Genomic DNA, 282694 nt, shown 5'->3' with positions numbered 1-282694 from the left:
TGAACTTCTAATAGATAGCTCCAATGTGGAACATCTAAGATGCCAAACAGACTTTCTAAATACACAAGTCTCCCTTTTGTTTCTTGGCTGTGCACCATATGGCATCTTCGTTCCCTGACCAGGGAGCGAACCCAGGTTCCCACCAGGGAAGTACCAACACACAACTCTTCAGAGCATGAACATTTCTGAATGGTGCTCTAAATCTCGAATTAGAAGTGGGTAGTTGAAAGCTACCCACTTCCCCACTAAGGAACTGAAGCTGTGCCCTGCCCAGCACCGTGGGGACAACATAGCAGGGGTGAGATCAGCAACACCCTTCCTGAGTGTGATAACCAGACGTCCCTGGACATCACCTGGTGTCCCCCAGGGGAAGGACCACCCTGGGTAACAATGCCCGGGGACACCACACCAGTTTCAGTGAGGTGTGTCAGGGAGGGATAAAGCCCAGTGACTTCAGTCACCAGGCTGGTCCCATCCTCACAGCAGTCCTTGGGACAGGACCTCCAGGCAGACGTGGCACCCATGGCCAGTCCACATTCCTGAGCTACACAGTCCTTCCACTCAAGGGAGGTGGGGAGGGCTGCAAACCCCGCATCTCTAGAGGGTTTGGGGAAACTGGACTCATCTGTCTGATAGACCACTACTGAGGACCAGTTTCATGGACATGCTGTCCTCCCACTACAGAAACGTCTGTGGACTCCCCATCATCAGGGGGAGCTTTCTTGCGGGTACAGAGAGCAGTGAGACCCGCTGCCCTCAGTGAAGGGGGAGGAGACAGGAGGAACACACGCAGGGCGGGAGCTACTGGGCACAGCCCTCGAGAAGCCGGGGCCTGGGGCCTGAGCCAGGTTGTGGTTCCCAGGGCACTGGGGAGAGCAGAGTACACAGGCCTAGAGCGAGGTGGGCGGGCAGGTCGAGATCAGCTGTGCGGTAAGGGCGACAGGAGCAGAGGCATCAGGAAGTGTGGAAAGCCTCTCCACACCGCCACCCTGTGCCTCGGAGATGGACACGGAATGGTCTGGGAAGCAGAGGTGCTGGCGACCCTCAGTGGCTTAAGTTTCTGCTGCTTGACAGCTTCAGGGTCCTCCCTGAAGTTCCTCCCCTGGAACTGTAATTCCTGGAGGATTAGGCAGGAGACCCCAGCCTGTCAGGTCCTCCGCCCGTTTCCATCATCACAGGGTTTTCGCAGTACTCTTGGTTGAAAGAGAAAAGCCCAGGCTGCCACCTCAAGGCAGATGCACTTTGTTCAGGGTCACGGGCCACTCACACCGTCTGCAAGGGCTCTGCGCCCGAGAGCAGGAAGTGAGGTCAGTAGGCAAATCACCTGCAGACCCAAGTACTCGAGACTGGGGAAGCCTTCCCTCGAGAGCGGGGGCCAAGGTAAGTCGCTGGCCCGGGTGCCCGATGGCGGGGCAGGGCTGTCACTGAAGCTGTCATAGGAGCCTGTGACACGGCCCAGGCACTGGGGAGGCATCACGACATATGTGACATCAACGCCAGGCTCGAGCTGGACAAACCGTTCTGTTAGCTAAGGGTGTCCACCCTGAGTGTAAATTAAGAAAGGTGGAAAAGCAATGCCCCAGATTGGCCTCAGAGGTTCTGTCTGGGCGGAGGCTCATGAGACTTTCATTTTTCTCTCTTTAAAATTGTACTTCTGTATTTTGGCCGTGCTGGGTCCTCATTGCCGCGCAGGCGTCTCTCTAGCTGTGGCGAGCGGGGGCTGCTTTCTCACTGCGGCGTGCAGGCTTCTCACTGCAGGGGCTTCTCTTACTGCAGGGCACCGGCTCTAGGGCCCACAGGCTTCAGCAGTTGCAGCCTGCAGGCTCTAGGGTACAGGCTCAGGAGCTGTGCACAGGCTTAGCTGCTCTGAGCTGTGTGGGATCTTCCCAGACCGGAGACTGAACCCGTGTCCCCTGCACTGGCAGGTGGATTTTTTACCACTGAGCCACCAGGAAGCCCTCATTTTTCTCCTTAAGTTAACTGCGCTATCTGCTTTCTCCCCAGCGAGCATCTATGACTCTGACAAGCAGAAATGTGTCTTCTCAGCCCACCCAAGGAGTCACACGCAGGTCCAGGGTATCTGGAAGATTCTAGAACCTCTGTGGATGTGACAGAGCGAGGCTTGGGGAATTCCAGAATTCTCCAGCATTCACTCTCTTACTCGTCTCCAAAAAGCATGTCAGTTTTTAATTCAAAGTCATAATAAACGGATGGGGTCTCCTGTCTACCCGGCCTCTTGAAAAGCACGCAGACTGCCTCTCCTGCCCTGTCGGACACCAGCTGGCAGTGTCGCGCGGGTCCGTCTCTGGGCTCACTGCTCTGCTCCGTGCGGGAACCAGAAACACAGCGCTAAGTGACGGGGGATCTGAGGAGGCGACTGGAAAAGGCAGAGCTGTGGAGACCTGAAGGACCCCCGGCCTGCAGGGGTTGCGGGGAGGATGGGCTGGGGGTGCGGTGAGGTGCAGGGGTTTCCAGGGCAGTGACCACACTTGTGACGCCATGCTGGTGCACAGCGTCAGTGTACATGTGTCCACGCCCAGGGAGCGCAGGACACCAAGGGCGACCCCTGTGTAGGCAGGGACTCAGCTGATAAGAATGTGTTCACATGGGCTCATCACTGGTAACAACGCAGCACACCCGCTCCTGGGAGATGCCGCAATGTGGGGCCCTGGAGGGGGGTCAGGGGCACCCTGCCTTCCCCACTCATTCTCCTGCAAGCCTAAAGCTGCCCCTCCCAAAGAAAGTGAGAAAGCCTCATGAGGAAAGAAGAACCCTGCACACGCAAAGGTGGCCTCCGGAGCTGGTGCCGCTGAGCCGGGGGAACCCTGGCTGAGCCCCAGACCTCGTGCCCAGCGTCCCTGCGGCCAGTCTGGCCTGCTGGGGTGGCTGCGCGCGAGGGTGGAGGGGCCCTGGTCTGAGCACTTGCTGAGTTCACGTCACTCCCTTCTGCCACCATCACCACCAGCGCTGCCTCGTTCTCCAGACTAGTGACACTTTAGTGGGGAGCAGCCAGGAGACGGTGCTTTGGGATCGGGAAGAGAAGGTCACCCACCGCTCCCCAGCGTCCCGGGGCGGGCACAAGGCGGGAAAAGGGGCCAAGGCTGGCTCTGTGGCCCAGAGTACCTCTTCACTGGGGAAGGGTTGGGGGCGTGGTGGTGCCAGCTACCAGGGGATTCAGTCCCAGGGGAGCTGCTGAGGTTTCACCTCCGGGGGCCAGTTCTTTGGAAGGGATAATGGTGCTGGACAGGGCAGCCGCAAGGCCAGCCCCAAGAACCCACATGGCCCGCTCCCAGGAGGGATGTGCAAGTTGGGGCCCTCCCACCACACCCAGGGTGACGACCCCCGCCTCCTGCCCCGTGCGCCGTCACACCGCCACAGCCCCACCTCTTGGTGGCCTCCTCCAGGTCGGCCCTCAGCTTGCCCATTTCAATCTGCAGGCAGGCGCGGTCCCGGGCCGTCTCGTCCAGCACCCGGCGGGCATCGGCCAGCTCCGCCTCGTACAATGTCTTGATGCCGCTCACCTGCGGGGACAGCCGGGCCGAGGTGAAGCCCTCTTCCCCACCAACACGGTGCCACTCACCTGCATGGGCCCCCCAGCTGGGCACCCCTGGAGCCTGCCCAGGTCACCAGCCCCTATCAGGCCACGCCTGTCAGCTGGACACACACTCAGGCCTCCCTGCCCCACCCCGAGGGGCCCAGAGTGGTGAGCATATTTTAAAGTATCAGGGACCAAAAGGATAAGGAGATGCCATCTGCCCCGTAAGGATGGCCGTCACAGAGACCACAGCAAGTATCAGGACAATGGGGAGAAGCTGGCACCCCCATGCATGGTGGGGGGTCGGGGGGGGGTTGGTGCCACCATCATGGAAGACAGGCTGGTGGTTCCTCAGATGGACAAACAGCAACCACTGACCCAGCAATGCCACCGCCCGGCATCTACCTGGGAGAAGTAACACAAAACCCAAGCACAGGCGTTCACAGCCCCAGCACTGCTACCGGCCGCACAGGGAAACACCCCGAGGGCCCAGTGGCAGGGGACGGACGGACACAGTGTGGTCCCGCCACACCTGGGGTGCCCCTCAGCCCTGAAAAGCCAAGCCCACACACTCGCTAGCACGTGGGCGGGCCTGGAGAACACAGTGCTCAGTGAGGGGAGCAGACACAGGACACACAGGGCGTGACTCCACCAACGGGAAATGTGCAGAGCAGGCAGGTCCGGAGACACAGAGTGGGCTCCTGGCTGGCAGGGGCTGGGGAAGGAGTATGCGGGGAGGAGAAAGCTACGGGGATGAGGTTTCCTTTTTTTTTTTTCTTAAGTGCGATTCTTGTTAGAGATACAGATGAACTTGGGCAAACTTCAGGAGATGGTGAGGGACAGGGAGGCCTGGCGTGCTGAAGTCCACGGGGCCAACAGAGAGTCGGACATGACTTAGCAACTGAACATCAACACCATATGAGTTACAGATGTACAATAGTAGTTCACAATTTGTAAAGGTTATTCTCCATTTATACTTATTATAAAATACTGAGTATACCCTCCTTATAGTTTATATACTTTTATACATAGTGGTTTTTTCCTCTTAATTCCCTACAGCTATTTTGCCCCTCCCCAGGAAGGAGCTTCCTTTAGGGGGATGGAATGTTGTGGAATTACATCGAAGTGATGGCTACCCAGTTGTAAATATATTAACCACCACCAAACTTAAGAGTTTAATTGGGTGAACTGCATAAGATTGGAATTCTGCCTCTATGAGGCGGTTACAGGGGTTTCCCTGGTGGCTTAACAGTTAAGAACCTGCTTGCCAAAGAAGGAGACCCGGGTTCGATCCCTGGGTCAGGAAGATTCCCTGGAGAAGGGAATGGCAACCCACCCCAGTATCCTTGTCTGGGAACTCCCATGGACAGAGGAGCCTGGCGGGCTACAGTCCACGGGTTGCAGAGTCAGATACGATTTAGCAACTAACAAAAAAAGCGGTTAAAACCCTTCCTGGGACTGAAAAAAGGCTGACAGAGGGTGACAAGGCAGCTGGCTTCACAAGCGGCCAAATCCTTCAAGCTAGGCTTCAACAGTATGTGAACCAAGAAATTCCAGATGTATAAGCTGGATTTAGATAAGGCAGAGGAACCAGAGACCAAATTGCCAACATCCACTGGATCACAGAAAAACTAGAGAATTCCAGAAAAACATCCGCTTCATTGACTGCACTAAAGCCTTTGACTATGTAGATCACAACAAACCGTGGAAAATTCTTAGAGACAGCAGTGGAAAATTCTTAGAGACGGGAATACAACAACACCTTACCTGCCTCCTGCAAAACTAGTATGCAGGTCAAGAAGCAACAATTAGAAATGGACATAGAACAACAGACTGGTTCAAAATTGGGAAAGGAGTACGTCAGGGCTATATGTTGTCATCCTGCTTATTTAACTTACATGCAGAGTATATCATGCAAAATACCCAGCTGGATGAAGCACAAGCTGGAATCAAGATTGCTGAGAGAAATATCAATAACCTCAGATATGCAGATGATACCACCCTTATGACAGAAAGTAAAGAGGAATTAGACTCTTGATGAAAGTGAAAGAAGAGAGTGAAAAAGCTGGCTTAAAACTCAACATTCAAAAAACGAAGATCATGACATCCAGTCCCATCACTTCATGGCAAATAGATGGGGAAACAAGGGGAACAGTGAGAGACTTTATTTTCTTGGGATCCAAAATCACTGTGGATAGTGACTGCAACCATGAAATTAAAAAACCCTTGCTCCTTAGAAGAAAAGCAGTTACAAACCTAGACAGCATATTAAAAAGCAGAGACATTACTTTGCCTACAAAGGTCCGTCTAGTCCAGGCTATAGTTTTTCCAGTAGTTGTGTATGGATGTGAGAACTGGACAATAAAAAAGGCTGAGTGTCTTTGAACTGCGGTGCTGGAGAAGACTCTTGAGAGTCCCTTGGACTGCAAGGAGATCAAACCAGTCAATCCTAAAGGACATCAACCCTGAATATTCACTGGAAGGACTGATCCCAAAGCTGAAACTCCCAGTAGTTTGGCTGCCTGACGTGAAGGGCCCACTCACTGGAAAAGACCCTGATCCTGGGAAAGACTGAAGGCAGGAGGAGAAGGGGACAACAGAGGATGAGATGGTTGGATGGCCTCACCTTCTCAGTGGACATGAGTTTAAGCAAGCTCCGGGAGGTAGTGAAGGACAGGGAAGCCTGGCGTGCTGCAGTGCACGGGCTGCAAAGAGTCAGACCTGACTGAGCAACTGATCAACCACCACTTCCCACAAAGCTACAAGACAGCAGTGAGTGTCTGTGCGTGGGCTCAGAGGGCAGCTTAGAGCCAGGGAGGGACCCTCCCTTCCACAGGAAAGATCCAGGGGAGCTGCCGGGGACCTGCCACTTGGTAGCGGGGTCATTATCCTGGTCTGCCTGAGACCTGGGAATTCTCAGATATGGGGTTCTTAGGGTTAAAACTGGGGTGTCCCGGGCAGATCAGACCAACCTGTAAGAGTTGGATTTGACAGCGGGTCTGAGACCCCTCACCCTCTCCAGCCCTCCCACCTCAGTCCGGCTCTCCTAGTCATTTCATCCCACAGGTATGGGCTCTTAGTGCCATTTCACAGATGGGGAAACTGAGGCATGGGACAGCATACCGCCCTCTCCTAACCTGTTGGTACAGGCCAGAGAGGTCTGCTGGGGACGGTCCCCAGCAGAGAGAGAGACACATGTGGGGCTCAAGATGAAACAGGCCTCTCCCTCCTGTGCCCTGTTGACCCCACCCCCATCTCCACCTTCTGGAATACACCCACCATCACCAAGAGCGGCCAGCCTCACTGTCTAAGGGAGGCCGGGCACCCGAGTTCATAGGAGTGTCTCTGTCCTGTCTCCCTCCTGACGCCAAAGGAGGGCTGGCACCCAGGCTGCCATCTCGGACAAGATCTCTGGCCCCACAGGCCGGCTCCTACTGGGCTTTCTTCCCCAGCTTCCCCTTTTGGCAGGAGGCGCACTGACGGCCACAACGGCAGGAAACCAAGGTGAGGTCAGATGGGAAGCTGTCCCTCCCTGGGAGCCCGGGCGGAGGAAGCCCAGCGCGCACACCTGACGCTTCTCTGATGGTGACTTCAGAGCCAATTTTGATTTTTTTAATATCCCATTAAGATGCCACTCACGGGGATTTCCCTGGTGGTCCAGTGGTTAAGGGTGCGCTTCCAATGCAAGGGGAATAGGTTCGACCCCTGGCCAGGGAACTAAGATCCCATGTGCCGCGAGGTGAGGCCAAAACAAACAAAAAACAAAAGGAAGGAAAAAAACACCTTACAGCCGTTATTTAAAATACTTTATTGCTAAAAGATGCCAACCGTCAACTGAACCTCAGTGACCTGTAATCCTTTTGCAATGGCGACATCAAAGGTCACTGATCACCCTGACAAATAATACAAATGAAAAAGTCGGAAATACCTCGAGAACTATCAAAATGTGACACAGAGACCCAAAGAGAGCAAATACCGCTGGAAAAAAATAGCACCAACAGCTCTTTTTTTGGCTGTACAGCTTGTGGGATCCTAGTTCCCTGAGCAGGGACTGAACCAACACGCCTGCCAAGAAGCACCAAGTCTTCACCACTGGACTGCCAGGGGAGTCCTGCACCAACAGACTTGCCAGAGGCAGGGCTGCCGCAGACCTTCAATTTACTAAAAAACTGTGTCTTAGTCAGGTGATCCTCTATAACCAGGTCTGCAAACTCATGCCCACACCACAAAACCCAGCCACCCGCCTGCAGAACTAGAATGGCTTTTATATTTTTAAATGGCTGAGCAGAAAAAAACAAAAAAATATTTCATGATACAGGTACCTATATGAAATGCACAGTCCAGTGTGTACAAATAAAGCTTTATTGGCACACACCCTGGCCCGCCCCTCCACGTACTGTCCCTGGCAGCTTCCCTGCCAGCCGCGACGTCTGAGTTGAGTGCTCACATTTGAGACCGTTCACCCACAGAGCTGAAACCCCAGCCCTTTCCCAAAAACCTCTACTGAACCTGGAACCTGATCTATGGCACCAGGACAAAGGAGAAAGCTCTGTAGAGGAGGCCGTGAGGCCACAAAAGCTGTTTCAGAGCAGGGAACAGCTGTTCCCAGCAGGCCTGTGCCTCCACGTGCTGTGACACTTGGGGTGTCCCGTGGGAGCCCCGGGCACAGCTCTGGCTTTTGTTCTGTCTTTAACAGCTAGCTCTGCACAAGTGCGGAGCTTGAGGAATCCTAACAGATGTGTTAGCATGCGAGGCTGTGAGGGGAGCAGAGTTCGCATAACCTGAGGTAACCCTTTTCCTAGGGCCCCAGACTTGCCCTGAGGCCCTGCCTGCATCCCCGGGGACAAAACTGCCCCGGAGTTGACAACCACTGCCAAACTCCACAACCCTGACCCTCTGCAAATCCTCCAACTCCCAGAGCCCAGCTCCTGCTCCCTGGGTCCTCCTGGGGAGCACCCGCCCCCTGGTCCCCACAGCAACAGGATACATGGGCACGAAGGGAAAAAATGTGAAGCCTAGGGGAACTCAACACCTGGTTGGGGACTCCCTGGAGAACCCCCTTTCCTCCCTGGTCCACTAGAGCCACCTCCCTGCCACCCCAGCACCCAAGACTCTTCCCAAACAGAAATTTGGCCAGCCCTCAGCCTCACAGAAACCCTTCCAGGACACATGTGGCCATTCACCCTCGTACAGCTCACCAGGCCAAAACACCCATCATCTGACTTTAGATGGGAAAGGCAAATGTCCACACACGACTGGCGAGGGCCTACCGACCGGAACATGACTTTATCTTAGGCACCTGAACCCTCTGCGTTGATTACCAGCCCTTCATCACCACTGGGTTCCTTAAGTGGCTTCTCAGCTTTGACACTAATGGCATTTGGGGCTGGACTGTCCTCTGGGGGGAGATGTCCTGGGGTCTGGGGGAGGAGTGTGTGGGGCAGCCTCCCTGGACCCACTGCCTTGATGCCAGGAGTCCCCCAGTATGACAACCACAGACGTTTCTAGCCATCACCCAGTGTCCCCTGGCGGCAGGTTCTTCCAGGTGAGAAGCTGCCATCCAGGTGGGAGGCCTGACACACCACGCCCTCCCACGGCCGGTGGCCACGCCCACCTCACTGCTCTGGCAGGTTACTGGCCAGCTGAGGAGGCATCTGTCACCTCACCCCCGAGCTCCAGGGGATCAGGCTGGTGGGAACTCCCCACTCCTGCTGCAACTGAACACCTGTCATCTGGGTGGCTCCAGATCCTGGGCACAGCCCTGGGGTGCACCGTGTGGCGGGGTCCCTCCCGCTCCCACCCGGCAGTCCTACGTCCCAACCAGCACGGGCAGCCGAGAAGTACACCATGCCACTGCCCAGACAGATGGACAGCATCGAGTTCCCCAGGTCCGGCCCCTGCACTCTCAGGCACAACACTCATCCAGTGGGGCTGGCACCCCATGTCCACTGCCTGCAGGTGGGAGGAGAGGCCGGGGTGAATGACCCGGTGCTGACCAGCCCAGCAGGCAGAACTTGGGCCTGCACTCCGAGGACCCGCGTGCACTGCCGAGGCAGCAGCACTGGGGCAGCCACTCCAGTCCCATCATACAGATGCCAAAACCAAGGCTCTGGGGGGGCTGAGTGACCTGCCCAAGGTCACAGATTAAAAGCAGGGTTTGGATCCCAAGCTTTAATCTAATCCCAGGTGACCCAACACACCACCAACTACCAAGTCTCTCACCTCCCCAGACACCTGAGACACACTTTCGGGCCCATCCTGATCCCGAGGACCCAGGCAGGGGCCACAGAACGCACGGAGTGTTCCCTCAGGGCATTGTCCTATATTTCATTGCATTCTATAAAACAAACGTGAATTCATGGTGGCCCCACATACATGCCCCCAAAGTAGGCATTAATTATTATTTGCACTTTACAAAAGAGGCAGTGAGCCCACAGGTTAAGTGATCCACCCAAGGTTATACAGGCAGTAAGCAACTCTCAGAAATGACCAACCCCCTAGCTCCCACTCCATCCCCCACGCTCTCCTCCCAGAGGTCGTCACTGCACCCATTCAGAGAGGAAAGCTGAGGCTCCAAGCACTAAGTGCCAGCGTCAGGCCCTGACTCTCCCACCAGGCCCACAAGGAACCACATGGTGGCCCCCTCCCCCTTATTCTGAGGACCTGCCCTTGGGTTGGGGGGGGCCTGTGGGAAAAAAGGGGCCCCCCAGGTTGGCAGCCAGTTGTGATACACCCGACCCAGGATCCCCAGACTCCTGCCCTCACACCCACTTGCAGGGCAGGGCTTATCCAGCCTCTTCCCCCTCACCTGCACCAAAACTTTCCCTAGTTCCCCAAGGCCTCACACCTCCCCCTCCCCTCACTGCCCCCCAGGACAGGGCAGAAGCTACCAGACTCTCGTAGGCTCCTGCCCATTAGCCAAGGGGATCCCAGGGCCCAACGAAGGGCCTTCCCAATTTCCCATGGGACCAGGGAGCCACTGGAATCCCGTGCTCTGACCCCTACCCCCAGGTCCTAGTAAAAGACTGAACTTACTGCCTGTGCTGTGCTGTGTTTAGTCTCTTAGTCATGTCTGACTCTTTGTGACCCCATAGACCGAAGCACCCTAGGCTCCTCTGTCCATGGGGATTCTCCAGGCAAAAGTACTGGAGCGGGTTGCCATGCCCTCCTCCAGGGAATCTTCCCAAACCAGGAACTGAACCCAGGTCTCCCACATCGCAGACAGATTCTTTATGCCCCAGGTCCTGGTAGAAGACTGAACTTACTGCCTAATCCCACTCAATCCCCAAACTCCCCAGGATGCATTATGGGACTTCTGCAAAGTTCCAAGGAGAACTGAGACCGGACTCACCCCAGACCCTCCACTCCTCCTCAGAGACCCGAGAACCTCCCCCAAGTTTCCTTGTAGAACACCCAAACACATCCCCGAAGACTCTCCACAACTCCTTTGGTGGGGAGGGGTCCACCCTGGCTCACACCCCATCACTCAGGGGTTCCCCAGATCTCCTCAGATCCCTTAATAGGCAGGGCCTGCCCCATCTGCCCCTACCCTCCAATGCCCCTGGGGACCCTTTAAAGGGTTGGGCGTGCCCAGGTTGCATCCCTCCATCAGGGCACCTCCCACCAACCCCTGGGGACATCTCAGAAGAGGGGTCTGCCCTAATGGACCCCTCACTCCGGGCCCCCCCAATCCCAAGTCCACTTCAGGGGACTGGTCAGCCTCAAACTCAAGGGATACAGGAAACACCCTGGAGACCCCCGGTGGGTGGGGGGACCTGTCCTAGGGTGCAGCCCTCACTCATGGTCCCCCAGCTCCCCCTGGGTACCCATCAGAGGCCACGACTCACCCCAGCCTGCACCCCTGTCTTAGGAGATTCCCAGATCGGCAGGGATTCCCTCGGGGGCGGAGCTAGTGCCAGTCTCCACCTCTCGCATGCGGGGGGGGGGGGGTGCAGAAACCCTCGGGGATCCCTTGTAGGCGCCCGCCCCAGCTCCCACCCCTCACTGAGGGCCCCTTGAACCTCCCCAGGGGCCCGTCAGGCATGCACCCCTCACTCAAGAGACCCTGAGAAGTTCCCGCACTCCTCGGTGGGCGGGGCAGGAACCAGTTTAGCTCTCGCACGGGAGAAGTCCCCGAAACCCTCGAGGACCCTCAGAGGCCGCGGCTCAGTCAAGCGTGTGACCCTCGCGCGGGGGCCCCGAAGCTCTCTGGGGACTCCTTGGTGGGCAGGGCCCGCCCCACTCTCCCCCTGTCGCAGGAGCGTCCCCGAAACCCCCGGGGACCCTGAGAGGCCGGCCTGCCCCAGCTGGGGGCCCCGGCGCCTGCGCTCACCTCGCGCGTGGTCACCTCCTCCCGCTCGGAGATCTTAAGCTGCAGCCGGTCGTTCTCCAGCTCCAGCGCGCGGACGCGGTCGATGTAGTGCGCCAGGCGGTCATTGAGCTCGCGCAGCTCCTCCTTCTCCTGCAGCCGCGACAAGCGCGTGGGCGACAGCGGCGTGGAGGGCCCGCCCGCGCGGCCGGGCTGCGGCGTGGCCATGGCGGCGGCGGCGGCGGCAGCGGTTCGAGGTCCGCGCTGCTCGGAACGGCGGCCGCGGCTCGGCGGGCTCATTCAATCCGCGCCGCCGACCAAGATGGCGCCTGTCGCCCGCAGCCGCCGTCGCGACGGGGCAGCCTGGGACTTGTAGTCCGGCCGGCGCCGCGCGCGGCACGCCGGGAGCTGTAGTCTCCTGCTCAGTTTCCCGCGCTGTCCCAGAGCCAAAAAACTGGACCCCAAATCCTAGCTTGACCGCTGTGTGACCCCGGGTTTCTTTCGGGGCCTCAGTTTCCCCACTTGTATAACCTACCTACGTCATCGGAGCCTCATTAAAATTACAGGTGGTGTGGTGAAGAAACTTCAGAAATACGTTCGGTGATTTCACCAATATATGGAATAAAAAACAAAAAACCCAACACATCAGAAATACTCCAGGATGCAACTAAGACCTGATGCAGCCAAATAAATAAATATCAATATATTTCCCAAGCTCATAGAGATATTGCCAAGTTATCCTCTGAAGAATTTTACCAATTTACATTTTTGCAACAATGTATGCATCATCTAACTTTTTAATTATTTCATTTATTTTAAGTTCTTTTTAGGTCTATAAGCAAGGTTTTGCAGTTTTTTTTGTGGGGGGGGGTTGGTCTTTAAAGTATACTTATTTACAAAGTTGTGTTAGTTTCAGGTGTATAGCCCAAGCACATACATACAGAACAGATTGGTGGCTGGGGTTTGGGGATGTGAAGCAGGTGAAGGAAGTAAAAAATTACACATTTCCAGTTACAAAATAAATGTCATGGGGCTGTAATGGACAGCATGGTGACTATAGTTAATATTACATTGCATATTTGAAATTTGCTGAAACAGTAGATCTTAAAAATTCTCATCACAAAAAATTCTATAACTAATAATATGTAAGGCGATGGATGTTACCTAGGCTTATCAAACTATTAGCTTGTACATCTGAAGCTATATAATGTTATGACAATTATACCTCAATTTTTAAAAAATGCTCAGTGAAAGAACCCAGACACAAAAGGCCATATAAATGTATGATTCCATTCATATAAAATGTCCAGGGATTTATTTCCCTGAAGGTCCAGTGGTTGAGACTCTGTGCTTTCCAGTGCAGGAGGAATGGGTTTGATCCCTGGTGATGGGTTGGGGGGGGTGGGGAGCAGGGAGGGGGCGGTGGTATCCCATTCATTGTAGGATGTCAGACAGCACCGCTGGGCTCCTCTCCCCTCCACCTTGATGCCAGTAGCACCAGCCCTCACTCCAGTCAAGACAACCCAAAGTGTCCCCAGACTTTGCCACCTACCACCAACAGGGCAATGTCACCCTCAATTGAAAACCACTTCCCCTAATCCTCGAACTTGCCAGTTGTTATTTTTGTCTTGAAAATCCCTCTCCCCAGACATCTAACCTCAGAGGACTTGATGCAAACAACCTTCTCAGGGACCCCAGCAAATGACGCATGAAAACTTGATTCCTTTCCCAGACCTCTGGTGGAGGGGCTGCCCTTGGTGCTTACCTCTCTTGACTCTTGACGTTATTGTTTAGTCACTAAGTACTGTCGGACTATTTGTGATTCCATTGGCTTAGCTCACCAGGCTCCTCTGTCCGTGATACTGCCCAGGCAGGATGCAGGAACCTGCGTCTCCTGCATTGTCAGGTGGGTTCTTTATCACTGAGCCACCAGGGAAGCCCCTCATAATAGGAGAAACACCAAATACAAAACAGTAGGTAGAACGTGAGGAAGCTTGAGGTAACGACTCTGCCTGCAATGCAGGAGATCCAGGTTCCATCCCTGAGTGGGGAAGATCCCCTGGAGAAGGAAATGGCAACCCACTGCAGTATTCTTGCCTGGAGAATTCCATGGACATAGCAACCAGGCGGTCTACAGTCCATGGGGTCGTAAATAGTCTGCCACAACGGAGAAACTAACACTTATCACTAATAAGTGATACAACATAACGAGGTGTGGGAGGGAAGAAAACCGATTAAGCTTTGGGTTTGGGGTAGTATGGGGTCACCTTCCTCCCCTCCACCCCCTAGACATAGCTGCAACCCCCTCACCATCAGAGGTCCCACTGACCACCGCCCCGGTCTCCTGCCATGCAAGGCCCCAAAGCCTACCCTCCGACCACCAGGCTGGCCCCTCACGGCATGTGGATGTCCCATCTGCCTCCAGGTCTTGGCCTGTGCTGTTCCCTCCTCCAGGAATTCTGTTCCCTGCGCTCATCCCCCACCCCGGGCTGCGCGAGCCTGACTTCAGTCTGGAGTTTGGCCCCTTCTCTCCGCCCCATCTGTACCCGGAGTGCCCTCCCCGCCCCCAGCCTATCGAGGAATCCGGGGGGAGGGGGCTGGACTCCAAGTCCCAGAAAGCCCTGCGCTTCCCGTGGGTGGGGCCGGGGCTTCCCCTCCGCGTGCTCAGTTTGGGAGGCGCTGGCAATTTTCAAATTTTGGCGCTGAGCGGGCGGGGCGGCGACTGCTGGGCCCAGACCCCTCACCCCAAATGCCACCCCGCCCCGCCGAGCCCTAGGTCTGGCCACTCCACGGGCTCACCAGGCGCGACACATGGCTGGGGTTGGTGGTGGTGGTGGTGGTGGTGGGATTCTCGGCCCATTTCCAAGACGGGAAACTGAGGCACGGGGCGATTCGGGGACCTGTCCTGGGAACCCCCGCCGGCAGGGGCGGGGAGGGGATGGGGTTCGAACCCAGGACCCTCTGACCCCAGGGCGCTTGTGAGTTAATTGGGCAGTTGCTGCCTGCTTTGGGTGTGGAGGGTGCAGCCGGTGGGCGAGAAATCCCCGAGCCCTGGAGGACCGGCCAGTCTCTGCCCGCCGTCTCCTCCCCTTCCCCGCTCCATTCCCCATCCCCCGTCCCTTCCGCGGCATCTTGCTGGAGTTTGGCGCCAAATTTTTCAAAATCTCAGTCCAACGACTCCCGCTGGCTCCCAGCCCGGATCACGCGCCTGGATGCTGAATTCCGGCGCCTGGACCTGCAGGACCGCGGAATCTGGAATCTGGAGGGGTGGGGCGGGCTCAATGCAAAACCTGGAGCTAGGGGGTGGGGTTGGAGGGCGTGGATTCCACATCCGGGGAGAGGGGACCACTCGCATTGACGGGTCTGAATTTGGGGGACCCTGATTCTCGTGTCTACTGAGGAGCTGGGGTTCTAGACCCTGAATCTGGAAGCCCTGTTCCAGAGCCCAGAGGAGGACAAGTTTGGTCGGATTCCTGAGCCTGGAGGCTAAACCTGGAATCTAGGATTAGAAGTCAGGAACCTGGAGCTGGAACCCTGAAATTCCAACTGAAATCTGGGGGGGCAGGGGAGCCCTGGGACTGGAGGGACAGCTACTTGTTAAATGGGCTTGGGGGGAAAATGAAATCAACAGGTGTGGATTGACATCTCCCAGTGCCAGACACTGGGGTTGCACCAGTGACCAGAACAAAGGTCGGTCCCTCCCCTTGGGAAGCCGGCAGGAGTGGCATGTTAGAACATAATAAGCACATGGGCTTCCTTGGTGGCCTAGTGGTGAGGAATCCGCCTGCCAATACAGGAGGCATAGACTTGATTCCTGGTCCGGGAAGAGCCCACATGCTGCGGAACCACAACTACTGAGCCTGCGCTCTAGAGCCCAGGCTCCGCAACAAGAAAACCCACTACAATGAGAAGCCTAAGCGCATCGCACCTGGAGAGTAGCCCCCGCTCGCAACTGGAGAAAACCCATGTGCAACAAAGACCCAGCACAGCCAAAAAGTAATTAATTAATTTTAAAAAGGAAATAATAAGTAGGGCTTTCCAGGCGGTACTAGTGGTAAAAAAAAAAAAAAAAAAAAAAACTTGCCTGCCAATGCAGGAGATGTAAGAGATTCAGATTCAGTCCCTGGGTTGGGAAGATCTCATGGAGAAGGACATGGCAACCCACTCCAGTATTCTTACCTGGAGAATCCATGGACAGAGGACCCTGGCAAGCTACAGTCCATGGGGTCGCAAGGAGTTGGACACCACTGAAGCGGCTGAGCACGCATAAACACGTAAATATGTTGTGGTGGGGGTGGGGATGGGGGGGTCCTTTGATCATGGAAGCTGGGTGCCGTTTAGCTGGGTGTTCTGGCTCCAGGGTTCACGATGCTGCAGTGAAGGTGTCCCCTGGAGCAGGGCCCACTCCCAAGCACATTGGTACTGATGTTAAGGATATACATCCTTGCTGGCGGTTGTCCCAGAACTTAGTTCCTTATCATATAGGAGAGGACTTGATTTGAGTTTCGAAACCCTCACTGTTTGTTGTTGTAGGGAAACAAAAACTGAAAACAGCTCAAATATCCTTCAGTAAGAACACACCCATGGTAACTATGTCCAGTATCCTGTGATACCATAATGCAAAAGAATCTGAAAAAGAATTTATATAAAGAATTTATATATATATGTATGTATAACTGAATCACTTTGCTGTACATTTGAAATGAGCACATTGTCAATTGTACTTCAATTTGAAAAAAAAATGGTGTGTGTGAAGGGATTCCCTGGTGGTCCAGTAGGTTAGGACTTGGCACTTTCACTAAGTGCCTAAGTGGCCTAGGTTCAATCCCTGGTCAGGGAACTAAGGTCCCACAAGCCATGCAGCCTGTCCCCTCCCCAAAATAATAACAAATTTAAAAGATTTAAAAACAGAATACACTGATAGCTTTGTGTAGACCCACAGTAGAATACTATACAGCTGTAAAAGTGAATGCCCAGAATGACCACCTAAACAAAAGAGCATGTAAAAAAAAAAAATGCAGAAGACTATCTCCAGTAGGCGACCATTTTTACAGTTATTTCAGGGTGCTATAAGTATTAGAGAACTGAAAGGAAAAGTGGAGACGTGGTTAACCCAGCAGTCAGCATAGTGGTTGTGTTTTGTAAGCCTGGTGGTTGTGAATGTTTCTATGCTTTAGGCTAGTTGCCTAAGACATAGATGCTCTTTGTCTGTTTGATATGTTTTGTGTTTCAGAAATGAAGTAAACAAGCTCCCTCAGACTGCTGTGCAGAACAACATGGTTCCAACACAAACAATATCCTACCAGAAAAAAAAATAGATGATAATTATGTGACCTGGATAGAGGGGTTAACCTTTGGTGGTAATCATACTGTAACATATAAATGTATCAAACTAACACCTGAAACTTACACAATGTTATATCTCAATTATATCTCACTTTAAAAAAGTAACATCCTCAAGAAAAAAAAAAAAGAAAATAAAGAGAACACCAATAGAATGCCATCTATATTATTCTGGGGCTTCCCTGGTGGCTCAGACAGTAAAGAATCTGCCTGCAATGCAGGAGACCTGGGTTTGGTCGCTGGGTCGGAAGATTTCTCTGGAGAAGGAAACGGCAACCCATTCCAATATTCATACCTGGAGAATCCCATGGACAGGATACAGTCCATGCGGTCACAAAGAGTCCGACATGACTGAACAGCTAACACATTACTTTAAATATTTTAGTCAGTACTTTAAAGAGTGAAGGAAAGGAGAGAGATTAATTTTTAATGTTTTACTTAACCTGCTGCTGCTGCTGCTGCTAAGTTGCTTCAGTCGTGTCCGACCCTGTGCGACCCCATAGACAGCAGTCCACTGGGCTCCCCTGTCCCTGGGATTCTCCAGGTAAGAACACTGGAGTGCGTTGCCATTTCTTTCTCCAATGCATGAAAGTGAAAAGTGAAAGTGAAGTTGCTCAGTCGTGTCCGACTCTTAGCGATCCCATGGACTGCAGCCCATGGGATTTTCCAGGCAAGAGTACTGGAGTGGGGTGCCATTGCCTTCTCCATTACTTAACCTGACATACCTCAAATATTTTAACCAACATTATAATCAACATACACAATTTTTAAAAATTTATCGAAGTATTAAAAAACTTATTGAAGTATATAGTTAATTTACAATGTTGTGTTAATTTCTGCCATATAGCAAAATGACTCAGTTATAAATATATATGGGCTTCCCTGTGGCTCAGCTGGTAAAGAATCCACCTGCAATGTGGGAGAGCTGGGTTCGATCCCTGGGCTGGGACGATCCCCTGGAGAAGGGAAAGGAGGCCCACTCCAGTATTCTGGCCTGGAGAATTCCAGGGACTGTATAGTCCATGGGGTTGCAAAGAGTTGGACACGACTTCATATATAGTTATATACATATTCTTTTTCATATTCTTTTCGATTAACACAAATGATTGATGAGAAATTTTACATTCTTGTTTTTCCACATTGTCTTTGAAATCCACTGTTTTTCATACTTTCAGCCTATCGAAACTTGGATGCTCAATTTTCAACAGTTTAAGGAAACAAAGTTGTTTTTAATGGAAAAGTGTTTTACACCACTTCTTTGTTTTCTTTCCTAGTTTTTGGCTGCACTGCATATGGGATCTTAGTTCCCTGGCTAGGGATTGAACCCTTGCCCCCTGCAGTAGAAACACAGTGTCTTAACCTCTGGACCACCAAGGAAGTCCCTCCACCATTTCTATTTGTAGGGTTTTTTTTTTTTAAGTAATTATTAATTTATTTGGCTGCATAGGTCTTATTATGGTATGCAGGATCTAGTTCCCTGACCAGGGATCGAACCCAGGCCCCCTATAGTGGGAGCGCAGAGTCACAGCCCTTGGACCACCAGAGAAGTCCCTATTTGTGGGTTTTAAATTCATTAAAATGAAATTCAATTGAAATTCAGTTCCTCAGTCACTCCAGCTACATTTCAGGGGCTTGATAGCCTCAGGTGTCTGCTTATTACCTGGCCAGCACAGGTGGAGAGGATGCTGGATAGTCCCCAGGTGAGGGACTGTAGTGACCTGGGCTGGGGTCACTGCTGCACTTAGAGCCTGCCTGTCCCCCTTCAGGACCTCTCTCCACACCTCCTTTTCCAGCCCTCACTCTGGCACCCAGGACTCGGGAATTCCTTGTCTCCAATGCAGGGTACATCCTCCTAAGGCAGGCAGTGCCTCCAGTCTGCATGCCTGGAGGACCCAGAGGTGGCAGAGGGCAGTTGTCTGGGGGGAGGGTTATGGGTCTGTGAGCTGAGGTGCCCTTTGTGTGCAGATGAGGACCTTCATGATCCAGGGCAAACCCTCAAATCAGAGGCAGCAGGCCACCAGCGTGGGGCCAGCCCTGCCCACACTGCCACATTCTTGTGCAGAACCACCAGGAATCTAAGAATCCTAAATGTGAACCAGATGTGCCAGGAGGCTTTGCAGGTTTCGATTCCAATCTATTGCTGTGAAACAAACTACCCCCAGACTTTATGATGTCTCATGACTTTGTGGGTTGGGAATGCAGGTGGGGCTCAGCAGAGTGGTTCTTCTGTTCCATGTGGTGTTGGTGTCCAACTTGCAGCTGGGCTGGGGGATCTGAGCTCCTCCGGTCAACCTACAGCCTTGCCAGCCCCTTTTTCTTCTGTGTACCTTCAGGGTCTCCCCAGGGCCCACTGGTACAGCACAGACTTCCTATGAGACATTTCAGGAATCTCAGACATCTCCTCCGAGAGCAAGACAGTAGCTGCTCCTGAAGTTAAGGGTCATGGTTGGCAGCGTTGCCTCCCTCATGACCCTGAGGTCAAGGCCATTATAGACCCAGCCCAGATAAAGGGGAGGGAAATGGGTCTGCCAAGAAATCCTAGAATTGCAGCCATGTTGTTTTATTCTAATAGCTTTATTGAGATGTAACTCACACCTCATATGACTCACCCTTTAAAGTGTATGATTCAGTGGTTTTAGTACATTCACAGATGTGTGCAACCATGGCCATGATCAATTCTAGAACATTTTCATTACCCTAAGAAGATGCTCTCCGGGGAACTTCCCTGATGGTCCAGTGGTGAGGACTCTGCACTTCCACTGCAGGGGGTACAGGTTCAATCTCTGGTCAAGGAACTAAGATCACACAACCTGAGTGGTGAGGTTAAAAAAAAAAAGTAATATAATGTAATATTTTAAAAAACTGAAACATATGTGAAAAAATCTCCACCCATGATGAACTTACAGCTGGTATCTGAAGTCAGGGTTGTCTTCTGGGAACCATGTCCACCTAAAAAACAATGGGCTGAACTCCATGCATCTATACAAATGTAAATCATCCATGTAAAGCATGGAAAAAGGACAATTGTACTGTGTCATTTTGCATCAATTAAACAAATTCAATTCAGTCTCTGGATGGCCTAGAAGACATCTTATCTGTCCCTTCATTAGTTAACGAGTTCCTTGCAAACTCTGACAAATATTGATTGGATATTCTAGTGAGAATCATGCTTTTACCTTTTAAAAAAAATGCATCTCTGTTTTGGGTTGGGGGGAGGGACCGGTAGGGGCAAGGCACAATCCGATAACAGCGGGAAGGGTGAGCAGAAGAGGGGCATGGTGAGACTGTGGGTTTGGAGGAAGCCCTCTGGGTACTCCAGGGAGAACTTGTTTGGGGTGGGGCATGAGCATCTGGGGACAGGGGGTTGGCTTCAAGTGGCTTTCAAGGTAATTGCCATAGGGAAGGTGTACAGTGCTCTTTCCACAGGCCAAACCCAGTCTAGGTCATGGGTTTTTATCATCCTTTTCACAACTTGATTTCCCCAGGAAAAAAGGGAGTTTCAGAGAGGTTAGGTCACCAACCTGAGAACACACAACTTGTGAGGGGTGGAATGGCATTTGAACCAGGTGAGCTTGACAGAGCAGAGTGGCCCCTACCAAGCACCTTGCCTGGATGTCACAGAAACAGACATTCTGGCTTCCTCCTGCCCACTGCTATCCTCCCCAGCACCCCCGGACGTGACCAGGCCTCCTCACCTTTGCCCTTGACATCTCTGCCACCTGGTGTGTGTCCTGTTCACCTCCTCCCAGCCCATCCTGTCTTCCCAGCGTCTCCAAGTTCAGATGGTGACTCACCTCCACCCGGAAGCTGCTCCTTGGGGACCGGAATCAAGTCTTGTTCATTTTCAAGAAAAAAAGAAAAAAAAAAATGATGTCAGAGGCTAGTCCCTCCCCTGCTTCAAGCTTGACAATGGTTTCCTTTGCTATACTGACCCCAAGCCAAATTCAGACCCTCCCAATATTTATTTATTTGACTGTGCTGGGTCTTAGTTACGGTATTCACGATCTTTTAGCTGTGGCATGTGGGATCTCATTACCTGACCAGGGATCGAACCCGGGCGACTTTCGTTGGGAAGTTGGATTCTTACCCACCCACTGGACCATCACGGAAGTTCCTAGCTTACTTTCTTCACGACTCTCAGATCTCAGCTCAAATGTCACCTCCTCAGATATCCTGACCACGCCACCCGAAGAAGTTGCATTATCACCACTCCCAGCGCTGAATCAGCACCCAGTAGGCCTTCAATTAGTGCCTAAATTGCCCACTTAGAGGGTAGTCACCATGCACAGAGCCCTCTCCTAAGTGTGGACCAGAATGAATGCATTCCATGCTCAGAAAGATCCTAGGTAATACATGGTTTCCATTTCACAGAGGGGGAAACTGAGGCACAGGTGTGGGGTGGCGGGATGGTCAGGGGGAGATTCAAAGCCAGGCGGTCTCCTTGGTCACCCCCACTGCCCCTGCCCCATGCTCCTCACCCCAGCCCCTCACACCCCTCCTGGCTTACTGGGCTTGAGTTACCATAACAGAAACACCACAGGCTGGAGGGGCCTAAATCTTAGACATGACTCTTCCATGTCCTGGAAGTCTGGTGTGGCTTGTTCCTGCTGAGGACCTGGTTCCTGGTCTCACTGTGTCCCCACCTGGCAGAGAACACTCTGGGCTCTCTCTTCGTCTCCTTATAAGGACACTAATCCCAGAGGCCCCACCCTCAGAGCCTCATCTCACCCTACCCCTCCCAAAGGCCCCACCTCCAAACATCCTTTAATATTTTAAAAACTTAAAAGAAATGCAAAAAAAAAAAACCACACAAAAAACCATACCATGCTGACTACATTATCAAAATTGTAAATCAAGACAAGATCAGGGGGCTTCCCTGGTGGTCTAGTGGTTAAGAATCTACTTGCCAATGCAGGGAACCTGAGTTCAGATCACTGGTCAGGAAACTAAGGTCCCACAAATCATGTGGTGCAGCCAAGAAAAAGGAAAATAGTTTGTCTAATTCTGGACTACTGGTGATGGTTGCATAAGCTTGTGATTCCACAGAAACCCACTGAACTAGACACTCTAGATGGGCGGGTTTTATGGTATGTGACTTCCATCTTGATAAAAAATGAGAGAAAAAAAGATTATCTCGATGACCAAGTTTTTGGTGCCTCTTTAAATTCTGCACCCGCCTCCCCGACAGTTTTCCTTCCCTCCTCATCCTGGTCCCACCAGGGCAAGCCAAGTCCTTCTGAATCAGCCTCATCGGTGTCTCCCTAGGGGGTCAGGCCCCAGCCAGGCCCTGTTCTCTGCTGGGCAGACCACTTCCTGTCTCCACTAGGAAATACCTCCTCATCCTTCAAAACTCAGTTTGCTTGTCTGGTCCCCAGTCTGACCTCTGTGACCCGCATACCCCTAGCCCATTTCCTCTGGACCACATATCCTGTCCTAACCCCTGCCTCTGGGAATCTAGGAATTGTTGTTCAGTCACTCAGTTGTGTCTGACTCTTTGCGACCCCATGGACTGAAGCACACCAGGCTTCCCCCGTCCTTCAGTTTGAGTTTGCTCAAACTCATGTCCATTGAGTCAGTGATGCCATCCAGGCATCTCATCCTCTGTTGTCCCCTTCCCCTCTTGCCTTCAGTCTTTCCCAGCATCAAGATCTTTTCCAACAAGTCAGTTCTTCAAAGCAGGTGACCAAAGTATTGGAGCTTCAGCTTCAGCATCATTCCTTCCAATGAATATTCAGGGTTGATTTCCTTTAGGATTGACTGGTTTCATCTCCTTGCCTCCAAGGGACTCTCAAGAGTCTTCTCCAACTACAGTTCAAAACCATCTTGGAATAACCTCAGACAGCTCTGAGCTCTGCGCCTCTGGATAATCAGCACAGTCTTCCTGGGTCTCTATTCCACTCCCTGCAAATGTGCACCCACCACACAGGGCTGCTTCCTGGGCACTGAAGGAGAAACTGCTTATGAAAGGCTTCAGTTCAGTTCAGTCGCTCAGTCGTGTCCGACTCTTTGCGACCCCACTAATCGCAGCACACCAGGCCTCCCTGTCCATCACCAACTCCTGGAGTTCACTCAGACTCACATCTATCGAGTCAGTGATGCCATCCAGCCATCTCATCCTCTGTCGTCCCCTTCTCCCCGTGCCCCCAATCCCTCCCAACATCAGAGTCTTTTCCAATGAGTCAACTCTTCTCATGAGGTGGCCAAAGTACTGGAGTTTCAGCTTTTGCATCATTCCTTCCAAAGAAATCCCAGGGCTGATCCTCAGAATGGACTGGTTGGATCTCCTTGCAGTCCAAGGAACTCTCAAGAGTCTTCTCCAACACCACAGTTCAAAAGCATCAAATCTTCGGCGCTCAGCCTTCTTCACAGTCCAACTCTCACATCCATATATGATCACAGGAAAAACCATAGCCTTGACTAGACGGACCTTAGTCGGCAAAGTACTATCTCTGCTTTTGAATATGCTATCTAGGTTGGTCATAACTTTTCTTCCAAGGAGTAAGTGTCTTTTAATTTCATGGCTGCAGTCACCATCTGCGGTGATTTTGGAGCCCAAAAAATAAAGTATGACACTGTTTCCCCATCTATTTCCCATGAAGTGATGGGACCGGATGCCATTATCTTCGTTTTCTGAATGTTGAGCTTTGGGCCAACTTTTTCACTCTCCTCTTTCGCTTTCATCAAGAGGCTTTTTAGTTCCTCTTCACTTTCTGCCATAAGGGTGGTGTCATCTGCACATCTGAGGTTATTGAGATTTCTCCTGGCAATCTTGATTCAAGCTTGTGCTTCTTCCAGTCCAGCGTTTCTCATGATGTACTCTGCATATAAGTTAAATAAGCAGGGTGACAATATACAGCCTTGATGTACTCCTTTTCCTATTTGGAACCAGTCTGTTGTTCCATGTCCAGTTCTAACTGTTGCTTCCTGACCTGCATACAGATTTCTCAAGAGGCAGGTCAGGTCAGGTGGTCTGGTATTCCCATCTCTCTCAGAATTCTCCACAGTTTATTGTGATCCACACAGTCAAAGGCTTTGTCATAGTCAATAAAGCAGAAATAGATGTTTCTCTGGAACTCTCTTGCTTTTTCGATGATCCAGTGGATGTTGGCAATTTGATCTCTGGTTCCTCTGCCTTTTCTAAAACCAGCTTGAACATCAGGAAGTTCTCAGTTCATGTACTGCTGAAGCCTGGCTTGGAGAATTTTGAGCGTTACTTTGCTAGCATGTGAGATGAGTGCAATTGTGCGGTAGTTTGAGCATTCTTTGGCATTGCCTTTCTTTGGGATTGGAAAGAAAATTAGCATGTAATAAATCCTCAAGAAAAGTTTGCTCTTATGCATATCGACGTGGTTCATTTTGGCCACTGCATGTGGGATCTTAGTTCCCTGACCAGGGATCAAACCCATGCCCCGGCAGTGGAAGCACAGAGTCCTAACTGCTGGACCACCACGTAGTCCTCTTATGTGTGCCTTGAATGCAATGTAAATTTAAATTTTAAAGCACTTACATTTATCAGTTCTAGAGACAAGGGAATCTCATTTGCAAGGTGAATGTGGATATATGCTCAATTTTCTGACTAGGGAAGTCCCCAACTCACAGGTTCTCCAGGAGGAGGGTGTGGGTTTCCCCCTCGGAGGACAGGGTCACCTCTTCTAGAGCAGACAGGGACATTTTCATGGCTGCACCAACCTTAGGAGAAAAATTTAAGAGGGTGCCCGAAGCTCAATCATCAAGATAAATATTTCATTTATTTATTTTCCCTCTTTTGGCCATGCCCCATGGCACGTGGGATCTTCATTCCCTGGCCAGGGATCAAACTCATGCCCTCTGCATTGGAAACACAGAGTCTTAACCACAGGACTGCCAGGGAGGTCCCAAGACAAATACTTTAATGTAACATTTTCAAAAATAAAAATCAATGCAAAAAAAAATCATCATGAAGAAAAGATCAAAATTGGAAATAAAGTCAGGATTTAAACTTGCAAGTGAACAACTCACCTCCCTGCCCTCTACCCCCGACCCTGTCAGATAATGCTTGTTTTAAAACCTTGATTTTTGTTCATCATGGATGGGGATCTTGGGGCATAGATTTTGGTTAAGAATATTATATTAAGATATTATCTTTTTTTTTTTCTTTTGGCCTCACCATGTGGCTTGCAGGATCTTAGTTCCCAGACCAGGGATCAAACCTGTCTCTCCCCGGCAGTGGAAGCACAGAGTCCTAACCACTGGACTGCTAGGCAAGTCCCTATAATGTTATACTGATGACTGAGTTTTATGGCATTCCTTTAAAATTTGTGCCTGAGGTGAGTACCTCGATTCCCTTACTCTATACCCCTGCCCTTGGTCCCAATAAAACTTTGTTGACAAAAAATGGGGTGCACAATAGCCAAATGGTAGAAACAACCCATGTGCCCATCAACAGATGAATGAACTAAATGTGGTCCATCTATACAGTCTAATATTATTCAGCCTCAAAAAGAAGGCAATTGTGACACACACATGAATGAACAACTGTGGATGAGTCTTGAGGATATTACGTTCAGTTAAGTAAGCCAGACTCAAAGGACGAATACAGTATGACTCGATTTATATGAGGTCCCTAAAGGATCAAATTCATAGAGACAAAAAGTCAATGGTGGGTGTCAGGAGATGGGGGTAGTTCGTGTTCCATTCCCAAGAGTTTACTCCGGGGATGATAGAAAAGATTTGGGTCTAGATCACGGTGATTGTTACCCAGCATTGTGCATGTCTATCATGCCACCGACTGGTATACTTACAAATATCGAAATGATAAATATCGTGCATATTTTACCATTAAAAAAAAAACACAGTAGCCTAGGCAGTAGTTTGATTTAAAAATTAAATCTATAAAGTTGTTAATACATGTTGCATATATATGTGTATGTGTGTATAAAGTATTGCATTTGTTACCCCTTCCGGGTGGTTCACCTCCTCTACACTCCGCCCCCGCCGGTTGGTCCCTTCCGGAACTGCGGGCGCAGGGACCTCGCGTGGACACCAGGTGGCGCCGCCGCGCCTCGCAGCGCCCGGGACATTTCGCGCCCCCACGGTGGGCGGCGCGGAGGCGGTGCGATGCGTCAGCGGGACCGCAGGCCGGGGAGCTGGGGGAATCTAGCCTTAAGGCCGAGGCCAGACCCCAGGCTGGCGGGGGTGGGGGTGCAGCTGAGTCATACGGGAGCCCCCGATCGACCGTGGGAGCTAGTCCCACGCGGGCCTGCCCGCCTGGCTCGTGAACTGCTTTCCCAGGGAGATGGCGTGGTTGGCGGCTGTCCGAGCGCGCGGCCGCGCCTGGCGCACACGTGTAACTCCAGCACCAACTAACTGGGGCCTTGAATTAGTGGAGGCCCCACCAAACCTCAGTTTACCCTTTTGCATCCTGCAGATAAGCATAGCCCATGCTTCCCGGGTTCTTGGGGATTCAATGAACCGTGATACGGAGAACCTGGGGCCAAGCACGCGCTCCATACATTCAGCGCCCACTCCGGAGGGAATAAAAGCGGCCACCATCACAGTAAGCGCGCAAAGGTGGCAGCGCGTGGCTCACAGATGAACCGGCTCCCTTCACCCTCTCTCGGGCTGGATTTCCCCCAACAGAGCCGCTGTGAGCAGGGGCAGTCAAACCTTGCAATGCCAGGCGCCTGCAGGGGGCGTGGAGCCTGCGAGGCCTAGCCACCTGCGCCTCCCACGCGCGCCCCACCCTGGAACTCGCGGGGGTACCGGGTCTCTGCCCTGGGCTCTGCAGCCCCTGGTTCTGGGGAACTCGAGGCGACCTCCCAGACTACCAGGCGATATTTATCAAGTGTCTCTTGTGTACTCCACTTATTAATGTTTCCTGCAACCCAGTGAGGCCAGTGTGCATTGTCATAGGACGGGTGGGAACTCTGAGGCCGCTTTCGCAGCCTGCAATTTTGGGGATCTAGGCGGCCTCCTGCGACCACCACCGCGTGCTAGGCGCTTACTGTGCATCCCTCACTTTATTTAGGACTCTGCAATCTAATGAGGCCAACTTTGCATTCCCATTAGACAGATAAGGGCAGAAACGCCCAGAAAGTAAAGTCACCCAGGGGCTGGGGTCCCTGCAGCCTGGGGCTACCCCCCCCCCCCCACCACCACCACCTAGGGATCGGGCTGCAGACTGGGCTCCCTCTCGGTGTAAAACTGCTGCAGAACCTGGAAAGACTCGGGCCGGGGACTCTCCGGGGACCGGGAGGGGATTCCAGGCCCCCCCCCCCCTCGAAAGTCTGGGCCGCCTCGCGCGCTGGAAATCCCGCGCGCGCCCCGAAACGCGGCGCGGCTGCCGGGAAATAGAAAACTTCTGCTTTTTTTTCTCTTTTCTGGCACTCAAGTTCCCCCCGGCTCCACCCCCACCCTCCCGGCGCCCTCCTCCCGGCTCTCGCCCCCACGTGGGGCACCCCCGCGCGGCGCCCCACCCCCTCCCCGCCGCCGGCCAACCGCAGCGCGAATTTCTCTCGCCTTTGTGTTTTGTCCAATCGGAGGGGCGAACGGGTCACTGGGGCCGCGCCCCTAACCTCTTAGTCTATAAAAGGCTGTGCCGGCCGCCGCAAACTCAGATCGCTGACGCCGAGCACTCGGATCTTTTGCAGTTGCTACTTGGATTATTCTTGCTGAGACACTTGCAATTTTTCCGCCTTTTTTGGGGGTGGATTTCGCTGCCTTCCTAAGGTCTTGACGAACGCTTGGTCTCCGTGGGAAGGCTTTGGGCTTTCCAGCCTTGGATATTGCATTTTCTTCCTTGAACCTGTCGTGAGGCTGTTTTCCACTGTGGATTATAACTGCAACATGACACTGGAAGAGCTCGTGGCGTGCGACAACGCGGCGCAAAAGTAAGTAGTGGCGCCCCTGCCACCTGAGGTCAGGCTGGGCCGGGTGGGGACGGGGTGCCCCGTGCCTGGCCTGATGCTGACCTCCGCTCTCCCTTGGCCCCAGGATGCAGACGGTGAGCGCCGCGGTGGAGGAGTTGCTGGTGGCCGCGCAGCGCCAGGACCGCCTCACCGTGGGGGTGTACGAGTCGGCCAAGCTGATGAATGTGTGAGTCAGACTCTGTCTCCCGGCTGGGCGCGGGTGGGGACCCTCTCCGCTCTGCAGTCTCCCTCCTGCACTCCTCTCTTGCATGGGTCTGGGACACCCCCAAGTGTCCCCATTGTGGATTGGGGATCTGCTTTTTTTTTTTTTTTTTGAGGCGTGGAGGCTGCAGTATGCTGGGGCTACATCACTTGCAAACAGTCGCCTGTTTATGTCCCTGACTTACCCCCCACCCACACCCGGCCTTTGAACCGAGCGTCTTCTCCCCCACCCCAGCATCTGCTTGCAGATGCCATCCCCTGCACACCTGCAGTTGCTCTCTGCTTTTGCAAACTCCCCGCCGCACGAGAAGGGGGGCCCTTCCGAGTCCCCAAGCTGACCCACCCATCCCCCTCTGGCCCCTCAGGGATCCTGACAGCGTGGTCCTGTGCCTCCTGGCCATCGACGAGGAAGAGGAGGACGACATTGCCCTGCAGATCCACTTTACGCTTATTCAGTCCTTCTGCTGCGACAACGACATCGACATCGTGCGGGTGTCGGGGATGCAGCGCCTGGCGCAGCTGCTGGGTGAGCCGGCCGAGACCCAGGGCACCACCGAGGCCCGGGACCTGCACTGTCTCCTGGTCACGGTGAGCAAACTGGGGCTCCGCCCTGCCCCACCCCCACCCGGCACCTGGGCCCGTGTTTGTCAACAAAGTGGAGCTGGCCGGTGTGCACCAGCTCAGCGTTCAGCCACGCTTGGCATGTCCCGTGGGCAACCTGCTGGCCTCCAGGCCTCTTCACCTAGCGAGTTATTTTGAGCCAGCCTGTTTTCCCCATGGGAGCCCTGGGAGAGGGACACTCCCCACCCACTCCTTGGGGCTCCTGCTGAACCCCCTCTTCTCGCCCTCCCACAGAACCCTCATACAGACACCTGGAAAAGCCACGGCCTGGTGGAGGTGGCCAGTTACTGCGAAGAAAGTAGGGGGAACAACCAGTGGGTTCCCTACATCTCCCTCCAGGAGCGCTGAGACCCCGCCGGGCATCGGAAACTCTTGCTGCCGAAAACACAAAACCACATAAATATTTGACCCCCCCTCCCTCCCAGAACAACCCCCCCAACAACCCAACCCGTGAGACCATCGGGGGCAGGATCGCTGGAGACTGAAGACAGGAGAGGGAGTGCGCGGCCGCCCCAGGGCGGGAAGCTTGGAGCCGGGGGCCAGCGGCGGCCACGGTGTGAGGAGAAGACAGGACCCGGGCCAGCAGGAGAGGGGACCCGGGAGCTCAGGCCTGGTGACAGAGCAGACGCAGGAGCCAGGGAGCTGCTTGCTTCCCCTACCAAGGAGGGCCTGGGCTCCACACTTCGGGGGTGGGGTGGGACTGACGACTGCAGCCCCCACCCTTCTTGAGACCCGAGCTGACATCTGCAAAAAACGGGCCTTGGTTGGCCTAGGGTCGGCAGCCCGGCCAGGACAATAACTTTGGGACTTGGGAGCAGGGGCTCATGTTGCTCTGTACCCATGAACTCCCAGCTTGCAAACTCAGTATATTGACAATCTATTTTGTTACTTGCACTTGTTACTTGAACCACTGAAAGACAGAGGGGAAGCTTACAGATACATATATTTTTACTTCTACTATGATGCCTTGTAATAAATTTTTAAAGCTTCTGGGTTCTTGTGTATTTGCAGTCCCTGTGAGGGACCAGCCCCCACTACGCCCTCCCACCCCAGCAGTGTGCCCCTGCACCCCCTCCTGCAGGCTCACCAGGAAGTGTTACTTAAGTCCGAGTTAGCCGCTCCAGGCTCCTTGCAAAAACAGTGCCTCTTCTCTCTGCAGCCGGCGCCACCCAAGTCCAACAAATCTTTGCCTCTTTTTTTTCTTCTCCCCCCGTCCTGCCCCGTAGCAATTAAAAGACCGGTTTATTACGAAACCTGGCCGCCGTGTGGCTGCTGTTACAGGCGGTGCTGGAGCCAACCCCAGGTTCTGGGCACATGAAGACGCACCCCTGGGGGGCTGGCTGCAGCCCCTGCCTATTCAGCCGCCACCGCAGCGCAGCTCCAGAGAGGTCAAGGGGCCACCTGTGACCACACAGCGAGGTGGGCTTGGAGCTCAGAGCTGCCCCTGAGCTAGGGCCTAGTAGGAAGAACTTTGGGGATCTCCCAGAGGGCACCCCCCCACCCAAGCCTGCTCCATCCTAGGATGGGCCTCTTCACTCCACTGAAGAAAAAAAAATTTTTTTCATTCCTCAAACTTAAATCAACAAGCAGCAAAATACCCGAGGAAGTCGTGCTCCCGGCCCAGCTGGGCTTGGCACGCGGCTACGTTTTGCCTCTAAATCGAAACTGTGAGGCCTGGCCGTCCACCTCCTTGTTCTATCAAAGTCTCAAGTGGGTGACCCCCTGCGGCGGGGGTGGGGGGCGGTTAGGAGCGCAGCCCGGCTGGAACTCCGGCTTCAGTCTTCCTGCCCGGAGCCTGCTGTGTGGGCTCGCGACACCTGCGCAACATCCCCTCCCCTCAGCCCTGCACCTCGGGCCTGGGAACCAGGTGGGGGGGGGGGGCGACCCGACCCGGGGACCAGCCCAGGCCGCGCGACCTTTCCACGGAGCCCCACGTGGGCGCGCGAGGAAAACCCCGGCGGCCCCGGGGGAGTCACGGGGCTGGGGGGAGCCCCGCCGGGGGAGGATGGGGGAGCGAAAAGAGCAAGGGGAAGTCCCAGAGAGGGAGGTGGGGGCGGGGCGGGGATCCCTCCTGGAGGGGAGATCTGGGGGGTAGAGGAGACGCCTAAGCAGCCCGGAGGGAGATAAGCAGCCCTGAGGGAGTAAGGACACCCCCACCCAGCACAGGGGAGGGGGCGGAATCCCAGTAGGGGGTGGGGGAAGGGAGGTGCTAAGAGGAGATACCCGGCTCGCGAGGAGGCAGAACAAGAGGGCTGCGGTGGGTAGCCTACGGGAGAGGAGGGGGGTCCAACGGGCCTAAGGGGGGTTGAAAAGAATCCCTGTAGGGGGTTGGGGGAGGGGAGGTTCTGTAAGTGGAGAGACCGGAGCCCTGGGGGGTAGAGGTGGGAATTTGAAGAGAAAGGGGCGTGGGGCGAGGGGGCACCCAGAGCGGGAGGGGGAGAAGGGCCAAGGAATCCCTGTAGTGGGTGGGGCGCGAAGTGAGAGAGAAGACTCGAGCGGGGGGAGGAGGAGCCGACAGTCCGAGGGGAGAGGGGAGGGGGTTCCTGCTGAAGTTGGGAGGTGAAGGGACTGAAGGCCCGCGTGATGGAGGTGGCCTGTGAAGGGGTGAGGGGGGGATGAGGAGAAGGATCCCTGAGATAGGGCCCAGAGACGGGAGAGGGGGCAGAGGCCGAGACCTCAGAGTGGGGGCGGGGCGCGGCGCGATGCGGAAGAGCTAAGGAGGGGGGGTTCATTGTCCCAGAGCTGACCTGGAGATCCCCCAGTCGGGTCAGCTTGTGGGAAAGCTCCCGCTGGCTGCGCCCGTGGGTGTGGGCCGCTCTGTCCCCGTCCTGACCTTGGCCACACAGAAGGGCCGTATGGCCTCTGACCCTCTCCTCCCTAAGTCTCCTGTGCAGTGGGGACACGATCCCAGGCCCCTGGGCTCCAGGGAGACACAGGGCATGGGTAGGACCTCAGCTTTGTGACCCTGAGCTGGTACCTTAACTTCTCTGTGCCTTTAAAGTTTCCCTTTCTGAAAAGGGGGAATAATAATGCTACCTGCCTGCCTCATAAATTGCTGAGGTTAAACGAAATATATATTCCTCAGATTAGCTTCCCTGACACAAAATGTATTAAAAGGATTACCCATTATTACGACGAGGGCTGTTATCAGCACTGTTGTTATGTTCCCTGCATTTCCAGAATCGTCTCCTTTAATCCTCGCACAGCCATCCTGTGAATTAGCAGAGCCGAGACTAGGGTGAGGCGAGCGGCACACACTTTCCGTGCAAAATTTAAGGCAGCAAGCGCCCAAAAACTCAGTCGGCAAGATAAAGAATATTTTCAAGCAATGTATTTTTAACTCGGATGCAAACATTAAAAAAGAGAGAGAGAAAATCCCTTGGGGACCAAAACCTGTAAATCATGAGAGGATTAGCTGATTTGTCCCTCTGCTTCTCCGCGTGCAGCGTTCCTGACCCGGTTTGATTTAAACTTCGGATATTTGGCTCTTTGCAGGCGAAGTACCAAAGGCTCGTAGGGGGCGTGGCTTTTCACATGGGCGTGACCGAGGAGAGGCGAACCGAGGCTTTGAACTCGGCTGCCACTGCGCGAGCACGGGAACGTTCGAGGTCATGGCTCTTACTTTCTCACACTAGTTCTCCCATTATTATTACTACTATTGCTCCTGCTGTCGTTAAAAAAACCATTGAGTCTTCCTGACGGAACCCGGAACCCAAAGGCTGTTCCGCGGAGTTAACAGCAGCTCGTTGATTCAGTCTTCTCTGCATGCAAACACCCTTAAACTTGACCACTGTCCACTGAGGACGATACTGTTGTTCCATCTTCCAGAAGAGAAGCCTGAGGCCCAGCGTGGAGGAGCCCGGGCTTGGCCAAGAGTCTTAAAAACCCAGGGGTACAGGGATCAGGCAGGTTGCTCCCCAATACACTCCTGCCCCCACCAGATTTCAGGGTGGAGTGGCCATAGGTCACCAAGGCTTGGCCACTACTGCAGGTACCCCCTCGCTGAGGCTGCCACTGCTGAGGGCTGTGTTCCAGGAGCCAGAGGGTACAGGCCAGCACTCTTTCTCAGGTGGGTACATGCCTGACTGGGGTGCACGCTCCTCTCAGGGTACCCACACTCGCACACACATTAGCTGTCATCTCCATCCTCCTCCAGACCTGACAATCACGAATCCACTCTTTTATCTCTGGATTTCCTTGTTCTGGACGTTTCGTAGAAATGGAATCACATGTTCTACGACCTTCTGTGTCTTACTTTTCTCACCTGCATTGTATCTGGGGACTCATCCGTTTTGCAGGGTGTGTGTCCCTGCCAAAGTTTGAACTTGTATTGCCTGCCCTGTGTCCCTGGGACCCCAGCAGCACTAGCACCTCCCTGAAGCCCAGAATCTGCAGAGGCGTCCCACCCCACCCCTGGCCTGCGTCATTGCACACCCACCCTAGGTCCAGTGGCTGCTTGCACACCTGGCCCTCTAACCTCTGCCCAGAACCCTTTGTCCTTCCCTTTCTGCAAGCTAACACCCACACACCCCCTTGTCCTCACCTCACCTGCCTCCTCCTCAGGGAAGCCCTCCAGGCAGGCAGGACCCCGATAGCCTATCTCCTGGCTCCATCTGCTTCCCCTACCTCACCCCTGTCTTGGAGGGTTTGGAAGGACACTTCATCCTGCCACCCGCCCTGTGCCTTAACTGTCTCCTGGGTTAGGCTTCAGATTCAACTGGGCTGGGTGTGTGTGTTAGTCACTTAGTCATGTCCAACACTGTGATCCCATGGACTGTAGCCCGCCAGGCTCCTCTGTCCGTGGAATTCTCCAGGCAAGAATACTGGAGTGGGTTGCCATTTCCTCCTCCAAGGGATCTTCCCCACCCAGGGATCAAACCTGGGTCTCCTGCATTATGGGCAGATTCTTTACCATCTGTGTTTTTCTCACCTCTCTCCTCCCTCCACCCCCACCAGGCCCCTCATGGCCAAACCCCTTGTGGTACCCTCAGTGCTCCTGGCATGAAGATTCAAGGCCAAATCTGGACACATGAATAACCAGAGATTGACCCATCGGTCATCTGGGTGACCTAGGACAGACTGTTTTGTCCCTAAAGAACACACACACTGACCTGCCAAGGGCTGGGGCCTAGCCAGACACAGTGACACTACCTCATCAGGGAAGCTGGAACACTGTGGAGGCCACGCCCTTGGGGAAATTGCTTCTCCGCTTTGGGCTCAGTTTCCTTATCTGTACAATGGGCACATGAATAGGAGTGCCCATCTCTGGGGCGTCGTGAGCATTACATGAGTGAAAATATGCAAGGCATTTAGAGCAGCCGGGAGAGACTTCCAGGAGAGCTGGTTGGTATGTGACTATTTATCTGATTCTTTCTACCTGTGCTGGGCCTCTGCCTCTCAGTGTCCCTGTGAGTCGAGATCCCTCTCTGAAACTTCGTGGCTACGAATCTAGGTGGTTGGATCTGTGTCACTAACATGGGGTCCTTGAAGTTCACGTGCTCAAGTGGCCAGGCCTTGCCATCTTGCAGTCCTAAAAGTGTGTTCAAATGTTGCTCCCAGGGTCAAGCCCTGTCCCCTGGCCTCTGCAAACCCCCAGCAAGTACTTCCTAGGTCCTCCCCTTGGCCCATGGTCCCTGTCTGGTGTGTTCCCCCTCTAACCCCACACTGCCTCACCTGCTCCTTTTTTTCTCTCCTGACCCCAGTACCCAGGCAGAGGGTGTGGCCTCCTTATTAGATTATCCCGGTGGCAGTAGTTCCTTGGGCACAGGGAGTGGGGAGCGTTGGAGGAGCCTGGCCTTGTCTGCTGGAAGGGAAAGTCTGGGAATGATGTCCCCTCCCCAACAGTTACACACCAAGGAGTCTGGGAGACCTGCAGGCTGCAGGCCCCAGACCCACCCTCCAGTGTAGAGAGGGGGGCTCCAGGTAGACAAGTTCACCATCACCCACAGCCTTGCAGATGGGTACCCAGGGACCGAGGGTGATCGCCTGCAGAGACCCAGAGTGACACACAGCCTGAGCGACACCCCCATCCCTAGGATGCCCGGGGATTAGCACGTGCATGCAAACACATACACACATAGAGCAACTCCATCTGAAGAGGGCGGGGGTCAGTCTGCAGTCTCTCCCTATTCTTTCCTGCTTCCTTGTTCTTCCTCGTTCCCACCCATCCCCTGCTCCCGGGTGCCAGGTTCCCAAGCTCCGCAGCTGCTCTGGGATGGAGTGGGGTGAGGGGCGTCGCGGAGGAGCCTAGGACCTTCCTGCACACGTGTGCGCGCCTGCCCCAGGCGTGAGCGAGCAATTGCCTGTGTGCAGGCGCGGGATGGGGTTTGTACCAACGCGTACACAGCAGGCGCACCAGAAGTGCCTTTGGGTCCGCTGGCAGGGCAGAAGGGCAGAGTTCAGGCCCGAGGGGGAAGGGCAATCGCAGAGCTCGGGATTCGAATCTCGTTTTGGCGGTTAACCAGCTACCAGTGTACGCAAGCTTGACTCAGTTTCCCCCTCCGCAAAAGGGAAAGTCTAACCACCCTCCCACGTAGCGAGGCGAAACAGATCATACACCAGAGCGCTGGGCAGGGAGAACGCTTATTACCCCGTCCCTCCACCCCGCCCTCCCGCCAGACACTGGGCGGGGGGCGCTGACCCAGGCCCCAGACGCCCCTCCCTTCCCAGCAGGCAGGAGTCCCGGCTTCCTCGATCCTTAAATTGGATAATTGGAGACAGAGGCGGGTGTGTGTGAGACAGAAATTCCCGAGTGGGCGAAATGCAGAGACCTGTCCCCCGAGTTTCCCCACGTCCCGACCCTCACCAGCGCCCCGCGGGCGCGTCCTGGGCGCGCAGCCTCAGCGCCCGCCGCCGACCCCCTCCTGTCCCCCGCGGTGCCAGCCTCCCTGTGGTGCCTGCCAGGCGCGGTGTCTGCGGCTGCCCCGGCGTGGAGGGGGTGTCCAGGCCGGCGGCGGCCCCAGCGGCGTCTCCCCCCTCAGGCCCTGGCGGCCGGCGGCCGGGCCGAGGGCGGGGCGTCTGCACAGACCCTCCTTTTGTGAGCGGCGCCTTCTCCCGGCGGCCTGGCGCGCAGGGCCCGGGCACCGCGCCAGCCCCGGAATAGCCTCCCTGCCCCGCCGGCCGCCCCACGCCCCGCCGGAGCCGCCTGACCTGCCGGGCCAGGCGCGGGGGTGGGGAGCCGGCCGCGGAGGCGCGGGGCTGCGCGCGTGAGGCCTGCCTTGCGAAGCTCCTCTCGGCTGCAGACGCCCACGGGGATCAGCCTCGGTCCGATCTGCGGGCAGGGCCTTCCGTGGGCAGCCCCCTCTCCTCCCTGCAAATGCTACTGTGGGCGGTCCTCCTTCTGAGCGCAAGGCTTACTGCGTGCGGGCACCCACCTGCCTGCAAACACCTGCGGAGAGGACCGCCCTCCGTGCGTGCGTCGCCCACGGTGTGCAGACACTGACGTTAAACAGCACTGTATGTGGCACCTGAGTGCGTGCCTGCACCCACTGTGCACAGGCACTGACAGGCTCACCAATGCCTATCAGCAGGCACTGAGACGACTGCCCTCCAACACCCGCGTCTGTGCAGGCCCCAGGAGCAGATGGAAACTCTCCTGTCGCATAGCTTCACAGTCAAGCACCACGAGAGGGCCCCAAGACTGCAAACTTCCCCAGGTCAAACGTTCTCTGTACAGACCTCTGACCCCAGGCGGATTTGGGGTGGGGGCCACCCCCTGAGAGCTGGGACCTTCTGCAAGGGGCCCCTGAGTGTGCCTCAGTTTCCCCTCCAGAGTTTCTACTGGTTCTGGCTGTGAGGGGCTCCAAAGGAGGGAGAGGAAGCCAGCTGCACAACCCCCCTCCACCTGTGGGTCTGGGCAGTGGACACAGGCAGGCAAGGCTGGGGGCAGGGCCTCTCTCTCCATCAGCTTCCTGGAAGCCCAGGGGACAGGTGCAAAGGCAGGCAGGCTCCACAGGCAGCTCGCCAGCGAGCGGGTGGCTTCCCTGAAACTGGGCACAGCAGCTGGGAGAGGTTTCCGGGCCCGCCTAGCTCCACCTGGCCCCGGGCACTCTCGGCAGATGGGTGGGGCCGGCAGGCAGTGCCAAGGAGGAGCCTGGCTTGGCCTGCACATGCCTGCACGGGAGCCACTGGGGACGCTCAGACACACACACACACACACGTCCCTGCATGTGTGAACCCTGCAGCCCACGGGCCAACATGCGTGCTGTGCACACACACAGGCTTGCATTCACTTGTGGGTTGTATGCTAACCACAAGACACAGGCGTTGACCCCCGAGTATGTGTTCGGCCTTAGGCTCCTGTGTGTCTCCAGTGTCAGTTGTGTGACTCTGGCTAAGTATTTGTGGAGTGAACCATAGTAAGTGGAAACATCATTATGCAATGATGTACCAAGTATTCATCAAGTGCTGGGCACCTGTACCTCCCGGAACAACAGGAAGATCCGTGGACTGACATTCCATACATGTATGCAGGGTATGAACAAGTTCACACTTGTGCACACTTGGGGGTACCATGCACATGGATCAGGAAACACCTGCTGCTTCTGCTGCTAAGTCGCTTCAGTCGTGTCCGACTCTGTGCAACCCAATAGACGGCAGCCCACCAGGCTCCCCTGTCCCTGGGATTCTCCAAGCAAGAACACTGGAATGGGTTGCCATTTCCTTCTCCAATGCATGAAAGTGAAAAGTAAAAGTGAAGTCGCTCAGTTGTGTCCGACTCTTTGCGACCCCATGGACTGCAGCCCACCAGGCTCCTCCGTCCATGGGATTTTCCAGGCAAGAGTACTGGAGTGGGGTGCCATTGCCTTCTCCGAGGAAACACCTCAGGGCCACCTTAATTCATTCACCTGCAGAAACCAGAGTCAGGTATGCAAACACTGGCCTTGCAGAGAAATACTATCCTGGGCACAGAATTTCCCCTCTTCTCTGCCTGAAATCTGCTTGTGTTCTCCATCTGCCAGCCTGCTCCGGACTTGCCCTCCCGAGGCCCTTGGGTGTCCACACCTGGGTTTGGAGGGGCTCTTCTGGGCATGATGAACCCTGCCCCTGACCTTATGAACATCTAGTACCACGTGGCACTGCAGCCTGGATTTCCACCCTTTGAAATTCTTCTTAGTCTTAGGTTATGTCTGCAGAAGCCTCCAGAAAAACAGTCAGAGTTGGCAGGGTCTGAGCTGTGAGGAGTTAGGGGAGCTTGGAGAGGTGGCTCCTGGATCCCCCCAGAAACCATCCTTCCATTTTTCAGCTTGGCAAACTGAGGCCCAGAGGGGAGGGGGAACTGTGAGAAGTGGATGCTGCCAGGCCCCTCTTGCCCCTCTTTCAGCCCAAACAGTAGGTTCCCACGGCCGGCAGCCAGGGTGGGGACAGGAAGGTGGGGGACCATGCGGGGGAGGTGGGGAGGAAGCCTGGGGGGAGATGGCCTGTCTGCGTCCTGGAGACAGAGAGTGAAGCTGGCGGCCCAGAAATGCCCACCTCAGCAGACAGACAGACACACGGTGACAGAGACCCAATCTGGGACACACAGACATGCGTCCCCTTCCTGTCTTGGTTCAGAGGCTTCCTCCCCAGGCTCCAGATGGGGCTCCTGGGGTGCCTGCCCTGCCAGTGTGTGTGCGTGTGTATGTGTGTTTAGGTGACATGCATGTGTATGTTTTTGTGTGTATGAGTATACATGTGGTTTTTTGTGTGTAATTGTGTATGTGGGCACTTGTGTAGCTGTGTGTGCGTGTTTTTGTGGGTGCCCGTGTGTGCATTTGTATGAACACCCGTGTGCTTCTATGTGTATTTATAAGTGTGCATGCATGTGTTTGTGTGGATGTGTTTTGTGTGTGCTTCTATGCCCATGTATATTTTGGGGGGTCACATCTTGCAACTTATGTAATCTTTGTTCCCCACCCGCAGCCCCTGCAGTGCTCAGAGCCCTAACCACTGGACTGCCAGGGAAGTCCGTATGCATATGTATTTTTGTATGTATGGCCACACACGTGCTTTTGTGCTCGTGTTTGTGTGTTGTGCATGTGCTCACAGATGTGTGTGTGTGTTGGGAGAGGGAGGCTCCAGTGCTCCAGGTGTCCCGAAGACCCAAGCTTCATATTCGGGGATCTAGGGCTTGAGGCCACTTGCACACGCACAGACACAAGCAGCAACAACAAGGGCAATAATAGTAACAGCTGGCATCTACCGTTGCTTTACTAAGTACTGGGCACTTTTCTAAACACCTGACTTTCAGGACTTCCCTGGTGGTCCAGTGGTTAGGACTCTGACTTCCAATGCAGGATGCCACAAGGGCCAAAACACATAAGACAGAAGCAATATTGTAACAAGTTCAATAAAGACTTTAAAAATAGTCCATTAAAAAATACCTTTAAAAAAGAATCTAACTTTTTTTTTGAAGCCAAGTGTATAGAAGTCTAATTGGTAAAGGGTAAGTTTATACTTTTTAGGTGTGTGATTTGGTGAGTGTGGACAAAAGGATACAGTTGTATAACCCTTATATAATCAAGGCTGAGAGCAGGCTACCACTGCAGACTTCCCTTCCGGTGCTTTGCATAGTCCACCCCTCCCCCACAACCAGCTCCTGCCACCACCCATCTCCCCTGTCCCTAGGCTTCAGCCTTTTTCAGGAAGTCACATACACAGGATCACACAGTATCCAGCTTTCTGAGTCTGGCCCTTGAACTTAGCACAGGGCAGCTGAGACCCATCACGTTGCCGCCTGTGTAAGCAGTTTGTCCCCTTAAAAAAAAAATTACCATTCAGATGCCATGAAATTCACCCCTTTGAAGGGTATAATTCAGTGGCTTCTAGTGGATTCAGACTTGTGCAACCATCATCTCTAACTCCAAAATATTTTTGTCACCCCCTAGGACCAGCCGGGCCCCACAAGCAGGCACTCCCTAGGCCTCCCTGCCACCCCTGACAACAAGGAACCCACTCTCTGTGTCTGTGGATCGGCCTGTTCTGGACATTTCCTATCAATAGGATCGCATCCTGTGTGGCCTTCTGTGTCTGCTTCTCTTACTGAGGGTCAATATTTCAAAGTCAGTTTGTTTTATTGCTGGCTAGTATTGTATGTATGGCCTGACCTGTTTACCTGTTCACTTGGGACAGATAACTGGGGTTGTTTACAATTGCTGGTGATAAAGAATAAAGCTGCTAGTGGGGTCTTGGTGTGGACCCAAGTAATCATTTCTCTTGGATATACCCAGGAGTGGAGTCACTGGGCCCCCTCTCATGGGTAAACACCTCACATTTATTAATTTATTCCCCATAATATAGGAAGTGAGAACTATTATTGATCCATCTCATATATAAGGGAAGTGAACGCTTCCACAGATCTCTCACACTTGCACTCGAGCGCGTGCACACACACACACACACACACATCTGCTGGCTGGGATCTTGCCTCCAGCACCCACTGGAGACCCGCCAGGTCCCACGCACATGTCCAGGGCTCCCCACGGTGCACACAGCACGCAGCGCGGTTGTCACGCCCTACACCCCCAGAACAGACGCCGGTGGGGCCTGCAGACACAGACGTGCTGCAGACACACTGCGATTTGTTCATCTTTCCAGCCAACCCGTCTAGTCCTGACAGTAATTAGCTCCCAGACTGGCGCGGAGACGGTGAACAGGCTCAGAGTCATCGCGGCGGCCCCACGCCCACAGGCCACCGGCACTCGGCAGTGAGTGTGTGTCAGGCTGGGCCCCGACCTCCCCACCCCAGATAACACAGACAGGCCCTGGTGGGTATGAGATGGATTATATTATGTATGAGATGGATCCCAGGCGAGGGATTACCATCCACTCCCTAGAGCTAGCCGGGTTCCCGCACGCAGGCAGGCCTACTGTGCCTTCCACACGAGATCATGCCCATGAACTTGTGCACGCCCGCACCCCGCAAGCGCGCGTCCCTGCGGGCGCCCGGGCACTCCGCGCTCCGGGAGCGTGCACTCGCGCTCCCCGGACTCGCGTTGGCAGTGGTGGGGGTGGCGGAATGGGAGGGGCCCAGCAGGATCACGCCGCGCCCCGCCCCGCTGCCCGGGCCGGAAGACCTGCGGCGGCAGCCGGCGCTGGCGTCACGGGTTTCCACTGGGGCCTCCGCGCGGGGGCCGGGATTCCCTGGCGCAGAAATGCCTGTGACGGCGGCGCCGGCCTGCGTCGGCCGCGCGGGGAGGCTGGACCCGGCTGGGATGACATCAGCCCCAGCGTTTGTGGAGCCGGCCTGGGAGGGGAGGGGGAACCGGAAAAATGAAAGTGACACCGTGCGCTGCGCCTGGTACCTGCCCGGCCGCGGGCTGAGCGCTGGGCTCCGACCGGCCCTGAGCGCGACCAAGGTCCCCACTTCACAGATGCGGAAACTGAGGTCCGCGGGCCCTCATCTGAGACTTGTCTGCCTGGGGCATAGGCCGTGGCTCAGTCCGGAGTGAGGGGCCGGGGCTGGAAGACCCCTTTGCCCAGCGCCATTTGGGGTCCGGACCCCCCAACTGCTTGTCTCCCTCTCTTTTCTGCAGCAAGCGGGCTCAGAGAGGCCTGGGTTATCCTGGCGCCACCCAAGTCTGGCAGTCAAGCCAGATGTGTCCACGCTGTTGGTCTCTCTCCAGTCCTGGCCCCTGCGGTGGCCAGAGGCGGTGCCCGCGTCTGAGCCCGGGCGCCCCAGCTGGTCGGCGGGGTGTGCCCACCGGCTGGCTGCCTCTGCTGAGGACAGGACGAATGGACTCTAAAAATAGCCTGGGAGGAGGCGAGGGCTATTTTTAGCCTACGTGGCTCGGGCCCTCCCAGTTCCCGGGTCAGCAGCCTTCGGGCCAGGGCAGTGAGGAGAGGGAGGGGACTCCAGTTTCCAGGGTCCCTACGGCTCCTGGGCATCCCGACCCCGCTAAGTCTCTTGATCGGCCTACCAGGGAAGCCCCTTCTGCGCACAGCCAGTCCTATATGTACCGGGTGGGAAGAAATTGGACCTGCGGCGGGGTGGGGGAGGGGGAGGGGTGGGGGGGGAGAGGGGGTTAGCGGGGAGGGGTTGCCCGAGGCCACCTTTCTTGAAGCCCCACCCCCTTCTCGAGCCGCCCTGGCCTTTTGTTAGGCGAGGAGGCTGCTTTCTATTTTGGGAAGGTGTTGGAATAAATTCCCCGGCTAAAAATAGCCGGTTTGGGGATTCCTCCACCCAGGCTAGCCGCCCCGCCTCTCCTCCTCCTCTTCCTCCTCCTGGCTGACCCAAGGCTCGCCTGGATTTTGAAGGGCAGACGGGGACACACGGCCCGCAGGAATGTGTGTGTGTGTTGGGGGGAGGGGGTCCTCCCTTGGGACAAACCTGGATTGGAGAGGACCCTCCTTCCACCACCCCACACCTCCGTTTCCTGGTTGTAGGGGAGGGGCCTCTCAAGGGCGTTCCCACGTTCCAGGTGAGCCAGACGTTCAGGACTCTCGGAATCTATGACATCCCACATCTGAATCTCATCTCCAGGACAGGGTGGGGCTCCCCACACTCACCTTTCACCTCCTCTCAGGGTTGTGACGTGTCTGCTCTGCTGAGAATAGGTCTTGATCTCCACACTCTGGCAGGGGGACTTTCATGTCCCCAAGAGGAATATCTGCTTGGGGAGTGCACACCGAGGTACAGAGGACCCAGGGCATGAGTGGGCCCCATCTAAGGCTCCTTTGCTGATAGTTTTACTCTCTCCAGCTTAACCGCTGGGCAACCTTGGAGTAGTGACTTTACCTCTCTGTGCTTCAGTTGCCTCCTTCAGGGAAACAGGGTAATAACCACAATAGAGTTATTGTAAAAACGTGAGTGAAGAGATGAAAGAGCGTAGAACAGTCCTGGCAGGTGATAGAGGGTGGCCCCAGAAAGGATGCAGTGATGGGATGGCTGGAGCCAACAGGAACATTTTGGGTTCTGGCTGGTTCACAGTCCTTGAGGGTCTCAGGAGTGACCCCATGCTACAGATCAGGAAACTGAGGCCCTGGGATCATTTCAGGGGCCAAGGGTCTCATGACTGGTGATACATGGGAGGCCAGAGAGGTGTCCTGATGCTCTGGGCTTTGACCTAGACCTTATTCCAAAGCTACCTTTTGCATTTTTTCATCTGTTCCATCTCTCACTCAGCAAATACTTGTTGGGCATTGTAGCAGTTTCCTATTGCTACTGTAGTGTCATCACAAACAACATAGATTTATTCTCTTAAAGTCCTGGAGGTCAGGAGTTGGAAGTCCCTCTTACTCAACTAAAATCAAGGTTTCCGCAAGGCCAGCCACATGTATTCTGGAGGCTTTCAGGCAGAATCCATTTTTCTTGACTTTTCCAGCTTCTAGAGAGGGTCCCATCCCTCCGTTCATGGCCCTGGATCACATGCTCTTTCTGTTGCTTCAGGCATCTCATCACCTTCTCTGAGTCGCCTGCCTCTATTTCACTTTCTCTCGTAGGGACTTCATGATGACTTGGGCTCCTCCAGGGAATCCAGGATCATTCCCATCTCAAAGAATCTTTAATTTAATCCCATCAGCAAAGTCTGGAAAATAGTCTGGCAATAGAATGGGACATCTTTGCAGAGAGGGGCTTATTCAGCCTATTACAATTATCTGTCTTTGGCCAGACCCTGCTGGGTGCTGGACAATGAGACACAAAAGCTGGCAGGTGCTTGCCCTCGTGGTTCACCAGGACCCATGGCAACATCCATCAGGTGGTCACAAGGATGAACACGTGATTATAAATAGGCTTGCCAGATAAAATACAAGACACTTGGTTAAATTTGACATTATGGATAAGCAACATTTTTTTCATATAATACTAGTATATTTAATATAGTATTTGGGACATACAGGTAAAATAATTTTTAAAAAAGTATATATGTATTTCTCATTTAATATCTGAGTCATAAAAAAATAACTGTATAGTATTCTCATGGGTGATTAGACCACAAGCCTAATCAGGGAAGGGTCTTAAGGGTAACAAATAATGCAATATGTGTGTTAGAATGACAGTGACCTGGGTGTGGAGAAAGAGGCTAGGTACAGACGCAAGTTTCGCACCAAGGAGCTCACTTACTGGTTTTCCAGAGGTTTCTTACAGCACTGCCCAGCCACGGGGTGGCCGGGCCCTGTGCTGAAGCTCCGCCCCTTGAGCCTGTTCAGGCGCGTCCTCGCTGAGAGGCTTGGCCAATCAGAAGGCGAATCTTAAGGTCAGGGTCTGAGGATGCGCGTGCCCCCTAACTCTGGTGCCTTCTGCGCAGCCTCGAAGGGGTGGGGCCTGGAGCGAGGCGGGGTTTCGCTCTGGTTTCCCGCGAAACTGGCGCTGGCAGACAACGTGGGTTCAATTTTGGAGGGGAGCAAGAGCTGCTCGATCCTGGGGCGATGGTCCGCAGTGGCCACTCCCAGGCCTCAGGCCGGAGGGCTCGGCCCGTCAGGACGGTCGGCTGTCCCCCAGGCCCAGGAAGCAGGGCGAAGGCAAAGCGCCCCTTCTGAGAAGAGGCCGGGTCCGCCTATGCGGCTGCCCATCTTCGGAGAAATGGGCAGGAAATGGAGAGGAAGTGGCGTCGGGCCAAGGGGGCCTAGGTGCTGGGATGGAAGGAGGAGCTGCCTAAAGTCCCCCTTCCTGACCTTCGGCCTCGATCACAGCGGCCATCACAGCGGGCGATCTCCTATGTTTATTTCTTACTTTTCCTGTAGTGCTGGGTGATACTTGCAGGCCTCTTTTCTGTCCGAAAGAGGGGAGTCTGGCAGGGGAGATAAGGCCCAGGAACAGAGAAGTGCCCCCGGGACTTAAAAGAGACAGTGATCACGTAGTTGATACTGACCTGGGTCCTGGGACTCTTTGGTCGATAGAAATTGATAAGAGGCCAGAGGAGGAATTCAGGCAAGGCTTCATTGAGACTTGTGCGGCAGCCCCAGGGAGGGAGAATAAGTAGTAGTTCCTTTGCAGGATCCCCGAGGGCTGAACTGGTCCCTCAAATGGGGAGAAGGTAGGGGTGGATGCAGGAGGTGTGACTTAGGTGGCCTGCCCACCCCCTTGGTGGTGCTGTGTGTGGGGATCCTGAACAGGACCCCCTTTTCTCTAGCACCTCAGAAGTGGCAGTTGGGTTTTGGCCTTTTCGTACCTTTTTGTTCCTAATATGCCCAGCTGCACATGTGTGCAGTTGATTTTTAGTCTGGCGACAGTTTTCCAGGTTCAAATCACAGATCCCTGCCTGTCTTGTTTGTCCCACAAGCCAGTGGGATATCAACGGCATTAAAGCATCTTAAACTGTCAGCCAGAAGTTCTACGTGTTGGAGGCTTACTATGTACTTTACACCTATTAAATATCTTCATAACAACCTCCATGCTATTAATTATCCTAGTTTTTCAGGCAGAGAAATGGAGACTCAAGAGAACTGAGCTGCTGAAGTCCTGCAGCTAACCTGGTGGTGGAACCTGCCCCGCCTGTTTGTTTTTCGTCTCAGGGCACTGCTTCTGGTTGGACTGCTCTCTGAGGCTGTGCAGACCCATTGCCCAGCTGTGCCCCTGTCCCCACCCTCCTGAACAGTCACAACAGTTACAGGAAGATACTGGGTTCCAGGATCTTGGGCCCTCCAGATCTGAGGTTCCCTCTGAAGTCACAGAACCTCCAGGAGCCCACAGAGGGAATGTCTCAAAGTGTGCTGGCCAGGAAGGAGACCAGACACGCAGGGCACTTCCTCTCTGCTCCAAAGGTGGCCAGGATGAGGCTGGCAGAGGGTCAAGGGAAACAGGAGTGTTGGGGGAAGGGGGGCTTCCACTACTTCCTCCCAGTGGAAGGATGATGCTGGGAGAGCAGTTGCTTGACCCAAGGCTCAAGCTTTGTCTTTCTTTCACCCCTAAGCCTTGCACCAGATGGGGGACTGCAATTCTGACCCCAGACACTGTGCCCAGACTATCCTATGAAACTTTGAGCCCCTGGTCTGAGAATTCCTCTTCTCTGGGGCAGCTGCATTTGGCTTTGAGCTTCCTTTGAGCGTGGGGACGTGAGCGTTTGCCAGACTCATCTAGATTTTCCTGATAACGTGGGGAGTGGGTTGGGGGCTGTGAACGCAGAGTTTTCCCCTAATGTTCTGTCGAGTGGAAACTCCCCCTTCTGCTTATAGCTGATCTCCTACTTAGGACTGGAAGCTCTTGAAGAGGGTGTCTCACACGTGCTTGTGCTTAACCTGTGGTAATACGTTTTCTCTATAATAGGCGAGTTAACAGGAATCACTGACAGGCTATGGAAACCTGATGTATAAGAAAGATGGGACCCTAAACACCTGCTGGTTGGCCCAGCTGCCACACCACCAGTTCGCTTAGATGCGAGACGCAGACTGCGTTCTGACCACGGGGAAAATGCCTTTGTCCGCCGTGGGTTTGGAATTCTTCCCGGAGTGATAAATTCTAGTGAGAAAGAGCCCTACGTTCCTAGAGCTGGCTCTCCAGTGAGGCCTTGCATCATTCTTTCCACTGTAAACTGTGCGGCTGGCTTCTCCTGATCAGCCACACGTGTACCGCAGAAGGGCTGGGCCTGACGTGGCCACCCAGGGGCATCACCGTCGTCCTGGAGGTTTTGCTGCCGCCTCCAAAGGCCCCAGTCATGTGGGACGCTGGTCCCTCATCTCTTGGGCGCTCTGGGTGGGGAAACTGCATCCTGAGCCACCTCATTGGTTGCCTGGGCTGTAGCACGGACCACTCAGCAGGGCTGGGAACCGGCGAGGGGCCGGGCTTCGGAGGCGGGACCACCACAGGGGGAGGGGCTTGAGGCTGGCCGCGAGTCAAAGGCGGAAGTGCAGATAAACAGGATTCGAGTCATCGCTTAGATAAGCACTTTTGCTTCTGCACCACAACCTCCTGGAAGGCTTGCTTACCCTTTCCTAAGCACAAAAACAAACTTTCTAATCATAAGTAACATGCGTGCGACGTGAAGTCTGGCTGGTAGGACTTGTTATCTTTCTCTCATTGATGTCAACCAGTTTCCAAAAGTCTCTCAAGTAGAGGCTACTGGTTTCATGCGTAGAAGAATGTTGGATATGAAAACTCAAGAGGGATGGGGCTGTGGGGCAGGTGGGCATGGAGATGTGCTGCCTGCAGCCCTTCAAGGAGGGAGGGACGAGCTACCCTGGCTTCTGGAGTGTTGTCAGTGGACACCCTTCAGCTGTCAGCTCCTTTAGGGGATGCAGAGAGCTGCCCGGCCCCAGGCCCCTAAGTCCTGGAGGCAGCCAGTCCAGTAGCTGATCCAGATGGAGCTAGAGAGGCCTGCCTTTGGGTTCAACAGGGGAGTTTCTGCAAGACCTAGCTCCAGGGCTCCTCTGGAGTAGCCTGAGGCCCCTTTCCTTTCTCCTCCACATGTGGTGACCCCAGAAGTCCTTTCTGATAAGCAGCGTGAACACAAGGTAGACTGTTTCCCTGAGAACCCAACCTGCTCCTGTAACACAGGGACAACTGTGCATGCGTGTGTGTGTGTGTGTGCATGAACTTGACATTATGGAAATGGTGAAAACAGACACAAAACAGACTTGTGGTTGCCAAGGGGGAGGCGGTGGAGGGAGGGACAGATTGGGAGTTTGGGGTTAGCAGAGGCAAACTATTATATATAGGATGGATAAACAGCAAGGTCTTACTAAATAGCGCAGAGAACTATATTCAGTAGCCTGTGATAAACCATAATGGAAAAGAATATTAAAAAAGAACATGTGTGTGTGTGTCTGTGTGTGTGTATAGGTGGAGCTAGTGATAAAGAACCCACCTGCCAATACAGGAGACAGAAGATCCCTTAGAGAAGGGCATGGCAACCCACTGGAGTAGTCTTGACCTGGAGAATCCCATGGACAGAGGAGCCTGGTGGGCTACAGTCCATGGGGTCACACAGAGTCAGACACAACTGAAGCAACTTAGCACACACATAACTGAATCACTTTGCCGTACAGCAGAATTAACACATTGTAAGTCAACTACAGCAAAAGTTTTTAAAAACTTGTACAACTCAGGGAACCTTACTCAGTGCACTGTGGTGACCTAAATGGGAGGGAAATCCAAAAAAGGGGATATGTATATGTATAGCTGATTCACTTTGCTATATAGTATAAACCAACACAGCATTGTAAAGCAACTATACTCCAATACAAATTAATTTAAAAATAATTTAAAATTAATTAAAAATAATTTTAAGATTAATTTAAAAAATTAAAAAATTTACTTTATTTTCTTAATCAAAAAAAGAAATGTTGAAAGAATAATAGCACTCATCTTCCAGAACTATCACAGGATCTTGACAGCCCCTAAGGTTCTTTTGATATTTTGAGCTAGTGTTATCAGTGCAAATTTCATCTCGGTTGTGGCTTGTGCCTCTTATCATCATGAAAAAACCCTAAAGGTCTCACTTGATGTTTTTGGTCTTGCTCTCAGCTCTGAAAAACTAAGCACCCATAGTTAGAGTGACTTGTCGAAGCTCCCCAGGAGGCCAAGCAGGTTCCACTTGTTGAGATTTTTCAATGTATTAAAAAGACGAAGAGGAAGAAATGTAAAAACAGGGTGAAGAAATTGTATAAGAGAAGAATGTAGAAAAAATGGAATACACGATTCAAGAAGTGATGAGAGGATTTATAGATACAGCAGACGTAGGAATTCATTGAACTATGGTCGGGTGACTGGCAGCAGATTTAAAATTGAGTGATAGATCTGATCTTTTTTTAAATATTTATTTATTTGGCTACACCTGGTCTTAGTTGTAGCACATGGGATCTTTTAGCTGCGGCTTTTGAACTCTTAGTTGCAGCATGTGGGATCTAGTTCCCTGACCAGGGATGGAACCCAGGCCCCCTGAACTGGGAGCTCAGAGTCTTAACCATTGGACCAGCAGGGAAGTCCCAGATCTGGCCTTTCAGTCCTGTCAGTTGATGCCTCTCATGTCCAGTTTCTTTTGGCTAGAGCATCAGGGTCTCAAGAGGCTCTAAGGCCAGTTACACAGGTAGATGTAGGGTCTGGCACCTTAATTCTGTGTTCTTGCCTCCATATTCATGTCCCATCTGCACCACTCAGCATTTTGTGTTGATAAATCAAAAGAACAAATAAGTATGATGTGTTTGAATGAACCTTGTGTTAGGGACCTGGCTGTGGAGACTGCCATGACAATGTGATGGTTCTATCCCTGAACATCTGAGTTAAAGATGAGCCCTGGTGGTCCAGGTTAAGATTCTGAACTTTGGGGCTTCCCTGGTTAAGCATCCGCCTTGCAGTGTAAGGGACACCAGTTCAATCCTTGGTCTGGGAAGATCCTACATGCCGAAGAGCAACTAAGCCCATGTGGTACAACTACTGAGGCTGTGCTCTAGAGACCATGAGCCGAAATTACTGAGCCCACGTGAAGCTGGCAACTGCTGCAGCTGGCACGCCTGGAGCCTGTGCTCTGCAATAAAAGCAGCCTCTGCAATGAGAAGCCCACACACTGCAAGGAAGAGCAGCCCCTACTCGCCACAGCTAGGGAAAGCCCACATGCGGCAACAAACACCCACCACAGTCAAAAAAAAAAAAAATCTTAAAAAAAAACCAACCTCTTCTTCCTGGGAGTCTGGGCGATGGAGAGTAGGAAGGGGCAAGATTAAGATTTTCCCGGGCTCCAAGTTCTCAGAGGAGCATGGTGCCTTCCCACGACCCTCAAACCTTAGGACCCACAGCTCACATGTGCCAGAACCTCAGATAGCTTCCCTCTGAATTCTCTAACTGGCTTCCCTGGTGGCTCAATGGTGAGCAATCCACCTGCCAATGCAGGAGGTGTGGGTTCGATTCCTAAGTTGGGAAGATCCCCTGGAGAAGGGAATGGATACCCACTCCAGTAATTCTTGCCTGGGAAATTCCGTGGACAGGGGAGCCTGGTGGGTTACAGTTCATGGGGTCACAAGAGTCAGACATGATTTAGTGACTAAACAACAGTACATTCTCTAACCAGAGGTCAGAAACTGAAGGTGACTTGTCTGCTGCTGCGCGCTGGGGGAAGGGGAGGAGTTGGGGTGGCAGGGCAGTCGTCACCACTGTCACCACTGCAGAAGCCAAGCCCGCACACCCCTCCCGGTCCCCGCGAGAAGTAGCCAGGGAGCCAAGGAAGGGCGGGAGGCGGGAGGAAAGGAGCAGTGAGCCTTTTTATTGTGGATTAATTCACTAGGTAGTAACAATTCCACACGATATTAAAACACTGCAGGAAAGTGGGTGTGGCACACCTGGAATTTTTTTTTTTTAATCAGAAATAAAAACCACTGGACATCCACACACAGATGGGGTAGAACCTGCTAGAACCACAGATTGCTTCTGAGAACCTGGTGACCAGTCTTTACAACATTTGGCAATAGTCTCCAGGGATGGGGGCAGGTTGGGGGGAAGTGGGCGGGGTGTCGATGTATGGCTTTTCAGGGGACCCAGCCGCAAGCTCTTGAAGGTCAAGCGACCTGTGGTGGCCTCCCCATGGCCCCGAAACTGCCCCTGATCACTCAGGCTCGGGGCAGAGGTCTAATGACTGTTTCCTGCGCACCTGGGGGCTGGAGCTGTATGAGCTGCCTGGAGGCTCAGTGACTACCAGACAAGGTGGCCAGGACATCAGAGAAAGAAAAAGCACCTTCTGCATTCCCATGGGGTGGAGGTCACAACCAAGTCACTTCGTTCTGGGCCTGGGGGTCACCTTTGGGGAGGATGGGGCAGGGGCATGGAATGGGGGCTGGCCCAGGGAAGCACTGCAGGCTCCAGAGAGGAGACTCAGCCATTGCCCAGCACCGCCTTGTGTGTGTGTGTGTGTGTGTGTGTGTGTGTGTGTGTCCCTAATTCCCTCGGGATGTGGCTGAGAGGCACTGGCCTTGTGGGGCGCTTACAGTCTCCTGAAAACCATATTTTCCTGCCAACATGCATGCCAGAAAAGCACAAGCAGAACAGTGTCCTGTGTGCCCTGATGCTCCAGGCCTACCCTAGGGACTCTGATGTTGAAGAGGAAAAATAAAAAAGGGAAAAAGCGCATTTTCCTCTGCTGGAAGGAAGTCCACAGCAAGGCTCCTACTGTCCGCCACCTCCCTGGGCTCAGAGGCTGTGGGTGGGCACCTGGGAGGCAGCTGGGCAGGTGTGGCCGTGGGGCAGGGGCAGAGTGGTCCCCATGCTCTCTGGGGCTCAGTTTACCCAGACCACTGAGTCCCTGGGGTCTCAACCAGGGAGGAGGGTGGAAGCTCTAGCCAAGGTCTGATTTTGCTTCAGGGTTTGAGGGGGTGGGTGGCCATTGGCTGGCTGAGCCTGGAGCCAGCGATGGGGCTGCTGAACTTAGGTTCCCCCAACCCCCTCTGCCAGGGATCCTGACCTTTGCTTTCTGCTGGCTTCTCCAGGGTCACTCGGTGGGGACATATGGTGGTGCTGGCAGGGCAGGGGCTGGAGAGAGAGGCAGCTCTGGGTCTGGGTGCTCCCAATGAGATCAGGACCACTTGTCCTCTTCAGGACCTGGCGGCGGGAGCCTGGGTCACTGGGGGCTCAGGAAGAAGGCTGGGCGGGCGCAGACTGAGCTCTGGCTCAAGGGATTAAGGCTTCTGTCCCAGAGCGAAGGGTGATAGGTCAGCAGATGGCTCGTAGGCTGCCCTTGCTGCCCCTCTGCCCCTCAGGCTGAGCCCCACTGTGTCGTGGCTGCCCCCACCCCCACCCCTGGGGTGTGCCCAGGGTTTCTGGAATAGGCTTTGTTCCATCCTGCTGTTCTGCCAGGGGTGGGCAGGTGGGGCCTCCCCACCCTGGGCTGCAGTGTAGGGGTCAGGGGCTCGGGGGCTCTTCCCAGTCCAATTGCAGGTTCAGCCCCAGGTGCTCCCGGACCAGCCGGAGAGAGCTGGGTGCTGGGGGAGGGGAGCGTGGCCCTGGGCCTGCACTCTGGGGGTGCTGGGCACCCCACCAGCCTGTGCAGCCAGGCGAGGTCTGAGCCCAGGGGCAGGAGAGGAGTGGAGGCTCTGGGCCCTGTCAGCCCACATGCCTTGTGCTGGCTGCTCAGGACCCTCGCGCTCGGCCTGGGAGCCTGACACGCCAGGCCGTAGGAGCGGGCAGCCCCTGGAGCTCAGGCCGTGGGGTCCTGTGCATTCGGCCAGTCCTCCAGCCTCCTGCTCCTTGAACCGTCCATATCACAGCATAGGAAACAGCCATTGTAAAAAGCCCCCCGCCCCGTCCCTCACTGGCCACTCCAGGACACCTTACAAACACTCTGGGTGGTGTGAGTGGAGTGGAGCACGGCGAGTGCCTCTCCGTGTCTGGGCAGAGGCTCCCATCTCCACGGCTTCTGCAGCGACTTCCAGACAATCCCACACCTTTTCACACCCGGAAGCACCAGGTGCCCCGGGCAGGTCTCCCCAGGTGGGATTTCTGTTGGAAAAACGGCCATGGAAATGCAGAAAGTGTAACAAAACAAAACACGGAGAAGCTAAACAGGGCCGTGGCATCTTAACTGCCAGCGCCAAAGTCTCCTGCTTTAAACTAAAGAAAACACAGCTGGACGTCACAGTGACCGGGGCCACCGGCTGAAAATCCCTTTCTGGGGTGGGTGGGAGCCGCAGCGCGGCTGGAGGGTGACACAGGCCACAGGAAAGCCACGCAGCGGGGTGGCCCTGGGGGACAGTGTTTCACAGGCAGAGCTCCCCTCTGGGCCCCTACAATCCACATATGCATTGTTACATGACCCGGCTTCGCCTCAGATTCAGCCAATGACGCCTGATCTTAGTGGTATGGAATTACAAGGTTTTAAATGAAAAGGAGAAAAATTTCCGCAAAAGGGTGCATTATGTCTCTCTCCCCAACTCCCACCCAATGTTACTCCGCTGAACAGCCTCCCACCTCCCCAGAAAAGCATCGCATCATCCACTTGGCAGAAGTCTTCCCAAACGGCCAAGGGTGTGAGACTTGCCACCTGCCCGGGCCGCCCACGCCATCGGCGGATTCACCCACCTCCTTCCCTTCCCCCCTCCGGCCCAGTTCCGCCCCAGCCTCGACTCAAATGGCAGTTCAGTTCTCAGAAATTGTCACCACATTGCTAGGGCATGTCAGCTATTCCCCGCTGGAAGTGGCGGTGAAGCCCAGCTCCTGATGGGGCTGCGATACTGGGTCTGGTAATCCATTTGAACCCAGACGGTAAATTTTACCCCATCTGGGCAGTGGTGACTGTTTGCATTTCTTTCGGAATTAAGAGTTTTCCTTGATTTGACGCCCTGGCCGGGGGAAGGGGAGCGGGGTGGAGGAGTTGAGCGAGCGAGACAACCAAGCTATAGGATAATACAAGGCTTCTTGTCCTTAAAGGGGTTCTCCGAGGCGGGGACTCCCACCAGCAGGGGGTCGTTCCGGGCGTGCTGCTCACAGTAGCTCATGAGTTCCGAGGAGGCTTTGGAGACCTGGGTGTGGACACAGGAGGAGAGAGGAAAGATGAGAAAGGGCCAAGGCTCCGTGTCCCCAGAAGCCAAAAGATGGAGACAACCCTAGTGCCTGTCACCTGAAGACACACACTGTGTCCCACACACAGGGGAGCACCACTCAGCCACAGAAAGGAGAGAAGCCCTGACACTTGGTACCACATGGACAGACCCTGAGGACATGGTGCTCAGTGAGAGGAGCAGACACAGAAGGACACACAGGGTGTGACTCCACCGACGGGAAAGGTGCAGAGCAGGCCGATCCGCAGACACAGAGAGTGGGCTCCTGGTTGTCAGGGGCTAGAGTACTAGTGGGGATGGTGACTGTTCACAGAGAGGGGGCTTCTTTTTGGGGGTGATGGAATGTTCTGGAATTAGGTGGTGGTGATGGTTACACAGCACTGTCAACACACAAAATATCATTAGTGGTCAATTTTATGTGTGTTCTACTGGAATTTTAAGATTAAAGAAGCAGCCGCAGGACTGAGCCCCCTCCAGCAGAGCTTGTGTGGAGTCTGGAGGGAAGGTCAGGGGAGGGTTGGGTCTAAGTCTCCATGTCCATCCAAGAAAGGACCTGATTGGGGAGAGCCTGGCTGGCAGGTGGCCCGGCATGGGGGACAGGCCCTTCAGTGGCTGATTCCTGTGCTGTCTGACCATGGTGAGGAAGCTGACACTTAGGACCTTCTGCATGAGGGTCCCCAGAAGAGGACGGAGGAGAGGAAGGGACTGCCCAACCGGCGCTGGGGAAGCGGACCTGGGGAGAGCAGTGGCTGGTGTCCGGTGCAGGGAGGGCAGGGGTGAGGGCAGGCTGCACTGTCCAGGTTGCCCGCTCCAGCCCCATTTTGAGTCTGGGGCGCAGGCACACCTCTGCAGCCCCAGCCCTTGACTCTGTGGCAGGCCCCTCCCTACCCGCAGAAGCGCCGGGCAGGGGTTCTCTGGGAAGTCTGCAGAGGAGCCTCTGCATGGGCCTCGGCTAGGATTCTATTGCTCCACTGGGATCCCTGCAGACAGGATGCCATGTGCCTTCAGCCTTGTCTCCCCGCCGCTCCCTCGGGCTGGCCCTGCGGTTCCTGGTCACTGTCTTGGGGCCACAAAACCTCAGGAGGGACTGGGAGGGAGATGGGTCATGACTCTGTTCCTCCCCATGTTCAAAGGCTGCCAGGGAGCCCTCCCAACATCAAACGGGTGGGTGAGTCAGCGATCTCTGCCAGGGCTGGGACTGGCGGAGGAAACCACTTCAACCGGGCTGCTCTGTCTTCAGCCTTGAGGAATGCTTTGAGTGCTCAGAGTCCTGGAACATTCAGACGCCTTGTGGGGGGCCCCCCAACCCCACCCAGGGGTTGCAGCGACCTCCTTCCACCTGGCTGGGCTGGAGGTGCAAGGCACTCAAAGATCCTCCCCCTCCCACTGCAGGGCCACGGGGTGAGTGTTTGAGCAATGACAGAGGATGACGGGGCTGGGGGAGGCAAGCCCTGAACAAAAACGTGGGTGATGGCTGATTCTATGTGTTCGCTTGGCGAGGCCACGGGCACCTGGCTGTCTGGTCAAAGGCCAGCCTAGATGTCTCTTATTGTTTGGTTGCTCAGTCGTGTCCGACTCTGAGACCCCATGGACTGTAGCCGGCCAGGCTCCTCTGTCCATGGGATTTCCCAGGCAAGAATATTGGAGTGGCTGCCATTTCCTTCTCCAGGGATCTTTCCAACCCAGGAATTGAACTGGGGTCTCCTGCATTGCAGGTGGATTCTTTTCCAGCTGAGCTACCAGGGATGAGGTGAATGTTTAAATTTAGATGAGATTAACATTTAAATTGATGGACTTTGAATAAAGCAGATGACATGCCCTAATGTGGGTGGGCCGCATCTGATCAGTTGAAGACCTTCAGGAAAAAGACTGTTTGATGGCCTTGGGACTAGAGCTGCAGCAGCTCTTCCCTGGGTTTCCAGTCCATCGTTCAGCCCTGCAGACTTCAGAACCGCCAGCTCCACGATCACGTGACCCCGGGCTTTACACTGCCTCTTGCGCTCCCTCCCTCTGTAATATATCGTCGCATATTTCTGACTAATGCAGTGGGCAGCTGGAGCCTGGCTAATGAGGGAGCGTAAACCACCAGCGTCTTCCTGACGGATACTCCCTGGCCGTCGCCCGGCCACGTGCAAGCTGGGGTCTGCGGCAGGAGTCAGCTGCTTGGAGGTGGCTCGGCATCCTTGGCAAAGTGGATGGGTTTGGTGAGAAGATGATTTTGAAAAGTGGCAGACACCTTTCTTGTGTAAGAGGCCATGACTGGCCCATTGGTCCTTATTCTTTGAAAGCCCTGGATGTCATCCTGATGTCCACTTGTGGACCTAAGATTCAGCTATATAAATGCATGTATCCCTCCACACACGGGAGCATCACCCAGCCATGAAAAGGAGAGAAGCCCTGACACTACCACATGGACAGACCCCAAGAACACAGTGCTCAGTGAGAGAAGCAGACACAGGACACACAGGGTGTGACTCCACTGATAGGAAACGTGCAGAGCAGGCTGATCCACAGACACAGAGAATGGGTTCCTGGTTGTCAGCCTTGTCTGGGGAGGAGATGGGGTAACTGCTAATGGGAACAATGTTTCTTTTTGGAATGTTCTGGAATTAGTCATGATGGTTGCACAACATTTTCAGTTCACCAAATGCCATTGAATTGTACACTTTAAAGGTTAACTTTATTCAAATAATTAAAAAAAAAAAAGCCCGCCAAGGTGACTGCCCAATTACGCAGTATCTTGTTTTGTTTTGCATGTTCCTGGTCCCTGATGGGTTAAGCATTTGTGAGGAGGAACTGCTTGTCCTTTTTCTTTTTTTTTCTTTAGCATAAAAATCAAACACACTTATTTCTAAAAATGCAATACATGCAGAAGTGGCAAAAGTAAACATTGCAAGGCCCCACGTCCTTGCTTGCCCAGGGCCAGGTCTCTGACTTTTCTTTGCTTCTATCACGACAAGGGAGTGGCACAGAGCTCTGAGGATGAGGGGCCAGAAGAGAAAGCGCCTGCCTCACGCTCACCCTCTTGGAGGGGCCCCATCCGGCCTTCTCTGGGGCCATCCAGGGATGGACCCCAAGGGCTGAAGGGCTCACAACAGACCTCGAGGCCTGCCTCTGGTCTCACTCGTTTATGAAGCACACTGGCACATCTACCCTCACAACAACCCACAACATAGCTTAATAGGAGGTGTGTCTTTTTGCTGAGACAACGGAGGCTCAGAGAGGTTAGGCGAGTGGTCCAAGGTCACACAGCAAGTGGCACAGCCAAGTGCAAACCCTCACTGTCTTGCTAACTTCCATGCCCACCTTTTGCTGTGGGTGTGTCCAGCGGCCTCTCCCCTACTCACCTTAATGCGCTCGATCCCAGCTTCGATGCGGAGCTGCTCCACCAGCTTCCGAGCCTGGGCTATGTTGTTAGTGGCTGACATTGTCTGCCATCAGCTCTGGGCCCCCGTCGTCCAGAGAGCTGGGTGGGGAACAGATGGACATGAGCTGACTCGTAAAGTCCTCAGACTGCAGGTAGGGGATGGCGAGGAGGGATGCGCCCCCCTTCCGGAGCCTCTTGGGGCCCCTAGCCTGGCCACCTTGCAGTCATGATGCCTATGTCCTCTGGGTCGTGGTGGGTGCATGCATGTCCTCCAGTCGTGCCATGTCCAACTCTTTGCAACCCCATAGACTGTAGCCTCCCATGCTCCTCTCTCCATGGGGAATGGGTTGCCATGTTCTCCTCCAGGTGACCTTCCCAACCCAGAGTTTGAACCCAGCCCTGGTGAGAGGTTTGGCCAAGGGCACCTTCTCCCACAGTCCCCTCCATGGCTGGTCGGGGGTGAGTGCTCCCCAGATGTGACCACCGAAGGGCCCCAGGAGAGTTCACAAAACTTCTGCCTGCACTCCTGGCTGGCTCAGAATGGAGGGGCTTTCTCTGATTCCTGCACCTGCTCCTCCCCCAACATGCCTGGCACTGAGGCCGGTCATTCTCTCTGGGGGCTGTCCTGGGCCCTGTGGGGTGTAGACCAGCCCTCTGGAGGCCAAGAGCACCTCCAGTATGACAACCAGAGATGTCCCCAGACATGGCCCAGTGTCCGATGGAGGCAGAGTTGCCCAGGGCTCGACCCCTGGCCCTGGGTGCAGGCAGATTACGTGAGCAGCCTGTACCCATGGGTGTTGAGTACCCTACTCTCCCTCTGGAGGGTCTGGGCCAGTTTCCTGCCTTCATTTTGGTCATTTGTCCAGTGAATTGAAATGTAATTAAATATAAAATGTCTTGGGACTTCCCTGATGGCCCAGTGGTTAGGACTCCTAGCTGCCAATGCAGGGGGCCTGGGTTAGACCCCTGGTCAGAGAACTAGATCCCACATGCCACAACTGAGAGTCCTCATGCTGCAGCTAAATAAGAAAGATCCTGCATGCTGCAGTAAGATCGAAGATCCCCCGTGCTGCAGCTAAAACCTGGAGCAGCCAAATAAATAAATATTTTTTAAAATACCCATTTCCACCTGACTTACATCCATGTTCAGTTAGTTACAAGAATGCTCTTTAGATGGGGCCACGTGGTATGGCGGGCTTCCCTGGTGGCTCAGACGGTAAAGAATCCACCAGCAATGTGGGAGCCCTGGGTTTGATCCCTGGGTTGGGAACATCCCCTGGAGGAGGGCACAGCAACCCACACCAGTATGCTTGCCTGGAGAATCCCCATGGACAGAGGAGCCTGCCGGGCTACCGTCCATGGGGTTGTAAAGAGCCAGATATGACTGAGCAACTAAGCACATGTTACACATACGGTATGGGCCCTTTGGGGACTGGCTTTGCTTTTCACTTGGCCTCATGATCTGGAGCCCCACCCTGGCAGCTGCGCTCATCAAGAGTCCACTCATGAGCAGGCCAAGTGGAGGTCCATGGTGTGGGCCCCTCACCTGTCCAAGGACACCTGGACCAGTTTCTGGTTCCGGCCATGTCAGCACAGAGCTGCTGCAGGCATCTGTGTGCAGGCTTCTGTGTGAACATGAACCTTTATTTCTCAGAGATAAATGCTGAGGACTGCAACTGCTTGTTGACTTTTTTTTTTAAGACAGCATCTGTTTTCCACCAGTGGTTGCACCATTGTACATACCCACCAGTCATGTATGAGTGATGTTAATTTATTTTTATAATTTAGTCATGCAGATTTTTTTTCTTTTCCTTAAGGTGGTTAAAAATCCTACCTATTCCATCCAATCCCCGTTTAGTGAGCCCTAGGACAGAGGTTCTCAGTTGAGATCATCCTGCCCCCTGGGGATACTGGGTGATGTCTGGAGACATCTGCGGTCTCCAGAACCTGGGATGTTGCTCAACCCTGACAGTGCCCAGGGTGGCCCCCGACAGTGGATGACCCAGCCCCAAATGTTGACAGCGCCAAGCTGTGAAATGGAATCTGATCCCAACTCACACTAGACAGTAGAATAAACCTTCGATGGCCAGATGGTGTGAACCAGGGTGACTCCAGCGTCTGTGAGTCACCTCCCCTCCCTCCCACTCAGGCATGTATTTATTTATTTATTTGGCTCCTCTGTACACTTGCAGGATCTTAGTTCCTGGGTCGGGGCTTGAATCTGGGCCCACGGTAGTGGAAGTGTGGAGTCCTAGCCACTGGACTCTGCCTGAGAATTCCGAGGTGCGTATTTAGGTGTGAGCAGCGTCTGAGGACCTCAGGGGTCATATGGTCAAGGAACCCAGTGTCCTGTGGGGTCCATGGGATCCCTAACCTGGGGCTCTCACCCACGGAGATCCTGTCCCCAGGAACATTGGGCGACCTCTGGGGACGTCTGTGGTTGTCATGACTGGGGAGGGGCTTCTGGCATTGAGATCAGAGCAGAAAATGACCTAACCCCAGTGAGCGCATTGTCCGGGTTGAGGAAGCTCCCCGTGGGTGTGCATGGTATCAGTTCGATATGGAGTATGTAGAGCCCAGGTTCAGGAGCCCAAGTTCATGGGCCCCAGGGAGCCGCCCGGCCGGGCTGGCATTGACCCAGGTCGTTCAGCAGCAGTGCGTGCTTCTCTCATGACACACTGCGCCTGTTTCCCAGTCAGTAGATGGGGCAGTTGCCGAAAAGGAAAGGCAGATTCCAGGTTTTCAAAAAATTTCCCACTGGGCAATAAAAAGGAATAGACTGGGGACTTCCCTGGTGGGCCAGTGGCCAAGACTGTGCTCCCAATGCAGGGGGCCTGGGTTCAATCCCTGGTCAGGGAACTAGAGCCCACACGCCACAACTAAAGATCCCCTGTGCTGCAACGAAGACCGAAGACCCAGCGTGTTGCAACTAAGACCCGGCACAGCCCAGTGAATATTAAAAACAACAACGACAAAAGGAATGGACTGTGGAAGTGTACATCCTGGATGGCCCTCCAAGAAATCACTCAGAGTGAAAAGGGAAGCCCCCAGTCACATGCTGTGTGGCTCTGCACACAGAACATCTCTGAGATGTCAAGGTAGTAGAGACAAGGAGGGATTCCTGGTTTCAGGGGGGCGGCGGCCTGGGGAGGGGTCTGGGGAGACAGGTGCACACCAGGGGTCCTCACTCAAAAGCCAAGTATCCAGACTGTGTGTGTGTGTGTCGGGGGGAGGTTCTCAGGTCTGCCAGGGTGGGGGGATGAACTGGCAAAGGTCTTAGTACATGCACACACGTCTAACCGCAGGAATCTGTGTCAACAGGTGATACAAGGCCTTTCTGTCGGTGATCTGATATAACTGTGTGTGAATCTACAGTGATCTCAATCCAAGTTTCCATTAAAAAAAAAAAATCCCTTATGTGCTGCTGCCTGCCCGCCTGCCTCTCTGCCAGACATCCCGGCCCCTCTCTGGGCCAGAAAAGGCCTGAATGTGTCTGCTCTGGGTGCGCGGGGCCCACGTGTGGGCTCCTGGAGTGCTCTGATTCAGCACAGCGCTTCAAAGCAGCCACAAAGCATCCAGCTCAGGGAAAACCGCCCTTGGTTCAACTTAAAAATACCGAAATTACTCAGTGCTAAATATAGACGCTGACAGAGAACAAACGGGGTGGCCCCATGGTGTGTTTTCCTTGGAAGGCTGGGGAGTCCTGCTCAGCACCCCCACTTGGAATGTCCACCAGGACCCTGGGAGCCTCGAACACCCTGTGGGGCCACCCCAACCATGGCCTCCCTTGTGAACACTAAGCCCCTCAGCGCTGCTAGCTTCCTCTTCTGGGCACGATGCCCTTAAGAAGTGCCCTCCTGGCTGGGTTATAACCCCAGGCACCTGGGGATGGTCACAGGGGGCTCCCTTGGGTTTTGTGTGCTTGTGCGCAGGTGTGTGTGCGCACACGTGTGGGTGAGTGTGTGTCTGTGCATGAACGCCTATGTGTCTATGAGTGTGTGTGTGCATGCATGCGTGTCAGCGTGTACCCATGTGTGGGCATGAGTGGGCTGAGCGGCCAAGACCAGACGTGGCCACGTCACGCTACACAGACAGCAGACTGAAGCCTGGTCCTGGCGGAGGTAGGCCCAGCCCAGCCTCACTGCGTGCCCCCGGGGTTAGGTCAACTCCCTCGGGCAGGCACAGGCGCTGAGTCAGCCCAGGGAACATTCCTCACCAGTGGCCTCTCCGCCAGAGGCACGTGATGCCCCGGGCACCTGACCTGGCTGGGCCTGCCTGGGCCCAGTGGAGCCTTGGAAGGCCCTGGACACCAGGCAGGGCCTCGGGAAGCTGCGGGGGGAGAAGGTGGGAGCGGGCCCTCCGGGAGGGAGTGAGGAGGTGGTTGGAGCTGCAGGCCGCGGTCAGGTTCCCGCCTGGGTAGAGGCCAGTTCAGGCCTGGCGAGGCCAGGGGCATGACTTGGGGGTGAGGTTTGCCTAAAAATAGAAGCTTAACAGACGCCACTGGGCCCTGGCTGGCCTCCCAGTAAAGGGCCGGGAAGTCACTAGGGTCAGGCGGGCTCCCACAGAAGCGTTGAGGGCGTGTGGCAGAGAGGCAAGGGCTGTGCAGGCCGGAGCGTCCAGGATGCTTTGTGAGCTGGGCTGATGACAGACAGAGGGTCACCCCTGAGTGCTACAGACCCCACCCCGGGTGCCAGGCCCCAGTGCATATGAGGGTCAACCATAGCCAGGGGAGGGCAATGATTCTCCACAGTGGGCTGCAGGATGGCTGGATGCGGGGACACCTAGTTTGAACAGGATCACCTCAGGCCCTGCTCACACTAAGGCTGGACCACTCTCTGTGGGGATCTGTTCTGGGAGCTGTGGGGAGTGGAGCAGCCTCCCTGGTCCCTACACCCTTGATGCCAGGAGTCCCCCCTCCCCCCTGAGTTGTGATGAACCACAGATGTCCCCAGACACCACCCAATGTTCCCTGGGAGCAGGATTTAAAGCTTTTGTGGAACTCTCTTATCAGAAGACTCTCTGCAGCTAAAAGAGATTCTTTTAGGAAAATACAGTTTTTGGGGAACTGAGATGGTTCCACTTGAAATGAAGTGGTACTGAGCAAAACAGAAGTTTGTTTCCAAACAGGTTTTAAATTTCTTAGGATCTGGGAATTCCCTGGGATTCTAGTACTTGGGACTCCAGGCTTTCATTGTGGAGTGCGTGGGTTCAATCCCTGGTCGAGGAACTAAGATCCCACAAGCGGTTCAGCATGGCAACAACAGCAAAATATGAAACAAAATTTCTTAGTATCCAACAACCTGGCTGGGAGAAGTCACACGGGGTCAGAGGCTCCCTTGAACTCAACCAACAACAGAAGCGGGAGCAAGCACAGCCTTACGGGTGGGGGTGGGGGTGGGGGTGGGGGCAGGGTGGGAGGCAGAGGTCTTGCAGAAAGAGCAGACCCGAATTCTACCCCAGATTCCCAAGCCGTGCGGCTCTGAGCTCCAGTTAGCTCTGCTCAGCGCTCAGAGCGACACCCTGTCTCAAGTGCAGGGCCTGGACAACCTCCAGGTCCCCAAGTTCCTATGCCGGGGGTCAGGGACCCTTGAGGCTGGCAGCTATGGTGGGCCCGCCCTACAAATACAGCTGCCAGGGAGACAGGATGAGAGACAAGGTGACCTAGACCTCCTGCGCCCAACCAACGTAGGGCAGGTTTGCTGGAAGCTGTTGAGAAATCTTGCTCCTTGCACAGTTTGCTGGCAGCTGGGTGGCCCCACTCCCCTCACCTGCCCAGGGGCCAGGCAGGGTGGGGTGTCACAAAGGATGAGGGAGAAAGAGAGGCAGAGTTTGAAGTGAATTGAGTTAAAACTAGGAGTGGATGGAATCAGTAGCAGCAGAGTCAGAGATGGAGAGATGTAGATGGTCTATTTCTTCCGCCAGACTGAATGCCTGCAGGTCCCTCCCCTTGAGCCCAGAAGCAGAGGTGAGACTGAGGTGAGACTTCCAGCTGGGCTCGGAGCCCACGACACTGGTCACGTCCAGTCATTTTCCTGACATGAACATGGTTAGTGGCCTTTTACTGGTAGGTGATCCTCGGTTGTGAAACTCTCCTGCTAAGTCCACAGAGCCTCTGGTCTCAGTCCAGGGGACGAGGCTGTCTCCCCGTTCCTAAAGATAAAGTCTGGAAATGGGAGACCCTGGACTCACAGCCTGGCTCTGCCCTGGCCTGGGGCTGGGCTTCCTCAACTGGAGAAGAGGGTGGATGTTCTAAGAGCTGAGAATAGGACTTCCCAGGCGGTCCAGGGGTTAACATTCCACCTTTCAACCCAGCGGATGCAGGTTCGATCCCCAGTCGGGGAACTAAGATCTTACATGCCATGGGGCAACTAAGCCCACGAGCCACAGCTACTGAAGTCTGTACCCCCTAGAGCCTGTGCTCCACTACTGGAGAGTAGCCCCCGCTTGCCACAGCCAGAGAATGCCTACATGCAGCAACAAAGACCCAGTGGAGCCATAAATAAATAAAATACAAAGTAAAAGCCAAGGGCTTCCTTGGTTAAGAATCGCCTTGCAATGCAAGGGACACTGGTTCCATCCCTCCTCTGGGGAGATCCCACATGCCTTGGGGCAACTGAGCCCACGCACCACAGCTACTGAAGCCCTGCACCCTAGAGCCCATGCTCCGCAACAAGACAAGCCACTTCAGTGAGAAGCCTGTGCCCTGCAACAAAGAGCAGACTCACTTACTGTAACAAAGACCCACCGAGCCAAAGAAAGAAGTAAATCTTCAAAAAATAATAAAAGCTGAGACTGGATCCCCATTGGTCATTCTGTGGCTCTAAGATCACAATGATCTATATCCCTGGCCTCCTCCTTAGCCATCTGGACCTTGGATAAACCTTTCTCTCTCGCACAATGGTGGCCAGCTCGTGTGGACACCCTTCTGATGAGGGCAGTGGGCAGAGCTCCACAGGGCAGAGATGCTCAAAGGTGCTGGAGGACCATTGAGAGAGTGAAGGATTTCCATCCCGAATTTGGGGAGGGGGATGGAAGCCCAGGAGTCTGGCTTTGGCACTGCCTTTTCCTGCGGTGGAGGGTTTGCCAAGAGGCTGAGGGGGTCTCATGAGGCTAGGGGCACAGAGGTTGAGATCCAGGGCATCCTGAGGGGAGACAGATAGGGGAGCCCCCACCTCCTTGATATGAGCTAGGATGAGAGGGCTGCTTTCGAAGGAAAAGTTCCGCAGGCAGCAGACAGGCGCTCATGGCATCTGCAGCTGAGTTCTGAATAACCTCAGTCCCCAACACCAGATTGATGTGACCCTAAATGCCGAGCAGAAGTAAATGGAAGCCCATCCTTTCTGGGGAGAAACAGCATCACCTTAGGCTTCACGTTGTTTCCACAAATGAGTCAGCAGGCACAGTATCCAGCACGCAATCAGGAAAGCCCAGGCAGGACTTCCCTGGGGGCCCAGTGGTTAAGACTGCACACTCCCAGTGCAGGGGGTGCAGGCTTGATCCCTGGTCGGGGAACTAGATCCCACATGGTGCAACTCTAATAAAAGTGCACATGCTGCAGTGAAGACTGAAGATCCCGTGTGCCACAACGAGGACCAAATAAACATTTTTTAAAAAAGAAGAAATGACCAGGCACACAAGAAGACAGGACCGTATAAACAAAAACCGGCAGAAATAACAGGCTATTCCAACAGGCGCCCAGGGGTTCCGTACACTAAAATCGACAGAGTTTAAAATAACTATATTAGCCATGCTAAGTAAGTGAGGCTGGAATTTTAGCAGCAAATTGGAAACTAAAGAAAAAAACTGAGTGTGTAGAAACTGACAAGATATGAAACGGACACAACAGAAGAAGCAGTATCATTAAAGACAACTAAGGAGAAAATTAGTGAACCAGACAACAGCAAATATCCAGATCGAAGCATGGACCACATGAAACAAGGGAAGAGACACAGGACGCAGTAAGGTATGCCTGTGTGCTAAATCACTTCAGTTGTGTCTGACTCTTTGAGACCCCATGGGCTGTAGCCCACCAGGCTCCTCTGTCCATGGAATTGTCTAGGCAAGAATACTGGGATGGGTTGGTATCTCCTTCTCCCAGGCATCTTCTTGACCCAGGGATTGAACCCATGTGTCTTATGTCTCTTGCACTGGCAGGTGGGTTCTTTACCATGAGTGCCCCCTGGAAGCTCTACTAAGGTCTGACACATGTCAGAGCTCTGGAAGTAGGGGAGAGAGAGAATGGAACAGAAGCAATCTTTGAAAAGATAGTGACTGATAAGTTCCCAACACTGACAAAAACACAAAAAACTCTTAAGCCACAGATTCAAGAAGCTCTAGAACCTCAGGCAGGAGAGACATTTTAGAAATGGACAGAGAAACGGCCAATGGGCACATGCAATGGTGCTCAATGATTAGTCATCAGGGCAAGACTATCTGAAAACCATCACGGAGTCTGCTTCGCAGCTGCTAGCGTGGCAAAAATCTAAAAGACCGACAACACCAAGTCCTGGGGAGGCTGAAGAAACAGAAAGTTTCACATGTTACTGACAGAAGCGTGCAACCGCTCTGGAAAGTGAGTTAGCAGATTCTTATAAGGCTGATCCATCTGCCAATGCAGAAGCCTCAGGAGACACAGGTTCAATCCCTGGGTTGAGAAGATCCCCTGAAGGAGGAAATGTCAATCTACTCCAGTATTCTTGCCTGGGAAATCCCATGGAAAGAGGAGCCTGGTGGGCTACAGTCCATGGGGTCATAAAGAGTCAGACATGACTGAGCACAGCAAAGACAGATTTTATAAGGTTAAACACATGCTTAACCTATGACACAGCAATTCTACTCCTAGAGATTTACCCCCTTGGACAAGATACATATGTCTGTATTCGTAAGAACAGAATTTGGATGTAACCCAAATGCTTGTCAACAGGAGAACAGGTAAAGAGACTGCGGTAATTCATACCATGGATACTCACACAATGGAAAGAACGTATGGGCAAATGAAGCCATGTGTGTGACTCTCAAAATACTTGGCCAGGTGAAAGAAGAAATATTCTCTATCTTGACTGAGGTATTAGTGTACACAGGTGTATAGACTTGTCAAAAGTCATCAAACTACCTATGTTAGATCTGTTCATTTTACTGAAGAGGAATTATACCTCAATAAAATCAGTTAGGGACTTCCCTGGTGTTCCGGTGGCTAAGACTCCATGCTGTCAATGCAGGGGACCCGCGTTCAATACTTGCTACGGGAACTAGGATCCCATAGGGCGCAACTAAGACCCAGGGCAACCAAATAAATAAATAAATATTTTAAAAATTAAACAAAATCAGTTAATTACAAAACAAATGAACAAACATAAGGTACTGGAGGAAAAAGGACTAACAATTTTATGGATCCAGTGAAAATTCTAGACCTAGTGAAAACAAACTCTAAGAATTAGGGTAAAACAAAGACATTTTCAGACTTCACAGGTTCAGTGGTAAAGAATCCGCCTGCCAATGCAGAAGACACAGGAGATGCAGGTTCAATCCCTGGATCAAGAAGATCCCCTGGAGGAGGAAATGGCAACCCACTCTAGTGTTCTTGCCTGGAAAATCCCATGGACAGAGGAGCCTAGAGGGCTACAGTCCATGGGCTGCAGAGTTGGACAAGACTGAGCACCCAGGCAACGATGCCAAAAGACATTTTCAGACAAATAGACTGTCACCAGCAGACCTTCCTTATTAGAAATAAAACAAAAAGATCTTAGAGATAAATGACCCCAGGTGGAAGGTGAGAGGTTTAAGAGGGCCTGAAAAACCAAACCAAACCAAACCAAAGTATTGAAGAAGGGGAAGAACTTGATAAAATAATTCCAAAATCTTCATAGGAAAATAAACAGGAGGTGAAAACCCTAAAAGCCCTTGGACCACAAGAGAATCACAAGAGCCATCAACTCGATATTTACCTCCACCCAGTCCAAAAAAAAAGTCAGCATCTGAAAAAACACGTATACATCTCTGTCTACTGCAACTGGCTCAAGGCCAGAGTGATGGGGACCAGGCCAGCTGTCCCTGGTGACTTCTCCCCAGTCCAGCCCTCAGCAGCCCCAGGAAGAAACAAGACCTTTCCCATCAGTGGAGTCACACCCTGTGTGTCCTTCTGTGTCTGCTTCTCTCACTGAGCACCGTGTTTTCAGGGTCTGTCCACCCGGTAGAGAGTGTCAGGGCTTCTCTCTTTTTTGTGAGTAATATTTCCTTGTGTGCATGGAATAACATTTTTAAGCACACATTTTCAAAAGAAAAAGAAAAGCCCTCCTCGCTGTTGTTGAAGTGCTCAGCTGCTTAGTCATATCTAACTCTTTGGAACCCTATGGACTGTAGCCCACCAGGCTCCTCTGTCCATGAGATTTTCCAGGCAAGAATACTGGAATGGGTTGCCATTTCCTTCTCCATGGGACCTTTCCAACCCAGGGATTGAAGCTGTGTCTCTTGTGTCTCCTGGACTGGCCGCTGGATTCTTTACCACTGAGCCACCACGGAAGCCCCCATACTATACTTGATCTCAGCCAAAAGGCCGAGAAATGGTAGCCATATATTTTCCTAACTAGGAAGGAAGTGGAAGATGGTACAAATCAGTGGTTTATTTGACTTGGACTCAGGAATACAGGCTGCATGTTTTTGGGTTATGGACAAGGGCACTGGCGTGCTGAGCACTGTGTCTGCTGTGCAGGTGACAGAGTGCAAGGGGTGGACCTCATGTCAGGCATCATGAAGGTGTTACTGTGCCCACTTTTTACAGATGAGGAGAGAGATGGGGCCTCGAAGACGTGAGTATCTTAATAACCTTCCTGAGACCACGCATCAGGTGGAGGTTGGGCCAGGGTTTGCATCTAATTCCCAAACCAGAGCTCCCTGGAAGGGGCAGGTCCCAACATAAAGCTCATAAAGCTTCATAAAGCTCTGAACGCAGAGGCAAGCTTTGGAGGCCGAGGGACGCAGTCTCTGCATCCTCCATGGCCCAGTGGATTTGGCAAAGGGTTTAGACATACAGGGATCCTGGATCTGAGGGATTGGATCCACACGTGAGGGGAGGCGTCAGGACCCTCATGTGGCTTCTTTCTTTGGGGAAGAATGTGCAGAATGCTGGGGATGCTGACGACAACTATGTAGCCATCAGGGTTAGAGAAAACCCCAAGTGAGATGGAACAGCAGAGAGCCCCAGCGTGGCGCCTCCTGTCTGATGGTCTGTAAGTGACCCTGGGGCTCCTGGAATTCTGGACGCTTTTCCCAAGACCTTGAGCAGACTGTCACGTCGGCTTCTAATGGGGCCGCACACGTGTGCCGGGGAGACCTTTGCGTCATCACCTTGCACCCCCACCAGATGTCTCAAGATCACGTCTCTGTCCCCTGGTTCCTGGTGATGCGGGCTTGGCATTTCCTGGCGGTCAAGTCTGCTTCCTTCTGCCTCGGAGAGTCAGATGGAGTAATGGGTGCAGATGCAGGAGCTCTAAGATGCCCTTTGGCCTCTGGGTCTTGCCAAGATGCTCAGCACGACTGTGTGTGCCTATCACTCATGGGGTGGGGGTGGGGGGGATGCCTGGCAAATAGGTACCCAAGACCTCAACAGGGATGGGCGGGCTGAGCCTCGGTGACCTCGTGAACAAAACTAAGAAGGAGACAGCCGACTGGAGAGGCCCAGGCCCTGCAGGGACCTTGAGCAGCAGGTCTGATGGGAAAGTGGACTGGGCACACACCCAGGCATCAAGGGAAGCCCTGACCGGCTGGGCATGTTTCTGGTGGGCAGAAGCAGAGGCCTGCGAGAGCAGACGTGCTCCCCGGCTCAGCCTGTGATGCCATCTCCACCCTCGGAGGTGTTTTCCGCTGCACAGGAAGCAGTGACAGGGAGACACAAAAATGCAGGAGATTCCTCTGAATTCCGCGCATAGCTCTCATAGCTGGGAAGAGCTCCACTCCCAGCCTGCTCGCGATAAACCAAAACCCAGCCGCTGGGGCTGCTCTCTTACCAGAAGAGAAAGAACGGGACGCCAGGGGACGCTTCTGAAAGTTGGCTGGCTAAGCTGCGTAAAAGGAAAAGAATGTGAAAAATTCTTTCCGCTGGCGGGGCAGAGGCGAGGAGCAGGGCCTTGAAAGAGTGGCGGCTCCTGGTCCTGGTGGTCCAAGAGGAGGTGTGACTGGGGGCCGCTGGGGACCGCTCCCTGGGTGCAGTGTCTGCCTGCAGTGGGTGGACACCCAGGCACAGCCCCAGTTGTTCAGTTGCTCAGTCGTGTCCGACTCTTTTCGACCTCATGGATTGCAGCACACCAGGCTTCCCTGTGCTTCAGTCTCCTAGAATTTGCTCACACTCATGTCTATTGTGTCAGTGATGTCATCTAACTATCTCATCCTCTGTGGCCCCCTTCTCCTCCTGCTCTCAATCTTTCCCAGCATCAGGGTCTTTTCCAGTGAGTCAGCCCGGCTCTGAATTCCATGCACTGAAGGTGGACCTGCAGCCCCGGGGCCTCAGGGTGAGATGAGCTGCTCCCTGGAAAGCCTCGGCCGCAACTTCCATAAGCACAAGATGCCAGGCCTGAGAGAAGGTGGGCTGGGACCCCTCAGAGTGCCCCCGCAAAAGGCCACCTACTGTCCTGAGGAGGACAGACAAGTCAGCTGACATTGGTGCTGTTCTGGGAGCTGTTGGGGGGTGGAACAGTATTCCTGCCCCCCACCTTGATGCCAGGAGCCCCTCAGTTGTGACAACCACAGGCATCTCCAGACATGGCTCAGTGTCCCCAGGGGAGAACCACCCCTCATTTGAGAAGAATCAGGTTAGAATCCCCCAGTGGATTTCTCACAATAATGTTTCTGCCCTGGATTTTACTATTAAAGACAATAAGGATGGGACTTGCCTGGTGGTCCAGAGTTTAAGTATTTGCCTTCCAATGCAGGGGACGTGGCCTTTGATCCCTGTTCAGGGAACTAAGATCCCACATACTGTGGGGCAACTAAACCCACGGGCTGCAACTACTGAGCCCACGTGCTGCAACTAGAGAGTTCACAAGCTGCAGTTAAGAACCAACACCCCCCCCCAAATAAATAAATGTTTTAAAGAATGTACGAGGACTGTCACCTTAAAAAAAAAGAGAGAGAGAGAGAGATAAAGAGCATCACAGGAAATGGAAGGAGGGGATTTTTTTCTGTGTGTGTGGCAGGGCTTCCCAGGTGGCATGGTGGTAGAGAATCTGCCTGCCAATGCAGGAGACACAAGAGACTCAGGTTTGATTCCTGGGATGGGACAATTCCCTGGAGGAGGAAATGGCAACCCACTCCAGTATTCTTGCCTGGGAAATCCCATGGACAGAGGAGACTGGTGGGCTACAGTCCACAGAGTTGAAGAGTCGGACACAACTGAACACACACAGGCACACACACCTTGATTTCAGGGCCCATCCAGAGTCAGAGCTAATGTGCCTGATCTCGCTTGTGGCCTGGAGTGACCCTCGGACCCCATTTCCTTTGGGGGGACTGACTGATGATGAGAATGCATCTGTCACACCCGACCTTCGCCAGCAACCTAGCCAGGGGTCCTCGGGGCTGTGCACACCTCTACGATGACCCCCAGTGACCTGGAGAATCCCCTTTCCTGGGGTGCGGGCAGGACCTGAGGAGAGGACGGGGTTCAGCTCCACATGTGGCACAGATGTGGGAGGGGGATAACCTTGGTGGGCCTACTCTTATTAAGGGAGCAAGTATGAAGGGGACTCTGCACAAGCGAAACCCTCTGTCACTGGCTTTGAAGCTGGAGGCGGATGTGTGGCAAGACACAGGGGCAGCTGCAAGGGAAGGAGGACCCCCTGCTACAGCTGCATGGAACTGAGTTCTGGAACAATCTGAATCAGCCCCAGGCAAGGCATTCTGACAGCAGCCAGGAGAGGCCCTGAGCAGAGGGCACAGCCACACCACAGCCTTACTGCCGACCTTCAGGGCCTTGAGCTGGAAGCCGTGAGGTCTGTGCTGGCTCGTTACGTGGCATGGCCAGCTGATACGCTGGCCAGGCGAGGCCCAAGTGGGATCTCCTGACCGTTGGCCTGGCCTCTCTCTAGCACTCTCTGTTCCAGATGCTGGACAATTCCAGCTGGCAGCCACTCCTCCCGCTGAGCAGGCACAGGACGCGCGTTCTCTTTTGTAATGGCCCTGAGATGCTGGCGAAGCATTAAAGCCAGAGGAGTTACTGGCAGTATCTCCATCAGCAGCCAGCCTGTTCCCTGAGGTTCCTGCTCTCTGGGACATGAGTGCCACATGCATTTCATCTCCGAAGGCACAGGCAGTTGATCTCAGTGAATTCAAGCTCAGAAAAAGCCGGCTACTTCCAGGAGGTTCTGAAAGCCCCCTCCCCACCTCCTCATCCAGGCGGATGAGGCCATGCTGGGTGAGTCAGAGCCCAGGAAGGTGGCCTCGTAGAGGGAGGGGAGCTGAGGGCAGCGGGAGCCTGTGTCCCAGGCCTCATCCCTGGCCTGCAGGGAGGGGAGGGGAGGCAGGCAGGAGCGAGTCCGTGTCCTCAGGGAGAACAGAAACAACCTTCATTCTGCTTTAACACTACCAGAACTGGTAGCTTTACAGCTTACCGAGCTTCTGAATTTTGACTCCCCTCCTCGCCTGCCATGAAACAGGAAGGAAACAAAACAACACCCCCCCAAACACAAACCTCCAAGCCAGACTCGACAGGAGGACAAACAAGGCCTGGGTGAGAAAGCAGGCTCCCCCATTCCGGGGGTAACCGCCCCCACCCCGAGAACACGATGTTCAGAAGAAGAGGAGGCGGGCCGCTGTGTGGAAAGAGGGAAAAAAAAATCCCAAAGCCAAACAGAACGAGATGAGGTTTGAGAGAACAGTATCTAGGCTTCTTTTAAGAACAGGCTGCCCTCCTGCAGGGCTTGGCGGGGCTGGCTGGCCACCAGCTGTGCCTGCATGCCAGCTGATTACCCTGTGTTTCTTACATACCTACTGTGTGCATGAGGCCTCGGCTCTGCTTGCCTTTGAGGGGCCCCCTGCACCACATTCCACAGCATGGAAGCCCCTAAGTAGGGTGTTTCCACAGGGATGATGTCTGGGGCATCTGTTGTTGTCATGACTGGCGGGCTCCAGGCATCAAGGGGGTGGGGCCAGGGAGGCTGCTCCAAACCCCACAGTGCCGGGGACGGGCCCTCATAGAGGATGGCCTGGTCCTCTCTCCTTCACTGTGCCTAGGGTTGGGGAGACACCTGCTCTAGACTCCACAGAAACAGCACACACTGGACCTTAGGGTGATAAGGTCAGAGGGAGGGGAGAGTGCCTTGCAGTGTCCCCAGCAGCTGGACGTGGGGGCCTCCTAGCCTCGCTCCCAGTCCCAAGCAGGGTCGCATGCAGAGGGCCACGGGCACCACACTGGCACCTGGACTTTAGTATGAGGTGGACAAAACTTCTTTGACTCCCCAGCATCCCCACCCTCCCCCCACCTATCTCCCATCCCACCCCTCCACCCACCTCTCCCCCATCCCCATCTCCAGCCAGGTTGGCTCTGGGCTCCCCCTTCCCGGCCTCGCATCTGGGCCTGAGCTTCTCCAGGATCGAGGTCACCCTGGCCTGGCCTGGGGCGGGCCAGCCATGTGACGGCCTCTGTGACCTTGAGCATGGTGACCTTTGGTGGGCCTCAGGGGCCATGAAAGACCAGCTGGGTCTCTGCCAGGCAGATGCTTCCCCACAGGAGGCCCACACCCCCTGGAGACCAGGGTCTTGTGACTTGCTGTCAGCTGGTCCTTTCATGCATGGGCTAAATCGGGTCCCTTGGCAGCTATTTTTAGAAAGGGCTAGAAAAAAAAGGGAATGAATGAGGTGCCCACAGGCGAGGGAAAAACAGAGCTGCAGGGCGAGTGGCTGCCCTCGGCCGGAGCCCGGAGGCGGGCGGACAATGCGCCCGGTGACAGAGGGCTGACAGTGCGGCTGGTGAGGGAGCAGAAGAAAGGGCCTTCTCTGTCCGCCCAGAGGATGACTGCAGTCATGTGAGCGTGTGCAAGCGGGTAACCAGGCTGGGCCAGCGAGCTGAGCGCCTGTGGCTAATGTCAGCCCTGTTCTCGGCTTCCTGGCACCCAGGAAATGCCGTCACCCCGGCCCTGGGAGGCTGCAGCTCGGATCCAAAGGGCAGGAGGCTGGGAGAGGGCAGGGTGGTGTTCCCACCTGAGCCTAGACAATCTCCTACACATCCTGCAAAGCCCCTTGAAGAGTCATCCCCCTCTGAGAAGCCCCTGGTCTACCATCTATGCACAAGGCTGCACTGGAACCCTTCCTTGGGGTAGCCACAGCTCTGTGGATACTCCTTGGCATTGCATTTCCCGTGGCTGCTGTCACAAATCACCACAAATTTGCTGGCTTAAAACCACACACAGTGATTATCTCGTGGGTCTGGAGGTCAGGAGTTTGACTCGGGCCTCACGGAGCTAAATCCAGGTGTGGGCAGGGCTGGTCCCTCTGGAGGCTCCAGGGGAGCACTGGCTCCCCCCTTTTCCAGCTTCCAGAGGCACCTCATCCCTGGCTTGCAGCCCCTCCCTCCACCCTCAGAGACAGCAGAGCAGCATCTCCCGTCTGCCTCTGACCCTCCCCCTCCCTCTTATAAGGACCCTGTGATGACATTGGGCCTCCCGGGGAATCCTGGATCGCCCCCATCTCAGGAGCCTTAAATAATCCCTCCTGCAAAGTCGCCTCTGCCCAACGAGGTTATGTGTCCACAAGTCCTGGGACCAGGACTGGGGCATCTTTAGGGGCCGTGGCTGGGAAGCTGGGCACCAGAGTGATGTCTGGACGAAAGGGACGGGTGGCTGCAAGGCAGGGCGTTTATCAAGCGGGCTCCGTCCTGGAACTCACTCTGTCCTCAGGGCCAGTCTCTCTGCCAGGATCGGGCCACCAGAGGAGCGCACCTGGCAACACCTGACGTCCGCAGTGGACGCCACTCGAGAGCAGGCGCCCAGGAGGGCAGAGTGCAGACGGCCTTTCCTGCTCAGAGGCACTGCTGTGGATGGACCTGGGGCTTGGGTGCCAGGCTCCAGCTCTTTGCTCTGGGCCCTGGGTTGCTGGTCAACACCCGTGGGACCAAAGGTGAAACAGCCCAGCATCAGAATGACTAATGGTGACTAAGCACCTGTTACCTCACCTCTGATGTGGTTACAAAGTCCTGGAACCATGCACACCCAGAGAGACTCTCCCTAAGGGTTAGCTGTAGTCAGGGACATTTTTCTTTCTTTTAAAAATTTTTTTGTCTGCGCTGGGTCTTTGTCGCTGCAGGTCTTTCTCTAGTTGCGGTGGGTTGGGTACTCTCTAGTTGCAGTGTGCAGGCATCTCATTGAGGAGGCTTCTATTGTTGCAGAGCACAGGCTTTTGAGCATGTGGGCTTCAGTAGCTGTGACACTCGGTCTTGGCAGTGGTGCATGGGCCCAGCTGTCCCTTGGCAGGTGGAATCTCCCTGGACCAGGGATCAAACTTGTGTCTCCTGCATTGGCAGTCAGACTCCCAACCACTGGACCACCAGGGAAGTCCAGGGACATTTTTTATATTAAATAGTTGGGGAGAAAACAGTGCAATTAGGTGCACAATTTAGAGGCACACCTGTGTGGGGAGCCAGACCCTAGAACAGGGGCTGCAGGCCACATCTGGGAGGTCTGTGGTCTTCCCTGTGGGGGCTCCTGGCATCGAGGGGATGGGGCCAGGGAGGCTGCTTCACACCCCACTGTGCCCAGGATGGCCCCTCGGAGAACAGCTGGTCTATGTCAGTAGTGCCCAGTTGGGGTCTGGGGGAGACCCCTATACAAGTGGCTGAGGAGTGTGTCAGCTCAGGAGCCCCTTTCCTGTGAAATGAACATATGATTCTGGTCCATCGAGGAGCCTGAGTGGGCTGACGTGGCTCCCGGGCACCTGCTTCAGGCAACACCACACGTCCTCAGTGTCCAACTCCAAGGGCCCCCAGGTGCCCAGCAGACAGGGGGTCTGGAGTCAAAGCTCAGGCTGCCCTGGAGTAAGACACAGCATCAGGATGTCTGACTCGGGTGCTGACTCCTGTGTGTCTCAGCTGGAAGCCTGACCTTCAAATATAGGGTGGCGGGGGATGAAGGGTGGGAGACGGGCAGAGAAGCAGCAGTCTCCATCCAGACTGCAAGTCTCAGCATTGACAAGGGTGTAGTCTGGCTGTGTCCTCATCTGGGGACACTGTGGAACCTTCCAGAGAGGGCTACCCCTGCAGCTACTCCTGCTGACCATCTGGGGAATGCTGAGCCCTGGTGACTGGGTGGGATTGCAGGAGCCGGGTGACCGCAGGCGGGGTGGGAAGCAGGGGTGTGGAGACCAGCGCTGGGTCTGCAGAAACCCCCAGCGAGAGTGAGCTAATCTCAGCTTCCCAGTGGCCTCTGCCCCAAGATGAGGTTTCTGTGACCCATGAGGAATTTCTAACAATGAGATCGAGTGTCTGGATCTGTTCACACTGACATCCTTTTTCTCGCCCGTCCAAATTCCATTACGCCTTTTCTCGTTAATGCAGACACTTGGCCAAGGGCCGGGCTGCCTGGGAAGAGCCCAGGTCTCCTGTGGCCCTTGCTGGAAAGGGGAACTGTGCTGCAGGGCTGGGTGCCCAGTTCTAGGAGTCTCTGCAGGGCTTAGGAGAGGCAGCTGGGGGCCCACTGGACACTGGAAGTAGAGAGGGTGCACGGAATGCATGGGTGTGACCTTGTGCGACCCTCAGGGACTGGTGCGGGGGTGCCGGTGGCTGCTCAGACTTCTGCCCCTGCCCCTAGGGACATTCCTCGGTGGCCTGCTGAGGCAGGTGGCTGTGTTTAAGAAGCGCACTTGGCTGGGAGCAGTGGGGGTGAACTTCAGAAGCTGCTGGCAGCGCCTAGCGGACCGGCAGAAGGCACCCAGGACAGCCCTGCAGCCACAACAAATTCTGCCAACACCCCTAGGGACCCTGGAGCAGACTCTCCCCCAGCCAAGCTTCTGTATGAGAGTGCAGCCTGGCTGACACCTGGATGGTGGCCTGCTCTGACCCCAAGTAGAGGACCCAGTGAGGCTGTGCCTAGAGCCCTGACTCACGTGAGATGATGAGTGGGTGGAACTTGGGGGTATTTGTTATGCAGCGTCACTGATTAACACATCAGAGGACCTGAAGAGAGGACCCAGGCCTAGAGGAGATAGAATGGGATATGGCCTAAGGTCATCTGCTGAGGTGCCCTCATTTTTTCCTACATTGTCATGTCAGTTGGACCCGCTGCTCCTGAATTCATCTACATGACTGCAAAAAATAATATAAATAGAAAATATAACACTGGGAATTCCCTGGTGGTCCAGTGGTTAGGACTCGGTGCTTCCAGGGCAGGGGGCATGGGTTATATCCCTGCTTGGGGAACTAAGATCCTGCATGGCTTGTCCCTCATTCCCCCAAAATAAAGGACCATTAAAAAAAAAAAAAAAGAAAATATAACATGAGTGTCCAAGAAATAATGACTCTCTCCTGGCCCCAAGGTCTTTGACTAAAATGACCACTCTAGGAAGGTCCAGCTGTGTGTCCTGCTTTGAAAAGCCAGCCCCCAGGCTCCCCTGATGGTAGGGGAGCGACAGAGTGATGGTGGGGATGGGAGAGCCAGGCACAGCCGGGAAAAGAAGATCGAGGTTTGCGCTGCTCCTTGGCAGGCAGGAGTCTTAGTTCCCAGACCAGGGATTGAACCCGTGCCCCCTGCACTGAGAGCAGCCTCAGCCACTGGACCACCAGGGAAGTCCTCTTCTTGCACTTTTTAAAACAAATCACCTAGAACCGCACCCCTAGCCCTCCAGCATCTCCTCCCTCCAGCACTCACTGCACGTGCCCAGCAGGTCTGGCTTGCACTCGGGTGGGTCCCATACAGGGCACTGTGGGGATGGCGACCCCACCCCACCATCCACTTGCTGGGGCAGAGGCTGGCGGGACTAGGATTCCGTCCCTGTGTTTCACGCCTCCCCAGCGAATGTCCCCACTACCCCAACCATGAGATGCTGGGAACTCGGGGAAGAACCAACCTCTGTGATTCAACTGCTCTGACGCCCCCGCAGCACATACACTCTGTGCTGCCTCCTCTTTTCCCTTTCGGCAGCTTCGCTGAGACATCAAGTCAGAAAACAAACAGTTCACCACTGAAAGTGTTCACTCATTCAATGTTTTTTTGATATGTTACTAGATTTTAAAATCACAAAAATATGTCTATATGACATAACGTTTGTCATTTTAACTATTTTAAGCATAACCCTTCACTGGCATTCAGTGCATTAATATTATTGTGCCGCTATCACCACTACCTGATTCCAGAACATTCCATCATCTCTCCCAAAAGAAGTCTGTCCCCATCAGCAGTCACGCCCATCCCCACCCCTGGCCCCTGACCACCAGGAACCCAGTCTCTGTGTCTGTGGACCTGCCTGTTCTGGACGTTTCCCATCAGCGGAGTCACACCCTGTGCCCTTCTGTGTCTGCTGCTCTCACTGACCATCTTATTGCCAGGGTCTGGCCACATGGTAGCGAGTGTCAGCGTATCTCTCTTTCTTGTGGCTAAGCCATGCTCCCATCTGTGAAGGGATATGGTGTGTGTGTCCATCATTAACTGCTGTACAGTGGGGCTGTGTCCATCATTAACTGCTAGACAGTGGGGCTGTGCCCATCATTCAGTTCAGTTCAGTTCAGTCACTCAGTCATGTCCGACTCTTTGCGACCCCATGAATCGCAGCATGCCAGGCCTCCCTGTCCATCACCAACTCCTGGAGTTCACTCAGACTCATGTCCATCGAGTCGGTGATGCCATCCAGCCATCTCATCCTCTGTCGTCCCCTTCTCCTCCTGCCCCCAATCCTTCCCAGCCTCAGGGTCTTTTCCAATAAGTCAACTCTTTTCATGAGGTGGCCAAAGTATTGAAGTTTCAGCTTCAGCATCAGTCCTTCCAATGAACACCCAGGACTGATCTCCTTTAGAAGGGACTGGTTGGATCTCCTTGCAGTCCGGACTCTCAAGAGTCTTCTCCAACACCACAGTTCAAAAGCATCAATTCTTTGGCACTCAGCTTTCTTCACAGTCCAACTCTCACATCCATACATGACCACTGGAAAAACCATAGCCTTGACTAGACGGACCTTTGTTAGCAAAGTAATGTCTCTGCTTTTGAATATGCTATCTAGGTTGATCATAACTTTTCTTCCAAGGAGTAAGCGTCTTTTAATTTCATGGCTGAAATCACCATCTGCAGTGATTTTGGAGCCCCCCCAAATAAAGTCTGACACTGTTTCCACTATTTCCCCATCAATTTCCCATGAAGTGATGGGACCAGATGCCATGATCTTCGTTTTCTGAATGTTGAGCTTTAAACCAACTTTTTCACTCTCCTCTTTCACTTTCATCAAGAGGCTTTTTTTAGTTCCTCTTCACTTTCTGCCATAAGGGTGGTGTCATCTGCATATCTGAGGTTATTGATATTTCTCCCGGCAATCGTGATTCCAGCTTGTGCTTCTTCCAGCCCAGCGTTTCTCATGATGTACTCAAAATTCAGCATAGGTGAATTTTGCTGCTGTGGACATTTCTGAACAAGCATCTGTTTGAGTATGTGGCTTTTCAAAGCTGGCCTCTCCAGCTCACCTCACTGAACTCCCACTGCTGGCCCTTCCCTGATGCTCAGAGAAAGTGGTGATGGCCCCACAAGGTACAGGGGGGGTCCCACCCAAGTGGGCAAGGGGCCTGGAAGACTGTGTGATGGTTCATTTTATGTGTCAGTTTGGCTGGGCCATAGCCACAGGTTCGATCTCTGGGTTGGGAAGATCCCCTGGAGAAGGAAATGGCAACCTACTCCAGTATTCTTGCCTGAAGAATCTCAAGGACAGACGAGCCTGCAGGCTACAGTCCATGGGGTCTCAAAAAGTAGGACATAACTGAAGTGATTTAGCACACGCTCATCCGTGGGCTGCCCAGATATTTTTGGAGACTTTTTAAAAACCATTTTCACTGCATTACCCAACCAAGAAAAACCTGATAATTCTAGTCTTTGTGCAGCAGGAACCTGGTCAAATGACATCTTACTGTCTTTTAGAGAAAAGTTGGCACAGCCCCAATTCTCCCAAACCCAACACTTAGAAAAGAGATGAACTGTGCTCACTTTGTCTTTGAATTAAAGAATTCAATACAGGGGTTCCCTGGTGGTACAGTGGTTAAGAGTCTGCCTGCTGAGGGAAACTAAGCTGGTGGGCCACAACTACTGAAGCCCATGTGCCTAGAGTCGGTGCTCGGCAACAACAGAAGTCACTGCAGTGAGAATCTCGTGTAGCGCAACTAGAGAGTAGTCCCCGCTCACCACAACTAGAGAAAGCGCACACGATGCAGGAAGGAAATCTCAGCACAGTTCAGTTCAGTTCAGTTCAGTCGCCCAATCATGTCCGACTCTTTGCGACCCCATGAATCGCAGCACGCCAGGCCTCCCTGTCCATCATCAACTCCTGGAGTTCACTCAAACTCACGTCCATCGAGTCAGTGATGCCATCCAGCCATCTCATCCTCTGTCGTCCCCTTCTCCTCCTGCCCCCAATCTCTCTCAGCATCAGAGTCTTTTCCAATGAATTAACTCTTCGCATGAGGTGGCCAAAGTATTGGAGTTTCAGCTTCAGCATCAGTCCTTCCAATGAACACCCAGGACTGATCTCCTTTAGAAGGGACTGGTTGGATCTCCTTGCAGTCCAAGGGACTCTCAAGAGTCTTCTCCAACACCACAGTTCAAAAGCATCAATTCTTTGGCACTCAGCTTTCTTCACAGTCCAACTCTCACATCCATACATGACCACTGGAAAAACCATAGCCTTGACTAGATGGATCTTTGCTGGCAAAGTAATGTCTCTGCTTTTGAATATGCTATCTAGGTTGGTGATAACTTTTCTTCCAAGGAGTAAACGTCTTTTAATTTCATGGCTGCCGTCATCATCTGCAGTGATTTTGGAGCCCCCCAAAATAAAGTCTGACACTGTTTCCACTATTTCCCCATCTATTTCCCATGAAGTGATGGGACCAGATGCCATGATCTTCGTTTTCTGAATGTTGAGCTTTAATCCCAGCACAGACAGATAAAAAAGAATTCAATACAATCCAACCAAGCAGAATTCCATCTCCTCAGAATGCATTACCAATTCAAACCTGTTGGGTGGGTGGGTGGGAGGGACCCTGGGCTGGTGGTCAATAGACCTGGTGCCAAGTTGTTACTTTGTCATTAAAAAACTAAAAAAAAAAAAAAAAGAGGAAGAAGGACTTCCCTGGTGGTCAAGTGGCTAAGACCCCCGAGCTCCCAATGCAGAGGGGCTGGGTTTGATCCCTGGTCAGGGAACTAGATCCCACATGCTCCAATTATGACCCAGTGCAGTCAAATAAATAAGTATTAAAAAACCGAGAGAGAGATTTTTGATGGCTAATTTCAAGTCAGTTTGGCTGGGCCATGGGATGTCCAGGTATATATGCGGTCTGACATTCTTCTGGATGCTTCTGTGAGGGTGTTTATGGGTGAGACTGCCATTTAAACTGGTTGAAAGTTAAAGTGTTAGCTGCTCAGCCGTGTTGCAACGACTATAGCCCACCAGGCTCCATGGGATTCTCCAGGCAAGAATACTGAAGTGGGTTGCCATTTCCTCCTCCAGGGGATCTTCCCGACCCTGGGATTGAACACGCCTCTCCTGCATTGACAAGTGGATTCTTTACTGTCTGAGCTACCAGGAGGCCCTTAAACTGATGGATGCTGAGTCAAATGGATCACTCCCTAGGATGTGGGAGGCGGCAGGGGAGCTTCTCTACTCACAGGAAGGCTTGAACAGAACAAATACCAGGCCTCCCCTGAGCAGGAGGGAACCCTCCAGGGATAGGCTTTGGCACTCGCTCTCTTGGGTCTCCACCCTGTGGCCTCCATAATCAATTCCTGAAAGTAATTCTCTGTATTCACACCCTGTTAGTTCTGTTTCTTGGTGAACCTTGAGTAATACGGACCACCAGGTGCCTTGTGGGCGGAGAGAAAGGAGCTTGAACCCTGGCCTCATGGTCCACCAGCCCTGGGTTCCACTGAGCCTCTCTGCTGCCTCAGTTTCCCTACCTAGAAATGGGGACAAGGAAACCTGCTCCCCCAGGCTCCTACCAGAATGAAATCGGACCAAGAGGCCGGGCCTGGCCCAGAGGAGACACTTGATAAACACCAGCCAGCTTGCCGAGTGGGGTCTGCAGCAGGAGGGGAGGAGGTGGGGAGGGGCTGTCAGCAGGGGCTGACCAGGTGCCTGGGAGCAGGGCCAGGGCCTGGGTGGAGCTGGCTGACGTCATGGCTGCAGCTCGGTGTCCTGCGGCTGACAGGTGCGGCAGGGCGGGGACCTAATCCCCCAGCACGAGGCCATGTGGCTGCAGCCCCCGCTTTCCTGACACCTGAGCCTGGCAGCTGTGGCTCTGCCGGGATTCCAGACATGTGTGTGTCCTGGGGGACCAGGTGCACCTGAGGTCTGGCCTGCCTGTTAGGAAAAGGGGCCATGGACCCGCGCTCTGCTGATGGACAATGTGAAAAGATCAAGACGAGGGGACCGGAGACCACTGGGAAGCACCCTCGTTTCAGAGCACTGTCTTCATCATCACAGTTCCCACCGGCCAGACTGTGCTGGCGACAGCACGGCGCCTGCCTTGGGCACGGAATCTGAGCGACACAGGAAACTCAGTGACCGCACTCAGTGTCTTCACGTGATAGTTTTTAAGAAGTCAAAATGAATGCAAAATATCCACAAGGAATCAGATGTCAAGATTTCCTTTAGAACTTCCCTGGTGGCCCAGTGGTAAAGAATCCACCTGCCAATGCGGGGGACACAGGTTTGATCCCCACTGGGAAGATCCCACACACTGTGGAGCAACTAAGCCTGTACTACTGAGCCCATGATCCAGAGCCCGGGAGCCACAACTACTGACGCCTGTGTGCCCAAGAGTCCGTGCTCCACAAGAGAAGCCACGGCAATGAGGAGCCTGCACATCGCACCAAGAGCGCAACTGCAGAGAAAAGTCCCATGCAGCAGTGAAGACCCAGTGTGACCACAAGTAAATAAATGAATAGATGAATAAATTTTAAAAATTAAAAAAATTCATTCATTAGAGACATGATCTGATAGGGCTGGAGTTAGCTTGAAACAATTCCCTCTTTAATTGAAATTTTAATCTTAGGACTTCCTGGTGGTCCAGAGGATAGGGTCCCTGCATCTCCACTGCTCAGGGAACTAAGATCCCACATGCTGCACGGCTTGGCCAAAAAAAGGCTCAGAGAGGAAGCAGAGAAGCCGGGTCCAGAGTGAAGCCCCCACCTCAAACCAGCCCTCCCACTACGTCTTCAGCAAGTCCTGGAAAGGGTCCCAAGAGAACCCCGTTTGAGCCACACCACCATCAACATCCTTCACCAAGAGAGGTGCTGCGATGCCCTTTCCTTCCTAAGCAGCGATGGAACCTGTGGAAATTAACTCACATGCTCTCAGACGACCAACGGGGCCATGGAGCAGCCACGGGGGCAGGCGGAAAACGCTCGGTGTGAAAATGAGACCTGCTGAAACCTGTGGGATGAGGGCGTGGGAAGAAAAGTGCCAGATGCAGATGGCACATCAGGGAAGTTCCCAGATCCATGACCCGATTGGACACCTGGAGGAACAGGGACCAGAAGGGCCAGTGAAACCCCAGGCCCGCAGGGGGAAGGAAGTGACACAGCCTGAGATAAACGGCAAAGCCGAGAGAAATGAGAGGGGAGCCAGAGAAACCGAAACCGGTGCTTTGACAAGAGGGGCCACGCTGACAGGCGTTCAGCCAGACTGATGAGGAGAAAGCTGGGGGAAGATGCCAGGGACCAGAGGGGGATGTGCCTGCCGGACTTCTGGACCTGGGAAGGGCTGTAGGAGGCGAGGGTTGTAGGAGGATGCTGCGGATGGAGGCAGAGAGGTAAACAGTAGATTAGGTAATCTACACGAGAGGGACCAAGTTCCTGGAAAGACCCATGTTTCCAGCCTGCTGGCTGGAGGCCCTTCGACGCCCGGTTTCCTATTGACGGCTTCCCTCCCTTCATCTCGACACAACCACGCTTGGGAAGTCACAGCATGTTATTTCCGCTGCAGGGAGATGAAAGGGGCCTGCCCAGACACGGCAGAGGCGGGCCTGGGATTTGAACTCGGGTTTCCTGGCAGGTGGCCCAGAGCTCTGTTCCTGGCGACACAATCCCCAGTGTGTCATATGCACACCAAATACTCCCACTTGTTTGTTCCTTTTTTTTTGAAAAACAAGGGATTCCAAGCTCATGAAGTAAGAGAAAACGCGACATACCTTTTTCAGTTTTTCCAAGAAGCAGCACTGCTTTACCCTGTTTAGAAAGACAGGGAGGAAAAAAAAGTCCTGGTTAAATATTTTTAACTTAATTATCTCCAGCTTTTCTCAGAGAAATACTTGGCTGTCACCGAAACTGTGGCATTTGATGTGGAAACAGGCCATGTCCTCCAGAGAAAGGGGGGTTATTTCTGGAGAATCCACTTCATTCTCTCTTTTTAAAAAATATTCTTATTTATTTGGCTGTGCCAGGTCTTATTTGTTGCATGTGGTATCTAGTTCCCTGACCAGGGATCGAATCCAGGTTCCCTGCACTGAGAGCATGGTGTCCTACCCACTGGCCCACCAGGGAAGTCCCTTTCACTTCATTATTTATAACTAATCCACGCAGGACACACAGTGGTGTTTCTCTGGGGGCGGGGGAGGGGCATCGAGTTTTCTTCTGGAAATTGTACTATTCCATTTTGGGACACAGGGACCCCAAGCCTTGATACTGAACCCAGCCTTGATGTGTGTCAGGCTTGGGGTTTTTCCATGTCTGGTTTTCGGCTTTGATGAAAGCCACGTGCCAGGGTGAAAAAAAGGGAGAGGTGGAAAATGCGATCTGGGGGCAAAGCAATTAACCTCAGGGTGGAAGAGGTGACAGGTATACGGGGGCAGGAAGCCGAGGGATCTGAAGCTGGCCGCCCCAGGCTGAGAGGTCACCCGGAAAGAAAGGAAGTCCCTGTGAGTAGACCCCGGGCGCGGGGTGGGCACCGGTGCTTTAGAGCTGTCATTCTCCAGAGGCTCCGAGTGGAACCCTGGACGGAGCCAACCCTCTGTCTGATGACTGTGCATGGCACAAGAGGCTCTAGGGCAGCCACGTCCAGCTGTCAGGGTGACCCAGAGGCTGAATGCCAGCCTCCACGCTGCTCCCCACGCTGCACCCACTGCCCTGAGAACAGACCACCCGGGGAGGCACTCGCCAAGGCCAGGGGGAGAGGCAAACAGTCACCTGTCCCCTCCACACACAGTTGGTACCAACCTCCCATGGGAGGAGGAGGAGGCTGTGGGCTACGGAGGCCCGTCCTCTTCAGCCACACAGGTATCTCAGCTTGGGCTTCCCGGGGACCCCTGCAGCTGTCAGGCCACCGATTACACCTCACAAGCCAGCAGCTAGGGACCTCTCTGGTGGTCCAGTGGCTAAGACTCTGTACTCTCAATGCAGGTGGCCCTGGTTTGATCCTTGGTGGGGGAACTAGATCTCATGTGCTGCAACTAAGTTTACTAGCCGCAACGAAGAATGACGATCCCGCGAGCTATAACTAAGACCTGGTGCAGCCAAATAAATAAATTGAAAAAAAAAGAAAGAAACAGAAAAGCCGGCAGCTAGCCCACTCTTGAGTTCTAGGAAGGCCCGCCCTGGGGAGGCCAACAGAAGCCCCTGCCCCCTGCTCAGCACAGGCCAGGCTTCCCCAGCTGCAGGCTGGCCTCGGGCGAGGCTGTTTCCCCCTGGCTCCGAAGGTCCCCGGTGGTTTCCAAGAGCTGGCCCCTCTTTTCTGCAAACATTAGCTCTCCACAAACTAACGGCGTTTTTTTCCACCTACACAAAGGGACATGCTGCTGCTGCCATTCCTGGGCCAGGATGAGCCTTTCTCAGTGGCCCCAGGCTCAGGGGGCTGGCATAAGAGGCCACCGGGGAGACCTAGCCGGGTTCCAGCCTCAGGAGGGAGGGGGCTGGAGCAGCTTTCTATAAAGCAGGGGTTCCACCCTTGGCACTGCTGACATTGGAGTCCATCCCTGGCGTTGTGGGGTATGGAGCAGCATCCCTGGCCACCACAAGCTCAACACCAGGAGCCCCCCAGTCTTGATAAACACAGTCATCCCCAGATATGGCCCTGTGTCCTCTGGGGGCAGAGTCTCCCCCAGGTGAGACCTCTGCCTTGAGGCAGTGCTGGGTGAGACACACAGACCTAGAGGGAGGCATCTGGCAGCGGGAGTGCTTGCATCCATCCAGGGAGGTGGGGGAGGTGTCCCCAACTCCTGCTAAAGGAGGGCTCTCCTGTGGCCTGTGGGGTGGGGAGACACACCACTGCCAGGCCAAGTGTGTTGAGGCATTAGGGTTCCGGGGTGCAGAGGTGGCCCCTTACCACCAACCCATGCTCCCCTTGAGGGCTGGGACCCTCCCTGATAGCCTGCCCTAGGAACAGGGCAAAGTCTCGATACCTGTGGACTCTGCGCTTGGGAATCCACCTACAGGCTAGATCTGTAACCCCCATATTGATACTCGGGGGTGGGGTGTGCAGTCATTCGAGGACACAGGCAGAGCAGTGAAACAATTTGAGTCAACAAGAAGCATTTTCCCATCTGAGTGGAACCAGGTGGTAACCAGGGTCCTTTTCCACCATTCAGGGCCACGTTTTTGGCTTTGGGGTTTTTTGTGGGTGATTTTGTATCTAATGGCCCCGAGCATAAAGCGGAAGAGATTGGCCAGGATCCAAGTGCAGCAGGGCAGTGAGGTGCTCAAGGAGACAATAAGTGTATCAAACGAGCTCTGTTCAGGCAAGGGTCACAGCCCCCGCAGTGACTTAATCAAAGAACTGGTGTCAGATCGGGTGTCTCCAAACAGAAATGAACGTCACACGAGGTTGAGTGGGGATTGATCATGACAACAAGGAGACAGAGGCTCTTGGGAGCCTGGTCCTGAGTGTCCCTAGGAGCGGCGTGCCGGGTTCACTAATCAGTGTTTGTGGCAACTGTTTGGCCCAGAACTGCTGCCAGTGATGAAAATCTACTGTTTCCGTGTTTTCTCTTCTTTACGACCACAGAGGGAACACAATTTCATGTTCCCAAATCTAGAGATTAGGAAAAGTCACAAAGATCATCCATAATCCTATCACCTTGATTTTTTAAAAAACATATACACATATCTATCCATTTTTACAAATTCAGGTCCTTTATACTATTTGATTACCTGCCTTTAAAGCTTTTCTTAATTTGCTTAATATCACATCGTGAGGGAACCATTACAGTTAGCGCCTCCCCACCCCCAGCCCCGCCCCATCTTTCAGACTTTTAAAGATGCTAATGTTAGGCTTCCCTGGCGGTCCGTGGGTGAGAATCTGCCTGCCGGTGCAGGAGACACGGGTTCGATCCCTGGTCCAGGAAGGTCCTACGCGCTAAGAAGCCACTAAGCCTGTGCGCCACAACTACGGAAGCCCGTATGCACTAGAGCCCGTGCGCCACAAGAGAAGCCACTGCAACGAGAAGCCCTCTCACCATAACTAGAGAGCAGCCACTGCTTGCCACAGCTAGAGGATAGCCCAAGTGCAGCAACAAAGACCCAGCTCAGCCAGAAATAAATAAGTAAAAAACAAGCAAACAAAAAAGATTCAAACTTGTGTTCACACGTCCAATCACATAAGCTAATTCACCTGTCCGGCATTATCTGCAAAAGTTGCAAACTAGGCTAACTTTGTTGGACTTAAGGAAAAAATGGGACTTATGAATGTGCTTTTGAAAGGGAACTCACTCATAAGTGGGGACTTACTGTATTTTCCCATGCCATCACAAATTCTTCTAACACTTGATTTGGGGATGATTTTAGATGGAAAGAAAAGTGACAAAAACAGCATGGAGAATTGGCACCTGCTCTCAGCCAGCTCTTCCTAAGGTTGTCATCTCACCAAAATGAAGAAATGAACACAGGTGCCTTACTCTAAATTCAGCTCCAGGCTTTATCTTGATTTCGCTGGGCCCCTTTGCCCTCCAAACTATGTCTGTTCTGTTTTGGGTTTCCATCTATAACACTAATGCTATGTTTAGAAACAGGATATTTTTGGATGTACCGTAATTTATATGAGTAGTAGTAGTCCCTTGGACAGCAAGGACATCAAACCTATCAATCCTAAAGGAAGTCAACCCTGAATATTCATTGGAATGAATTCACTGATGCCGAAGCTGAAACGCCAATACTTTGACCAACTGACTTGAAGAACTGACTCATTGGAAAAGACTCTGATGCTGGGAAAGGTTGAGGGCAGGAAAGAAGGGGGCAACAGAGGATGAGATGGTTGGATGGCATCACTGACTCAATTGGTCATGAGTTGGAGCAAACTCAGGGAGATAGAGGAGGACAAGGAAGCCTGGTGTGCTGCAGTCCATGAGAGCTGAACACGACTTAACAACTGAACAAGTATGGTGTATACATTTTGTTGCCCATTATTGGATGTTAAGGCTGGTTATTGTTCTTTTTTAAAATATTAATTAATTAATTTTATTTGGCTATAGCAGGCCTTAGTTGTGGAACTCGGGATCTTAATCTTCATTGTGGTATGTGGGATCTTTAGTCATGGTATTCAAACTGTTGGTTTCGGCATGTAGGATATAGTTCCCTGACCAGGGATCAAACCCAGGCCCCCTGCATTGGGAGCACAGGGTCTTAGCCACCGTACCACTAGGGAAGTCCCATGGATGTTTAGGTTGTTGTGATTCTTTCCTTTACTTAAATCATTATACCACAAAAATCAAATGCACATGAAACAAATATCCAAGCATACGAAATTCTGTATACACCTCTCTTTCCCTCCCCCTCGAGGATGAATTCTTAAGAGTTAACTCTGAGTTTAAGGGCTACCCTCATAGTGCAGTTGGTAAAAAATCAGCCTGCAATGCAGGAGACCCTGGTTCGATTCCTGGGTGGGGAAGATCCCCCTGGAGAAGGGATAGGCTACCCACTTCCGTATTCTTGGGCTTCCCTTGTGGCTCAGCTGGTAAAGAGTCCGCCTGCAATGTGAGAGATCTGGGTTCAGTCCCTGGGTTGGGAAGATCCCCTGGAGAAGGGAAAGGCTACTCGTTCCAGTATTCTGGCCTGGAGAATTCGCAAAGAGTTGGACATGACTGAGCGACTTTCACTGAGTTTAAAGGTATAGAGGACTTGATCAACTCCCAGCTTGGCCTTCAAAAAGATGGCAAAACGGTTCCAGCAGGGCCATCAGGCTGCTCACTCACCCACTGCCTCAGCAGGCCAGGGCACCAAGCTATTTTCTCAGATTCAGACACGTGTTATTTTCTCACGCTTTTTTTTTTCTTGGCTGTGAGCCATGTGTAGGATCTTAGTTCCCCAATCAGGGATTGAACCCTGGCCCTCGGCAATGAAAGCTCGGAGTCCTAACGGCTGGACCACCAGGGAAGTCCCATTACACTCTTTTATTAACGTAGGACATGTCTACAGGAGAGTGTGCAGATGGCTCACATATACATCATGCATATAAAAAGTGTGTGCACCTGGGTCGCCATCGCCCGCGTCAAGACAGAACATCTCCGGGACCCCAAAGGCATCCCAGGGCCTCCTCCCCAAGGGAATCACTATTCTGATGGAATTACTTTTTATTCTTCTTATCATTATCATCCTGACTTTTACTTCTGAAGGTGGGAAAGAGGGTACAGATTCTGACCACAGGATGAGCCCATTTAGGTGAGAGGAAGAACTTCCTAGAAGGTTCTAGAAGACAGAGAGCCAGCATCTGCTCAGAGAGGGAGAGGAGTCGGTCTTTCTGGCCCAACTGAGGTGCAGGGAAGGGATGTTGAGCAAATTCTGGCCCTGGCTCTGGGCACTTGTCTGGACATTAGTTCTCTGCTTCTCTGAACCCGAAAGCCCCATCTGTAACACGATGACCCACGACATTACTCTCAGGGTCCAGGTGAGTATGAAATGAGACAAACACGGTGCCCATTGAGGCAGGAAGCACCGATCTAACGATAAAAATAACACAGTGGATGTGACACGCAATACATAGGCATGCCTCACTTTATTTAACTTCATGGATATCAAGTTTTTGTTTTGTTTTTTACAAATTGCATGTCTGTGGCAACACATTCCTGCAGGGAATAAAGAGTGCTTGCTACTCTGCACTGAGTCCAAGGAAGTGGGTGTGGAGATGGAATCTCCTCCTGGTAAGGAAGCTGTGGAGACTGTTGAAATGACAACAAAGGACAGAAGGCAGGACACAAACTTAGTGGATAAAGAGTTTGAGAGGATCAACTCCAGCTGTGAAGAAAGTTCTCCTGTGGGTAAAATGCCATCAAAGGGCATTGGACATGATGGAGAAACCATTCATAAGAGGAAGAGGCCATCAAATCTGCAGACTTCATTGTTGTCTTATTTTAAGAAACTGCCACGGCCCCCTCCCTCGCCCACAATGCGGAGGCAGGACCCTCCACCAACAAAAAGATTACAACTCCCTGAAGGCCCAAGATGATGGCTAGTGGTTTTTTCTTTCTTTTTTTTTTTTTTTAGCAACAAAGTATTTTTTAACTAAACCCAAATCCTGAGAAGTAGGAGCTGTGGCTCTGGGATCAAGGGCAGGGTGGCCTGGGTCAGTGGGAAGGCCTTGGGTCCTGGGCTGGCATGGGTACAGCTGGGGAGGCCCGGCTTCTGGGTCCCACTGATAAGATCCTCGCTTCCTGGATGGTGGAGCCTCGGTGGGGGAGGGGCTGGGCTGGGGTCACAGGGGATTGGGGTGGGACGGTCATGCTCACTGAGTGTGTACTCTGGATCAGAAACTAAATTTCCCTTCTTCCTCCTGAGAAAGGCGTTATGGCTGCTTTGCAGACCCAGTCTGCAGGGTCCCTGATGTTTCAGGAGACACAGGCTGCTCCCTGGCTCAATCATGAGCCAGGGAGGAAAATTCCCGAAAGCCTGGCTCCTTGACTGTGAGTTTTTATTAGCAGGGCCTTGCTGTATACTCAGGAGTGGAGGGAGGTGGTCACACATGTGTGTGTGTGTGCACGCGCAAGCACGCACGCAGTTGGGAGAGTGGGTTACTAGGGCAGGGGGTCTTCCCCAGGGAAGCTCTGCCCCCCATGGGAAATCTGTGGTCATCAGGAAGGGGGCTCCTGGTGTCGAGTGCGTGGGGGCCAGGGATGCTGCTCCACACCCTACAGGCCCCAGGCCAGCACCCCCAGAGGATGACTGGCTGAGGTCAGCAGGCCCAGGTAGGGGAGGTAGAGGGATGGGGGTGGGGAACCCAGTCCCGGTCTCTGCACAAGCTCCTCCTGGCCTGGGATTCTGGGCTCCACCTCTGGGTGCCTTTGCCTAAAGCTCTCATCCTGGCTGTTCTCAGCTTAGTTGCTCAACCTCCAAGGGCCTCTCCTAGAAGGCTTAAAAAATAGATCACCTGCTTTTTTTTTTTTGTCTGAGATGCCTAAGAGCACAGCGTCCAGTGGAGGAAGCTGCCTTGGCAGGGAAAGAAACCAGAAGTGCTTCTCACAGATTTTCACTAACTCTTCTGGGGAGAGAGGAGGGTAATCCCCTTCCTTGGGCACTTCTCTTAGAAGTTTCTCTGCATTCTACTTCTTAGAACGAAACTGGGCTCCAGGGTGAGCACTCATGCCCTCCACCCACTCGGGGCTTTGCAGCAAAAATCCAGCGATTCAGAAGGTTCTCAGTAGGCTGAGTCGCTGGAGCTGCTGCTACCACGTGCCCTCAGTCTGCCCAACCCAACAGGGGCCAAGTCCTTACAGCTGCAGGGGACACACCTACAGCTGATGCTGAAAATAACAAATAAACTATATATATATATATTTTCAGTTGAAAGCTATCCTTATCTTCAGTATTTATGACAGGGTCTCTCCCCCTCAGCTCTGCTGACATCAGAGCTGGCTTATCCTCTGTAGGGGGTGCCATCCTGGGCACTGTGAGGGGATCCGCAGCATCCCTGGCCCAACCCCCTTGATGCCAGGAGCAGCTCCCTCCAGAGTCATGACAATCCCAGATGTCCCCTGACATGGCCAGTATCCCCTGGGGGCAGAGTTGCCTCCACCTCTGTTCCACTGAGAATACCTTGTTGTTGTTTAGTCACTAAATCATGTCTGACTCTTTGCGACCACCAGGCTCCTCTGTCCATGGGGTTTTCCAGGCAAGAGTACTGGAGTGGGTTGCCATATCCTCCTCCACAGGATCTTCCCCACCCAGGAATCAAACCCGAGTCTCCTGTGTCTCCTGCATTGGCAGGCAGATTTTAGACCCCTGAGTCATCTGGGCAGATAAATCGGAGCTGTTTGAGTGGGGGAAAGGGTCTGTTGGTGCCTACCCTCCAGGACTAAATCCCCAAGAACTGCAGACATCTGGGATGAGGAACCAGTCATCAGGGGTTCCCAAAGTTTGGAATCCCTCAACGTGATGCCCCACCCATCTGGTGGAACTGAGGCAGCTGGCTGGGGTGTGGCCCATTGGAGGGGACCCAGGCTACTTCCATGGGCAGCCAGGGTGGGACCCCTGAGTGAGGCTGGCTCGCATCCACAGGAAAGAGAGGCCCAGGCGATCCACAGGCTCAGTGCTCCCGGATGGGAGGGTGGGGTAGTGCATCCGCGTGTTTAATGATGGTAGGAAACAGGAATGAGAGATCCCGTTCCCGCCCTTGGGGAACTTTCTGTTTGGGGGGAGGATGGGAGAAGGGAGGGATTCTCAAGATGCAGAAATAGACGCTCATAGCATAGGATATAAATGCTACCTACTAACACACGTTTTTCTATAAAAGGCCAAATAGGAAATATTTCAGAGTGTCTGTGGCAAAAACTCAACTCGGCAGCTGCCACAGACAACGCGTTGTGGGCATGCTGTGTGCCAATAAAATTTTATTTGCAACAACAGGCAGAGGGCCAGATTCCATTCCCTTGGCTGCAGTTTGCAGAACCCTGAGCTGGAGAGCTGAACAGCCTCTGAGATAAAAGAATGACAGACAGTTCCTCCAAAGGTTAATATAGAATCACCCTCTGACCCTGCAATTCCACTCCCATGCATGTACCCAGGAGATATGGAAACACATGTCCACACAGAAAAGCGTGCACAGTGTCCAGAGCTACATCATCTATAACAGCCAAAAGTGGACAGGACTCAAATGTCCATCAACAGATGATGGATAAACCACCGTGGTCCCTCCACACACGGGAGCATCACTCAGCCATGAAATGGGGTGAAGCCCTAACATTTGCTACCACAGGGACGGACCCTGAGAACACGATGCTCAGTGAGAGAAGCAGACACAGAAGGACACACAGAGTGTGACTCCGCTGATGGGAAACGTCCAGAAGAGGAAAATCCACAGATACAGAGAGTGGGTTCCTGGTTGTCAGGGGCTGGGGAAGAGAGAACAGGGTCTAGGGTTGTTTTGGGGGTGAAGAAAATATTTTGGAATTAGGTAGTGGTCATAATTATACACCCTTGTGAATGTACCAGAAACACTGAATTGGTAAATGGGTAAATTTTATGGTGCGTGCATCGTGTCCGACTTCAGTTGTGTCTGATTGTCTGCAATCCTATGGACTGTAGCTCACCAAGCTCCTCTGTCCATGGGATTCCCCAGGCAAGAATACTGGAGTGACTTGCCACTTCCTCCTTCAGTGGATTTTCTTGACCCAGGGATCGAACCTGTGTTTCCTACATTGCCAGGTGGATTCTTTACCATTGAGCCACCGGGGAAGCCCAAATTTTATGGTATGTGAATTATATCTCATTTTCTTAAAAAAAGGAGTCAAGCATGAGAAGCTTCCTGCAGTATACGTGTCCAGGCCCAGAGCCTGAGGATGGGTAACCCCAGGAGGTTCCATGGGAGGCCCTAGCTGGACAGTCCCTAGAGTTCAAGCCAGGATGTGGGTGATCAGTGCAGAGAGGACAGGGGGCCAACGACTCAAGCCACACAAGTGTGGCCCAAAATGGACATGCCTGCCATGTAAGGAGTTTGGGCCTCTTCCTGGGGGTGGAGGGAAGTTTCCATGCTGGCAGTGATGGGTTCATGTTGGGAGGATAAAAAGCAGGGCCTCATCATGACTTTTGAGGTTCCTCTCCAGAAAAAAAAATAAACACATTATGACCCCATTGGTGTAAAGACAGATGCATCCAGTCTGGGTTACCATATTCGTGGTTATCTTCTGATGATGCGTTAAAGCATTCTCATGGGCTTCATGGATGAGCAGACCTGGAGCCCAGGTGGGAACAGCCTGGATGAGAACCATGAGGGGGGCCTGGATGGAGGCCATGGTGGGGAAGGAGAGGAACTTAAGTGGTTGAGAAGGTCAGGGAGGAATCAACAAGGATCTGAGGTTCTGGGAGGCTCTCCTCACCCAAACAGAAGTGTAGGTTGCAGCGGAGAGGAGGTGGTCCTGAGACTGGGAAGATGGGGGTGTCTACCCTGTCAGGCAAGGCCACCCCCAGACATATCCTTTTTTCTGAGAAGTCCCTGCAGCCGGAGGAGCAAAGCCCAGTCTTTGAGCAGGGTGCATTCTGGGCTGGGGGTTGGGGCAGGGGGAGCCATGGAGACCCCGGCTCTCAGTGAAGAAGAGTTTGGAGCCGGCCTCTGAGGAATGTGCTTGCTTTAGGAGTGGGGGTCTTCCTGTGACCCTCTATGGCCTTCCACCATCCCCCTGCCCAGGCCCATCACCCAATAGCGTCTCCTCCACAACACTTACTGACTGAGCTGGAAGACTCCTCTCCAAATTCAGTGAAGACACTCAGGGGAACCCCTCACCCTGGTGCGGGGAACATAGTGTCTCTCCCATATCAGATGTCACAGCCCTAACCCCAGACTTCAGAATGCAACCTGATTTGGAGGCAGGGCCATTGCAGGAGTAACACGTGGGTTCGATTCCTGGTTCAAGAAGATCCCCTGGAGGAGGACACAACAACCCGTTCCAGTACTCTTGCCTGAAGAATCCCCATTGGCAGAGGAGCCCGGTGGGCTACAGTCCATGGGGTGGTACAGAGTTGGACATGACTGAAGCGACTTAGCCTGCACACATGCAGGAGCAATCAGTGAAGGTGGGGCCACACCAGAGCAAGGGGGGTCCTAATTCAACATGACTGGCATCCTGATAAGATAGGAATACTTAGACACAAACATGCACACAAGGAGGAGGCCACATGAAGACAGAGGCAGAGATCGGGCGAGGTGTACACAAATGCCTCGAGAAACCCTGGGACAGACCCTCTCTCATGGCCTCAGATGGAGCCAGCCCTGCCGACACGTTGGTCTTGGACTTCCGGCCCATGGAGCTGCAAGGGGACACGTTTCTGTTGGGTGTAACTCTGTTACAACAGCCCTGGGGGACTCACACACACTCCTGGGTGCTGGCTTGGTCTGACACCGTGGGGAGGGGCTGGTGACAAGAAACCAGAATCAGGGTCCGCTGTGGACACGTGTCAGTGCCTGCCAAGCTGGAGTCTGAGCTTCCTCTTTAGGAAAGCCCAATTTTTCTTCAAAATTTAATTTAAAAAATTAATTCTGGGAGACTAACAACTACAGTGAAGGGTCAGAGCTGGGAGTGACACAGAGAGGTGGGTGTCAGGGAGGAAGGGGCCCTTCTTGCGGGGTTGGGCGGGGCCAGAAGGGCAGAGGCACTGGGAGAGCTTTTATTTTTTTCAAACTGTCCTAGGTGGCACAACTGGAGAAGGAACTGGCAACTCACTCCAGTGTTCTTGCCTGGAGAATCCCAGGGACGGGGGAGCCCGGTGGGCTGCCGTCTATGGGGTTGCACAGGGTTGGACACAACTGAAGCGACTTAGCAGTAGCAGCAGCAGCAGGTGGCACAACTGGTAAAGAATCCGCCTGCCAATGCAGGAGACACAAGAGACGTGGGTTTGATCCCTTGGTTGGGAAGATCCCCAGGAGTAAGAAATGGCAACCCACTCCAGCATTCTTGCCTGGGAATCCCTTGGACAGAGGAGCCTCGTGGGCTACAGTCCATGGGGGTCAGAGTCGGACACAACTGACTGCACACACGCAGATATACTTAATTCACCCTCTTGACCATTTTTAAGCTCAGTGGCACTAAGCACATTCACATTGGGGTATAACCAGCCTCACCATCATCTCCAGAACTTTCTCATCTTCCCGAACAGAAACTCTGTCCCCATGAAACACTGACTCCCCATCCCCTCCCCCAGCCCCTGGCCCCACCATCTTCTTGTCTCTGTGGATCTGACTCCTCCAGGGACTTCCTGTGGGTGGAATCAGTGTTTGTCCTTCTGTGGCTGCTTCTCTCACTGAGCATCATGTCCTCAAGGTCCATCCATGTTGTAGCAGGTGTCAGAATCTCCTTCCTTTATAAGGCTGGGTAGTATCCCATGGTGTGTATACATCACATTTAGTTTATCCACAATCCACTGACGGACATTTGGGGTGTTTCCACCTTTCAGCTATTGTGAATATGCTGCTGTGTACATGGGTGTACAAGTGTTTCTTCCAGCCCCTGGTTTCAATCCTGGATCCAGCAGTAATTCTAAGCTAAGTTCTTTCAGGAACCACCAGACTGTTCTCCACGGTGGCTGCCCCAGGCACATTCCCATCGACAGGGCAAGAGGGTTTCAGTGTCTTCACATGAAAATCTGTTCTAAGTTACATTCTTATCTGAGCCTCAGTGTCCTCAGCCACATCCTTGATGATTGTAGTCATGAAACTAAAAGATGCTTGCTCCTTGGAAGAAAAGCTATGACAAACCTAGGTAGTATATTAAAAAGCAAAGACATCACTTTGCCGACAAAAGGTCTGTATATCAAAGCTATGGTTTTTCCAGTAGTCATTTACAGATGTGAGAGTTGGACCATAAAGAAGGCTGAATGCCAAAGAACTGATGCTTTCAAACTGTGCTGGAGAAGACTCTTGAGAGTCCCTTGGGCTGCAAGGAGATCAAACAGTCAATACTAAAGGAAATAAATCAGTACTGAATATTCATTGGAAGGACTGATGCTGAAGCTAAAGCTCCAATAGTTTGGCCACTGATGTGAAGAACTGACTCGTTGGAAAAGACTCTGATGCTGGGAAAGATTGAAGGCAGGAGGAGAAGAGGCGACAGGGGATGACATGGTTGGATGGCCTCATAACTTGGTGGACATGAGTTTGAGCAAGCTCCAGGAGATAGTGAAGGACAGGGAAGCCTGTCATGCTGTAGTTCATGGGGTCACAAAGAGTAGGACATGACTGAACACACTCACATTCCTATTTAGTGGGTTCGTGGCTCCTCTCACAGGGCTGCTGGGTGGCCCCATGAAAGACTTGGACGTCAGGCTTTGTTTTGCTTTGAGGGGAACAACATTTGTCCCTGGGCTGCTGGGGAATGAGGGAAGAAATGCTGGTTGGGTTGTCTTGCATGTGTGTGTGTGTGTGTGTGTGTGTGTCTGTGTGTGAGGGTGTGTGCCTTCCCTGGGGACCCATCTGGAAAGCTGCTGGGAGATGAACAGCCCAGGAGAAGGGATGCCACCCTTAGGCACGCACACATCCACGCGCGCACACGCAGACACACGGATACACGCTGCAGGCATGCATGTTCCTAGAGCAGGGGTCACAGGGCTGCTGGCCTCAGAGACTGAGTTTCCCAACCCACATGACGTGCAGACAAACAGCCGGGAGGGCCGGGGAGACCGGCCAGAAAAACAAACATGCTGGGGTCGCTTCCAGCAGCTAGCTCCGTCCGGGCCTGCACGTGGGGTGCTGGAACTCGGCACGGGATGGGGTCCAGCCCTTCCTGCAGGGCTAGCGTGGCTCCCAGACACGTGCAGAGCCCCCTGGAGGACAGGGTCACCGGCACAGGAGGGGCAGAGCCTGGAAGTAGCCTCAGGCAAGCCTCCGTCGTCTGAGTAATGGGGAGCCTGGGCATTCCCTTTGTCCTGAGCTCACTGGCTCTGCACACGGTCACACAGGCTGCTGGCATGTGTGCAAAGCCTGGCATCTCTGTGTTTCCTCTGCAGGGCACAGGCTGGGGCACCAGGGCAGCAGGTTCGTTTTCTATGCTGAGTGACGAATTTCCACCGTCTAGTGTCTCAGGGTCGGGGGCTCAGGAGTCAAGGCACAGCTAAGTCAGGGCTTGGCCCCAGGGCCCGCAGGGCGGCAGTCCAGGTGGAGCTGGGGCTGTCAGCTCATCAGCACCTCGACTGGGGAAGGGCCCACCTTTGAGTTCCCTCAGGCTGTCGCTACGGGTGCCTCCTCGAGGCTCAGAACTGGAGTCCCTGCTTTCAGCTCTCAGATCCCACAGGTTGCCCCCAGGTCCTGGCCATGTGGGCCCCTTCACACACCCTGTCATCACGTGGCAACTGACCTCATCGGAGCTGGCAGGAGGGGGTATTGAGGGGGCCTGCTGCAGGGAGCCCTAGAGGATGTAGCACATACACGGGCCTGACAGCCGTCACCTCTGCCACCCTCTCCTGGGGGGAAGCAGGTGGTGGTCTCACTCAGGCTCAGGGAGAGGGGACTATGCAGGGCATGGGAGCGGAAGGGCAGGGTGGACATCTCAATACAAAGTCAGCACGTGCCCAAGACTGAGAGCCCCAGAGCTGAGAACAGACACAGAGGTTTACGGTTCTCAAGGCAGCTGAACCAGGACTCCAAGGGGAGGAATCTAAAGTGGGGAAGGGCCTCCAGCAGTGGATATGGTGTTACATGTATTGTAGACATGTATAACGTGTGTGTAACACACATATACACGTGTACACATACCACATGTATATAGTATGCTGTATGCATGTGTTATATACTTATATGCACGTATGACACATTTATGGGCTTCCCAGGTGGCGCTAGCAGTAAAGAACCTGCCTGCCAACGCAGGAGACATAAGAGACAAGGGTTTGATTCCTGGGTTGGGAAGATCCCCTGGAGCAGAGTATGGCCAACCCACTCCAGTATTCTTGCCTGGAGAATCCCATGGACAGAGAAGCCTAGTGGGCTACAGTTCATGGGGTCACAAAGAGTCGGATACAACTGAAGCGACCTTGCACAGGTGCATTACATATTTATGGGCTTCCCAGGTGACCCAGTGGTAAAGAACATGCCAGGTAATATAGGAGATGAAAGAGGCGCAGGTTCTATTCCTGGATCAGGAAGATCCCCTGGAGGAGGAAATGGCGACCCACTCCAGTATTCTTGCCTGGAGAATCCCGTGGACAGAGGAGCCTGGCGGGCTACCATCCATGGAGTTGCATAGCGTCGGATAAGACTGAGCACACAAACACATTATACATTTATGCATACATATTATGCACACTACATATTTACACTCATGAACAAATCTAAAAAGAAAGTAGGGCTTTCCCACATAAAGCAAATGGAATTCGAGTGCAGCATCACATCACAAAGGGTGGAGGTTTTGAGATGAGGCTCTGAAACTCCCTGAGGGTCGGCTGGCGGCAGAGCTGGGAGAAGCCAGTGCCAGAGCTGGAGCTCCGAGAGGGCCCCATAGCATTGCCCTCTTTGATTTTTCAAAAATATCTGTTCATTTACTTATTTGGCTGCACCATCTCTTAGTTGTGGCGTGTGGGATCCAGTTCCCAGACCAGAGATCAAAGCTGGGCCCCTGTATTGGGAACACAGAGTCTTAGCCCCCAACTTGATTTTATAAAGCTATTTGTGATTTTCTACTTGATTGAACGTCACCCAGTTCTTTGCGGAATGAAGCAGAATGTAAATAACTCCACAGAAATGGCACTCAGAGAGCAGGTGACAGACTCAACTCTTGCAGGCGAGAGCGCTGGTGAGGACCGCCCGGTCCGGCGAAGAGGACCCTTGGTTCTGGTATTCCAGGATCCAGGGACCTGGACACAGAAGCCCCTGTTTGCTGTGCTTACAGACCCCTGGGTGCTGCTGAGCCAGGCAAGTCCTTCTCGTGGGGGGTGGTCCTGGGTTAGGGTGCTGGGACTGTTACAGCATCCCTGCCCCTCCCCCTGGAAATCACACAGCCCCAGTGTCCACAGTGTCAGGTGTCACAGGAATTCCAAGTCACACGCTGGGAAGGGGTGCAGTGGGGTGGGGGGCCTGGAACCTGTGTGTCCTGCCTCCCAGGTTGGGGCTGTAGACCCAGACTAATCCCTTGAGTGGAAAACCACCAGCTTTGGCTGGGTGCCAGGGCCGCTTGTCTGAGAGGGGCCAGGAAATGGCTGGGAGGGACGGTGGACTGGACAAACATCCCGAGAATGTAAGCTGCTCCTCTCCCGTGGCCCTTGCCTGCCCGCCCTCCCTGCCTGCTCTGGAGGGACCTGCACTCTGGGGTCCTGCCCCTGCCTGGACAGAGCCAGACACAGAGGCCTGAACACACCTGACATGTGTCATGTTAACCACAGCAAAGGGGACCACCCTCCTGGGCCTCAGGCCCCCATCCTGCAGAGGGGTGGCTGGCTTGGCACTCATACTCTTGGCTGGTGACTCACGGGGGGCCCAGGGAGGACCCTGACCCTCACTCTGGCTGTGGGGCTGGTTTCGGGAGCTGGGCATCCAGGGAGAATGGAGAATGGGCAAGTCACAGGGTGGACATCTGGCAGGAGCCACACAGCAGGCTTGGGGCTGGGATGCGAGCACACGAGCGGTTCCACCAGGGGCAAAGGTGGGCAGTGCTTCTCCAGGCCAAGGGACGCCAGACTGCCAGCACCCCCAGAAGCAGGGGAGCACAGAAGGCACCCCACCTCAGCAGGAGCTGCCCTGCCCACACCCTGACCTTGGATACTCAGCCTCCAGCCCTGTGGGGGATAAGTCCTGGTTGCTTAAGTCCCTGGGTTCCTGGTGCTGTTCTGGGCTGCCCCAGACAGCTCAGCAGGTACCATTTTCAGAGCTGGTGAGGATCATGCAGCAGGAGAGAATGAGATTCCAATACTATAAATGAAGAATCTCAAACAGAGAGAAGCGGGACTTCCCTGGCAGTCCAGTGGTTACAGCTCAGTCTTCCAAGGCATGGGGCAAAGTTCGATCCCTAGCTGGGGAGGCTAAGATCCCATATGACTTGGGGTCGACAAACTGAAACAAAACAAAAAACACAAGCAATATTGTAACAAGTTCATTAAAGACTTAAAAAATAGTCCACATCAAATAAATAAATAAATAAATAAAACAGAAAAGTTCCTAACATTTTCATCACCTCAGAGGTGGGAGAACTTCTCTTGGATTCCCCCACCTGACTCCCAGTCCACCCACCGGTCTGCTGATGGCCTTTATTCTGCCTTTCGTTCAAACTCAGTTTGGCTGCCACCTCCTCCAGGAAGCCTTCCTGGCTTGGCTTTGCCCTGATCATACTGCCTTAGTGCCACTGCCTCTCCATCCACTCCACTAGGCTACATTAGGACTTTAAGCAATCTTTGAACCCCTGGTGTCCTGAGCAGACACTTGATAAGTGTTTGACAAACTATGAAGCAAGGAGTGGGAGGGATGTGTGTTGGGAGATGGGTGGCACATGCCACAGCTGATGCCACCCCTCCCCCCACCCGATCTTCAGCCTCGGCCCTCATCCCGTGGCCTCTGCCCCTGTCAGCACAGGGGAGCTCTCATTGGCTCAGACGTCTCTCCCCAGTTCTTCAGGGTTCATTTCTCATCCCATCTTTAGCCCCAAATCAGGCCACGAGGAAGATTCAACATGTAACGTGTAGACTAGTCTCCACGGTCCCCCACGTCAGAAGTGCGATCTTGAACAATCCCAGCCTCACAACTGCTCCCAACAGGGTTCGTCTTAAGGACAGAGAATCCCCTCCAAATGAGACTAGAGAAAAAACGACCAAAAAGGACAATCTAGGTGACAGAAGGGTAGGGAGGTAGGGAGGGGGCGGCCTGGATGCCAGGTGCCAATCTTCTCACTTGCAAATTGCCCAGGAGGGCTCCCCGGAGAGATCAGCAGAGTTCCCAGACCACAGGAGGGTGAGAACTGGCCTCTGCGCCTCCCTGGAGATCCTTGAGACACACCCCACATCCCCCATGCCTGGTGAGGTCCCCTCACTGACTTCTCATTCAACAGATGTTGGCTCAGAGGGATGAAGCTCTGCTCATGACCAGCACAGCTCTGCGGGGTGAAATCCTGAGGGTTTTCACATGCTCATATGTCACTCTTCAACACGTGCTAGGGGAACAGTGAATATTTAGGGAGATGGGGAGGTGTGGGAACAGTTTGTGGAGGGCCCGGCATGTGGCTAGTGCCCTGCTGAGCGCCTGATGTTCCCATAACTCTCCTTAACGTGGGATGTGGCATCTTCCTAGGGGACTCCTGCATCCTCTCTGGTTGGAGTTAGGACTGTGGTCTACGGGATTCCCAGTTCCCCACAACAAAATGAAATGGCAAAATGGGAAATACTTTGTCACAGGTATGAGGGACAAAACCATGAGGTCCTTCATATATAGAGATTTTCAATTAAGCAATGAGAGATGAACGAACCAACTTAATGAATATGGGGTCCTGGATAGGATGGAAAAGGGGAAAAGTTCATTAGCGGGAAAACCAGTGAAATTTGAATCGGTTCTATGCTTTAGTCAGTAGCGCTGCAGCAAGACTAGCTTCTTAGCCTTGATCAATGTTCTATGGCTATGGAAGAGATGTGGCCCAGGGAAGCTGGGTAAGGGTGTAAGGGTGCCCTCTGTACCGCCGTTTCTGCACCTCTTCTCTAAGTTGCAAACTATCTCGAGATGAGATTAAGATGGTGCAATGGAAGGACATGTGCTCATCTTCTCTTGCCAGAGCACCAAAATCACAACTAGCTGTTGAACAACAGGAAGATATTGGAACCCACCAAAAAAAGATATCCCACATCCAAGGACAAAGGAGAAATCACAGTGAAATGGTAGGTAGTGTAGTGAAGTCGCTCAGTTGTGTCTGACTCTTTGCAACCCCATGGACTATAGCCTAGCCTACCAGGCTCCTCTGTCCATGGAATTTTCCAGGCAAGAGTACTGGAGTGGGTTGCTATTTCCTTCTCTGGGGGGATCTTCCCGACCCAGGGATCTAACCTGGGTCTCCTGCATTGCAGGCAGATGCTTTACCATCTGAGCCACCAGGGGTAGGAGGGGAACAATTTTGATAAAATCAAATTCTATACTCGCTGGGTGGGCAACTCACAAACTGGAGAACAATAATACCAAAGAAGTTCTTCCACTGTTGTGAAGGTTCTAGGTCCCACATTAGGCTTCCCAGCCTGGGGATCTGGCCAGGGGACTGGGAATCCCCAGGGAATCTGACTTTGAAGGCGAGAGGGATTTGATTACAGAGCTTCCAAAGGACTGGGGCAAACAGATACTCTTGGAGGGCATGAGCAAACTATCTCAAAATCTGCAAAATGAACTGTTGACAGTGAACATAGGGACTTCCCTGGTGGTCTAGTGGCTCAGACTCCAGGTTCCCAGGGCAGAGGGACCAGGGTCGATCCCCGGTCAGGAAACTAGATCCCACATGCTGCAACTAAGACCTGGAACAACCAAATAAATAAAATTATTTAAAAAATAGATGATATATAGATAGATGACAAATAGATGACAGAGAGACACAGATAAAGAGAGATAGATGAGGCCTCGTGTTCTGCCAGCCCCCGCTGGGCCTTGTCCTGTCACATCTGTATGTCCTCCAGGGCCACTCACCACTTCGGCCTGGCCCCTCTGCACCCTTCCCACATGCTGCCATCCTTCTGGGCCCAGAGCCCGACTCCATAAATTTCAGGTGTGCTCCTGGCTGTCTCATCCTTGGCACTTCGGACATTCGGGGGCGGGTCCTTTTCTGGGGGGTGTCCTGGGCACTGTAGGGTGTTGAGCATCCACCCGCCACCCTGATGAGCACGGGCATCTCAGCCACCTCAGGATCACCAGGTGAGGCCCACACAGAGCTGGGGGCTTCACCATGGCTGACCCACAGACCCAGGAGGAGACTGGGACTGGACCCTTTCTGGGCTTCCCGATCTGGACCAAACCCTTTCCTGATGGGACTTGGGTCTCTCTTGCCCCTGGACCTCACCTGCATCCCCATGCTGCTTCCTCTACCTGGGGAGGGCTCTGGTGCTGACATGCTGCCCCAGTCCTTAGCAGACAGATGGATGGATTTCTGTAATAAGAACCCCAGCTGCCTTGGAGCTGCAGCTGAAGTCTGGGAGTGTCAGGGGACCAAGAGGAGCTATTGCCTGGGCCTGGGAATGCCAGGGGCCCGGGTTCTGGGTTGTTATGACGACAGGGAGCTGGGTCTCTGGGGAATAGGATGTGCAGGCGCCACCCACTGACTACTGACTGGCTGGGGGCTGCAGGTGAGAGTCTGCCCTGGAGGAAGGGCAGCACAGTGGGGCTGCTGAGTCACTCTGGGGCTCGTGGCATTTCACCAAGGTTATTAACTCGAGGCAGCGTCCTGACAATCACTGTGGTGTAAAAGGACCAAGAGGCTGTCTCAGCTTCCAGGAGCTTGCGGGAGGAGCATCTGACTGCTGCTCATGAAACAGGACTCAGAAATGCCAGGAAGGCTCCATGCTGATCTCCTGGGGGCAGGGAGGTTAATCTTAGCCAGGGTGTCTCCACCAGGCCCTGCTGACCAGAAGGTCCTTCTGTGTGGGGGGCCATCCTGGGTTCTGTGGGGTTTAGCTCAGCCTCCCTAGCCCCACAGCCTCGATGCCAGCAGTTCCTCCAGTGCGATGAGCACAGATATCCCAGACACTGCCCAGTGTTCTGGTGTGTAGAGTTGCTCGGGGCGAGCCTCCTGCTAAGTGATGGCCAGCCTCCCCTCACCTTGCCCTGCCTCCCCTACTACACACACTGTGAATTGGGTCAGCATCTGGATCAAACACATCAGGGTTAGAGAGAGGGCAAGGGGCCTGATGCTGGGCTCTGGGCTCAGAGGGAAACAAGGTCAGGAAGACTGATGACTCAGAGAAAGTGCAGGGAGGGGGAGGCGGGGTGTGCTCTGCCAACAGGCTCCGCTGGCTCCTCTCTGGGGAGCTGGGTGCTGCCTGCTCCTTCCTGGAAAACTCAGAAGTGCAGATCAACCCCAGATAAGGAGACAAGGACGGTCCCTCACTGCAGGATTTCGTGGAAGGGGAGCTTGATTAGATCAGCATCTCCTCCTTCTTGGTGCCCCTCCCACACACACGCTTCTCCCTCCCACACACACACTTCTCGGGGCAGCACCCCACTTGGTCAGCAGACACTTATCAATGACCCCCTCTCACTCTCCTCTGCCATTTCGATCTGTTTCCTGAGTAAACGTTCAGGAAGGAAGAACCATGGAGGCCGGGACCCCCATCTTCACTTCCTGGCTCAAGGCAGGCAGCAGGGTCCCCCACCTGGCAGAGAAGCGGGTGTGGAGCTGAATTAGCGCCCAGAGAACTGAGCTGGTGGGATGCTTCCTGGGACCAGGGGGCAGGGCAGGGGTGCTGGACAGAGAGGGGCAGCGGGGGAGGGATGGGCAAGATCCAGAGGGTGGTATCTTTGAGCAAAGAAAGAGACACATGGGGCATGCTCAGAGTCTTGTTTCTTGTGGTTGGAGGAGATGTCTGCAAGCATGAGAAGGTGGGGTGACAAGAAGTGAGGAGGGGTGGGCTCGGAACTGGGATCTCAGTGTGAATGCACAGCTCCTCTAGCAGGTAAGTAGGTAGATAAATAGACAGCAGATGATAGGTGGATGGCAGACAGACAGATGGTTTTTCCAGCAGTCGTGTATGGATGTGAGAGTTGGATGATAAAGACGGCTGAGTGTCAAAGAACTGATGCTTTTGAACTCTGGTGCTGGAGAAGATTCTTGAGAGTCCCTTGGACTGCAAGGAGATCAAACCAGTCAATACTAAAGGAAATCAACCCTGAATATTCACTGGAAGGTCTGATGCTGAAGGTGAAGCTCCAGTACTTTGGCTGCCTGATGTGAAGAGCCGACTCATTGGAAAAGACCCTGATGCTGGAAAAGATTGAGAGCAGGAGGAAAACGGGGCGACTGAGAATGAGATGGTTCAATGGCATCACTGACTCAATGGACACAGATATGTGCTCCAGGAGACAATGAAGGACAGGGAAGCCTGGTGTGCTGCAGTCCATGGGGGTCACAAAGAGCTGGACAGGACAGCGGCTGAACAAAGATAGATAGACAGTAGATAGATAAATAGATAGATGAATAATAGATGATAGATAAATAGATAGATGATGTAGATAGATGGATAGATGACAGATATTAATAGATAGAGAGGCATACATACACAGATAGACGACCGATATAGATAGGTAAGTACACAGGTAAGTAGACACAACCAGCCACCTAGAAGCTATGACACCTCAAAGGCACACGACGAGGCTGGTCCATCCCCACACACAGGTTGATAGTCTCTGTGAGTCTCTTCCACTTGGCACAAGAGGCCCCTACGAAGATCCCTGTGCCCATGGAGCAGCAGACCTCTTTCTTTCTCTGCATCCAGTTATAGGATCCTGACCACATGCCAGAAGTTCTCACTGCTTGCTCACTAACACCCAGCAAAACGGGAGACTCAGGTGATTCTTGACAAGTTGCTCGTGCCCACATTCAACTGAGAGGGGAATGGCAGGGGAAAGCCCAGACTGGACCTCATCTGGCCCACTGCTTGCTTTTGTAAATAAAGTTTTATTGGAACTCAGCTGTCTACATTCCTTTACAAGAAGTTTCTGGAAGCTACATGGCAGAATTGCATAGTGGTGACAGAGGCCTCCTCATCTCCAAAACCAAAATCAGTTGCTACCTGACCTTTTATGGGAAAATTCTGTGGACCTCGGGGTGGCTGGCAGCTCTCAAGGGCGCTGAGAGCATGACCGTTCCTCTTTTGCTGGCGGCTTCTGGCACTTCTGCTCCGTGTTCACAAGAGGACTACCGAGTCGGTGCTGCCACACTGAGCTCAGAGAGAGGACATGCCAGAGGCCCCGCCCTGCGCTGCGCTCTCCTGGATAGAAGCCTCCACACACACGGTCCCTTTCTGGGCCCAGGGCCACCCATGGAGGCTGCCCATTCTGTAAGGGTTTAGCCACACTCTTCCACTCAGCTCCTCACTGTCTTCTGTTTTTAATTTCTGCTTTAAAAAAAGGAATTTCAAAGAACTTCTGTAATCATTACAGATTCACAGGAAGTTGCAAAAAGCATGCACAGGAAACCCTGTGGACCCTTCTCCCCACCTCCCCCAGTAGCAACAGCTTACAGTCGTAGTTAGTGTCATGGTCAGTGTGCTCATCCTCTTGGATTGCAGGAATAATAGCACAGGCTGGGGGCTTAAAGCACAGCCATTTCTCTGGTTCCAGACGCTGGAGTCTGAGAGCAAGGGGCCAGTATGGCTGGTTCCTAGTGAGGGCCCGTGTCCTGGCCTACAGATGGCCACCTTCCGGCTGTGAACTCGCACAGCAGAGAGCTCTGGTCTTTCTTCCTCTACTTGTTGTTCAGTCTCTAAGACATGTCTGACTCTTTGTGACCCCAGGGACACCAGGCTTCCCTGGTGTTCACCATCTCCCAAGTTTGTTCAAACTCCTGTCCATTGAGTCAGTGATGCTCTCTAATCATCTCATCCTCTGCCACCCCCTTCTCCTCCTGCCTTCAATCTTTCCCAGCATCAGGGTCTTTTCCAGTGAGTTAGCTCTTCACATCAGGTGGGCAAAGTATTACAGCTTCAGCTTCAGCACAGTCCTTCCAATGAATATTCAGGGTTGATTTCCTTTATGATTAGTTGGTTTGATCTCCTTGCAGTCTGAGAGACTCTCAAGAGTCTCCAACACCACAGTTCAAAAGCATCAATTCTTCAGCATTCAGCCTTCCTTATGATCCAACTCTCACATCCATATGTGATTACTAGAAAAAAAAACCACTGCTTTGACTATATGGACTATGGTAGCAAAGTGATGCCTCTGCTTTTTAATACACTGTCTAGGTTTGTCATAGTTTTCCTTCCAAGTAGCAAACATCTTTTAATTTCTGGTGACTGCAGTCACCATCTGCAGTGATTTCCTCCACGAAATATTAGCAAACTGAATGCATAAAACATATGTAAATGATTCTACGTTGGTTTAACATCTGACAGTCATGCCACACACTACAGGTCAACGGAATAAAGGGTGAAACCCATGAGATCGTCTCAGTAGGATGCAGAGGATGACAGAACAGGTGTCTGCATTTCTCATAAAAACACTCCCTAGACCAGGATCAGGACTGGGAGGGGACTTGCTCAGCCTGACCAGGGCACCTGTGCAGACCTTGAAGCCACCAGGGTGCTCACAGTTCAAGACTGCACACCTTTCTCCAAGACCAGGGGCAAACGGAGGATTCCTACTCTCATCACTTCTGTTTGACGTCTACTAGGAGTTCCCACCATGGCAGTTGGGTGGGAAAATGAAATAAAAAGCATCCAGATGGGAGAGGAAGAAGGAAAAGCGTGTTTGCGTGCAGATGAAATGATCAGGTACAAACTGCACAGCAGTGGACAGCACACAACCTGCCCCCGAGAGAAACCCAGCTGCCCCTGGAGCCACGAGTCTCTCCTGAGCTCGGTGGGGGCAGGGGCATGGGCTGGTGGGGGCGATGAGGGTCCTGCAGAACTGCGACTAGGTTTTACAGCCTCCTCGACTCCCTTGGGACGACCAGAAGGGCATCAGATGAAAAAGTCCTACCAAGATTGGCCCACAACAGACTCTCTACAGATGGACAGGTAGTAAATAGACCTCGGAAAACACGTCATGAGGTTTTTGGGTTTTGTTTTGAAAGTCAGCAGCTACCCAGAGCCCAGCAGGGTAGGTCAAAGGGCCAATTCCTTGGCTGGGAATGGGGTGGGGACAGAGGGAAGCTGGAGCCAGATGCCGGCCCTGTGGGAACATTGTCCTGTCGGGGCTGTATTTCTTCTCCATAGTCCTCTGACTTTTGCTCCCAACTGTCTGCTGACGTATCTAACCTTGGCTGGTCCGTGGGAACCCCAAACTCTGGGGAACCAGACCATCTGGTTGAGTGTTCTGAGTCCTGCATCTTGGGAACACCTCAGCCCTGGCCAACCAGGGTGGGTGGTCACACTACCATCTCCCCCAGTGGATCCCCTCTCCCTCTAGGCTCCCAGCTCCAGGCTGGGGGCACCATCATTCTCCTGGGGTCTTAGGTGAGACCCTGACATCACAGTGTTGTCCCGCTTCCAGGCCTCCTGCCACGTGGCTCCTCCCACCTGTCTCAGCCTTCCTGCATCATCCTTGCCTCTACTGCCGGAATCCTGTCCTCTCCTCCTGTGTCCAGACCATGGGAGCAGGAAGGGAAATAAAACATTGATCTGGCCCCCCTGGGCCCTGAGCACAGACAGTTGTATGATGTTTATGATCATTTAGCACAGGGAACTATAGGCAATATCCCGTACCATAAGGGAAAATAATATGAAAAAGAATGCACATGTCTATGTATTGATATATATGTATAACTGAATCACTTTGTGGTAGAGTGGAAATTAACACAACATTGTAAAGCAACTTCTACTTCAATAAAAATCAATCTTAAAAATTAAAATTTAAAAAGTAACAGCACTCACAATGCAGCATGGATGAACAACAAAATCAGAGGAGTTTCAGAAGCCAGACACAAAGGCCATATAGCATGTGATTTCATTTACGTGAAGCATCCAGAATAGGCAAATCCACAAAGAGTGGGTTATTGAGTCCCAGGGCCTGGGGGGTGGGTGTGAGTGACTGCTAATGGGGGCGGGGTCTCCTTTAGACCCCGGGGGTGATGAGAATGTGCTGGAAGTAGATGATGGCGATGGTTGTAAATTTTGTAAATATACTAAAAACTGTTGAATTGTACATTTAAAATGGTAAAGTTTATAGTATGAAAAAAAAATTTAATGTTTTTTTTTTTTCAAAAAAATTTATTTTTGGCTGCTCCATGTGGCTTATGGGATCTTAGTTCCCAGATCAGGGGTTGTACCTGGGTCCCCTATAGTGGAAGCTCAGAGACCCAACCACTGGACCACCAGGGAAATCCTATAGTATATAAATTTAAACTATATAATATTGTTAGAAAATAAATGATAGGGAACTACATTAGCAAGAAGTCAGGCTCTTTATTCAAATGAATTTTCTGGACGTGTTGATCTTTTAAAGTATCATTAAAAAAAAAAGATCAGAGGTGCTATGGGAGAATCAGAACAGGTAAGGGAAAACAGGAGGGCAGTTTTCAACTCTATTGAGCACAGAATCGTTTTCACATATTTTATAGATGAGAAAACCAAGGCTTAGAAATGGCAGAATTATGTGAACTGTATGTCAATAAAGCTGTCATTCTTCATCATTACATCCATCTATTCATCTATCCACACACACTTGAAATGGCATTTTTACTTGAAATGGCATTTTTACTCGAAATGGTAGAATTGCAACTCAGGACTTGCAAATGATGTTCCAATACTATTCTTACCCTTTAAAAATATCAATATCTATTTTATTTTTCAAAGTTGAACATGATTCTTATTTGTATGTTGTTCCCTGGAAGCCTGGCACACTTGGTAACCTAGCAACGCAACATCTCTCAGAGGATAAGGCAGAAAATTATCCCTTAGCATGCTCCACTCACAATTGTTGGGAACCAATGATGCAGAGGGCAAAAATAATCATTCCTCCTCACCATCTCTTACAAGATTTGTAAGGAATACTCCTAGGTGCCCACATTATTTGCCAAAACTCTGCTCCATCTGCACTCTGCCCTGCTCTGCTTTCTCTCGTAAGATGCTAGTGATGCAAGCAGGGCCCAACCTCGGTGTTCCACAAAACCCATGAACTCCCCCAGTCCATGGCTCTCAAGGATGGGTCAGGCTTGCAGAGCTTCAGGGCAAATTTTGCTTTGCTGAAGCTAGGCTGAAAAGCAGTGGTGGTATTTAAGAGGAAAAACATGCTTCTTCTTTATGCTTTCGTGGTATAGCCTAGATTTTTCAGTATATTGTCATTTAAAAAAAGAGTTAATTGACTTTTTTTAAGGGGGAGATTATAAGGGACCAAGCACGTGACCTGGAATTCCTATCTCTCCCAACTCCCGGACAGGGCTATTCAGCTACAGAACCAATGTAGAGGAAAAGTTTTCCCCAGGGCTAATGACTAAAAATTCTCTTTTATATCTGGGGGCTTCAGGATGGGTGAGAACCATAAATAAAGTCAATAAAAAGGCAGAGAACAAACTAGGAAAATTACTCACAGCATATGTAATGGACAAAGTGTTAGTGACCATCATATGTAAAGAATACCTACAAATGAATAAGATGAAAGTCTCAGGAAAAATAAAATACTTAATGAAGAGATACAGATAACTGAGAGAGAGAGAGAGGAAGAAAGAAAGAAAGAAAAAGAAGGAAGAAAAAGGTGATCAATATCTTTAATGACCAAATAAATGAAGATTAATACATCAAATTAATCATTTGATGATTGAGACATCATTTTTCACACCACTGACTGGCAAAACTTTTACATTTAATTACTAACCATCATTAAAGTGATAGAAGCTTTGTAGAAGGTTATTTCTCAATGACTAACTCAGTTTTAAATGTGTCAGGTGAGGTGGCGGGGCACAAGGGAAACCTCTGCACCTTCCCCTATGAACCAACAAGTGTCTTAAAAATAAAATCTATTGAAATAAAAGGAAATGGCAACCCACTCCAGTATTCTTGCCTGGAGAATGCCATGGACGGTGAAGCCTGGTGGGCTACAGTCCATGGGGTTGCAAAGAGTCGGACACGACTGAGCGACTTAACTTTCACTTTCTAACTTTCAGGGCATACTTATTGTTACTGACAAAAAGTGATAGGCAAAATATACTGTTAAACTTTTGTTAAAGGCAGAAAAGTAGAGTTGTTGTATTTTTGTTTTGCTTTGAGAAAGATCACCCTGTCATGGGACATGTTTCTAGCAACAGGGCAGACTTCATTGCTTGCATCTCCCCTCCTGTAAAGCCCAAGCAATACTCGATGAAAGAAAACTAACACCCTGGGCTCACAGAAAGGAAGAAAACTAGCAGAAACTCAAGATGTGAGAGGACTGGACACCTGGGTGGTAGGAGGTGGTGTCTCCACTGCTAGGCCAGAGCCCAGGAGCTAGGCTCAGCCACCTTTGTGTTGCTACTGTGTTTATCATCTTTCTCTTTCTAATTTGTAGCCTTAGGTTTCCAGATAAATTGTGAAGATAGTATAGAGTCTTCATATACTCCATACCCGGTTTCCCTTACTGTTAATTTCTGGCATCAGCATGGTAGATTGGTCTTAATGAAAGAACCAATACTGATACATTATTATTAACAATAGTCCATATTTATTCAGATTTCCTTAGCATTTCCCCAATGTTCTTTTTCAGTCATAGGATCCCACCCAGGACCAGATGCTATACTTAGGTGCTGCGATGGTTAATTTTAATATATATATATTTAAAAGGCCAGGACCCCCATGGGGCCACATCCTCAGGGGAAGAGATTAGACAGAAAGTCCACCAGGCTGTGCAGAGATGTAGTAAGACACTGCCTCCATCTGAGTCTATGGGCTTCCCTAAGGAGTGGATGCCAGAATCCTATTCTCACCCCCAGGTGGCTTAGAAACTGGAACTAAGAAATCAACCTATAAAGTGGTCCCAAACATCTGAGGAACCTACCAGAACCCAACCACTGCAAAGGGACATACCCTTAAGCCCAGGCCACCCAGGATTCTCCCAGCCAAAGCTTGGGACCACAAATGCACAACACACCCAGCATCTTTACACACCCCTGCCTCCGTGGGTACCCGAGCACAGGGAAGTCTAGAAAGAAGGGCCAGAGGTGAAAGGGGAACAGTGATGGATGGCATTTAGTTAACACATTACCCTCATCTGGCCTTCCACTTAACTTTTCCCACAAATTATCCAATTTCACACTCACAACATCTCTTTGATGGTTATTATTCCATCGAACAAACAAGGAAGCTGAAACACAGCAAAACAAAGAAACTTGCTCAAGACTCATAATTAAAATTTGTGGGCAAAATCTAGACTGGATACTTGGCCCGCCCTCTGTCCCCCGTCAGTGACCGTCAGTTCCTGTCCGTCCCACGCTCTCAACCGGGGTTAATTCAGGGTAGTGGGGCTTGCCATTAGAGATTTCCACTTTCTCATGCCTGTGTTGTTTATAAAGACATTTTCTGAATACTGTCAGGATGATTCACTTATTCAACTATTGCTCTTTGTCATAGGTGTCTTTTATTTGGCATTTCATTCAGATGTCTGAATGCCTATGACAGTATTAAATTAGAAATACCATCACTGTCCGACTCTTTTGAGACCCCGTGGACTGTAGCCCACCAGGCTCCTCTGTCTACGGGATTTCCCAGGCAAGTATACTGGAGTGTGTTGCCATTTCCTTCTCCAGGGGATCTTCCCGACTCAGGGATTTGTGACCATGGAGCCACTCCTGAAGCCCTATAAATACATTCTTGATGGTGGGAGGGTGGTGGAACTCGATTCCCGGGGAGAATCTTACTCTTTTTATGCATGAAGCGCAGCTGTGTAGACAGCGCAGAAGCAGTTACGCAGTGTTCCTGTGCTGTTAGCGTTTCACAGGTCTTCCATGAGGAGAATTTTCCCTCTTCAGCTCTTTGATTACCAGAACTTCAATTTTTCCCAATAATGATCAACCTCCAAAGGAGAACAAATAAGGTGTTTTTTTTTTTTTAAAGAAAAAAACTAAACTGCAGTTGATTTACAATGTTGTGTTAGTTTCAGGAATACAGCAAAGCGATTCAGCTATATATGCGTGAGTGTATACATATATATATTATTCTTTTCCATCATTGCTTATTACAAGATATTGAACATAGTCCCCTGTGCTCTATAGTAAATTCTTGTTGGTTGTGTATTTTATATTTATTGCTGTGTGTCTGTTAATCCCATACTCCTGATTTACCCCTCCTCTCACTTTCCCTTTGGTAATCATTAGTTTGTTCTCTATGTCTGTGAGTCTTTTTCTGTTTTATAAATAAATTTATTTGTATCATATTTCAGATTCCACATATTACTGACATCATCCGATATTTGTCTTTCTCTGGCTTAATTTACTTAGTATGAGAAACTCTAGGTCCATCCATGTTACTGCAAATGGCATTATTCCATCCCTTTATGGCTCAGTAGCATTCACTGTGTGTATTTACTGCATCTTCTTTATCCGCTCATCTGTCAGTGGACACTTCGGCTGCTTCCATGTCCTGGCTATTGTGAATAGTGCTGCTATGAACACTGGGGTGCATGTATTTTCGAATTAGTGTTTTATCTGGAAATATATCCAGGAGTGGGATTGCTGGATCATGTGGTAGCTCTATCTTTGCTTTCTTAAGAAACCTTCATACTGTCCTCCGTAGTGGCTACACCAATTTTCATTCCTGCCAACAGTGTAGGAGGGTTGGACAATTAAGGTTTTAAAAAGTATCACATGGGGTGGGAGGGAGGTTCAAGAAGGAGGGGACATACATACCTATGGCTGACTCATATTGATACATGGCAGAAACCAGCACAATATTGTAAAGCAATTATCCTCCAATTAAAAATAAATAATTTAAAGAAATCTATTTTGCTATGCTGGTGCTGCTGCTAAGTCGCTTCAGTCATGTCCGACTCTGTGCGACCCCATAGACAGCAGCCCACCAGGCTCCCCCATCCCTGGGATTCTCCAGGCAAGAACACTGGAGTGGGTTGCCATTTCCTTCAATGCATGAAAGTGAAAAGTGAAAGTGAAGTCGCTCAGTCGTGTCTGACTCTTAGTGACCCCATGGACTGCAGCCTACCAGGCTCCTCCGTCCATGGGATTTTCCAGGCAAGAGTACTGGAGTGGGGTGCCATTGCCTTCTCCGATATCTTTTTTTTTTTTGCTATACTCATAGGGGAAAACAAAAATGCACCAATGGACTTATGGCATTTAGATATACAATGCATTCTCATCCACTACTCGCCTCATTCTTTTTGATGAGCAGTTAGGACAAGCAAGTCTAACAAGCCTCTAGGGGTGGAGAGTGATAGTGAAAAACAGAAAAGCAAACAGCAGGTTGAGAGGACACTGATTTATACGGAGCCAGTATCACTTCTGTATTAACTTACGTTTATGTGAAGGAAACAAAAGATACAAGCTAAGCTAAAAGGTCATCTCACTACAAGCTGGAATATGTCTTGTTTCTAAGAAGCTTCTCCAAAAATGGGAAGTTGAGTTTCCAAGGAACATTTCCACTGAATTTCGGTGAGGAAGGGGGACCGCGAGGAGGGGAGGGGAGGGGAGGAGGGGAGGGGGGAGGTGGGGGGGAGGGGAAGGGGGAGGGGGGGAGGGGAGGGGGGAGGGGGGAGGGGAGGGGGGAGGTGGGGGGGGAGGTGGGGGGGAGGGGGGAGGGGGAGGGGAAGGGGAGGTGGCGGGGGGGGGCGGGGGGGGCGGGGGGGGCCGGAAAACCCGAACGCGGAGGGAGCACAAACACCACGTGGTGCTCTGCTGGCTGGCCCGCTGGCCTGGGCTGACCCCGTGGAGAGCTGCACTTTTCCTTGCTGACTCGGGGAATGTCAGTCTTCTCGAGAATCTACGCTGGGATCTGAGGTTTCAGTTTCACCAAAATAAATCCTGCGCTGGCCCAGCCCTTCCTCGATTCATCCAAATAAACCAGGCCGGGTTTCTGAGAGCATTTCAAGGGGAGATGGGCGCAGCCCTGCCGGCCTCCGGAATGCAGGATGCGGGAGCTGGCAGACAGGCCCTCAGCCCTCAGCAGCCCTGCATGACCCGGGGGTACCAAAGTTCCAAAATTCGGGGAAGTCTGGGAATTTCTCTAAGGCTGTGGAGTAGGTTGTTCAGCAGGGTTTAGTCTGGGCCATCAAAGTTCAGAAACAACATAGAAGCACTTGAAGGAAGGGAGGTGGTGGTTTCCCCACTCCCACCCCCCCTCTCTGCCCCACCCCCCGGGGATCCCTACCTCTTGTATTTTTTAAGGCAGGCTTCTTCATTGGTTAACAGACCTCGTGGGATAGGAACAGTGTTCTCAGGTGGACAGTCAGGGCGGGTCATCCTCTGAGGGGCATTCTGGGCACTGTAAGGTGTGAAGCAGCCTCGCTGGCCCCAGCCCCTTGATACCAGGAGCCCACTCTGGTCATGACAACCATAGACGTCCCAGACATTGCCCAGGGTCCCCTGGGGGCCAGTCCACCCAGGTGAGAGCCCTGGTCTAGAAGAACTCATACTTGAACAAGCAACTGGCCTCTGTGGATTCAGCTCAAGGAACACCCACAGTGAAACTGCTGAAAGACTGGTCTGGGGACTCCTCCCCAGTGATCCAGCCCTGGTAGGCCAGTCAGTCCCTCCTGCATCTCCTGAGGCTGTGCAGTCAGTGCTCCGGTGGGTGCTTGCCACTTGGCACCATGCATGGGTTAAGGTACAAAGGAACAGTGTGGAAAAAGGGCACAGCAACGTGGGGAAGTCTGGCTGACACCCATGGAAGCCTATCAATGACCCCCTGTTACTCATCCGTGTCCTCTTTGATCAAGATCCTTCAAATGACTTGGGAAAATGTCAGCCAGGAGTTTAGAAAAACAACTGACAAAGGAACTGAACTGTGGCCTCCAAGACCGTGATAAGGTTGGAAATAGCATTCTCTCCTTGGAACTCCAGGCCTTCCAAGGTCTAGTTCAGCCTTCAGGTTGGGCTGACCGCTTAATGAAAGTCCCTAATGCATTTACAACAGGATGCAATCCAGGGGCTTCCCTGGTGGTCCAGTGGTTAAGACTCTGTGATCCCACCATAGAGGTCACGGGTTTGATGCCTGGTCAAAGAACCAAGATCCCACACGCCATGACATGCCATGCAGAGTGGCCAAAATAAAACCAATAAAGAAATCTTAAAAAATAAGATGCACTTTGCAAAAATTTAGATTACTACAATTGGGAGCAACTTGTGCTTAGGGGCGGGGGTGTTAAGGTGTGTCTCATTTGAGCGTTCAGCATCACGAATTCAATTCAATGACTATGAGCGGGACTGTAAGCACAATATGAGGGAAGTTCTGTAAATGGAGCAGAGAGGAAGTCCACCCGCCATTCTGTGAAGGCACTCACAGGGGACGCGCCAGAGCAAGATGGTAATGCCCAGTTAAGCTGCCCCCATTCAGTCCCTGTTCCAGACACTCTCAGGGTGAAAAGCTTTGCACTGTGTGATGACCACTTCTATTCTTACTATTTTTAACAGCACAGCCCCTCAATGCAAGCCATCTGCTTCTGGATGTAGATGAGGTTACAGCTGACTGTTCTGACAGTGGAGGGAAAACGGGCCATGTCAAACTCACTGAGTGATAGGTCCCCTGGGACATTTTGCCTTATCTCCGTTTTAACATTTTAAAAGATAACAAGTAGAGGAACACTTCTGGCAGCTGAGAACACCAGCTCTAGAAGAGTCAGTTATCCAGTCCAATCTCTGCTGTCCAGTGGCTGTGGGAGATGGGGAAACGGAATTGGAATGAATCTCCTGGTGTCTTGCCTGTAAAATGAAGCCAGTAGCAGCATTTACCTTAAAAGGCAAATGAGGAAAAGATCTCTTGGAACTGTTATTTCAGGGATCCTTGCACTTTCTGGTTGTGGGACCCATTTACACTCTTAAAAATGATTGAGGCAGGACTTCCCCGGTGGCCCAATGGCTAAGACTCCACGTTTCCAACGCAGGGGGCCTTGGTTCAACCCCTCGTCAGGGCACTAGATCCCACATGCTGCAACTAAGACCCAGGTGCAGCCAAATAAATAATAAATAAATATAAAAATGATTAAGGTCGCATGTGTGATAAAATTACAAGACTCAAGCACAACTGAGTGTGTGTGAAACCAGTGACGCCTGAATGAGTTTTGTGGGCTGTACCCATGTTGGTTTCCCAGATTTGATATTGTACTTCATTTATTCAACATGTTAATGCTGAAGGAGGGGACTTGCCTGGCGTTTCAGTGGTTAGTACTCTGAGTTTCCACTGCTGGGGGCATGGATTCAACCCCTGGTTGGAAAATTGAAGATCCCGAAGGCTGAGTGACATGGCCAGAAAAAAGAAAAAAAAAGTTGGAGGAGGAAGGAGTCCACAGGACCTCCTGCCCACTTCTTTGCAACTCCCTATAAATCTGTATTTAAAGATCAAAAGTATGGACTTCCCTAGTGGTCCAGGGGCTAAGCCCCATGCTTCCAATGCAGAGGGCCCAGGTTCCATCCCTGGTCAGGAACCTAGATCCCACATGTTGCAACTAAGACTTGGGACAGCTAAATAAATAAATATTTAAAAAAAAATAAATTAAAAAAAATTTCAAGTACATGCAGGTGAAACCGTCTTAGACCCAACACCAAAAGCACAGTGACACAAGGAAAATAATAGATAAATGGGGAGACTTCATCAAAGTTCAAAGTATTTGTGTTTCAAAGGACACCGCAAGAAAGTGAACAGACAACATACAGAATGGGACAATATATTTGCAAGCCCTGTCTATGGATGAGGAACTTGCCTAGAAAAACCACACATATGTACATTGTCACAATGATAAAAAGGTATTGGGGAGGGCGGGCATGATTTGGGGTTCGGGGTATTTGGGAACCCTGTATTTCCTCTCAATTTTGCTGTGAACCTAAAAATGTTCTAAAAAATGTCTATTTAAAAAAATACATGTATTGAGGACCGCAGACAGCGCGTGTTAAAAAAAAAAAAAAACTATCTCTAAAATTTTAGCGGACTACATTTTAAATGACAAGTCTTTCAAAAGCAAAAATGTGTTTTTTAGGGAGAATAATGGTATTTGCTGCAGTTTGCAAATTTCTTCCGTGTGTGGCTTAACGGAAGACAGCTGGATTCTCATACCAGCTCCTGTGTTCAATCTGTTGTGACATCAGAGCCATGTAACCACTGGAAAACGGCACACACATGTGCAAAAACGCGGGTGACACAGGCCAGGGGTGCTGAGCCCTGGGACACTACCAGGGAGAACCGGCTGCAGGATCTCAGCTCCAGGTCACCGCTGGGAAAACGAGCTTGGAATTGGCACCAGACCTGCCCAAGTCCACCATGTGCAGCTCAAGTCCCCTGGTAGATCTGGGACCCTGTGTCTCCAAAGACCTTGGCCATGGATAGGCAGCCCCAGACCAACCATGCCTCAGTTCAATTGGGCCAACCACTGACACCTGGTGTTTCCTAGCTGAAATGATGGAGGTGCATGCATGCTAAGTTGATTCAGTCATGTCTGACTCTTTGGGACCCCATGGACTGTAGCCCGCTAGGCTCCACTGACCATGGGATTCTTCTCCAGGTAGGAATACTGCAGTGGGTTGCCATGCCTTCCTCCAGGGGATCATCCTGAGGTTTTGTAGGTTCAGGCACCTCCATACAGGATACGCCTGTCACCCTAGCCCTGCCCCAGCGTCCCCACTGCTGGGCAGCAGGGAAAGAGGCGCCTGCAGAAAAGGGAGTGAGGTCACCTGCCTTGGCCAAATGCCATCAAGGAAAAGAAAAGACAGTGAGAATCCCAAAAGATCCTTCATGCTCCTTCCAGAAACTGTGAGAAGCATCTTAGGAGGTGTCCCCAGGAAGGAAGCCCGCTGGGCCCAGACATAACTCTGATGGAGGCTGAACCACCCACCAGCTCCGGCTTCACTCTGCTCCCTCTGGGCCATGGGGAGAAACAGTTGGCAGAAAAGAACAGTCTGTGTGAGGGGCCTGGGTCACCCTAACCATGAGTCCTCGAGCAGATGGACAGAGATCGCGGGTGGCTGCCAGGACATCTTGGGCTGGGGCCCTGGAGCCTCTGAGCGCAAACCACGAACAGCCACCTCTGACGGTATTCTGGGAATCTAAATGAGTCCCAGATGCCAGGCTGCAAGCAGAAGCTGGTCTCGACTCGGGCAGCCGGCCACCCCTTTCCTCTTTTCTAGTTTTCCTTAGGCCAGAATTGCCTTTTATAGCCAGATTGATACTCAACAACCCAAAGAAGTTAGAAGGAGACAGTGGCAAGAGCTGAAGGGTAGGACCTGGGAGGACAGGCCAGATCGAGGATGGAACCTGGACCCTGTGTTCTGGGACAAGCGCTGGGCACAGAAGCACTGAGAGGTTGGAGGTCAAGGGTTGGTGAGGGTGAAAGGGCAGGGCGGGCATCCTGCTACCAAGAGCAGGCCTGCTGTGTTCTTTCCAACCCACCAGGCTGCAGATGGAACCATGGGGGCTCCCGGGAGAAGCCCAAGGAATCCAGCCATCCTGGAATGGGAAACGCGCTTGCTGGACCATGTTCTCAGAGCCTGGATCTGAGACGGACCAAAACCACACAAGGGCTCACGCTGGTGGGGTGGCGGCTAAATATAAGGAAACTGACTATCTGGAGAATACAGCACTGCTTTTGGGAGGATAACGTACATTTGTTTTTACTCACTGTTCACAGATATTTTGTTTGTTTGGTTGGTTTTTTTGTAGTGCATTAGAGCTGGGAGGAATTTCAGAGTCTGCCTCACCTAGATTCATTTCACGGCTTCCCAGGCGGCACTACTGGCAAAGAACCCACCTGCCGATGATGCAGGAGATGTATGAGATCAGGGTTGGATCCCTGGGTTAGAAAGATCCCCTGGAGAAGGAAATGGCAACCCACTCCAGTATTCTTGCCTGGAGAATCCCATGGACAGAGGAGCCTGGTGGGCCCCAGTCCATACGGTGGCACAGAGTCCCACACAACAAAACGACTTAGCACACACAGAGATTCATTTCACAGGTGGGGACCTGAACTTGAGAGGGAGAGATGTTTCTTTTTCTCTTCTCTTTTCTCTTTTTGGTGGTGGGGGGTGGAAGGCATGGAGCACAGCTTGCAGGATATTAGTTCCCCAACCGGGGATTGAACCCACACCCTTGGCAGTGAGAGTGCAGAGTCCTAACCACTGGACCACCAGGAACCACTGAGATCCCAGAGAGGGACGTTTCTTTTTTGAGGAACTGAATGCTTTCTATTCTGAGCCTCTGAACCTTGGCGAGACTTCTCCTGCCACCCTCCACTTCTCGCCGCAAGGGGCTGCGTCTTGCTCCCACCACGTTCAGGAATGGAGTTTGATCTATTGTTTAGTTGCTCAAAGTACTGGAGCTCCAGCCTCCTTGTACTTATGACTGCTTTAAGGGCCCTCCAGGATAATCGCTTCATCTCAGAAGGCTTAATTGAATCATACCTGCAAAATCTTTGCCTGCTCAGGTAGCAGACTCAAGGATTCCTGGGATTTATTTGTTTTAAAAAAATATTTATTGCATATTTTTGGCTATATATTATCTCCAATATGTTGGAGATCAGATGGCATCTGAGAAATATGCCAATATGATTTGGCTGTATTGGGTCTTAGCTGTGGCACATGGACTCTCTAGTTGCGGTGCACAGGCTTAGGTGCCCTGTGGCATGTGGGGTCTTAGTTCTCTGACCAGCGATCAAACCCATGTCTCCTGCATTGTGAGCCATATTCTTAGCCACTGGGCCACCGGGGAAGCCCAGATTCCTGGGACTCAGGACCTGATATGCTTGGGGGCCATTCTTCAGCCCACCCCAAAGTCTGTTTTCAGGGCAAACGTGTGTGCTGAGAGGAATGCCCCCGTGCCCAGAGCCAGGTGGGCTCCACAGGCACAAAGGCAGCTGATGATGGTCGCACAACACTCTGGATGTGGTGAACACCAATGGATTGTCCACTTCAAGAAGATCAAAATGGGGGGCTTCCCTGGTGGCAAAGTGGCTAAGACTCCAGGCTCCCAAGGCAGCCTCTTCAGGCTCCCCTGGTCAGGGAATTAGATTCCACATGCTGCATCTAAGACTGGTACAGCCAAGTAAATAAATACATTAAAGAAAAAGATTAAAATGGTAGAACTTTTTTTAAAATGAGAGGGGACTTCCCTCAGGGTCCAGCAGTTAAGACTCAGCACCCCTACTGCAGGAGGCACGGGTTTGCTGGTAGGGAACTGAGATCCCGCATGCCCCGCGGTGCAGCCAGAGAAACGAAAAGAAAACTGAAGACGGCAAATAAAATGTGTCCGGGCTCAGCCTCCCACCCAGGGCTCAGCCTGGCACAGGGGAACCACTCCGGTAGCACCCCCTTCACTTCCCTTGCTGATACCGACTGCAGTGGGAGACAGTGGGGTGTCAGGATTAACCTGTGGTTACCACTAAAAACAAGTTAGAGGTTATCTAGGGAGCAGCCGGAGACAGCCTGGTCTGCAGCTGCAGCAGACGGTAGCAAGCCGGTTCCTCCCTGGCTGGCAGCCAGGCAGCATGCATGCACATGGCACGTGGGACACGGCGGAGGTGGGGCCAGGAAGGTCGCGGGGGGCTCAGATGCATCACCGGCAGCCCCTCAAGGGGCTCCTGAGATCAGATGGCATTTGAAAAAAAGGTGACACTGAGCCTCCTGGCTGCCTGGCCACCGCGCAACACAAACCACCTCGGTTTCGACACCTAAAAGTCAGAACAGTTTGCAGGTGGTGAGGAGGAGGTGAGGGGGAGGGAGGAGGAGAAAAACCGAAAGGCGAGAGCGAGATCTGATTCAGCAAAGGCTCTCTGCCCACAGAGGATCTGCCCCGTGACAAATAGAAACCCAACACCAGGCAAGGGCAAACTTGCGAACTGAGATGACAAACGGGACCTGGGCGGCTTTCTGTGTGTGTGTGCATGTGTGTGCGTGCGTGTGCATACACAAAGTCACACGCACGGCAGGGGTAGGGGGAGGATGGATATTCCTACGGGGGTGGCCTAGCCAGCGCCGAGGGAGCCGAGGATACAGTGCATCGGCTCCCGAGTGACGCAGGTTTGCAATGGGACGCAAGCAGCTGGCTCACATGGCCCCAGTGTTGGCACACGTGTGCGGTCCTAGACTCAGACCCATGTCACGAGGCAGGGATCCTGGTGGAGTTTCCCTTCCACCAGACATCCCAGGCCAAGGCACTCCGGGCCTCCTCTGCTCCTGTGAGGAGCTCAGAGGGAGGGTCCCCAAGTACCCCCTGGGGGGGACAGAAGCGAGGGACACGGCAGCTCGGGGGTCTCCCAGGCCTGCAGTCTGCCGGCACCCTCTGGGCCAGCACCATGGCCTCCGACGGATGCCTGCAAGCCTGTGAGCACAGCCTGGACCTGTATGCTTGTTCTAAAGCCACACCTCCTGCAAACTTTTTCAGACTTGAGGTGAGGTTGTATAAAATCAGATTCAGCCTTTGAAAGTGAACCAGGGGCTTCCCTGGTGGCTCAATGGTAACGAATCTGCCTGCCAATGTAGGAGACACAAGTTCAGTCCCTGGTGTGGGAGGATCCACCTTTTCGCTGCTGTGAACATGACGTGTATCCGTTTGAGGATCTCTCTGATTCCCTTGCACACACACCTACGCGTCGACTCTCCTGGTCACCTGACTCCTGTATCACCTTTCCTTCCCTGAGATGCTCCAGACCAGGCCTCCTCACCCTGCAGCTGGCTTTTGGGAAGGTAACTCCTTTCACTGGCAAGTGAACTTCTGATAGGCATCTACATGACCTGGGGTGAAGGGGGTGAGGGTCGTAGGAAGGGCATCCCCCCAAAAAACCCAGTGATTAAGATAAATAATATCTTAGTTAGGGACTTTGGGAAGGTCATGTACATACTGCCATATTTTAAATGGATAATCAACAAGGACCTACTGTATACCACATGGAAATCTGCTCAGTATTATGTGGCAGCCTCGATGGGAGGGGAATCTGGGGGAGAATGGATACAAGTATATATATGGCTGAGTCTCTTCGCTGTTCACCTGAAACTATCACAACAATGTTAACTGGCTATCCTTCAAAACAAAATAAAAAGTTTAAAATTTGAAAAAAAGATAAATAATATATTCATATGCTGTTGGGACTTGCCTGGTGGCACAGTGGTTATGAATCCACCTGCCAATGCTGGAGACATGGGTTTGATCCTTGGTCTGGAAAGATCCCACAAGCCCTGGAGCAACTAAGCCTGAGCACCATCACTACTTAAGCACACACCCTGGAGCCTGCGCTCTGCAATAAGAGAGGCCACTGCAATAAGAAGCCTGCCACCGAAACTAGAGAAGGCCCGTGCAGCAACCAAGACCCAGTACAACCAATAGTAAATTAATTGGTTTAATATATATATAAATGTAAACATTTTAAAATGTTAATGCCAGGAGTAATATCAATAACCTCAAATATGCAGATGACATCACCCTAATGGCAGAAAGTGAAGAGGAACTAAACAGCCTCTTGACGATGGTGAAAGAGGAGAGTGAAAAAGCTGGCTTAAAACTCAACGTTCAAAAAACTGAGATCATAGCATCAAGTCCCCAGACTTTATGGCAAATAGATAGGGAAACAATGGAAACAGTGACAGACTTTATTTTCTTGTGTTCCAAAATCACTGCAGACAGTGACTGCTGCCATGAAATTAAAATATGCTTGCTGCTTGGAGGAAAAGCTATGACAAACCTAGACAGCATATTAAAAAGCGGAGACATCACTTTGCTGACAAAGGTCCATCTAGTCAAAGCTATGGTTTTTCCGGTCATGTATGGATGTGAGAGTTGGACCATAAAGAAAGCTGAGCACCCAAGAATGTGAATATGAATCTTCGAAGCATCAGCTTTGGAACTGTGGTGCTGGAGAAGAAGACTCTTGAGAGTCCCTTGGACTGTAAGGAGATCAAACCAGTCAATCCTAAAGGAAATCAACCCTGGATATTCACTGGAAGGACTGATGCTGAAGCTGAAGCTCCAATACTTTGGCCACCTGATGTGAAGAACTGACTCATTGGAAAAGACTCTGATCCTGGGAAAGATTGAAGGCAGGAGGAAAAGGGGGCAATGGAGGATGAGATGGTTAGATAGCATCACCAACTCAATGAATCTGAGTTTGAGCAGACTCCGGGAGATAGTGAAGGACAGGGAAGCCTGGCATGCTGTAGTTTATGGGGTCACAGAGTCAGACACGACTGAGCAACTGAACAAAACAACAAAGCTCCTGTTGCGGGCGCTCTGTGTTGGTGAGGCCCTTAAAACCGTCCTGGCATGTGTTTATTGAAGGAGGAGGCCGCTGGCCTCACCTCAAGTCAGCACAAGTTCCCTCAGGGAACTTTCCACCACTCGCCAACCTACAGGGCTTCAAGGAAGCTCATCAGCACTTTCTTAGAAAATTATCTGTTCTGCAGGTGGCACCAATAGGCACCTCCCTCAGCCCTGCCTGGCTCCAAACAAGTGCTCCATTGATGTGGCCAAGTCAGGCACACGTCCCAGGAGCCAGAATCCCAGGAAGCAAGGTAGGAGGTGTCCCCGGGGCACTGGTCCCCAGTCTAGGACCCTCAGGCTGGAGTCCAGAGTCTGGGAGAGGATAAACTTGTGTTATTTCAGGCACTCAGCTCATGGTACATTTATCACAGTGACCATGCTGGAAAACCAATGCCCTCGTTCATATGCTGGAATGGCTTTCAGAGCCCAGAGCCACAGACTGTCCACCCTAGAACATTCTGCTGGGACCCTGGCAACTCCTGGTCTCCACCCTCAAACCCCCAGAGAAGATGATGACCCTTCAAGGGTCTCAGCCACAAGGGGGCGGGCTCGAGCAGCCTCGGGAGAGGTGACAAGACTGGCTGTTAAGCTCTGCAAGACGCCACGGCGTTTCAGGTGGGGTCTGGAGTGAGGCGGGCTGGAGGTATGCTTCTTCCTGGTTGGTTTGGCTTCAGGGCACAGGGCAGAGGAGCCCGGCGGGCTACAGACCCTAGGGTCGCAAAGAGTCGGACATGACTGAAGAGACAGCACGCATGCACGCACGCACAAGGGTTTGCACGTCTGTCTTCTGAGCACTGAGTTTGGGACTCTCGGTTCTCAAAAGGCAGCAAAGGGAAGAAACTCAAACAGACCCGGGGCAGGCGCTGGGCCCGAGCTCGCGGGCTGGGCTGAGGGCCAGTTGGGAGCAAGGCCACAGCGATCCTCAGAAACCGTCACCTTCCAGCTCAGCTAGTTGCGCTGACCCTGGTGGCGGTCTGAAACTGCTGTCGGGCCAGTTCCCTTCCCCTCGTGCCTTCCAAGAAGTGAGGTGTGTCAGGGGGAGCTGGGTGCCTGGCCGGGGCTGCCCCCGCCCAGACCATCAAGAAGCCGCTCAGCCCAGTGATCTGGCCCCTGGCGAGACAGCCTGGAAATGCACCGTGGGAGACGATGACCGAGCCTGAGGAGCGCGAAGGTCTCCGCAGACTGACTTCAAGGGAGAGGCATCTGGCCGGCGGGTGTCTAGACTGTGGTGTTTCTGGGATGCTAGGGTTGGGGGTGGAGGTGGGTGTAGAAACGCCAGCCAGCGGGAGGGCTGTGCTGCCACCTGGTGACCGCGACTGCACATGGCAGGTGGACCCCAGGTGATGAGGCATCAGCTGAGAACAAGGGGTGGGGGGTGTCCCAGCCCCCCGGGAGCCTGAGAATGAAGAGGGAGGGTGTGAAAAACTTGCATGGATTTAGGGCAGGTGAGACCCCGTGGGCTAGGAGGTCCCACAGACCGCCCCCCCCTCCTCGGAGATTATGTTTCATGACCATGCGACCTCGGAGGTCCTGGGAGGCTGCACACTTTTCAATACACACCAGAGGGGGGAGGGGGAGAGGGGACTCACACACGCTGGGGGCCACCCTGGTTTACACCGTCTGACCATTAAGGGTTTATTCTGGAGTCTAATCTGAGCTGTGGATCAAATTTAACATCTTTCCAAGTAATGAACTCAGGGTTTCCTCCTGGGCATTGCCAACCATGGAGCCCAGTCATTCTCTGTGGGGGAATGTCCCCAGCAGTGTGGAGGTGCCTGTGGCTGGGAGCGGGTAGCTGGGGACTGGCTTGCCTCGTAGGCCCCTGCCACCAAAGAGTAACCTGGGAAGTGATCATTTATAACTGCAGGCGTGTGAAGATGAATGCACGCTGGGTTGTTACTATACATTCATTAAGATTTTATTCATTTTTTTAGAAGAATGAAAGTCCAATAATGTGCCCTGAGGGGGGCCCTTAGGAAGTGGACACTTTATGTCCCCCCACGTCCTGACGGTCACCCCAGTGTGGTTATTCTGGGCTGCGCAGCGGTGAACTCCTCCTGCCTTGTGCGGCTGCTGTGGGGGAATCACATCCTGTCTCCACAGCCTCCCAGGCTCCTCTGTCCACGGGGCTCTCCAAGCAAGAATACTGGAGTGGGGTGCCGCTTCCTCCTCCAGGGGATCTTCCCGACCCAGGGATCGAACTCACGTCTCCTACATTGCCGACGGAGCCACCAGAAGTCCTTTGGGGGAGCAAGTGGTGAGGTCCAAAGCTGACAGGTCTTGTGGCCCTTGAGAGGGCAGTGTTAGCCCTCAGGAGACTGGGGCAGGGGCACGCGGTGGGGGTAGGGGGGGTGGGTGCTGAGCCGGGAGGTCATGTGATCTGACAGGGCTTCTGAGGCTTTCTGAGCTGGTGCTGAGCTGGGGCTCCTTCTCTCTGAGTGACATAGCCCTGACTCAGCCTGGCTGTGGGACCTGCAGCTCTGTCTCACCTTGGAGGGGATTCGCAGGCACCATCCGGGCCAGGCCCTGCCTCCCTGTCCACCTCACCCGGCTCCCTACGCATTGTAGCTTGCTGGAAACAGGTTGCCACCACCCTCCCAGCTCCCTCCCAGTCGCGGGCGTGAGATTCCTGGAAGCTGCAGGCCAGTGACCACAGAGTGGTCCACTGATATCACCATGAAAGGCCACGGCCATCAGGAACGTGGGCTGCCATGAAAAGGTTCTGAGGAATGGGGACAAGGCGTGAGGATGATGATGCACCTCCCTGAACCCCACGACCCCCAGAAGACAGTGCCCTGTTTGTGTAGGGGGTGCAGGAGCTCCGGACAGGGCGAGTTTCCTGCATACCCATGATTGCCCCATCACAAGAGGGGGCTGTCCCAGCATCCTGGCATCATTCTATGGACCCAAGACCAGAATCTTAAACCCTCAGGACTGGAAGGAGCCAGGAGACAGCACTGGGGTGGGTCATCCTCTAGGGGGCTGTCCGGGACACCGCGGGGTGTGGGGCAGCGTCCTCCACTCCACCTCTCAATGCCTGGAGCCCCCCAGTCATGAGGCCCACAGATGAAACCCTGACACCACCCAGTGTCCTCTGGGGCAGGATGAACCCCGATGAGACTGCCCATCTTGGTCCAATAACAGAAATGACTCTGGAAGCAGCTGTTCAGCCTCTTGCCCAAGGCCCCAGATGTGAGGAGCAGAGTGAGGAACTGTGGAGGCGCAGGGTCCTGGGCTGCTGGGTATTTGACAAGAGAAGACAGATGCGGAGACTCCTCGTTGCCCAATCCCTGGAAAGCACAGTTCCCAGCCTTTCTACTTCTTGGCCAAGAAACCTGGCCGTGGCCGGGCTGCATTCCTGGCACTGTGGCCACAGCAGCTCCAATTGACCCGGGCCTGTTCCAGGCAGGTGCTGAGAAAGCGACCCAGCTGCCCCAGGAGGCGGGACTCCGCAGTGCTACCTCCCACTCCAAGGTCCTGGACTGGGGGCGGCTCTCACCCGGGAGGCAGTCTAGGAACATCTGTGGTGTCAGGACCAGGGGTGTCCCTGGCATCCAGTGCATGGGGATTAGGGAGCTGCTCTGTGCCCCGCCGTGCCCTGGATGCCCCACCCCCTACCACCACGGAGGATGACTCAGCCCCAGTATCCACAGCCCCAAGGGGGAGACCCTGGGCTAATTATTAGGGAAAAAGTTGAGTCTGATCCCCGCTCATGCTAGACCCAGAATAAGCTCCTGCCAGTCAGACGGTACAAACTGGGGTGACCCCAGGATCTGGGACTGGCCTCTTGTTGCTCCCACTTAGGCAGTGTGTCGCATCTACACAGTGTCAGGAACACACTGGGGGGAGGTGGGGTGGGGAGGAGAAGCCACAGCTCTCATGACCAGGGAGGACAGGGCTTGGAGGACATAGATCTGGGGCTCTGGCCAAGCCAAGGAAGAGCCCGGGCCCCGTGCTCCCCCCGGGTCTGCAGCCACGGCCCTGGAGGCCTCCCTGCAGAACCATCTTTCCCAGCCCCTTCCTGGTCAACCCGGCCCAGCGCACGACCTCGGGTGAAGTAAACACAGGCTGGGCGCCAAGGACAGCGGCTTGGCCTAGAGCAGGCGGGGCACCCGTTGTGGGGATGAGCCCAGGGACACGGCCCTGCCCAGGGAGGGGGTGCAGGGAGGGGGTGGGGCGTGGGGCCCAGAGCACCCCCTCCTTCTGGCTTCGACCCTGGGGCTGAGCCAGCGACATTCCAAGGCTCCCCCCAACCCCTTGCTTTAACGCTCTGGGTGTCTTTGGGACAAGGGACCCAGGTATTCCTCTCAAACCCAGCCCTGAAGATTCTGTCCCAATGCTGCAGTTGAAAGATGGGGAGTTCCTGGGGCCTCCTCGCTTTGAGTACCATGTGGGCCACCAACCCCCTGGGGGACGCTCAGGATTGGGGAGGGGACGGGCGGGGAAGCCCAGGGCCATAGGCATTTGAATTTGCAAGTAGAGAGGGAATCCACCAGACTCTAAACTCAGGTGTCCCATGTGAGCAGGAATCAGGCTCAATGCTCTTTCCAAATAATTAGTGCAGGGTCTCCCCTGGCACTGCTGTCCTCAGAGCTAGGACATTCTCTGTGGGGGGCTGTCCTGGGCACTGTGGGGTATGGGGCAGCCTCCCTGAGCTCCACCCCCTGGATGCCAGATGCCTCCATCATGATGACCACAGATGCCCTGGACATGGGGGTGGGGAGTCAGAACCGACCCGGTTGAGAACTGCCATCCTAGCCGGGGTACTGGGCTCTTTCAGGGAGGCTGGGCTGACCCACAATGGGGCCAAGCCCGACTGGCCACTGCAGCTCTGACCCTGCCCCGGGGACTGTCAGCTATGGCCCACCATTGGTCTGATAGAAAGCATTAGATCAAGGACGCCCCTGGTGGTCCAGTGGATAAGAATCCACCTTGTAATGCAGGGGACTCGGGTTCCATACCTGGTCAGGAAACTAAGATCCCACCTGCAGTTGGCCAACTAAGCCTGCACACCACTAGAGAGAAGCCCACACCAGACTGGAGATCCCAAGTGCTGGAACTAAGACTGAATGCAGCCAAATAAATAAATATTAAAAAAAAAAAAAAAGCAGGAGACCAGCCTAGACAGAAGGCCGTTCTCTAGGACATCTGGCTGTCATGCCTCAGGACTGTCCAGTCTGCCCACAGCTCGTTCCTCCTCAGCGCCTGCCTCCTCCCCACCTCTAGGCATAGGCGTGGACGTGGCCTCCTAGGGAGACCTCCCTGGACCCCGGGCTCTTGTCTCTCTGCTCGGCCCTATCTGGCACCTTTCCTGGTTTCTTCCTTTTGTCCTTGTTTGCTTGGGTCTCTGGGCCAGCACTGTCCTCAGAGGGCAGGGCTTCATTCTTGGGCTCACCACCGGGTCCAGCACTTACAATTGCCCTTGGCCTGTGCTGGGCACCAGGGTGCTATTCTGAACCCCCGCCTGACCCACCACTCACTCCCCAGCCGCCCAGCTTCTCCAGCCACTGTCCCCGATGCTGGGCTCACCTCCCTCTAATGTGGCCAGAGCCCTCACTAGACCAAACAGTTGTTTTGTTCTGTCCTGTTTTTTTAACAACAAATACGTACTTTGAAACAAGCTGGGGTTTGCAGAGAAGCTGCAAAGACAGTAGAGAGGGTGCCATCTGTCCTTCCCAGACCACTCTTCCCTGGGGCGTGTCTGTCACAGCTGGGACAGTGACATGGGGACACTGCATCCAGATTTCACTAGCTTCCCCGCCCACCGTGTCCTTTTTCTGCCCCGGGATCCCACACTTTGTTCAGTTGTCACATGCCCTTAGTCAACTCTGGGTCATGACAACCTGCTGGTTTTCCTCACCATCTTCTCACTAATTTGGTTTGTTTTGAAAAAAAAAAAGTTTATTTCCATTTAAAAATGCCATTTAGGGTTTATTATTGTTATTTTAAAATTAATTGGTAAATATTTAAAATTTTTCTCAGTTTTAATTTTGAATCTGGTAACTTTTGATGAATATAACCCAAAATTAAAAAAAAAAAAATCTCTTTGGGAAATTCCCTTGCAGTCCAGTGGTTAGGACTTGGTGCTCTCAATGCTGAGGACCAGGGTTCAATCACCGGTCAGGGAACTAAAACCCTCAAAGCCATGCCCTGCAGCCAAAAACAAAATATTTCTTAATGAAAATAAAGAACACAGAAACTCCTTGGAACTTGCAGGATCAAAATGTTGGAGAACTTCCATCCTAGAGCAGGGTTGGCAAGCTCTGGCCTGAGGGCCATGTGTGGCCCTCTGCTTGCTTTTTGTAAATGAAGCTTTATTGGCACATGGCCACACTTGTTCCTGCAGGTGTTGTCTCTGGTGATTTCAAGATACAAGGGCAGAGCTGAGTAGCTACAGCAGAGACACCCTGACCTGCAAACAAGAGAATATTTAAGGTCTGGCCCTTTACAGAAGGTTTACTACCGTTGATCTACATTATAGCAAGTCTGGGGCAAGTGCTTGTTAAAAATCAGGCCAAAACCTTATCAGGGTATGGGGCCCCCAGAAACATTAAATACCATCAAAATGTCTACCACATCATCGAAAGCAAACACCACCATGAACTATCCTTCAGGCATGAGAAGGAGGGAAGCCCTGACACTCACTGCCATGTGGAGGGGCACTGAGAACGGTGAGAGAAGCCAGAGGACAGACAGGGTGGGAGTCCACTGACGGCAGACGTCCGGAACAGCCCGGTCCACAGACACAGAGAGTGGGCTCCTGGTGGGCAAGGGCTGGGGAGGGGGCAGGGGGGACTGCTGATGGGGACATGGCTCCTTTTGGGGGGATGAAATGTTCTGGAATTAGTTAATGGGGGTTGTTGCACAACTAGCCATGAAAACACACTGAATTGTACACTTTGAAGGATGAATTTTATGGTGTGTGAACTACATCCCAATAAAGGAAAAAGAGCCCACAGGCCTGTGCTCTGGCTGCAGGACACTGCCCTGTTCCATCTCCACACCTGGTCTCCCCACCACTGCCTCACCTTGCAATTCCCCCTCAGACACAGTAACAGCCTCATCCTTCCCCCAACTACACCCCAGGACAGGGCCTGTGGCACCCCAAGGGATGGCTCACACTGCAATATCAACACAGTATAAAAAAGGGAAAAAGTCAAAGCCGTTTCCCCTCGAAGCAAACTGCAAAGATCTCAGGCAAGAATACATTTTTAAGCAACTAGAGGCAAAAGAGGTTTCAAGGCAATGTCCCAGCAGTGGGTGGGATCCTGAGACCACAGTGCCAGCTTCACAGAGGGACCCCAGGGTGTCCCCATGCCACCATCATCCCTGGCTGGGCAGCCAGCAGTGTGCAAGGAATGACCTCGCAGGGTGGAGGTGCTGGCTCCAGTCGAGGCTGTCCCGTGACCTTGGGTAACCTCCTCCAGCCATGGTTTACAGAGGCGTGAAGGCTCCCTTGCTGGCAGCACACTCCAAGGGTGGAGATTATATCTTGACTAAGTGACTTGCTCAGGGCTGCTGCCAACAGGGTCCCCATTCACGGTGCTTTTATTTGCTGCAGGCTCCCCATACCCGTGGCCACCCCCCTAGTCTCTTACTGAGTGCAGCCCAGCTCCCCCATGGTAAGTTGAGCAATTCCCCCAAAATTCATGTCCACCCAGAACCTCAGATGGTAGTGTTTCCCATATTCCTGAGTAGAAGCCCTGACCCCCAGGACCCTGAACTGTGACTGTATTTGGAGCTGTTGTTTTAGTTGCTAAGTCGTCTTTGACTCTTTGCAACCCCGTGGACTGTAGCCCGCCAGGCTCCTCTGTCCATGGGATTCTCCAGGCAAGAATACTGGAGTGGGTTGCCATTTCCTTCTCCAAGCAATCTTCCTGACCCATGAATCGAACTTGCATCTCCTGTATTGGCAGGCAGATTCTTTACCACCAAGCCACATGGGAAGCCCCTGTAATTGGAGATGGATCTTTAAAGAGGAGATTAAGGTAAAATGAGGTCCTAACGGGACCAATGAGCCAATGGGACAAGGGTCCTTATCAGAAAGATTAGGGACTTCCCTGGTGGTCCAGTGGTTAAGACATTACCCTCCAGAGCAGAGGGTGTGGGTTTGATCCCTGGTTGGGGAACTAAGATCCCACATGCCTCTGGGCCAAAAACCACAACATAAAACAGAAGATATTAATATTTTATGTTACATAAAATATTGTAACAAATTCAATAAAGCCTTTTAAAATGGTCCACACCAAAAAAAAAAAAAATCTTAAAAAAAAAAAAAGATTAGGACACAGGTACACACAGACAGGAAACCACATGAGGACTTGGGGAGAAGGTGGCCATCTTCACACCAAGAAGAGAGGCCTCAGAGAGAGCCAGCCTGTAGACACTTTGATCCAGGATTGATCCAGGATGTCCAGCCCCCAGCCCTGGGAGGAAATAAGTGTCCATTGTCCAAGGCCCCTACCTGTGGTATCAGGTTGTGGCAGTTTGAGCAGACTAGTCCAGAGACTTCACTTGGAAATAAGATCTTTGCAGATGTCACTAGCTAAAGAAAGATGAGGTCACTCTGGGATAAGGTGGACCCTGACCCAGTCCCTATTAAGGGAGGACAGACAGGGACTTCCCTGGTGGTCCAGTGGTTAAGAATATGCCTTCTGATGCAGGGGGACACAGGTTCAATCCCTGGTCTGGGAACTAACAGCCCACATGTCACAGAGCAACTAAGCCCTCGCACCACAACTAGAGTCCAAGAGCCTCAACGAAAGACCCCACATGACTCAGTGAAGATCTCCCGTGCCACAGCTAAGATCCAAGACAGCCAAATAAACACAATTAAAACAAAAAAAAAGGTGGGGTCTCAAACAGATAATCATACACCTGTGTTTACAGCAGCACAATTCACAACAGCCAAAAGAAAGATACAATCCAAGTGTCCATCAGCAAAGGACGGATGAATAAATGCGGTCCCTCCGCACTGTGGAAAATGATGCAGCCTTAAAGAGGAAGGAGATTCTGACACCCGCCACAACACAGGGGAATCTTGAGGCTGTGATGCTCAGGGAGAGAAGCCAGACAGAAGGACACACACTGATCCGACTCACAGGCGGTCCCTGGAGGAGTCAGAGCCCCAGAGACAGGAAGGAGAGGGTGGGGCCAGGGGCTGGGGGAGGGAATGGCAGTGAGTGTTTCATGGGGACAGAGTCTCAGTTTGGGAAGATGAGAAAGTTCTGGAGATGATGGTGGGGATGCTTGCACGACAGTGTGAATGTGCTTAACACCATGAGCTGTGCACTTATAAATGATTAAGAGGGTGAATTTTATGTTATGGGTATTTCAACACACACACGCGCGCGCACACACACACACACACACACACACAGACAAGATACTCCAAATGCTCACAAGAGCCCGTGTGCATCCCAGTTGTGCACATGGAGCCAAGTGGCCCGTGAGTGAACACAGCAGTCCTGGTGGTCTCGCCACACAGGTGACCGTCCCCAGGGGGCACTTCTGCCATTCCCCCCACCCCCCAGGAGGTGGCTGACATCTCAGTCATAAGGGAAGGGAGCAGGGACCAGGTTCCCCAAGTGTTCTTGAGGATTTGCAAGGACAGAGCGGAGGGCAGGCAGGTGGGAGGGCGCCCGGCACTTCAGCTCCCACTCTTGGCTCCCAGGCTGTTTACTGAGCTTGTATGTGTCCACTTCACGGGCTAGGCAGTTCCTGCCCCGAGGTCAGGAAAACAAGTTCAGCTCAGGACAGGGAAGCACCTCCTTGGCCGCTGTCCTTCCTGGTGGACATGGGACCTGTGGAGGACAGACCCTTGCTGGTCACCTCCCGGAGGCACGGGCTCTGGGCCAGGGGCATATCCTTTCCCGACTGCTCCCTGGCTTCCTTCTCGCCCTCAGTCAGGGCTCACCACCAATCTGCTGAAGGGCCTGGGGTCCCTCACTCAGGCCCAGGTTTCCATGGATACCAGAGAAGCTGGATGACCCCTGATGTCTTCAGGAAGAAGGAAATCAGAGCCCAGAGAGGCAAGGCATGTGGGGCTCAGGAGGGAGACCCCAGGACAGCGGGGTGACAGGACACACTTCCGGTCCTCCCAGGACCCTCACTGTGCCGCCTGAGGACACGGGCTACAGAGCTACTGCCCTCACCCCTTGGGCAGCAGCCCTGGGTGAATTTTACCAAACTGAGTTGAGGGTGGGAGCGGAGGCCTGCCTGACCAGGGGGCTTGGAGCTGGGAAGTGCTGCAGCCCAGGTCTGGCTCCAGCGCTCACCCCACCCCCAAGCATTGCAGAAATGGCCCCGAAGCTCCCAAGGCCTCTGCCCACCGCTGCTGGTGATGACCAGGGCCCGTCACCTTCTCTGTGCCTCGGTGTCCTAATCAGGAAAACAAGGAGGTCAATTGATTGTTGCCATGGGTAGGGCTGAAACCCTCCTTGGCTCCTTACTGCCCTCAGAATAAAGTGGTCTCACCTGAGGCCTCCTTGCTCCCCCTCACCTTGCATCCCTGCCCACCATCCTGGAACCAGGATGGTTCTTGGCACACACCACTCCCACCAGCTGGAGAGTCCTTCCCACTCTTTCCCCTGATCCACTCCAGGGTATTGTCAACTTCAACTCAGATGTCACTTCCTCCAGGAAGGTCTCCCTGCTTGAAGTCCCAGAGGGAGCATTTGCTGTTGTCCTCGGGCAGTGCTGTCACCATCAGCTCAGTTGACCGGGGTCTCTCTTATTATTATTATCAGGTAATACATGTGTGCATGTATGCTAAGTCCCTTCAGTCATGTCCTACTCTTTGGGACCCTATGGACTGTCTAGGTAAGAATACTGGAGTGGGTTGCTATTTCCTCCTCCAAGGGATCTTTCCGACCCAGGGATTGAACTCGTGTCTCCTGCATCTCCTGCACTACAGGCAGATTCTTTACCCACTGAGCCACCAGGGAAGCCCCTCAACCAGGGTTTCAACTAGGGTGAGTCTGTCACTCAGGGGACACTGGGCAGTGTCTGGGGACATCTGTGGTTGTCAGGACTGGGTGTTCCTGGCATCAGTGGAGTGGGGGCTTAGAGTGGGGGCACCCCTCACAGCTCCCAGGATGGTCCCCGCACGGCCAAGGGGCCCTGCCAGCCTTGCCCCTAGGCCCCGGGATGAGGGAGATCTGGTTGCTGGTTTGCCAGGGGTGTGCGCGGGTGTGGCTGCCTCTCTTACCGCCTACCCTGCAAGCCCATCCTCAGCCTGCAGCCCCGGCTCGCACCGAGGAACCCAGAGCTGGCAGCCCGGCTCTCTGGGCCTCTGGGGTGCCTGGCTTTGCGACTCCCATGGGCAGAGGGCTCTGGCTCACCTCTTGCCTCTCATCCGGCCAGAACTGTGACTCAGCGGGATGTTAGTCAGATAGCTGGGGACAGCACGTCCCATTCCAGGAAGCTCAGGAGCTCAGACCTCGGTGCGGCTGCTGACTCAGCTGGGAGCCCGCACGGATTACCATGTGGGATTGCTCCGGGTAGGGTGAGTATGCTCTCCACCTGCCCTGCCGTGTCACCCACCCTGGTGACAGGCTCACTTCTCCGTGCAGGAGGTCAGGTGAGGATTCCTCCCCCAGCCTCCTTCTTCCCTTCTTCCACTCACTCCCTAAACATCTGGCTGGGCAGTTGGGCAAGACCCCTGACCTGGAGGAGCTTATGGTCCAGCCTGGGTGACACAAGCAGCTGATCTGAATGTCACAAAACAGTTACTGCGTGGCCCTGGGCAGGTTACTCAGCCTCTCTTTGCTCCTAGTTTCTCCTCTGTGATGTGGAGATAGCCATCTCTAACTGGCCAGGGCTGTGGCGAGTTCCAGAACGAGCATGTGGGAAGGCAGCAGGGTAGGTGCATCAGTCAGCTGCTGCTGCGTGACAAGTCACAACCAACATAGGCTCCAAAACAACACCCTTTGTTGTCTCCCAGTTGCTCTGTTGGAAAACGGGGATGTGGTTTCACTGGGCCCTCAGCTTGGAGTCTCAAAAGCCTGACACCCAGGGACTGGCTGGGCTGAGTCCTTATCTGGGACCGCAGGGCCCCCTTCCAAGCTCGACAAGTGGTTGGCGGAATCCACCACCCTGCAGTGCAGGGACTGAGGCGCTGTTTTCCTGATGGCTGTTGGGTGGGGGGTGCTCTCAGCTCCCAGCTGCATGGCCTTCTCCCCGGGCAGCACACACACAACGTGGCTGTTTGCCTTTTTCAAAGTCAGCAGGAGTATCTGCTGCTGCTCTGATCTCTCTCTCCCTCTGTTTATTGTGGTAAAAAGCAATTTACCATTCTAACCATTTCTAAATGCACAGCTCCGTGGTATTAAGCATATTCACATTGTTGTGTGACTGTCTGAACCACCATCCAGAACTTTCTCATCTTTCCAAACAGAAACTCTGTCCCCATGAAACACTAACTCCCCACCCCCTCCTCCAGCCCCTGGCCCCACCATCTACTTTCTGCCTCTGTGGATCCTCTAGATATGCCTCTGGTCTCTTGTAAGGGCTCATCTGATTAGGTCAGGCCCACCCAGACAATCCCCCTTGGGATGAACCCCAAAGCCCACTGATTGGGGTCTCTGTTACACCTGCCAAGTCCCTTTGGCCACATCCTGTCAGCCTAACCATGGAGCAGGATCCCACCCACCCCAGGTTCAGAGTGTCGACACCAGGGGTGGAGATCTAGAGAACCATCGTGGAATTCCCCCTCCCCCAGGAGGTACGCAGACGTGAGGGGTGCTGCTACTGACCGGGCTCCTGGGCTTAAGAAGCACACAACGCCCCCCCTCCACCGCCCCACCCCCGGAACGCTGAGCAACCACGCAGGGCACAGAGAAGACACAGAGGGAAGTTGAGGAGGCTTTGACTCCAACATGGGGATGTCTCAGCCGCCTTGGAGCCTGGGCAGATGGCTGGGGGAGGACGGGGGATGACTCTCACCTCCAGAAAGCTCTAGGGTCCCTCACAATACCTCCTGGCCCTCCTGGTCACCCCTCCCTCTGGAGAATCCTCAAGGGGAGCACTTGGTGATCCTCCTGTGGGTGCCAGCACTGTGGTAGTGACAGCCAGCCCAGCTCTGTGCTCAGAAATGGAAGTGAGTCTCCTGGGGTGCCCTGCAAGTGGGGGTGTGTCTGGATTTGAACCTGAGTCTTTGGTGCTGGGAGCCCCCACAAACTGGCAGAATCCCCGCAAGAGAATAAACCCACTGGAAGGGCTGGCTGCCTGACGAGGTAGCAGACAAGACGCAGAGTTGGGCCTGCACAGCAAGCGTGGGTGTCAGTGCCATCCACGGTTAGACGGTCCTGTCTGTTTTTCTCCGCCTCCCCTCCCCCACCTCAAGGATGGAAGAACTCTCCATTCTGCAGATGGGCGATGGTCCTTCATGCCCACAGATTAAACAGAGGGCAGGGCCCTGCACACACACCTTCCTATTGTACTTTAGTTACAAGATGAGGCCACTGAGGGGACCTGGGGAAAGGGTGGATGGGATCACCCTGCATGGTTTTTGCAATTTCCTATGAACCTGGAATTGGGCTTCTCAGCTGGTTCAGTGGTAAAGAATTCACCCGCCGATGCAGGAGACACAGGAGATGCCAGTTCAATCCCTGGGTTGGGAAGATCCCCTGGAGAAGGAAATGGCAACCCACTCCAGTATTCTTGCCTAGAGAATCCCATGGACAGAGGAGCCTGGCAGGCTACAGTCCTTTGGGTGGCAAATAGACATGACTGAGCATGCATGCATGAATCTGGAATTATTTCAAATTATAGGCTTTCTTTAAAAACAATAAGTGAGGGGACTTTCCTGTGGTTCAGTGGTTAGGATTGCAAGCTTCTATTCTAAGGGGTTCAGATTTGATTGCTGGTTGGGGAACCAAGACCCTACAAGCCAAGCGGTGCAGCAGAAAAAAACAAAAACAAAACACAAATGAAACCATAGGTGTGTCTAGGTGTGACTGAGACAAACAAGGCCTGCCTTCTCCAATCACTGCCGTTCCACCCAACACTGACCTGCCTGCGGTGCCGCCAGCAAGGAATAGGAGGGGACAAAGGCCCTCTGCGAGCCCTGGTGCCCGCTGCAGGTGCCTGCATCTGCAGTGACCAGGCCCCCTGCTGCCCCTTGGTGGCCAGGAGGAGTCTAAGTCTCTAAACCCTTGGCTCCCGGTGGACCAAACCCCAGGGGTTGGCAGGACTATGAAGGTGATAAGATGCCATTCCCCTGATTAGATGATATTCTGCAGAGGAAGGAATTCGAGCGTATAATTAAAATCCCAAGTTAGAGACCACCCTTGTGGTCCAGTGGTTAGAATCTGCATGGGGTGTGGGTTCAATCTCTGGTCAGGGGACTAAGATCCCACATGCAGTGTGGTGCAGCCAATAAATAAGTAAAGTATATTTGATATTAATTTCTCATTTTGATATTAATTTCTCATTTAAATGCTTTCTTCTCTGTAATCATCCTCTGTGGTTTTTCAGCCTTCTAACTTTATTGAGGCTTTCAATGGCTAAGTCAAAGATCTCTCTGGGTAACATTACATTACACTTGAAAATATGGGGGTTATTTTCAAATGTCTTTTGATACTGATCTCTAATATAATTCCACAGTGATAAGAGAATAGGCTCTGTCTCATTTCAATACCTTTAGACCATGAAATTTTTGCACCTTGTTTTATGTCCCCAGATATGTTCCAGTGTCTCTTAGTTTATAATCTATGGGAACTTGAATAGAATTTGTATCCTACTGTTGTGAAAATTGTATGAATCTTAATTATGTTGAATTGGTTCATAGTGCTTTTCAGGTCTACTGTATCCTTCTGCTTCTCTGTATATTCATTCTATTCCTTTTTGAGAGTTTGATATTGAAACTCCAATTAAAAATTTATCTACTTAAAAAATAATTGTCATATACAGTGGAACTTATATGTAACCTTGTTCTGTATTCTCCAAGTCTCCTATAAATGTGTTATCATAACTTCATAATTTAAAAAATAAAAAAGAGGAAAAAATAAAATTAAATAAATTCCCAAATTAGTTGACTTTGAGTTAATCAAAAGGATGTATGGGTGGGCCTGACCTAATCAGGTGAGCCCTGGCTCCCTAGGGCAGGGCCCTTCCTGCAGTGACTGGAGGGATGAGGGGCCCCCTGGAGGAGATCATGCAGCCAGGCCAGGACCTGGTGGCAGCCTCCAAGAGCTGAGAGCCGTCCCTAGTGGGCTGCTAGCAAGACAACGGGCCCCTGGGCCTGACAACTGAAAGGAACCAAATCCTACAAATAGCCTGAGCAAACTGGGAAGTGGATTCTTCTTGAGCCTCAGGAGAGAACTCAGCCCAGGCCAGGGCCAGTGAGACTGTGAGCAGAGGCCTCAGCCACACTTCTGCCTGGACAGACAGGGGAGGTATAAGGTGCTGAGTCTGCGGTGGCTTATTACAAGAAGCTAGCAATAGCTAGCCAGCACCCTCCTCGTGTGATAGCAGAGCAGAGAGCCTGGGATTTCACAATCACTGTCACATTTAGTCACATGCAGGGGATGCTCCACTGGCTCAGGAAACTCCAAGCGCTTTGGGAGCTGGGAACTAGGAATCATGGCTGAAGTTCAAAATATGTATTTATATTAATATATGTCCCAAGACCACACTCCCCAAGGGCTCCACCTTCAATTCCCACCACATTGGGGAGTAGGTTTTAACATTTGAATTTGGGGGGATACCAGTGGCAATTAGAAACAAGCTCCTGATACACCAGTTCCCTGTCATCCTCTATTTGGGGTGCCTGTTGAAGCCCCACCCCACCTTCAGGCCCCCAGAACCCTCCCCCTGCCCCCAGCTTCTGAGCTCACCCCGGCCTGGCCCTCCCCAGGTCATGCCTCAGTCCTCTGTCACACATGCCCACCGTGTGCACTGTACTGGGAGTCTCTGCACCCAGACACGCGTGTTTTAGCCAGCTGGGCCTGGCACACAGGTGTCTGCTGACTCAACAAGTGAAGTCAGAGCGGAGGGAACCAAAGGAAGAACCACATCCTCCGTGTGCACCGGCTCAGATGGATTCAGGCCTGTGCACTGTGGCGGGGGGTGGGAATGGGCCCTGAGGTATAGGGGCTCCTTCCACCCACCACAAATGAGCCCCTGCCCCCACCTTACCATACGTGACTGCCACCCCATGTGTGTTCTGAGTCAAAGAAGGCCTTGATGACTACCGATGACCGTGTGTGCATCACCCCTGCTCTGAGGGAGGCTGACCAGTCAAGCCATTGCCTAGCAACATGCCCGTCTAGGGATGCGTGGGTCTCTGGGCCATGGCTGCTGCCTAGGCTGGGACAGTTCTCACTGCCCCACGGGTGGAAGCCTGGCTCTGTGGTATCAGATGGGAGCCGCTCTTGGCCTCAATGTTCAAGTTGGTCCAATTAGGTGGCAGCATTAACCAGTGCGTGAGAGGATTCGCCCGCAGCATGAGGAAGAATGGGGCCAGGGTGGGAGCCAGTGTGATAACATACACAGAGCACAAAGAAAGTGAGGCTGGTTCATCCTGGGAGCAAGAATCTTGGGGAGCAGGGTCCCCACTCCCCACTCTGCTGGGCGCTGCTGACACAGGCTGGGACGTTCTCTGTGGGGCCATCCTGAGCACTGTGGGGAGTGGAGCACACCCCTAGGCCCCCCACCCACTGTATGCCAGGGCCCCCTCCAGTCATGACAACCACAGACGTCCCCAGACATTGCCCAGTGTTCCTTGGGGGCAGGATCACAAGGGTGAGACCCTTCTGGAGGGGGTCGAGGTCATGTCTGAGCAGCCCCTGCTGCCATGTGAAGTACCCTGGGGCCTGCTCTCCCCAAGATTTCAGAATCAGAGCCATGGGCTATAGGGGTGGGGGTGGCTCTGGGTCCCGCGTGCTGTGGAGTGGGGAGGGGTGCCCTTGGTGGGTTTCTGGGCGGGGACCCAGTAATTACATATGTATCGTGAGGCTGTGGCAGCAGCCATGACCTTCTGCAAGAACGTTTTAAGGTTTCAACTGTCTATCTTGGCAGCTCTTTCAGGAGAACAGCTTGTCCGTGGAGAGAACTGATAATTGTGGGCATTTCAACACACATCTGAAGCGGGGGACCAACCAGGAGGAAGAAACGGTCTCTGACGCGGCGCGCCGGGTTGGAGTTTGTCCCTCACATGAGGGCCACCCTCTTGAGATAAAAGTTCCGAGAGGCGCTTTCAGCTGAAATGTTCACAAACTCCCAGAGAACAGGGGCTATCAGGAAAACACCCGCTGCTGGGAGGTCACTGAGCTCTGCCTCAGGCGGGAGGGCTGGTGGAAAGCTGGAAAAATCGTTCTCAGCTAAGAATCATCACCCCGGTCTGTGCAAAATACACTCATTTCCATCTTAGCCCCCTTCCAGGAGCTCAGTGGCCACCAGGGACTCGCGGCCACCCTATTGGAAAGTCCAGCTCTGGCTAAAAGGGCAGTGGCACCTCCATAAAGAAAGCCAGCGACACGAAGGCCTATGCTCTCATCCTTCCATGAGGCGGGAGCCAACCGGCCATGGTCCCAGCCCCCCACCCCTCCCCTCCACCCCCACCTCTGCCAGAGCTTCCAAACTTATGGGAAGATCCATCCGGTTTCGGGAGGGGGCAACCACATCCAGAGACATTATGAGAGGAACTAGTGAGGCAGGGGGCCTGCCTCCATGGGACACTGGGTGATGCTTGGGGACATCTGTGTGGGCTCAGCTGTCAAAACTGAGGGCTCCTGGCATCATGTAGATGGGGGCATGGAGGCTGCTCCACCCTCTCCCCACAGTACCCAGGATGCCCACCTCACCCCACAGGGTGACCCAGCCCGATGTCAGCAGTGTTGGATGTGGAGGACTCCAAATGGGTCCACAATTCTCATTAGAACATCCACCCTGCACACTGGCATCCCCTGGAGCCTGGCCTGGCAGACACTCAGAAACCCTTGCTGAGGGGATGGAGAACATTTTGGGGAGGGTCACCGCATCTGGCCAGGCCGAGCAGTCACTGTCCAGGTGACACACACCCGAGGTTGCCTCGGGAGACACTGGACAGATTCCACAGCCAGGAGACCCGAGGGGGCTTTGAGGGTCTCTGGCATTTAGGTGAGTCCCAAAGGAGGTGCTTCGAGAGACGGGCCTGCGGAGGACCCCCTCCGCCTTGCTCCTGCCTAGGGTCAGAGCCGCTGGCTGATTCCAGGGGGAGTCCCTGAAGCAAGATCCAGTCATCCCAGCAGGGCTGCCCACCCCCACCCTCTGGCCTTCGTTCTCTGGTCCTAGCTCTGCTCAGGCCACTGGGGTGTGCCAGGGCTGGGAGAGTTGGGAGTGGTGGTGCAGGGATCCTGAGCTCTCCAAGGTCACAGAGTCTGTGCTTTCTATCTTCCTCTTACATCCAATGAACTTACAGAGGCTCCAGGTCTGTGAGGTGGAGGCCCCCAGGAAAGAGTGACGGACTCTGGGTGCTGAACCAGAATGTCCTGGAACATGTAGACAGGGGGTCACAGGGCTCCACGAGGGCGGAGGGGTTGACTGAAGAAGCTGGGCGCTCACTTGCACCCCTGCACCCTCTTCACATCCATCCCTGCTAGTTGCACTGGAGACCTCATGGACCTTCACTGCCCTCTAGTGGCCATCAGTGGGAATCCCAGCACTCTGGGGATCGCCCCAGCCCCAGACCCCTCCTCTGGAGCCCCAGACTCCAGGTCCCACTTTTAGTCCTGGAGTCTGCAGACATTCAGCACAGTGGATCAAGGTGCTGTCACCAGGATGGACAGTGTGGCCCTTGCTTGGCGACACTCCCTCTCCCCTGGACAGGCAGTGGCCCAGAAATGGGAGAGTCCGTCTGTACATCCCCCCCGCACCCTGTACTGTAGGGACCTCGGGTGTGAGGGGCCTGGCAAACAGGAAGTGCTCCTGGTGACTATGAAACTAACAAGCAATCGGGAAAATCCTTGATTCCCCCCCACTTGTAGGACAGCAGGATCCCTTGGAACAGAGAACCACTGCAAGGCTAGCCACGTGTACCAGCTCAGGAGTGTTTTCTGTCTCTCCCAGCCAGCAGTGTCCACCGGGCACTGATGACCAGGCAGCTGGTCACCCTCAGCCATCGTGGGCACTGTGGTGTGTGGAGCAATCTTCCTAGCCAAGGCAAATGACCACCTCCTCGCTGCCAGGAGCACCGCTCCCCCAGTGTGACAACCTCAGATGTCCCCCAACATGGACCTGTGTCCCCTCAGAGTGGAGCAAGGGGTCAGAATCACCCCCCTAGGTGAGACCTCCTAGCACAGGTGAATTTCAAAAGGCTCAAGGGCTCAAGTGCAGAATACGCCATCCAAAACAAAATGCAGGTGGATTGTGTTTTTATGATCTTGACGTGTTAGACAACCACACAAAATAAAGAAGACAGGTTTGTGCAAAGTTTCAGATCTCTGATGACAAAATGCACCGTGAGCAGAGTGCAGAAACACTCTCCAAAAAACACTTGCAGTGGACCGTGTCCAGACAGAGAAATGGGGAGAATTTAGACATCACCAGGGCTTCCCTGGTGGCTCAGTCGGTAAAGATTCCTCCTGCAACGAGGGAGACCTGGGTTTGATTCCTGGGTTGAGAAGATCCCCTGGAGGAGGGCATAGCAACCCACTCCAGTATTCTTGCTGGGAGAATCCCCATGGACAGAGAGGCCTGGTGGGCTGCAGTCCATGGGGTCACAAAGAGTTGGACACAACTGAGTGACTAAATACAGCACAGGACAGAAACCCTAACAGACAGGATGCATCCGGGCCGTTTGCCTTAGAGAAACAGCTGAGCTCATAAAAAGGAGGCCTGGACGCAGCAACTAATACGGTCCTGGCTTGTTGGCTTGGCCAGGACATAAAACTGCACTTGAGAGGGTGGTGAGACACATCCTGGGATGGAAAACGGGGCATTTCTTTGTTGCTAAAGGTCAAAACAAAAATGAGAATACCCCAACTTAAAGTCACAGGCAAGGCAAACTTAATTCCAGGAACTCATCCCCAAACAACAACCAACAAGGATGAACAAAGTTTGCACAAGGACATTCATTCTAGAACATAGCAAAGAGAAAATCCTTCTTATCCGAAATCCCTTGAGTGAGTGGAATTCAGTTGGGAGGATGCTCACTGAGGTGTGAGCAGTGGTCCCTGATGGGTGTGGGGTTTGGGGTATCTTGTCTCTCCTTTGTCCATTCAGTTTCTTTTTACAATCAGTTGGTCAGACATTAACACGTTGCAGAAGGGTTGAATGTGGCTCACTCATCATGCTGTGATGACACATATACTCTATGTGACCTCACCCGGCTCCAGGTGGTTCTCCAAACTCCCCATCTGCTTGGTGACTTTGTGACACAGAGTTAACACTGAACCTGTTTGGGATCTTCAAGGAGCATAAACAAGCCAGATAGACCACAGGGCTCTAATCTCAGTCCTGGTCTCTGTCTGTGGGGACAGCGTCCCTCCCGGGCTGAGATAAAATACGTATTTTAGCTTCACTGAGGTTCGCTTTACATGTCATACAATCGGCTGGTTGGCAGTACACAACTCGAAGATTCTTAGTCAGTTCACCAAGCCGCTTGACGCCCTGGCCCCGTAGTTCTGGACCATCCCCTCAGCACTGTAAGATGTGTCTGGCGCCCAAACACCATTCACCCCCATTCCCACCCCAGCCCCTGGCAAGCCCAGGTCACCTTTCCGTTCCAACAGACTTACATTTTGTGCTGACTTCATCTAAATGGAATTATATGATGTGTTGTCTTTGGGGTCTGCCTTCTTGTCTAACATTTTTTATTTTACACACACATGCACTAGATGAAAATAAATGTTATAAAGACATCAGATCTCCCTCAAATTTATTGCTAAATGGAACACAACCTGAATCAAAGATCATCAGAACTTTTGCTAGAAACTGGAAGTTGATTCTAAAGACAGCTGGTCCCCGCCAGACACTCAGAGTAAATGGACTGGGAGGGGCACTCCCGGGTGCCACCGAGCCACCTCATTCATCCCCATGCTGTTTCCTCTTCCTACGTCACAAAAGCCACTCAAAGCCCTCTTGGGAATAAAACCAGAGACAAGCAAATGCATAACAGTTGAGAGATCAGGACTCAGCTGTATTTCGCTCCTGACTTCATTCTTCCTAAGGCCTCTGGCACATTTCCCAATCTGCTGTCCCACCAGGGGAGCGATAGGGTTTAGATATTTGTTCAGTTCCAATTACCGAGCTCTGCTCTGAGTGAACGGCATTGATGGGTTACCCTCCATGCACATGGGAAACGGGATGAAGCGCCGCAGACCCTAATCAAGCCTTTCGAGGAGGAAGCTAAGAGCTGGGAAGCAGGTGCCACTGTGGGCATGTGCCCATCCTGGGTGCGCTAGAACCCAGCCTGTCAGCCCCATGTCCCCCGTACCCCGGAGCCTGGATGGAAGACATTCCCTGTGGCTCCCATGGGCTCTTGGCAGGTGAGACAAACCCCCAGAAGTGAGCAAAGCTGAGAAGATGCAGGCGTGCACAGCGAGGACGCCTCTTAACTCATCCTGGCTCCAAACACCTGAGTGAACTCTAAACATATAGAAAAGGAAAACCTCATGACACCAACCTGCGCTTGCTCAAGTCCTGGCTGTCTTCAGCAACGAGGTTCAGGAACCCAGTGTCTGCTCCCTGGAAGAAAAACGAACCATGTTAGCTGGGTCTGATTTGGCCTGAACTGCCACATGGGGGTCAGCAGTACTATGATGAGATAGAAAAGTCCTTTGGCTGGGGGTGGGGAGTGTGGAAAGGATGCCTTCTGGCCACTCTGCCAGACATCAGGGATGGTACAGACAGGACGCTTCAGAATGCAGAGATGAGAATAACAGGGCGATTTGCCAGAAAGGTTTGCTAGCGATCTGTAGTGGTATCTGTGATGAAGTTTCCACATGTTCCAAAACTGAACTGGATGAAAGGACTGGATGTTCATATGACCTTTTTTTATAGTTTATAGAAGGTGTTCACCCTCATCATTGGACCCCCATGATCTCCTAGAGGAAGGCAAGAGGACTGAGTCAACCCCCTGCCATGAAGTACCCAGCTCACCCAGCTTTGCCTGAGGCATGTGACCAACTAAACGCAAGATGGGGCCTGAGGCAGAAAAAGGACATTAGGGAAAACTAGTGAAATATGAATAAAGAGGGGATCGAGGTGGCAGAAATGTATCCATGTCCACCTCTTGGTTATCACAAACGCACTATGCTTATGAATGACCCGGTCACTGGGAGAAATTAGGTGATGGGTAATTTGAAATACCTCTGAAAATCTAAAATTATTCTAAAAAACTTTTAAAAACTTCAGTTTAAAAATTTAGCGAGAGACTTCCCTGATGGTGCAGTGGTTAGGACTTCAAGCTTCCACTGCAGGGGGCGTGGGTTCGATCCTTGGTTGAGGAAATAAGATCCCACAAGCTGTGTAGTGTGCCCCCAAAATAAATAGTTTTAAATATATAAACATTTAGGGAACCCTTCTACACTGTTGGTGGAAATGTAAACTGGTACAGCCACTATGGAGAACAGTGTGGAGATTTCTCAAACAACTAAAAATAGAGCTGCCACGGGATCCAGCACTCCCACTCCTGGGCACATATCTGGAGAAACTCTAGTTGGAAAAGATTCATGCACCTCAATGTTCATAGCAGCACTGTTTACAATATCTAGGACATGGAAGCAACTTAAAAGTTCATCAATAGATGAACTGATAAAGAGGATATGGTGTATCTGATAAAGAACATAAGACATATATATACATATATACACGAAGTGTTGTCATTCAGTCGTGTCCGACTCTTTGTTTCCCCTTGGACTGTAGCCCGCCAGGCTCCTCTATCCATGGAATTCTCCAGGCAAGAATACTGCAGTGGGTTGCCATTTCCTCCTCCAGGGGATCTTCCCCACCCAGGGGTCGAACCTGAGTCTCCTGCATTGCAGGCAGATTCTTTACTGTCTGAGCCACCAGGGAAGGCCCGATATATATACACACACAACAAAATACTGCTAAGCCATAAAAAAGCATGAAATAATGCCATTTGCAGCAACATGGATGGAGCTAGAGATTATCATAGTAAGTGAAGAATCATAAAGACAAATACCATGATATCACTTATATGTAGAATCTAAAAAATTATACAAATGAACTTATTTATAGAACACAAACAGACTCATAGATTTCAAAAATAAATTTTTGGTTTGGGGAGGAGGGATAAATTCAGTTTGCCATTAACATATATAGGCTACTATATATAAAATAAATAATTGACAAGGACCTACTGTATATGGTACAGGGAACTCTACTCAGTACTCTGTAACAACCTATATGGGAAAAACGAGATAGAATGGATACATGTATATGTATAACTGAACAACCTTGCTATACACTTGAAACTAACACAACATTGTACACCAGCTATACCCCAATATAAAATAAAAGTTAAATTTAAAACATGTAAATGCTATATTATTTTTTTGTTGTTTAGTCGCTGTTGTGTCCGACTCTTTGTGACACCACGGACTGCAGCATGCCAGGCTTCCCTGTCTTTCACCACGTCCCAGAGCTTGCTTAAACTCATGTCCATTGAGTCAGTGAGGCCAACCAACCATCTCACCCTCTGTTGTCCCCTTCTCCTGCCCTCTATCTGCTGCTAAGTCGCTTCAGTTGTGTCCGACTCTGTGCGATCCCATAGACGGCAGCCCACCAGGCTCCGCCGTCCCTGGGATTCTCCAGGCAAGAACAAATCCAGTATACTATCATGTAAGAAACGAAGCGCCAGTCTATGGTTGATACAAGATACAGGATGCTTGGGGCTGGTGCACGGGGATAATCCAGAGAGATGATATGGGGCGGGAGGTGGGAGGGGGATTCAGGATTGGGAGCTCGTATACACCCGTAGCGGATTCATGTCAATGTATGGCAAAACAAATACAGTATTGTACAGTAAAATAAAGTAAAAATTAAAATTAAAAAAAAAAAGAACAAATCTAACTGGTTGTCAATTAAAGGCCAGGATGGAGAACTGACATCCCTACCATCGCCTGCAGGTGGTGCTGCAGCCTCAGGAACACCCTCTGGGCTCTACAAGCAGCTCTCACAGAAACTCAGCCAGTAGAAGCATCTGCTCTACCTGGCCCAACAGTTTAGGATTGGAGCTTCTCTGGCCACTGCGGCCAGAGTGGCGCCCTGGACAGCATAGGGCACAGTGGCCCACAGGGATGAGAGATGAGAGGGCTGGAGCAACGTGCCCACAGACCCGAGGCCAAGACTTGCCTCAACCTTGAAGGGACCATCTACATGTCTGATTCTTCATTTCATTTTTGAATCAATTAAAGGCTCATGAGAAGTTGCAAAACTGGTACAGAAGGGTGCCAGGGAGCACTCTACCAAGCTCCCTGACAGCCACATTAGCCAAACTGGAGAGAGTGACTGATAAACTAGGCACCATCTTTTTTTTAAGTCTTACTGAGATACAATTCTTATGCCACACAATTTGCTTATTCAAAATGCACAATTCAGTGGCCTTTTTGTACATTCACAAAGTTGTGTAACCATTACCACAACCAATTTTTGAACATTTTCCTTACCCCCAAAAGAAGCCCTGTCCCCATCAGCAGTCACTCCCCTGCTCCCCAGCCCCTGACCACCAGGAACCCAGTCTGTGTCTGTGGATCGGCCTGCTCTGCGCGTTTCCCATCAGTGGAGTCACACCCTGTGCGTCCCTCTGTGCCTGCTTCTCTCACTGAGCACCGTGTTCTCAGGGTCTGCCCACGTGTTAGCCAGTGTCGGGGCTTCTCTCTCTTGTGTGGCTGAGGGATGCTCCAGTGTGTGGAGGGACCTTGTTTATCCATAGTCCCATGATGGATGTTCAGGTTGTTCCCACTTCTGGCTCCTGTGAATCACACTGCTGTGAACACGGGTAGCTTATGAATCACTGCAGATATGGCATCTTTCTCTACCCTCACATCTACCATCTGCCAATCTCCCCATCCCCAGCCCTTTAGCGCCAGCTGCGGGCTGTCCTCTAGCCCTTGAAGCTGGACTTGGGCAGGGAGATGAGCTCCACAGAGCCGCCGACCCTGGCTATGCTCAGCCCAGACTGGCTTAGACTAGAACAGAAAGCAGTGAGGACAAAATCCATCCCTGGGGTGAACAGAGAGCAGGCCGCGAGGTGCACCAGCTGGCGCCAGGCTGTGCCTGTGACCTTCACTGACAGAAACGCTGGGCTTTCACCTTCCCGCCAGGGTGAACTCCCAGCCCCCACGACAGGCCCCCGTGAACTGTGGAGGTGGGGCCATCAGGAGGATCTCCTATGGAATCTGCACTTGTTCAGTCTCTAAGTTGTATCTGACTCTCTGTGACTCCATGACCTGCAGTCTGCCAGGCTTCCCCGTCCTTCACTATCTCCCTGAGTTTGCTCAAACTCATGTCCATCGAGACAGTGATACCATCCAACCATCTCATCCTCTGTCGTCCCCTGTTCCTCCTGCCCTCAATCTTTCCCAGAATCAGGGTCTTTTCTAATGAGTCAGCTGTTTGCATCAAGTGGCCAAAGTATTGGAGCTTCAGCTTCAGCATCAGTCCTTCCAGTGAATATTCAGGGTTGATCTTCTTTAGGATGGACTGGTAGGATCTCCTTGCAGTCCAAGGGACTCTCAAGAGTCTTCTCCAGCACCACAATTTTTCAAATTAATGCTTTCAGCATTAATTCTTTGGCACTCAGCCTTCTTTATGGTCCAACTCTCACATCCATACATGACTACTGGATAAACCATAGCTTTGACTATATGGACTTTTGTTGACAAAGTGATGTCTCTGCTCTTTAATATGATGTTTAGGTTTGTCATAGCTTTTCTCCCAAGGAGCAAGTATCTTTCAATTTTCATCTTTTAATCTGAAAAGCTGGTGGAGAATGGGAATGTGGGACCTCTTGTTCAAAAATTATGACAAATTTCAAAACAGTGACAGCAGAGACCTGGAGTGCAGGGGCTGTAAGAAGCCGGGCCTGCCGACCCCACACACACCCTGCCCTTGGAACTGCCGACAAGTGACTTAACTGCAGGGAAAGAGGCCAGGCTCACAATGGTGGCAATCAGGGACTCAAGAGGATAGGACGATCGCACACTCTTGTCGTAGACGGCACTTTTTTTTTTTTTTTTTTTTTTCTGACTGCACTGCATGGCTTTCGGATCTCAGTTCCCTACCAGGAATCAAACTTACGCCTCTTGCCTTGGAAGCATGGAGTCCTAACCACTGGGCCACCAGGGAAGTCCCCTGAATAAAACTTTTTACAACCTGTGAGCCCCACCTCATCCACATGCTTTCCTTTTTTTATTCTTTTTAAAAAATTAAGATAGAATTCACCTACTATAGAATGTCCAGTTTGATGGCTTTCAGGAGACTCACAGGTTCTGCAACCATCACACTAATCCCAAGACACCTTTGTCGCACTCATCAGCATCACATGGTTCAAAGCTGAGGCTCCCAGGGAGACACGAGATCCTAGACTGGAGGAGCCGCGGGTGCTCTGCTTGCCACACAGTCCATGCCACCATCACCAAGCCAGCCCATGATGGGATCTCGCTAGTTCTGGGGATTCTGCACAATACAGTTGGTGCCAAGGGCACAGCCTGAGGAGCCCGGTGGGTATGGGGAGAGGGTGCTGGCCCCACACAGAGCTGTATGGTGCTGGGAGAGGCCCACCCTGGGTACTATGTTCCCTGACCATTATGTGGAGGTGGATTGGAATGGTTTGGTGTCCAGGGGCAGGAGGCCTGACATGCAACGCCAAGGAGGAGTGGGATGGTCAGAGCCAGGACATAGCATCCTCAGCCTGGCTGAGCCCTCATCTCACAGCCCTACAGTCAGGACTCCAATACAGGCTGGGCCTCATGGGGCTAAATCTAGGCCTGGGCAGGGCTAGTCTTTTCGGAGGCTCCAGGGAAGCACAAGTTCTTGCCTTTTCCAGCTTCTAGAGGCGCCGCATCCCTGGCTCACAGCCCCTCCCTCCATCCTCAGAGTCAGCAGCACAGCATCTCCTGTCTCTCTCTGCCTCTGACCCTCCCCCTCCCTCTTATAAGGACCTTGTGATGACACTGGGCCCCCCCTCCTCCCCGCAGAGGATCCAGGCTTGACCCCATCCTCGGGGCCTTAACTTATTCCCATTTGCAGAATCCTTTTACCACATACGGTGACACACAGGTTTTGGGGACTGGGGCATGAACATCTTTGGGGGGGCCATTATTCTGCCAACTGCACACTGTAATACCTAACAACATGAGTGAATCTAGCCCTGGAACTTTGCATTTAAGAACAGATCCCAAGAGAGTACAATGGAGCATGATATCCTATTTATAACGTTAAAAACAACTCACCTTTCTAAAATAGATTTTTAGAAGTAAAAATCTACTCAAAGTATGCTGTTAAGGAGTACATGTAAACAAGACAGAATTAAACAAAGGATGGGAAATGTGACATGAGATTCTACCTTGGCTGTCTTGGAGACCGGAGCCAGGTGGGTGGGCTGGATGGGGAGGGTCTCAGGAACAGAAGAGAACTGGCGAGGCTCTGGTTTTTGTGCTCAGTGGTGAGTTTGTGGGTGCTGACTATTAAGAATATATACACAAAAGAGGACCTACATTCAAAGGAATATTACTCAGCGCTAAAAAAGAAATGAGCTATGAAGCAGGGAAAGACACTGAGGAACCTCAGATACAAGTCACCAAGTGAAAGAAGCCAGTAGAAAAGGCCACACACTGGACTCCCCTGGTGGTCGAGTGGTTAAGACTCAGTGCTCTCACTGCAGGGGGGCTTAGGTTCAATCCCTGGTCGGGAAACTTAAGATACTGCATGCCCCACAGTGCAGCCAAAACAGCTGATTAACTTGTTAAAAGGTTGAAAAGACTATACACTGTGATTCCAAATGTGGGACATTCTGAAAAAGGCAGGACTCTGGAGACTAGAAGGATCAGTGGTTTTGGGGTTTGTGGGGAGGAGGGATAAACAGGTAGGGCCCAGAGGCAGTGAAATGACTGATAATGGATACATTTGTCCGAACCCACAGAACACACGGCACCAAGACTAGACTCAGATGTCAACTATGGACTTTGGTTAATAACAACATACGGGGACTTTCCTGGTGGTCCAGTGGCTAAGACTCTGTGCTCCCAATGCAGGGGCCCCAGGTTCCATCCCTGGTCAGTTAACTAGATCCCAAGTGCTGCAATTAAGACTTGGTGTATCCAAATAAATAGCAAATAAACAAGATTTCTTTAAGTAACAATATATGGATATTGGCTCATCAAGTATAACTGAGTTACACTAATGCAGGATGGTAATAATAGAGAAAAGTGTATGTGTGGGTGTGTGTGCCTGTGTGTGTGGAGGGGGTATATAGGAACTCCCTGTACTTTCTGCTTAATTTTTCTATAACCCTAAAGTACTCTAAAAGTCAGCCTATTAAAAGCTGGGTGAATTGGATTTCCCTGGTGGTCCAGTGGTTGAGAATCCACCTGCCAATGCAGGGGACCCAGGTTCCATCTCTGGTCTGGGAAGATTCCATACGGCAAGGAGCAACTAAGCCCATGAACCACAACTGCTAAGTCTGCACTCTAGAGCTCACTAACCGCCACTACTGAGCCCAGGTGCTGCAACTACTGAAGCCCACACGACCTAAAGCCACGCTCCGCAACAAGAAGCCACCGCAATGAGAAGCCGGTGCATCACAACTAGAGAGTAACCCCCGCTCACTGCAACTAGAGAAAGCCTCACAAAGCAGTGAAGGCCCAGCGCATCCAAAAGTAAATAAATAAAATTTTTAAAAAAGAAGAAAAAAAAACAGTGGGATGAATTGGGAGAGTTATACTGAGAACCAGGAATTCTGAAGAGGAAAAGAAAGGAGGGAGGGAAGGAAGAGTGAGGCCGTCGTAGCGCGGGTGGAGGCTCCACACACACACGACCAGCAGGTGGGTCAGGCTGTTGTGAACCCAGACCCAGACACAAGCTGGTCAGTCCCACCAAGCGGATTTCTACGTTTCTCCCAAGGCCCCTGCCAGTATCATAACAGGATCACAAACTGCCCAGATCAAGACCTCCTGGCCCCTCCAGCCTGGATTAACTACTCCAAAGCTGTCCCCAGGCCAGGGGACCAGGGAGGACTTATGGGCGGATCAGACAAGAGCCTAATAGAATGTGCCCTGGGATTACTCCCAAATCCCATTTGGCCAGTGGAAAGCATATTCTGGCTGGTGCTGAGCCGATTTCTGCAGATTTTGAGGGCAGGAGGCAACCTCTTCCCGCCCATTCACCATTCTCACCCTCACCATTCCCATTGCCACTCCGCCTGGAGAGATTCCATCCCTTCCACCTCCTGGCATGCAGCCTCAGCCGGGCGCCTCTTCCTCCCTCTGCTCCAAGGTGCGTGCAAACGCAGAAATGAGACAGAAGAAATCTGTTCTCCACCCATTCTTTTTTAATCTCCCTCTCTCTCTTTTTTGAGTATTTTGTGTGTATTTGGCTGGGTCTTAAGTTTTGGCGTGTGGGATCTAGTCCCCCAACCCAGGCCCCTTGCATTGGCTGCATGGAGTCAGCCATGAGACCTCCAGGGAAGTCCCTCCACTCTGTTTCTGAGGCCAAAGCTTTGTGGGGAGGAGGGTGAAAGCAGCTGAAGTAAGTGGGCACAGGTGTCCCAAGTAGGGTTCCAGAAACTGCAGTTCCCCCTGGATTGCCTGGGAACGGACCGCGACCCTAATTCCTGGTGAAATCACTGAGACAGTCACTCCACAGAGCATTTCTCCTTTGGTGGCAGTGGTGCACCGTTTTGTTTTTTTTTTTTTAGGGACATTGGGCAAGTAACTTAATGGCCCCCATCCTGATGTCCAGAGCTCCGTTCGCCTGCTGTGGCAGCGTTTCCAACATCGCCAGCCTCCAGAGATTCAGTTCATGTCCTACCTGCTGTCTCCTCCCACTTGCCACTTGGGATCAGTACTCCTCCCGCTTGGGGTCAGGGCGGCTCTGTGTGATCACCTGCAGTGACAGCAGGTCACTTCTAAGATCTGTCATAAAAGACGTGTGGCTTCTGCCGGCACTCAGTGAGCCAGCCACCATGGAGTGAGGAAGCTCAAGCAGCACCATGGACAGGGACCACATGGGGCACCATCCTGGAAGCGGCTCCTCTGACCCCACTGGGCCTTCGGAGGAGGCAGCCCTCGGCTGACACGTGCTCCACAACCTCCCGAGGGACCTTGAGCCAGAACCACCAAGGGAAGCTGTTTCCAAGCTTCCAGCCCACAGAAACTGTGAGAGAGTGAAAACTGGTGGTTTACACTAAGCTTTCAGGGACTTCCTGGTGGTCCAGTGGCAAGGAGTCTGTGCTCCCAATGCAGGGGGCCCAGGTTCCACCGCTGGACAGGGAACTAGGTCCCACATACTGCAACTGAGCCCACAGGCCACGACTAGAGAGCCCATGCACTGAAATGCAGACCCAGCAGAGTCAAAATAATGAAATAAAATATAATAAAATAAAAAATACAATAAGTCTTCAGGGTCATCTGTTACACAGCAAGAGATAACTGATACACCTGTCATCCAGGCTGATCCACCTGACAACTCCACATTATTTTTCTTTTTCAACCACTACAATTCTCTAATGGCAAGCAACCAATAGCACTGGATTTTTCACTTTCTGGTTTTTCCCCCATCTATAGATCTGATCTTCTGGGAGACATAAGAGCCTGAAGGGACTTGGTAAATTCAACAAGGGGGAGCAGTAGAACAATTAGGATGAGAAAATGAAGCCTTTGGGATTCACAGATTATCAAGAGATGCCATAGCCTGGTTCTGAGACCAAATAAGTCCACTACTTTGATCTGCTTCCCTCTAAAGCAGGGTCTTGGGCCTTCCCTGGTGGTCCAGTGGCTAAGACTCTGTGCTCCCAATGCAGGGAGCCCCGGGTTCCACTCCTGGTCAGGGAACCAGATCCCACCTGCTTCAACTAAAGATTCTGCATGCTGCAACTAACACCCTGTGCAGCCAACTAAATAAACAAACAAACAAATAAATATTTTTTGAAATAAAAAAAAATAAAGCAGGGTCTTGCCCTCAGTGCTACTGATGTGGAGGCTGGTCATTCCTTGCTAGAGGGCGGGGTGTCCTTCCGGGCACTGTGGTGGGTAGAACAGCCTCTCTGGCCCCACCTCTCATTCCAGGAGCCACCTGCCAATTGTAATAAGCACAGATGTCCCCAGATGTGGTCCAGAGTCCCCTGGGAGATGAGATCACCCCCACTGAGATCCCTGCTCCAAGCTCGTCCCTCATGGACAGGCACAGCAGGGACTCAGCATCTGGCAACAGTAAGCCCCCCTGCCTGGGGTATACGTCCCACTCCTGGGAACCAAGCAGGTGGGCCTGGGATGTCTGCACTCCCTTCCCTCCCCACACGACATCCCACCAGCGCGTGGCAGGAACACCTTGCCTCGCTGGAGGCTTGATATAGACCTGCACTGCAGTTATCACCCCAGCCTTCACTCATCACCACAGCAACCATCTAAATGTGTCACCCCGAGGAGCTCCGATTGCAAATGAGGCAGGAGGAGAAGCCTGGGGTGGGGGACGGCAGCCTGAGCCTCGCCATCTGAGCTCCCAGCCCTGAGCCCTCAGAGTCTCTTGGAGAAGTGCCTGGGCTGGACACACCACTCCAAAATCTTGAGACTGACCCAGATCAGGGGCCAGCACAGTCCAGTCCAATGGGACAAAAGGGCCCGGAGGGCTGACTCAGGAGCTAAAGGTCTCCAGGAGCCCAGCAGACGTAGGGAGAGGAGGGTGCTGACCCCGGCTCTGTGTCCTGAGTCTCTCGACCCTCCTCCCCCTAACACTGGGTGGGGTCTCCCCACTTTCCTATTTTTGACCAAGCTGCACAACAAGTAGGTTGGTTCCCTGATCAGGGATCAAACCTGAGCCCCCTGCATTGGAAGCTCAGCGTCTTAACCACTGAACCACCAGGGAAATCTCAGCATCTCCCTGCTTTACTCTCTAATCACTGGAGGTTTGTTCTGCTTGTGCTTCCCTGGTGGCTCACTGGTAAAGAACCCACCTGCCAACGCAGGAGTCGTGGGTCCAATCCCTGGGTTGGGAAGACCCCGTGGAGAAGGAAATGGGAACCCACTCCAGTATTCTTGCCCGCGAAATCCCATGGATGGAGGAGCCTGGAGGGCTACAGTCCAAGAGGTCACATAAAAGAGTCAATCATGACTTAGTGACTACACAACAACATGTAAGCAGGGACCAAACTCAATATTTTTCATAATGAACACAGGGTCTCCGTCCCCAGCCCTGCTGACACCGGGCACATCATCTTCCATGCAGGGCTGTCCTGGGAGCTGTGCGGTGTGGACAACCTCCCTGCCCCCATCCACTCAATGTCAGGAGCCCCCCAGTGTGGCAAACACAGATGTGCCCAGACATCACTAGTGTCCCCTTGGGGACAGATCACCTGCTGAGCCAAGCATTGATTATCAGACCTCCCACCTCCTGGCACTGTCCTGTATGGAGGCACAGGCAACTGACTTGGGAAGAGGATCAATTTCGACAAATTAAAAAAAAAATGTGTATGCACAGATTTCTTTTTCCTCTCAAAATTAAAATAGCTTCTGTCCATCCCCCGGAAGGCGGTGGGTGGGGACAGATATTCCCGAATCTCACAGGCAGTATGGTTTCATTCTACCCCAACTTCGTAACCGACTAACTCCCCCAGGGCCTCAGTTTCCAAATCTTCAAGGTGGGGGTGAGGGTGGCACCCCCTGAGCGGGTGGGGTTCTTGGATTAAACAAGTGAATATCTAGCAAATGCATAAGTCAGTCCTGGCATATTGTTCATAGCGGATCACTTCTTTATCACTGGAACTTTTTCACAATCCTAGAACATCTAGTAACTGCTTTGTTGACAAGGCTAGGACTCAGCAGAGTGATTTTGTGAAGGGCCAGGTGGCAAATGTTTTTGGTCACTGTCGCTACTACTGAACCCAGCCAGTCGCGGACCAGTGGGTGAGGCTCTGTGCCGGTAAAGCAGGGGATGCAGGTTCGATCCCTGGCTGGGGAACTAAAGTTGCATATGTTGTATGGTTGGAGGAAAAAAAAAAATCTGATTTTGGGAGTTCTGTGGCAGTTCAGTGGTTAAGACTCCATACTTCCAATGCAGGGGGTGCAGGTTTGATCCCTGGTCAGGGAACTCAGATCCCACATGCCTCAAGGTCCAGCCAAAAAAAAAAAAAACGACATTGACTAACCCAGGCGACTTGGATCCAGGCCAGAGGTTGGAGGCTGGAGTTTTCGACCCCCAGACTGGAAGACGGTCTGTGAGCAGATGGCACCAGGCCTCACATGGAGGCACCAGTGCACAGGGAATGGGATCCTGGGTCCTAACAGAAAGCCCCCAGCTGCCCCTAACCCCAGGCCATCCACTACACGGAACCTCGCCACCAGAGACACCACTTCCCTCAGATTCAGAGAAGGGGCTGCTGCTTTCTCAACACCTGGGGGAAAATCCATGGGCTAACCTCTGTTAGCAAGTATAGAAGCTCTTTATCAATCTTGGTTGCAAAAGGGATCCTAAAGATCTTGACCTGGTGAGCAAACTATTCTCCGATCATTCTAGACAGGGCAGTTTACCATCTGCAAAACCGCCACTGGTAACAGCCCCGGAGAGCCTATCCCCAGAGGGAGAAATGGTTTCTGCAGACGGAGACACTGAAAACCTCAGTGTAGATGCAGATGTGACAACTCAGTGTCCTGTGGGGCTGTGTGCATCCTGGGGCAGAAAGGGGTGTCGGGAAAACTAAAGAAATCCAAATGAAGTGTGGACTTTAGTTAATAATGACACTATTTGCAAAGCAGAAATAGAGACACAGACGTCAAAGGGGAAAATGGGGCAGAGGGGAATGCACTGGGATGCTGGAATTGACATATATACATTTCCTTCTCCAATGCATGAAAGTGAAAAGTCAAAGTGAAGTTGCTCAGTCATGTCCGACTCTTCGCGACCCCATGGACTGCAGCCTACCAGGCTCCTCCGTCCATGGGATTTTCCAGGCAAGAGTACTGGAGTGGGGTGCCATTGCCTTCTCCAATGTATACATTACTATGCATAAAATAGAAACTAATGAGAACCTGCTGCTCTGCTGTGCTGTGCTGTCGCGTCTAACTCTTTGCGAGCCCGTGGACCGCACCACGCCAGGCTCCTCTGTCCATGGGATTCTTGTGGCAAGAATACTGGAGTGGGCTGACATTTCCTTCTCCAGTGGATCTTCCTGAACCAGGGATGGAACCTGCGCCTCTTGTGCCTCCTGCATAGGTAGACGGGTTCTGTGCCACCTGGGAACCTACTGTACAGCCAAGGGACCTCTACTCAGTGCTCTGTGATGAATTAAATGGGAAGGAAATCCAAAAAAGAGGGAATATATGTATATATACAGCTGATTCACTTTATTGTACAGAAGAAACTAACACAACATTGTAAAGCAACTATACTAAAAAAAATGAAAAATAATAATGATATATCAGTGTTGGTTTCTTAATTGGGACGAATGTTTGATGTAAAATGTGAAGAACAGGGGTGACAGGGTACGTGGGATCTATCTGTACTGTCTTCCCAATTTTCCTGTGAATCTAAAACGAGTCTGAAATGAAAAGTTCATCTAAGAAGAAAAAGGAGAGAGGGGAGTGACGACAATTAGCTACTTATGCTTGAGGAGGCTTTGAAATGTGATTGAGGGAACATTAAGTTCCTGTGACAGCATCCGATAATGACAGGGTTATATAAAGCCCAGAGAAGAAAGACGCTAAAAACAGGATATGCTAATCAGCAGGGGAAGTTGGCTCCTAGGAGAGGAGTGAGGAGGGGGAGAAAAGACAGGTGGCTGAGTGGTTCCCGAGACAATCGGGGTGGACCCCCCGGCCCAGGGGCTGCTCCACGGGAGGAAATGTCTGGAATGTCCCAGGCGGATAGGGGCAATGAGGCACATCTGCTCAGGAGCAATGCCTGCTGAGTGAACAGCCAGAGCTTGGGCTTGGGGGAGGGTGATGGTTTTATAGATGGAGAGTTCTGGAATGTGAGGGTGAAGCTGTGATCCAAAGACAGACAAACAGACGGGTGATGTGACATGGCATCCTGGTCTCTGCAAGCTGACTTACTGGACACCTTCATCTAGAGCAGGGTTTCTCCTCTGCACCCTGCAGATATTTAGGGCCAGGTCATTCCCTGTTGGGGCATCCTGCACACTGGGGGGTTTGGAGCAGCCTCCCTGAATCCTGCTCCCATGATGCCAGGAGCACCCCTAGTCCTGACAACCACAGATGTCCCAGACAGTGTGCCCCGGGGCAGGACATCCTAGAGGAGAAACACTGACCTACAATAATTTACAACGACTAACTGTACACACAGGACCATAGGACTGTAATTATCCTCATTCTACAGATGGGGAAACTGAGGCTCAGAGAGGCGATAAAGCCAGCCTTTGGTCACCGGGAGGATGTCTCAGAGAAGGGGTAGTCAGGAGTGGCCAATACCATGTTTAACAAGGAGAGGCCTCTGCCTGGGGAGGGGGCGGCAGTGCTGACCTGTCAGTATCCGAGGGCCAAATCCGGCCCACCTCTTGTGTCTGTAAAGTTTTGCTGAAACACAGCCACATCCATTGATTTAAATATCAGCTATGACATCCACATGAAATTAAAAGACGCTTGCTCCTTGGAAGGAAAGCTATGACAAACCTAGACAGCATATTAAGAAGCAGAGACATCATTTTGCCGACAAAGGTCCGTATAGTCAAAGCTACGGTTTTTCCAGTAGTCATGTATAGATGTGAGAATTGGACGATAAAGAAGGCTGAGCACTGAAGAACTGATGCTTTTGAACTGTGGTGTTGGAGAAGACTCTTGAGAGTCCCTTGGACTTCAAGATCAAACCAGTCAATACTAAAGGAAATCAACCCTGAATATTCACTGGAAAGACTGATGCTGAAGCTGAAACTCCAATACTTTGGCCACCTGATGTGAAGAGCTGACTCATTGGAAAAGATCCTGATGCTGGGAAAGATTGACGGCAGGAGGAGAAGGGGATGACAGAGGATGAGATAGATAGCATTACTGACTCAATGGACATGAATCTGAGCAAACTCAGGGAGATGGTGAAGGACAGGGAAGCCTGGCATGCTGCAGTTCATGGGGTTGCAGAATCAGACACCACTTATTGACTGAACAACAACATATGACATTCATGCCTACAAGGACTGGCTGGCCCTTCACAGAGTTTATTGGCTCCTCACAGAGGTTCTCCATCACCACCTCAAAGCCCTGCCTGCCTGGTTTTTCCAGACTCTTGAGTGCTCACTGAAGAGTTTGTTGGAGGAATGAAGACAACAGAGGCAGCCTCGCTGGCAGTGAAAGGAGTTTGGACTAGTTCTGCCTGGTTCAGCATGAAGAGGCTGGTCCCTGGACTCATCAGCTCCTCTGCCAGGAGGGGGTCTGACCCCTGCCCACCCGCCAGTCCTGCCCGGTGGGAGAAGCACATGCTATCATTGGTGTGCGGGACTGTCGGGTTGACTGGCAGCAGGCAGCATGCCAGCCCATCTCCCGAGGTGTGTGGGCTGCACTCTCATCTTGATCCTGCTCTCACATGGGACGGAGCCTGGCCTCTGCTCTGAGCTCTGGGGTTCATGGAACCATGTCCCCCTGAGCCTGCATGGCCAGCCCTGTGGCCTCTGGAGGGTAGAGCGTGCTGAGCGAGGATGCATGCAGCTGCCCCATCTCGCCTTCCCAGAGCCTCAGTGCCTTGGTGCCACCCTGGTCCCAGTGCTGAGACCCACGGATCGTGCTGTCATCTGAAGGTCACCTCTGTCTAGACTTTCTCCTTACCAGTACTGTGGGCGTTCAGGCCACTCTCCAGGGTAGAGCAGCCACTCTGGCCCCCACCCATTCATGCCACCAGCATCCCCCAGTCGTGACAACCACAGATGTCCCCAGATTTCACCCAGTGTCCCCTGGGTGTGGACTCACTCTGAGTGAGACCCCTGTGGTAGGGATTCCATGGACTCCCAGGAAGTCATGCGTCCCATGACCATCTGACCTCTGAGGTCTGGTAGGCTGCTTACATTTCAATACACACCTGAGTGGGAGGGAGGGGAGGTGACCCATAGATGTTGGAGGCCACCCTGGTTCACACCAATCTGACCATCAGGGATTTATTCTGAAGGCTAATATGAGCTGAGTTTCCAGGTGGCTCAGTGGTAAAGAATCTGGAGGAGTTCTTCAGGAGACGCAGGTTTGATCCCTGGGTTGGAAGATCCCCTGGAGGAGGAAGTGGCAACCCATTCCAGTATTCTTGCCTGGAAAATCCCATGGACAGAGGAGTCTGGCAGGCTACAGTCCATGGGTCACAAAAAGTTGGACATAACTTAGTAACTAAACCACCATTCTTTTAAGGTCTTTATTGAATTTGTTACAGTATTGCTTCTGTTTTATGTTCTGCTTTTTTGGCTGCAAAAACATGTGGGATCTTAGCCTTGACCAGGGATTGAACCAGTACCCCTTGCATCAAAGGCGAAGTCTCAAGCACTGGCTCACCAGGGAGGTCCTTGGCTCATTGTCACTAGTTATATCTGCAGAGCCCCTAATTCCACATGAGGCCAGATGCCCGGGTGCTGGGGGTGAGGACTGGAACATATCTTTGGGGGGAACAGAACTCAGCTCACAACACCCCCTCTTTGGCCTTCCCCCCTGCTCTCCCAGCCTTGCCCTGAACCCCAGCTCTCCTGATCCCCACATACCGTACTGACCCCCAAGCCATGTCCTTCACACCCATCAGAAAGCACTCCCACGTCGCCATCTCTCTGGCGTCCCACCTGCTTCCCTGACTTCCCACCTGGGGGGCTGTGAGCTCACGGGGAACATGCCCCCAGAGGAGGAGGCACGCTGAGCTCCATGCCCGTCCCGGGGTCACAAGTTTGAGGCAGATGGGCAGGTGACAGCAATGCTGGTCCCTGGAGAGATGACACCTGGCCTGTTGGCAGGGGGCACTGCTCCAGGCTCAGCTGTCACCACATGGGAAGTGGCCCCAATGTCATCAGCCCCTCCAAGTGTCCTGAGAAGCTGGGAGGTTTGTTTCATTTTTTAAATGTAAAAGCTCCTGCTTTTTCTTTTTTTCTTTTTTTTGGCTATGTCACTTGGCTCATGGGATCTTAGTTTCCCAAACAGGATCGAACCTGGGGCTCCTGCAGTGGAAGCGCAGAGTCTTAACCAGTAGACCACCAGGGAAAGTCCAAAAGCTCCTGGTTTTTAAATGTTGGCAGTAATTCAGTAATTCTGGGAATCCCAGACTATCTTACCTGTTTGCTGAGAAATTTGTATGTGGGTCAAGAAGCAACAGTTAGAACCCTGTATGTAACAACGAATTGGCTCAAGATGGAGAAAGGAGGACAACACGGCTGTCTGCTGTTACCCTGCTTGTTTAATCTACACTCTGAGCACATCAGGAGAAATGCCGGGCTGGAGGAGTTACAAGCTGGAATCACAGCTTGTAACTGTGGCGGGAGAAACATCAACAACCTTAGACATGTGCATAGTATCGCTCTAATGGCAGGAAGCGAAGAGGAACTAAAGAGCCTCTTGATGAGAGTAAAGGAGAGTGAAAGAGCTGGCTTAAGACTAAATATTAAAAAACTAAGATCATGTCATCTGCCCCCATTACTGCATGGCAAACAGAAGGGGAAAAGGTGGAAGTCATGACAGATTTCCTGTTCTTGGGCTCCAAAGTCACTGCAGATGGTGACCGCAGCCATGAAATCAGAAGATGACTGCTTCTTGTCAGGAAAGCTATGACAAACCTAGACAATGTGTTAAAAAGCAGAGACATTGCTCTGTTGACAAAGGTTCCTATAGTCAAGGCTATGGTCTTCCCAGTGGTCATGTACGGTTATGAGAGCTGGACTGTAAAGAAGGCAGAACGCCAAAGAACTGATGCCTTCAAACTGTGGTGCTGGAGAAGACTCCTGAAAGTCCCTTGGACAGCAAGGAGATCAAACCAGTCAATCTTAAGGGAGATCAACCCTGAATATTCACTGGAAGGACTGATGCTGAAGTTGATGTTCCAGTATTTTGGTCATCTGATGTGAACAGATGACTCACTGGAAAAGTCCCTGATGCTCGAAAAGATTGAGGGCAGAAGGAGAAGAGGGTGTCAGAGTTTGAGATGGATGGATGGCATCACCGAAGCAATGAACATGAACTTGGGCAAACTCTGGGTGAGGGACCAGGCGGCCTGGCGTGCTGCAGTCCACGGGATCTCAAAAGTCAGACACGACTGGCTGAGTGAACAGCAACAATAACAATTCAACATCTGAAACCACTGGGGTACTTCCCCTGTGGCACAGTGGATAGGAATCCACCTGCCAGTGCAGGGGACATGGGCTTGATCCCTGGTCCAGGAAGACCCCACATGCACAGGAGCAGCTAAGCCCGAGCACCGCAACTACTGAGCCCACACGGCACAGCCACTGGAGCCTGCGCACCTAGAGCCTGTGCTCCGCAAGGGGCGGAACTAAAGCAGTGAGAAGCCCAGGCACGGGCACTGGACGGAGCTGCCCGCTGCCACCAGAAAATCGCCTGCACACCAACAACGGCGCAGCACAGCCAAGAAAGTCACGTGTGCACGTGCACTCAGTCAGGTCTCACTCTGCCACCGGCTAGACTGCGGCCCACCAGACTGTCTGTGGGATTTTCCAGGCAAGGATTCTGAAGTGGGTTGCCATTTCCTCCTCCAGGGGATCTTCCCGACCCAGGGATCGAACCATCTTCTGCACTGGCAGGCAGATTCGTTACCACTGCACTACCAGGGAAGCCCAAAATAAATAAATTAATTAAAATTAAAAACAAACAACACTGTTCTGCCTCAGGCAGCCAACAGTGATAAGTACTGTGGGCAGGACGAGCCCTACAGTGGGGTGTGACAAGAGGGCCGCATCACCTCTGGGGTTCTTCACCCACATCCACAACCGCAGTCTGATCCCAAGAAAGCGCCAGACATGCCCAGGTCAGGGGAGGTGCTGCCAAACCTCCGACTTGTCCTCACAACGGCCGAGAAAGTCAGAAACAAGGACAGTCAGAGAAACTGTCACAGCCCGGAGGGGCCTGAGGAGACACGATGACTCCATGTGGGGTCCTGGAAGGTGCACTGAGGCAGCAAAGAGGACGGCTGGGGAAAAATAAGGCTCAGAGGGTAAAGAATCTGCATGCAATGCAGGAGACCCAGGTTCGATCCCTGGGTCAGGAAGATCCCCTGGAGGAGGAAATGGCACCCCACTCCAGTATCCTTGCCTGGAGAATCCCATGGACAGAGGAGCCTGGTGGACTACAGCCCATGGGGTCGAAAAGAGTCCTACACGACTGAGCAACTAACACTTTCAGGGAAATCTGAATAAAGTATGGACTATGAAGATAAAATGTATCAGTATCAGTTCAGCCACTGTGACAAATGTGCAGCCCGGGACCTAAGATGCCCGCACCGTCTGTGCTCCTAGCAGGGAAACTGGGCATGCGTGGCAGGAACGGACTCCCCGCACCGTCTGTGCTCCTAGCAGGGAAATTGGGTGGGCATGGGTGGCGGGAACGGACTCCCCGCACCATCTGTGCTTTTCTGTAAATCCAATGCGGGTTCAAGAGGAGCTTAAAGAAAACCTTGACTGCTAGAAACAAGGTATATAGCATAAGACACTGCAGGATCCTCAGGACTACCTTATAAATATGTCTTCCAAACTTGACGGGCTTGTTCTCCAAAGGGACCACCATATAAACATAAGCATATAGTTATGACCATTTTTTTTTTAGAAATTAGGAAACCACTGGGGAAGGACTTCCTTGGCGGTCCAGGGGTTAAGACTCTGCACTTCCCACATGCTGCCTGGTGCAGCAAAAGATTAATAATGATCATAATAAAGAAAAGCTATGTTTGTTAATCTCCCAGGCGTTTGAAATGATGGCGCAAAAAGTTAGGAGGTGGGGAGCCCCCGAGAGGAGACACAGGGTACAGCCATGCATGGTACCGAGGGGTGCGGAGGTCCCTGGCCCCCAGCAGCCTCCGAGTCAAAAAGGGCCTTAAAACCATGTCTGTGGACACCACTCTGGAGCAGGAATAGTGACCATGGCTGCCCAGCTCAGAGCTGGCGCCCTGGGGAACCTTGAGGTCAGTACACCTGCAAGGTCAGGAACCATTTCCTGTCTATCTCAGGTAAGGAAAAAGCTGCTTTAAAAAAAAAAAAGCTAGACAAAACATTCATTGGAAGGACTGATGCTGAGGCTTCAATACTTTGGCTACGTGATGCAAAGAGCCTACTCATTGGGAAAGACCCTGATGCTGGGAAAGACTGAGGGCCAAAGGAGAAAGGGACGACAGAGGAAGAGAAGGTTGGATGGCATCAGTGACTCAATGGACATGAATTTGAGAAAACTCCGGAAGACAGTGGAGGACAGGGAAGCCTGACGTGCTGCAGTCCATGGGGTTGCAAAGAGTCAGATATGACTTAGTGACTGAATAATAACAACAATATAAAATATAAGACATTGTCCAAAGTCAGTAAATGGAAAAGAAAGACTTTAAACTTGAGTTTAATTCCAAAGCTCATGAAGGGGGAAACCCAATGGTTCCCATCTGGCGACACTCAGTGCTGTTCGGAGACATCAGGTAGGACGGGGGGCACTCCAGGCATTGACCAAGTGCGTGGGGGTCAGAGATGCAGTTCCACACCCCACAGTGCCCAGGATGGCCCCACACAGAGCCTGATCAGACTCAAATGTCAACAGAGCTGAGTGAGAGACCCTGCTCAACAGGTGGAGACTAATATCTTGTCATATGCCCAGACCCATGTGTACTAACACCGGAAGTCACCCCAGGTGCTTCTGACTACCAAGAATTGCACGACAGGGACTTCCCTGGCAGTCCAGTGGTTAGGGACTTGCCTCCCAATGAAGGTGGTGTGGGTTCAAGACCTGGTCAGGAAGCTAAGATCCCAGGGGCCTCAGGGTCCGAAAAACAAAACATAAAACAGAAGCAATATTGTAACAAATTCAGTAAAGACTTTAAAAAAATAGTCCACATCAAGAACTGCAGACCAGTGCACTGGCTAGTACAATCCATCTAAATTCAACTCTTTTTCTTAAAAAGACATATTTGTATATGTGGATGTATACACACACACACACACACACACACACAAATTCCCAAGTGACTCTGTGTGAAGAATCTGCCCACCAATGCAGGAGATGCAGGAAACAAAGTTTCCTGCATTGAAAGCTCAGAGTCTTAGCCTCTTTACCACCAAGGAAGTCCTGTGATGTATCTCTTAATATATATTTTTAGAGATGGCACTATGGGATCAGAAACCATTACACATTTTTAAGGTTCTTGAAACACACTACTAAATTGGTGCTGAGAAAGATTATCCCATTTTATATTATCCTGCTATCCACATCCTCATGATCGTGGGTATTACTTTTATTAATATTCACCAGTTTAAAGGTGAAAATAGAGTCTTCTTGGTGTTTTGTGAAATAATTTTTTAACTTTGGAATGATTTTAGATTTGAACAAGACTACTTGCAAAGATAATACATAAGTCTCCTATTTTCCTTCACCTGGCTTCTTCTGTAAGGTGCATTGGTCACAACTAAAAAGCCTCTTGATGAAAGTGAAAGAGGAGAGTGAAAAAGTTGGGTTAAAGGTCAACATTCAGAAAACAAAGATCATGGCATCCGGTCCCATCACTTCATGGGATATAGATGGGGAAACAGTGGAAACAGTGTCAGACTTTATTTTTGGGGGCTCCAAAATCACTGCAGATGGTGACTGCAGCCATGAAATTAAAAGACGCTTACTCCTTGGAAGAAAAGTTATGACCAACCTAAATAGTATATTCAAATGCAGAGACATTACTTTGCCGACTAAGGTCCGTCTAGTCAAGGCTATGGTTTTTCCATTGGTCATGTATGGATGTGAGTGTTGGACTGTGAAGAAGGCTGAGTGCCGAGGAATTGATGCTTTTGAACTATGGTGTTGGAGAAGACTCTTGAGAGTCCCTTGGACTGCAAGGAGATCCAACCAGTCTATCCTAAAGGAGATCAGTCCTGGGATTTCTTTGGAAGGAATGATGCTAAAGCTGAAACTCTAGTACTTTGGCCACCTCATGTGAAGAGTTGACTCATTGGAAAAGACTCTGATGCTGGGAGGGATTGGGGGCAGGAGGAGAAGGGGATGATAGAGGATGAGATGGCTGGATGGCATCACTGACTCGATGGATGTGAGTCTGAGTGAACTCCGGGAGTTGGTGATGGACAGGGAGGCCTGGCGTGCTGCAATTCATGGGGTCGCAAAGAGTCGGACACAAATGAGCGACTGAACTGAACTGAACTAAACTGAAGACATCAATGCAGCTGCATTACTATTAACCAAGCTCCACCGTTTATTCAGATTTCACTAGTTTTTCCACTAAAGGTTCTCTTGTTTCAGATCCCATCTAGGATACCACATTGCATTTATTGGAAAAGACCCTAATGCTGGGAAAGATTGAGGGCAGGAGGAGAAGGGGGCGACAGAGGATGAGATGGTTGGATGGCATCACTGACTCAATGGGAATGAGTTTGAGTAAACTCTGGTAGACAGTGAAGGACAGGGAAGCCTGCCGTGCTGCAGACCATGGGGCTGCAAGGAGTCGGACACAACTTAGGGGCTGAACAATGTGTCATTCCTAATCCTTAAGACACTCCTACACCTCCATTTTGCTGATGAGAAGATGGAGGTTCAGAGAGGTTAAGTGATTTGCCAACATCACAGAGCTGCTGAATGGCAGAGCCTGGATGCGATCCACACCTGAAGAACTCTGGATCCAGGAGTACTCCAAGCATGCCTCCCTCCCTCTCATCTCAAGTCCCTTCAAACATGCAAAAGTTAGTCTGCAACTCTCCATTAACATATGAAGTGATCCACGGCAAGTATTAATAACTGGGTGATGAACCGCCATGACAGAACTAAGCAGACATCCTTCCCTTCAAACAGCCGCCTTGAGAAACTATTTCTGAACAATATGTCATCTCATGGATGTGTCCTTGGAAACCATCAGAGACAAAGGAAAAATCTCAGAAGAGATGCTGTCCTGTGACTTAGCAATAACACGTGACATTCAACCAAAAGCAACCCTATTCCTGTTGGGCCATCCACCTTATTCAGCACTGAGTGACCTCTGGCTGGGTGGAGGGCACTCTGAGACAGTCCCCCAGTGATCCCCAACTCCTGGTCCCTGTGCCTGTATCCCTGCCTCCTGCTGAGTGTGGGCAGGACCCGTGACTTGCACTAGCATATAGGATTGAGATGGGACGTCACTTCCATGACCATCTCACGTGGGAAGGCAGCTTCCGCCTTGCCAGCAGACTCTCTCCTTGGCTGCTGTGATGAAGCAAGTTTCCAGGTTGGGGAGGCCCAGTGGCCCACAGCCAAACAACTGAGAATAGCCTCCAGCCAGCAGTCATGTGAGTGAGCTTGGAAGTGATCCTTTCTCAGCTGAGGTAAGATGGCAGCCCAGGGGGTCTTCCCTGGTGGTGGTGAAGAAACTGTCCTCCAATGCAGAGGACACGGGTTCCAGCCTTGGTCAGGAAACTAAGACCCCACGTGCTGCGAGGCAACTAAATGTGCATAACACAACTAGAGAGAAGTCCACGTGCCGCGACAGAGAGCCAATGCAGCCATAAATAAGTAAATAATTTTTTTTTAAGACAGCAGCCCAGGCCAAGAATTTGACTGCAACCTGAGAGACCCTGAGCAGAAGCCCCAGCTGAGCTACACCTGGGTTCCTGACTCACAGAAACAGAAACCCTAAGGCAATAAACATGCATTGTTTCAAGTCACTAAGTTTGTGGTGATTTGTTACAGCAGTGTTAGCACACTAATACAGACTGTTTCCAAATTCAAACCCACCCTCTAAAGGTGAAAATCTGAAATGTATTTGAAACATACAGGTTTCTAGATTTGAAATATACAAAAGCAGTCCAGCCTGGTCTTAAAGGCGATCACATTGGAGCAATGTTTCAAGGACAAGGACTCCCAAGGTGATTGTTTGAAAATGGAAATATGAAATCTGGGGTAATGAACAAAACAGATTCTACTTAGCTGACAATTATAACCAGATTTTTCACACTCAATTGCATATACTACGTCAGGCAGTTTTTCTGTATTATTGGGTTTGAAAGCTGTGCTGTTGTGTGTCACCAAAAAGAAAAACTGATTCAGAAAACAACGCTATATGTTAGATATATATATATATATCTCGTACTACTTTTCTTAAAACAGAATTGCCATGACGCCTCCCTCTCTGGCTGAGACTAGAATAGATAAAAGTCCAGATTTTTACACACTTGGGACCAGCAATGTTTTAACACATGGAACATTCTATGAGGTTGCAAACTGCTTTTTATTCTTCAAACATATCCAGACTGTGCCAACTGCCCTGACAGTTGGTCATATTCTCAAGTGAATCTAAACAGATTACACTGTTAGAGACAGATGCATGGAGGGACTAGAGGGTCTCTCCACCACAGAGCAGGCCTGGTTACATCCCCTGGACCATCACAGGAAACAGGATCCTGGCTTTTATGAAACAGGAATGCTGGAGGGGAGAATGTCATGGCCAAGTTCAGTGCTATCCGTTGAAAACTCGTGACTGCAAAGACTGGGAAATGCTGGCCAGCAAGGAGAGAGAGAGGTCGCTTGAAGGTAAAGAGGCAGGGAACACTATTTACCAAACCAGACTGGTGAGAGATTGCAAATCTTAGTTTGTGTGGCCCCTCTCCTAGGACCACTATGAAGGACAGCCGTGACCATGTGTGGGCCTCTTCTCCCCCAACCCAGGGAAGTCCTGAGGAACATTTTCCCAGGATCCTATAGGTCAGGGGTCCCCAACCTCTGGGATCTACTGCCTGATGATCTGAGGTCGAGTTGATGTAATAATAACAGAAATAAAGTGCACAATACATGTAATGTGCTTGAATCATCCCGAAACCATCTCCATCGGTCCATGGAAAAACTGTGTTCCACGAAACCCATCCCTGGTGCCAAAAAGTTGGGGACCATTCCTTTAGAATGCCAAGAGAAACACAGGAAAAGTTTAATTCACATATATGGCATGGTGGTTTTCAATGAGGAAGAGAAACAACTTTGCCCCCGAGGGGCACTAGGTGGTGTCTGGGGATGTCTGCTGTCATCATGACTGGGTGTGGGGTGCTCCTGGGATCGAGGGGGTGGGGTCAGGGAGGCTGCACCACCCACATAGCACTCAGGACACCACACAGAGGACAACCTGGCCTCATGGCAGCCCTGATGTCAGCAGGGCCAAGGCTGAGAGAGCCTGTCTGGCCTGGCCCTCATGGCTAGAGGGACTCGTTCATCTTTATTACAGACCCAAATCTGTGTCATGCCCGCAGAGGAAAAACAGCCGCGTAATTACATTTCCATACATGCTACCGGGAACTTTTTTAGGGAAGACACTTTGGGAACATCGTCTGGAGACAGAACGTTCCAGGAGGTGCTGAGTCAGAGTGGAGCTGCTGTCAACAGGCATCACAGTGTGTGCTAAGTCACTTCAGTCGTGTCTGACTCTTTGCGACCCCATAGACTGTAGCCTACCAGGCTCCTCTGCCCATGAGATTTCCCAGGCAAGAATACTGGAGTGGGTAGCCACTCCCTTCTCCAGGGGATCTTCCCGACCCAGGAATCAAACCCTCGACTCTTGTCTCCTGCATTGGTAAGCGGGTTCTTCACCACTAGCGCCACCTGCCGCTGACAATTCAAACATATTAGCTTTGGCTTTCAGCCCATTACATATGTAGTGGGCTGCATGCCCACCTACCAGGACTTAGGACTTTGGGGGACATCTGTGGTCATCATGACTAGGGGCAGGGTGGTGGGATCCCTGCATCTAAGGGGTGGGGTCAGAGATGCTGTTCCACCCCCCACAGCACCTAGGACGGCCCCCAGAGGGTGACCCAGCCCATGTCAGCAGGGCAGAGGAGGGGACAGATACTCCCCAGCCCGCCAGCCACTCCGGGGTAACCGGCCATCACCCAAACAGTGACCACGCGTGGCCTGCACTGACACCCTTCCACAGACGTGGTCCTTAGGCTTGAAGGACAATTCCAGCCCTGTGACACCCTAAAGCCCTCTCACCCTGTCCAAAACTCTCTTATCCTCCAGCCGTCTACCTCTCAACACCAGGGCCTGGGAACAAGGTCAGTGGAGGGTCAGCAGCCCATGGGAGACAGCTGACGGGGTCCCATCCCCTGCGTGTGGCCCTGAGCAGAGGGGCAGCAGATGCCCCCAGCTCCCAGCAGCACACAGGGAGGTGGACGTGTGGCACACAGCTCCCGTGGCTGGGCTGGGGTGGGGAGCCCAGGAAGGGATGGAGGAGGAACGACAACAAGTGACCACACAGGGTGACACCTGGCAGGCTGTCTTCCTGGGTCGTCCTCCGCTTGGCCTCACTCGGCTCATGGACGATCGCCTGCCCTGGGGGTAGCGCCAGTAAACGAGACCAAGTCCTCACTTTGCCCCGACTCAGGGCCTCACCTGGGATGGTGCCTCACATTCCCCGTCTGCAGCACAGATGGGATGGTCCAGCCTAGGGCAGGGCCTGAACAGTGGGCAGCTCCTTCCCAACCTCACCTCCAGCCCATTCAGCCTCATCCCTGGTCCTCAGTTCCTGGGCCGAGGGATGGCCATAAGTGTCCAGGCACATCCACCACGACCGAGTCTCCTCCACACCTGGTCCCATCTCCCCAGGGACAGACCTGGTCTTTTCCTCACTTTGGTCCGTGGCTGTGGTGGCAGCCATTGGGAAGACAATAGTATTAATATTAACATACACTGTAGGGCTTCCCTGGTGGCTCAGGAATTAAGAATCCGCCTGCCAACGCAGGGGACACGGGTTGACCCCTGGCCTGGGAAGCTCCCACATGCAGTGGAGCAACTGAGCCTATGTGCTGCAACTGCTAGGCCCCTGGGCCCCAGAATCCATGCTTCTCAACAAAAAAAACCCCATCACAATGAGAGGCCTGCATCACAACAAGCGAGCAGCCCCCACTCGTTGCAGCTAGAGAAAAGTCCTCACAGCCACAAAGACCCAGCACAACATACACAGACTGTAACACAAATATTATCTCTGCTGCTGCTAAGTTGCTTCAGTCATGTCCGACTCTGTGCGACCCCACAGAGGGCAGCCCACCAGGCTCCCCCGTCCCTGGGATTCTCCAGGCAAGAACACTGGAGTGGGTTGCCATTTCCTTCTCCGATGCATGAAAATGAAAAGTGAAAGTGAAGTCGCTCAGTCGTGTCTGACTCTTTGCGACCCTGTGGACTGCAGCCTACCAGGCTCCTCCATCCATGGGATTTTCCAGGCTAGAGTACTGGAGTGGGGTGCCATCGCCTTCTCCAAATATTATCTCTAATGTGACATAAATAATAATATTAAGGGTCTTCCCTGGTGGTCCAGTGGCTAAGACTCCTTGTTTCCACTGCAGGAGGCGTGGGTGCAATGCCTGGTAGGGGAACTAAGATCCTACCTGCCATGCGGTGTCACCAAAAAATGTTTTAAATAATAATAAAATAGCAACATTAACAGTGATAATAATATCACATCAAAGGCAGTAATAACCTGTCCATCCCGGCTCGGGTCACCGCCCTGGCCACCATCTCAACCCTTAGGAGGATTCTGGGCAGTGATTTATATTCCATTTTGCCCACAAGGAAACAGACACAAAGAGGTTTTGCCCAAAATTGCCCAGGGAGAAAGTCATCCAGTGTCTAAGTAGTCACCCCAATCCCAAAGTCTCACTGTGCCACAAGGCCCCCTACATTCCACCAGGTTCCAAAAGGTTCCAGAACTTCCCATCATGTTTGACCTTACACCTCCTCCACATCTCACCCCTCCCAGGAGTCCCCATCCCACAAAGGAGGGGAGGACTCTCAAAACTCCCCGAGCCGAGCCTCACTTGCTGCCTTCTCCCAGGGACCCCAGAGCACCCCCCATTCCCTCCCAGTTCCACCCATGGCCAGCTAGGGCCCAGTGCTGGCAAGAGCTATGGCCAAGGTGTGACTGCTCAACAGCCCGGGACACAGGAGAGTTCATGTCCTTGTGCCAGACTCTGAAGGACAGGGCTTAGAAGGAGAAAGTGTCAGATCACAGCTTGACCTCAGCCAAAGATGGGCATCCCTCACAGCCTGTCAAGGACTGCATGCGGGCTCACTCCATGAAATGGCACCCCCCCACCTTAGACCAACAGGTTGGGGGCGGTGTTGTAATAAAATAAACATCATAGAAAATTTATAATTTTAATCATTTTAAAGTATACAATTCAACAGTATTTAATACAGTCAGAGTTGTGTAACTATCACCACTAACTAGTTCCAGAACATTCCATCATCTCAAAAGAAGCCCCGTTCCCAGCAGTAGTCATGCCCAACCCCTGACCACCAGGAACCCACTCTCTGTGTCTGTGGATCAGCCTGCTCTGCACGTTTCCCGTCAGTGGAGTCACATCCTGTGTGTCCTTCTGTGTCTGCTTCTCTCACTGAGCACCGTGTTCTCAGGGTCTGCCCACGTGGTAGCGAGTGTCGGGCTTCTCTCTTTCCGTGGCTGAGGGATGCTCCCATGTGTGGAGGGAACACAGTTTTGTTTATCTGCTTGTTTGCTAATGAGATGACATTTGGGTGGTTTCCACCTTTTGGCTGCTGTGAATTATGCTGCTGTGAACACTGATGTTCAGGGTTTTGTGTGGATGAATATTCTCATTTCTCTTGAGTGGACACCCAGGAGTAGAATTGCTGAGTTGTATAGAAACTCCATGTTTTCCAATCAGCTGCCTGATTTCCATTCTTGCCAGAAGGGCACAAGGTTCTCTCCTCTCCACGCCCTCACCTATGCTTGTCACTGTCTGTCTTTCAACTCTAGCCATCCTGATAGTTATGAAGGGGTGTCCTACTGTGCTTTTGATTTGCATTTCTCTGAAAGCTAATAGTGTGGAGAATCTTTTCATGAGACCATAGTCTGAGAGGGGCAGGTTTGGCCACACTGTGCAGCCTGTGGGATCCTAGTTCTCTGACCAGGGATCGAGCCCAGGCCCTCAACAGTGAAAGCGCTGAGTTGTAGTCATTGGACCGCCAGGGAATTCCCAACACCACAGCTTTTAATCCTAGGAGACAGGTGCACCAAAGCCAGCCTCACATACCCAATTACACGGCCAGAAGGAAGCATGGCTGGTTCTGTCACCGAGACAAAAAAGCCTGTGCAAAATTCAGACAACATGATCAGCTTCATCTCATGGAAGAGCTACAGGGTGGCAGGCCTGGGGCTGGGTCCCTCCTGGCTTGGCTCCCTGGTTCTTTTATTTTTAACTGAAGTATACAATACAATTGATCTACAATATTGCATTAGATTCAGGTATACAGCAAAGTAATTCAGTTATACATGTATATACCTAGATTCTTTTTAACATTTTTTCCATTATAGTTATTAAAAGATCATAATATTGATACTGAATTTAGTTCCCTGTGGTATACAGTAGGTCCTTGTTGTGTATTTTATATACAGTAGTATATATATGTTCATCTCACGCTGCTCATTTATGCCTCTCCATCCCCTTTGGTAACCAAAAGTTTGTTTTCTAAGTCTGTGAGTCTGTTTCTATTTTGTAAATAAGTTTCATTTGTAGTACTTTTTAGATTCCACATATGAGTGATATCATATAGATTTGTCTTTCTCTGACTGACTTCACTTAGCATGACACTCTCTAAATCCATTCATGTTGCTGCAAATGGCATAACTGCATTCTTTCTGATGACTGAGTAGTATTCCATTGTATATATACACATCTTCTTTATCCATTCATCTGCCAATGGACACTTGGGTTGCTTCCACATCTTATTTATTGTAAATAGTGTTGTTATGAACATTGGGGTGTCACTGCCCCAGTCCTGAGCCTCAGTTTCCTTATCTGAAGACAGACCCTCAGAGGGGCACCCCAGGTGGGTACTCTTGGAGCCAATACAGCCCTGGGTGGGAACCACTACGGACAAAGTTAAATGCAAGTCAACAGTGACCAGCACATCACCGGAACCTTGACCTGGGGCAGGAGGAGGGGGAGGGGAGAGAGACGCAGCTGCAGCCCTGGGGACAGCAGGGCATCACATTAGCCCCAGAATACAGACTCCAGAGCACTCTGCAAGATTCAGCTGGGCTCAGTGAATAAGAGTCCCTCTAAAGACATGCAGGTGACATAACTGAAATGGAAAGTTCATCTCCAGGAGGCTCCAGGATAGAATCCTGCGTCGTGGGCTCAGCCACAGACACGGTAGAGAGTGCGTGGTTGGGAATTCCACCCGCCCTTTAGGGTCCAGCGCAGCCCATGGCAGGAGGCTCTTGATCCGCATCACGTGCCAGAAGCGAGACAAGAAGCTGTGAGGACACAGAGCTTTATCTGCACTGTGGTTCCCTAAACCACATCAGTTTCCTGCAGTTACTGTAACAAACTGCCGCCAGTTCAGGGCTTAAAGCCACACCCATTGATTCTCTCATAGTTCTGGGGTTCAGAAGTCTGGCTCAGGCCTCACGGAGGGTAAATCCAGGTGTGGGCAGGGCTAGTCTTTTCGGAGCACAAGCTCTTGCCTTTTCCAGCTTCCAGAGGTGCCGCATCCCGGCTCATGGCCCCTCCCTCCATCCTCACAGCCAGCAGCGCAGCACCTCCCATCCCTCTGCCTCTGACCCTCCCTCTCCCTCTTATAAGGACCCTGTGATGACACTGGGCCTCCCGGGGAATCCAGGGTCATCCCCATTACAGGGGTCTTACTTAATCCCTCCTGCAAAGTCCCCTCTACCCCATGAGGTGACATGTCCTCAGGGGTCCCATCACTCTATCACAGCTTGCTTCTGATTTTTTTCTCCATGTTTTTGTCTGAATTTTTTTAAAACCATTTTTTCCTGCATATTTAATACCTGCTGGCTACTAGACATACATTCTGTGTGGCCTGCTCCACCGCCCTTGACAGAGGAGCCTCTTTTATAGATAAAACCAATCAACCAAAAACTGAAGCCCTGGCTAAAGAAAGCTGGGTGAGGCCCCCTGGCAACCGCAGAGCAGAGGTGGCTGGGAGTCCAATGGGAGTCCAGTGGGTTCGGGGCGGCGTCACTGGACGTGAGGGCAGGTGGAGGCCGGGTGCAGTGGAAAGGTGGCTTTAGTGGAAAGGTGGGCGGGTCAACAGTGAGCAGGTGGTGTTTGTCAAAACAGAGGGCATTCCAGGCCAGGGGAGGCAGGAGTGTGACCCCAGATGCAGGAGGGAGACAAATGAACAGAACAGAGAAAGCTGCCGCAGGCTGGCTGCACAGTTAACAAGGATGGGGACGAGAGTGGGGATGGGGGATGAATGCAGTCAGCCAGAAGAACTCAAGTCCTTCCAAAGTCCCCAGGGCTGAGCTGAGAGAGAAGCAGCAAATGGACGAAAACCCCACCAGGCAGAGAAGCACAAACGATCGAGAGGTTTAAAAATAGACGGCCCCATGATGCCACTCCTGGGGACCCACCCGAGGGAACTGAAAACAACCATCAACATAAAAACCTGAAGAGGACGGGAGTTCACTGCAGCGCAAGTCATGGCAGCCTAACAGTGGAATCACCCCAAGTGCCCACGGATAGATGAAGGCCTCAAGACACAGCAGACGCATACGATGGAACACGATTCTGCTCTAAACTACGAAAGCGGACAGACGCTGAGAACACAGTGCTCAGTGAGAGAAGCAGACACAGAAGGACGCACAGGGTGCGATTCCACTGATGGGGAACGTGCAGAGCAGGCCGATCCACAGACAGACAGTGGGTTCACGACTGTCAGGGGCTCAGGAGGGGATGGTGCGGGGAGTATGTAACAGGGACAGTTTCAAATTTAGATGAAAAGGTGCCGGGAAGATGGGGGACATGGGGAGAACAGTTGCATAATGGCGTGAATATACTTCATGTTACTGAACTGAACTAAAAACAGTTAAAGCAGTGAATTTTATGTGACATGTAATTCACAATGAAAAAACAAAGCAAATCAGAGTGGGTTGAAGTGGGTGCAAGGAGGTGAGTTAGGAAACTCATACAGCGCTAGGCAGAGAAACGGGTGGGGTGGGGGGAGGGGGGAGAAAGAAGGTGGGCTGTGTCTGGTGTGTGATAAACTAATTTTTGATTTCCAGAAACTACTGTGACCAGCAGGGCCCTCCCTTAGGACGACAGGAGACAGGTAGCACGGATGGTCACTACCCCCACCCCTGGCACCATCCCGCCATTGTGGGCTGAGTAAAGAGGCCACTGAGAAAAAGGCTTCGGCTCAACAAAGGGTTCCATTCACACCCCAGAGCAGGAGCAACTCCTGCCTGCCTTCTCCTGGGACATCTCCCTCAGTTTCACTTTCAAAGGACATGCCAAACACCTCCCCAGAAAGCAGCCTGATTTCCAGCAGCCCTCTGCTTTGGCCAGACACTCTGCCCACATGTGAGCCAGCACTCAGGGTGTGGCTCTGGGAAACAGGGCGAGAGGGCAGGAACAGCAGCAGCTTCACGGGGCTTCCAAGTCTTGGGCTACCTGTGCCAAAACTCTTCCCTGGGGTTTCAAAGCTCCCCCTCCTTTGATGGAGAGGGAAATGGCAACCCACTCCAGTACTCTTGCCTGGAAAATCCCATGGATGGAAAAGCCTGGTAGGCTACTATCCATGGGGTCACAAAGAGTGGGACACGACTAAGCGACTTCACTCACCTCCTTTGAACAGAACATGGCACCTTTGCAAAACTGGGCCAGAACCCTTAGGCAGGCTTCCACAGGGATTTCAGTTACCAGCAGTTAGCCCAAGTCCTCCAACCCTCATGCATGGATTTGGGATGTGGGGGACCCATGTGTCTCACAGTAGTATGAAGACATTTCTCCCCAACATCCCCGAGTGTCTGCAGCCACACATGCAAGATGATGAGCTGTCAGCTCCTCAGTTTCATCTCCGGGAACACAGCCTTCATTGGGTACGACTGAACCAGGAGAAAGCTGCCATCACGCTGCAAAGACTGAATGCAAAGTTCACAGTGCAAGGGCTTTCCCAGCGGTCCAGTAGCTAAGACTCTGTGCTCCCAATGCAAGGAGCCTGGTCAGGGAACTAGATCCCACACGCTACAATTAAAGATCTCGCTTGCTGCAATGAAGATGGAGGATCCCACGTACGGCAACTAAGACCTGAGGCAGCTCAATAAATAAATAAATATTAAATTTTAAAAAGTTCTCAGCACAGAGGGTGAAGGATCTAGCATCGGACTAGGAACACAGTGAGGTGTTCTGGGGGTCCAAGGAGACTAATCCAGGCCTCTATGCACCCTGGGGGAGGGGACAGGTGATCAAGATTAACATCTGGGTGGAGCCATGTGGGTATCAGGGACACTGGAACGTGATGAGAAGGCACTCAGCTCTGTGTGTTCTTTCCCAAACCCACGACTTTGATGTAATCATGAGAAAAGCATCACACAAACCCAGAAGGAGAGATTCTTACACAACTCCTGCCCGGCCTCCTCACGGCTGCCCAGGCATGAAAAGGAAAGTCAGAGAGCTGTCACCACTCAGAGTGGCGAAGAGGTGATGACTGAATGTCACGTGGGGTCCTGGAGCGGGGCTGGGGCAGAAAAGGACATCAAGGGAAGCCAGTGAAATCCAAACTGAGTGAGGGCCTGAGTCAATGGCGATGCGCCCGCACTGAGCTCTGGGGGCGGCACAGGCGCTCTAGGGGGGAAGGGTGCTAGGGTGAGAGAGACTGGGCAAAGGGCAACCGGGATCGTCTGTACTACCTGTGACCCTCTGGACATTTGCAATTAGTCCAAGATTAAAAGTTAATTTAAAAAAAAAGAAAAAGGAAACAAGGAGTTTGGGATTAGCAGATAGATACAAACTAGTATATATAGGATGGATACACCACCAGCTCCTACTGTAGACCACAGGGAACTATATTTAATACCCTGAAATAAACGATACTGGAAAAGAATATGAACGAGAATGTATATATTACAGCTGAGTCACTTTGCTGTACAGCAGAGATTAATGCAACACTGTAAATTAGCTATACTTCAATAAAATTTAAAAAAAAATCTCAAAACTCAGTCCACTGTCTTTCCTAGATATGACATGTGGGATGCTAGTGGTGGTACCAGAATGGCGGGTATGGGTACTGGCTCATCCTACACCCATTTCACAGCGAGCGAAGTGGAGGCCCAGAGGAGTGGGGGGACTTTGACAATTTGGAAACCAGAGATGGAGCCGAGACTGGAACCCAAGTTTCCAGAACCCCCGTCTTTCATCACCCGAAACCTGAACATACACCTGAGGTTTTAAACAGCACTGGATGTGTTTCAGTTTTCCTTCGCACAGTCCCGGAGAGGCTCCTGGACATGCCTGATAAGAGAAAGAGAGACAGAGATACAGACACAGGGAGACAGAGAGACAGCAAGAGTGAGAGACGGGAAGAAAGAGACAGGAAAAGAGAGACAGAGACAAAGGCAAAGAGAGAGAAGCCAATCTATTTTTTAAATAATAAATGCCCAGCTCATCCCCAAAGCCCCCCCAACCCCATTGCTACTGATCATTCAAGTCAAAAACAACTCTGCATTTCATTAAGCAGCAATTTAAGGGGAAAAAAAATTCCATTTCTCACTCTTGCCTCAAATATTTAAAAGTCAGCCTGGAAGAATTAATCTGTCAGTTTCTCAACCTAAAGAGAAAGGCGTTGCTAAGTTCAGCAGTTGCTGAGCGAGGAGCCCCGTTGTGGGCGCCCAGCCAAGGGCAGGAAGCTTTAGTTTTCACGTCAACCCAGCCTCTCCCAAGCTCGCTCTGTACGCTTTGCCTGGCAAACTGTGACTCCTGGAACATCATTCTACAAAACACCAAGCGCCTGACATTATAAGAGTTTGTCTGAATATGTGTTCATTGCATCTGTTTTAATTTACTTTACATGCTTTGGGGATTTATAATGTAAAAGCTATGAGCACAGACATTTATAAACAAAGTTTCATGTTTGTACATTTTTAAAGAATGTTGTAATAAACATAATTGATGTTTTAAAATATGACTTCTTTTTGAGCTATCAGAAGCCACAGTTCATCAAATTTAAGAGCCTGTCATTTCTAAGATGCATGTCTCTCACATTTCGAGACACTGAAGAAAATCAGTGATCCATCTCAGTAGGGCACGATGTTATGGGAAATATAATCATTCCACACATTTATTCCCAAATCATTAACCCCTGCCCACCCAGAAGGCTATGGGAATCCAAGCCCCTAACTAGGTAGCATCAGAGGCAACATCGCTTGCCCCTTGGAAGGAAAGCTATGACAAACCTGGACAGTATATTAAAAAGCAGAGACATCACTTTGTCGACAAAGGTCCATATAGTCAAAGCTATGGTTTTTCCAGTAGTCAATGTACAGACGTGAGAATGGAACCATAAAGAAGGTTGAGCACTAGAGAACTGATGCTTTTGAACTATGGTGCTGGAGAAGATGCTTCAGACTCCTTTGGACAGTGAGATCAATCCTAAAGGAAATCAATCCTAAAGGAAACCAGTCAATCCTAAAGGAAATCAACCCTGAATATTCATTGGAAGGACTGATGCTGAAGCTGAAGCTCTAATGCTTTGGCCACCTGATGTGAAAAAACTCACTGGAAAAGACCCTGATGCTGGGAAAGATTTGAGGACAAGAGGAGAAGAGAGCAACAGAGGATGAGATGTCAATAAAAGTATTAAAAAATGAAATTATGACTGACATAGAGAACAGATGTGTGATTGCCAAGGAGGAGAGGGATGGGAGAGGGAAGGACTGGAAGTTTGGGGTGAGCAGATGCAAACTATTATATATAGGATGGATAAACAACAAGGTCCTATTGTACAGACCAGGGAAGTCTCTTCAATATCCTGTGGTAAACCATAATGGAAAAGAATATGAAAAAGAATATATATATATATATATGTGTGTATATATATATATATATATATATATATATATATATATATATATAACTGCATTGCTTTGCTGTACAGCAGGAATTGACACAACACTGTAAATCAACTATGCTGCTGCTGCTGCTGCTAAGTCACTTCAGTCATGTCCGACCCCACAGACGGCAGTCCACCAGGCTCCCCCGTCCCTGGGATTCTCCAGGCAAGAACAGTGGAGTGGGTTGCCATTTCCTTCTCCAACGCATGTAAGTGAAAAGTGAAAGTGAAGTCGCTCAGTCGTGTCCGACTCTTAGTGACCCCATGGACTGCAGCCCACCAGGCTCCTCCCTCCATGGGATTTTCCAGGCAAGAGTAGTGGAGTGGGGTGCCATTGCCTTCTCCTATACTTCAACAAAATAAACTTTTTAAAAATAAAATGACATTTGAGGCTCAGCCGTGTTTCTGTTGGACAGCATGACTTTGGGGAGTGGAGAATGTAGAGGAATGATTCATGTAAAACTCCACATAGTATAGAGTTAGACCTTTCCCAACAGGCACTCGAAGTTACTACGTTGTTCTTAGCTCCTTTCCCATGAAAACAAAATACTGGGGAGGGAGGGATGAATTGGCAGAGCATAGAGGATTTTTAGGGCAGTGAAACTATTCTCTCATGGTGGCTTCATGTCAGTGTACATCTGTCTCAACTCATACAAGACCAGATGAGCCCTCTGGTCAACTACTGACATTGGGTGACAGTGACAGGTCCACGCAGGTCTACTGATTATAATGAATGTCCCGCTGGTGGGGGACTTTGATGATGGGGAGGCTGGGTACAGGTGGGGGGTAGGGGCATGTGGGGAAACCTCTGTTCCTTCTGCTCAGCTTTGCTGTGAACTTAAAACTGCTCTTAAAAAATAAAGTTTATTTTTTAAAAAATTGAACTTCCCTGGTAGCACAATGGATAAGAATTCACATGCCAATGCAGAGGACATGGGTTCAATCCCTGATTTGGGGAGAACCCACATGCAACTAACTCCACGTGCCACAGCCACTGAAGTCCCCACACCTTCGCAAACAAGAGGAGTCACCACAAAGAGAAGCCTGCACGTGGCAACTAGAGACTGGCCCTCACTCTCTGCAACTAGATAAAGCCTGCTCGCAGCAAGGAGACCCCATGCAGCCAAAAAGAAATCAATACATTTACGGAAAAATATCTTCTTACTTTAGTGCAATCACAGAATCATAAAATCTTATTAGAAATAGTTTAGCCAATGGTTTCCATCAGAAGGTGATTCTGCCTCCTCCCAGGGGATGCTGGGCCATGACTGGAGCATCTGTGGTCCTCAGGACTAGGTGCTCCTGTCACTGAGTGGGTGGAAGCCTGAGAAGCCTCCCCTCACCCCACAGCACCCAGGACGGCCCCACAGTGGATGACTTGGTCTCACGGTCCTCAGTGCCAAGGAGGAGAGATCTTGCCTTAATCAAAACCACCATGTCAGTAACAACAACATCTTATATTTACAGAGAACTCCTCCCGCCTCCTTCTGGAGATGCTTCATTGGATCTGCACAACCTGGAAGGGGACTTCCCTGGTGGCTCAGATGGTGAAGGATCTGCCTGCAATGCAGGAGACCCGGGTTTGACCCTTGGGTCAGTAAGATCCCCTGGAGGAAGAAATGGCAACCCACTCTGGTATTCTTGCCTGAGAATTCCATGGACAGAGGAGCCTGGTGGGTTATAGTCCATGGGGTCACAAAGAGTCGGACAAGACTGAGCAACTAACACTTTTCGGACACGACTGAGCGACTAACACTTATACTTTCATTTCAACCAGGAAGGCAGCCAAGACAGGTGTCCTGCAGATGACAAATAACCAAGAGCTTCCCTGGGGCTGCAAGGTCACCTGTGACCTCCTCTACCCCCCTGTCCCAGTGAACTTGAAAAGTCCCACTTCCTCCCAGGGGCCCAGTTGGCCCCAAGTTCTCCATTTTCTGTGCAATGGTGCAAATGTTGTTCCGGTGTTGAGAAAGAGGGAATGGGGTGGGGCAGGGGAGGGGGGCATTTAGCAACTAGGACGAGAGGGCCCCCCCAAAAGCTTTCACCTTGCAAGGGTCACCCCTTTCTAGGTGGTATGGGGTACACTGTGTACCCCTCCCACCAAAGATATGCACACTTCCTAAGCCTGGTGGCTGGGAATAGGACCTGATCTGGAAATAGTGTCTCTGGGGGTGTCACTGTGCTAAAGTGAGGTCACACGGAGTAGGGTGGCCCTGACCCAACAGCTGGCATTCTCAGAGGAGGGACATGCAGACACACGTGAGACTTAATACAGATTCTCTCCTTAACCAGTTCTACTCAAGCTACCTTTAACTTTTCAATGGGGCCTCGACATTTGGGTCCCACGTTCATCTCTACACTGTACAATTTCAGCAAGAATCCTGCTAAGTTGGTGGACTGAGATTTCCCCCAGTTTCCACATCTGATCACCCCCATACTTTACTGGGCTCCTCAGACCCTCCCCCAGCCAATGTCTGCACCCAGAATCTGAGAGATCTCTTATCCAGAATTATCCCAGTGCTTCCTCTTAGCAATCTCCCATCCCCTGACCCTCACCTGCTCCTTGGCTACTCACTGCCACTGGTCTACACTGTATTCAGAGTGGAGCCCGGTTCTAAAATGAGGTTTCTTTTCCCATTGCAATCATTTCTGGGTAAACTCTTGTTTTTACTATTGTAACTACTGTCCAGCTCTGGGTTTTCTCTGACAGACACACAGGGTGAAGGCCATGTGACAACAGGGGCAGAGACCAGAGTAATATGTCTATGAGCCATAGGGCGCTAGGGGTTGCTGGCAACCACCATTTTTCAGAAGGGTTTCCCTTCTCAGAGGATAAGAGAATTGACTTTACCAGTTGGCTCAGTGGTAAAGACTCTGCCTGCAATGCAGGAGACAAAGGAGACACGGGTTCGATCCCATGGCTCGGGAAGATCCCATGGAGAAGGAAATGGCAACACACTCTAGTATTCTTGCCTGGAAAACCCCATGGACAGAGGAGCCTGGCGGGCTACAGTCCATAGGATCTCAAAGAATCGAACATGACTGAGGGACAGAGCACACACATATACACACACACCACCTTCCAGAAGCTGGAAGAGGCAAGAAAGCCCCTGCTCTGGGGGGCCTAGGGGGAGCATGGCTCCGTCCACAAAGATTGCAGACTTCTGACCTCTAGGACTGGGAAAAGACAGATTTCTGTTGCTTCAGGCCACGTGGTCTGTGGTGCTTTGTAACGGGGCCCTAGGAAAGTCACACAATTAGCCAAAGACAAGGTTGCTAGGGTTGGCACATTATTTCTCAACCTCCCCCCACCCCACCCCCATCCCCCAGCAATGGCCTGTCTGTTCAGCCCGGGAGCTACGTGGACTTGGCCCAATTCACCTCCGGTCTTTGATTTCTCTTGACTTTTTAGTCCACCAAATTAAGGGGTTTCTTAAGAAGGCAGGGGCCGAGGTCATGGCCTTGACAAAAAAGGACAAAATGTGACCAGTGGTCAGCATCACCAAGCTACTGGGCAGGTTGCAGATTCATTTGCATCCCAGATTCACCTGGTCCCTCACCCTGGCACCTCCTCAGGCGCAGAAAACACATGTACACACCCACCGACACCCACGGTTATGAAAAGCAGACTCTCAACTAATTGTCATGCAGCAAAGATGGGTCACTTTTTTGTATTTTATCATCTCTAAACAGTTAACTTTCAGAAATTCCAAAAAAGGAGCAATTTCTACAAATCAGTCTTTCTCCCTTGGCACTGCATCCGGCATGGAGGGGGCAGGGGCTGGGAAGGCTGCTCCACAGGCACGGTGCCCAGGAGGGGCCCCCCAGACAGGATCACCAGGCCTGGTGTCCAGAGTGCTGCGGAGGAGGGAGACTTTGCCCATGATGACTCCACCTCCCCCCCAACCTGTCTCGTAGCAAACTTCTCAGCACAGGCCTTCTCCCTGGCCTCTTCCCTTGATGTCCTGGGCACAGGTGTCACCCTCACGTCTCTGTGCCCTGAAAGACTGCTTCCTCTCATTACACACCTGGGGAGCTAATGAAATACACAGCCCGGGGCCCCAGCCCTGCCACCCTCCAGGGACCCTGACTTAGAGAGCTGGGCCAGGGACAGGATGGCCCCAGGGGCCCATCTCCACACTGCCCCCGGCGCACACACAAGCATTTCATTCACGTGGTGCTCCCGGCGCCTGGCACCCGGTCTGAAGCTTAAAATAGGCACACAACCAGCCTTTGTTGGGGAGAGGAAGGAAGGAAGGAAGGTTTCAGACAAAGAAGACAGCAAACTGCACCATCCAGGAAAGCTGAGGGCATGCGCTGGGTGGGCAGAGTGGGAGGTACCGTTCGTGGAGTCAAAGTGAAGGTCAGCCCGAAGGTGGGGTGAGGCCAGCTCCCCACCGAGGGAGGAATTTGATTTTGTCGAGTGGGTGAAGATGGCAGGGAAAATGATAAACCAATCTCAGCTTTAGACAGAAGATTCTTGTTATGGTGGGAGTGAGGGTCAACCCACCAGAGCAGGAGAGACTAGAGGCTGATCTGCCAGCTGGGATGTTCTGAGCAAGAAACAGGGAAGCATTTAACTCAAGGAGGGAAGAAATGCAGACAAGAGAAAGAGAAACAGAACCAGAGGGCTCATGCCTGAACGACCCCCAACTATGGAGGTTCAGTTTGGAGGGCTGTCAAATGCTCAGGAAAGAAAAAAGCCATTGACACAGCAGACTGATTCTTCACTGCCAAAACGCAGGAGCAGCCCAGAGGTCCACCAACAAGTGAACAGATAAACACATGTGTTCTTTCACACGGGAACGTCTCTCAACCATGAAAAGGAGAAGCCCTGACACTATCACGTGGACAGACCCTGAGAACCCGACACACACTGAGAGAAGCAAACACAGAAGGACACACAGGGTGTGATTCCACTGATGGGAAACGTCCAGAACAGGCCAATCCACAGACACAGAGAGTGGGTTCCTGGTGGTCAGGGGCTAGGGAGGTGACTGCTCATGGGGATGGAGGTCTTACTGGAGTACTGGAAGGTTCTAAGTCAGGTTTATGGACATGGTTGCAAAACTCGATCAACTTACCAAAAAACTGAAGTGTGTGCTAAAGTGGCTGAGTTTTATGATGTGGCAATTGTACCTCCATTTAAGAAATAAGCAGTAAGACTTTATCCGTTTGCAAGGTTCTCCAGGAGAACTTGCTTCCCAGGTGGCACAGTGGTAAAGAATCCGCCTGCCAATGCAAGAAACGCAAGACAAAAATGAAGAGAAAAGAAAGGAAAAACAAGAAACTCGGGAGACTCAGATTTGATCCCTGGGTCGGGGAAGATCCCCTGGAGAGGGAAGTGGCAACCCACTCCAGTATTCTTGCCTGGAAAATCCCATGGACAGAGGAACCTGGTGGGCTACCATCCATGGGGTTGCAAAGAGTCAGACACACATGCACCCAGCAGGAGAATTAGTACTTTTCCTGAAAGAGTCTCAGAGCTGCCCATCAGCCCCGCTGCCCACCAGCTAGCGGGACAAGATGCAACATCACAGGATGGAAGAGGAGAAGGCAGGACCTGAGCAGCTGGGACAAGTCACCCATCTTTGTAGTGACCCATTCTGGTCTCTGAGGTCTCCTGGGTGTCATATGGAACGAATACTTTCTTCTAGACCCTGAAGAGAGAAAGAGAGACCATGCCCAAGGGCAGCACAAAAAAGAAGTGGTGAAAAGTGAGGTTCAGAGCTATTGAAGTGAGCATTGAACAGGTGACCCTTGACATCATCAAGGACAGAAGACTGAAGAAGACAAACCTTCCCAGAACAAAGACACAGCTCGGCCGATCATCCTTGGGCTGTGAAGACACAGCCACCTGTAGGGGAGCAATGGAAAGAGAAGTTCGTGTCCACATCCTGCAATCACACAACTGTCCTGGGAACCATCCCCTCTAGAAAGCTTCAGAAAGTTCCAAAGTCATGGAGGCCAGGCCCAACCACACTTTTCTAAGAAACTACAAAGGAGTTTCAAGAATTCAATTGCCCAGGACTTCCTTGGAGGTCCAGTGGTTAAGACTCTGAGCTTCCACTGCAGGGGGTATGGGTTCAACCCCTGGTTGGGGAACTAAGATTCTGCATGACCCCCAACAAAGAATAGCACACACACAAGTGCCTAGAAAATACTGTTTTAAAAATAATTATTTATTACCAGATGCAAATAAGAAAACTTGTAATAACACCTTGGAGGGAAGAAGGCGCTTTTTACACTACTACAGGGTATACAAAAAAAAAATGCCTCCATTCAGTAAGCAAAAAGCTTACTGCGTGAGGGTAATTCATATTCAGTTGTCTTTCCCTTCAAACTATAGGGCCCTGGGCTTTATGAAACATGGAGCAGAAAGCAATGGCACTGATTACAATCATTTTCAGTAAAAGACCAAGAACCATCTGAAGAACTCAAGCTTCTGAGGAAGATGCCTGTACTTGGTTACGATCAAGGAATACAGTCACAAATGTTGGCTTCTTTCAGTGCCGGCAGCCGACCAGTTAATCCCATACTCAAAACCAGTAGAAGTGTTTGCAAGCCACATGAAAGACCCACCTAGAAAGAATTCAGCATTTCTAAATTTTTCTAAAAGTGGTGTGATTTTTTTTTTCTCCTCTCAAAAGAACACAAGATGACATAAAAACCAACCCAAATCTGAATGGCCATACTTCCCAAGGGTGAAAGGTGAGATGTAATATTTAAAGGAGAAAATAACTTAGTTTTGTTTCCAACAGGGGGTTTCCACCAGGGGTGATTCTGCCCCCTGGGGACAGGGGGCAATATCTGGGGATATCTGTCATTGTCACACTGGTGGAGAGGTGCTCCTAGCATTGAGTGGATGGGGCCAAAGATGCTGCTCCTCACTCCACAGGGCCCAGGATGGCCCCCTACAAAGGATGACCTGGAATTAAGGCCAACAGTGCACTGTTTACGAGCACTGCCAAGCAGAAAGACCCTGGCCCATCACAGGAAGTCAACTTATAAATCTCATATATTTATTTTTATTCGTTTATTTTTTGGCCACACTGTACAGCATATGGGATTTTAATTCCTCAACCAGGGGTTGAACTCACGCCCCCTGCATTGGAAGGCAGAGTGGGAAGTCCCATGTCAAGCTCAAGCATTTAAAGAGCATATAATTGTGGCCCAGTGGCCCCCTTCAGGGCACACACCCGAATGGTTCCTGTGGGGTACACTTCATCACAACGACCCAAGATCCTTTCTCTTAAGTAGATGTGCTTGTTCCTTGATAAAGCTTCAGAATCCAGGCAGATCCAGGTAGACTTGTCCGTTGTCATTGTTGTTTTTCCCTCATTTTTAATAATGTGAAGAAAAAAATTTTTTGCAGATTCTTTTTTTAAAACTCCAGAAAGGATTCTTACATGCACCCCAAGATTGAGGGACTGAAATCAAGCTCCAAGTGATTTCTTCCCTCTCCAGTAATTCTACCCACCCACCTTCCTCCCCCCCCAATAAACCTTAATTTAGAACATTATTATCAACACGCACATATCCTCGCCATGTGCCAGGAGTGTGTGAGGTACACGCATCTCCTCGTTTCACCCTCGCAGCGATCCTGTGAGGTACCTGCTCCAGTTTTATTACTCCCATTTTACAGAGGAGTAAACTGAACCCCCAGAGGGGATACAGCCAAGAGAGCAGTCAGAGGGGACAGGAGAAGGCAGGCGCACCTATCAGAGCCCCTCCACTCTCAACCTTTGCAAGACCACAGCTTGCAACTGAGCAAATTTGAGAACTTGGCATTTGCAATGGTGAAGGCTCTTTGCTGCTCATCACGCTTGTCTTCTCCCACCCATATTCCAGCCCCGAGCAACCCCCGCTTCACAGGGAAACTCAAGTGCCACCCACTTCCCTCAATATCATTGTCCCCAAAACTTCTACTTTGATTCCTGACTCCTGACTCCCCAAATTCCTGAAAAATTCAGCCACCAACACAAACCTTTCCACTTTCCCTCTGTGCCCTGCACGCCAGAAACAGACCTCAGTGTGTCCAGCATCCATTGTCTGCAACTCACTGAGTTACTAAGGGGTCTCTGCCTACACCAGATGATTAGCCAAAGTGGGGGGTGATTCCCTTCCACTATCCCCATTACTAACTTCAAACCTAGACCCCCCCCCATTTACTCCAGAATAGTCAACCTTCTGCAAAACACCTGGCCCGGGGCAGAGGGGTGGCGGGGGGGGGGGGGGGGTGTCTCCCAGCCTCCAGCCCACCTCCCTCCACTCTCCTCTCTCTCTCATCTCTCATAGACACTCCGTTTCTCCCGACAGCCATCAGATGCCTTTAGAAAGAACCCTGACCCCCTCCCACTTCTCTCAGTTCCCCCAAAGTCTGCTCTTTGACCTTGTGCCAGCTCACCCTGACCCCAAGTTCCTCCACCATCACCAACTCCATCGCAGTCCACTCCCCTGCTACCCTGGAGCCCCAGCTCCAGCCCAATTCCCGACTCCAATGACAGCCCCCAACTCCAGCCCAGATCCCCAGCCTCCTTTCAGTGGACCCCGACCCCCAACTCCAATCCAAATTCCCAGCCTCAGCCTCTTCCTCCTCAACGGACTCCATCCCTCAACTCCATCAGCAGCCCCCTCCCCAGCTAACCTTCAACCCCCAGCTCAAGAACCCCAACTCTAACCCAACCCAGGGCCCAGCCCATCTTCAGGAACCCCGGCCTCCAACTCCAGCTCGGATTTCCAGACCCTCCTCACCGACCGACTCTCAACTACAGCCAGGATTCCCAGACCCTCCTCACAGACCCCAACCTCAACTCCAGCCCGGATCCCCAGCGCCTCCTCACAGACCCCAACCCCCAACTCCAAACAGGATCCCCAGTGCCTCCTCACAGACCCGGACCGCCAACTCCAGCCCGGGTCCCCGGTGTCTCCTCACAGACCCCGAATCTCAACTTCAGCCCAAATCCCCAGTGCCTCCTCATAGACCCCGATCCCCAACTCCAGCCCATATGCCTAGTCCTTCCTCGCAGACCCCGACCCCCAATTCCAGCCCCGATTCCCGGTGTCTCCTCACAGACCCCGACCTTCAGCTCCCGCCCAGAATCCCGGCCGCCTCCTCACAGACCCCGACCCCCAACTCCGTCCCTAGCCAAATCGGAGCCGTTCCAGGATTCCCCCACCCGCAGCCGCCCAGGCCTCCCCACGGCCCCGGCCGCGCCCTGTCCCCGGGGCTTGAGGCGAGGGCAGCAGACCCAGGCCCGAATAGCGGCGGCAAGCTCCCTTACCTGCGCTAGGGCCACCGCGGCCGCCTCAGCCCCGCCGCGCAGCCGAACCCACAGCCGGCGGGCGAGCACTCGCTCCCCTCTGCGGGGGCAGGGCCAGCGGGCGGGGGGCGGGCACCGGAGGCTGATGCGGCCAATCGCGAGCTCCGGCGACGGGAGCTAGGGCTGGGGGCGGGGCGCAGAGCAGGCAGCGAGGTAGGGTGCGCCCGGGGGAGGGGGCGGGGTGTGGGGTGCGGGCGGGGCCGGGAGGCGGAGCGCTGAGTGGCACCGCGGCTGGCCACCCGCGAGGGAAGAATGCGCGGAGGGCGGAGCTATGCTAATATGCAAATAGGTACATTGTGGTGGACCGCTCCGCTAGGGTGGAGCTGAATTTCAGAGGTGACTTGGTGACTGACGTCGAGGAGGAGCGAGGCGATTTGCCAGTTCAAATCCCGGGTAAGATCGAGGGTTCAAATCCGTATCCTAGCTCACTTGGGGGTAAGAACAGCCCCTCCCAATCTGTCGCTTGACCTCCGGACAATGATAATAGCTGCTCCCTTTCCTTGAATTGTTTGCATAAGGCTAGGAGGAGAAACGATATTATCCCCGTTTTACGGAGGTGGAAACTGAGTCTCAGAGAGGTCAAACTCAAGGTTATTCGCCCAACCCTGTCCAGGGTGTCATAATATCCTGAGTCTTGATTGTAAAATGCAGATTTACCGGCCCTCACCCAGATGGAATGAACCAGAATCCGGAAGCTAACTGGACCCCTGGAGTGTGCATTGTTGACATGCTCCCCTGGTGATGTTGGGAAGCATTTGGTGTGTCTCTAAAAGTATACAGCAGTCATAGAGAGAGAGTTTCTCATACAGGAGGATGAAGCCATTGTACTATGGGACATCAGGAACTTTGTGCAACACTGTTACTCTATGATCTGAACTGCTGGCCTACCAGCTGGGCCCCCCAGGGCTGCTGTCATCCCCGCAGGAAATCTCCCTGCTCACTTCCCGAAGTGCACAGACAGAACCAGAGATCTGAGGACTGCATCTCCCTCCCCAGCTCCATCCCTCAGGAGGAATTACTGTCTGAACAAGGGTGGCAAACTGGTGGCCCCGAAATAAGATGTGGCACCCAAATCCTATAAAAATTCTAAATTTGATGCCAAAATTGAAAAACTAGGATGTTTCATGAAAAGAGATTCAGATTTCCAGGAGCTCTTGAAAACTTAGGTCTGGCAATTCCTTGAACTGTCAGGTGAAGGGACTGATTGCCAGTGACCCCAAAGACAGATTCAGGCAGGGCTGGGGCAAAGGAAGTGAGACACTTTTCTCAAATCTAGAACCTAAAGGGGTGTCCCTAAACATTCACCATCAAGAAAAATGCTATATAAATGTCTTTTTATTTTTGGCCACAGAGCGTGCAGCTTGTGGGATCTTAGTTCCCCTATCAGGGATCAAGCATGCGCCCCTTGCATTGGAAGCTCAGCATCTTAACCACTGGACTGGCAGGGAATTCCCCATAAATGTCATATTTTAAAAATAAAAAATAAATGCAGAAATAATCCATGGTGAACAAAATAACTACAGTTTTAAAGAAAGACAAGATTTGATTCTGTGTTTGTGCACACCAGCTCCCTTGCTACCCTCTAGCCCCAGCCCTGTCAGATCCTATCTTTATTTCAAATCGTGATGTTTTGCTCATCATGGATTCCCTTGCATTAAATATTGCATTAAGATATATATCTAGATGACTTGAGTATTTTTTTTCCCCTCACCCGTGGAGAGAGCCTCATTCTCCTCACCCTGGGGCACCGTGGGGACATTTCAATGCTTCTCCCTCTAGCCCCAGCCCCACTTATCAATTGGCAAACTTGGCGACTTGCCTGGTAGTTCAGTGGCTAAGACTCCGAGCTGCCAGTGCCAGGGGCCTGGGTTTGAGCTAGACCCCACATGCCTCAACTAAAGTTCCCACGTGCCACAACTAAGACCCAGTGCAGTCAAATAAATAAATTAAGCTTAAAAAAAATTTGCAAACTCTGTCCTGAGCCATTTAGCAGATGGGAAAGCTGAGGCCCTGCAGGTTTTCCCCCCACATAATATGGGGATCATCATGCCTACCAGAGCCCTCCATTGACTGCAGTAAGTACTGGGTCCAGCAGGGCCTGTGAGATCTCTGGTGGGGACCACAGAGGAGAAGCAGTGAAATTTCCCCACGGTGCCCCAGAGTCCTCGTTCACAACAGTCCAAGTTCTTCCCACAGCCCCCTCCCTCAGCGCCGCCCCACACCTCCCCATCTTTCCGGTCCCTCATCCTTTCCAGGTGGCAAGCTAACTTCCCCGACCCCAAAGAAGGCGCACTGGTGAGGAATGTGGAATCCACGACTTTATTGCAGGAAGACTATTTCTAGAGTGAATGCTACACAGACCCCACAACAGGGGGCAGGGGGACACCCACATGCGAGGGGGCAAAGGGGCAGGGGCGGAGTCACAGCAAGCATGGCCTGGCACGGTCCCCAGAACCCCTCTGTCCCCCAGGGTCGGGGCAGGGCCTGGGGCAGGAGAGGCCTGGAGGCGGGCAGGGCCCCAGGGAGATTGTGCTATCAGGGTGTGTCCCTGAGAAAGGGCCGCAGACCCCCGCCCAGCCCCACTTTCTCTGGCACCTTCAAGTGGGAGGGGTCAACACCAGTTGCTGTGGGCCCTGGACCCACCACAGGCCAGGGTGTCTCAGCTATACCCAGATAGGATGTTACCTGTTCTTCCATGGGCCTGTCCACATGCCGGGCAGTGACACACACGTGCATATGCACACACACAGTGTACCCAGTAAATATCTGCGGAATGAACAGCCACACAGATGCAAGCGGAAAAACACACTGCTACCAAGATGGACACAGACAGTCCCTCTCACCCACATACAGTCCACGTGGTCACATGACAACAGCCACAAGGCCTCTCTCTCATATGTGTGCATGCACATACACACAGACACACATATACACACAGCTTCCTCACACTTCATGACACCAGTGCTGCTAAATGGCTCCAGGGAGAGGCCCAGGAGGCAGGCAGCTGAGACCCTCCATCCCAAGACCACAGGCAACTGAATGCTGCCCACGAGCACATGAACTGGGATGTGGGTCCATCCCTGGTCATCCCTTCAGATGAGGCCACAAATAAATGCTGTTGCAAGTTGCTGAGTTTGTGGTCATGTGTTCCCTAGCAACAGCTGATGGATACAGATGTGAGGCTGAAAGACACCTTACTACAGAATGAAACAGGTGTGGCATTCCTCAGTCAAGACAAAAAGGTTTACCAATACTTTCTATTATTAATAAATCACATCACCCACACCCAAAAATGCAGCCATATACAGCCACACTCTTGCAGGTGCCAAGGTCACCCATCACAAGTGTCCAGTCCTGTTGGCAACCACGTGACCCACATCTCCATACTCTCTACACTGTGATCACACTGCATACTGTCACACACAGGAGCCCCCCATACATGCTTAGACATAAGCCATCCGCCCAGCACACCGAGGTGCCTAGTTCATCATCCCATGGGATTCCCCCCCGCCACCCTAGGCCTACAGGTCACCTTCACACTGGCCGACACAGCTTCACTGGGTCCCATGAGTGTGGTGTCATCTAGACACTTAAAAAAACATAATTTCAGGGTGGCGGGCACACCCTGACTCCAGGACACACACCTTCCTGGGCAGCCTCCATGGCCTAGTAGGTGGAAGGCAACAGGTTGGGCAGAGCTCTGCCTCCAGCCCCACGGACCTTGCTAGTGCTGGGTCCGGATGCCTGCCTCTGACAGGGTCTGGCTCCCCCTCCCCTCATTCTCTGTCCATGGGCTGTGTCCAGGAAGGCCCTCCATATTCATCCCAGACAGCCTCCTGGAGTTGTGCTGTGGCCATTGGCCGGTTCTGGGCCTCCTCTACCTGCACCCCAGGCCCAGGCCGGGTGTGGAGTGGGATTCCGGGCTGGTGGGGCACTGCTGAGGGCCCTGTTTGGTTATTGCCTGGCAGCCTGAGACCCAGCCCGCAAAGCCCCCCACCAAGCTGTGGGGACAGGGGCGAGAGGAGTGGTCTAGGACCTGGGTTGGGGGAGCCCAGGTCAGAGGTCATGAGGGATGGAAAGGGGAGGGGAGTGTATGTTAAACACCAAATAGGAGAAAACAAAATCTGAGGTCCATGTGCATTTCAACTCCCTCCTCCCCAGCAAGGTCACAGTGATCTAATGGGGGGACCCAAAGGGAAGGGGCAGGAGTGGCAGACACGGAGATGGGGAAAAAAACCGGCGTCCTCAGTCCAGATAGGGACAAACAGCTTCCCCCCCACCGCCTGTTTTCCCACGTGCAGATCATGGGGGCCACCTCCAGCACTTGCCTTCCAGGGATACAGACAGGATGGGGGGTTGGAGCAAAGAGGGAGGGGACAACAGAGTGATGCAACAGAGCTGGGTTGCCACAAGCCCAGATCTGCCACAGGCTCGGCAAGGCCTCAGTTTCCCCTCCGTAAATGGTGGATGAAGGGAGAGAAGTGGAAGAGGTGGGAGGGAGGCCGGGAGAGGAGGAGAAAGGGAGCAGGAAGAGGACACAGGACTTGGGGAGAGACCCGTGCCCAGGACAAAGGGGTGCCGGTGGTGGCGGGCTCTCTGGGCTCACATGAGAATGCATTTGCCCTTGATGCGGTCTGTCCTCTTCTGTTTGCTGGAGCGCTTGCCGTCGATGTTCAGGCTCATGTTCCGGCGCGTCTCCAGCGTGAGCAGCTCCTGGAAGAGCTCCTTGACGTTGTAGTTCATCTTGGCCGAAGTCTCCATGAAGGCGCACTTCCACTCCTGGGCCACAGCCTGGGCCTCGCGGGTGTCTACCTCCCGCTGGGTCTCGTCGCACTTGTTGCCCACCAGCATGACGGGGATGTCCTCCACGCTGCCCTTGATCTGCACGATGAGCTTGTAGATGGGGCCCAACTCCTCCAGCGACTGCTTGCTGGTGACCGAGAAGACCAAGATGAAGGCATGGCCCTTGGAGATGGACAGCCGCTGCATGGCTGGGAACTGGTGACTGCCCGTGGTATCAGTGATCTGCAGCGTGCACACACTCTTGTCGCAGCTGATGACCTGCCGGTAGGTGTCCTCGATGGTGGGGATGTAAGTGTCCCGGAACGTGCCTTTGACGAAGCGCAGCACCAGCGAGCTCTTGCCCACGCCGCCCGCCCCGAACACCACCACTCGGTAGTCGTTGCTCTGTTCAGGCATCTTCCACACGGGGCTGTGGGGCGGGGCCGGGAGAGCTCACAGCTGCGGCTGCTAGAACCCCAGACCGACCCTGCACAGAGAGGAGTGTCAGATGCAAAAGGCCCACCCAGGTTGGGAGGGAGCGAGAGGGGTGGGCTTCTCGGAGGAGGCAGCATTTCTCCTGCCTCCCCATTGATCTGGTTGACTTTGCCATTCAGAGCCGCATCCTCTGCCTGTCTGCTTTCCCTCAGTGAAATCTGGGGCTTGAGCTCTTTCAGGGTGTGGAAAGACTTGACTGGAAGGAGCGTGGAGATGCCGGCATGGGGTGCACACCCGCAGCTTCCTCCACGTGTGCGCTCCCCCAGCCCCCAAGAGGACTGGCTTTTCCCTGGGTCTGTGACTGGGGCAAGCTGCCTTGCCTCCCTGAGTGTTTTCTCCTCTGTAAAACAGGTGAAGTGGTGCCTGTCTCCAGCCATCACAGGCTCTTTGCTGTCCCTCAAGCCCACGGGAGCTGCATGGTGGGATATCTTTAAAATGCAGATGGCAGGGCCTCAGGCCTGGAAGCAGTGAATCCTTTGGCCACAGTCCTGGGAACTTGCATTTTAAAGCTGCTCTCCTTCCCGCATCCCCTAAGTGTGATCCTGGTGCCAGAGGTCCAAAATTTTGCAAATCATAAAGCCAGTTTTCCAGGTTATAGATGAGAAAACTAAACTTAGTCTAGAGAAAGCCCCACTTCCTAAACTCCAAACCCAGACTACAGTCTGGCCTGCCACCCAGCTCTGATGTGTCCATAGGAACAGAACTCTCTGCAAGGGAGTCCTCTCATCCTCTGTCCCCTCCTCAGTGCTCAGAGAGGTCCAGTGACCTCGGGAGGTCACACAGCACAGCAGTTCCTAAAATGATGACCCTGGGGGAAGAACTGTGGCCTAGGGGTGAGAAGGCAGGAATCTTGTCTCCAGCATCTGCATCCTTATCTATAGAAACAGCAGAGACCCCTTCCCTGCCTCCTCTCGGCCACCTCTGAGGGTCCCTCAGCATGGAGGGGTGTGTCTACGATGAGACAGAGAAGACATGGCAAGATTGCCCCCCTGGCCACGCTACTGCCCTCAGGTACGGGGAAGGGGGGCAGGTAGGATGCAAGACCCAATGACGTGAACCTGGCAATGAAAACCGCAGTAAGTAAATTGATGTCCCCGAGCCTCAGTGTTCCCATCTGTGAAATGTGAGCAGTTGCAGCAACCATTCCATGGAGGTGCTGGGACAAAGAGTGTCAGACGCTGGAGAAAGCTCTTGGCCGGGTGCCTGGCACACAAGAGGCCTCAGTAAAGATGGACAGACATGATTCTCCATCTCAAGGACCCAGGGTGTAAAGCACCTGACTGGTGGTGGGTAGGGAAGGCATGTTCTCAGTGATCAAAAGTAACAGGTTTGTCAGAAAAAGACAGACAGTGAAGCTAACGGCTGACACAGACCCCATAAATGATGTGCCAGGCAAACTTGTAGGAGCTTTAGTGGCTCTAACTCATGGGGGACTGTTAGGCATCTCGGTGATATGCATAGCACTGGGGGGCAGTGGCTGGTGGGGCTGGCAGCCTGCTCTGCAGTTACTGCCCTCTCCTGGGTGAGCACCCCGAGAAGTAGGCTCAGCACTTGGCAGCCGGGCACCGCCCAGACTGGCCAAGGGATCTGGGGTGGCTGGTAAACCATTGGCTCGGCTGCCCCCACCCAGCCCTTCCCTTGCACTGAGTGCAGACCCCCCAGCAGGTTTCCGGGCATGTCCACAAGGGTGTCCTCCAGGAGGGGTCCATGGGGGCCTGGGATCCCTGACTGGGAGCCCCGTTCCATAACCCCCATACCCACGCCAGGAGCCTCCCTGGGTGCCATTTGAATCCCACCCTCACCTCCCCTGGGCTGGGGTTGGGGGAGGAGGGGGCCGTGGTCACCGAGGCTCCAGAGGGGGTGGTACAGGCTCAAGGTCACAGCAGAGGCATGGCCGAGCAGAGCAGGGTTTAAACTGGCCCTAGTTGGCTACAAGGCCTGGGGTCCTTCCCCTGTGTAAGGCAGCCCACCTTGAGACTCCCAGGACAGACGAATCTGCCCAGTCCTGGGCTCCTGAGTCCAGCGAGGAAGGTTGGAGCGACCTTAGGTGCAAGAAAGCAGGCCCAGCTCAGGGGAGGGCCTGGGGGCAGAGGCTGGCTGCCCCAAGGGGGTCTGACTTAGGGACTAGCTGACCAATGAGGGGTTTGATGACAGAGGGCCTGTTCTACAGGGGCCTGTCCGGGGAGGCCAGCCCAGGGGCTCCCCTTGGCCCAAGGAGGATCTAAATGGTGGGGGAGGGGGTGTCCACCGGAGGAGGGGCTCCTGGATGAGGGGCTTGGCTTGGAGAGGGAGCGGAAGGGCTGAATGGGTGTGTGGTCGGAACAGACCAGCTCGGGGCCCACCTGATTCCTCCTGAAGAGGCCCTGACGGCGGGACCGAGGAGGGGCTGCGGTGGGCCGGAGGGGCTGGCTTGGTCGAAGGGCTCCCGGTCAGTACCGTGGGGGAGGGGTGATGCCAATAGGGAGCTGTCCAAGGTGGGCGCGCGGAGGGCAGTCCAGCTAGGGCCCGGCCGGACTGGGGAGGGGGTTCCGGTGGAGGGCTCGGCGGGGAGGAGGGCCCAGCCCCGCGGCCGCGGAGGGTGGGGCTCAGACAAAGGAGGGGCGCGCGGGGAGAGGACCTGCGGGCCTTGCGGGGTGATGCAGCGGGCCCCGGCGCCCCTCGCCTCCGGCCCTGGCCACCTACCTGGGCGCTCGTCCCTGCGGCGCCGCCGCGGCTGCTGCTGACCGGCTCCGTGTCCGCTTGGGCGCCGCCGCCCCCCGCACGCCCGCCGCCGCCCGCCCGAGCTGTCTTCGCCGCCGCGCCCGCGCCCGCGCCCGTCCCCGCCCGCCGCCGGGTGCCGCGCTCCGCCCCTCCCTCGGGACCCGCGCCCCCGGCCAAGGTCACCGCCGCCCCGCGCCCGGCCGCGTGCCCACAGTTCCTCCCGGGCCCCGCTCAGACCCCCGCCCCTACATCGGCGCCTGGCAAACACAGAGTGCTGCCAGGGACGCAATGGGGGTGGGGTCGGCTTCTCCGGGATGCAGCTGGAGCACCCCAGGGTCACCCTGCAGCCAGCGGCTGGGCAAGATGAGGGGCACCCAGGAGCAAGGAGAAGGGGCCAGCTGGCAGATAAGGGTACTGAGGGACAGAATAGCAACCCTCAGGGCAAGGGAAGGAATGTGCATTGATGGAATGAATAAATAATCAATCAATAAACAGATGTGTGAGAAGGCAGAGATGGCACAAGAAGGCTTGAGACAATGCTGGTGTTCAGGAGACTAGTCCTCATGGGAGGCTTTTTCCTGGGAGGGGTGGGACTTGGTCTGGGTTGATGGCTATAAGGGCAGGTCACTGAGACAGAGATGGCAACTGGGTCTTTGAGGTGGGGGGATGCTTCTAAAGGTAGAGGGGTGAACAAAGGGAGCCAAGGAGGCTGGATTTGCAGTTTTCTGGTAGGAAAATGTTCTCTGTCTCAAAGCAGAGCTGTCTCTGAGAGTAGACGTTTGCCTTTGGGAAGCATCTCTGTGTCTGATGTCCATGTGTCCACGTTTAAGCCAGCAGGATGCCATCACCCCTCCCTCCTGCGGACTCGGGGGGCAGACTCTCAGAGCAGGCCAGGCTTTGGGGCACAGGCAGGGGTGGCTTTGAGCCCACCCCAGGGCCCACGCCTCTTAGAAGCAGGTACCCCCAGATTGGATGAGGAGGCTGACACTAGGGTCCCACAAGGAGGTGCTTTCTGGGGTCAGAGTGGTCACAGGGTGAAAGAGGCTCTTCATGAGGTAGTGAGCTCCCCATCATGAGATGTGTGAGCAGATGGTCAGCTGGAACCCAAGGGCCCCTCTGGCTCCAGATTCTTGCTGACCCATCATGTCCGTGGCTCCAGCTGAGCCAGACCCTTCCTGCTCCCTTGGAGATGTGGGCATGATCCCCAAGACCACCTGGTTCCCCCAGAGTCTGTACCCCTGAGGTCTGCCCTGCTTTGGGGTGTGAGGGGCCCTATTTCTCCCTGATTCTGCCCCTCTGCTGCATTTCCCGACCTCTCATGCCTGGACCATCCACCTCCCTCCTGGCCTCCCTGGACCGCCCCCTTCAGCCCTCCTCAAGCTTCCCTCTGGTTCCCCATCCAACCCTGGCTGCCTGGAGCTGTTCCCTGGGCACACCTCCCTCCTGTCCTGTCCTAGGCCTCGTGGGGTGCCACAGAGGGTGGCCTGGTCCCAGGCTAGCGTCTCCAAGTGCTCTCAGCCAGCGATGGAGACAGTCCCATGTGCAGACAGGTCCTATACTCTGGTTTGGATCTCTGTGTCCCAGCCCAGCATGCCTCTGAGCCTCAGTCTCCCCATCTGTGAATGAAGGTCACCATTGTGTTCCTTGTCAGGGTTTCTGGGAGCGATTGGGCCTGACGTCCACCTAGGTGGGGCTGCTGAGCACCTGCGCGCTCAGAGATGACAGCCCGAGCTCTCTCCCATTCCAACTGCCTGCCTGCCTCCGTCTCCTGAGTGACCAACGGTGCTGGTCTGGGCTTCAGGCCTTAGGCCAGCCCTCTGGCTGCTCAGGGTGCCAGCCCAGGCCAAGGCAGGCTGACTCATGCGGAGCAGCGTGGGCACTGACAGCAGTTCCACTCTGTGGCTGCTATTTATAGCTCCCAGGCCAGCCTCTCAGCCTCGTGAGCCAGAGCAGGACTGGCCCAGAGTCTCTGCTTGGCTTTCCCTGGGCACGGGGCCCAACCCCCACCTGAGCACCCCAAACCAAGGCAGCAGTCCCCCTTCACAGCCAGTCGGGAGAGCCCTGACCTTCGTGAGCCAGCATGGGAGTGTGCTGGGTTTCTCCAGGTCAGCAAAGGGAATTGGCTCTCCCAAGGCACCCCAGCTGGGAAGACGCAAGGTGGAGGCTAGAGCTGGGGCCCACTGGGTTCTGAGCCAGCCTCCCACTGTCCCTGGCTGTCTGGGGGCCTGGGCCAGGGACCCGCACCTGGCCTTTGCCGTCCTTAATCTGCGCAAGTCCTCCTTTATGCAACGGGACATCCCCTCACCTAGGAGGAGGTCCCGGCTCCTTGCCTAGCCTCACAGCCTAGGGGCCTCCCGCTGGCTGCTCCAGGCGGGGGACACTCCAGGCCCACTGTACAGGGAGCAGAGCCCCTGGGTCTCATGTTCTGGTCTCTCTGTGCTTCTGGGATTAATGCAATTATGTGGGCGAAGCTGAGGCTGGGCGCCGCGGCCTCTCACCCATGCTGTTTGGCCCACAGAGGGTTTTTTGCTTAAGTTTAGTGTCAACATTTAAAAATAAGAATATCATTTGTCAAAACACATGTTGCCTTGACAAATGAACAGGCTGGTGTCTCAAGCCTGAATTCTGTCAGCTGGCACCTGTGGAAGCTGGACCCCAGGCCCCGGTGGAAGAGGCTAGTCCCTGGCTGAGGTCGCCGGCCTGGCTCCTGGAGGTGGCCAGAGGGTATCCTCCAGACGCTGGGCTGTGTGGTTATTACCGCCTCCATCACCATAGACTTTGCCACCAGCAGGAAAACCCCTTTAACCGAAAGATGGACAGGGAAACTTTGATCAGTCAGAGGAAAGGACCATGATGTGCAGGAGACCTCAGGGCCTTTGCAGTCCACTCCTTTCACCAGAAATCCTCCTCCCCCATCTTCTGACTCAAGTGAGACCTTCAGAGATTCCCCCAACCACGATGCTAAAATAGTCTCTGAACCATCACAATAATTATCCTCCGATTAAAATAAATAAATAAATTTTTTAAATAAATAAAAGTAAAATAGCCTCTGCCTCCCTTCCTGGCTCTCCCTCCATCTTGCTTTAAAAAAAAAAAGTTTATTTATTTAGGCTGTGCCAGGTCATAGTTATGGCACACGGGATCTCTAATTGCAGCCTGTGGGATCTGGTTCCCCAACCAGGAGCTTGCATCTGGTTCCCTGACGTGTCCCCTGCATTGGGAGCACAGTCTTAACTACTGGGCCACCAGGGAAGCCCCACTTTGCTTTTTTTCATCTTAAAGGCACTTAATGCAATTCGTGTCCGTGTATCATGTCTTACTCGCTGGAAAGTGAGCTGCTTAGGCTCTAGGACTGTGGGTCTCACCTGTGGATAATCCTGCCCCCAAGGGACACTGAGAGATATCTTGGGACACTTGTGGCTGTCATGACCAGGGTGAGCTCCTGGTGTCGAGTGGGTGGGGGCAGGGAGTCTGCTCCATACCTCACAGCACCCACAATGACCTCCCCGGGGGATGAACTGGCCCCAGGTCAGCAGTTCTGAGGGAACCCTGGTGTAGGTCAAAATGTATCTCAAACGTGTCCCCCGACCAGCATCATCTGGGAGCTTGGAGAAAATGCAAAATCTCCAACCCCACCCCCAATCAGGACTGCTGCTCACATCCTATTAGGCTCAGGACGGGTGAATGTCCCCAGTGCCTAGCAGGAGGTTGGTGGCAGGGGTAGGGGGTGGGAGTTGGGGGGGGGTGGTGCGGGGATCATTTTCTATGGGCAGTTTGTCCACCCAAGTGGCAGGACCAGAACTAGCTCAGAGGGAGGCGCAGCCGGTCCCTTGAGGGAGAGAGTGTGTGAACCATGATGGCCATTTCCTTTGCGTTAAACACAGCACTTCAGCTGTGCCTGTAGGCACTGGGTCGGGGTCTGAAAGGCCCAACTGCCCACCCTGTTCTCTCCAGCCAGGCTGGGCACACAGCAAGCACTTGGGCCCTTGGCCAGAACCCTGCTGTCTGGCCAGTCAGCTGTTTTTGCCCTGGTAACTGTAGAGGTCTGGGGGGTGACAGGAGTGGGTGGGGGGAGGGTCCCCCTTCTGCGGCCCAATCTGGCCTCAGCAATGTGACAGAGTTTTAGGGCCTTCTCAGAACCACCCCCACGCCCTGCAGCAACCCTCCTTGGCCTCTTCCTGGCCTGCGGGAGGCTCTTGGAAGGTCAGGTGGGTAGGTCACTGGCTCTGTCACAAAGCTGACGGACAGCTGCTCATGGTGAACGTGGGCAAGGACAGGTGGGCTGCAACAGCCCTCTCCTCCCAGCAGAGCTGAGGGTCCAGGGCTGGTGGTCAGGGCAGGCCTGGAGGCACAGCGCGCAGGGACGCACCAACCGTCCGATGCCTGATTTTCAGGCCCCAAAACACAGAAGGGCTGGGAACCAGGCTCCTTCTCCCAGCCCCATGCTAATGAATTCCCCACCAGAAATGTAAACAGCAGACAACAGAGGCTGAGACACACTGTTATTATGGTTGATTCAATCTGCAAAGCCTGGGTGCCGCCTCCTAATTTTCTCCTTTTTTGTCTCAGGATCAGGAAGGGGAACCCAGTCGACTTCATCCAGCTATTGCCTGCACTGGGAGCCCCGACTCCCCTCCTCTCCAGGCATACTGTGGAGGGCAGCGGGGCCGAGGGAGGTTGATGCTCCAAGGACCGAAGCCAGGTTCTGGGTCAACTCTACTGTCTGCAGAGCTCTAAACAGTGCCTCTGCCCTTGCCCTAGTGTCCCCATAATCATACCACCAGGAGCCTGCCTGGTCGGGGCCAAGTGGCTAGGGGTGGCCTTGACCCAACTGGGCACATCCAGATAAAGGCGGCACCTGGTATTTTGTGCTGAAAGCTTTGTGTTTTCTTTATTTATTTTTCAAACAGAAAGGCATTTGTGCTATCTGGGATTGCTCGCGTCCAAGCGAAGGTGGTTGTGCCTGGTCGCCATGCAACACCTTAAACAGATCATCAGCAGGTGTCTGCCCCCTTCTCCTCTGTGAGACACACGCACAGAGCTCAGAGTGCCACTTCCTCAAAGGTGCAAAGTTAAATAGAGATGGATGAAGGCTTGTGGCCAATGTGCAGCTCTGTGTCAGGGCTGGTCCGGGGTCCCAGGAGGTGGGTTTCCAACCCACAGGCTTCTTCAGCCAAAGCTCCTGTCACCACGCGGCACTCTCATGTCAGAGCCCATGGGAAGGTGGAGCCACTGAGCTGTCCTCAGAAGACCCTGGTCTAGACCGGACACAACCAACTTGGGCCAGGGGCCCTCAGGAGTGAGGTCAGCACCCCCAGGCCCCTCTTGGATGAGATGACCACTTCTCACCTCAACTTTCAGCTTTGACCCTCACCCCAAGTGGGGAGAGCTGATCACAACTGACTGAGTGACACCATCATCTCAGTGATAAGCAGACCCTGTGGCTGACCCTGGCTCCTCCTACAGCAGACAGGAAGGGTAGCCTTGGGGGAGGCTGGTGGATGAGACAGCTTGTGTCCTCTCCTAAACCACACAGCACCCCTCCCCAATATTGGGGGTTCCAGCATCCCCAGGGGCCTGGAAGCAATTCTCCTGGGGCTGGTAGGACCCTGGAGGGAGGCCAGAGCCCAACAGACAGAGGCTGGGGATCCAAGGATGCCAGGGACTGGGATGGCAGTGTCCAAGGCATGAGTGGGGTCCACTGGGGTTCCCCCTCTTTGCTGGTGCTGCAGTGCCCTTCCTGGTCCATAAGCTGGCTCAGAGTGAGGGGGAACAATGGGGCCTTGAGGGCTCCAGTGGGGAGATGGAAGGGGAAATGTGGGGACTGAGGGGTGGACAGGCCTGTGGTGTCCCCAGGACATCCCAGGAAGTTGATGGCAGGCAGGAGGGTGGGGACCCTGCTGTGTGTGTGCTTTAGGTGATGGGGAGGTGTATGGAGTGGGGACTCCTAGAGCAGACCCCATGGGAGGCTCCTATCTGATTTGGGGAGAGGAGCCCCTGAGGGACCCCACCCCATTGCATGGGCCACACCCCTCCATCTGAAGACAGGCCCTGGAATCTAGCAGATCACTGGGTACTGCCCACTGAGGGCAGAGTGAAGCGGGGGCAGGCAGTCACCAGCAACGCTGGGTTTAGGACAAGGTGCAGGTGATGGTCCTACCCCCACAGGGGTCACTTGCCTGGCATGGGTACAGCGTCAGGCCAGGTGAGGTTCAGATGTGGATCCTGGTAAAAGCCAGATCGATGTTCCTAGAAACAGGCCCAATACTTCCAATAGCAGTGGTGGGGGTGCCTGGACATACACCCTTGTTCCCTGAGACTGGCAGGGAAACTAACGGAGCTTGTGCATTCCCATGCTTCTGGAGCCTGGCTAGCAGCAGTAGGCCAGGACCTGGAGTGCCCGCTCGAACAGCAGTTAGATGCTCCAGGTATACTCTGGGGCCAGAGTACCTGTTGAGCCCAGGCCCATAGGGCATAGGGGCCTGTCCTTGCCAGGAAGCTCAAACAACCCCACTGCCACAGCAGGTCTTGCTGGCGTGGGTCTGGGCAGTGACCCTGACTGAAACAGGACTAGAGATTCTAGGAAGGGGCCTGGGCCCCTGGCTGAATGGAATAAGGAGGTGGCAGGAAGGGTATATGTAATGGGGTCAGGGCTAGGGGAGCCAAGGCCGTGCCAGAGACGCAGCAAAGTCCCCAGAAAGAGCCCTCAGCGTTGGCTCATCCCTGGGGGCGCCTGCTGGTTGCCCCGACAACACTAACACAGCTCGTCCCTACGGAGGGGAGGGTGTATGCCAGCCCCACAGGGCTGTTAGTCCCCTGCGCTCCTGAAGCTGAGCTTCATTTGTACCTGGTGAGGGGAGTTGAGTCACGCAGCCCCTGACCCTGGCCTGCCGGGAGTCCCTGGGCACCTGGGGCCGAGAACCAAGGACTGAGGCCCCTGGAATCTGCCCATATGTCTCTCTGGGTCAGAACCAAAGAGCTCAGCCCCAGGCCCTGGGGGGCAACCTCCCCGTGCAGGCAGGTCGCACCAAAAACAGGGAACAGGGTGTCTCCAGGGTTCCTGAAACCATACCTCCACCCACCAAGCACAGCCTCAGGCAGCAGGAACCACTAACCCTGAACAGGGCCTCCAACTAACCCTGAACAGAGGCTCCCTGAAGGGCCCTCTTAATGGAAACCACTCAGGGTGTCACGTGACAGCGCCTGGCCCCTCTGCTAACCCTGAGGACACTCCGCCAGCTGAGTGCTGCAGGGCTCCAGGGGAGGCTGAGGGTGGCCATAGGTGCTAAGTCGCTCAGTCCTATCTGACTCTTTGTGACCCCATCAACTGTAGCCTGCCAGGCACCTCTGTCCATGGGGATTCTCCAGGCAAGAATACTGGAATGGGTAAGGGGATCTTCCAGACGCAGGGATCGAACCCAGTCTCCCAAATTGTGGGCAGATTCTTTAACATCTGAGCCATTAGAGAAGCCCAAGAATACTGGAATGGGTAGTCTATCCCTTCTCCAGGGAATCTTCCCAACCCAGGAACTGAACCAGGGTCTCCTGTATCGCAGGCGGATTATTTACCAGCTGAGCCACCACGGGCAAGGAAGACAGAGGCTGGCCACTTCCATATCGTCCAAGCTGGGGTGTTTGGGGAGGAGAGTCTGGGTCCCACCCCACCTCCCCTGTGAGTCACCAGATCCCCACGCCCGAGGATGACATGGCCACACGGCTTTGGGAAATACTTTTAAGAGAAAAATTTGTAAAATTAAAGAGTGGGGCCCCAAGGCTCGGGGTGCAGGATTTGGGGTGCAGTGTGGTCCCAGGCGGCCCCTCTATGTGCAGGCACAGCCTGGGGGCTGAGCTCTGACCCTCAGGGGAGGTGGGGCAGGGCCCTGTGCATCTTGTGGTGCTCCAGCTGGGTGGGGGCAGAGCGGTCACCACTTGATGAAGACCATGCCAGCCAGCACAGTGTAGCCCAGCACCAGGAAGAGGACCTTGAGCAGCCGGTCACTCTTCTCCTCCAGCTCCTTGGCCAGGATCTCAAAGAAGGTGACGAAAAGGAAGGTGCCACCTGCCAGGCCCTGCAGCAGCACAGAGGCCACGCTGCTGGGCACGCCCTGGGCGCTCTCAATGCCCAGGCCAAGGCTGATGCCCAGTGGGATCATGGCACTCACGGTGACGGCCAGCTTGGCTGCGTCTCTCAGGGCCATGGCACTCCTGGCCATGCTGATGCCCAGGGCCACAGCCACCAGCATCTCGTGGACGGCCACTCCCACGAACAGGCTCACCACCTTCTCCCCTTCCTCCTGCAGGCCCAGGGCCAGGCCCTCGAAGACTGAGTGGGCCGACAAAGCGAAGACCAGGCTGAGGAGCCGCAGCGGGCTGGAGCGTGACAGCTCCTGAACACTCAGGCCGTGGCTGTGCCCGTGTGGCTCCGCGTAGAGCGCGTGGCCCCGTGGGCCGCCCATGAAGGGGCTCTCGTACTCCGAGTCGCTGCCAGCATCCGAGCTGGCGTTGAATGTCTCCAGGTCAATGAAGGCCGGCCTCTCCTTGCGGAAGGTCAGCACCAGCTGCTCCAAGAAGACAGTCATGAAGAAGCCCAACAGCATGATGGTCTCAGCCAGCGGGTAGTCGGTGCTGATGTGCGCGAGAGTCAGGACTTCCTGGAGCTGGAGCAGAGGATGCCGGGGGAAAGGATGGGAGAGGTTCAGAGGCCAGAGGCCATGAACCCACTGCCCACACAACAGGTTCACCAGATACGACCATTCAATTAACAGAAATACCCACTTCATACAGGTTTTAAAAGTGGGAGGGGACAGTGACTCATCCTTGATGGATTGAAAAAAAAATCTATTAGAAAGGGATTAGGGCTCACGCCACTTCCACTGTGTTGACCAACTTATAAATGGTGTAGAGACTTCCCCAATGGCCTGGTGGTTAAGAATCTGCCTGCCAATGCAGGGGGACACAGGTTCGATTCCTGATCCAGGAAGATCCCACATGCCTTAAGGCAACTAAGCCCCTGGGCCACAACTACTGAAGCTGTGCTCTGCAACAAGAGAAACCACCGCAGTAAGAAGCCCAGAAGACCTAACACAGCCAAAAATGAGTAAATAAATAAATAATAGTTTTTTTAAAAAAGAATCCATGCTTCCACAGCAGGGGGCACGAATTCAATTCCTGCTGGAGAAACTAAGATTCCGAATGCTGCTCGGTGTGGCCAAAAAAATAAAAAATAAAAGCAACCATTTGATACTCTCTAAGATACCCTTCCTTTCTGTACTCCTCCAGCCTTCCATAGGTAGCTTCTAAAACAAACAAACAGACAAATATTTAAAAAAATAAAATAGAGTAGTGTGCTAAAGATATGTCCACCAGGAACTTCAGAAAGTGACCTCATTTGGAAGAAGGGTCTTTGCAGACATAACTGAGGTGCAACAGGCTGAGCTGTGTCCTTGACAAACAGAAACTTTTATAGGAAAGTCTCCCTACCCCTAGTGCCTCAAGTGTGTGTGTGTGAGTCCTAAGTTGTGTCCAACTCTTTCTAATCCCATGGACTGTAGCCCACCAGGCTCCTCTGTCCATGGGATTTCCCAGGCAAGAATACTGGAGTGGGTTGCCATTCTCTTCTCCGGGGGACCTTCCTGACCCAGGACTTGAACCCAGATCTCCTGCATTGCAGGTAGACTCTTAAGCCTGGTGCCTCAAAACCAACCCTATATGAAGAAAAGGTCTTTAAATAGGAGATTCAGTTAAAAGAAGGCTGTCGGGGCAGCCCTAAGCCACTATGTGGTGTCCTAACAGGAAGAAGAAGAGCCATCCTGTGAAGAGGCTGCAAGAGATGGCTGTCTGCAAGGCAGGGAGGGAGGCCACAGGAGGCCCCACCCTGCCAGCACCTTGATCTCAGACTTGTGGCCTCCAGCCCTAGGAGAGAGTAAGTGTCTGTTGTTCAAGCCCCTCATATCTGATCTTCTGTCATGGTCACCCCAGGAAACTCATTCATAAGATAAGGATCTTGAGATGACATCTTCCCGGATAAGGATGGGGCCTGAATCCAATGACAGGTGTCCTTCTGAGGGAGAAAAGGAGAGACACACAGAGACACACAGGGAGAGGCCATGTGATGATGGAGACAGAGATGGGGTGATGCTCGCACAGGGCCAGGGACACCAGGGACTCCAGACGATTCCCACAAGCCAGGAGGGACACAGGATACACTCCTTCTCATGGCCTCAGAAGGACCCAGACCACTGACCCCTTGGTCTTGGACTTCTGGCCTCCAGATCATGACATCAGTCGGGCCTTCTGGCCCGGATGCCTCCAGAGGTTTGCTTCCACATGACTCAGAGGCTGTTTCTGGGGCCCCTGTCACTCTACCCTCCTGGGTGAAGGTGCTGAGAACCAATAGGAGGCTTGCCAGCACATCTGGCTGTCCTCACCAGACCCCTTGAGCCAGTACCGTCCAACAGAACCTTCCAGATGATGGAAGTGTTCTCTGTCTATGCTGTCTGACATGGAACCCACCAGCCACGCATGGCCCTTGAGGACCTGAAATGTGACTGGTGCAACTGAGGACTGGCCTGTTGAATTGTGTTCAATTTCAACTCACTGAAACCTGACCAGCTGTAATGGTCAGTGACGGCCACACTGGGCCATGAAGCGGGAGCTCTGGTGGGGGCTGGAGGGTGGCGAGGAGGAGGGGCCTGGCCCACTGAGGTGTTGGGGAGTCTCGGGCAGGGGTGCGGCACAGGAGTGGTTCTGGGAGGACTGTGAGAGGGCCCTGTGCGCTGAAGGGGAAAGGGGAGGGGCAAGGCCATTGCAGTAGTCCAGGCTGGTGGTGACACTGTCAGAATGCGGGAAGGGGGTGCAGAGTACACCAGAGAGGACTCAGATCTCATCCTCACTGATGCCAAGTGCACAAGTTTCCCATGCTCCGTAATGGAGGAACACAAGCTTAGAAGTGCAAAACACTGCCCAGCCCTCAGCGTCAGCAGTCCAGGCACAGGATGGGGCTTGTAGATAAAGCAAAAGGCACAGTGAGGAAGCCCATGTGGCCAGGGACTGTGGGTGGCTCTCAGCCAAGAGCTCGGGAGAAACTGTGCCCCAGTTCGACAATCAGGAAGGAACTGAACTATGTCTCACAACCACGTGAGCTCAGATGCCAACCTGTCACCAGCTGAACCTTGGGATGAGACCACAGCCCAGCAGATACCTCTACTGCTGCCTCAAGAAAGCCAGCAGCCAAGTGTTAACCAGACTCCTGACACACAGAAACTGTGGTCTTAAAATACGTGCTGTTTTAAGATGCTAAGTTTGTAATAATTTGTTATGCAGCAAACATCTGACTGATACAGGAGTTGAAGAGAGGCCACAGTCGTCAGCTTCAGGACAAAGCGCACATGCCTGGTGCAAGTGGTCTGGTCAAGTAATGACTGATGAGCCTACCCTCTGGGAACCTTAGGTCTTGTTCAAACCCCTTGTTTACCAGGTAAGACCCAGAAAGGAAAAGCAACCAGCTCATGGTCACACAGCAAGTTCACTTTCTACTTCCCCTCAAACTTATAGTGTCAAGGTCCCTAAGCTTGGTATCAGGGTTGAAAAGCACCAGAGATGGGGGAAGGGCAAGATAAAGGTAGGAGATTAAGAGGTATAAACTATTATGTATAAAATAAGGACTTCCCAAATGGTCCAGTGGTTGAAACTCTGAGCTCCCAATGCAGAGGACCTGGGTTTGATCCCTGATAGGAGAACTAGATCCCACATGTTACAACCAAGAGTCCAAATTGCCACAACTAAGAGTCTGCAATTAAAGATTCCACACGATACAAAGAAGATTGTGCATGTAACAGTGAAGATCCCATGTGCCACAACTAAGACCTGGTGCAGCCAAAGAAACAAATAAAGACTAAAAAGATTAAATAAATAGGCTACAAAGATGTATCATAAAGCATAGGGAATATAGCAATAGCTTCTAATAACTATGAAGAAAGTGAAAGTGAAAGTTGCTTAGTTGTATCTGACTCTTTGTGACCCCATGGACTATACAGTCCACGGAATTCTCCCGAGGCCAGAATACTGGAGTGTGTAGCTGTTCCTTTCTCTAGGGGATCTTCCCAACCCAAGGATCCAACCCAGGTCTTTCACATTGCAGGCGGATTATTTACCAGCTGAGCCACCAGGGAAGCCCAAGAATACTGGAGTGGGTAGCCTATCCTTTCTCCAGCGGATCTTCCTGACCCAGGAATCGAACCAGGGTCTCCTGCATCATAGGCAGATTCTTTACCAGCTGAGCTACCAGGGAAGCCCTTTAATAACTATAAATGGAGTATAACCTTGATAAAATTGTGAATCCCTATGTTGCATACCTGAAACTGACAAAATATTGTACATCAACCATATCTTGGTTTAAAAAAAGAAATGGAAGAAAGAAAAGCAGCAGAGACGCTTGGCCATAAGGTGCCATGGGCCACTACTGCCAGCCCAGGGAGCCTTACCTTTTCCCTCACAGCCGGCAGTAAAGCATTGAAGCACGTGGCCAGAAAGACCCCACCGCCAAAGGTGTTGCAGAGCGAGAGGATCTTTTTCGAGCGGTGGGCCTTCTCAAAGTCCATCTCGATGATCTTCACAGGGAGCAGGGAGCCAAGCAGCATGAAGAAGAACATGCCCACCATGCAGAGGATTTTGGCCACTAACAGCTTCACCATGGTGGCGTCCCCTGGCTGCTCTGGTCGCCGCCTGGCCAAACCATGTGTGGGCGCACACTCCCGTCCCACAATGCGCTAGGGGGTCCAACCACGCAGCTGGGGGCTCATGCCTCAGTCCAGCCTCTGTGAATGTTAGGGGCAATGGCATCAGCTGTTGGACTGGTCCTCTGACCAGCTCAAGAAACCAAGCCCATCATCCCCAGTATTTCTACCCACTCCAGGCCTAGCATGCATCATTGTCTCCTGCAGAAAATTCTCCATGGCTGCACTGTCCAGTATGGCAGTCACTAGACACACGTGTCTGTGTAAGTTAATTAAATAAAATGCAGAAATAGGGACTTCCCTGCTGGCCCAGCGTCTAAGACTCCACTGCAGGGACTAAGACTAAGGCTAAGACTCCCCAGTGCAGGAGACCCAGGTTTAATCCCTCGTCAGGGAACTAGATTCCACATGCCACAGCTAAGACCCAGTGTAGGCAAAAATAAATAAATAAATAAACATTTAAATAAAATTCAGTAGAATTCAGCTCCTCAGTCGCACTAACCATATTTCAAGTGTCCAGTAGGCACCTGAGTCTAGCAGCTGCCATACTGGACAGCAAAGAGAACACTTCCATCATTGCACAATGTTCTGGGTCCCCCTGCCCTTATGTAAAATCCAACAACTTTATCCTGAAACAAAGGTTCTGCACCGCCTCCCCTCACTGGCCTTTGTGGTCCCTGACTGTGGCAAGCCTGCTCCCACCTCAGGGCCTTTGCACCTGTTGCTCTCTTCCCCAGGCCACGTTTCCCTAAACTTCCAGGGATGCTTGTCTTTCAGATCGCTGCCTCCAGGACCCCTTGAAGGGGCCTCCCCCTGCCATAAATGGTACCGCCTGTACCCACCTCAAGGCTCCGAGCAGAACCGATGCTCAGTAACAGCTGGCTGACAAACGGACGAGCTGAAGCATGTGGACCTCTTTATGGGACTCAGTGAGACAACTGAAGTCGATCTCGCCCTAGACAGACCCGAAAATGTCACCATTAATACAGGAGACTGTGGCTGCTCCCCAACGTCTCAGTTGTCACTGCCCACGACCCCCTGGTCAGTTCAGATGCCACCAGGGGGCAGATATCTCATTCCCCATCGCTAGGCATCACTGGTGCTACAGGAAACTACATAAAATCCCCGAATGTCCTTACTCACCTTGGGCCGCGACTTCCACAGGATCAAGGAGTCTGTCTTCCCCAGTCCGAAGCCAGGTACACAGTAGGTGCCCAGTAAATACCTGCCGAAGATCAGGATGCCCCAAGCTGTAGCGTAGGGGTGAGGGTGGCCTGGACGCCCTCAAACCGGGGGCTAATGGGGCTAGGCAGAGTGGACGGTTTCATTCATTCATCCTTTCACTCAGCATTTATTGAGCACTTTTTGTGTACCCAGCGCTGCCCCCGGCGCCCCGCTCGACAGGTGACAAAGTCGCGCTCCGCTGGGGAAACCCGACGCAAATCAAAGGCGGGGCCTCGGCTAACGGGCAGCAGAGCCCGCCTGGCCCCAAGCCGCCCAGGCCCAGCCCGCACGTACCTCCGTCTGGTACTCGCCCGCCCGCCAGAGCCATCTGCCGCCCAACTGCCAGGCGGTGTCGACCCTTCTGCCGGGCTCCCGGCCGAGCCCTAGATCGGCGCGCCGCTGCCCACGCCCCGCCCACGCCTCTGACCACTGGCCGCCCCAAGCGCCGCGAGCCACGTTCTGCACGCCATTGGCTGTTACAGTTGCCACTCAAACTGCGACTCCGCCTCTCCTACCGGCAAGGGAAAGTAATTTCCTCCCACTGAGCGGTGGGTACGGGCACAGAGTGGCTCCGGTGGGAAACTCAGACCTTAGAGGAAGGGTTCCGGAAGAATTTGGCTTCCAGAGCTGTCCAGGGGCTCCTGGTGCTGAATCCCGTTAGGATCGAGTCTTGGCAGTCGTCAGGAAAGGATTTACTACGTGTGACTGTCCCTCTCGGAGCATCCTGGCTGCTGATGCCCTTCCTGTCGGCTTAAGAAGCAGATTTATCCCTTCAACATCTCTGCTTCCTATGTGCCAGAATATTTTCTTGGAGAACTTCTGTCAACAAAACAAAGCTCTCTCCCCTTTTGGAGCTTATGTTCTAAGAGACAGAAAATAATCGATAAACAGAATAAGTCATAAAATTATATCAGAAGGTGACAAGTGCTCTGGAGTAATAGAGCCCAGCGAGGATTATCAAGAGCGTTGGGAGGTGGTTTGGGATATACACACACACACTACTGTATATGATAGATAACCAACAGCACCTACTGTATAGCACAGGGAACTCTACTCAACATTCTGTGATAACCTATATGAGAAAGGAATCTTAAAAAAGAATGAATATGTTATGTACACCTGTGGTTAATTCATGTCGATGTATGACAGAAAAACTGATATTGTAAACCAATCATCCATCAAAAATAAACAAACACTTTTTAAAAAGCATAAATATACATATATGTACAACTGAGGCATTTTCCTGTGGACCTGAAACCAACACAACATTGTAAATCAACTTTACTCCAATAAAATTAAAATATATTTAAAAATAGAGTGCTGGGTGGTGAATTGCTATTTTGAGTTTTTTTTGTTTGTTTGTTTAATTGTTTTAGGGTATATACCCAGGAGTGAATTTGCCTGGACAAATGGATATTTTTTAGACAGGGAGAAGGAGACTTAAAAAAAAAAAAAAAGCTTGATATTAGTGCTCCAGAGCACTTGTCACCTTCTGATATAATTTTATTACTTATAAAAAAGCAACAAGACTAATTATTTATTACTTACCAAAAAGCAAGAAAAAAAAAAAAGCAACCAGACTTAAGAAAGAAGAGACTGTATTCATTTGTTAACTAAAATCTTATTGTCAGCCTACCATGAGCCAGGCATAGGAGAGTTACTAAGAATAAAATGGAGAATGCTACAATATGGATGAATCTTAATGCATTAGGCTAATTGAAATAAGACAATCACAAAAGGATAAATACTGTAGAATTCCACTCACAGGAGGTCCTAGAGGAGTCAATCCATAGAGACAGGAAGTAGATGGTGGGACCAGAGGCAGGGGGAGGTTGGGGAGTCAGTGTTTCATGGAGACAGAACTTCAGTTTGGGAAAATGAGAAAGTCCTGGAGATGATGGTAGCTGTACAACAATGTGACTGTGCTTAATGCCGCTGGGCTGTGTACTTAAAAATGATGAAAATGGTAAATTTAATGTTACGCATATCTCACCACAGCAGCTTCCCAGGAGGCTCAGTGGTAAAGAATCTACCTACCAATGTAGGAGACACAGGAGATGCTGGTTCCATCCCTATGTCAGGAAGATCCCCTGGAGGAGGAAATGGCAACCCACTCCAGTATTCTTGCCTAGAAAATTCCATGGACAAAAGAGCCTGGCGGGCTACAGCCCTTGGGATCGCAAAGAGTCAGACGCAATTGAGTGAGTTAGCACAGAGGCAGACTTAATAGGCAGACCTCTAAGATGATTCCAAATGACTCCTACATCCTAGGAGTCACATCCTTGTATAATCTCCCCTTCTCCAGCTTAGGGTGCACCCAGTGACTTGATTCCAATGAAGAGAATATTGTCAAGTGATGCGATGTCATTTTCATGATTAGGTTTCAGAAGACTGACTTCTGTCTTCCTAGCATAACTCTCTCTATTGCATTTTCAGCTTGCTTTTCTTTCTTTCTTTCTTTCTTTTTTTTTTTTTGAGGGAGGGGTGCTGCGCCATGCAGCTGTAGAAACTTAGTCTTCCACCAGGGATTGAACTCTGACCTTCAGCAGTGAGAATATGAAGTTCTAATCATGGGACCACCAGGAAACTCCTTCAGCTTGTATGTTTTGGTAAAGCAAGTTGAGATGCTGAAGAAGCCCACACTGCAAGAAACTGAGGGTGACCTCTAGCCCAACAGCTGAGATCTTTGGCACAAGAGCCTGCAGGGAACTGAATGCTGCCAACAACCACGTGTGATCTCGGAGCAGGGTCCTGCTCCTGTTGGGCATTCATAGGGCTCATGCCTAGTGGACACTTCAGTTACAACCTTTGAGAGATCCTGAACTGAGGACTCAGACAGGTGAACCTGGGTTCCTAACCCACAGAAACTGAGTTAATAAACCTTGTTGTGGTAAGCCACTAAGTTTTGGGGTAACTTTTTATGCAGCAAAAGATAACGATACATATATATAAAGGGAAAACTGTTGATTGTACTAAGAATTATTCGGAAAAAAAAGAAAAAGAGTTCTGCATTAACCAAATAAAGAGTGGTGAGGAGTAGGGGGGGAGACAGAATGTTTGATGTGAAAGTAAAAAAGAGGACTTCTGTGGCAGTCCAAGGGCTAAGACTCCATCAGGAGGCATGGGTTCAATCCTTGGTTGGGGAACTAAGACCCCACATGCCACACAGCGAAAAAAAAAACCTGGCCACTTTGGGGGAACTGAAACGCCAGGCTGGCTGGATGCTGGTGAGTGGTGCAGAGAGCTGAAGGTCAGTCCCAGAAGCCATGTTAAGGCATTTGGATTTCCCCATCAATGCACTGTGATTCAGTGATGAAATCTCATTGAGGAGTTCTAAGCTGGTGAGGGCTTCCCAGGTGACACTAGTGGTAAAGAGTGTAGGAGACACAAGAGCCACAGTTTTAACCCCTGGGTGGGAAAGATCCCCTGGCATAGGAAATGGCACCCCACTCCAGTTTTCTTGCCTGGAAAATCCCATGGGCATAGGAGCCTTGTGGTCTAGAGCCCATAGGGCCACAAAGATTTGGACACAACTGAGCAAATAAGCACAAGCAGGAGAAGCTTGTGATCCAACTGATGCTTTATAGTGATTTTGAGACCTATGTCCACACTTTGGTTGAAGCCTTTGAGAGATCCTGAACTTGGAGGGCTCAGCTAAGTGAACCTGGATTCCTGATCCACAGAAAGATGGAACTGTAAAGGGAACAAGTGAAGGCAGGGAGACCAGTGGAGGAATTTGAGGAAGAACTGATGCCGGTTTATTCTTATTTTTTTATTTTTGGCTGCACTGTGTGGCATGTCGGATCTTAGTCCCCTGACCAAGGATCAAGCCTGTGCCTCCTGCAGTGGAAGCTCAGAGTCTTAACCACAGGACCACCAGGGAAGTCCCAAGAACTGATGCTAGTTTGCACAAGGGCATTGACAAGGGAGATGCAGAGAAGTGGGTGAATCTGAAAACCATCTTGGAGAGTGAAGTGACAGGACTTGGCATTGGTGCTGGTTTGTCTGTGGGTTGTGGGAGTAGGAGGTGTTGAGGATGACTTGTAGTTTTCTAGTTTGAGCAGTCAGATAGATCCCAGTGGTGTTCACTAAAATAGGAAAACTGGAGGAGGCACAGACATTGGAGGTGTCAGAAGACTAAGTTTGGCTTTGCAGAGTTTAAGTATGACAAGTCTATAAGTTCTTAACGTTTAATGCCACTTTCTGCCTGTATGGAATTTGCTTCATGACAAGCATGCACTATATGGTAGCTTTTTTTTTTAATGAAGCATAGTTTATTTACAATGGTCTGCCAATTTTTGCTATACAGCAAATGACTCAGATATATATATTCAGTATATATATATTTATACATTCTTCTTCATATTCTTTTCCATTATGGTTTATCACATGATATTAAATACAGTTCCCTGTGCTATACAGTAGGACCTTGTTGTTCATCCATTCGGTGTGTAATAGTTTGCATCTGCTAATTCCCAGCTCCCAGTCAGCCTCGCCTCACCACCCTCCTCCATGGCAACCACAAGTCTGTTCTATATGTCTGCAAGTCTGTTTTTGTTTTATAGGTAAGTTCATTTCTGTCATATTTTAGATTCCAGGTCTAAGTGATATTATACAGTATTTGTCTTTCTCTTTCTGACTGACTTAGTATGTTGATCTCCATCCATGTTGCTGCAAAAGGCATTATTATTTTTTTTATGGCTGAATAGTATTCATTGTATATCTGCGGGGTGTGCGTGCGTGCTCAAGTCGCTCAGTTGTGTCTGACTCTTTGTGATCCTATGGACTGTAGCCCACCCGGCTCTTCTGTCCATGGTGGGTTATCATTTCCTACTCTTGGGGATCTTTCCCACCCAGGGATCAAACCTGAGTCTCTTGCATCTCCTGCATTGGCAGGAGGATTCTTACCACTTGTGCCACCTGGGAAGCTGATATATGTGTGGTAACTATTTTTACTATTGGACACACAGTGACTTGACTCTTTTTTCTGTTTTCCATAATTCACAACAACAAAAAAGACCATTCATAATAACAGCACACCAGGTAACTGCCCCCAGGATCCCTTCCTATAGGAGAATTCATGAACTGCAATGTGTATGTTAGTCACTCAGTGGTGTCTGACTCTTTGCGACCCCATGGACTGTAGCCCACCAGGCTCCTCCATGGGATTCTCTAGGCAAGAGTACTGGAGTGGGTTGCCATTTCCTCCTCCAATAATGTGAAATATTTATTCATAAATCTTTAGAGGAGGAGGCTGCTCAGAGAAGAACTGCATAGCTTCAAGCTTTTTTTAGTTCCAGATATATTTTTGAAAGCTTCCTAGACTCCAGGACCTATGCAAGAGCAGGTATCTTCAGAGTACAATAGAAAAAATATTGACAAATTTGACTGCACTGAGTACTTGAAAAATCTCCCATCCTGAAAGATTCTGAATGAGCTCAAAAGATAAGTGACAGGCCAGGAGGAAATGTTGAAAATAGATGAAATCGAGCTCTTGATAGCAAGCAAACGTCCCAAAATAAAATGGGAAGGGAGATAAACAAACAATTCTTAGGAGAACAAACACAAGAGGTGAATAAATACAGGAAAAGATACTCAAGCTATGCAGATAATCATGGAAATAGGAAATAAAACCATCTGAACAGGGAATTCCTTGGAGGTCCAGAGGTTAGGGCTCCTTGCTTCCACTGTAGGGGGTAGTGCCCCTGGTTGGGGAACTAAGATCCCACGTTTCGTGGCATGGCCTCTCCAAAAATACCCACCCAAAACACCCATCTGAAAAGCTTTACTGAGGTGTAAATAATGTACAAGAAACTACACATATTCTAAGTATACAGTTTGATAAGTGTTGACATATGTACACGCCTGAGAAATCATCCTCACAATCAAGATAGTGAACATAAACTGCACCCACTGAAAAAAATGACCTCCTGCCCCTCCCCACCACCGATCCCCAAACAGCTGCCATTCTGTCATGGTTGTTCAACTGGGTAGTTTCCAGTACTGGCTTTGCAAACGGCACTGCCCCCATCATTCCTCTGAGTGCCACTGGGTGGCCATTCATGAAGGTTGCTGTTGGGCATACATTCCCAGGGTGGTGGGAGGGGAGGGTGAGGTGGGGCGTGGCTTGGGTGAAATTGTATATCCAGAGGTTTTAGGGTATCTAGATGCTCAGCTCTAGAATTTCATGTGAGGACTTCCCTGGTGGTCCAGTGGCTAAGACTTCACCTTCCAATGCAGTGGACGATGTAGGTTGAACCCCTGGTCAGGGAACTAGATCCCACATGCAGCAACTAAGACATTGAATATTGCAGCTAAAAGATACTGCATGCAAAAAATAAGACCTGGAGCAGTCAGATAAATAATAAATAAATAAATATTTTTAAAAATTCATTGAACTGTTTGCTTATAATGTACGCATGTATGCTACACGCAGACAAAAAGTTTAAGAAGCACAGTGATGACAGGGAGAAAGAGATTTCCGACCCAAGTCCACGAGAGCTTACGAAGGCCGTGGAAACAGCCCTCAGTTCAGTTCAGTTCAGTTCAGTTGCTCAGTCGTGGCCGACTCTTTGCGACCCCATGAATCGAAGCACGCCAGGTCTCCCTGTCCATCACCAATTCCCGGAGTTCACTCAGATTCACGACCATCGAGTCAGTGATGCCATCCAGCCATCTCATCCTCTGTCGTCCCCTTCTCATTCTGCCCCCAATCCCTCCCAGCATCAAAGTCTTTTCCAATGAGTCAACTCTTCGCATGAGGTGGCCAAAGTACTGGCCCTAAGCTGAGATAATTCGTGGTCGGCACCCTCCAGCCTCACCGCGGAAGGGACCCACGTTCTGTGACCGAGTATCACATCAGGCAACCAGAGTGGTGTTCCCACCACAGCACAGAGCCTCACGGAACGTCCCTGTTGAGGATGACTTAAAATTCTGAAACGAGAATTGGCTCTAAACGTGCAACCCCCAGTCTCTAGGACGCGGGCCGTTTCTAGGCTCAAGTCCGGATGGTTTCAGGGTCGGACGCGGTGTTCTTTGCGGTCCTGATGCTCACAGATGCAGGCGGCGCCTGCGCGCCCTCTGGTGGCCTCAGCTTCTAACATGCGGGGGCCAAGTCCAGAGGGTTCAGTGTGTGTTCTGATCATTGATTCAAATAATTCATTTTGAAAGGCTGGGGTCGCTTTTAGGGAGGGGTCAGATCGGGAGTGGAAGCCAACTCAGTTTGGGGTTTTCAAGTTACCTATGTTGGGATGAAATCTTTGCTGCAAAGATAACAGGAGCCTTCTAGAGCCAGTGAACAAGTTAATTTAAAAAAATTTTTTTGGCCCTGCTAAGCTGTTTGACTGTATAGAGCTTCTCCATCTTTGGCTGCAAAGAATATAATCAATCTGATTTTGGTGTTGACCATCTGGTGATGTCCATGTGTAGAGTCTTCTCTTGTGTTGTTGGAAGAGGATGTTTGCTATGACCAGTGCGTTCTCTTGGCAGAACTCTATTAGCTTTTGCCCTGCTTCATTCCGTACTCCAAGGCCAAATTTGCCTGTTACTCCAGGTGTTTCTTGACTTCCTACTTTTGCATTCCAGTCCCCTTTAATGAAAAGGACATCTTTTTTGGGTGTTAGTTCTAAAAGGTCTTGTAGGTCTTCATAGAACCGTTCAACTTCAGCTTCTTCAGCATTATTGGTTGGGGCATAGGCTTGGATTACTGTGATATTGAGTAGTTTGCCTTGGAAACGAACAGAGGTCATTCTGTCGTTTTTGAGATTGCATCCAAGTACTGCAGTTTGGACTCTTTTGTTGACCATGACGGCTACTCCGTTTCTTCTAAGGGATTCCTGCCCACAGTAGTAGATATAATGGTCATCTGAGTTAAATTCACCCATTCCAGTCCATTTTAGTTCACTGATTCCTAGAATGTCGATGTTCACTCTTGCCATCTCCTGTTTGACCACTTCCAATTTGCCTTGATTCATGGACCTAACATTCCAGATTCCGTCACATCCACAACTGGGTATTGTTTTTGCTTTGGCTCCATCCCTTCATTCTTTCTGGAGTGATTTCTCCACTGATCTCCAGTAGCATATTGGGCACTTACCGACCTGGGGAGTTCCTCTTTCAATATCCTATCATTTTGCCTTTTCATACTGTTCATGATGTTCTCAAGGCAAGAATACTGAAGTGGTTTGCCATTCCCTTTTCCAGTGGACCACACTGTGTCAGAACTTTCCACCATGACCCATCCGTCTTGGGTGGCCCCACATGGCAAAGTTTAATTTCATTGAGTTAGACAAGGCTGCAGTTACTCCTTGGAAGGAAAGTTATGACCAACCTAGATAACATATTAAAAAGCAGAGACATGACTTTGCAAACAAAGGTCCATCTAGTCAAGGCTATGGTTTTTCCAGTGGTCATGTGTATGGATGTGAGAGTTGGACTGTGAAGAAAGCTGAGCACTGAAGAATTGATGCTTTTGAACTATGGTGTTGGAGAAGACTCTTGAGAGTCCCTTGGACTGCAAGGAGATCCAACCAGTCTATCCTAAAGGAAATCAGTCCTGGGTGTTCATTGGAAGGCCTGATGCTGAAGCTGAAACTCCAATACTTTGGCCACCTCATGCGAAGAGTTGACTCATTGGAAAAGACTCTGATGCCGGGAGGGATTGGGGGCAGGAGGAGAAGGGGACGACAGAGGATGAGATGGCTGGATGGCGTCATGGACTCGATGGACATGAGTTTGGGTAAAATCCCTGAGTTGGTGATGGACAGGGAGGCCTGGCATGCTTCGATTCATGGGGTCGCAAAGTGTTGGACATGACTGAGCGACTGAACTGAACTGAACTGAAGCTGCTTGAGGGATCTTGGATCCCCCACCAGGGTCTGAACCTGGGCCCTTGGCAGTGAAAGCATGGAGTCTCAACCACTGGATCACCAGAGAATTCTCTTGAACAAATTATGTTTTACTGCTGGCAAAATGGTTTGGTATATTTGTTTCTTTGACACGTTTATCAAGGGTCTACTGTGTGCTGTAGGGCAGGGCTTCTCAGCCTTGCCCCTAATATTCAAGGCAGGATCATTCTCAGATTTGGGTCAGCCTGAGCACTGTAGGATGTGGAGCCGCATCCCTGGCCCCCAGGGTGATAAGCACAGATGTCTGTCTCCCAGACATCACCTGGTGTCTCTAGGGGCCAGAACTGCTCCCGGGTGAGTCCCCTTGCTTCTGCAAAAGAGAGACACACCTTGTTTCCACCTCATTGTTCCACTGGACTTAATCTGGGTGGGATTTGCCATCTAGCTCCTAGATTTCTGCACCAAGGGTGTGGGGATGCAGAGAACAGTCTTCCTGACCCCATGGACTGTAGCAGCAGCTGCCTTGAGTCTCAAGACTCAACCCACTCCTGGAAGCTTTCTCCAAGGCGCAACTTATGCTAAATCTGTTTAATTGCCTTTTTTTTTTCTTTACTCAATACACTTCTGACAATAATATTCAGAAATATCCTATGGGTGACAGAGGATGCGATGGTTGGTTGGTTGGTATCACTGATTCAGTGGACATGAATGTGAGGAAACTCTGGGAGATAGTGAAAGACAGGGAAGTCTGGTGTGCTGCAGTTCATGGGGGTCACAGAGAGTCAGACACAGCTTAAGGACTGAACAACCACAGCACTCATGTGGGATCAAGCAGCGATTCTCCAGGATACACATCTCATTGGGTTACCTAGAGGAGCCACTGACTTCTGGGATAAGATGCTGACAGTGACTCCCTTTTTTAAAAAGGCCTTCATTTCCCTCTTCCCCACGCTTCCAGTGGTTCCAAAATAGAATGTTTCTGGATCTTTCCTGTACACTTAGACTGGGTGTGGGGTCAGTTTTGAAGAGGCTGTGCAGGGCCTCCCTGAGATGGGCACACGGGATGGGAGGGAAGGACCCAGACCATCTAGGAAGACCTACGGGCCATGTTAGATGCTCCTGGAAAACATGACTCCTATTCCTGTGCCAACAGGGATGCTCAGCGTGGGCTTCTCCAAACAGGTCTGTCCCAATCCCCTGAGATGCTTGCTTAATACACAGAACCTGGTAGACTTTCCTGGTGGTCCAGTAGCTAAAACTCTTCTAAGGCAGGGGGCCTGGATTCAATCCGTGGGCAGGGAACTAGATTCTGCATGCTGAAACTTAAGAGTCTGTATGCCGCAACAATAGCAAGAACAAAAAGACTGCATTTGCCACAGCTGAGACCCAGCACAGCCAGATAAGTAAGTAAACATGAAATGCAGAACTAGCAGCACATGCATGCTCAGTGGCTCGGCTGTGTCCTGCTCTCTGGGACCCCATGCCCTGTAGCCCACCAGACTCCTCTGTCCATAGGATTCTCCAGGCAAGAATACTGGAGTGGGTTACCATTTCCTCCTCCAGATCTCCCCAACCCAGGGATCGAACCTGCATCTCTTGTGTCTCCTGCATTGGAAGGTGGGTTCTTAACAACTGAGCCACCTGAGAAGCCCGCAGAACCAGCAGGGGGCTCACTAAATAAATTCACGAGAATGCCTGGACTTGACCAATGTTTCTCAAACCCTTTGGGGTGTGGAGCAGCAACCCTGGTCCCTACCCACTTGATGCCAGGAGCATCCTTCAGTCCCAACATCCAAAAATATCTCCAGATATCACCTAGTGTCCCCTGATGGGGGCAAGGTTTCCTCTGTTGACAACTACAAACCTAGGTGAATTTTCAGAGTTTATTGGGGGGGCGGGTCGGAGGAAGGTATCAGGGATAAAGACCCTCAGATGACTTCAACAGCAGCCCAGATGGGGACCACTTCATCCTCCTCGCTGAGCTGGGGGCCACCAGCCCATCCTTGCTCATCGCAGACAAGGAGGGAACAGGTTTAGCTGGCATCGTGGAGCACTAAGACTTTGCTGAGGGACTTCCCTGGTGGTCTGGTGGTTAACACTCCATGCTTTCACTGCAGGGGGAGTGGATTCTGTCCCTGGTCAGGGGACTAAGGTCCTGTATGCTATGCAGCCAAAAAAATAATTTTGCCAAAAGCACATTCCAGAAGGTTGGTAAAGTCTTAGATTTTTCTCTCTGAAGAATTCTTGCTCAAATGGATTGGCATAAACTGAGACTGACATAGAGGTGAGCTGGGGGAGAAGTGGCAGGAGGGTCCGTAAAGACCCGAGATGCCAAGACTCCTGCCAGACCTGGAAACTGATGATTCATTTTTGAACATGCCTGCACTTCACAGAGGCTGCTCAATCAGACCCCTCTGGTTGGCTGGGAAGCTTGACTGAACTCAAGCCTGCGGTGGACAGACCCTAAGGCACTCCAAAATCCCATATCCTAGAGATCATGCTCTGCGTAATCCCCTCCTGTCGGTGTGTGGCTTAGACCAGAGACTCCTAACCAACAGAATAGATGGTGACCATCATTCCTGAGACTGAGCCATGTTACCTAAGTTTCCAACCTGGGAGCTGAAGCCAGCCAGACTTCCTCTCTCCTGCCGCTTGGGTGAAGCAAGTGTTGACAGCAATACCTGGGGAGTTGTGGAACGCTAGCTACTGACCCCCCGAGGTGTCCACGTCCGAATCCCCAGAACCCGTGAGTACGGTTCCTTACATGGCAAAAGGGACTTTGCAGGTGGGATTATGAAGGACCTTCTGGATCACCCAAGGAGGGGATGTCCTGTGTCGTCACGAGGAGGCAGAGAGCACTTTGACACAGACAGCAGGGGAGAGGCTTGTGTGTGAAGAGAGAGGCAGAGACTGCGGTGCTGTGGTCACAAGCCAAGGACACCGAGACTCGGAAGCTGGAAGAAGCAGGAAAGACTTTCCCCTGGAGGCGGCAGGGCCCTGGCAGACACCTTGCTTTTGGACTGGACCAACTGATTCCATGCTCTTGCTTCTAGAACTAAGAGGGTCAATGCGTGTTGGTTTAAGCCTCTGAGTCTGTAGTATGACAGCAGCCCCAGGAAATGAATACAGGAAGCCCTGGGGACACAGAACTAAGGGAGGGTTAGGCCTTGACTTACCACACCATAGACTAAACTCTGCAGATGGTCTGTGGGCAGAAGCAAATGAGGCCTTGGCTGAGACCCTGAGCAGAGGCCTCAGCTGAGTCTCACTGGTTTCTGACCCACAGTCACTAGGAAGGAACCAGTTCTGAACCACTCAGATTGTGGCAACTTTTGCTTTTGTTTTTAGCAGCACCCCATGGCTTGCTAGATCTTAGTTCCCAGAGCAGAGATTGAACCCAGGCCCTCAGCAGTCAGTGGGTAGTCTGAAGCACTGGACCGCTGGGGAAGTCTATTGTCTCAGTTTTAAAAAGGGACCATTTCCTCAGGCAGGTAGCTGGAGTGACGTAAATGCCAGTCCACTCTTCTGTGGGACACTGCCAGGACCTGCCTCCCCTCTGCTCTGCTCGAGCTCTCATGCCCACAGTAGCATGGGGGACAGACTCTTCCCCCTGAACTTCCTTTGTGACCTACTGGCCACCATCCAAGTGGCAGGGAACATGGGGAGGTCACCTCAGCAGGATAGAGCAGCTCAAGGTCACCAGAGGCTGAGTACACCCACTGGAAGCCACAGAGGTCATGGCCAAAGAAAGTGGTATGGCCCCAAAGCATTCCCACAGCCCAGCAACCCGGGGGAGTCGAGTGCAGGCCTGACACCCCCTGCACCTACACCACACGTCAGCCTCTGGACAGGGAGTGAGCCAGACCCATCCACACCTGGATTTAGCCCAAGGGGGTCCCCAGTCTGACTTCTGGCCTCCAGGATGGAGACACTGTGTGTAGCTAAAGGCCACCAAATTTGTGAGATTGCCTTCAAGGTGACAGGGAAGGCACACACAACCTGGGTCAACGGTTCAGGGTGACCCATGCAGGGTCCACACTGGGGGTTCCAGGAAGCTCTGGGAGGTGAGGGGGTGGGGGCAGAGTGGCACTGAGAGGTCCACATGGAGGCCAGCAGAGATCACGATGTCTATTTATTCCCCACACGTTATCTCGTCATCATGGTAGCACTCATGAGTTAGGACGCCTCGTGGGATGTGTGTGGGGCTGTCTCTCTACGAGTTACCTACACACACGGTACTGGTACGGTGTCACCTCCCACACGACCCGACACCATCAGGGAGCCTCCAGCGATCCCATCACCAACACTGTGGCCCGAGCTGCGGTGCCAGGGACCCTCTCCACCCTGCCCTGGGCTGCAGGGACATCCACAGTGGCTGCCCGGTGATCTCAGGCCCAGGCAGGTGGTCATCAGGGACCCCCATAGCCCCGACCCCCAAGCAGGAGGAGAGCCCGCTGAGGATGCAGGCAAGCCAGGCCAGCAGGACCACCACCTGTGGACAGAGGGCAGTGGCTGGGATACACAGCCAGGCTGCGACAGGCTCAGGAGCCAGCTCAAAGGTCATGAGAAGGCCCCTCACAGTCTGTCAATTGTAAGCACTGGGAAAAGCATGGCGATCAGACCCGAGTCCATCCGAGCACTGGACTGGAATTTAAGTCCCAGAAATGGGTTGTGTGCACCCAAGACGTCTGCTTCAGCCCCTGCTGGGCGTAGAAACTGCCTCTGGGGCACTTGCAACTGGAGTTCCTTGTCTGAGAACCCAGGTCTGCTGGGCCGGGCTGGCTGGCAGTGAGCTCGCTTGAGCAGGGGTGGCCAGGGAGGCCACGGTCAACTCAGAAAGCGGCTTCTCGGGGGGCTGGGAGGCCCTGCAGACAGACTGGGAAGGCAGGCGGGGGCTGAAGAAGGGGCTTCGGGGCCACGGCATCCCACAGGCCACTTCTCGGAGAGCGGTGAGAAGACCACCCCCACCTCAGAATGTTCTAGAAAATACTTTAGTGACCAGGTCTTCAGGGCAGGGGGCCAGGAGGGAGACGGGTGCTGGTCTGCACTCACAGCTTGCTGGCTCTGTTTCAAGAAGGATCTGGGGGCCGTGAGAGAGTATAAAAAGGGAAGGAGGGGAGGAAGTAAAAGTAAACATCATAAAAATCCGGCTTAACATGCAGGTCCAAGTTCTTTTTCTCTCGTGGGCGATCCAATGGGAGGAGACGGAAAAGGTCAAGAAGGCTTCCTGTAGGCCGGGAAGGACCCGATGGCGCTGGGCAGGCTGGAGGGAGAAACACCTGAGTGGGCCCACCCGGCAAGAGACCTGAGGGCCCAAGGTGCCCCCCAGCCCCGGGGACTCACAGGGCGGTCACTCCTGTTGGTCATCATTGCTGGCACTGGGAGTCCGACTCCTGATCTGACTGCGGAGCTGCTCTATCAACTCTGGGTTCTGTTGCTGCATCTGCTGAGCGAACTGCTGGCCCCTGCAGGTGGGGGCAGGGGAGGCGTGCCTGGGCTCAGCCAGGTCCAAGGCACCCACCCAGCCGCCTCTCCCTACCTGACATGCCCCTGGAGGGCAGAGGGACCACTCCCTGGAGGATGAGGCCCCACAGAGCACCCGGGGACCTTGGACCCTGCCCCACCCAGGAGCCCCACCTGGCAGGTCTACTCACGCCTGGATGAGACTGGCCAGGTCATTCTGCGAGGGGCTGGTGCCGGGAGTCCCCAGGGGGTTGTGGCCGCCTGAAATCATGCCGGACATGCTGCAAAGAGAGTCCTGGACTTGAAGACGGCTCAGCCCCCTTTTCCTGCTGCGGCCCTGCTTGACCCTTCCCCCCTGCTGGTAAGAGACATTACCTGGGACCCAAGTCCCCCTGTGCCCACCCTTCTAACTGTAACCTGTCAATTTCACCAACTTTCCCAGGAACATCCATTTTTGACTTAAAAACAGTGATTCTCAGTGGGGCAGTGCTGCCCCCCAGGGACACCGGGGCATGCCAGTGACACATAAGACCGTAGAATTTCTGAGTCCACTGATGTGGAAACACCATCAGGCCGATCCACAGACGGGTGACTGGTAGTCAGGAGCTGGGAGACAACGATATTGGGGGTGGGGCTTCATTTTGGGGTGATGGACATTCTGGAATTAGATTGTAGTGACCAACTACAGGACATTATAAGCGTACTAAATGCCATGGGACTACGGACCTTAAAATGGCTAAAACAGGAAACTGTATACATCTTTTACCACAATAATTTTTAACCACAAGGTCCAAAGAAGAGAGGACTTCCCTAGTGGTCCAGTAGTTAAGAATTTGCCTTGCAATCCAGGATTTGTAGGTTCAATCCCTGCTGGGGAACTAAGATCCCACATGCCATGGAGCAACTAAGCTCACGCACTGCAGCTACTGAGCTCGCATGGAACAACTAAGAGTCCACACACTGTGATGAAGATCCTGAGTGCTGCAACTAAGACCATAGCCAAAGAAATATTTCAAAAAGACCCAAAGGAAAACAGAGGTCACTTACAGCTGCTGAACCTGGGGACTGTTCATCAGGTTTGATGCCTGAAGAAGAGAACAGACCTGTCAGATGGGGCAGGCTCCCCAACGCACCCTGCCACTGACAAGGTTACCCTGTGAGCACCATAGGCCTCCAGTCCAGCACCTGGAGCGCCCGCCTGCCTCTTCCTCAGGCCTCACCACCCCTAATGCGCTGCAACCCTCCCCCTACTTTCATCCTGTCTGGACACTCATCTTAGGAGATTCCAGGCATCTCGTCACCACCCCGGACAGGGGACGCCCCAGAAGAGTTGGTCCCAGTTCTTCTCTGAGGATAAACGATGACACCTGGGAATCTCCCCTGCACTGATCTCCTCCCCCACCAAGTTGGGACTATCTCCTCTGGGCCAATTTTAAGACAAACATGAGCAGAGGTCAGGGAGGTGACTTCCAGGTTGAGGCTCTTTCCAAAAAGGGCAAGACAGTGCTACCACCTGGCCGTGGCCCGTCCACCGCCCTTTGCGGCTGTCTCAGGTCACAGTCATGCGAGCACCAGGCATGGCTGGGTACTAATAGCACTGCACAAAGCCTCGGGGGGCTGGGATCATTGACCCTGATGGACGAGGCCAAAGGAGTGGCCGCTGCCAGCTGCTTTCCCTGGCTGGGTGTCCTCCTGCCTTGTGGCCATCTGTCCCTGGATGAGAGCGGAGGCCCAGCTACGTCATGGGAGGCCGGACACGTCTCACCAGGGCAGAGACATTTCTCTGGCAGCTGGGGCTCCTCTTCCTGATGGTCTGAGACCCTGGGGCCCCTGGAGCCAGCAGTGAGCCCTGAGGACCAGCAAGACCACCTGGAATCGCACAGGTGTGTGGACACGCCAGGTACCTGCTCCCGGGGGAGGCCCCGTGCAGAACACATGCCTCTGCACAGAAGATGGCCTTTCTCTGGGGGCCCCACACCCTGCTGAGTCTCATCTGCACCTCAGGGAGCAGGTGTAGCCACTCTGTAGTCCGAGAAGGGGCTCAGCTGGGGGTGCATGGCTGGGAGAGGTGGGCTCAGTCTGCCCCCTGTGCTTGACACTGAGGAGTCTGACAGAGGATGCTGCAGGTACCCCCACCCTGGGACGTCTGTGGCTGTTCTGACCGTAGGCAGGGGCAGCGGGGGCAGGCGAGGCCGTTACCATGCTCATGAAGCTCGGGTTGTTCAGCAGGCCTGCAATATCAAAGCTGCCAACACCTCCCGTCTGTGGATGAGAACAGCCCTGGTCAGTGGTGCCAGGACACAGGACCTCGACGGCTAGTCCCCAGGAAGTGAGGGGTAAGGTTTCCCATGGGGGGCGTGCTGGAATCCTGGGCGTGCCAGCTCAGGCGGTCCAGGCCTGTAGCCAGAGGGAGTTTTGTAGGAGGAAACACCATGTGTGGGTCACCCAGGAGGAGTTCAGCGTGTTAACCTCAGCTTTTACTTTGACGCTGACTGAGAAGGGACAGTGCCCCCCGAGAGTAGCAAGTCCTTAGAGACAGTAACCAACTCATCCACAACTGCACCTTTCACTTGCACACCTCCCAGTGCAGGCCTACATGACCCCTCCTTCAAGGGGCCCCCATAGGTGGAGCCACGGTCCCACCCTGGTCACCTCAGATCATTCACACTAGCTACCCTGAGCCTGCTGGCCCTGAGGGCTGACTCCTCCCCGGTGAACCACTGATAGGCTCTGGTCCCCACCCCCTGAGGAGTGGCTTCCCTGGGTGACACGCCCCCTTCTGTTTCTGGGATCAGCCTCTTCTCTCAGGACAGGACCCTGCTGAACAGAGAACCAGCCCCCAGAACCAGAGGGTCTCCACACCCGGTTCAGGCCTTGCCCTCCAACCCAGCTGCCCCGCCCCCAACTGCTGTCCCACGGGACTCACGGGACTGGGTGCCTCTCTCAGCCGCAGCTCAGCCACCTTGAGGTTGGACTTGTAGGTCTCATTGTCAGGATCCAGCTCCAGGGCCTTTCTGTAGTAGGCCACAGCCTCCGTGTGCTTGTTCAGGCTGGACAGCGCCAGGCTGCAGATGGAGGGACAGAGGGTATGGGGGAGGATCCGGGAGGCAGCCCCAGTTCTCGTGGTGGGGGGATCAGAACCCTACACCTCCCTGCTTGGCAGAGCTGGTCTCAGGTGCATCCCTGGACCACCCAGGAGTTTATGCCAAGGAGGACCCTCAGGATGGGCTGCAGGCCAGGACACCAGCCAGCCACCCCCAACATCCACAGAGGAAGTGATAGAGACAGTTATAAAACCCACCTCCACTGATGACCCCCTGAGTGCCAGGTGGGGTGCACCCCGAACCCCATGGGGAGAGATGCTCTGCCTGGGACCCTCCCCAAACTCACCCTCCATGTCTCTGCATCTGCTATCCATCTGTGTTCCTCACAAAAAGCTGATTAAACTAAATGACGCAGCTATTTCCTGATAGTCTGGTGGCTGAGATGCTGAGCTCTCAATGCAAGCGACCTGGTCCCTAGTCCAGGAACTAGATCCCATATGCCCCAACTGAGAATTCACGACTAAAAGATCCCATATGCCCCAACTAAGACCTATTACAGCCAAAGAGATATTAAAAAAAGAAAAATCAGCTAAATGACATGTTCTCCTGACTTTTGTGAGCCTCCCGGGGAAATCACTAAGCCCAGGGAGGGGTCATAAGAACTGTGACTTACGCTGGGAGATCAGAAGCTCAGGTGTCAACCTGGACTTGGGATGGTGTGGGGCTTCGTCCCTAACACAAGCGCCCCCGGCAGACAGTATCTGCGGGGTGGATGGGCAGGCACACTCACCCCATCCTGCCATAGGCCTTGCTGTACGACGGGTCTATGCAGATGGCCCGCTCGCAGTCCTGCACTGCCCCTGCGTAGTTCCCCAGTTTGCTGTAAGCTGCGGCTCTGGGGGAGGACAAGCAGAAAGGTCGGGGAGCCGGCTCCTCCTCGCAGCCCCTCCTCACAGCCCCTCACCCGGTCTCCCTGGCTACCTGGTGGGGCAGAGGCAGGGTCGCCAAGAGTGGGAGGCCCGGGCAAGCTGAGTGCCCATGCTTGTACCTGCTCACGCTCACTGACGCCTGGCTACCCACCTGGCCAGGTGTGCCATTTAGGATGGCAGCTGAGCCATCACCACCCCACCCTTGGGTGCCACCACTCTCCCCATTCTCTCCCACAGCCCGCCCAGGCCCCTGGCAGCAACTCCCTCCTCCCCCATACTCCAGGTTGCACCTGTTACAGAAGTAGACGGCATTGGCAGGGTTCAGCTCGATGGCTTTCCCATAGAAGTGCACGGCGGCCTCGAAGTTCTCTACTTTCATCTGCTCATTTCCTGAAGAAAAAGGAAAGAAAACATACACCCTGGGGTCGGAGGCAGCATTCCTGTTTCTCTCGGCTTCCCTGTGAGGGGATGGGGTTTTAGGGCCCAGGACATAACACTCAAAACCACAGGTCAGGGTGGTGGCAACTGTCGTGGCCCTGACTGTGCCATTCGTGAAGCTAAGCCTCGGATGCCATCACTCTTGCTCACTCCTTCAGAAACCGCCCGGTTTTAATGAGATGGAATTCACATACCATGAATCCTATCCTTTAAAAGTACATAATTCTGCAGTTTTTAGTACGTGTTGCTGCTGCTGCTAAGTTGCTTCAGTCGTGTCCAACTCTGTGCGACCCCACAGATGGCAGCCCACCAGGCTCCGCCGTCCTTGGGATTCTCCAGGCAAGAACACTGGAGTGGGTTGCCATTTGTTCTCCAATGCATGAAAGTGAAAAGTGAAAGTGAAGTCGCTTAGTCGTGTCCGACTCTTCGTGACCCCATGGACTGCAGCCCACCAGGCTCCCCTGTCCATGGGATTTTCCAGGCAAGAGTACTGGAGTGGGGTGCTATTGCCTTCTCCGTTAGTATGTGCAGAGTGGCCTAATCATCACCACTAACTCCAGACCATTCCATCAGCTGAAATAAGCACCAACAGCTCTCACCACTCCCCAGGCCCTGACAACCAGGAGCCCACTCTCTGTGTCTGCGGACCTGCCTGCTCTGCACGTTTCTCGTCAGTGGAGTCACACCCTGCGTGTCCTTCCGTGTCTGCTCCTCTCACTGAGCGCCGTGTCCTCAGGGTCCGTCCACATGGTAGCCAGTGTCAGTGCATCACCGCTTTCTGGGACTAAGTGACACTCCCGAGTGTGGAGAGACCACACGTGTGTATCCACTCATCGGCTGATGGGCAACTGGCTGGTTCCGCTATGAGCACAAGTGCACAAGCACCCTTGTGAATGTGTTTGCGCACACCTAGGTGGACCCACTGGGTCATGTGATCACTCTAACCACTTGGGAAGCTCCACAGTGGCCTTGCCATTTACATCTCTCTCACTGAGGGTCTGACTTCTCTATGTCTCCACATCCATGCAGAAGCCCCTGACCCCGACTCCAAGGCTGGCTCGCCATCTACTCCGATGGACTGGCTGGCTTCTACTTCCTGCAGCATCTGGAGGCCAGGTTGTGGGGTGCTCCTCACCTTCAGTTTTGAGGCGTTCTGCCTCGGCTGAGTCCTCCTCTGAGGGCGGGGTTTCCTGGGGGCTCCTCAGATCTGGCGGCAGCTCCTGTCCCCAAAGCGAAACTGAGTTGCTGGAGAAGCAGTAGGAAACCACCGTCCCCCTGCCCCACCCAGCTCAGCACACTTCATGCCTCTGGGGGTGACTCAGCCCTTGTTCTGCAACCGAACCATGGCCCCGTGGGATGTGAAGGCTCACCTTGCCCGCGGCAGCTGCTTCAAATATTTCCGGAAGAGTCTGGGGGAGCGCAAGGTCGCTGTCCTCCACCGTCACCCCGAAAGCGGTCTCCAGGCACTGGATGGCAACTGCCAGGGGAATGGAGGTGCGCTCTGCTGACCCCAGCCCCGAGCCTGCGATCCTGGCAGGCAGGATTTGAGCTTCCCTTCTCGGGCCAGCTTGCCAAGGCCTCGGAATGCATCAGTTGTGGTTCTGATTCCTCAGGGAAGTGGAGGACAGACCTACCCCTTGAGCCCTGAGGCTGGGAGGAGAGGGGATGGTGCCTAGCAATGAGCAGATGGTGACCTCAGGGCTGTCTGTGGGGTCATAATCCTGGAGCCACCGGGGTGGTCCGACTGCTGGGTCTGGCCTGGGGTCCCCAGCCTCATTTCCATCTTTGGTGGGGAGGGACACACATTCAACGGGGGGATTCAGAACCCTAGGGGGCTGCGCCTCACTGTAAGAGGAAGTGACAGAAAACTAGCAGGAGACCCAGCGTCCCTCCCTGTGCAAGAGGACGGGGACCAGCCCATCACACTCACCCCACAAAACTCCTTGGCACTGATGGGGGAAGGGAGGAAGAGGAGGGGGGAAAGTAGCTGGCAGCAGGGGGCAGAGGACCCAAGCTTCAAGCAGGAAGGAGACCAGGGACCCCCCCCCCCCACATACCTTCCAGGCTTTCCTGGGCATCAGACGAGAGCTCCCCATGCCGGAGCTGGTCGTGCAGGAAGCGGATGATGGAGTAGGCCAGACGCTTCTTGTTGTCCATCGTGAGGTGGAAGGACACACGCCTGGGAGCTTCAGGACCTGCAGACATAGAAGGAGACAGGCCTGGGGGCTTCAGGATCTGTGGACACGGTCCAGGGCATGAGGACAGGGTGGCAAGGACAGCCAGGCCCTTCCCTCTCTGCCCCCACATCCACCATCTTGTACCTTTCGCCCCAGACCATCCAGGCCCCCACACACCCCACCCTGCAGGAGCCACTTGAACTCACTGGCTGGCTGTATCTGCTCAACGAGAGAGGCAGGAAAGTTAATTCTCCCCATTTCACATAGGGGACACTGAGGCCACCCAGAGCCCCTGGCAGTCCTGCCTGATTCCTGCCCCAGGGTGACATTGCCCTGGGCCCAGTGGTCATCACTCCTCACCAGCTGGATGGGGTACACAGGGCTCCCCAGGGACACAGAGTGGCCCACAACCCCACCTGCTGCTTCTCTACGCTCAAGACAAGAAAACATTCTGACATTCTGAGTTCCAAACATTGGGGGAACAAGCACTGTCCATGACGGTCAGACAGGACCAGCGGGTGGGCCTGAGCAGACCAAAGGCCCGGAGGGCATTGACTCCCTCCCTTCCAGGCCGCCCAAGGGCTCCTCTGGGTTCTACCATACCCTGCTGTATTCCTAGGCCTTGTGTGACCCTTCCCAGGACACCCTGGTGACACTTATGGTTGTCATGGCTGGGAAGGCAGGCCCCCACAGTGCCATGATGTGCCAGGTACTTCACATCCCTGCAGCTTTGGCCCCTGCAGGGGACCACCTCCCAGTCAGAGAATAAACAGGCTCAGAGGGGGCAGCCCATGCTTGCCAGGGCTGCGCAGGGCTGACCTGGCAGCTGGGATGTGCAGTGTGAAATATCTTGGTTCCCCTAACATGCTCCCAGGGGGGGAACAGCCTGTGTGGCCTAGAAATCAAGGGGCGGCCTTCCAGCCAACTTATCACTAACCCATCACTGGCCAGCAACAGGTAAATCAAACTAGAGCAAGCCCTAAGCCCAAGGCTTTGCACACTGGCTGAGAGCAGGCGGGTGCTGTACACCCTCGGCCCTCAGGTTCAAGACATGTGACCCTGGAGGCACTTAGGGCCCTGTTTCCAGTTTGCAGAAAACTACATCACTGACAGCTTAAAGAAAGGAGCGAAGCCATACACAAAAGGCCACACAATGTGCGATTCCACTGATAGGCAATGTCCAGAACAGGCAAATCCACAGACACAGAGAGCGGGTCCCTGGTTGTCAGTGACTGGGGCTTCTTTCAGAATGTTCTGGAAGTTGATGTGACAGCTGCACAGCACTGTGAATGTACTGAAGTCTACTCAATTTTATAGAATGTGAACATCTCAATGACTAAAAAGTGAACTTGAAGAAGCGGTGTTTTATGCAGCTGGACAGGGCATCTTGGCCATCAGGGTGGGGGAAGTGGAATGACTTTCCTCCCCCATTTCTGGACATAACGAGCCTTTACCAAGCAAGTGCCTTTGGCTCGAGCAGATCCCTGGAACTGGGAGGTCTAAGGTCAGGATGGGCCAGGGCACGGAGGGCAAACGGCCAGCACTGCAGCCACAGGATCTTAGGAACAACACAGAGGGACCAACCCACACAACTCACTTGCTCAGAGGACAGTGAAGCCCCCAACACTGAGTCATATTCCCCAGCTGAACCAGCAAGCTGCCACCCAAAATGTCAACTATGTTCTGGTTTTTCGTTCAGTTGCTCAGTCGTGTCCTACTCTTTGCGACTCCATGGACTGCAGCACACCAGGCTTTCCTGTCTTCACCATCTTCATCACCTGGTTTTTACAGGTATTTGTTTTGCAAACAGCAGCTTCATTCACCATAGCCAAAAGGCGGACACAACCCAATGTCAGTGGATGGATGATGGATCAATAAATGTGGTCCCTCCACATAGTGGAATATTACTCAGCCTTAAAAAGAAAGGAGGTTCTGACACCTGCTACAACCTGGACAGACCTCGAAGACATGCTGCTCAGTGAGAGAAGCAGACACAGAAGAACAAATACTGTTTTGCTCTACTCATAGGACGTCCCTGGAGGAGTCAGATTCACAGAGACAGAAGTAGATGGCGGGGCCAGGGGCTAGGGGAGTGGAGTCAGTGTTTAATGAGGTCAGAGGTTCAGCTCAGGAAGATGAGAATGTTCTGGAGATAAGGGTGGGAATGGTTGCATGACAATGTGAATGTGCTTAACGCCACTGAGGTGTGCGCTTTGAAACAGTCAGGATGGTGAATTTTACATTATGTGTATCCTACTGTTGGCAACCCACTGCAGTACTCTTGCCTGGAGAATCCCATGGACGGAGGAGCTTGGTGGGCTACAGTCCATGGGTCGCAAAGGGTTAGACACGACTGAGTGACTTCACTTTCACTGTAATTAGAAAAAAACTTCTTTTCAAAGCTCAAAGTGGTCCTCTTAGGATGCAGACACCTCTGAGACCCCAGGACCATAGTCCTTTCACATATTCTGCTCTAAACCAAGGGTCAAGGGCCACACCTGGCAGCCACCCATTTAGCTGAAAAAGTCTTCTGCATTCATATGCTACAGAAGTGCCTCCGTAACATGCTTGGTTTTCCTCACTGCCCCTGAACCCCAGAGAATTTACCACCTGGCCTTCATGCTTACCAGCTCACCCCCCACCCCCCTGCTGACTTCTCATTGAACTGGATGGAAGGGTGTCAGGGTCTCCCAGAGGGCAGTCACATGTCAATAGGTGACATGGTAAGGCCACAGGACTGGGTAGCTGGGGCTCCCCCATGTGTTCCAGGTAGCAATTTGGGGCATGCCCCCCGCCCCTCGCCCCGTCAGACCCATGGGAGGCAGCACTAGGTCACTGAGATTCATGCTGGGCTGGGAGGGTATTGGATGGTGGTGGGGGGGGGGGGGTCTGCTTTCCCGCCCAGGGAATAAATGTGGCCTCTGTGACAACAGGCATTCACTTAAGAAAACAAAGAGGCAACCTGATGTCTATGTGACCAAGCTGCAAGGATGGAGGGAGTGACTCTGAGGGGCTGCTGGGGGTCCAGGGAGTTGAGAGATGAAGTCACATGTGTTTCCTGCACACTCTCAGTTCTTCCAGCCCCGCCCCCCACCATACCCCAGGACCTTCGCGTGTGCTGCTAATAGCCCTCTCCCCTGACAGATGCCTCCCTTGAGGCCACTGCTGCCTGGTTTCCCACTTCTAGGGCTTCTTCTGGTCTATGACAGGACCTTCTCCCAAGGTTTGGCCCCCAATCTGATGCACTGAGCGCCAAGACCAGGGCCCTGGAGCCCACCCAGGGATGATGCTAGGCTCTGCAGTCTTAATCCCTCAGGCCCAGCAGTCTCCCTCTGAGGCCAGCTCCACGTCACCCCCTGCCCCAGGACTGGGATGCTCGGTGTCCCATCTGAAGGGGGGGCCAGTGGATGTCCTCACTCTCTCCTATAAAACAGGGTAACGGAGGCTGCTGGGAGATTCCAGCACCTCATGCAGGTGTCTCCCCCAGGCTCTACAGACATGCGGGGCTGGGGAGAATGTGCATTAAAGGGGGTTTAATAGCACCCTCTGCATCCATCTTCTGGGAGAGGGGGTGGGGTGGGGTGGGATGGGACAAGACTGGGTTCCATCACCATGTGACCTCTGAGGTCCTGGGGCGCTGATCATATTTAAATACATACCTGAGTGGAAGGGTGGGGAGGTGACCCACTGTGGGGAGGTGACACGGGGCCCTCCTGTTCACACTGTGTGACCATCGGGAATTTATTGTGGTGTCCAGTGTGAGCAGGCATCAAACCCAATATTTTTCTCAAATGTGAATGCAGGAGCCCTCCCCCTTGGCATAGCTGACACGGGGTCAGGTCACTGTGCAGGGGGCATCCTGGGAGCTGTGAGGGATGGGGCAGCATCGCTCTCCCTCACACCCTCGATCCCGGGAAAATCCCCCCACCCTGCCCAGGGTGTTGTCAATCACAAAAGTCTCTAGACGTCACCAAACCCCCAGCTGAAAGTCACTGATACACACCAAGTGGAAAAAATAAAGGGCAGATTTTCTGGCCAAATGACTTGGCTGTGAACTTTCAGCGAATCCTGCATTCGCTGAGTATTCTGGGTTACATGGGGCTTCCCAGGTGGCTCAAATGGTAAAGAACACACCTGCCAATGCAGGAGACAGAAGAGATGCAGGTTCGATCCCTGGGTCAGGAAGATCCCCTGGAGGAGGGCACAGCAACCCATGCCAGTATTCTTGCCTAGAGAATCCCATGGACAGAGAAGCCTGGAGAGCTACAGTCCATAGGGCTGCAAACAATCAGACACGACTGAAGCAACTCAGCACGCATGCACGCTGGGTTTCAGGACTACAGACAGGAGACTGGGAGTCTGCAGTGGGACTGGCACCTGCTGGACACTGGCGGTCCATGCGAGTGGCCATTCTCCTCCCTCCGGATGGTCTGCATCACCTTCCTGCTCCCAGCAAAGTGAGTCCAGAAATGCTGGCACATGCTCTTCCTCAGCTGCTACTGGGCACCAGGGGCTTGGGAACAATTCTGACTTGTCAGGCTTTGGCTGGGGAACAGAATCCTCAGCAGGACCGTTCTCTCTCCCAAGAACAGCAAGGGCTTTGTGAAGCCCAGAAGGCTCCAAGGGCACTGGCTGCAGGCATGGGGTACAGGCAGGAGACTGGCTGGGAATGGACAATGGCCCTGGGGTGTGGCTGAGGCCAGGGACCCAGCTCCAATTCCTCCCGGTGCCTTCAGAAGCCCTGCTGGCTCTCCATCCACCTTTCCATTTTCTCACTGAAAACACCCCAACCTCAAGAATTCCCTGGATGTCCAGCGGTTAAGAATCTACCTGCCAACGCAGGGGACAAGGGTTCGATCCCTGGTCCGGGAAGATCCCACATGTGGCTGGGCAGCTAAGCCCAAGCACCATAACAACTGCACCCATGAACTGCAACTACTGAAGCCCAGGTGCCCTACAGCCCTTGCTCTGCAACAAGGGAAGCCACCACAATGAGAAGCCCACACACCACAACTAGAGAGAACCCCCGCTATCTGCAACTAGAGAAAGCGCATGCATAGCAACAAAGACTCAGTGCAGCCAAAAATAAACAAACAACAACAACAAAAACTTATAAAAAAGACTATAGCTCTCAATACAGGGCAGCGCTTAACCCAATTTAGGGCCACTCACCCTTCCAGGAAGACTTAATTATAAAGCCCTGAATGAAATCCTTGGAGTGCCCAGCACTTACAGGCCTGAGCTGTATACTGTACCCACACTCACTTATTTTAGGGGTCAGCAAACATCTTCTGAAAAGAAGGGCCAGGGTGAGGACGTTCAGCTTCCCAGGGTCCAGGTAACATGTGTGTGGATCCAGTGGGTTCTATCCCACAAAACCTCATCCACAAAAACAAGGCTGCAGGGACCTCCCTGTGGTCCAGTGGCTAAGCCTCCATTTTCCCAATGCAGGGGGTCCTGGTTCCATCCTGGTCAAGGAACTAGATCCCTCCCCCACAAAAGAGGCTGCAGTGGAATTTGGCCCCCTGGTCTCCATTTGTTTAATCGAACTCCCACTGTACAGCGTAAAAAACTGAGGCCCAGAGGGATGGGAGCAACCTCCAAGGTCATCCAGGGAAGATGCATATCAGCAGTTTTGAACCTGTGCAACCTGATTTCTAGAGCTCCAAACTCCAAAATACCCTTCCTCACCCACAAAAGTGGACACCCACACCAAACCTTGCATGCGATTTCTTGGGGGTTCACACCCTTCACCCCTTCTGGAGACCAGAAGCTGATGTTCACACTCTTCACCCCTTCTGGAGACCAGAAGCTGATGTTACTTGGCCCTAGGTTGAGGGCCACTAGTGAAAAACCACTAGTCTGAGGTAGGACGTACTTTAGCACTGTGGACATTGAGGGCCAGACTGTTCTCCGTGGGGCCATCCTGGGCACTGTGGGATGTGCAGCAGCATCCCTGGTCACCAGCCCCTTGATACCAGGAGCGCCCCTGGCTGTGACAGCCATAGACGTCCCCAGACATGGCCCGTGTTCCCTGAGAGGACAGAATGCCTGGCCTAGGGAGAGGAAAAGCAGACAAAACAAATAACCACAGAGAGAAACAAAAGAAAACGGGAAACTTTCCTGGGTGGAGATGCAGAGTGCTCAAGCAGTTCCTGGCATCTGATAACAAAACCATCTGTCCTCTAGGAAGCTCTAGACAAGTAGCAAGAACCTAATGAAAGAAGGTTCCAAGTGTACTTAACCTCATAATGACCTTAAGAGACATATACTTCTACAGCCCCTATTCGTGGCAGAAAAGGGTCGTGGAGGGGGCAAACGACTTGCCCAAGCTCACAGAGCCAGCGAGAGGTGGACGAGCCGGTCCTCAGCGCTAGATTTCGCCCCAGTCTCTGGCACAATAGGCAGAGGTCGTCCTCGTGAAAGCGGACTAACCGCTGCTGATCTCTTGGAGCTGTCACTTCGCGCTGGGGGCCCTGCGGCTTTAGTCCTCTCCGAAGTCCCCGTACTCCATGCAGGGTCTGTGACAACGCCCGTTATATGGAGGGGGAAAAAGGCTCCGAGAAGCCAAGAGGCTGGTCAAGGTCACCCAGGTGGACAGTGAAGGCGCCGGGACAGGGAGCCCCGACTTGAACCCCAAGGACCGGAGCCCCGATTCTAAAAGACCGTGTTTCCGGGACACAGCGGACACCCAGCGAGTGCTCACTGCGTGCGGGGCGCTATGCCTCCCGCTATTCACCCCCGGGCCTCCTAGTCCGCATTTCATAGGCCTGGAGTCCGGAGGAAGAAAACCTGGGCAGCCAAGGGCTTGCCCGACGGGGTCTGGCCTCAGTTTCCCCTCCGCGCCGCCCACTCACAGCACTCCGCAAATTATGGCGACCCCAGCCCCGGACCGACGTCTTCCTACGGCACAGGAGCCCCAGAGGCCCCAGACGCCCCGAATTGCGGACCTTAGACCCATTCGGACCAGCGCCGAACCCCCCGACTCACCTCACACAGCCGAACCCGGGACCCACCGACGGCTGCGCCTGCGCACCACAGCGCCGCCCGGTCCCGCCCCCCAACTGAGACGCCTGCGCAGAAGGAGCCAGCGCCTCCTGGCTTTCATTCTGCGCAGGCGCGGCAATTATCAGGTCTGGCGTAAGGGGAAGTGACGTACTTTAGAGGCTGGGACAAGTTGGTCGTTAGGGCAACTAACCACTACGAGCGATTGGAGGCCGGAAATCAGGACTGACTTGTCCTCTACAGAGGGAATGGAGTGGTGCATCATGGGACGGTGGAGGATTCTTGTGGGTTGGCTGAGTCGTCACGTGGTGCCGAGTCGGCCACGTGGTGCAGCTGCGTTTGGGTATCTGGCGCCCCGGAGCATCATAGACGCTCTTTGAATTCGAGCAACTGTTATTTATTTTTTTTACCCATCCATCCTCCAACAAGTGAATTATGTTATTCATTCAGTCCATCAGAGTAAAGTATAATAATTCACAGATTTTTGTTTACCGCAGGTGCCTAGTAGTCAACGAATATGCACGCCAACTATAAAGGGAAATGTTTGCTCTCATTACGTTGTATTGCGATACACTATAAACTAGTAAACTAGTATATAAATGAACAGATTTTACTCAATGGCAAGCACTATGAAGAAAACGTGGTGTGTTGTGTTTGGGGGGTAAATTGGCTGGGATGATTAGGGAGGGTCTCTCTCCCACAGGTAAATTTGAAGAACTGGAGAAAAGCACTCCAGCTATAGGAAACAGCGAAAATGAAAACTAACGTAGAATTAAACTTGACGTTCTCAAGAGAGAAAAAAATCGAGGGTGGGTAATGGGAAATTCCCTACTAAGTGACCGTCATTAGGGTTAAAGTTGCCAGAAATGTTCTCCCAATTCACTTTTATCCTACTTAAAACGCATGCACACTTAACACCCCAGGGTATTTTCATTTCTTTTGCAGAAATGAAGGATAAATAAAGGAGGTGGGTTTGGGGGCATGTTTAATTCTCGTTTCTTTCCGGGTGACTCAGGTGGTTCAAGGTTGATATTTTGGGGTTTTTTTGCGCACTGGTCTTCGTTTCCTATGCATATGTGCATGCTCAGTCGTGACCGACTCTTTGGGGCCCTACGGAGAAGGAATCAAACCTGTGCCCCCTTCAGTGAAAGTTCATTTCAGTCGCTCAGTCCTGTTCGACTCTGCGACCCCATGAACCGCAGCACGCCTGGCCTCCCTGTCCATCACCAACGTGAAAGAGTGGAGTCCTAACCTCTGGACCGCCTCAAGATTTTGTTTTAACCGGTGATCCCTAGGACAGGCAACTGCACTGTTTCAAAACACCTGTTGTTTGAAGTCTTGGATCCGTTTTCTGAAGCTTTCTCGATAACACTTACTTGCTAACACACATTTTTGTTTTTTAAGTAAATATGTGTTTAATTTTATTGACCAACTGGTTTCAGCTAATGTATGTGGCGCACCTTCTTTATTCATTAGATACTTGAAGCTGGGCAGGATACTGGGAATGGGATAAGCGCCTGAGATACGGTAAGCGATCACGGATTACCTAACTTAGCGGAGAAAAGTTGTAAAGCTAGACAAATACACAACTAACGTAGAAAGGAGGCTAATATAAATTAATACAGGAGCTGGAAGCCCAAGCCAACTACTGCCAGAAAGAGCGCAGAGAAAAAGCTGCGAGGCGCCGGCTGTGCGAGTTTCCACGGAAACGCCTCTTCCTCGCCTCCCCGAAAGCTCCACCCTCTCACCACCGAGAGCAAATGACGGACGGGGGTGGTTCCGGCGCAGGCGCAGAGTGAGTCAGCCGTCTGGCGCACAGCCACAGGTTTTGGGCGGAGCTAGGGTGCGCAAGCGCCCTGCCCTCCAGCGCACGCGTCTCCCAGCATTCAGCGAGCGCGCGGGCGGCGGGCGCCTCGGTCTGGACATTTGCGATCTCTGAGTGGACGGAGGCTGCTGGCCGCTGCGCGAACACGGACGAGGTGGAGGCAGGAGCCGCCAGTGCGCACCCGCCAGCTATGAAGCCTCCTGCAGGTACAGGCTGTGTCTTGGTTGTGGCCCCGCTCGTCGGACCCGGGAGCCCCGTGCCCCTCCCCCGGGGTCGCCCCTGGGGCCTTAGAACGGAGCCAGTGACCCTCGAGTGACCTGGGCCCAGGCTGGGGATGGGGGTCGGCGAGCTTGGAACCCCGCCCCCTCGGTTGCCGAATGAATGATCCAGGTTTTTCAGCGCTTCACTCATTCGGCAAACTCCATTCTCTTGAGGATGGGTCTGCCCTGAGGTGGACTCCAAAAGAGTTCTAGACTTAGTTCCATAGCCGGCCGTTCGAAAGGCAAAAAACAAGCGGGGGCTTTAGACAGTGATCGGTGCCATGGCTGGTGGTGCTTCTTTAGGGAGGGCTGTCCTGGAGGTCTTCTCGGAGGAGGTGGCATTTCATTCAGCTTGGACTTGGTGGGGAGAAGCAGCTGTCCCAGGTGGTGGGAACCGCGAGGGAGGCAAGCACACCAGTAAGACGGTTGGGGAGCAGTAAGTCATTTTGGCTAGGGCACAGCTGCAGGTCCCTTTTATGTGAAGCACAATGGGGCACCACAGAAGGGTTTTCCTTTAGGGGAGCAATGTCACCTGCATACCAACCGTGTTTTAGGAAGTCGCCCAGGATGTTGAGTAGGGCCACCTCGAATTTTGCCTTGCCCGACCTATCCTGCCCCAGTTCTCTCTGCAGCCTATTGCAATGATGATGATAATTGTATTGATGATAATCATAATTACGGTTATTCAGGCCACAGGAAGGCAGGAATGTAGTCTGCTTTCTTTGGTGCAGGATTGTTAAATCAGAGACCTGGCATGTAGGTGACAGTGAATGTTTACAAACATGCCTGCTCAAAGTTTTCAAACCCTGGCTCCACCAAAAGACTTTCGTGACAATTGCAGTTCACTCAGGTCTCCCACCTTTCCTAAGCTCCTGGAGCCCTCCTTTACCGCCAACTTGAGTGCAGACTCACAGTCCCTCCTCTGCAGTTCTTGAAATCCAAATTATCCTGCAAAGATTTTCCCTAAGTTTGAAGCAGCCATTTGGCCAGAAAAATCTAACCTCTGTTGATTTAAGGGACTTTTTTCTTTCTCAGCTGGGGTGATTGTGTCTTCCTGTGGGACTCATGTCTGGGAATATCTGTGGTCATCATGGCTGGGGGTACTCCTGGCATTGAGTGGATGGGGACCAGGGGTGCTGCTCAACATTCCACAGTGCCCAGGATGGCCCCACACAGAGAATGATCCAGCCACAAGTGTTGTTGATAATACTGTTAAAAAAAAAAAAAGCTGCCCAGAGACACCAAACACAGGCCTGAACCAGCAGCTTCCTGCAAAGACACCCCCACCCTAATGTTTTGAAAAGCAGGGAGTTAAGGACCATGTGGCCTTGCACCACTCCTGCCTGCCAGAACGGGGGAATGAAGCATGGTAGAAGGTTCCTGGAGCAGCCCCTTCTGCTTGCTTGTTAGGTGTCTTACACCCAGCTGGAGGGAAAGCCCAGGCTTTATTCATTAACTCAAGTAACTTGAGACAGGTATAGCCATTGCCAACCTACAGATGCTACAGGAATGCCATCAGGGGCCTCTCTGAGAAAGGGATGTGAAAAGGAAGACTGATATGGTAGGGTTCTGGGCAGAGGGGACAACTGTAGGAAGGCTCAGGAAACTTCTCAAAGAAAGCCTGTGTGGCTGGGCACAGAGAAATTGACCAAACCAGCTGGCCAGACCTGCTGTGCTGGACCCAGTAGAGTCTGGACCAAGTAGAGCAGGGGTCAGTGAACCTGTCTGGGTAGGGCCAAGTGGTTTACACTTGGCAGGCAGGCCACATAACTTCTTGGTCACAGCAGAATCACCTTTAGCTCAGGGGCTAGACAGAAACAGTTGTGACAGTGTTTGGCAACCACAAGTGTAGACTCTGATAAAGGGTTTGAACTTTAATCCCGAGTGGAGCCCTGAAAAGGGGGCAGGGACCGACCACAGGGTGTGCAGATTTCCCCAAATATGGGGTGAGCACCATCTGCTAGTTCACAGCATGGGAGCAGAAGTAGGCCACTTGACTTTGAACCATCCTTATCGCTTGCTGGCTATGGGATCAGGCTATCTCAGGGTTCCCATCTGTGACATGGGGCAACCTAGAGTGCAGAGGACAGAACTGTCTTGGAACCCAGTGAAGGCAAGTACACCACAGAACACTGCCCAAAGATTTTTAAGTGACAGTTGTCAGTAGACACCAGACTCTCATCCAGAAAACTCTTGGTGGCGGGGAGGGCTGGGGGCTAGGGAAGTCTTAATTGTCAGGGCTTCCCCCTCTTTTAGAAAAGTAACAGTACACATGTCACATTCAGGGAACTCGGGGTTCCACCCTGCAGGCAGGTGTTCTTTCAGTGAAACGCTCGTGTATGCTCAGCACTGATGACTTTGGGAGCTGAGTCTTCCTGCGGGGGCTGTCCTGGGCACTTTGGGGTGTTGAGCAGCATGCCTGACCCCAGTGATGCAGTGGTATCACTCCCTGATTGTGACAACCGCAGTGTTCCCTGGGGGCAGGATCCCCTTATGCTTGAGGACCAGTCACGCCACGTGTCCACACACAGCCCTGGGGTCTCCCCCAGCCCTGTTACTCTGACCCTGATTGCGGGCTTGACACAGACTTGCTGGGTGTGGGGTCTGTCTCCTGGTTCCAGCCTGCACAGGGGATGCCCTGGACGTGGCAGCGCCATGCTCGGCCGTGAACCACCTCCGATGGGACCTGAGTGCCCAGCAGATTGCCGAGCTTACCACCGAACTCATTGAGCAGACCAAGCGCGTGTATGACCGCGTGGGCGCCCAGGAGCCCCAGGATGTGTCCTATGAGAACACGCTCAAGGCACTGGCTGACGTGGAAGTGTCCTACACAGGTGAGCCATGCCCGGACCTGACAATGCCACCTTCTTCCCAGGGACCCAGTGGAGAGAGGCGCTGGCTGGGAAGGGCCCCTGGTGGGCCCTGGTCAGCGGGAGGCAGCCAGGCCTGGCTGACTTGCACCATCCCCCGGGGCCGTGTCATCAGACCAGCTCACCTGCCAGCCTTGAAACTGGAGCCCCAGGGGTTGTTTGTTTCCTCCGAGCGGCTGAACTTGGTCCCCTTTGGTTTTCTGCCCCCTGCCACCTCCTTGTGCTCTGAGTAACCTGATGCCCTGGGGCGCCCTTCTCATCACTCTGGAGTTCCTTTCCTTCCCTACTCTCACCCATGAGGGTCTGTCCTACAGCTTTGTGTGGTCAGACAGATCCCCAGTCCGCCTCCCAAGCCCCCTCTGCAGAGGCTGACGAGGCAGAGAACAATAAGCCAGGGAAACCCCTGTCTCTGCATCTCTGGGAAAGCTGTTTCTCTGAGAACCATCTAGAATCCCTGAACTCCAGCTGCAGGATCCTCACGTGTCCCTGATGCTGCATGGCGCTGGGTGTGTCAGGCCCGGCTGCATGCTCAGACTCCAGAGGGGCCACCCCATGGAGGCCAGTATGCCATGGGCTCAGAGCTGGGGGCCATGGTGCAGGCAGTGGATCAAGAGCCCATAGGCCAGTTTTGCCCTCCAGTCACCTGCTGGGGTGGGGCAGACCTCAGTCTTCCCTCTCATCTCCAGCAGGAGGCTCTGGAGCTTGGTTGATACAAATTCCCACCTTGGGTGTAACCCTGCCAGACAAGATCTAGTCCCTCCACCCCACTCCTGTGGCCTTTCCATCTCCCCTCAGTAGACCAAATTATATTATTTTTTTACTTTTTTTTTTTTTTTTGGCTGTGCCGTGCAGCAGGTGGGATCTAGTTCCTAGACCAGGGATTGAACCTGTGCCCCCTGCATTGGGAGTTTGGAGTCTTAGCCACTGGACCACCCAGGAAGCCCCTCCCCCTGCTTTGCTGGGTGTTGGGCTGTCTGAGTACAGGCTGAGCCCTGCCTGGTGCCCCTTCTCGCGCCCCCTTGGCCCAACCAGCTGCCTGGGCTAATCCCGCACTCTGCTGTTCTGTTGTCAGCTCAGTGCCATCACAGCGTTCAAATCCCACATGCACAGAGGCCGCCTCTGTCCTTTTCATGGCTCGCTATCGGGCAGCTGGTGTCAGGGCCCCCTCAGACCCTCGTGTTTGGTCCAGTCAGCTGAGCAGGTCACCACCTCTGGAGGGTCTACTGTGCAGCTGACCCACCAGCCCTGGGATATTCTCAGTGGGCTGGGGCCGTGGAAGTCACCAAACCGTGATGGTACTTCAGGCCCCTCTCCCCCCTGCAAAGTACACACTTTTGAAAAAACTGCTCTGTTGAAGGGGGCTTCCCTGATGGTCTGATGGTTAGGACTCCACGCTTCCACTGCTAGGGGCGCAGGTTCAATCCCTGGTTGGGCAACTAAGTTACTGTATACCACTCAGTGGTATAAAAGAACTGTTAAGATACATTTCACATACCATGTAATCTGCCCACATGAAGCCTAGATTTCATTGGTTTTTACTGTATTTAGCATATACAACCATCGCCAGTATCTAATTCTAGAACCTTCCATCACCTCAAAGAGGTCCCCCCTCTCCATTAGCAGTCACTTCCTGACAGTGTGAACCCACTCTCTGTGTCTGTGGACCTGCCTATTCTGGACATTTCCCATCAGTGGAATCACACCCCGTGTGTCCTTCTGTGTCTGCTTCCCTTACTGAGCATCGTGTTCTCAGGGTCTGTCCCTGTGGTAGCGAGTGCCAGGGCTTCTCTCCTTTTCATGTCTGAGTGATGCTCCCATGTGCAGAGGCACACGTGTGTCCAGTCGTCTGCTGACAGATACCTGGGTTGTCTCCACTGTTGGTCACTATGGGTCACGCTGCTATGATGATAATGTGGACAGTTTTTTGGGTGGACAGTGTTCTGCTCCTCTCAGGTGTCCACCTGGGAGAGGGGCTGTGGGTCACATGGTGACGCAGCGGAAGCGTGTGTTCTCACAGTCGCCACACCCCCTCTATCTCACGCACATGGTGTGCCTTGAAGTATAAAATTGTTGGTGCTCTGCAGCATGGCCATGGGCCTCCGGGGCCCTTTCTGGCGCTGAGTCCCTTCAGCCTCTCCTGGTCTCATCCTGCTCCCTGTTTCTGTCCTTCTCGGCTTGAGGTGTCCAGAGCTGAGTGCCATCCCATCTGGACCATGAGTTCCTGAGGACGATTAACCACGCTTGTCTCTCGCCCAGGGCTTTACCTGCCCATTTCCCTGCAGGGCCATTCTCTCACTTGTACTGTCTCCCCGTTTCAGTTCAGAGGAACATCCTTGACTTCCCCCAGCACGTCTCTCCCTCCAAGGACATCCGCACAGCCAGCACGGAGGCAGACAAGAAGCTGTCGGAGTTCGATGTGGAAATGAGCATGAGGCAGGACGTGTACCAGAGGATTGTCTGGCTGCAGGTGAGCGAGGGCAAGGCCAGAGTGTGGACCTCCCGTATGGGGAGGCCCCGCCCCCCAGCTTCATGAGGTGGACAGAGCCCTGCAGGGGCCAGTGGGGCTGTTTCACCACAACAACATTAGAGACGTGACAGAGACAAGCGGGAGTGGGGAGAGGCGTGCAAGGCCTTCCCACGCGCACATGTCATCTCACATCCCTGACCTTGCTGGGGTCACCTCAAGGGGATGTCCCATCTCCCACGTGAGGTGAAGGGACCAGTGACAGGTGTGTGCATTTCCTGCCTCCCTGGCGGTGCCGGCTGAGCACTGCTGCCCACGTCAGGGGACTGCAGGTGCTCCTTGCATGGCTGGTGGGGTGGTTCTTAGAACCTGCCAGACATGTCTGCCTTGGGACCAGGAAGGCCCTGGGGTATTTTGTGCAGACTCAGGAGCAGGGGCCTCAGAAAGCACAGGCAGTGTTTAACTGAAGTGTTTATTGAGACCATTTTAGGTTCTCATGTAGTTGTAAGAAATTATTCAAAGAGATCCCAGTTGAGCTTTGCCCGGTTGTCCCTGAAGTCACATTTTGTGACAGGTCAGTGTCACAGCAGGGTCCTAACATTGACACAGCTGCCCCATCACCCATTGCCCTGGAGGGGCCCCCAGCAGCTTTGGTTTGGGGCTGTCCCCAGTCACGCAAGGTCCTATGTGGACTTGAATCTGGTTCCCTGGGTCAGTGCTCAGGCCTGCAGTGCTGAGTCCTGTGATAGCTGCTTTGTTAGGAAGTTTCGCTTTTCAGGAAACCTGTAAACCCCCTTCCAGCACGACCGCATCATCCTACATTCCTTCCAGTGATGACGTCCTGCTTCTCCACGGCCTTACAGGCATTTGGCACTGTCTCTGGTTTTCTTGTTTCAGGAGAAGGTCCAGAAGGACTCGCTGAGACCCGAGGCATCAAGGTACCTGGAGCGACTAATCAAACTGGGCCGGAGGAATGGGCTACACCTGCCAGAGGAGACACAGGAGGTGAGAGCCTAGCATGTGATGGCCCTCATCCCCATGCCCAGGCCCAGCCCCGACCCTGTCTCAGGGCCCAGGGGAGCCGGTTCTTTCCTCAGCTCCCCTCCTCCTTGTTCCTGAACCCAGGCTGGTCAGTTTCTGTTTCTGAAAACTAGAGGGACTCTGAATGAATAGTTTAGGTCCCTTAAGATGGCCAAAGCTTAGATTCCCCAGGGCTGTGAGAGTGGTGGTCTCTATGGGGCACCCCTGCTTCCAGGTCCTTCACTGATCACTGGGAAGCAAGACCAGGGGACCAGGGTCTAGGCTTCAGATATCTGAGCTCAGCACAACCCCTGGGGCACCCCAAATCTAGAACCCCCACTCTTTCCATTCCCTTGGACTCTCACAACAGTCTTCTTCCATCAGAAAATCAAGAGCATCAAGAAGAAGCTGAGTCTCCTGTGCATCGACTTCAACAAGAACCTGAACGAGGACACGACCTTCCTGCCGTTCACACGCGAGGAGCTGGGTGCGTGCAGGTGCACATGAGGTCCCTACCCATCCTAATGACTGGCTTTACATTTCTGGCCCCAATCAGCTCAAGTTAAGCCTCACTTTCCATTCTGACCTCTCCAGATGCCTTCCCTGTTGACAGATTTGCTTCCGTTTTACCCACACTGACAATTTTGCAAAATCCAGGCAGGTGGGCAATGGCCTGTGAACCCTGCCCGAGGGTCCGATGGTGCTGTCACATACGCTGTGATACTGCCTGGGCCTCTGGTCAGTAGGGACTCAGGGACACAGATGTGCTGTGTCCTGAGCAGGAGCTTCAGGTCCATCACGCTGACCTCTGCCGCTCTGACTTTTTGTCCCCACTATTGTGTCCCAGGAAGCAAGGCCCATGTGGCTCCGAAGGTTCTCAGGCCAAAGGGCCATCCCAGGCCTCTGGAGTCCGCTGTGCTATGGGGCTGCTTTTCTGCCCACTGTCCAGCTCAGGGCCCGGCTAGTTCGGCCTGGCCTCCTGGGCAGGATTGTGAACCCCCTGTTCTGAGTGGAACAGCCACTCAGAGCCCCGGTGACCGGTCTCACAGGGCTGGGATGGCAGCTGGACATGTGTGGCCACCTGGCAGCGTTTCAGTCCCAGCTGAGCAGGCGCTGTGCCGGGTCATTTCTCCGGGTTGCGAAAGGCTCTGGAGAGTCACTTTACAGGAACGTAGGTAGTGCGCTGTGTCTCTGTTTTCTTCCCCACCCCAGCCTCTAGAGAGAGTCGTGTATACATGTATAAAACCCTGTATTTTTCTAAGTCCCCATCCTGGGGCTAAACTGACTTCCACCCAGCATTGCCTCTGTAGTGTCGGCTGTTTTCCCCTCATGATCAGTCATTTCTCCCAAGAATCCTAATGGCTCTAGCTCCTCGCAGTCACCGGCTCGTGTCCTGTCCCTGTCTTAGTGGGTGTCCTCCCGCGTGTCAGAACTAGCCCCCCACAGCCCCGGCCATGTCCTCGCATCCACGGGCTTCCAGGCCCTGGTCTGTCCACTGGGGGTGTCCTTGCTGTCCTCACTTTCAGATGCTCATTGTCCCAGTTTGGCCCCTTCGAATGGACGTGTCCCTGTAGTTCTTGAAGTACCCCCTGTTGGATATGGACTGAGCTGGGCTCGCTGTGTCTTCTCCCTGGCCTGGCCCCAGCAGGGTGGTTGGAACTAAGGTCTGGCTGCCAGGGAGCTGTTGCTCCCGGGTCCCTCAGTCACCCGGAGCTGGGAAACCCACCTGGCAGGTTCCACCTCCTGCTGTGACCTCTCACCCAGGAAGTACATGGGAGGAGGTGGCAGTCCACGCTGTCCCAGGGTGGCACCTGTTCTGGGGTGCAGGCCGACCTGGGGTGACAGGACACAACTCAACCTCCCCTTCCCTGAGGGCATCCTGAGGGAGCAGACCTTTGAGGTGGGAGAGCCCTCAACATTGCTCCTGCGGGTTGCAGACGCATGCAGAGGGCATGGGGAAGCCCAGCCTGCCATCTCATTCCTCACCTCCCATCCATGGGGGCTTCCACCCCTCCCACCTCAGCTGGGCGGCCTGCCAGTCCCCTCAGAGCCCCCAATTTGGCCCCCACAGGAGGGCTTCCTGAAGACTTTCTAAATTCACTGGAGAAGACCGAGGATGAGAAACTGAAGGTCACACTCAAGTACCCGCACTACTTTCCCCTCCTGAAGAAATGCCATGTGCCTGAGACCCGGAGGAAAGTGGAGGAGGCCTTCAACTGCCGGTGCAAGGAGGCAAGGAGCCACGCCACTGCGCAGTGCCCAGCGAGGCCCAATCTCAGCCTGCCCTCTCAGCGCCCCTGGGTCTGGCTCAGCCCCAAGGGCTGTTGAGTCTGCCAGGCCCAGGGCTGGCCTGGATGGGAGGGGTTGGCACTTCCTTCTCCTGGCCATGAACTTGACTGGGGCAGTCCTGGGTTAGGACCTTGGTGCTGTGGAGACGGCACTGCTGGCCACCAGCTCCCAGCCCCTCATCTTCTGGACATTCGCTGACAGCCTCCGGGTATAGTTAGGTTTCCTGTTGTTGTGAACAGGCCTATTTCTCCTTGTAAATGAACCCGGTCGGTGTCGCTCTGTGTCTGTCCCACAAGCTGGGGAGGCTGAGTGAAGCCCTCAGGTGCTGGCAGAGCCCTGAGCCTGAGCCCAGGGAGGCCCCGTTGGTTATAAAGACTATGTGTTACAACAGGACCAAGTGCAAAGAAATCCAGGCAGTGGGGGTTGGGCGGGGGGGTCGTGGGGGCATTAGCCATGGCTGCCAGGAACCTGAGAGCCCTCCCGCGGACACCTGGCCTATGGCTCCAGTGCTACCGTCTATCTGTCCGTCTGGGCTCTAGGAGAACTGCGCTATTCTCAGGGAACTGGTGAGGCTGCGGGCTCAGAAGTCCCGTCTGCTGGGGTTCAGCACGCACGCCGACTATGTGCTAGAGATGAACATGGCCAAGACCAGCCAGGTGGTGGCCACTTTCCTAGGTAACCCCGCCCCCTCGCCCCAGGTGCCTGGGGGGAGGTGTGAGGGCTGAGGACCACCTCAGCTGGACGAGGTGCTGCCTGCGAGCCCCACTCGTCCACCCTTGGGGGTCCCATGTGGGATGAGTGGTGGGGGCTGGGGCCGGCCCAGGAAGGTAGCTGAGCCTCACACAACCCCTATCACCCACAGATGAGCTGGCGCAGAAGCTGAAGCCACTTGGGGAGCAGGAGCGGGCTGTGATCCTGGAGCTGAAGAGGGCGGAGTGCGAGCAGCGCGGCCTGGCCTTCGATGGGCGCATCAACGCCTGGGACATGCGCTACTACATGAACCAGGTGGAGGAGACGCGTTACCGTGTGGACCAGAATCTGCTCAAGGAGTACTTTCCCATGCAGGTGGTGACCCGCGGGCTGCTGGGCATCTACCAGGAGCTCCTGGGCCTCAGCTTCCAGCTGGAGGAGGGCGCGGCCGTGTGGCATGAGGATGTGGCACTCTATGCCGTGCGGGATGCAGCCTCGGGCAAGCTCATCGGCAAGTTCTACCTGGACCTCTACCCCCGGTGTGTGCATGGGGGACCCGTCAGCCAGGCTGGGCTGGGCACCCTCTCCACCCACCCCCAGCGGTCAAGACTGACCCCACGTCCCCGGTCCCCACCCAGGGAAGGCAAGTACGGGCATGCGGCCTGCTTTGGCCTGCAGCCAGGCTGCCTACGGAAGGACGGGAGCCGCCAGATCGCCATCGCCGCCATGGTGGCCAACTTCACCAAGCCCACACCCGACGCGCCCTCCCTGCTGCAGCACGACGAGGTGGAGACCTACTTCCACGAGTTCGGCCACGTGATGCACCAGCTCTGCTCCCAGGTGGGTGGGGGGGGAGGGCAGGGCGTGGTAGTCTATAGGCAGGTTGATACCAGCTTCCATCCCTGAACCCCATGCGCTGGATGTGTGAACAACAGCAAAGGATGTCCTTGTGGCTCCGGAAGCTGGGAGCCCTGGGTAAAGGCATAAGCAGAGCCGATTCCCTACGTGTTAAGTCCCAGGGACTTTCCTCATCGGGCCTCTCAGATGAGTGTGCGTCCCCAGGACCTGGCAACAGATGTGCTTGTGCTTGGCCCTCTCGCGGTCAACCCTCAGCCTGAGAGCCATGCTCACACGAGCTGCCTCGGAGCGTGAGGGGACAGTTCAGAACAGCTCACCAAGCTGTGTGGCCATGCCAGTACCCTGTTCTGGGAATTTTCTATCACCCCAAAAATGTCCCTCATGCACCTTAGCTATCATTACCCAAACCCCTCCCCGCCAGCCCCTGACAACCAGGAACCCACTCCCTGTGTCTGCGGATCTGCCTGCTCTGGACGTTTCCCATCAGTAGAAACGTCCCATCGCACCCTGTGTGTCCTTCTGTGTCTGCTCCTCTCACTGAGCGTTGTGTTCTCAGGGTCCATCCACACGGTAGTGAGTGTCAGGGCTTCTCTCCTCTTCATGGCTCAGGGATGCTTCCAGGTGTGGAGGGACCTCTGAGCAGAATCTTTTGACTTTGAAGTTGTTAAATGTTTCCTCGCACGTTTTGCAGATTCTTCTCTAACTCAAGACACAGAGTTTCTTCTCAATTTTTTTCCTGTTTCCAAATGAGCTTTTCATTTTGGTGTTATGGTCTTATGGTGTGAGGGTGGGGGTCTCCGAGCCCTCGCCCCCACCACCTTTAGCCCCCTTCACGCCCCTCCCCTTGTGCAGCTTCCTTGTGATCCACTCAGGGATGGCTTTCTGTCCCTGGACCACTGCTCTGCCAGTGACCCTCATGGCTCTCTCGCAGCCATCGCGTCTTTCTAAGTATAGCTGTCCTCAGTGTTAAGGCAGTTCTGTGCTATAAAGTCGCCGTGAATGTGGAGGGAGCGGTTACTGAGCCACCGCCCCTGCAGGCAGTGCAGAGCCAGGCTCCCATGAGTCTTTGTCACGTGAGTCACTTCAGGACTGACCCTCACTCAGCTTCATGTGCTCTGTGTTTCTATTTAATGACAGCTGGTCTGATACCAGCTGTTGGTTCAGTCATGCTGAGCCCCTGGCTGGCAGGGCTGTGACCCTCACCTGGACAAAGCTCATCTGATACTTGCACTATCTCCATGAGCACCTCACCGCCTTCTCGCTCCCCAGACACTGGATAGCACTTCAGCCCTACACTAGGGGCGCCGTCTAGAACAGAGAAATCACCCCCAGCCACGTGAGAATGCACACATGGGGCAGTCAACAGACTGTGATAAGGACGCTTGTTGCAGTTGGTGCTGGAACCCAAAGGCAGGGGTCCAGTGACCCAGGTGCCAGTGGCATCTGACTGCCTCCCTGGGTCCCAGGAAGAACGTGCCAGGTCACTCAGCCCACCTGGCCCTGTGTCTGCCAGGCCTGGGTTCCAGCCATACTGTCAGGTACTATGTCTTCAGAAAGAATGTCAAGGTGCAGGAAAGAGGAGAAAGGAGCTCCTGCCCTTGCCGGCCACCTAGATCTGCTGCGTCTAAGGCTCTGTGGGTGGGGAGGGGCGCTGTGGCCTGCTGGACGGCAGCCTCCCTGCATGCCGGGTTGGTCGGGGTCTGGGTCCTCCTACAGTTCCCCCCCGCCCCCCACAGGCCGAGTTTGCCATGTTCAGCGGGACGCATGTAGAGCGGGACTTTGTGGAGGCCCCATCACAGATGCTGGAGAACTGGGTGTGGGAGGCAGAGCCTCTGCTCCGGATGTCCCAGCACTACCGCACGGGGAGCTCCATCCCTCAGGAGCTGCTGGACAAGCTCATCAAGTCCCGCCAGGCCAATACAGGTGCGACGGGGGAGGAAGGAGCCGCCCAGACCCCACACACCCAGCGCCCCACCGCCTTCCTCCCCTCCCCCCAGGGGAAGGGGTGCGGACACACACCCAGCGCCCCATCTCCCCACCCCCACCTCCCCCCCCAGGTCTTTTCAACCTGCGCCAGATCGTCCTGGCCAAGGTGGACCAGGCCTTGCACACACAGACAGCCGCAGACCCAGCCAAGGAGTACGCCCGCCTGTGCCAGGAGATCCTTGGGGTCCCCGCCACGCCAGGTAGCCATGCTCTAGCTGGGCGCCTTAGGGGCCAGGGTGGTGGCCACTGCCCAGGTGGGGAAGGTTATCTAGTGACGTATGAAGTGGGGACTGTTTGACAGGCTTCAGCCAAGGCCCAGGAGGAGCCACTGACCTCTGGGCTCATCCTACCACAGTCCTTGGGCCTGTTGCTTCAGCTGTGGTGCATGGGGGCCATGGTGAGCTGGCGGCTCTGCGCATGCTTTGTGAGAAGCCCAGGGGGTCAGGAAAGGGTTTGTACCCGGATGTATGAGTAGTGGAGGTTTGAACATGCGGATATTGATGTATACATAACGTTCGCTCCTCTGTGGGCCTCTAAGATGTCCTTCAGGGAGTGCGGTAACCAGTGTGCTCCCCACTGTCCACGGTGAGCCCTGACTCATCAGAGTCTGAGCAGCCAACCTTGTAAGGTGCTCTGGGTGAACCCTTGTGAGCTTGAGCAGAAAGTGGGCAAAGACTTATTTTTCTCTGTGAGTTGCCCACGAGACCCCCATTTTCTAGAAGTGTTAGACCAGTTCCCCTCCTGTGGCCTGGGCCTTGGACGGGGCTGCTTCAAGGCCCTTCTCTTGGGAAAAATCCTGAGGGGGCCCAGGGGCCACGACCAGAGCCTCTCTGCGTCCATCCTAGGGACGAACATGCCTGCAACCTTTGGCCACCTGGCAGGTGGCTATGACGCCCAGTACTATGGCTACCTATGGAGTGAGGTATACTCTGCTGACATGTTCCACACGCGCTTCAAGCAGGAGGGTGTCCTGAGTGGCAAGGTGAGAGGCCAGCCTGGGCCCCTTGGCCCTGAGGGCTGCTGCCCCCCACGCCCCCAGACTGGGTGTCCTTCCTCCCTGGTGATGCCGAGGGCCCCTCAGAGCTAGGGAGGGGTGCGCGACCCTCCTCCAGCCCCGCGCCCTCTTGGCAGGTCGGCATGGACTACAGAAGCTGCATCCTGAGGCCGGGCGGCTCTGAGGACGCCAGTGTCATGTTGAAGCTCTTCCTGGGTCGTGATCCCAAGCAGGACGCCTTCCTCCTGAGCAAAGGGCTGCAGGTGGAGGGCTGTGAGCCGCCAGCCTGCTGATGGCACAGGGCTCTGGCTCCCCACCCTGGCGGGCCTGGCCGCGTGCTACCTGCCCAGGTGCCTTAGTGCCCAGTCGGGGCAGGTGGGGGACTCCAGCCCAGGGACATGGCAGGGGAAGGGTTGCGTGTCCCTCCCCCTGCGCCCCCCCTGCCCCCCAGCCCAGTCCCTGTGTCTCCATTGGCCCACGTGGGCTGAAAGGTCTCCACCTGGAGGTGTCTGGAAAGTCTCCTGTCTAGTCAAGACTCCTCTTTGTTGGACTAATGCGGCCCTTTCCTGGGAGTTTCCCTAGTTAAAAAACAATTCTTTGAAATGCAGCCATTAAAAAAAAAAAAAAAGACTCAGTCCTGATCTCTGCCTGCCTCCCTCCCACTGCAAGAGCAGTTCTGTGGTTGATTTGTTGTTTTTTGTTTGTTTGGAGTTTTTTGGCCTCGCCTTATGGCATGCGGGATCCTAGTTCCCCAACCAGGGATTGAACACATGCCCCCTGTGTTTGAAGCAGAGTGTTAACCTCTGGGCTGCCAGGGAAGTCCCTGATCCAGTATAGACGGGCAACACAGGGAGTGGGTCTGGCCTGGGCTGGGTAGTGGAGCTCTGGGTTCAAGCCTCAGGGTTAGGCTATCGGGTGAGTGGGGCCTCCTGGGAGACCTACCTCAGCTGGGCTGAGCACAGGTGGCCACTGGCCAGTGCACCGCTCTCATCCACACATCCTGAACTGCCCGTGGGTGTCCCCACTCTTGGGGACCCCTCCATGCCAGAGGGAGTCAGGGGCCCCAGGTTAAAGCAGGTCACGTGGGTCATCTCCCCAGCCACAGGGTTCAGCCCAGACATTGACAGGTAGTCCAGTTGAGGCTGGTGCTGTCAGGCCCATGATTTTTGTTGAAGCAGTTTGGGGAAAGAAATTGTTTTCTCCCCAGACTTGGAACTTGGAGAGTATGAGCTGTCAGGCAGACAGAGCTGTCCTTAGACAGAGGCCAGTCAGCACAAAGGAGCCCACACCATGAGGGCAGGCCTCCCTAGGACCCCATCGCCGACCCACACTTGGCACTTTGAGCCGCTGGATCCCCTCTCCTGCTTAAGTCAGCTTGGGCAGACATTTGTCACCTGCAAGCCAGAATGCGTCCGTGACCACATCTCAGAGATCCCACCTGAGATGTGGCACAGCCGAGGCTGGGCCTGGCAGAGCGCTCCGCCTCGTAGGGGCCTCCAAGGACCTACCCAGGTCCCTGCCTGCTTGGCTGAGGGCTATGGCAGAGATATGGGGAGGAGAGGTGGTTCTGGTCTCGGGGGACGCAGGGCAGCACCTGCCCAAGACTGCCCAGGCTCCTGGCCTCTGTTGAGTCTCAGAACAAACACCACATTTGGAAGGGTGTGTATGTTAAAAGTATATCACATGTCTGCTAATTCATTGTCACGGTGAATGTCCCCACTCTTGGGGACCCCTCCATGCCAGAGGGAGTCGGGGGCCCCAGGTTAAAGGAGGTCATGTGGGTCATCTCCCCAGCCACAGGGTTCAGCCCAGACATTGACAGGTAGTCCAGTTGAGGCTGGTGCTGTCAGGCCCGTGATTTTTGTTGAAGCAGTTTGGGGAAAGAAATTCTGTTGTCTCCCCAGACTTGGAACTTGGAGAGTATGAGCAGTAAACAGGGTTAGCTCAAGGCCTGGACAGGCAGGGGGTAAGGGGATGAGTAGCCTTGGGTGCCACATTCCTGGGATTCAAGTTTGAGTGTGCTCAGGCGCTCAGTCACATCTGACTGACCCCATGGACTGTAGCCCACCAGGCTCCTTTATCTGTGGAAATTCTTCAGGCAAGAATACTGGAGTGGTTGCCATGCCTTCCTCCAGGCTCCTCAGCTGTCAGTTGTGGCTGCAGAGGCTGTCTGACCCCAGCAGGAAAGTGAAGAGGGAAGGGCTTGGAGATACCCCAGGGCCTTTCCACCTGCTTCTGTCTCCATCCACCCCCCCCCCCCCCGCCCCCGCAACACCGTCCCTCCCTTCATGCCCTTACTCCAATGTCTCTCCATGTCCTGTTAAGGGAGATGAATTTCCTCCTTAAAAGTGTAGTTTGAGTTGGTTATTTTGTTACTCATAGCTGGAAAGTACAACCAAGCACTTTTGAACATTTTGTTGATCATCTAAAGAAATTGACCCAGAGTTATGCATCCAAAGAGGGTCAGAAGTCAGGTTTGATAAAAGCTGCTCCAAACCTTGTATATCTGCTGAGTGAAAGGTAAAGAATGAAAAAGACAATTGACATGGTCATTACCAAAATGATACATTTCGTAGGCAGAGGGCATTGGATCTCCTTCAGTGAATCTCTTCACATAACTTTGATTTTAAAATGCAATGTAATTAAAAAAATTAAAAAATTTTTTTAAAATGCAATGTATTCAATTATATATCTATATATAATTGTATATATATAATTCTTTTTAGCTGTACCATGTGGCATGCGGGATCGTAGTTTCCTGGCCAGGGATCGACCTGTGCACCCTGCATTGGAAGCAGAGTCTTAACCACTGAACCACCAGGGAAGTCTCCCTAACAGTTTTCTGATGGACTCAATATCCATTTAGAACATAGATACATTTTGTTGTTATTTAGTCCCTAAGTCATGTCCAACTCTTTGGTGACCCCACAAACTGTAGCCCACTAGGGTCCTCTGTCCGTTGGATTTCCCAGGCAAGAATACTGGAATGGGTTGCCGTTTCCTCCCCCAGGGGATCTTCCCAACCCAGGGGTCGAACCCAAGTCTCCTGCTTCGCAGGCGGATTCTTTACCACTGAGCCACCAGGAAAGCCCAGATGTATTTTACTACAGGGTAGAACAATTATTGGGCTTTCCTGGTGGCACTAGTGGTGAAGAACCCGCCTGCCTATGCAGGAGATATGAGATGGGTTCGATTCCTGAGTCGGGAAGATCCTCTGAAGGAGGGCATGGCGACCTACTCCAGCATTCTTGCCTGGAGAATCCCTTGGACAGAGGAGCCTGTGGGCTACAGTCCATGGGGGTCACAGGAGTCGGACATGACCAACAATTTAGAAAGCACGCCTGCAAAACAGTTTTTAATAGGCACCCTGTCTCATTCTGTATCATGTTTCAGCACTTGGACAGCTCCCAGTTCATTGCTGCGCTTCCTGTGTACTGTTCCTGTCTGAGAGTTTTGGCTTCTTAAGTCAAGCTGATTGCATTCATGTTCCATGACATTGCAGAAATAGGGAATTCCTGATTAGGGATTAGGTAGGGTTAGCTAGGCAGTGGTGAGAACATTCCAAACAAAAAGATCCTAATGATTATAATGATGGGTTGGCAGGAAGTCTTTTTACTGAGCGAATAAAAGAATAATCAGTATAAGAGTAAAGGAATATGGCACTGCAAGTCCAAGACATTTTATTGGATGATTGGGGAAGGTTTGGGGTGGTTGGAGACAGTGTATCTGCAGGTGCCTACCTGTTTGATTGGAAATCTCCCTACGTGGACAACTGATGTAGTTGAAACAGCAGACGAGTTTCCCTAACTGAGGGGTCTTCATGAACCCAGAACCTCAGCTCTAGCTGCACACAGAGTGGGGAATCAGAAAAAGAAGTTTTGTCAACAAACATGCCTTATTAGCAGCAAATGAAGTATCTATGGATTACAGGGATAATGATAGTGGCTCTTAATCTTTGTATTTAGAATGATATATATTTTTTAACATTTATTTGGCTGCATGAGGTCTTATGGCAGCATGCAGGATCTTTTTGTTGCAGCATACAGGCTTAGTTGCCCCATGGCATGTGGGCTTTTAGTTCCCCAACCAGGAATTGAACCTTCATTCTCTGCATTGGAAGACGAACTCTCACCCACTGGCCTACCAAGGAAGTCCCTATTATTTTGAACTAAGCAAGGCTTCCCTTCCCTTGTGGGTCAACTGGCAAAGAATCTGCCTGCAATGTAGGACACCTGGGTTCGATCCCTGGGTTGGGGAGATTCCCTGAAGAGGGAAAGGCTACCCACTCCAGTATTCTGGCCTGGAGAATTCCATGGACTGTATAGTCCATGGGGTCGCGAAGAGACATGGCTGAGCAACTTTCGCTTCACATTGGTCAGCAGCATTCCAGCTGCAGGAAGAATAGGACCTTCAGTCCTGAAGGAGGAATCCAGGCAGCACAACTTCTGTGTCATGGGCTAAGCCTGGAAAAGTCAGTTTGAAAAAGGGGCTGAAAAATCGTCCAGCACATTGTCTGAGATCATTCAGGACCCTATAACAAATGACCATGGACTTGGTTTCACCAACAATGTGCTTTTCACCATTCTGGAGGTTGCAAGTTTTAAGAATATATTACCAACTTATATTAATATATTAACCGTGGTAGTTTTATTATTTAATAGAATACTATTGACATACATCTAGGGAATTCCCTGGTAGCACAGTTGGTAAAAAATCTCTCTGCAGTGCAGGAAACCTGGGTTCGGTCCTTGGGTCAGGAAGATCCCCTGGAGAAGGAAACGGCAACTCCAATATTCTGGCCTAGAACACCCCATGGATGAAAGAGCCTGGCAGGCTACAGTCCATGCAGTCACAAGAGTCAGACACAACTTAGTGATTAAACCACCACCACCACAACATAAATCAATATATTAATATTACTAATAAATAAACTATCATCAAAACAATAATTTTACTATATAGTGGTCTATGCATTTACTAATGTGTTAATGAATAATAGCTAATAATAAGACATTATTGTTTTATTGGCAAATCTAAGTCTCAGGCATAGTGCTGAATATACTGAATTTTCGCCCTTATTTTTTTTAGGCCATGCCACGAGGCATGTGGGCCCCAGTCCCCCGACCAGGAATCGGACCTGTGTCCCCTGCAGTGGGAGAGGGGAGTCCACTAGACCGCCACTCAATTTTCTCTCTTAGAGAAGAAATTTGCGCATGCGCCTGAGCTGCCCCAGAAGCGCGCGTGTGCGACTGGGATGTGAGGACGTCCTCTGAGGCAGGAGGTATCTCAATCCTGAGGAGACACCGCCCGCCCATAGAGGGCGCTGTAACTCAACTCGGCTGCCTCCAGGGGACAGAGACGCAGGATCGCGCCCGGAGCCTTCTGGGACTTATAGTTCATGGCCTCGTGGTGCGCAAGCGCACTGCCGAATCCATCGTGGGCGCGCTTCCCCGGGCGACAACCGCGGTGTGAGTTACCTGGGGTAGCCGATGGGGGGCGCGGGCAGGCCGGGTGCTGACGGGTCTCCGGGTCACGCTGCACTGAGCGCCTCCTCCGCGGCGGGACTCGAGTAGAGTAGGCTTGCGATGTGGGTTACCTTCGCCCACACCTGGGACCGCAGCACCCGGGCATCTTTCATCCGGGTCGCGCAGACAGGATGCGGCCCCCGAGCCTGGCCCCCGCGCCTGTGCGGGTAATTAGGCTATCAGGGGTCGGGACGGGGTCTGGGAAGGGGTCCCGTGCGGGAGGGATGGCCTGGACTGTTACCCTTGGGTTTGCTCCACCTGTCACACTGCAGGCGCAAAGGAGAGTCAGAGAAGTCGGGCAGCTGGCACCTGCCCTGTGAAACAGTCCAGCACCTACCCTGTGAAAACACCCCTGCACGACAGGTCCGTGGGGCAAACTCTGCTGTGAGGTAAATGGAGCTCTCAGAGGCCTAATGTTACAGGGAGTAAACCGAACGTCCAGACTCCTGCATGTAGACTCACTGGGCGCTTGGGCAAACCCACGGGGGAGGTCTCACCTTGGGTGGTTCTGCCCTCTTGGAGGGGTGATACTGGGCAGTGTCTGAGGCCGTCTGTGGTTGTCTGGACCTGGGGGCTCCTGGCATGGAGGGGATGGAACCAGGGATGCTGCTCCACACTCCACAATGCCCAGGACGCCCCTCGGAGAACAATCCAGCCCCAGTGTAGGTGTCAAGGAGGAAAAACCCTGGGTTAGCCTTAGTATTGTGATTCCAATGAGACGCTATCAAGGGTCTACTTCACTGATACCCAGACACCCCTGCTCAGGAATGAGGTCGCAGCCGAACATTCTGCCAATGCCTCCTGTTCTTGGGTGGATTGCATTTTTCCCTGGCAGGAAGCCCTCATCGGCCCTTTCTTGTGGAGAAAGGACAGAGTTTCAGTGGTTTCAACCCTGAAAGGGAAGACCCTGAGGCAGGTGCCAGAGGCCTAGGTAAATGAGGGCCAAATGGGGTCACTGACATCAAGGGAGGGGGAATCCCTTGAACCACCCAATGGTGGGAGTGGATTCCTTGAAAGAGCTTGAAAGGGATAGGGGGTCCTGAACTCATTACCATCAGATGCAATTTAAAGTCCCAAGAGCAGATAGATCAAGATGTTACAGGGCTCTGGTCCCCCTGAAGCCTCCAGGGTAGGGTCCTTTCTGCCTCTTCCAGCCTCCTGTGGTGGCCATCAGTCCTTGATGTCTCTTGGCTTGTGGCCGCATCATTCCAGTCTCTGCCTCTTTTGTCCCATGGCCTTCGCCCTGTGTGTTTCTCTTTAAAAAAAATATTTCTATTTTTCTGGCTGCACTAGGTCTTAACTGAAGCATTCAAGATTTTTAATTGCACATGTGGGATCTAGTTCCCTGACCTGGGATGAAACCCAGACCCCCTGCATTGGAAGTATGGAGTCTTAGACACTGGATCATCAGGGAAGTCACATGTCTATTTTTTCCCCATTAAAATTTTTTATTTATTTATTTTTGTCTGTGCTGGGTCTTCATTGCTATGCATGGGCTTTCTCTAGTTGTGGTGAGTGGTGGCTACTCTTCTTTGTGGTATGCAAGCTTCTCATTGTGGTGACTTCTCTTGTTGTGAAGCATGGGCTCTAGGGTGAGTGGGCTTCAGCAGTTGTGGCTCACAGGCTCAGTTGCTCTGAGGCATGTGGGGTCCTCCTGGATCAGGGATGGAACCTATGTTCCCTGCATTAGTAGGCAGACTTCCAACCACTGGACCACCAGGGAAGTTTCAGCATTTAAACTCTCAGCTGTGGCATGTGGGATCTAGTTCCCTGACCAGGGATCAAACCTGGGCCCCCTGCATTGGGAGCACAGAGTCTTAATCACCGGACCACTAGGGAAGTCTGTGTGTCTTTTTTAAAGACACCAGTCATATTGCATTAGGACAGTCTCTACCCCAATATGACCTCAGTTCAGTTCAGTTCAGTCGCTCAGTCATGTCCAACTCTTTGCAACCCCATGGACTGCAGCATGCCAGGCCTCCTGTCCATCACCAGCTCGCAGAGCTTACTCAAACTCATGTCCATTGAGTCAGTGATGCCATCCAACCATCTCATCCTCTGTTATCCCAGTCTCCTTTTGCCTTCAATCATTCCCGGCATCAGGGTCTTTTCAAATGAGTCAGTTCTTTGCATCAGGTGGCCAAACGATTGGAGTTTCAGCTTCAGCATCAGTCCTTCCAATGAATATTCAGGACTGATTTCCTTTAGGATGGACTGATTGGATCTCCTTCCTGTCCAAGGGATTCTCAAGAGTCTTCTCCAGCACCACAGTTCAAAAGCATCAATTCTTTGGTGCTCAGCTTTCTTTATAGTCCAACTCTCACATCCATACATGACTATTGGAAAAACCAAAGCTTTGACTAGATGGACATTTGTTGGCAAAGTAATGTCTCTGCTTTTTAATATGCTGTCTAGATTGATCATAACTTTTCTTCCAAGGAGCAAACATCTTTTAATTTCATGGTGTCAACATTCAGAAAATGAAGATCATGGCATCTGGTCCCATCACTTCATGGGAAATAGATGGGGAAACAGTAGAAACAGTGTCAGACTTTATTTTGGGGGGCTCCAAAATCACTGCAGATGGTGACTGCAGCCATGAAATTAAAAGACGCTTACTCCTTGGAAGAAAAGTTATGACCAATCTAGATAGTATATTCAAAAGCAGAGACATTACTTTGCCGACTAAGGTCCGTCTAGTCAAGGCTATGGTTTTTCCTGTGGTCATGTATGGATGTGAGAGTTGGACTGTGAAGAAGGCTGAGTGCCGAAGAATTGATGCTTTTGAACTGTGGTGTTGGAGAAGACTCTTGAGAGTCCCTTGGACTGCAAGGAGATCCAACCAGTCCATTCTGAAGGAGATCAGCCCTGGGATTTCTTTGGAAGGAATGATGCTAAAGCTGAAGCTCCAGTACTTTGGACACCTCATGCTAAGAGTTGACTCATTGGAAAAGACTCTGATGCTGGGAGAGATTGGGGGCAGGAGGAGAAGGGGACGACCCGGGATGAGATGGCTGGATGGCATCATGGACTCGATGGACGTGAGTCTGAGTGAACTCCGAGAGATGGTGATGGACAGGGAGGCCTGGCGTGCTGTTTCACGGGGTCGCAAAGAGTCGGACACGACTGAGCGACTGAGCTGAACTGAGTCACCATCTAAAGTGATTTTGGAGCCCCCCAAAATGAAGTCTGTCACTGTTTCCATTGTTTTCCCATCTGTTTGCCATGAAGTGATGGGATCCGATGCCATGGTCTTAGTTTTCTGAATGTTGAGCTTTAAGCCAACTTTTTCACTCTCCTCTTTGCTTTCATCAAGAGGCTCTTTATTTCTTCTTCGCTTTCAGCCATAAGGGTGGTGTCATCTGCATATCTGAAGTTATTGATATTTCTCCCAGAAATCTTGATTCCAGCTTGTGGAATCAATCATTTCTTCATCCAGCCCAGCATTTCTCCTGATGTACTCTGCATATAAGTTAAATAAGCAGGGTGACAATATACAGCCTTGATGTACTTCTTTCCCAATTTGGAACCAATCTGTTGTTTTATGTCCAGTTCTAACTGTTGCTTCTTGACATGCATACAGATTTCTCAGGAGGCAGGTCAGGTGGTCTGGTATTCCCATCTCTCTCAGAATTTTCCACAGTTTATTGTGATCCACACAGTCAAAGGCTTTGGCATAGTCAATAAAGCACAAATAGATGTTTTTCTGGAACTCTCTTGCTTTTTCGATGATTCAGCGGATTTTGGCAATTTGATCTCAGATTACTCTGCCTTTTCTAAATCCAACTTGAACATCTGGAAGTTCATGGTTCATGTACTGTTGAAGCCTGGCTTGGAGAATTTTGAGCATTACTTTACTAGCATGTGAGATGTGTGCAATTGTGCGGTAGTTTGAGCATTCTTTGGGATTGGAATGAAAACTGATCTTTTCCAGTCCTGTGACCACTGTTGAGTTTTCCAAATTTGCTGGCATATTGAGTGCAGCACTTTCACAGCATTGTCTTTTAGGATTAGAAATAGCTCAACTGGGATTCCATCACCTCCACTAGCTTTGTTCATAGTGATGCTTCCTAAGGCCCATTTGACTTTGCATTCCAGGATGTCTGGCTCTAGGAGGGTGATCACACCATCATGGTTATCTGGGTCATGAAGATCTTTTTTGTATAGTTTTTCTGTGTATTGTTGCCACCTCTTCTTAATATCTTCTGCTTCTGTTAGGTCCATACCATGCCTGTCCTTTATTGTGCCCATCTTTGCATGAAATGTTCCCTTGGTATCTCTAACTTTCTTGAAGAGATCTATAGTCTTCCCTATTGTCTTGTTTTCCTCTATTTCTTTGCATTGATCACTGAGGAAGGCTTTCTTATCTCTCTTTGCTATTCTTTGGAACTCTGCATTCAAATGGGTATATCTTTCCTTTTCTCTTTTGCTTTTTGCCTCTCTTGTTTTCACAGCTACTTGTAAGGCCTCCTCAGACAGCCATTTTGCCTTTTTGCATTTCTTTTTCTTGGGTATGGTCTTGATCCCTGCCTCCTGTACAATGTCATGAACCTCCGTCCATAGTTCTTCAGGCACTCTATCTATCAGATCTAATCCCTTGAATCTATTTGTCACTTCCACCGTAAAATCTTAAGGGATTTGATTTAGGTAATACCTGAATGGTCTAGTGGTTTTCTTTACTGTCTTCAATTTAAGTCTGAATTTGGTAATAAGGAGTTCATGATCAGAGCCATAGTCAGCCCCCAGTCTTGTTTTTGCTGACTGTATAGAGCTTTTCCATCTTTGCCTGCAAAGAATATAATCAATCTGATTTTGGTAGATGACTCATCTTAACTAATTACCTCTGCAAAGATCCTATGTATAGATAAAGTCCCATTCACAGCTACTGGGGGTCAAGACTTAGAGGACATGATTCAGCCCACCCTAGTCTTATCATGAGCAGGTGTTTCCGCAGGTTAAGTATTGTGTGTCCCAGAGGGGCACCCATCAGCAGATGTTTCCCCAGGGTAAAGTATCGTGTGTCCCATCACCTGACACAACTGTGAGGCGTGGCTCAGCATGGTATCCTGCACCCATAGCTCCCATCCCCCACATGGAGGGGGTCAGAGCCAGCTCTCAGGAAACAATTTGCATCACATCCCCTCTGGTCCCTCATGGATCTTGTGAAAGCTGCCACCATTTTTAGATTTTTAAACTTTTCTATTTTTAAAACTTGTATTGATTTACTTACTTATTTTTGGCTGTGGTGAGTCTTCATTGCTGTCTGTGGGCTGTCTCTAGTTGTGGAGCACAGCCTTATCGTTGCGGTGGCTTCTCTTGTGGAGCACGGGCTGTAGAGCGTGGGCCTCAGTAGTTGTGGTAGTTGTTTTTCACAGTGGCTACACCATTTTCCATTCCTACTAGCAATGCTAGTGAGTCTCCCATCCTTGGCAACACCCATTAGTGTCTTTTTAAATTTATTTTTAAATTGAAATATGTGTATGCATGCTAAGTCACTTCAGTCCTTTCTGACTTGTTAGTGATCCTATGGATTATAGCTCACCAGGCTCCTCTGCCCATGGGATTCTCCAGGCAAGAATACTGACATGGGTTACCATGCCTTCCTCCAGGGGATTTTTCCGACCCAGGTATCGAAACCATACATCTCTTGCAGGAAGGAAGGACCCTCACTTGGAGCCTTTGGAGGGGATGGGTCCTGCCAAACCTGAATCTCAGACTTCTCACCTCCCTGGAAGAAAATAAATTTGTGATATTTTAAGAGTCCCGATTGTGAAGTCATTTATCATAGCACCCTGGGATGCTAGTACAGAGTGTTTCACAGTAGAACTTGTGTGCCTCCAAGGCCTGGTATCTTCTGGTATCTTCATCCAGAAAATGGAGCCACTGGGACTTCCCTGGTGGTCCAGTGGTTAGGATTCTGAGTTTCTACTGCAGGGGGCAGGGTTTTGATCCCTGGTCAGGGAACTAGGATCCCACATGCTGTGTGCCACACAGCACAGCCAAGAAAACAAATAAAACCCACAGAAAATGGAGCCATTAAGACCCCTGGCTTGTCGTGGTGAAACCGATTTGTGTCATTTCAGGGGGGCTCTGTAGAACTCCAGGACCACTGAAAGATAATGTTTCAGTGCAGAGAAGAATTCAGCAAGAGCAAAGTGATAGATAAGTGATTTATTAGAATAGATTGCCTGTGAGGCTTACAAGCAGGCACATGAGAAATGCTATGAGAACTTAGTGGGCTGCAGTTTTAAATTGGAGAGGGGAAGAAGACTTTCTTTGTCTTTCTTGTGTAGATGTCATGCTTCCATCATCAGCATCTACTCCTCCAGGTTGAGCAGGGGAGTTTTCTTGTCCCTGTGTGGTCAATCTAGGTCCACAAATGATTGTTTTTCCATGTGTGCAGAGAGCATGTCATAGGGATCATTAACATACTGAGCTCACTGGGCAGAATGTGGGGCTTATGCCGCCATTGTTTTATTGTTTGGGGGCATGTCTCATGCTTCTGGTTACACGGTTTTTTTGTCAAGAAGGCCTACTTGGTTTAGTAGCTAAACTGAAAGGTTGTTGCTGAACCACGCAAAGACACCAGGATCCTTGGCCTCTAGAGGAGAATTCAATCTGGGGCCAGAGGCGAGACTTGATTGCTCAGAGCTTTTGTGTAATAAAGTTTTATTAAAGTATGAAGGAGATAGAGAAAGCTTCTGACATAGACATCAGAAGTGGGTAGAAAGAGTACCCACTTGCTAGTGTTAGCAATGGAGTTATATACTCACCAATGAATCCAAAGAATGTCTGGAGGTTGTAAAGACCTCACCAGACTTACTCCCATAATTTACATTTTAAAATAACAGAATTAGCCAGAAGGTTTAATCCAGAGACTGTCCTCAGGCAGGATACATTATTGTTATATAATCCTTGTAAAGACCAGACCTACTCCCATAATTTACATTTTAAGATAACAGGATTAGCCAGAAGGTTTAATCCAGAGTCTATCCTCAGGCAGGATACATAATCCTAAGGAATGTGGAGGAAAAAAAGTTTGTCCTTTCTTCCTCCTTGAGAATTCCAGACCCCTCTCTCCTTGGGGACCCCCTAGACCTTTTATCAGCCTGCCTAGGAAATGACTCTCTCAAAACAAACCTGCTTTCTTGAGTAATCATTAACCTACAGGGGTCTCCCATGTTTTTGTACTTCCAATCCCCTAGTGGGATTAATATTTGATCACGTACTTTGTCCCTTCATTCTGTCCACATCACTGGCTTCCATGACTCTCTTCTGTGTGTATGTGTGACCTCAAGTGGTAGAGAGGACTCTAGGGTCTGGGACAGGCCAGATCCAGTCTTCACTCTGCATTTTTCCTCTCCCAGCCCTGCCTGCCCAGGAACCTGCTTTTGCCCTGGAGGGAGGACAGGATGGCTGCTGAGTGCCTGCTCCCCTGGCCCCAGGTGAGTAGGACTTCCTCTCCCCCGAAAGGCACCCAGTGTGTCCAGAGGGAACACACCTGTCAGACATGGAGTGCCCTTGCCTTTTGGGAAAGGAGGAGAATTTGTCATGAGTGTCTGGGTGTAGGCATTCATGTGAAAGTGAAAGTGAAATCACTCAGTCGTGTCAGACTCTTTGCAATCCCATGGACTGTAGCCTATCAGGCTCCTCTGTCCATGGGATTTTCCAGGCAAGAGTGCTGGAGTGGATTGCCATTTCCTTCTCCAGGGGATCTTCCCAACCCAGGAATAGAACCCCGGGTGGATCTGGGGAGGTCTCTTATCCCTTCAGGAGGACTGTGCTTCCTTCCTGGGCTCCAAGCATCTCTGAAGACCCCAAAGTTTTTCCCATAGAGCAGGGAGGGGTGCCCCAAAGCGCCATCCTCTTTAAAATGCACACATATGTATTTTTTTAAATTGTGGTGAAATAGGGCAGGGAAGCCTGGCATAATGCAGTCCGTGGAGTGGCAAAGAGTCGGACATAACTGAGCAACTAACACCTTCACTTTACTTTCTCTGGACATTGGTTGGAGAGGGGGGCATTCTTGAGCTGACCCATCGTGATATTTTAGGAGGTGGTGACCTTCAAGGATGTGGCCGTGGACTTCTCCATGGAGGAGTGGGAGCTGCTGGACCCTGGTCAGAGGAAGCTCTACAGAGATGTGATGCTAGAGACCTGTGGGAACCTGGCCTCTGTGGGTAAGACCAGCTGGTCCTTCTGTGTCTGTCAAGTCATGTTTGTTTAGCATCTATGCACGTCAAGAACTATGCTAGGAAGTAGGGATTTACTGGCAAATGAGACATGCATGGTTCCTGCCCTTGTGGTGCCTCCTGTATGGCAAATGGTCTGATTCTTTCAGTATATGGCAGCCCGTGCCACTGTAAAAATGCATCTTAGCTGAGGTGTCGATAACGTCTCTTGTTCCACTAGTGCCACCTGGAAAGCCCTTAAAATTTTTAAGGACATTTTAATAGGTATAAAGTGGTATCCATTGTGGTTTTGATTTGTGTTTTCCTAATGACTAGTGATATTGAGTTATTTCTTCAGGTGTTTACTGGGCCATTTGTATCTCTGAGGAAGTGTATGATCATTTTTTAAATTAGGAAAATAAAATCTTTAGCTTGGTCTTTGTGTTACCTCTCCCGTGTCTCTTTCAGAAGCCTTGAGGAACCAGAGACCCAATTCAGGCTTTGAGGATGGCACCATATGCCTAGCATCAGCCTCTCAAGTCACCACTTTTTCTCTCTGGACGACATATTCACTCTTTCAACCAGTGGTATCTTTGCACCTGGAGCAAGGAGAAGCCATGTGGATGGTGGGGAAAGGAACTCTGCGAGCTTCATGTTCAGGTGAGAAGCAGGGAGATATGGCCCACTGGGATGGGGACAGCGTCTGGGGACTCCTGGTCACAGGTCCCTCCACAAAGGCTCTAATTGTCTAAGGAGAAGACTGAGGTGCTTGGCTGTTTCTTCCCCAAGTGCCTTTAGTTTATCCCCCAGCAACCTTCTGCCATGAACGAGCTTCCACTAATCCTCTTTAGGTGCAGAGAAAAACATCCCTTTTCTTTCTGTAAGCCAGTCTACCTGTGTTTCCTGTTTCATCTCTTCCCTCTCTGCTTTCTTGATAATTTTTTCCCTCTTCCATTCTTTTTTTTCTCATCACTCTGATTAAAAAAAAAATATTGGAGTCTAGTTTATGTATAATGTTTTGTGTTAGCTTCAGGTATATAGCAGTGTTTCAGTTATACATATATATGTATCTATTCTTTTTTAGATTCATTTCCCATATAGGTTATTATAGAATATTGAGTAGTGTTCCCTGTGCTATACAGTAGGTCTTTGTTAGTTATCTATTTTATATATAGTATTGTATTTATGTCAATCCCAATCTCCCAATTTATCCCTCCTCCACCCCTTTTCCCCATAACCATAAGTTTGTTTTTTACATCTGTGACCCTATTTCTGTTTTGTAAATAATTTCATTTCTACCTTTTTTTTTTTGATTTCACATAAGAGCAATATCATATATTTGTCCTTCTCTGACTTACTTCACTCAGTATGACAATCTTCAGGTTCATCCACATGGCTACAGATAGCATTATTTCATCCTTTTTTATGGCTGAGTGATATTCCAGTGTGTATATGTATAGCATCTTTATCTATTCATCTGTCAATGGACAATTTAGGTTGTTTGTATGTCTTAGCTATTGTGAATAGTGCTGCTATGAACATTGGAGTGCATGTATCTTTTCAAACTATGGTTTTCTCCAGGTATATGCCCAGGAGTGGGATTGCTGGGTCATATGGTAGCTCTATTTTCAGTTGTTTAAGGAACCTCCTTACTGTTCTCCATAGTGAAGTGAAGTGAAGTCGCTCAGTCTTGTCTGACTCCTTGCAACCCCATGGACTTTAGCTTACAAGGCTCCTCTGTCCATGGAATTTTCCAGGCAAGAGTACTGGATTGGGTTGCCATTTCCTTCTCCAGGGGATCTTCCCGACCCAGGGATCAAACCCAGGTTTCCCACATTGCAGGCAGACACTTTACCGTCTGAACCACCAGGGAAGCCCTGTTCTCCATAGTAGATGCACCAATTTACATTCCCACCAACAGTGTAGGAGGGTTCCCGTTTCTTCATACCCTCTCCAGCATTTATTATCTGTAGATTTTTTGATGATGGCCATTCTGACTGATGTGAGCTGGTACCTCATCATAGTTTTGATTTGCATTTCTCTAATAATTAGTGATATTGAACATAATTTGGGGGGGCGGGTATGGGCTGCACAACTTGCAAGATCTTAGTTCCCTGACCAGAGATTGTACCCAGGTCTTTGGCAGTGAGAGCATTAAGTTCCAACCATTGAACTGCCAGAGAACTCAAAACGTTGAGCATCTTTTCATGTGCTTTTTGCCATGTCTGTCTTATTCCCTCTGCAATCTTATTCTCTCCTCTTTCTTTCCACATTTACTTTTTGTTCCACCAGCATTCTGATCCATCTTTCCTTCACCTTGCCTTCCTCCAAGTTAAAAGCTGATGTTTGAACATGAATCCACAGGTCCTTTGTATATGTTGGAAATGCTTTTTTTGTTGTTGTTGAAAATAATTTTGTCCTACTATTCTTAAATTAGAACTTTCTTCCCCCTGCTCCCCACCCAACCTTCAATTTATTTCAGATTGGGAGACTAAACTGAGAAGCCAACAGTCAGTTTACAAGAAGGTGGTTTTGGAGGAAGAACCACTTGGGGGTATGAATATTACAAAGCTCCCCAGAGAGGACTGGGGTTATACTGAATCTGGGGGGAACTGTGAAGACTCCCAGAGGCTTTTGAGGCAAATGGGGTACCCCCAGATAGAAGCATTTTCTCAAGAGAAGGCTATTGACTGGTATAAATTTGGGGAAAACTGTAACCTGAGTTCAGACCTTGTTTTATCACGAGATTCTATAGGAAGACAATTTTATGACTATGACTTAGCTATTGCGAGTTTGGTATCTGATCCTTTCTTAAACCATCATCAGATGGGATATTCAGACCAGAGACCTTATGAAAGTATTATATGTGGAAAAGATCTCACCCAAAATATTCACCTTATTCCACATGAAAGAACTCAGATGGGAGAGAGAATTTCTGCATATGCAGAAAGTGGGAAATCATTTAATCATGGTATGGCAATTACCATACAAAACAGAATCAACACAGTGGAGAAACCCTATGAATGTCACCAGTGTGGGAAAGTATTTAACCGGAGGCATTCCCTGAGTGAACATCAGAGAATCCACACAGGAGAGAGGCCATTTGAGTGTCAGGAATGTGGGAGAGCCTTTACACACAGCTCAACCCTCACTCGGCATTTGAGAACTCATACTGGAGAGAAGCCTTATGCATGCCATGAATGTGGGAAGGCCTTCAACAGGATTTCATCTCTTACCCAACACCAGAGGATCCACACAGGGGAAAAGCCCTATCAGTGTGAAGACTGTGGGAAATCCTTCTGCCAGAGTTCTTACCTGATCCTGCACAAGAGAATGCACACAGGCGAGAAGCCCTATGAGTGTAATAAATGTGGAAAAGCCTTCAGTGACCGTTCATCCCTCAACCAACATGAACGGACTCACACTGGCAAGAACCCCTATGAGTGTAATCAGTGTGGAAGGGCCTTCAGCCAGAGGTCTTCCCTGGTTCGGCATGAGAGAACCCACACTGGAGAGAAGCCATATGTCTGTAATGAATGTGGGAAAGCCTTCAGCCAGAGCTCCTCCCTTATCACACATCAGAAAACTCACAATAGTCAGAAAACCTATAAAATAATTGATTGTGGGAAAGCTTTCTACCAGAGCAGCCACCTTGTTGGATTTTAGAGCTTGCTTGTTGCCTTGTGATGGACTGCTTAGCACTCTACCCTGTGGGTATGTTCAGACTTTGCCCCTCTGATGTACTGTTGTGAAGAAGTAGGCTTAGTCCTCATTCTTGAATTAAAACACTGAAGTCAAGATCTGAGAAGGGACCTTATAAAAGGGAGAAATTGCCATTGAACTATGCCCAACAAGTGCCACCCTCTTGGAAAAGATCAGTAAATGGATTGGGAATTTGCTGAGAATTACCATATTAATTTAGTTGTTCAAATAAGGGATATTCTGTTTCAACTTTTTGTTTCAATAATCTGTTTTAATATTTTGCTTAATCATTTGTCTTTCTTGGTCACTTAGCTAGGTCCTGACTTGTCTCACACACTACTATAGCAATGCAGAGTGTACGTTAAGATAGAAAATGCTACCATAATTGAAAAGGACACATATACCTCAATGTTCATTGCAGCACTATTTACAATAACTAAGACATGGAACTCACCTAGATGTCCATCAACAGATGAATGGATAAAAAGTTGCGCCACATATACACAATGGAATATTACTCAGCCATAAAAAGGAACACATCTGACTCAGTTCTAATAAGGTGGATCAACCTAGAGCCTATTATACAGAGTGAAGTAAGTCAGAAAAACAAATATCATATATTAATGCATATATATGCAATCTAGAAAAATGGTACTGATGAACCTATCTGCAGGACAACAATAGAGACACAGACATAGAAAACAGACTTTGGACATATGAGTGGAAGGAGAGGGTGGGACGAGTTGAAGAGTAGAATTGAAACATATACATTACCATATGTAAAATTAGATAGCCATCGGGAATTTACTATATGATGTAGGGAGCTCAAATCCAGTGCTCTATGACAACATAGAGGGGTGGGATGGGGTGAGGGGTGGTAAGATTCAAGAGGGAGGGGACATATGTATACCTATAGCTGATCCATCTTTACAATAATGTAAAGCAATTATCCTCCAATTTAAAATAAATTTAAATAAAAATAAATAAATATTCAAGAAAACAGAAAATACTTTGGATGCAAGGTGAAAGGAAAGAATGCAAAGTAGTATGTATAATTCTATCCAGTGAAGTAAAAATGTATACATACAAGGGAAAAGGCCAGACAGTGATGTGGAGAAATGAATTGAGTTTTATTTGTTAGGGTCGTCTGATTATGTGTGATTTCCTGCCTTTGCCATTTCATTTTGTATTGCTAGCATCATTTTGACAATAAGAAAAAACAAATGACTCTGAGGGTTACTGAGTTTCAGTGATCAGTTGAAGGGGGACTAAGGATACAATGAAGTAGGTCTTGGGACATGGAGGTGAAGTGACCTTTGCTGGCTTGGGGGGAAAGTTCCAATTTTGAGATCTACTTGCCAGAGTGTGGATATGCATCGCCCTCATCGCTAACATTTATTGGGTCCTTACTATATTCCCAGCACCACTAAAACTCCTGTATGTGTTCTCTCATTTTATCTTCTCAAAAACAGCATGAGAGAGTAACTTTTCATATCTCCATATTATAAAAGAAAAAACAGAAATACGATACCCTATCCAAACTCATCCAACTAGCAAGTAGTGGGATCTGGATTTGAACTTGAGCTGGCTATACGAGGCCAGTGTCATATTTGAAAGGAGGAATGAAAGGGAGTTATCTTTTCCTAAATTGTCCCTTAGAAAAATCACTCAAATGTCATGTGACTCTTCCCCTTTCCCTGGAACTAACAAGGGAGTCTATGAGGGAGATCTCCAGTCAGCTCTTCTCCTACCTAAGCTGTACCTGATCATGTGAATATTATTGCCTATCCCTGCAAGGAGAGATAAGAAAGCCTTCTTCAGTGATCAATGCAAAGAAATAGAGGGAAAGAACAGAGCGGGAAAGACTAGAGATCTCTTCAAGAAAATTAGAGATACCGAGGGAACATTTCATGCAAAGATGGGCTCAATAAAGGACAGAAATGGTATGGACCTAACAGAAGCAGAAGATATTAAGAAGAGGTGGCAAGAATACACAGAAGAACTGTACAAAAAAGATCTTCACGACCCAGATAATCATGATGGTGTGATCAATTACCTAGAGCCAGACATCCTGGAATGTGAAGTCAAGTGGGCCTTAGAAAGCATCACTATGAACAAAGCTAGTGAGGTGATGGAATTCCAGTTGAGCTGTTTCAAATCCTCAAAGATGATGCTGTGAAAGTGCTGCACTCAATATGCCAGCAAATTTGGAAAACTCAGTACTGGCCACAGGACTGGAAAAGGTCAGTTTTCATTCCAATTCCAAAGAGAGGCAATGCCAAAGAATGCTCAGACTATCACACAATTGCACTCATCTCACATGCTAGTAAAGTAATGCGCAAAATTCTCCAAGCCAGGCTTCAGCAAAACGTGAACCGTGAACTTCCAGATGTTCAAGCGGGTTTTAGAAAAGGCAGAGGAACCAGAGATCAAATTGCCAAAATCTGCCTCATCATCAAAAAAGCAAGAGAGTTCCAGAAAAACATCTATTTGTGCTTTATTGACTATGCCAACGCCTTTGACTGTGTGGATCACAATAAACTGTGGAAAATTCTGAGAGAGATGGGAATACCAGACCACCTGACCTGCCTCTTGAGAAATCTGTATGCAGGTAAGGAAGCAACAGTTAGAACTGGACATGGAACAACAGACTGGTTCCAAATAGGAAAAGGAGTACATCAAGGCTGTATATTGTCACCCTGCTTATTTAACTTCTGTGCAGAGTACATCATGAGAAATGCTGAGCTGGAAGAAGCGCAAGCTGGAATCAAGATTGCTGGGAGAAATATCAATAACCTCAGACATGCAGATGACACCACCCTTATGGCAGAAAGTGAAGAGGAGCTAAAGAGCCTCTTGATGAATGTGAAAGGGGAGAGTGAAAAAGCTGGCTTAAAGCTCAACATTCAGAAAACGAAGATCATGGCATCTGGTCCCATCACTGCATGGGAAGTAGATGGGGAAACAGTGGAAGCAGTATCAGACTTTATTTTGGGTTGGGGGGGAGGGCTCCAAATCACTGCAGATGGTGATTGTGGCCATGAAGTTAAAAGATGCTTACTCCTTGGAAGGTAAGTTATGACCAACCTCAGTTCAGTTCAGTTCAGTCACTCAGTCGTGTCCGACTCTTTGCGACCCCATGAAGCAGCACGCCAGGCCTCCCTGTCCATCACCAACTCCCAGAGTACACTCAGACTCACGCCCATCGAGTCTGTGATGCCATCCAGCCATCTCATCCTCTGTCGTCCCCTTCTCCTCCTGCCCCCAATCCCTCCCAGCATGAGAGTCTTTTCCAATGAGTGAACATTTTGCATGAGATGGCCAAAGTACTGGAGTTTCAGCTTTAGCATCATTCCTTCCAAAGAAATCCCAGGGCTGATCTCCTCCAGAATGGACTGGTTGGATCTCCTTGCAGTCCAAGGGACTCTCAAGAGTCTCCTCCAACACCACAGTTCAAAAGCATCAATTCTTCGGCGCTCAGCCTTCTTCACAGTCCAACTCTCACATCCATACATGACCACAGGAAAAACCATAGCCTTGACTAGATGGACCTTAGTCGGCAAAGTAATGTCTCTGCTTTTTAATATGCTATCTAGGTTGGTCATAACTTTTCTTCCAAGGAGTAATCGTCTTTTAATTTCATGGCTGCAGTCACCATCTGCAGTGATTTTGGAGCCCCCAAAAATAAAGTCTGACACTGTTTGCACTGTTTCCCCATCTACTTCCCATGAAGTGATGAGACCAGATGCCATGGTCTTCGTTTTCTGAATGTTGAGCTTTAAGCCAGCTTTTTCACTCTCCCCTTTCACATTCATCAAGAGGCTTTTTAGTTCCTCCTCACTTTCTACCATAAGGATGGTGTCATCTGCATATCTGAGGTTATTTATATTTCTCCCAGCAATCTTGATTCCAGCTTGCGCTTCTTCCAGTCCAGCGTTTCTCATGATATACTCTGCATATAAGCTAAATAAGCAGGGTGACAATATACAGCCTTGATGTACTCCTTTTCCTATTTGGAACCAGTCTGTTGTTCCATGTCCAGTTCTAACTGTTGCTTTCTGACCTGCATACAGATTTCTCAAGAGGCAGGTCAGGTGGTCTGGTATTCCCATCTCTCTCAGAATTTTCCACAGTTTATTGTGATCCACACAGTCAAAGGCTTTGACATAGTCAATAAAGCAGAAGTAGATGTTTTTCTGGAACTCTCTTGCTTTTTTGATGATGAGGCAGATTTTGGCAATTTGATCTCTGGTTCCTCTGCTTCTTCTAAAACCAGCTTGAACATCTGGAAGTTCACGGTTCACGTTTTGCTGAAGCCTGGCTTGGAGAATTTTGAGCATTACTTTACTAGCATGTGAGATGAGTGCAATTGTGTGATAGTTTGAGCATTCTTTGGCATTGCCTCTCTTTGGAATTGGAATGAAAACTGACCTTTTCCAGTCCTGTGGCCAGTACTGAGTTCTCCAAATTTGCTGGCATATTGAGTGCAGCATTTTCACAGCATCATCTTTTAGGGTTTGAAATAGCTCAACTGGAATTTCATCACCTCCACTAGCTTTGTTTGTAGTGATGCTTTCTAAGGCCCACTTGACTTCACATTCCAGGATGTCTGGCTCTAGATGAGTGATCACACCATCGTGATTATCTGGGTCGTGAAGATCTTTTTTGTACAGTTCTTCTGTGTATTCTTGCCACCTCTTAATATCTTCTGCTTCTGTTAGGTCCATACCATTTCTGTCCTTTATTGAGCCCATCTTTGCATGAAATGTTCCCTTGGTATGTCTAATTTTCTTGAAGAGATCTCTAGTCTTTCCCATTCTGTTCTTTCCCTCTATTTCTTTGCATTGATCACTGAAGAAGGCTTTCTTATCTCTTCTTGCTATTCTTTGGAACTCTGCGTTCAGATGCTTATATCTTTCCTTTTCTCCTTTGCTTTTTGCCTCTCTTCTTTTCACAGCTATTTATAAGGCCTCCCGAGACAGCCATTTTGCTTTTTTGCATTTCTTTTCCATGAGGATGGTCTTGATCCCTGTCTCCTGTACAATGTCACAAACCTCCGTCCATAGTTCATCAGGCACTCTATTTATCAGGTCTAGGCCATTAAATCTATTTCTCACTTCCACTGTATAATCATAAGGGATTTGATTTAGGTCATAACTGAATGGTCTAGTGGTTTTCCCTACTTTCTTCAATTTAAGTCTGAATTTGGTAATAAGGAGTTCATGATCTGAGCCACAGTCAGCTCCCGGTCTTGTTTTTGTTGACTGTATAGAGCTTCTCCATCTTTGGCTGCAAAGAATATAATCAGTCTGATTTTGGTGTTGACCATCTGGTGATGTCCATGTGTAGAGTCTTCTCTTCTGTTGTTGGAAAAGGGTGTTTGCTATGACCAGTGCATTTTCTTGGCAAAACTCTATTAGTCTTTGCCCTGCTTCATTCTGCATTCCAAGGCCTAATTTGCCTGTTACTCCAGGTGTTTCTTGACTTCCTACTTTTACATTCCAGTCCTCTATAATGAAAAGGACATCTTTTTGGGGTGTTAGTTCTAAAAGGTCTTGTAGGTCTTCATAGAACCATTCAACTTCAACTTCTTCAGCATTACTGGTTGGGGCATAGACTTGGATTACCATGATATTGAATGGTTTGCCTTGGAGACGAACAGAGTTCATTCTTTCGTTTTTGAGACTGCATCCAAGTACTGCATTTTGGACTCTTTTGTTGACCATGATGGCTACTCCATTTCTTCTGAGGGATTCCTGCCCACAGTAGTAGATATAATGGTCATCTGAGTTAAATTCACCCATTCCAGTCCATTTTAGTTCGCTGATTCCTAGAATGTTGACGTTCACTCTTGCCATCTCTTGTTTGACCACTTCCAATTTGCCTTGATTCATGGACCTGACATTCCAGGCTCCTATGCAATATTGCTCTTTACAGCATCAGACCTTGCTTCTATTACCAGTCACATCCACAGCTAGGTATTGTTTTTGCTTTGGCTCCATCCCTTCATTCTTTCTGGAGTTATATCTCCCCCGATCTCCAGTAGCATATTGGGCACCTACTGACCTGGGGAGTTCCTCTTTCAGTATCCTATCATTTTGCCTTTTCATACTGTTCACAGGGTTCTCAAGGCAAGAATACTGAAGTGGTTTGCCATTCCCTTCTCCAGGGGACCACATTCTGTCAGACCTCTCCACCATGACCCGCCTGTCTTGGGTGGCCCCACAGGCATGGCTTAGTTTCATTGAGTTAGACAAGGCTGTGGTCCTAGTGTAATTAGATTGACTAGATTTCTGTGAGTATGGTTTCAGTGTGTCTGCCCTTTGATGCCCTCTTTCAACACCTACCATCTTGCTTGGGTATCTCTTACCTTGGGTGAGGTGTATCTCTTCACGACTGTGCCAGCAAAGTGCAGTCGCTGCTCCTTACCTTGGATGAGGGGTATCTCCTCACTGCCGCCCTTCAAGACCTTCAATGTGGGATGGCTCCTCTAGGCCCTCCTGCGCCCGCACAGCCACCGCTCCTTGGATGTGACCAACCTAGATAACATTAAAAAGCAGAGACATTACTTTGCCAACAAAGGTCCGTCTAGTCAAGGCTATGGTTTTTCCTGTGGTCATGTATGGATGTGAGAGTAGGACTGTGAAGAAAGCTGAGTACCGAAGGATTGATGCTTTTGAACTGTGGTGTTGGAGAAGACTCTTGAGAGTCCCTTGGACTGCAAGGAGATCCAACCAGTCCATTCTAAAGGAGATCAGTCCTGAGTGTTCATTGGAAGAACTGATGCTGAACCTGAAACTCCAATACTTTGGCCACCTGATGCGAAGAGTTGACTCATTAGAAAAGACTCTGATGCTGGGGGGAACTGGGGGCAGGAGGAGAAGGGGACGACAGAGGATAAGGTGGCTGGATGGCATCACCGACTCAATGGACATGAGTTTGAGTGAACTCTGAGAGTTGGTGATGGACAGGGAGGCCTGGCGTGCTGTGATTCATGGGGTTGCAAAGAGTCGGACACGACTGAGCAACTGAACTGAACTAAAATTAAAGATCCCCTATCTGGGGTCTATGTAGACCTGACCTGGTTGATGGATACCTTTAAGGGCTCTGTGAACGAAAGTGAAAGTAAAAGTCGCTCAGTTGTGTCTGACTCTTTGCAATCCCATGGACTATACAGCCCATGGAAATCTCCTGGCCAGAATCCAGGAATAGGTAGCTGTTCCCTTCTCCAGGGGATCTTCCCAACCCAGAGATTGAACCCAGGTCTCCTGCATTGCAGGTGGATTTTTTACCAGCTGAGCCATCAGGGAAACCCCTGTGAACACCTTGAGCTATTTATTGTGCTGTACTCTGAGAATGTGTCTACTCCTTTTTATTGGAGTATAATTGCTTTATAATGTTGTATTAGTTTCTACTGTACAATGAAGTGAATTAGCTGTTCAGTTCAGTTCAGTCACTCAGTCATATCCAACCCTTTGCAACCCCATGGATGGCAGCACGCCAGGCCTCCCTGCCCATTACCAACTCCCGGAGTTTACCCAAACTCATGTCCATTGAGTTAGTGATGCCATCCAACCATCTTATCCTCTGTCATCCCCTTCTCCTTCTGCCCTCTTATCTTTCTCAGCATCAGGGTCATTTCAAATGAGTCAAGTCTTCGCATCAGGTGGCCAAAGTATTGGAGTTTCAGCTTCAACATCAGTCCTTCCAATGAACACTCAGGACTGATCTCCTTTAGGGTGGACTGGTTGGATCTCCTTGCAGTCCAAGGGACTCTCAAGAGTCTTCTCCAACACCACAGTTCAAAAGCATCAATTCCTTGGCACTCAACTTTCTTTATAGTCCAATCTCACATCCATACATGACTACCAGAAAAACCATATCCTCGATTAGACACACCTTGTTGGGAAAGTAATGTCTCTGCTTTTTAATATGCTGTCTAGGTTGGTCATAACTTTCCTTCCAAGGAGTAAGCGTCTTCTAATTTCATAGCTGCAGTCACCATCTGCAGTGATTTTCTAGCCCTCAAAAATAAAAAGTCAGCCACTGTTTCCCCATCTATTTTCCATGAATCGATGGGACCAGATGCCATGATCTTAGTTTTCTGAATGTTGAGCTTTAAACCAACTTTTTCACTCTCCTCTTTCATTTTATCAAGAGGCTCTTTAGTTCTTCACTTTCTGCCATAAGGGTGGTGTCATCTGCATATCTGAGGTTATTGATATTTCTCCCAGCAATCTTGATTCCAGCTTGTGCTTCTTCCAGCTCAGCATTTCTCATGATGTATTCTGCATATAAGTTAAATAAGCAGGGTGACAATATACAGCCTTGACATACTCATTTTCCTATTTGGAATCAACCTGTTGTTCCATGTCCAGTTCTAACTGTTGCTTCCTGACCTGCATACAGATTTCTCAAGAGGCAGGTCAGGTGGTCTGGTATTCCCATCTCTCTCAGAATTTTCCACAGTTTGTTGTGATCCACACAGTCAAAGGCTTTGGCATAGTTAATAAAGCAGAAGTAGATGTTTTTCTGGAACTCTTTTGCTTTTTCAATGATCCAGCGGATGTTGACAATTTGATCTCTGATTCCTCTGCCTTTTCTAAATCCAGCTTGAACATCTGGAAGTTCACGGTTCACGTATTGCTGAAGCCTGGCTTGGAGAATTTTGAGCATTACTTTACTAGCGAGTGAGATGAATGGAATTCTGTGATAGTTTGAGCATTCTTTGGCATTGCCTCTCTTTGGGATTGGAATGAAAACTGACATTTTCTAGTCCTGTGGCCAGTACTGAGTTTTCCAAATTTGCTGGCATATTGAGTGCAGCATTTTCACAGCATCATCTTTTAGGATTTGAAATAGCTCAGTTGAAATTCCATCACCTCCACTAGCTTTGTTCTTAGTAATGCTTCCTAAGACCTACTTGACTTCACATTCCAGGGTGTCTGGCTCTAGGTGAGTGATCATACCATCGTGATTATCTGGGTTGTGAAGATCTTTTTTATTTTTTTGTACAGTTCTTCTGTGTATTCTTGCCACCTCTTCTTAGTATCTTCTGGTTCTATTAGGTCCATACAATTTCTATCCTTTATTGTGCCCATCTTTGCATGAAATATTCCCTTCGTATCTCTAATTTTCTTGAAGAGATCTCTGTTCTTTCCCATTCTATTGTTTCCCTCTATTTCTTTGCACTAATCACTGAGGAAGGCTTTCTTATCTCTCCTTGCTATGTGGAACTCTACATTCAAATCAGTATATCTTTCCTTTTCTCCTTTGTTTTTCACTTTTCTTCTTTTCACAGCTGTTTGTAAGCCCTCCTCAAACCGCCGTTTTGCTCTTTTGCATTTCTTTTATTTGAGTATGGTCTTGATCCCTGTCTCCTGCACAATGTCACGAACCTCTGTCCATAGTTCATCAGGCACTCTATCAGATCCAGTCCCTTACATCTATTTCTCACTTCCACTGTATAATCATATAGGATTTGATTTAGGTCATACATGAATTGTGTAGTGGTTTTCCCTATTTTCTTCAATTTAAGTCTGAATTTGGCAATAAGGAGTTCATGATCTGACCACAGTCAGCTCCCAGCCTTTGCTGACTGTGTAGAGCTTCTCCATGTTTGGCTGCAAAGAATATAATCAATCTGATTTCAGTGTTGGTCATCTGGTGATGTCCCTGTATAGAGTCTGCTCTTGTGTTGTGGAAGAGGGTGTTTACTATGACCAGTGTGTTCTCTTGGCAAAACTCTATTAGCCTTTGCCCTGCTTCATTCTGTACTCCAAGGCCAAATTTGCCTGTTACTCTAGGTGTATCTTGACTTCCTACTTTTGCATTCCAGTCCCCTATAATGAAAAGGACATCTTTTTGGGGTGTCAGTTCTAAAAGGTCTTGTAGGTCTTCATAGAACCGTTCAACTTCACTTCTTCAGCATTACTGGTCAGGGCATAGACTTGGATTACCATGAT

At 52.1% G+C, this 282694-nt stretch overlaps 8 protein-coding genes, 1 long non-coding RNA gene and 1 other non-coding gene across 22 annotated transcripts in view; 5 read left to right on the top strand and 5 right to left on the bottom strand.

The window, feature by feature from the left end:
* LMNB2 (lamin B2) overlaps positions 1-12201 on the bottom strand; it is a 20547-nt gene extending 8346 nt beyond the window's left edge. Inside the window, exons 1-2 of the mRNA XM_069589498.1 lie at positions 11868-12201; positions 3385-3521 (exon numbers count right to left, since the gene is read on the bottom strand). Of these exons, the coding sequence (XP_069445599.1) occupies positions 3385-3521; positions 11868-12143 (413 nt within the window). The 5' untranslated portion in view covers positions 12144-12201. The remainder of the gene's footprint in view (positions 1-3384; positions 3522-11867) is intronic.
* Positions 12202-19908: 7707 nt separating this feature from the next.
* TRNAG-UCC (transfer RNA glycine (anticodon UCC)) lies at positions 19909-19981 on the top strand. Its single transcript has one exon. It is a non-coding gene; the product is annotated as a tRNA-Gly (tRNA).
* A 7796-nt stretch (positions 19982-27777) lies between these two features.
* On the top strand, positions 27778-29905 carry GADD45B (growth arrest and DNA damage inducible beta). The gene is made up of 4 exons (XM_069591587.1): positions 27778-28054; positions 28158-28259; positions 28660-28882; positions 29150-29905. The coding sequence occupies exons 1-4, from the start codon at positions 28011-28013 to the stop codon at positions 29261-29263; spliced, it is 483 nt and encodes a 160-aa protein (XP_069447688.1). The 5' UTR covers positions 27778-28010; the 3' UTR covers positions 29264-29905.
* Positions 29906-50004: 20099 nt separating this feature from the next.
* On the bottom strand, positions 50005-190294 carry GNG7 (G protein subunit gamma 7). 4 transcript variants are annotated; one of them, XM_069591592.1, is made up of 6 exons: positions 190200-190288; positions 186000-186147; positions 145371-145432; positions 83032-83068; positions 56656-56774; positions 50005-53269 (listed from the first exon to the last, which is right to left on the bottom strand). In XM_069591592.1, the coding sequence occupies exons 5-6, from the start codon at positions 56734-56736 to the stop codon at positions 53144-53146; spliced, it is 207 nt and encodes a 68-aa protein (XP_069447693.1). In that variant the 5' UTR covers positions 56737-56774; positions 83032-83068; positions 145371-145432; positions 186000-186147; positions 190200-190288; the 3' UTR covers positions 50005-53143. The 4 variants fall into 4 exon arrangements, with proteins under 4 accessions (XP_069447693.1, XP_069447692.1, XP_069447695.1 ...); XM_069591591.1 differs by lacking the exon at positions 186000-186147 and having other exon boundaries at positions 190200-190294; XM_069591594.1 differs by lacking the exon at positions 83032-83068 and having other exon boundaries at positions 190200-190266.
* Positions 190295-194192: 3898 nt separating this feature from the next.
* On the bottom strand, positions 194193-195447 carry DIRAS1 (DIRAS family GTPase 1). Its single transcript, XM_069592822.1, has one exon. It carries the CDS (start codon positions 195435-195437, stop codon positions 194841-194843), a length of 597 nt encoding a protein of 198 aa, XP_069448923.1. The 5' UTR covers positions 195438-195447; the 3' UTR covers positions 194193-194840.
* Positions 195448-205933: 10486 nt separating this feature from the next.
* SLC39A3 (solute carrier family 39 member 3) lies at positions 205934-212627 on the bottom strand. The gene is made up of 5 exons (XM_069589497.1): positions 212468-212627; positions 212093-212174; positions 211792-211904; positions 210698-211030; positions 205934-206872 (listed from the first exon to the last, which is right to left on the bottom strand). The coding sequence occupies exons 4-5, from the start codon at positions 210905-210907 to the stop codon at positions 206138-206140; spliced, it is 945 nt and encodes a 314-aa protein (XP_069445598.1). The 5' UTR covers positions 210908-211030; positions 211792-211904; positions 212093-212174; positions 212468-212627; the 3' UTR covers positions 205934-206137.
* A 12506-nt stretch (positions 212628-225133) lies between these two features.
* On the bottom strand, positions 225134-240207 carry SGTA (small glutamine rich tetratricopeptide repeat co-chaperone alpha). Of its 4 annotated transcripts, none has more exons than XM_069589493.1 (12): positions 240061-240207; positions 232951-233088; positions 232264-232370; positions 232029-232113; positions 230746-230845; positions 230317-230421; positions 229409-229547; positions 228682-228744; positions 227530-227567; positions 226674-226763; positions 226363-226484; positions 225134-226282 (listed from the first exon to the last, which is right to left on the bottom strand). In XM_069589493.1, the coding sequence occupies exons 2-11, from the start codon at positions 233048-233050 to the stop codon at positions 226370-226372; spliced, it is 942 nt and encodes a 313-aa protein (XP_069445594.1). In that variant the 5' UTR covers positions 233051-233088; positions 240061-240207; the 3' UTR covers positions 225134-226282; positions 226363-226369. The 4 variants fall into 4 exon arrangements, with proteins under 4 accessions (XP_069445594.1, XP_069445595.1, XP_069445596.1 ...); XM_069589494.1 differs by having other exon boundaries at positions 225134-226099; positions 240061-240183; XM_069589495.1 differs by lacking the exon at positions 228682-228744 and having other exon boundaries at positions 240061-240141.
* A 1743-nt stretch (positions 240208-241950) lies between these two features.
* On the top strand, positions 241951-256017 carry THOP1 (thimet oligopeptidase 1). Its single transcript, XM_069591557.1, has 13 exons — positions 241951-242106; positions 244782-244994; positions 247349-247497; positions 248392-248499; positions 248899-249001; positions 250586-250746; positions 251343-251478; positions 251666-252032; positions 252132-252333; positions 254088-254274; positions 254409-254537; positions 255183-255319; positions 255469-256017. Exons 1-13 carry the CDS (start codon positions 242091-242093, stop codon positions 255622-255624), a joined length of 2064 nt encoding a protein of 687 aa, XP_069447658.1. The 5' UTR covers positions 241951-242090; the 3' UTR covers positions 255625-256017.
* Positions 256018-260464: 4447 nt separating this feature from the next.
* On the top strand, positions 260465-273016 carry ZNF554 (zinc finger protein 554). 7 transcript variants are annotated; one of them, XM_069591533.1, is made up of 6 exons: positions 260465-260799; positions 261129-261245; positions 268224-268301; positions 268910-269036; positions 269496-269687; positions 271510-273016. In XM_069591533.1, exons 3-6 carry the CDS (start codon positions 268269-268271, stop codon positions 272691-272693), a joined length of 1536 nt encoding a protein of 511 aa, XP_069447634.1. In that variant the 5' UTR covers positions 260465-260799; positions 261129-261245; positions 268224-268268; the 3' UTR covers positions 272694-273016. The 7 variants fall into 7 exon arrangements, with proteins under 7 accessions (XP_069447634.1, XP_069447637.1, XP_069447635.1 ...); XM_069591536.1 differs by having other exon boundaries at positions 260713-260799; positions 269499-269687; XM_069591534.1 differs by having other exon boundaries at positions 260719-260799; positions 261129-261219.
* On the top strand, positions 261726-262315 carry LOC138441114 (uncharacterized). The gene is made up of 2 exons (XR_011257248.1): positions 261726-261787; positions 262150-262315. It is a non-coding gene; the product is annotated as an uncharacterized lncRNA (long non-coding RNA).
* Positions 273017-282694: the final 9678 nt, after the last annotated feature.

This window comes from Ovis canadensis, chromosome 5 (genome assembly GCF_042477335.2).
Source record: "Ovis canadensis isolate MfBH-ARS-UI-01 breed Bighorn chromosome 5, ARS-UI_OviCan_v2, whole genome shotgun sequence".
In the NCBI taxonomy this organism is placed as follows: Eukaryota; Metazoa; Chordata; class Mammalia; order Artiodactyla; family Bovidae; genus Ovis; species Ovis canadensis.
The sequence above is the reverse complement of the archived record's forward strand: the minus strand, read 5'-3'. Positions and strand labels throughout refer to the sequence as shown.

What these genes read in the sequence shown, in the direction of transcription:
- GADD45B (XM_069591587.1), top strand. Translation starts at nt 28,011, where the DNA reads ATGACACTGGAAGAGCTCGTGGCGTGCGACAACGCGGCGCAAAA. An exon ending in TGCGACAACGCGGCGCAAAA is followed by an intron (nt 28,055 to 28,157) that starts GTAAGTAGTGGC and finishes CCTTGGCCCCAG; the next exon opens with GATGCAGACGGTGAGCGCCG. An exon ending in TGCACTGTCTCCTGGTCACG is followed by an intron (nt 28,883 to 29,149) that starts GTGAGCAAACTG and finishes GCCCTCCCACAG; the next exon opens with AACCCTCATACAGACACCTG.
- GNG7 (XM_069591591.1), bottom strand. Translation starts at nt 56,736, where the DNA reads ATGTCAGCCACTAACAACATAGCCCAGGCTCGGAAGCTGGTGGAGCAG. An exon ending in CTGGGATCGAGCGCATTAAG is followed by an intron (nt 53,270 to 56,655) that starts GTGAGTAGGGGA and finishes GTCCACACCCAG; the next exon opens with GTCTCCAAAGCCTCCTCGGA.
- DIRAS1 (XM_069592822.1), bottom strand. Translation starts at nt 195,437, where the DNA reads ATGCCTGAACAGAGCAACGACTACCGAGTGGTGGTGTTCGGGGCGGGC.
- SLC39A3 (XM_069589497.1), bottom strand. Translation starts at nt 210,907, where the DNA reads ATGGTGAAGCTGTTAGTGGCCAAAATCCTCTGCATGGTGGGCATGTTC. An exon ending in TGCCGGCTGTGAGGGAAAAG is followed by an intron (nt 206,873 to 210,697) that starts GTAAGGCTCCCT and finishes CCTCTGCTCCAG; the next exon opens with CTCCAGGAAGTCCTGACTCT.
- SGTA (XM_069589493.1), bottom strand. Translation starts at nt 233,050, where the DNA reads ATGGACAACAAGAAGCGTCTGGCCTACTCCATCATCCGCTTCCTGCAC. An exon ending in TGCCCAGGAAAGCCTGGAAG is followed by an intron (nt 232,371 to 232,950) that starts GTATGTGGGGGG and finishes TTCCCCTGGCAG; the next exon opens with TTGCCATCCAGTGCCTGGAG. An exon ending in ACCCGAGCTTCATGAGCATG is followed by an intron (nt 227,568 to 228,681) that starts GTAACGGCCTCG and finishes TCTCTTCTTCAG; the next exon opens with GCATCAAACCTGATGAACAG.
- THOP1 (XM_069591557.1), top strand. An exon ending in GGTGGTGGCCACTTTCCTAG is followed by an intron (nt 251,479 to 251,665) that starts GTAACCCCGCCC and finishes TATCACCCACAG; the next exon opens with ATGAGCTGGCGCAGAAGCTG. An exon ending in TGGGGTCCCCGCCACGCCAG is followed by an intron (nt 254,538 to 255,182) that starts GTAGCCATGCTC and finishes CGTCCATCCTAG; the next exon opens with GGACGAACATGCCTGCAACC.
- ZNF554 (XM_069591531.1), top strand. Translation starts at nt 260,988, where the DNA reads ATGCGGCCCCCGAGCCTGGCCCCCGCGCCTGTGCGG. An exon ending in TGGCCCCCGCGCCTGTGCGG is followed by an intron (nt 261,024 to 268,223) that starts GTAATTAGGCTA and finishes TTCCTCTCCCAG; the next exon opens with CCCTGCCTGCCCAGGAACCT. An exon ending in GCCTGCTCCCCTGGCCCCAG is followed by an intron (nt 268,302 to 268,909) that starts GTGAGTAGGACT and finishes GTGATATTTTAG; the next exon opens with GAGGTGGTGACCTTCAAGGA.